Source organism: Mauremys mutica, chromosome 16 (assembly GCF_020497125.1).
Source record: "Mauremys mutica isolate MM-2020 ecotype Southern chromosome 16, ASM2049712v1, whole genome shotgun sequence".
NCBI lineage: Eukaryota > Metazoa > Chordata > Testudines > Geoemydidae > Mauremys > Mauremys mutica.
Window position 1 is genome coordinate 4,846,635 of NC_059087.1, and position 212,177 is coordinate 5,058,811.

General features: G+C 48.5%; 1 protein-coding gene across 1 annotated transcript; it reads right to left on the reverse strand.

Annotated features, from left to right (window-relative positions):
- Window positions 1-58,700: 58,700 nt before the first annotated feature.
- On the reverse strand, window positions 58,701-193,416 carry WSCD2 (WSC domain containing 2). Its single transcript, XM_044990187.1, has 9 exons — window positions 192,900-193,416; window positions 135,526-136,606; window positions 111,953-112,067; window positions 106,934-107,118; window positions 91,441-91,562; window positions 86,672-86,846; window positions 80,784-80,948; window positions 71,804-72,004; window positions 58,701-59,802 (listed from the first exon to the last, which is right to left on the reverse strand). The coding sequence occupies exons 2-9, from the start codon at window positions 135,905-135,907 to the stop codon at window positions 59,450-59,452; spliced, it is 1,698 nt and encodes a 565-aa protein (XP_044846122.1). The 5' UTR covers window positions 135,908-136,606; window positions 192,900-193,416; the 3' UTR covers window positions 58,701-59,449.
- Between the last annotated feature and the right edge of the window lie 18,761 nt (window positions 193,417-212,177).

The following is a 212,177-nucleotide window of genomic DNA, read 5'->3' on the forward strand; positions in this document are numbered from 1 at the left end:
GTGGAATTCCCAAAGTGAGAATTCGGCCAGGGCGCCATGGTGAGGCTTCCCAAAAGAGCCATGGGATTTTTTAACGGCCCCTCAGTCTTATGGCTCTCCTGGATGTTAGTTTTAATGGGCATGTTTCCCTCTGGTGCCTGCATTTCCTCTCAGAATGGCATAGCCACTAGAGCGCTGCGAGCCAGATGGTATGACAAGAACCTTGGAAATACCCTACAATGGGTAGATCGGGAGATAGCTACCTAACGTCAGCTGAACAGACAAGTTGCAGAGTCTCTTAGTCTTTGCTTCAGAACAGACCCCAGCCGTGGTCTGTGCTGTCAGCAAAACCTAGGTAGTGTTTCTAGCATGCCTGAGTCAGGGGGTTTCCTGACAAAACACGGCCAGTTCATCTAGAAAAGATTGCCATGAGCCCCTCTAAACAAATCCTGCTGAGTCTTCGGGGCTGGCTCCAGCTCCCATGCTCTCGCTAATCAGCTCGGAGGAATAACTGGGTTCTTCATCCACCCATCTAGGGTTTGGCAAGACATCTACCGCTATGGTAGCTTCAGCCCCAGTACAGCAAAGCTTTGAAGCACATAGTGAACTTTAAATATGAGAATCAGTCCACTGCAGTCAATGGACTTACACCTGTGCATAGAGTTAAGTGCTTTGCTGAATCAGGAAAGTGATCCAGCACTGTGACAATCAACAACATTTCAGGGTGTGCGGGGGAACGATTGGGCTCAGACACAGCATCCCAGAAATGGAAAATCCTCAGCAAAATACGGGGAACAATCGTTTTGCAATTTCTTTTGGGCAAAAATCAGTTTGCTTCACAACCAGAGCAAATTCTGATGGTTTCATTTTTCAAGGCCTGAGGCTCCAAATTGTGGAAGCATCCATCGCTGCTGGGTCTGATGAATAACTCTGAATCCCTGCAAGGGGCTCCACGTTAAATCAGTGGCGCTCCTCAAGGGGTTTGCCTCTGGGGAGTTGAATCCTGGAGCAGCCTATGTTTACGCAGGCCGCAGCAGCTACTCTCAGAGCATGGGTCAACTGCCGTGAGCTGGCAGGGGCTAACAATAGCAGGGTAGCCTGTCGGGCTTGGGCTAAAACCCAGCGAGGGGGGAGAGTCTGGGAGCCTGGGCCCCAGCCCAAGCAGGAACATCTCCCCTGCTTTTCTACTCCTGCGGCATGAGCCCAAGTCCGCTCACCCGTGCCCTGAGACTCATTGCCGCGCAGGTGGTTTTGCTGGGTAGAGTTACACCTACGTTTGTCTCATACGGGGTTCTGAGCATGGCAACAAAGAAACCCTCCGAACAGTTCTCCCAGGGATGCAAAGGGTTCCAGGCTAGGAGAAATGCAAGATTTCAAAAAGCATTTTGCTTCACTTTTGCTCTTTTAGGAAAGCCGGTCGAACTGCTGGCTGGGTTCATTTTATCCTGCCCCCACCTATTGCTGACTTCTCAGGAGAGAAAGTTCTTTACGAGGCAGAATGAGGGCATGGTAGTGCCATCATCCAGGCACAGTGCCCCAGGACCTCTTCAAAGACCCAATCAAGATTCTCATCCACGTGGCTTTCTCCAGGCTCCAGTAGTGAACTATCTTCCCAGGTCCCTCCCCAGCCTCCGCACCCCATCTCTGAGCAGCTCACATATCAGGAGTGGTAGCAACAGTCTCTCCGGTGCGGTATGTTAACTCCACTCCAGCTCGATGCCTATTGATCCAGAGCCAGGCAAAACAAAGACTCCGTAATGCTTCCTTTCAGTTGTGCGATACTGACACAAATTGACCCCCGGGAGCCTGGCAGCGGGCGGCTGATGCGCAGAGGCCTACGATTAGATCGCATCTCCTAAGGGGCGGTTCCCAAGCCCTGCTCGGAAGGGTTTAGCCCTAACTGCAGTACAGCAGGGGGTCGGCGAATGGAGGGGGAAGAAAAAATAATAATACAACCAATGAGTGCAGAAGTCATAAACGCCGCGTGAAAATCGACGGGCTGGTTTATCGGCACTGGCCGCCGCGTAGAGAAGAGAAATGTATCGATCAGGCTCGGCTCAAGCCAGTCGCCTCGCAGCTGTGTTCCAGGGAAGTTTTAATCCATAAATAACATTAGCTGGAACAACTGCCGTTTAAAAGCTATGGCGGTGCAAACAGAGCTTCCCAATAGCGCAAGGTGCTGTCTGCAGGCCAAAGACTCCACGGCCAGGTTCTGAATGACAGCCCCGTGGTTAGAGCCCCTCCCATGCCAAACTCCCCCTCCCCCAGCACAAAGGGGGCTGGGAAGGCAGAGGGGGAGCTGAGGATTGAGGAGTTCTATTCTCTCCCACCCCCCAACGTGCCCTAGGCTGGGGTGGGGGGGGGGGGCTTGGCTCTGCCAGCTTGACTCTCTCGGAGAGCTCCAGCCCCTGGGCACAAAGGGGCCAGCACCAGGGCGAGAACCGGCCCCAGCATGTGGCTAAAGAGATGGGGCTGGCCCCGTTGCACTCCCAGAGTGTTTGGGCAGAGCCCGGTGAGATGGCCGGGGGGAGCGGGGATCAATGCACTCTGCATCATTCCTTAGTGCTGCCCCCCAGCCGGGCAGAGGACTGGGCGGGGCCCCAAGCTCGCTGATCACGCCCCTTTAGGACTGTGGAGTGCAGTCAGCCACCTTGTCAGCACACAGAGGAGTCCAGGGCCCAGGCCTGTAACCACGTTCCCTGGCTCCGGTGCATATTGCTGGGACCATTCACTGCAGTGCTAGCAAGTGAGCAGAATATCTGCCAGCGTCTGCGTCGTGGAATCTGCAGAGACAGGCGCCACCACCGCTGCTGCTTACTTCTGAGTGACACGCTGCAGCTCAGCTGGGCGTCCTGGTGGCGTGTGGTCGCCCCGGGGCTTGCAGCCACAACATGCTCCTCCAGCAGCCCCGTGGTCAAGTTCCATCAAGACGCGATTTGAGCAACACCAGCCAGGCAGCTGAGGAAGATAGGTGCCCGAATCCCATTGGCGCTGGGCACCAAACTCCCTTCGGCCCCATTGCACATCCCGCCAGAGATAAATACCCTGCAGCCTGTCGCGTGAAATGAGACTTAAAATGACATTGTGCATGGCGCTTAACAACTACGCACCTACAGTTCATATTCAAACGTTGTCTTTGCTTGTGGTTTCACTGTCAGGGATTAATTCCACACATGCTCCCCATCCCTCCCATGCACAATGGTATTTCCTGGGGGCGGGAGGATCGATAGCACAGAGCAGAATGAAGACATATCTCCAGGTATTATGGCAACACAGTCACTTTGGAGGATCTGGGCTCCTCTGGGAGCGCCGAACGAACCCCTACCCGTCTCAAGATACTCAGAAGGCATCAGGCACAGTATGAATGGAGCCTTTGAGTACGCCAGTGAAGTCACAGCAGTCGGCTAAGCTGGAGCGAGAGATGGAACAGAAATTCCACCAGCTGGGTGCCACCAAAATACCCAGGGAGAATTGGGTTACTTGGATCCATGTGGTTTCCCAATTAATGAGGACCATGTGCTTTGCTCTAGGGACGAGCAAACCCTGATGAGATTTTGATCCTGGTTGTGTGTTCCCTGCGTCCAGTTAGCTCAATACTGACCCTGACCTCCATGCCAGGGTTTCTTCCTTCCTGGCTGTATGCTGGGCTCACCCCAGCTCCAGCCTCCTCGTGAACCTGGGATTCACATTCGGGGAGATGAGCCACCTTGGCCCCCTGGCTTCTGCTTCTGAATTGATTCTCAGGAGGGGAAGAATTCCACACGGCCAAGCAGTCGGGAGTAAATGGAATTCACACACTTCTCCTTTGGGGAATATGGCATTTGGTAGTGTAGTTTCCCCACTTCTTTGGTTACCTCTGCAGCTGAGGGATACATTGTCATTTCGGTGGTTCCCAATTCCACCCCACCCCAGTATCCCGGGGGTAGTCGTAGCCAGGGGAGTCAGGGGCATGGACCCAGATCCTCAATGGATCTTTGATGATCCCGGTTGTAGATCTTTTCTGCTCCTCTTGGGAGAGTAGAACAAACCCTTCTCCACAGGCTCAGCCAAAGAGACGTTAAATGCCTGCGGCTTCCCAAGCAGTGGCACCGGCAATCCATGCCTGCCAAAAACTGCTGCATTTGAGATGGGATCGCAGCTCTTACCCCAGAGACCGTTTGAAACACTGGATGCTCCGACAGCTCACGCAGCTGCAAGTGGGAAGGTGATAACCAATTTGTGGGCATGTAGCTTGTAGACAACAACTGTCAGGGTTCCTTCCCCGCTCTGAACTCTGGGATACAGATGTGGAGACCCACATGAAAGACCCCCTAAGATTATATTCCACCAGCTTAGGTTAAAAACTTCCCCAAGGCACAAATTCTTCCTTGCCTTTGGACAGTATGCTGCCACCACCGAGTGAGTTAGGCAAAGATTCAGGAAAAGGACCACTCGGAGTTCCTGTTTCCCCAAAATATCCCCCCAAGCCCCTTCACCCCCTTCCCTGGGGAGGCTTGAGAATAATCTACCAACCGAATAGGTAACCAAGGTGAGCACAGACCAGACCCTTGGGTTTTAGAGACACTAAAAACCAACCAGATTCTTAAAAAAAACAGAACTTTATTATAAAAGAAAAAAATAAAAGAAGCACCTCTGTAAAATCAGGATGGAAAGTAATTTTGCAGGGTAATAAGATTCAAAACACAGAGGATTCCCCTCTAGGCAAAACTTTAAAGTTACAAAAAACAGGAATAAACTTCCCTCTTAGCATAGGGGCAATTCACAAGCTAAAACAAAAGATAACCTAACGCATTTCCTTCCTATTACTTACATTTTGTAATCTTAGATGCTTAGTTCAGGTCTGGCTTTGGGAGATGTATTTTCCCTGCCCTGATTCCTCGCTGATCCGGAGAAAACAATACAAAGAGACAAAACAAAAACCTTCCCCCCCCCCCCGATTTGAAAGTATCTTCTCCCCTCATTGGTCCTTTTGGTCAGGTGCCAACCAGGTTATTTGAGCTTTTTAACCCTTTACAGGTAAAGGAGGGATTTTATGCTACCCTTACCTGTATGTTTATGACAGCAACCGAATACCAAATTAAAAAATGATGAGCCAGAACCCAAAATCATAAGACTGGCTTAAAAAGCACAAGATTTTTTTTTAAAACTAATTACTTTTGGTTTCTTTTCCTTTGCATTCTGGTTGCTGAGCCTTTCGAGTCACACTTGGGGTTCCTGCATTTTCTGTGCTTAAATGAAGGCTAGAAACCCACTATTGTTAAACAAATGGAAGCTGAGCTTCTCACTTACGCAAATACCCCCAGAAGTTGAGGCTTTAAGAAAAACACCAGAATTCACAAGACTGGTAATCAAATCACAAGAACTGGCAATGGTGAGATTAGTTTAGTCCCAACATGTGATTTACCTTTTACATGGTTAGATCAGGGAAAACTACCTAGGGATCCTTTATCAAGCAAACAAAACACCCATAGAAAGTTTTCAAATAATAAATCCCACTTCAAGATTTCCCTCCTTCTTATCACCCATCAAGTAACTTTCCTGCCAGCTGTGTTACCTTTCAGGGAGCCTGCATAGCCCATTAATAAATCTTCTAGATAAAAGATGGGCTGAGCCACACGCGCTAGCCAATTTCATGCACAGTTAATTTGGGAGATAATTCATGCTTTGGCTTCTTGACTGCTAGCAATGAGCGGAAGCTAGTGACATGCTTATTTATATGTTGATTTCTTTGTATCAGACACAGCTACTACAATGATCAGTAAAACAGGGAAATCTATGGGAAAAAAATCAAGACAATGATATTTAAAAATGCAAATCAATGGGCAAGTTCTTGTTGGGTTAGTGTCCGGGTAGCATGAAGATCATTTGTAAACCACTAGGCCACCCTACCATGGTCTCCCAGTGAGAAAATGATAACCTGCTAACAGAAATGTTTTACCTAGAGAATTACATAGATAATTATTTCCCTGCTAATGAATTCTATTGGATAGTTCCAAAAACATACGCAAAGAAGGAGATTGAGTTCTATTGGGTTTTAGATAAATTCCTGTAGAAGCCTATCGATTCTGCCACTGTTCATGCCTATATTATTTTGCATAAGGGGAGGACTTGTATTTACTGACCAAAGACTATGACTGTCACCTTGGGAGTGAGACATGCTGGGTTCAAATCCTGGATAAGCCTCCACAAAGCTGCAATGGAGCTCTCCTTTTGTGTGTGTGACTCAAACAGAATTTCCAGGCTTGATGCAGAAATTCCTGGTGAGGTTCTCTGGCTTGGGCTCTGTGGGTGAGCAGATCAAACATACAGGATGAGGATGGTCCCTTCTGGTCTGAAAATCTATGACAATCGATATATGAAGATGAACTATGAACTGCCCGGTTTTGCCCAATTTCTTTTTAAAAAGGCCATTGCCTTAGCTCACGTAAATAAGCAAAGCTCCTGCCGAAATCCAGGGACTGACACCGATTTACTCCCACTGAGGATCTGGCTCAAATTATTCAAACAAATCAACCTTTAAAAAAATATCCAGTTCCAAGAGAGGTCTAACCAAGAACCTTGCCTCTTACCAGCCCCATGCTTTGGAGGCGTTTGGCTCAGGAGTCAGCACATATTTCACGTCCCTTGCCTCAGTTACCCCATCAAATGGAGGCAATGATATGTCTGTCCCTCACGAGGCTATGGCGAGGCTAAAGCTATTAATATTTCAGAGTGAGGGCCCTAAACAGATCTGAGGATCTGGGTCTAAAATACTTTGTTGATTAGACCTACACAGCAAAGACATTTGGAGAAACCTCCAGCCAGGTGTTTCATCTGCATAATCTGGTGAGTGTGGAATTGATAGGGAGATGGGATGCCATGGCACCCACTGACATGATCAGTTAGATGCTTATCAGAACCATGGAAAGTTCACATCTCGTTAATTATCCCACACCTTGGACAGCGCACTTACAAATCATGAGCTAAAATATGTTGAAATCATCAGGTGTTAAGGTGAGAGTTTTGCCTGAGAAAGGCCCTCAGGATCTGATTTTTCCATGATCAGTAATTAATTAACTAGCTGTCACAACAAGCCCCTGTAAGATAGGTAAATATTATTAGTCTCATTATTCACATGGGGAAACTGAGGCACAGAGAGGCGACGTGATCTGCTCATAGTCACACAGCAAGTCAGCGGCAGAGCTGGGAATAGAACTCAGGAGTTGTGGCTCAGCTCCCCCTCCACTTTAGCCATTGGACAAACCAGGTTCAAACTCACGCTCTGATTGATGGAGCCCTAGGCGCATCGGACCCCAGCAATGAGTAAGTGTTGAGAGAAGGCAGAATCGGTCAGTGCTACGCTCGGCTGATGCAGCAACTCATGGTGTCAGACGCCATCAGGTGGTTGAGGGACATCTACATAGAACGCATCACTGGACATCGGCAATGCCCGGAGAGATGAGCTGGAGTGCCGCTGAGGAGCCCACTCGGGAAAGTAACTGAAATACTTCCCGGATGGATTGTATTTTCTAACGGACAACTGACCCTAAATGCTCAATTACTGAGGGACAATCTTCACGCATTCCATATTTGCTTCCCACAACTCTCTGTCTAGCTGTGGACCTGAATGATTGGATGCTAACATCTAAATTGTATTGATACATTTTTAAATCTTATATGGGTTATTGCTGATTCTGTATTATATATATTGTATTACTTTTAAACCAACCTTTGTACTTTTGAATAATTTAAGCATTGTACCCAGATGTCCAGACTCTCTTTTCTTAACCTATGTATTAGATCATTTGAACATTCGCTTGAATAGAGTTTGTATACCCGATGAGAGGGTACCACGAGCTGAGGTCGCTGGCTTGAGGGCCACTGCAGGTCTAGCAAGTGCCGCAATGCTGAATGGTTGCCATGTAGCAAGGTATTAGCTGTGGGATCCTCATGATTTAAAGGGATGAATACATCACAGCCCATAAGCGCACCACACTGCATCTGTTTACTAACATGAGCGTCACAGAGAGGCTCCCACAGGAAAAATAAATGGCAAAGATTTAATTTCTCATGGAAGATTGGAACAGCTATTGACCTGCCTAGCAGGAGCAGTGACCCCAGCAACGGCTATTTCCTAGCTGTACAAATTAATTAGCAGAGATCCGCCGGGCAGGGCTGGTTTCCTTATGAATTATCCCAGAAAGGTGTGGGGCAGGGAAGAGGATTAGTTACAGAGCTCTGTGTTCAACGGAGCAACTCCTGCTCCTGGGGCTATAGCACAAGGCTGGTTCCAGAAACGAGACGAGTGGGTTGCAATGTGTAGTTAGATCTGCTCTTTAGATGTCTAACTCTTGATGTCACTGCTTGGCAGCTGGAGAAGGTGACCTCACAGTAGGTCTTCCTCCCTCTGCTTTGACCTCCCTGGTGCTCTTAAAAGGGAAAAGCCAGGAACTGAAGCTGTGGCAATGACCATTGTGTTTTTTAAAAGCCCCCGCAAGTTATTTAAGGCCAACGGCTGTACCATGTTCAGCTTCCATTGGGAAGACTTTCTATCTTACAGCTCTAGAAAACAGCAGCCAGCCAGCTCCTTTCCCAGTAATTGGGAGTCTGTTCACAGACACCTACAGGAGCAATATATATTTTTATATAAAAAGAAAAAGTCAATAGGCAGCTGCCTGAAAAGACACTAAGCTATTTACAGGTCTCGTCAGCGAAAGCTCAAGCCAGACCCAGCTGTACACTGATTCGCAAAGCCCGAGTAATTGAGCTGCACTGTCGGGCAGTAGAACCGCCTCTGATGATACCACATGCTGCAGAGAGAGCTGGTTTTCCAACAGATCATCAGACAGCTCTCCCCCCAGCCCCCATAGCAGGGCTTTTCTAATCTATCAAGTGGCTCATCTGCATAATCTTGTTAGTATCAGCTTGGTAGGGAGATGAGAGACCAGGCACATCCACCAAAGTTATCCCTTTCTCCTTAGATAGACAGAGAGATAGATTCCCTGATGTGTCTTGCTTTCGCTAGCCAGAAGAGCATCAGGTGAACGTGAGAGTAAGAGCATCCCTGCAAAAACAGGTGTATTACATGCAGATAACTATCTGGGTGTAGAATGCTAGTGGAGACAAGACTCACATCGTTTTCAGCCTGGATGTGTCCAGGTGATGTTAACCCTATATCCCCACTGGGTCTTGGCTAGCTACATCCAGGTAACAACGCTGTCCCCTTGTTTCTATTAGGATTTTACACCTTGTTAACTGTCTGGATGTAAAAACACACCTTTTTGCAGTGAGAAGGGTGGCTGCCGGGCTGGTGTTTTTACCTTGTTTGCTGGAACTAGTTGCACTGGGAGAGTTCTTCTGTGTGAACTCTTTAGAGATGGAGATTGTGAAACAATGAAAACATGAAGTGGCAGAGAAAGGTCAAGCAGAAAACTGCAGCCAGTGCAACTTGGGGGCTCCCGGTGAAGCTGGAAACCTCTGCAATTATCAATTCTAGCGGTTTGTTATTTATTTAGGAACCTGCAGGCATTCAAATACAGAAGCCCTGGAATGAAATCAAACCAACCAGCCAGGTAAAGGAAGGCCCCGATCCTGCAATCAGGTCCTTGCAGCCAGACCCCTGCAGTCCCTATGGAACCCAGGAATGTGCAGGATAAAGCTGATTGCAGGATGGGGGTCTAAGTTCTGGCTCCTGCTCCCATTGAAATCAATTGCAAAACTCCCATTCATCTGACTGGTGCAGGCCCTAAATGAAAGAATGTCCAGTCCCCTTTGGCCACCCCCTTTGCCCCAAGTCCTCCTTGAAAGGGAGACAAGGCGATTTAGGAGAGCTAATAACAAGTACTTGTTTATTCAAGGATTGTTCTGAAATTTCAGCCCTGAAAGGAGCTGCTAATTGACTGTATCTTACAACTGTAGCTTTGCCCAAGGGCCCTGTGGTAGGTGCCTATCATACAAAGAAATAGCACTGAAGGGAGGGAGGGTGTTTTGCCTTTACTCCGTAACTTGCTGAAATGATGATTAGGACATGAGTTGTGTGTGCCCATTCCTAACCACCCTGCTGCCCGTAGCCTGGCATTTCTGTTTGGAGCAAAGAGCCAAGTCTCTTCAAGCCTAATTGTTGCAGAAGGTTGTTAATTAGAGCTGGGGTGGAATGTAGTTATAGAGTAATTGGGCTTGTCTACATGTGGAGTTATTCAGGGGTAATTTAATCCACAGCAACAAGACATTCTTGTTCTGGAATGAGTGTCCATACATGGAGTTAGCTTTAGTGGGCTTTAAATTCACATCCTACCCTAATCCAAATTAAACATCCAGTGTAGACAAGCCCAATGGTCTTAACCCTGCAATCAGATACATTAATGTGGCCACCTGATTCCGAGTGGAACCCCAAGCGGTTCTGACTGCAGCATCAGAGCCTAGATTAAGAAGCAACTTGGCAATGGTCTGGGGATAAACTACTGCAGGTGAGCAGCTCAGTAGGGTGTTACCTGGGTAGCTGGTGAGCATAAATAGGGAGTGCAGTGGCTGAGCATGGGGGATTTGGGGCTGAGGAAGGCAAGTGATGGTTTAGGGCTCTGTGTTGCAGCTTGCTATAAAGGGAAATCTGTTCTGTAAGCACAGAGCAAACTTGCTTTGATCACTAAGGTTCTGCGATGTTCTGGGGGAATAAAGTGCTTTGCATGCCTGTTTTCAGGTGTTCTGTTAGAAGCTCCCCCATCAAGACAGTTTGGATTGTAACACAGAGAGGCTCACAACAACAACAACAACATTTAGCACTTGGTGCTTTTCATCTGCAGGGAGCTTCACGCATTTAAACTAATTAATCAAAGTGTCACAGGCAGTGCAGAATCTTCCCAAGGCTCCTTTCTGGTGGGGAGATAAACAATCTTATTTGGTAGGTCTGGGTAGAGTCAGCAGGGAGGAAAATCAGGTTTATGCTGCTGCTCTGACAATACAGAAAACATGGGACTTAAGCCCTGTTGCAGTGGGTGGTGAAATGCCTAGGGGCTTGAATGGCAAAGGAGCAGGCCTGTGGCAATATGTTTTTGAAGTGTCAATTGGTAGCATAACCTCAAGAAATAAAGGGACAGTCTAAGGTTGAATCCAGCCCATCATTTAGGCTGTATGAAAACAAGCTTTAAAAACCTAAGACTCATGGGAAATAGTTCCATGCACACTTAAGAAAAAAGTCTATTATAATAATAGCAGCTATTTTCTAAAGCCAAGAGTTGTCTAGCTGCAGTGAAAGGTGCCCTGTCTGTGAAACTGACCAGAAACAGGAGGCTAGTACAGTATGGATGAGGACTCCAGATTCTATTCCCTACCCCGCCACAGACTCCTTGTGTGACCTGACCAAGTCACTTAGTCTTTCTTTGTGCCTCAGTTCCGCATCTATTCCTCCTTCCCCCTCCATCTTACTGCACAGCAGTTTGATGGCTTGGATCCTATGACAGTCCCTGAATTATCATTGCTTATGATGTGTTTAATTTCCCTCACCTCTCCCTATATAGTCCCATATTGCACCTCTGGTGAAAACATAATGTTGCTATTCGTGGCATAGAGGGAGTCAAAAGCAAAGGTTCGGCCCCGTGTGGGCTGGAGGGTTAGACAGAGAAAAGGGATGGTGCTGATTAAGGCTCTCATCTAGGACTCAGGTCTCCTAGCAAGGAGCATGGGGCTGCCCGAGCCCATCAGATTGCAGGACTGGCGCCTCCTTCTTCATTCCCCAGATACTAATTCTAGACTCAGTCGTGCAGGGGTGTGGGAGCCTCTGGCAAGGCTCCTGAGCATGTTGCTTTGTTACCAGCGGCTACGGTGGAGTAGGCGGAGGGCAGCAGGCCGCTGGGCCGGTGAGAAGCCTGTGTTCTACATACGCACCATTAGCAGCTGTCTGGGGGAGAGGCTGTCTCATGGGAATTGGTGGGATGTTCCCATCCCATCTCTGTGGCTGGTCCTCGTGCCAGGCCCCTGCCTGTTCTCACTTTCTCCGAGTAGCAGTTTCTTTCTCACATGCTTTGGTCAAGCAGAAATCCCGGGTGGCAGCAGGTCTTAGCCTTTGCATTCCCTGGGTGGCATTTAGACAAGTCGACACTTCCTCTGTCCTCATCATGCCCTCTTCCTTCTCCCCGTCAGTCTGTCCAGGCCTGGGAGTTAGCTCTCGTTGCTAAGCAGCGCGCTCACGTTTGTTCGTGCCGCGGCGAGGTGCTGGGCCTTAGAGCCTGGTGCTGTCATGGGATTGGGACAAGATCACGCTCTGCTTTCCCCACCTCTATCCAGCCCCAGCTTTGTGTATTGCAGTGTGCTGAGGCGAGACCTGCCATTCCGTCACCTCTGCACCTGGGCCGCAGCCTGACTTAATGGACCTTTTGACTATCGGGCTGGGACCAGGGGGCTTTTCGCAACAAGGGAGGACAGGCTTTGCCATCGTGTTGTGGGCTCTTTAAAAGAAATCAGCGTAAAATAGCTGCGCCTGCTAAATGGGAGAGGACAGGAAGGGGGACATCGCAAACTGCATGCGAAAGGGACTAGCAGGCTTCTGAGAGGCTTTGCACATGTCGGGGAACGAAAGGCAAACAGGAAAGAGGTTTAAGCCGTGTCTGAAATTAGTTCTTGATTAGGGCTGTTTTTTAGACTTACAAGGCTGGAGGTTTTAAAGCACTGGCCTTGGATCAAGACACGTGCTCTGATGCAAATCCATTCGGGATTCCGCAGTGAATAGTGTTTAGTGTTTCAATCCGTACTGTGGAAAGCACAGAGCCAGCTGACGCTCATCAGATCCTTTTCCTTCCAAGCCAGGTGCTCGCCCCATCCCGCTTCTCACATTATGCTTGGGCGCAGTGGGCCATCTGGACTGGGGAGAGGCCGGAGCTGCCACTGTCACAGCATGGGGAGCTGGGCTGCAGAGGGGTGGATTCCCTCACAAGTCCGTGGTTGGCAACATGTGGAAGCTTCCACTGGGATTGTTCTCCTTGTTGCATACAGATGATCAGGCGCGTTTGCACGTGCACACAGGCCTCAGGAGCAGAGCAGGAACTGCCATCGTGCATTAGGAATCTTCTGGCCCGGGGATGTATCTTGAGGCACTACAGTTTGTTCCACACATTGTGCACAGATTCTCCCACCTCTCATGTTTCCGTGACCTCTTGCCTAGCGCCCCACTGCAGATCTCGCCCCTTTCCCAGTCAAGCGAGAGCACGGCTTGTGCTCAGCACCTATTTGTGCTTACAGCGGGCAGGTTTCCTGTTCCCTGACTCACCCCAAGTTGTGTGTTTTTGGAGGTCATTTTACAACCACCACGTTGGTCCCCGCTTTGCTGCTCACCCGTCTTAGACAATGAAACAGGCCGATGGAGGGGGTCACCCGTGTTTCTTGGCAGTTTTGATTTCCATATCTGATCCATTAGTCTGACTCTGCAGCGTTCGGCCAGGAATTTCCCCACCAAAGCACCGATCTCCACAGTTTACGCTAAAGGGGCAACCCCATTAGCAGACTGCAGTAGCAGGTTACGCTAGCTGCAGACAGCCACTGGTGGGTGGGAGGGATGTATTTTACAAGCACATTGCAAAAAAATGTTTAAATCAAAAGTTCCAGCCCTGCTGGAGCCACTCCTGAGGTATCTTCCTCCCACTCGCAGGCTGTTAACACAGAAAGGTGGCTGCTGTTGGTTTTTAAAGGACTGACACTGTTTTCTCAACAAGCCTCTCTCTGTTCAGGGCCAAGCAGAGACAGGCCGACAGGGGAGCAAGAGAAGCAGGTGTCAGGACTGCCCTGAGGATGCTTTGGACAACCAAGGGAGAAGTTAAACCACGGATGGGCCGATTGTGCCCGGTGGGGGAAAAAAGCACCAAAGGGAAAGGATATTTGGGAAAAATCTCCCTCCCGTTGGGTTACTCACAGCACCTTTCATTGGGGCATGTAAGCTGGGGCTGTAGTGTGGTGCACTGGACAGGGAGGACCTGCTTTCTCTCCCCAGCTCTGCCCCTACCTGTTGTGTGACCTTGGGCAGGTCACTTCACCCCCAGTGCCTGTTTCCCCTTCCACACTTTGTCTGAGTAGATTCATAGATTCTAGGACTGGAAGGGACGTTGAGAGGTCATCGAGTCCAGTCCCCTGCCCTCACAGCAGGACCAAATACTGTCTAGACCATCCTGGATAGACATTTATCTAACCTACTCTTAAATAGCTCCAGAGATGGAGATTCCACAACCCCCCTAGGCAATTTATTCCAGTGTTTAACCACCCTGACAGTTACGAACTTTTTCCTAATGTCCAGCCTAAACCTCCCATGCTGCAGTTTAAGCCCATTGCTTCTTGTTCTAGCCTTAGAGGCTAAGGTGACCAAGTTTTCTCCCTCCTCCTTATGACACTTTTAGATACCTGAAAACTGCTATCATGTCCCCTCTCAGTCTTCTCTTTTCCAAACTAAACAAACCCAATTCTTTCAGCCTTCCTTCATAGGTCATGTTCTCTACACCTTTAATCATTCTTGTTGCTCTTCTCTGGACCCTCTCCAATTTCTCCATATCTTTCTTGAAATGCGGTGCCCAGAGCTGGACACAATACTGCAGTTGAGGCCTAACCAGTGCAGAGTAGAGCGGAAGAATGATTATTAAGGTAGATTATTAGGGGCAGAGACTCTCTTGCACTATGTGTTCATACAGCGCCCAGCACAACGTGGGCCTGATCTCAGCTGAGGTTCCAGGCGCTATTAATAATATCTAACTATTCAAGGCTTTTCTAAGGCACTCGTCAGTGCAGAATCCAAGCTCTTAGCCTGCAATGTTATTTTGAAGATGCTGAGAAGCCCTTGTAAACAACGAAGAGAGAATAGAATAAATACATAAAACCGTATACAGTGATTGACATGAAAAAAATCCCACTCCAGGAGTTTTTGCCAAAATCAAATATCTGTGATGAAAGTAAATAAAACTGCCTCTTACACTTGAAATATAAAGTGAAAAGTTTGTTACTAATAGGAAAGCTGCATCTGTAGATAAAGCCTTTTATCTGATGCGAGCACCTGGCATTGATACACAGGGGCACGCTGAGTCCTAGGAATTCTGGAAATCATAATCAGCTAAGAAGGAGATAGACGGCAATCTCAATAAAATACCACTTCAGGTAAGGGAGAGGCACTCCAGATCAGCACCCTGTTTATCCGGCATCAGGGAAACATCTCAGCCCCATGCTGATAAGTGAAAACAGGGACCATCTTCTTCTGCAGCAAGCAAGCGAGCTTGCTGGGTAACACCCTAATCTCTGCATTCACACCCCTCAATGCACTTTCAAACAGCATCATGTGGCAGTCTGGGAGGGAGAGAGGCTAGCGCTGCTCAGCTCTTCAGCTCTGCTGGCTAGGGCTGAACATTCAGAGGTGAGAGTTAAGGAGAGAAGGTGTTTTTCCTTTGGCTGGGGTTAGGGGGGAGGGGAAGGGGAGGCGAGACCAGAAGGGTAATCTGACCTATTCTTGTGTGGTGTTGTCAACCTAAACAGCACAAGCATGGGAACCAGGAAATGAAACTGACAATATATTTAGAGACATATATCTATAAACAGAGAGAGAGAGAGAGAGAGAGCAGGTTACCAAACAAGCTGGAGAGAAGGAAACAGGACTGTGAAAAGCTGCTACCTTGTCTGCAAGGCAGCTTTCATGAAATACAAGACAGGATGGATGAGCCACCTGGAGTTGGCGGGCGGAGGGGAGAGTCAAGCCTCTCAGATTATTTTAGGTGGGTTGCAAAACTCGTTCAGGTACATAACCCTTAAACCCAGGGTTGGTTTCCAAGGATGTTTCAATGTTTTTTTTAAAAATCGATCTCGCTAAAGGCAGCCTGTTCTATGTATCTGGGGTAGGCCCAACCCCCCACAGCGGGGCTGGTCCAAGCGAGTGCCATACTTAGGGGATACCGAGACACGTTACCTTTGATGCTTGCGCTCTCCCTGCCCCAGACACCTTTCCTTGCAGTCTCCTTCTGCGTTGGTTTTTCATTGGGTCCCACTCTTTTTTCCGGTCCTCCTTAGCACAGGTCATGAACCCAATAACATTGATTTTGCATTTTCAACCCCATGGATGCTTAAATGGGCTTGAAATTAGCCACAGGACTTCTCCCTTGAGTACTCTCAAACCTGGGCTGCTGCTCAGCCAGTGCTGAGTACTGGATATTCGTTATCACTGCTGATCTGTTTGCATCAGTCCTACAATAGCTACAATTGCTCCTGGCATCTTTCCAGTACACACAGATCAAGGTGCAGTGCCAATCCCTGAAAATGAACCCAAGTAAGCAGAAAAAAATCTGCTTAAATGTGAGCCAGAAGCTCAATCAACACAGAATGCCCATCCAGCCTAGAGCTGATGGTTGCCAGGACATAGTGAAAGCATGAGATCTTTATTCGTGTTACTCTCAGGCATTTAAGAATGGGAGGGTCAGGGGGATTTGTATTGAAAATCAAATTTGGTCAGCCTGAACCAAGAAGGAGGATAATGAATATTGTACCAGACAGGACTATCAAGCAAATTAATAGGAGATAAGCTACTGCCACCTGTTGGACACTTTTCCCAATAACACTGATGGGCTGAAAGCATTTTTATTAAGGCGAGGACGGGAGATTTTTAAAAGGGGTTTTTTAGAAGAAGAGCAGCTTCCCCTAAACCTTCTTCTCTCCATGCAGCTGGCAATGCAAAGGCCTGATTTTTGACACCAGGCTCCCATTTAGTGGGCAGACCTACAGGCTGAGCCCAGAAATGAGGCTGAGGGCTCATCTCAGCACTGGCATCTTCTGTTACTAGCACTCACTGTGAAACGGAGCTGCGGAACCTCGCTCTGGGTGGGACTGGAGGCTGAAGAGAATGTGATTCCCTTTAAAACCGTGCTGCAGTGGCAATCTTCACAGCACATTTTCCTTCCAACCTTGGTGTGTTTACAGAACGATTCCTCCAGGAGAGGCAGGAAACTCCAAGGGATGTTTCCATTGCTTCTGCCTCTACTATGCTGTTCTGGGGAGAAACAGAAGGTCAGATAACAGAACATTACAGGATAGTTCACCAACACTTAACTCTCTAATAAAGAACCCCAAATTCACTAACCTTCCCCTCAAAAGAGCAGTTAGGTTATTATCTAAAGCGGTGGTACCCAGACCTCAGTAGTACAGGAGCCAAATTAGTGCTCAGACTTACCCAAAAGAGCGGCGGTAGCTTCCTGATTGGTTAATAGCTGTAGTAGCAAGTGCTGCAAAGAGCCGCAGGAGATACATTAAAGCCGCAGTCTGAGTATCACTGATCTAAAGCGAGATCCAGGTATTCGACTTCTACCATTGGCTGAGGCCTGGACGTTATATTGTGTTTGATGCATTGTGATGCCTCCAGAAGCAAACGGGAGTGCAATGTGATTTATTTTCAACAGCGACACCCTTTGTTAATCCCCTCCCTGTACAAAGTAAGGCACAATTTACAGAGACCTCTTCATTGTTGGGGTTAGTCAGCTGCAAACTGGAACCTAGTCATGTCTTGCCATGTAGTAATGTGCACACAGAGGGTACACGTCTGTGATTACAACAGGAGCGCTTGCATATTGGAATCCTGGCAGATCCAGGAGGCTCCACTCAGCAATCAGCTTTGTAGGAATAATATCCCTTAGCTTGACATTTCAAGTGAACCCTAGTCAGTTTCGTCTTCCCCTTTTGGTCGCTATTTCATATCAAGCCCAAATCATTGCAGCAACCCAGAGTCATTGGCACATGATAGCTTTTTGGCAATAGGATTTTCCTGTTCCCCCTCCACTCTGTTGCTTTTTGGCAACAGGATTTTCCTGTTCCCCCTCCACTCTGCTACGGGGTGTCAGAACCCTGTTGGGAGTTGCAGGTTAATTACAGTTGATTGATGGGGCAGGTGGGTTCATTCAACTCCATCCTGAATATAAGACAAATGGGCATCACCCTTACCAGAGAGGGAGTTTGGGGTCTGAGCCAGCCCTTTCTCCCTCTGGGACTGCTGTGTTATTTTGGACTGACCATTTGATTAGTAAATTGGCTTTTTAGCTCTCTGAATAGCATGCTGGGTAGGTGCTAGCAGTAGGGTAGGGACTCTACCACCTAACAGGTGGTCTCGTGACTTTTTGGCCCCAGCCTAGATCCTAGCAGAAAGAGTTGAGGCAAATGACTAATGTCCTGACCAGCCAATCAGCTAGGACATTCTAAAAGCAGCACAAGATGACACACAGGATCACTGGCCAATCAGAACCAGTGACACCCCAACACCCCAAAGCACTCTTGACCTTTGGGGGGATCGGCTTATGTGGCCTGCATCTTGCAGGAGGTCAGACTAGATGATCATAATGGTCCCTTCTGATCTTGAATTCTATGATTCTATGATTCTATGAAGGTCATATGAGTTCAGGGAACTATTGACCGCTGAGCACAGTTGCGCAAACAGCCTGCGTTCATGTGCAGAACCTGATTTTTATGCTTATTGTACATCCTGGGCTGTTCAAAAGGTCATGGACGAAATCTCTCCATTCAGGAAACATTGGGCTGTTAACATTAATAACCGATCATGGAATCTGTTAGTGTAATTTATATACTTTTTTCTGTCTCCTGAAACCTCCGTTAGTTAAATGCCCTAAGGAATAAGCTGCTCAGAGGCTCTGTGAGGCTGTGCGTACATTTTGTCATCCATTGGTTGTGTTTTGTTTTGAAACACCTTCTTGTTCTTCCATCGCAGGGGAAAAAATGTGTGTTTTGGACAGCTGGAAGAAGTCTTTGTTTGCCCACTTTCTCCTGTACATAATATTTAATTAAATGCTAAAAGGTTTGCTTCTGGAATCCTATTAGCTGAACATGAATAGAGGTCGAAAGCGTCTTTAAATCATGCATCAAGAACAGAAGGTTTTTATAGCTGGTAGGAGAAATAGTTTCTCAGCCTAGCACTGTAAATGTCAATCACAAATATGCATGTCATGTCAGAATTGATGGCCACCTTGTAAAGCTGGAAAAGAAATGAATAATTAGCAGGAGCAAAATATTCACCCAGTGCACGTTGGCACGTGGCAGTTTCAAGGGGATGATGAGAAAACAGGTTACGCCAAACCCCTGACTTTCTGGTGGTAGGCAAGCTGCCTCCAAGAAAGTCTTTGAGCACATGCTTAAGTCCATCCCTGTTCAGGAAAGTCAGTCAGGCTTCAATAGGTCTGCAAAGTTAAGCACACGCCTAAACACTTTCCTGTGTGGAGACCAGAAATGGGTCTAAGCAGCAATGTCGGGATCCAGATCCATATTTCCTGAAAGGTGGGATGGTGCCAGGCTCCAGGGATGAGTGCAGGCCTACAGTTAGCCGAGATGTGCCAAAACACCAAATAAATAGAAGGCAATAAGTTACCCAGACGGCTTGGTACCAGCCTTGCTCTGGCTCAGGTTGGGGGTTGAAGCTCTTTTGGATTAACACAGGATTTGCGGGCTCCCCAATTCCTTTTTCGATTTTAATTCTTTGTAAAGGTGTGAGAAAACATCGGGTGTTTAACATAACACTGTGGGATTGCCAAGGTGTCTGGGCGCAGTCCCCTCTGTCTCCTGCTTGTGTCCATTGGGAGACATCCTCTCCACTCCTGTGTCTTTGGGCTTGATCTTCACCCACTGAAGGCAATAGCAGAGCTTCCATTGTCTTCAGTGCAGGGTAGGTTCTGGACCTCTGCAGGTGGTAGGAGGGGCAGCTGGGGTGGAGAAATCTACTCTCCAACCCTACTCTCTGGAATATCAGACCATCTGTACTGATTGTATGGAGCACACTGAATCCATGTAAAAGTGGATATGGGGCCTCTCCTCTGATCCCGCCCCATGACCGACTTCAGTGGCGGCTTCCCACATTGGTCTACATGAAGCCAACAAGGAGGCCCTTTGTGTGATGTGTAGGGGCCGGGGGTGGAAGGTCCCTGAGGGGGACCTTCATGCAGTTCTTCTGCTGGGCTGCACAGCCGTGCACTGATCTTACGACCAGTGGGTGAATTGCAATCTGCATGAGTGTTTGGTCTTTTCTTGGCGTTAGATGCAGTCCACCTCTCGGCAGCAACGCACCAGCGTGGTTGTGAGCCCCTACCATGGTTTCCGTTAGGCTGGTGTTTGTTTTATAATTTGACCTTCCCTGAGGAGAAGTTAATGTGGGGAGAATCCTCACTAATTTTCACAGTTGGCTTTTTCAGCCCCATCTATCATTACTGCAAACAGCTTTGCCATAATTCTGGCTTGGTACATAACCTTGTCTTAAATCATCATGATAATGACAGCTTTGGAAACCTAATATTTGATTTTGTCTTTGTAGCTGTTTGCCTATTTAATATAAAAAGTCTGTTTTACATACAAATACGGCATATCTGTATGAGCGAAAGCTCCATGCGGAGAGAAGGAAGCTTGGAGGTTTCCAGTAGGCTGTTGTTTTATAATGCTCTAATGGATGTTTCTATTTCTAAAACACAAACGAGTCATTAAAAATTAAGGGCCAGATCCTCAGCAGCTATAAATCAACATAGTCCCCTTGACTTCAACAGACACAGGCCAATTTACACCGGCTGAGGATCCAATCCTGAGTTTGCCAATCCACATCATGGCAATATCTTACTAAATAATCATTTTAGGAGTATTTTTTGCAGTAAAATTGCTTGAATATTGTTGCGACCTTGAGTAGAGCTGGGAGGATATTGCATAAAGACTATCTGAATATTTATTGGAATGTTTAAATGCATATGCCTGTGCTAAATGCCGATATTCTAGCAAGTGAGTTTGCTTGAACTGAATGTTCACCAAGCGCCCAATCCAAAGCCTAATTAAGTTCATGGGAGTCTCTTTATTCACTTCTTTGGGCTTTGGAGTGGCCCCCAAAACAGCACGTTTTAAGTGAATGTTGGAGAATATTACCAATAAGTAAAATGCAGATAGTCACAGTTCAGGGCAACTGCACCCGTATTCCCCTCTCTATGGTCCAAGCAGGGCACCCACTCTAGGCTCCTGGTTCCTCAGCCATAACCTTTCTTGGGTGGAAACCTATGTCTCACTCCCGCCTGACTGGGGTATTTCCAGACTGCCTACCTCCCATAAGAACACAAGAACAGCCATACTGTGTCACACCAAAGGTCCATCTAGCCCCGTATCCTGTCTTCTGACAGTGGCCAATGCCAGGTGCCCCAGAGGGAATGAACAGAACAGGTTATCATCAAGTGATCCATCCCCTGTCGCCCATTGCCAGCTTCTGGCAAACAGAGGCTAGGGACACCATTCCTGCCCATCCTGGCTAATAGCCATTGATGGACCTATCAACCATGAATTTATCTAGTTCTTTTTTGAACCCTGTTATCGTCTTGGCCTTCACAACATTCTCTGGCAAGGAGTTCCATAGGATGACTGTGCGTTAGATGAAAAAATACTTCCTTTTGTTTGTTTTAAACCTGCTGCCTATTAATTTCATTTGGTGGCCCCTAGTTCTTGTGTTATGAGAAGCAGTAAATAACACTTCCTTATTTACTTTCTCCACACCAGTCATGATTTTATAGACCTCTATCATATCCCCCCTTAGTTGTCTCTTTTCCAAGCTGAAAAGTCCCAGTCTTATTAATCTCACCTCATATGGCAGCCGTTCCATACCCCTGATCATTTTTGTTGCCCCTTTCTGAATCTTTTCCAGTTGAGATGGGGCAACCAGATTGAATGGGACTTTTTTCTTTTGACTATTTCTCATCAGATCTTACCTGTATTTTATCATCTTCCATCCTCTCCTCCTTACTAGGACATAGAGAATCTCCATTAATAGATCGTCCCCTAAGGGATGTCACTGTCCGAACCATGTGCTTCTCCGCACCTGTTGGCTTCCCCCAGCCTTTAGTTTAAAAACTGCTCTGCGACCTTTTTTAATTGTAAGTGCCAGCAATCTGGTTCCATTTTGGTTTAGGTGGAGCCCATCCTTCCTGTATAGGCTCCCGCTTTCCCAAAAGTTTCCTCAGTTCCTAATAAATCTAAACCCCATTTCAGAGAATGCTACCACGGCGGTCCTGGACTTCAATCTCTTACCTAGCAGCCTACATATGGCCTCCAGGACCTCTCTCCTATCCCTCCGTATGTCATTGGTACCTACATGTACCAGGACCACCAGCTCCTCCCCAGCACTACACAGAAGTCTATCTAGATGTCTTGAGAGATCTGCAACCTTCACATCAGGCAGGCAAGTCACCATGCAGTTCTCTTGGTCATTGCAAACCCAGCTATCTATGTTTCTAATGATCGAATCGCCCATTACTAATATCCGTCTCTTCCTAATAACTGGAGTTCCCTCCCCGAGAGAGGTGTCCTCAGTGCGAGAGGATGCCACAACATCACCTGGATCCCAGCTATGGGATCGTTTCCCTCTGCTCCAGTTGGATGTTCTCCTTCCCTGGGACTTTCATCCTCCTCAACAGCACAGAGGCTGTCAGACGGAGGGTGGGACTGTTCTCCTGTGTCCCAGAAAGTCTCATCTATGTACCTCTCTATCTCCCTTAGCTCAGCCACCCTGGCCTCCAAACCTGTACACGGTCTCTGAGGGCCAGGAGCTCCTTGCACCGAGTGCACACATACGTCACCTGCCCCTGGGGGTTAATCAGACATGCTGCCTTGGGTGCAATAAACTGGGTAGTCCCCACTCTGTCGCTGGACTTCTGCCTTTTTACTCCTGCAGCTGGTTCCTTTGGTCTTGTTTTGTTTTTATCAGGGGGTGTTTTGGGCTTTAAGTTTAAGGAAGTTTAAGGAATGGTAAGTGTACGTAGCCCCCCCCATGCTTCCCCTGTGAACTTCCTCGCAAAACTCCCCTGTTAGCCACTCCTGGTTGCTAGCTCCCCTGGTCGCTTAGGAGGGGGCTTTTTAAAGCCCTGGTCTTCCTGATTCGCCCCCGGGTTAATGGTCGATGGGTGTTAAAGGGCTTAGGGATCAAAGCCTCGTTAAGAAGCTCTCAGCCTCTCAGGGCGCTAGGCTCAGCACCCACGCGGTCAGCAGACAGCCCCCAAACTGACAGACCACACGGTATATTTCAGTCCAGCGGCAAGCACACCACAACAAACACAAACACAAACCCTGCCTACACTGTGACCGTCCCAGCCAACCCACTTTACTTTTCTCCTCAGTGATGGTAAACTGTGTAATGGCCACAGTTAAGCTGCCACCCAACTCTTCCTAAGCAAGCACATGTATCCATAGGGTAAAAGCATTACAGAGACAGAGCATTACAGACTCCCATGGGCTTCAGAGAGAGTGTCTTTTTAAAAGGAGCAGGATGCTTTGTTTTGTGTCCACAAGCTGGGGTCTCCTCTCCTTACCAAACTCACCTTGTGAGCACAGCAGGGCTGGAGATAGCCCTGCAAGGGGAACAGGATGGTAGATGGGTCTACCTGAGACCACTGTAGCCCTTTGCTGGGAATGTGTGAGTCACTCCTGCAGGAACTGAACTCCTTGTCACCTCATGGCAGAACACACCCTACTAATCAAAACACAGAGGTGCAACACATATCATTCATAAACCTATTACTGCTCTCTCCCACATTCTCCACGGGGCCAGAAGAGGGAAAGGTCGCCTTTAGCTTTGGGGAATTTCCCCATGACTGAGTGAGAGAAGCACGGGAAATGGACATTTCAGTTTTAGAATCTCGGTGACCAAAAAGCAAGTGAGACTCCGCTGAACCTCTGGCAAGGGACCCTCTCCAACATCATTTGTCACTGCATGTTGCCAAATAATTATGCAATCATAATTGATTAATCTCAGAGCTTTTTTTCCTTTTCTTCAGTGAGATTTGCATCTCGAGACTCTAAAAGGCCTTGCTGATATGGGAATGGTTTTATTCTGTTCTGTGGGTCGTGTTCTGCTTTCATGTACACCGACGGAGCTCACAGATGTTAATTAGAGCTTAGCCTTTCCAAGAAACAAAGGAGAGGCTGCAGGTCGCATTCATCACTGTAACAGCTGCTGCAGAACTACCAGCCCCAGGAAATCAGGATCAACGGGGTGGTCACAGGTTTAGAAGCAGCAAAGGTTTGAGACTGCGTGAGGAGAGAAGAGCATTTTCAGCTTTGATTTGTCTTAGAGATACTACATGGAATAAAGCTGCATCGAGGACCAGGTTGATGTCTTTCTTTTGCCAGTGCTTTTAGATCCGGGTGTTTCCAAGCCGTTCAGTGACTGTGCAGCCATGGGAAGATTAAGAGAGCAAGGCAGAGAGAGACCCCCCTGACAACTGCCAAGCCCAAATCCCTTGTGAGGTATCATATGCCTGCGTGTTATCTTGCTAACCTCAAGATGGCCCTGGGGATTCTTTCCTCTAGACTTCAGACATTAACGGAGCTAGCAGACTAAAAGAAAAAGACTGGGAAAGAGATGCAGCATAATAACCGAGCTGCTGATAACCCCGAGTGGGTCAGCGCACACTGTAGAGAAGAGGGAGCTTTTTTCCTTTCCTTAGTTTGGCTCTGAAGGAAAGGATCCAAGACGCCCATTAGGATGATGAGCACATCCTTAATAACACAATTCCTTCTTGCATATCCGCTGAACTGTGCACAGCTCTCCCATGGAAGCAGAGACACAGGAAAACTGTGTCCATTTTGCTCAGCAGCCTCGAAAACTCCTGGGGATGAGAGAAGCTCTTCTCCCCCACCCCGCACTCCAAACAGACAGCGGGAACGTTTAATTTTTGGCCTTTCTTTTATTTTATTTGATTTTCTTCTCTTCCTGGCTTCATTCCTCCTGCTGCTTCTTCCCCATCACAAATACTTTCCAAGCACATGAGCGTGATGTCAAGGAGCAGAAGTTTGTGACTTTGAGGGAGGAACAGGCAACGTGATCCTATCTAGACGCTCTGGGGCAGGGACTGGCTTTCCTGTTGGTTGTCTGTACAGTTCCCAGTGCAATGGAGCCCTGATCCTCAGTTGTGATTCTGTGGTGAGAATAGGACAGGAGCCCTCGGAAGGATTTGACAATGGGCTACAGAGAGTCACACAGGGCATCACGTTTAGGCATCGCTGGCTCACACGAAGCCTGGCAAGTCTTTACCACCTCATCCCTGTTCAGTGGCCTACGCGAAAGGAATTGGTGATCTCAGCCCAGTTCCCATTGGAGAGAATTGGAACTAATCTGAACCCTTGTTTTAGTCTCACCAGTCTGTGAAGGCCACACAGACCGAACTGCTCTCCCAGCCTTGGTGGTGGTTCTGCCTAGACAGGCTGAGACCCTGTGGCAGGGAGCCCTTCCAAGGAGAACGTGCCTGGGGTGCAGTAATGGTTATCCTAAGCACTGATCCTGGCGGAGGAGCACACAGGGCAGTGGAGAAGTGGGGAGGGCGTTATATGCCTTGGGGATCCTCTAATTCTGGGTCGGCTCTGCACCAGGCCAGTTCCCCAGAGTAACTCGGAGCAGCCTAAAGGCTGCACTGATTGATGCCAGCTGCCAAGAGCCTGTCGCTCTGGCCACGCACCCGTTCTTTGGCCATGGCCCCCTGCACAAAGGAGAAGAGCCATTATGTGGGGTCTACGGCTCAGAGGCTCACCCTGTGCTGGCCGAGACTCCCGACGCTCTTTAAGGTGACATGGGTGCAAAGTGTCCCAGTTGAGGGTGGGGGTGGGGAGAATCTGGGCCTATATCTCAGACTCACGATGCTGCGGAGGGCTTGGGAGATCACTGTGGGGTCTTGATTCGGCTGGGGGAGCAGGGGATTGTGCTGTACATTTCCCGTGAGTGTCTTGAGCCAGGCTGTCACTTCAAGCCCTCTGTTAACGTTCATGCAGGCATTTAACGAACCCCAAACCTTATGAACGAGCTGCCAGCATCCTGTGTCGACAACTCCTTTCTGAACCAGAGGCTCTCCCAAAGGTTCCGCCAGGAGTCAGTGGATTTTTAAGCACAGATGATTAATGGCTGAACAGCTCTGTTTGGATCCCATATGCAAGTCCTGCTCTGCTCTGGAGAACAGCCCGTCTCCAAGTGAGCTGAGCCAATTGCAACAGAAATCAAAGAGAAAGATGCGGCGGCTCAGAGCGAAGAAACTGCTGAGAGCCAGGACTCGACATATCACTCTTCTTGGAGCTAATCTGCTCTCAGGGGAAGCCAGTTGTAAATCCTGCGATCAGAGCTTCCTTTTTGGAAGGAGGGAGTTGAACCTTGAACTTGGTCCAGTTTAGTGGGGAATGTACCTCCTGCTAAAGTGCAGTAGCTAGTGGGAAAATGCTGGTAGCAGCTGTGTCTACACAATGTCCTGCAACCTCTCAAAAGGCATCAGAGTTTTCGGTCTCTGTTAAAGGGGATCCATTCATGTTACGGGCCGACGTATATTGTTTACTAATGATGGCCATTTCCCCCCACCTTTGATAAACCCACCTGCCTGTCACCCAGGTACGCTGGCACTTCTAATGTGCAGCATTTAGGCACCTGTAATGAGAGTTATTACATCATTTTGAAGAGGCCGTTTGATCCCTCTCGTGGCTCTGCTGTTGTTTATTGTCAGAACATAGCAGCTGCCTACCATGCCAGGGCAAATACATTGTCCCCGTAGCCTGGTGTCCGGGTCTGACAGGGCCCGTGGTTGCTAATTTAACAAGAAGGCCCAACTCACCCCTTTGTAGGGTGACCAGATGTCCCAATTTTATAAGGACAGTCACGACTTTTGGGTCTTTTTCTTATATAGGCTCCTATTACCTCCCACTCCTTGTCCTGATTTTTCACATTTGCTGTGTGGTCACCCTGCCCCTCTGCCTCTCACACACACCCCGGACTTAACTCTGCAGTTCTATCCTGGGGAGGGGTGTGTAGAGTTTTCTCCACCTCTCCCCCCAGGATCATCTTCTATCCTGCAATCTGAGGGCTGGTCACCCTTTGAACTTGCAGCTCAGCTGATGTCGCTGTTCTTCCTTAGTTCAGGTGGGAGCTGGCGAGCTCCATAGACATGCCAATAATGTTTAGAAAAGCCTGGCTCCTTTGATAAAGGTACTGCATGGTCATCTCAACCCTTGCCTGTCCCCTCTCCGAGAAATATGATCTCCAGGGTGAAATGCAGCCCCTATGCAAGAGCTCTTCTAGTGCAAAATAGAGCTTGAGTGGTGTGTGGGCCTCATGCCGGTGCTCTGCACTGGGGTGAATTTGCTCAAGAGAGAGCTGAAGCATTGCTCACAAGCCAGTCCATTTCCAGCTTGCCCTGCCCTGAAACCGCTCTCATTCCTTCCACGTTCTGCTGCCTGCGAAGGACAGACATGGGTCTGCCTACGGGTGTCTGACTGCATGGGTCCCATATCTGTATTTTCTGCCTTGTCTGAAAGGCAGACGCATTTTCTGCTGCCCCATGGAGGAACATCATGTAGGGCTTTCACTGTGATGCTTGCGACACACAGATCCCATGGGTTGCGGCTGTTCCTCTCCCCTGCCCAATTCATTAATCCATGCATTGAGTGGCCTACAATATGTTTCTTTGTATTCATGTCAACAGGATGTGTTCTCTGTCCGATACAATCTGGCAAATGTTCTGTTATGCTTATTTGAAAAAGAATTATTAATGACAGCGCTGAGATTGGTATCTGGTTCGGAACAATTTACATCTTGCTCTGCTCTCACAGTATCAGAGTTGGCGACATTTCCCTCTGCGCAGGCATTGGGGGAGTCTTCGTCACTATCTGGCTCCATCTCGCGAAAGTGATCTGGCATGTTTCAAATGCCCTTTCTGCTGTTTTACGGCATTGCTTCCCGTTCTGGGGTCGGAATGATGGGCCATCCGATTTACTGTTCCATGTGTTCAAATGTAGGCAAAAATCTGTTTCTCTCCACTGCTTCTCATTCCAGAATTGCATCTAATCACTGGCTACCAAATCTAAGTGTCCATTAGAGCAGACTTAACCAGTAACTAGAAGGCCAACCATCCCCTTTGCTTAAGGCATTAAACTGGGAGTCAGGAGCTCTGCCACAGACTCTGAGTGACCTTGGGCAGATCTCTTAATCTCCATGTTCTGTGCATTGTGGAGGCATATAGAAGAGACACCCCTGCCCCTGAGGAGCGTACAGTCTAAACAGACTAGGCACACAAAGGGTGGAAGAAAGGCAGGATTATTATCTCCATTTTACAGCTCAGATCCAGATTGTGGGTCCTTGCTAGTGATGGAAATGTTTGCTAGCAGGAGCTAGGAGTCACTCCGGCTCTCATGGACAGTTCTCTCTCCCAAAGCCTGATTACCCAACTGAAATTAAGAGAGCAAGGCAGAGAGAGACCCCCTGACACCCCGAGTGTTCAAAAATTGTGAGTCTGGCTCACCAAAAATCACAAGATTGGCTTTAAAATCCTGAGATGATGTAAAATAACAGCATTGGGGTTCTTTTTATTTGCCTTCTGCTTTCTGAGCCTTTCAGGTGTACTGGGGTCACATTTGGAAGCTTTCTCCACAGCCCTGGGGGCTAGAAACTTCATTTGTCTTTAAGAATGAAGGCTGAAATCAGCACATCTCCACTTGACTCCAGGAGCTGGGGCTTTAAGAAAAACAATAATTATTATGAGACTCATAACAAAATCTTGAGAGCTGGCAACACTGCACATGTCTGATGATAGGAGGAGCCCAAAGATGGGTGGAAGCACGCCTGCTCCTCCTGCTTCTGTCAACAGAGGGAAAACAGGGAGACTTCCTGATACAACAGCTGCTTTCAGTCCAAAGTATTCCTCTTGCTGGAATAACTATCCATCACTTTAATAATGAAGGGAGAATGCTTAAAATACAGTGTCAGTGCCCGTGCTTTGTTGCAGCTTCAGCCAGCAGATGGGTTATACAGCCACCATCTCTGGGGGAATGGCAAAGTTAAATGTGTTGCAGTTATTCAGCCCTTTTCCCCAAGGGGTCTCACAGCACTTTACAGACACTAATAATGAATCCTCAACTGCCCTGGAAAGTAGGGGCATATTATCCCCATTTTACAGCTGGGCAAACTGAGGCACAGTGACTTGCCCAAGGTCACACAGCAGGTCAGTGGCCCCACCAGGAACAGAACCCAGGAGTTCTGAGGCGTTGGGCTAACAACCACATCACTTCTTTGCCACTGTTGTTTCTTTCCGTATTTAGGACGGAGATAGTTATGGGTATGGATTGGGCAGGCAATACTGAAGGCCGCAGCAAACCAATTTGGAAAGGACGTTGCACAAAACATGAAGGCAAGCGTCTACCCAGAACTTTTCCTCCGAGGGCTTCAGCTGTTCAGCTAACATTTTAGAAACTCGCTCATATGCCTTTGACCTTCTTCACGAGAAAGCAGGAGAAATACTAAAATACCCCAAGGAACGGCTAATCTTGTTTTCTATCCATCCTGACCGTTCAGGCAAGACTAGAAAGCTAGCAGGGAAATCCTGATTTCACATTATTACTGGTCCGGTTTTCAGATCAAAGAAGCTCAGCGAAGTGGGATGGACTCTGAGTGCTCATTCCAAACCCAGTGGAATCTCTGTAGTAACTGAGCTCCCTTTCCTCCCAAAGGAAGTCGGATGAAACACACGGTACCACTGATATCCTAGGAAACAGTAAAAAATATAAAGGGAAATGAAGGGCCAGCCCACCCAAACATTCTACCACTCCTGGCCCAGCATCGGTCCAGTGGTCACCAATGAGATGTCAGCACTTCTTAACAGTTACCAAACAACGGTATCCGAGACAACAGTGTGCTTAAAATAGGGAATTGGGGTTGTCACCATGCGGTATGCATTGGCAAATATTGGATTTTTAATGGCCACCACTTTAACTTCTGAAATATCAAAGGTGTCCAAAATATGATTATTGCATTTGTCAGGGCAGCCCAAGGCCTTCCTCCACTGTAAGACACAGGTGCAGCCCCTGGGCAGCAAAGATCCCAGCAGGCAAGGCTCCAGCTTGGTCCAAGCAGTCAATGCCGGCAGTCTGCTCCATTTTATCCAAACTAAGCATGGCCCTCAGTTTGCTGCCACTCTTGCCAACATAACCTTTGGGTTGGACAAGGTCTGGTTCCCCTCCCCCATCCTTTGAGTGAGCCTCATTCACGATAAGAATGGGCTCCTGCCCTTCCATCCCTGTCAACTTCCCACCAATTACGTCTTCCCTCCTCAGCATCCACCAGGCTCTGAGTACTGCATCCCTTTCATCTCCCAAGACTGACAGGGGGCATTAGCCGCTAATTAAATTTCCACTATCCCAACAGTGGCCAAGATTTATTCTTCTGAAGCTCGTTGCTGCAAATTACAATCAGTGAGAACAGAGGGGTTGGCTGCAGAACGAGGTCTGGTCTATACTACAGCCCTATATCGGTATAATGACATCCACCCCCCTGAGCGACGTAGTTATACTGACCTAACGAGCTATGCCGGCGAGAGAGCTTCCAGGAATTAGGGTCACAAGGAAATAATACAAATGCTTTCCAGTGAAGTGCATTGCATGCTAAGGTTGTAGCCTATAGGTATTTGCTATGTAAGGCATAAATATCTGTTAAGGCAGTAACACAAGGAGCCTACCAGCCTCCAGGCCTGCATGACAATAGCTTAGCATAAGCGGCTAACCAGGAGTAACCCTAGAGAGACTGCTGTAATGAGCAGCTGTGACTCCATTGCTGACAGGTACCCCCAAGACGCCAGCTTTGGGTGTTTCCACAGGTGGCCAGCCACAAGGATGCCATGGTGACGAGTTGATGCACAAGCTAATGAAGTTGAGGTAAAGGCCTTGTATCTTGTGGGAGAAGGGCTCCCTCGACGTGAATGGGGTGTGGAAATGCAAATAAGGAAAAGGGGCTGAAACCCCTATTGAATATGCATTAGGCAGAGTGGGCATCAGCACAGAGTCTTCAGTGTTCAGTATAATTAGTGCCCAACCAACAGATCAGGCAGCAGGGTAGAGCGTAGACAGCTTGGTCAGACTAAGAGCATTTACAAAGTTTACATTCACACCAAAGAAAAAAGAGATGATAATCTGAGTAATAAAACGTCCATAAATCAAAACGCTCAGAGTTAGCCAGCTTCCTAATCTAACTTCTGCGTGAGCAATGGAGGGCAGCCAGGTATCGAAATGCTTTGTACACTTGTCTTTTTTTTTTTAGGCTAATAGTTTTTCCCAGGGCTAAAATGTCCTGGATTTTGATAGGCCTGCCCATTGCACAAATCCCTGCAGCCAATAGCACCTATCTGGGATGTTGAACATGCATCATTTCAGTCACCTTTCAGATGAGACCTTAAAGCTACATCCCTTTCTGCGTCTAATGCAAAGAGGGGGATAAAATGTTTTATGTTACTCTTAAAAGTACAGGGAAGGCAGGAATAGCTACGGCTGTGGCGAGTGGCATGAATTCTCCAGTATTTCTTCCAAACAAAATTCTTTTCCAAATTTCGGTGTGATTTCCACAGAAGATCGGACCAACTACTGGAGAATTCTAACCAATCACAGTGCCACTAGTTAGTGCCATTTTGACTGTACTTTTAATGGTAATGTAAAAGCTTTTTCTCTCCCCTCATTGAAGCATTTGTCAATTTGATCAAGCTCTGGAAGCTTGCCACTGAGAAGGACTGCCGAGTAATGCAGGATTTAAATGAGCTACTTGGAGCAGAAGGTCTAATATATTAGCGCATTAATCCTCGAAGTCACCGCGCTGACCCCAAATCAGCCAATTTCATTTATCTTATAATCACTGAGAGTCTAAAAATGTAAGTTACAAACTGACCCTTTCTAGGAGTTAATTCTGTCCATTGAATAAATCATGTCAAGCGGGTTAATGAAACTGGAGCGAAACCTAAAAGCAAAAATGTCATCAGCATTCAGACGAACGCCCTTGTTCCAATGACACCGAAGAGATTTAGCGCTTTGGGGGCAAAATCCTGAGTTTAGCTCAATCTGACCCAAAAGGAACTGACCGGACTTTAGAATTGTCCTAATCCTTGGTCCTTAGTGAAACTTCCATTGACTTCCATGGGAAAGGAGCATTTCTGGGATTTCCTAGCCCCTGGCAGGATTGAGCCCTATGCCCACGGGGTGAAGTTTTGTAAATTATGGAGAGAGCAAGGGCTTCAGGATTAGGCCCCTAGGGTTGGGTACCATCCTGTGCAGTGGGCCACTTACGCCCTCGAAAGAGGACTTTCGGCACAGGCATCCCTAGTGGTGCCATCTGCTAGTGCTTCTGAAGACCTTACTCAGGCAAAAGCCTCAGTGAAATGAATGATGTGAGAATACAACAGGGACCTGAATTTCACAGGTACCAGTGGCCAGGAATTACAGGGATTCCTAGCCCAATCTACCGTGTGATGCCCGGTGGTAAGCTGTTTGAACGTAGCTTTTAGGAAATTGCAGGAATGACTGTGACTAGGATAAATTAGTCACCAGCTTGTTAGGACGCTTGGCAGAAAAGACTTCTCCTCACTATCAGACCCCAGTGGATGCAGAACCATGATAACCATCCTTGACTGTGTTTCAAAGTCTGGCGTATCCTGCTTCTTGGGTGCTGGAAACACCAAAGGACCAATGCAATGGCCAAGACCATGTCTGCTAGGTTCATTACAACATGCATGCAGGAAAGAAGGATCCCATATTTGCTATGGCACCTTTTATTTCTGGGATCCCAAATAACTTAACAGAGTGGAGCACTTGTTCACTCCCCCACCACTGGAATGTAACCATCTTCGGAGCTCTACGTGCTCTTCCTCCCAAGCCAGATGCACTAGGCAACAGTTTAGGACAGGAAGTGAAGAAGGTTCTTGTTCAATGAGGTTGATGGACTGTAACAACTATCCAAAGTGGAATTGCGCCAGGACACATATCCTTGCAAAAAGTGCCACGAACCCTTTAAATGATGATAAGTAACTCATCTCACAGGAAAGGTGGCACTTCCATTCACACGATAACCCATACCCAATATTGGGTCAATACTATCCAAGAGAGAGGAGCACTATGTACTGAATCACTTCCTGTAGCACTGGTCTGTTCCAGCCCTGACTTCTGAGATATGGTGGGATCACAGCCCGAGGTGACTCAGCTGCAAATGGGACCTTGATTTTAATGTCTCATCCCAAGGACTGTTAAAGAGACGCATGTGACCCCTCTAGCTGCCAGAATTCCAGAACTGACTCTACTAGGGTCTGGTTGGCTTCTGTTCCCCTTCCTGTCATTACAAGCAATTCTCCATATCCCTGCAACTTTTGGGTTGGTCTCATTTCACGCAAGTATTTGGAAAATTAACTCCAGAATACACACAAAAAATCATTTCTGTTTAACATAATGACTGTTCTTTCCAGGGAACTGTCAGGTGCTCAACATAAAGCTGTGCTTTGCTTCCCTGGTAAATCACCCCTTTTGTTTGGAACTGGATTGAAGAAAAAGAAGCAATATTTTTAGCCTGTCTCCTTCCTCCATACCAGGCCAGTTGGAGGCACATTTAAAAGATCTCTGCCGCATTCTGGCAGATTGTCAACTGTAAATTTTACGGAAAATAGTAAAAGCGATAAACAAACATGGGGTTTTTTTGGTAGGGGAAGGATATGATCGCTACTCAGATTTATAACTCTCATCTCCCCTGCATTTCATTGCTTTTATAAAAGTGGAGATGTCAGCGTCTGTATTACACTGGCAAGATTTTTTCCCCTTTTCTCATTTAAGTATCAGCATGAACTGGGTCCACAATCTGAAGGAACACCGAGGGATTTTTTTCTCTGTTGCCTCTTAATTAGGGCAGCTCCATTTGCAATACAGCGGATTTTCTCCTTTTTTACAAGGGTGTTTTGATGCTGGTGACCAATTGGTGGTGTTTAGTGGTAGCCAAAGTCTGCTGCTGTCCATACGCCAGGCAAAGCCTGGGCAGCGGCAGTACAAGCTTCCATCAGCGCGGAGGTGTGAAAAGACCAGCTTGAGTTGGTACCACTGAAGTGTTGGGTCTCCTGGGAACCTGCTGGGGAGCTTCCGGCAGCAGCTGACTATCAAGGCCTGTCAGCAGTACTGCTTAGTCACGTACACAGCCAAAACCCCACTCCCTGCAGAGGAAGCCTGTACACAGAGCGGACAAGGGGAGAATGACTGGGGATGTGTGGGGACCCTGCCCAGACTTGCCTTCCATCAAATCGCATGGTTTGAGGACATCATTTGATCAATGCAGGAGGCAGGACATTCCTCTCTTGTATGTGACATTGCAGAATGTTGGGGTGGAGTCGTCTTCCTGTGGGGTATTAAATACGACTTAGAGATTCCCATCCAGAGGAAGCTCAGTATTGTTATCTCCGTTGTCAAAATGGGGAAACTGAGGCACAGAGCTCTTGCTGTGATTTGCCAAAGGTTAAACGTGGCAGATGTAGCTTAAATTTCCTGATTCTGTGTCCAGTGCCCTACCTATGCTGCCTCCTCCCTGCCAGGGGCAGGATGCTTGACCGGATGACCCAGTGTTCTCCCATATGAATCCTGTGTTCTCATGTTCAAAGCCCTTTTGACCCTGGGCCTCACTGCCGTTGGATTGTTTAGAATACAAAGTAGTAGCCCACTTTTAAAATGATCTCTGAAAAGCGGAGATGGGTTCGGGTCACCAACTTCAGACCCCGATGCAAAGTTGCTGAAAATGTGGGTGCGTTTGGATGTAAGGTTCTGACTGAGGCCCCTCTCTGCCCAGGGTGAAATGTCCACTTCAGCCCCACTTAAACCCTTTAATGATTCTACTATAACAGGTAGACCCGGAAGCCGGAGGCAGCTGGCAATGCTGACCCCAGCAGCTGTTTCAGTAAATAACACAAATCCCCACAAAATCTCTCTTTATTAACAAATACCCAAAGGCAGGTTGAAACCATGTTTTTTCAGTGTGAAGAGCTGATGGACCGTGTGCTGGAGGAAGTCATTGGCAGACAGCAGCTGATCCCTTGTGAGGCATGGGGGAGGGGGCCTCTGCTCCCAGAGTGTGTTCCAACTTTTGGTGGTCCGTCATCCCGGATATGAAGGGGAAATCTAATGCGTGGCCAACCATGCGGCTGGCGCACAAACCAGCCAGGAGAAACCCGGGATGAGTTCTTGGCCTAGCAATGCATCCTCGGCTTTGTCAGTCTCCCAGTGCAAAGGACCTTGAAGAGACCCAAGTCTGGTAGCTGGTCTGTTAATTTTGGTATGGTAGGAAGTTGGGTCCTTTTCTTGGGGCATGGGGGAGTTATCCACAGGGAGCGTTGCCTGTATTTTTCCCATCCCTTGTCTCTCATACGATGTCAGTCAGGTTATACTCCGCCTCCCACCCTGTCCATTTTAATATCTTCTTTTCTTGGGTGATCCATGCCAGGCCATTTCATTAACCGCTGTCGAGCGAGAAAATGACAATGGTTAAATTGTGGGCTAATCTGAAGTTAAACAAGGAGGTGATAATCCTCCTTAAGAAAATCCAGGTTTTTAAAGGTGCTGCCTGAGCTTTTGTTCAGCTGCTCCAAAGATGGATTTACCACTCGTGGTCACTGTCAGGAAAATACTTTTCAACAGCGACGACGCTGGTTTTGTTACCTCTGATTTACAACTGGCTGCAGTGCTGATGGCGTGCTGGGCCAGTGCCAGGAGCATGGGGCTTTGATAGGAACTTACCTTGCTGCGGTTCTCATTATTTCCCTAACCTTGCAAGCCCTTACTCATGCAAGTAGCCCCGTGGCCCTGCTGATTTAAATGGGTCTGTTTTGCACCCCACGTGATCCATAACTCTGTCACGGCATGCTGCAAGGCCCTCCCTTATTTCCAGTGCCTGGGAGGTGAGCGGTGCTGGGTAGGGCTGGGTATCAGCAAGGAGGGGGTTTTGTTACATTGGCTCTGGGGTAACTGATGCAGCTGTGTGATGCTAGCGTACTTTTCAAAGACTGTCAGTTTGACGGACATCATTTTACTGTGGGGCCATGGAAAGCCAGATCAATGCATATATAGGGTAGGAGAAGGTGGGCTGCTCTTCCGAGTCAAACTCTTCAGACTCAGAGCCATTTGCTTTTTAAGAGAACAGTCTCAAGGAGCTGGCGACAGGGTGACCTGGAAAGATTTGGCAAGTCAGCTCTGTACACTTGAATGGGGATCACGACCCATTCCGGGCCCAGAGCGGGCTGGAAATCTATTCACAAAAACATCTGGAAAACAATGAATTCTCTGGGACCATTCTGGGAGCCAGGAAAATGTGATGAGGAAATGGCAGCATTCAGCTCAGCTAGTTCTCGTAGGAGGGCAGATCTGGATGCAGGGCACCTGATATGCTTTAGTCAGCCACAATTTATTGGGCTCACTGCAAGATCAACTGGGTGAGATTCTCTGGCCACCATAGACAATCAAATGATCCCTTGTGGCCTTAAGCTCTGTAAATCCCCTTGTGGCCTTAAACTCTGTAAATCTAGGATGAAACCACTGGGCAAAAGATGGATGAGGTTGCACCAAGCACAGCCAGTTCCAATCCCTTTTGCAAGAGCAGGCAAGGACGGATTGGGACTGTCCCCATTATTCTAATGAAGTCACATCTGATCTCCTGCATCATTTTCTTCTATCTAAAGAAACTAACCCACTAAATACAGAAATTGCACAAAATTGGGGGAAATACAGTGAGAGTTTTAATATAGACACTGTTGCTAGGGCAACTGCTTGGTAACCTATCTAGCCTGCTTTGCCTGTGACTCCTGGAGAGAGACCTTGAGAGTATTCTGCCAGCCACAAAATTAGGGAAAACAGTAAAACGAAAAGCCTTAGCACTGACAATAAGTGTGAAAACATCCCTGAAAGCAGGAGGGAGCGGGTACTCACTGCTTTGTGCAGAGACCAGGACCGCCAAGGCCTCAGCATGCTCATAACACTTGTTGCTCTTTTTTACGATAATGACTGTAATCTAATCTCATGCTACAGGGCTTCAGCCAAGTGACCTGCAGGAGTCAGGAAGGAATTATTTTTCCTAATGCACATTTGTAATCTGTTTTCCCCGCTGCCTTGCTTTGAAGCAGAGAAATTTGCCACAGCTGGAGGCAGGACATTGATTGTGGGAGGCTGGTGTGCCGAGGTGGTACGGAGAATCCTTTGTCTTTGATGCCTGGCTGGTTGGGTCTTGCTCACATGCTCTGGGTCTAACTCATCACCAAATTTGGGGCCAGGAGGGAATTTTCCCCTGGTCAGATTGGCTGGGACATTGGGTTTTTTTTTACTTTCCTCGGTAGCATGGGGTGTGGATCGCCTGCTAGGATTATCTAGGCATGTCTCACCTCATCAATTCCCGGCCAGCGCAGGGACCTCCAGCTCTGGGATCCCCTCTGTCTCTCCTGTCTTCTGTCTGGAGCACACAAGACTCTCCTCAGGACTGGAATGCTTTATTCTAATGGAAGCCCTGGGGCTCAGGGTAGGGACATGTGGCTTGTTATATGCAGGTCAGGCTAGATGCTCTAATGGTCCATTCTGGACTATGAAAGTATGAAAAAAGAAGATCCGATGGTGGAATGGAGGATTGATCTATATGTGTCCTGGATCCAGTCCCCAGAACTATCCCTTCCCTCCTTATCCTCTTACTTAGTTAAAATACCATCGCTACGTGATCCTTGACTTAGCACCAGCTCTGTCTCTCCCCACCGCGCTCGGTCTTCTACCTCTCTGACCAGGGTACCAGTGAGCGGCGCGGTGAGCTCCTCGGGTTTATAATGCTACGGAGGGAAAGGCCTGGCCGGGAGTTAGATGGATGGCAGGCCTCTATGAAGAACAATAGCCAGGTCCTTGAGGGAAAGTGTTGCTAGCATGGCTGCTTTGCCCTCTCACTCAGCACCGAATCGTACCCTGGAGACCCCCCGCCTTTCTGAGCAGACGGAAAACCCAGCACCTGCCGCCATTAACGAGCAGCTGACCCTTTTGATCAGAGCAGCAGAGAGGGAGAAAAGCGAGCCCCTGCGTTCACTCTCCAAGCTGCCCTCCTTCGGAGTCCGTCTGCTTGTTGCGTTCCATCCGGGAGACGAGGCTGGCTGTGAGACATCCCCCCCCCCCCGCCTCCCCGCGGGATGGGTCGTGCTGTACAGCTGGGATGTCAGTCCCAGCAGGGGCTCGTTGCAAAAATGCCGCTCGCCCTCCCGGAGAAACAAATTCCATTTGAGCAGCTTAAATGCTGACAAGTTCTGGTGCAAATCCTTCCCCACAGGGCGTCTGAGAAACGGGTCTGGAGGCAAAATAAACCCCCACGCCCTCGCTTCAGGCTCCACGCCCTCGCTGCAGTGGAATTCTTTTCAGTCAGCAGATGAACAGCGCTGACACTAACCCATTACGGCACCACTCGCTTCAGCTTAAAGCCTGCTGCCCCCTGCGCAGCGGGCGTGGTAGCCAGGGCGCTTGCGTGCTCTGCCTAAATGAGGGGAGTTAGTGGGAGACGGTGAAACTCATCACGCGCCTAGGAGTAATTGAGCTAATGAGAGGCAGGCCTGGGCCTCTGGATTAGAAAATAGTAAGTAACTGAGCCATGGGGTATCCATCCTCCTGCTGACTGCCTCATGCACTGAGCTACAGCTAACAGAATCCAGGGATCCTGGCTATCAGTCCCCTGCCCGGCTTCAGCCCCAGACCCCAGCAAGTCTAACACCAGCTCTGGCGACCCCATTAAAATGGAGCAACCTACTTTGGAGTCCTGAGTTTGAGAACCGCTGCTCTAGTCTGACCTCCCGCAGAACTTCCTCAAAACCCACTCCTTCCACAAATCCTTCCTCGCTAGCTCTCCCCTCCCCGCGACCCCTGGGTTTACCTGGCAAGCACCGTGCAGATCAGCGGCGCCACATCTGCTTAACAGTGATAAGAAATAGCCCTAAAGATCTGAGCCGGCAGCGAAGGAGAGAACCTGCTCTGCTGAGAAATGGGTGAGGCAAGTCTCCTCTTGGCGTGAAAGTCAGCTACCTCTACCTGGATATGTGGCTCGGGTGCGCAGCTGACCAGAGGGGAGCACGGTCGGACAGGAAAATAATTGCTCCCTGAGCAGTGTTGTTTGTGCTGAATGGGGAAGCGGAAGAAGGGGTCAGGATGATTTAGAATCAGAGGGTTTGCCAGTCTGGCTCGCAGCCTTGATTGATGCTTCACAGGAAGGCAAAGCCACTTGAATGCACCTGGCCATTTGTGCAATGTGTTCGTGTACAGTTCCTCCCGGAACGCATGCAGGGAGCACTGCACGCCTTGAGGCATGAGATGGGATTCCCGCTGGCTTAGCCTGCATGGCTGCCATGGAATAACTACAGTCAGACTAACCACTCAGGCCCAGCCCAATGGAGTAACAGGCCTCACTCAGTGCAGGCGAGTGGAACTTTTCAAGCATCTTGGCTTTCCCCTGCCTCCTTTGCTTCGCCCGGGGCTGCAGCTGGCTCTGGAGGGGGTCAGTAGGCACAAACGGCTGGTGCATTGACCTCTCGTCTGTGAAATTTTAAAAAAATGGGGGGAGGGGTTTTGTAGAAATTGGGGAGGTCTCTGGGAACTTCCCCAAAGGTCCTGATATCCTTTCCCAAATTTAGGGATAATAGGTCCAGGTTGCCAATGTATCAAGGGGTGCGTCACTGGCTATTTTAAAATCAAGATTGGATGTTTTTTCTAAAAGATCAGCCCTAGTCCAAACAGGGATTAATTCAGAGCTATGCAGGTGGTCAGACTTGGTGCTCATAATGGTCCTTTCTGGCCCTGTAATCTGTGCATCACGGGTCTTGCAATAGTAGGTGTTTTTCTTAAATCTCCAGCTCCTGGTTTCATGTGATTAGAGGAAAATCTCCGCTTTCATTCAAAAACAATAGTACGTTTTTAGCCCTCATGTTTATGGGCAAAAATCTTGACCCCGGAGTGCTCTTCAGAAGCCAGAACATGAATAAAGAGAACCCCAAATTCATTATTTTTTTTAAAAGCTCATTATTTTTAAGCCAATTTCCTGATATTTTGGGGGCCAGACTCATGATTTTTGAATGCATGGGGTTAGCAATCGCTTACTCTCTCCCTTACCCTGATCAGCTCCCTGATTCAATGCTAGCAGACAGTGGCTATCCCTGTGACGATCACCGGCAGTGACCCGGGCTCAGGCACTGACTCACTTGTAACCTGCTTTGGAGGAAAAGAAAATGCCAAAGTGCAGCCCCCAGCAGATGGATTAAGCTTCCCACTTTCCCTGCACGCCGGGATCCCCTCGCTCAGGTGCTGTACAGCGATCCCCACCCTCTGCCAACCCCTCCGATGCTGCCTGTGCTGGCGAGAAAGCCTTCCTTTTGGGTTGGCCTTGCATGCCTCTCTCGTGCTCTCCCCTCATGCTGCGATGTTAAGCCTCACTAACTTAATGACAGTAGTAGACGATAATGTCATAGAAATCTGCTGAACATACATTTTGTGATCTTAATGAAATTACGTCCAGCCTCGGCTAACCACGCGCCCAGTGGGATTGCTGGAGACCGGCCCAAATACGCTGAAAGCAGATAGAGAATCTGACGTCAGTTCTTGCCGATTGCAGGCTGATTGTGCACTAGCTGCAGGGGTGGCTTGCCCTCTCAAGGCCTTTCCTCGCATTCAAATACCACTGGCGAATCTTAAAGAGCTGGATTGAGCGGGGTCCAGTGTTCAGCTGCTTTGACTGAGCAATGAGGGTAATTGTGGTGAACCAGCCGCAGTGTTGGGACTGCTCTGGGGCACGCCACAAAGGTTGGGGCTGGTGGCTAAGCTGGGGCAGCGTTTTGCTGGAAGCGTTGAACAGCAAGACGCCGCTGAGAAGCAGAGGGTGGGAAGAGACAGATCACCAGCCCCGGAGGCATGAGATTCCACACTCAGAATGCAGCGAGCAAAGTCAGCTGCATTCTCCTAGACCCTCCTCCCCGCCCCCGCCCCCCAACACACACTGCATTCAGCCTCGTCTCCACAGGCCCCCTCTCCAGAGCTGGGAATTCACTTCCCACGGCCCCAGGGCTCTCCGGGAGCAATCACGTTTCACAGGGAGGTGGGGCGGGTATGTGGAATGGCGTGGAAGGCTACTAAACCATAGCATGGAGGCTACTGGAGAGCCACCAGCCTAGGACAGCCTCTGCCTGGCAAACCTGCTTCCTCTCCCTGGTTCTGTGGGAAGGAAAAGGCTGGGAATCCCATCGGCTGGGAGTTTAAGGACAAACTGGGTGAGCACGAGCCCCATTGGCACATTTGCTCCGCAGCCACCAGCCCCCCTAGACTCGGGGTGAGTGGGGCGAGCCTCCCCGCCTCACAGTTATCGCCTGTGACATCAGCGCTGCCTAGCGGTAAGAGGCTGAGGTAGCAGTGCTGCCTAGGGGTGCAGGAATAGGGGAAGCCCAGGATCTTCCACTCCACTGGGTTCCAACCCAGGGGCCCTCTCGGGACTGGAAGGCCGGAGTCCGCTACCTGCAGTCCGGCTAGCACTCTCCCCAAGGTCTCTTCCGATTGCTCTGCCCCTGCTTGGGGCGCATTGTAGCTGGAGGTTGTTTCTGGTCCATAGGTCTCAGCAGGTGAGGGAGTCCCAGCTCTGTGCAGGGGACCCCTGCCCCCCAAACCCTGGGATGCCTTCCTGGCATAGTCCCTTTGCAGCAGTGAAAACACATCTGCCTCTCTCCGCGTGCTGCCCCGCTGTGAGGAAGAGATTCCCTTCTAAGTCCATGCCCAGCAGGCCTGGAGGGTGGGGGCTTCCCGGCTCCAGCGCGGTCCTGCAGCCGGCACTCTCCTGCCCCCAACACACTCACTCAAACCGTGAGCTGGCTGCCTCGGGCCCGCGGATAGACGCACTCTCCCCACCCTGACAGTGGCATAGCTTATGGCGTCACTGCCCAAAACTATGTAAAAGAACCTCAGGATACATAACGCGGATTGGCTGCCGCCCTCACTGTAAAATCCAGGGGAGGCCAAGGGCGGGCAGTTCTCACCATGATGTAGGTTTCTTCTTCTTCTTCTTCTTCAGGGGGTGTGCAGCAGCCCATTGCGCTAGGTGCACAAACACCAAGTAGCCGACAGGCCACGCCCCCAAGAACCGACCATCTAAACACAAACGGGAAAAGAAGCAGAGGCACAGAGCAGGGAAGTGATTTGCCCAAGGTCGCCCAGCAGATCAGTGGCAGAGCTTGGAGTAAATCCCAGGTCTCTCGATTCCTAGTCCAGTGCCTGGCAAAACCACTACCACCTCTTGTTTTACCTGAGCCATCCCTGGCAGCAGTCTGCTGTGTGTGGAACAGGAGTCCTGGCCCATCAGAAAGTGGAGGAGACGCAGAGGAAGCACACAAAAGCCAAGACAGATTCTGCAATGAGTTCTAATCATGGGGAACTGATCGAGACTTTGATTACCTGTCCCTGTCCTTTCGGAAATGGCTGCAGGGGAAGTCAGGGACGATGACACATCTGTAAGCAGAGTGTTGCCAGAAACCAGGTGTCTATATTTGCCTTCCAGGTCAAATCGGAAATCGGTTTGAAAACGAAAGGAGGCTGCAGCTTTCAGGCAGAGGCTTGCTTATCACTTAAGAGCTGGCGTAAGATTTGCTATAGATGGGGGGATGGGAGCAGCAATATAGCTAGTGCACATGTTCAATATCGTTATTATTTGCACAGCTTCTTTCCTCTGGAATGACCCCAAAACGCTTTATAAGCTGTGTCCACAGGGAGTCATTGCTGAAATGCAGCCACCTCTGGGGTGGGCCATGCAGTGGGTGTACACTAGCAATGCTGCATAATGGATTTCTGGGAGGGAACATGAATAAGTTCTTTGCCCCGGCAGGGGGACCTCACCTGGTAATCGCCCGCCATGGAATGCTGGCGCTTTGGTTGAGTAGCGAGAGAAGCATCGATACCTATTGTAGCCCCAGCACCATGCCCTGCAGCCCTGGGATTTTTCTTTGGAGGTCTCCCCTCCCTCCTTCCTTCTGGCTGGGGCAGAAGATTTGCAATCATTTTTTGGTCTGTCTTTGTACAGCCCCTAGCACAGTGGGGCGCTGGGCCACGTCTGGGGCTCCCAGACATGATGATAATACAAGTAATAAATAATACTAATAATTGCATTGACATAGCTGCTACTGTCGCCTAACAATGGGTGAAAGGGAATTGCACAGCTCCCGGGAGATCCCTGCCATGGTTACCGTGACCGGCTGTGGCTGTTCTCTGCAGGTGAAATTCACTGTTGGCTCTAGTGGGGGTACGTGGTGCATCTCCTCTATGAGTGTGGCATGGCACCTTAGTTAACCCTTTGCTGCAGGCAGAAGAATATAGGCAGTTTAGAAGAAGCTGTCTTTTCCCATTCACGCTCGAATCTCTTCCTCTGTTTCATCCTCTCACCTCATCCTAATCACGCAGATGCTCCGCTTCCTCCCTGGAGAAGTCAGGCAGGGTTGGATTCAGTGCAATAACCTCAGCATGGTATTAAACTGACAGCTTTCACCCAAGCCCAGACTGGGTTTCCTGGATCGTGGAGCACTGAGAAGGCTTTTTTCTTTTTTTTCTTGGTGTTGTTGTCAGAACTGGGGAGCGAACGCAGCGGCAAACAGCCATCAAATTAGTTATTTTCTGCTTTTGTGACTAGAGCACACTTCAAAGTTCCTTTTATTTCCAGCTAAATAGCCTTCAGAATTGCATTCCCTGCACTGCCAATATTTCATGAGAAAATTCTATTGTGAACTTTCCCTGCGTACTGTATCCTGCAGAGCCGAGCCAGACCCAGCTGGCCTGATCCCAGGCCCCAGGGTGTGTCTAGAACACCGCAGGGGGTGTTGATCTACCTTGTCCCCCAGCTGCAATAAAGCAGCTTGGTGGCATGTGCAGAACATGGACTGAACAGCTCAGAAAGGCTGACCTAGGCTTGGAGAAAGCTGCATGTCCCTCCTCAGATTCAGCACCACGGCCAGTGGATGGGGAGAGAAGTAAAGCCACATAAAGGAAGGAGATACAAGGTGGGCTGGGAGGGAGAAGAGAAATGGTTCTTCTGGGTGCCGGGCACGTTCTCTCCGGAGGATTCCTCTTCCTCCTGGGCAAAGTCAGTCCCCTGCAGCCAGATGAGCCAGACAGGAACAGCCTGAAGATGGGGCGGTTTTGTCCACTGCACGCAGGTTGCGTTGGGTGCGGGTGGGAGGGGGTGGTATTGTTTACGTGCAAACCACTGCAAAGAGGGACCCACCATCCCTGCCCAAGGAGCTTATGGGCCAAGCACTGAGACACTTGTAGCTGTATCAGAAGAGAGAGAAAGGGCCCAGATTCCCCCGCCCACATGCTGGGCTGAGCAGCTGCAGGGAGCTTGTTTGGGTCAGGGCTGAATTTGGCCCTTCACTGCTGACGGCACAGGCAGAGGGCCAAAGACAGTTTCCTACGGGATGGGCAACTTAATGGTGGGACCACCAGGTGGGACCAGGTTGCACCATGGCACACGGAGGGGTCCCCAGGCACAGATGCAGCAGCGGTGTTGTTCAGAAAGGGGGAGAGATGACATGTTTTCTGAGAGGAAAGATGCCTGGCAAGAATGATACGGTCGGCGCAGTACAATTAAATGCTGCTTTGCAAAACCCAGCAGCAGGAAAAGCACTTGGCTGGGAGAATACCGGTTGCTTCTTTCAGCCCAAGTAAGGATGGTTGGAGCCTTAGGGCTGGTAGAAATCACCCTCAGGCTATTGAAACCAAAGGGGTGTCCTAATTGACACCAGCCCAAGCTCTTAACTGACCCAGGCAGAGAGAAGAATGCAGGCGACTGCCCCTTTCCTGTGAGCTAGAGATGGATTGCTGAGCAATGACGTCAGACAGCCCTCCCTTAGGCAGATAGCGCTCACCCATGGAAACCAGAGTCATCTTCCCACATTCTTTCCCGAGATGGGTAGGATTTAATTTCACCATTGAACAGATGCATTTTCACTCCTAAGAGCAGTTGAGAGCGATTATTGTTTTCAAGTGACAGTTTCAGGGTAGTTTATTTATAGGATCTGCTCCTTGTGCTTTATGTAACCCACAGTTGATGCCAAAACTTGGGGGACAAAAAGTCTGGAGGCTTCCTTTGCAAGAACTGGTATCTGGATGACCCACTCAGAGTCCTTGTGCATCTGCATTTCTCTGCCCATGCTACAAAGCAAATGTTTTATTAATCCAGCTTACCGAGGCACTGGGGGAACTGCAGGTCTGTCAGGGAAGAGTCGGAGGCAGCAATCAAGAGCTCAAACTTCTCCACTCGCACTTTTGTGACAAACCCATCTGGAAACACAATGAGTTTTGCTAGCTTTGGAGTCTCTAATAGAGTCAGTGCATTGCAGGCAGGGAGCAGGGGAGTGTTTTGTTTCAGAGGCATGCAGGTTGCTATTTGTATGGAGAGGATAAAAGAGGCAAGGACTGGCGTTTGGGATCCGTTGGGAGAAATGAACTAATCTGCTTGTGTATAACTATCGGTTTATCTCCCTGCAGAAGCAGCCTGCCTTTTCAGCTTTAATCCTCTGCATTTCTTTTTAGCTTCTTTTTATCTCTTGCTTTTTAATATTTCTGCAATGCTATTTTTTGTTGGTGGTCTTTTATGCTTCCTAGATGGAACGTCAAAATACCACATGGCCCTTCACTAGCTGTTGGAAAAAGCATCCTAGCCTCCAAGGGCTTATTAGATGTTCAGAGAGGCGCTACTTTGCCTTTAAAGACAACCAGCTACTTAGCAGCCTAATCCTGCGTCCCTGGCAAAGCGCGTAATGGAGCTGCTCCACTAGAGGATAACAGCCTACTAGTGATACTGCTTCTTTGGCTCAAGGGATCAAGATCTGTGCCACAAATTGAATGTGCCTGGTTCAAACCCTGGTCACAATCCATGGGAGGAGGCCGTTATACAGAGTGCCTTAATGCACCCTAAAGCAGGCAGAATCGCTCCACATCTGGCTCCTTGTGCCCATGCTGCTAAGGATGAGAAAATCGAGCTCAGATTTGTGTTTTAGGGGTGATTCCTTTTTCTCTCAGGATAATGTGTTTCATTTTACCCCATCCTGTTTTGAACTTTGGGTGGAAACAGAAGAAACAAAGACACCACCAGAGGGCGGTGTTCCTGCTGGAATCCCAGCCTGGAGCAGAAATCCAGTGAGAGTACTCCCAGCCCTGCTTACAGACCAGACCAGGGTCAAGTGGTTTCAATTAGTATCTGAACTTTTGGTTGTTTATCTGGGCTGATCCTTTTGAGGGTTCCCGTAATTGTTCTGCAACAGGCCTGGCTGTGAAATGTACAAATGTGCAGATACCTTCAAGGGCCAGCTCAGGACCAGGAAACTCAGAATTGCAAGGAATTCTGTTCCTGTAACATCCGGAAGACAAAGTCTCCGGACCACTGGCAGGACGCTGGGGCAAGCCAAGAAAAGCACGCTTTCTGGGTCTGACACTGAGCCCTGTGTAGGCAGCGCCAGGCTTGGAGCGTCTCGTCAGTCCTGCGTCCAGTCACGCGCTTCACTGCTGCGACTCATTGCCGTGAGCTCCTCTAACCTCTCGGACACAACACGACCTGGGGCTGCTTGGCACTCAGCTGTTTCTGCTACTTCTTGTTTTATTTATATAGCTCCTGAAAATGGACTAGTCAGTTTCCTGATCCCTGGCCCAAAGATCTGACCCTAGCAAGCCAACACGCAGTCTGTCAGCAGGGTGGGGATGCTGCACAGAGCTATTTAAAATTAGATCATGGTCAGAAAATTGTCTAGGTAAAAATGGCCCCTCCTTGCATACAGGATCTGCTCCCCAGGTGTCTCCAAGTCAGAGCCGTCACCTTACTAATAACTAACAGATTTTCACTGTGTTTAGCCCCTGCTGGACTAACCAGAAACATAGGGCCAATTAGCAAAAGCCGGCCCCTGGCACAGCCTGCAGCCGCCCACATGAAGAGTCAGTCACTGCTTTGCTGCCTGCGAGTACTTTGCTGACATAGGCAATCACTTGTTCTGCCGGTGGGGCTGAGATGGCAGGGGTCCTTCATCTGTGGGGCCCGGACCCTCACGATTCAACACCATAGAGCCACCAATCGCAGAATCCCCATTACTAGTGCGGACAGAAGAGAATCCAAGCCCCAGTTTGTGGCTCTGGCTGTTAGAAAAAACATCATCTCCCCACTTGCAATTTTGAGGCAATCTGACACAGAATCGGTTGAGTGGGAGCAAATGGGCAGGCCTGGAAGAAGCCTAATAGAGCATCTGGGGATATTCAAACCACACAGAGGGGCACCCAGGGGAGCTCACAGAGTCTGCAGGGCCATGTTTTGAACATCTACACAATCTGCTGTCCTCAGAGTCTTATTCTGGGGACTTGCTTGGGTGGAGCTTATTTTGTGGGTGGAGCTTGAAAGAGGATCACCTCTTTCCCCCCTCCAGTTTGACCCGAGTCTCTTTTCAGAGTTGCATTGTGGGTAACATCTGAAGCGGTGGGCCTTATGGTCTCGTACGGCATGGAGAGAGGGGTGGCAGATACTTTGTGAGAAGATCCCACAAAAAGGTGAATCGGAATGTGCTGACACGGCTCTTCCCGGGAACATTGGCATGGCACCGATATACGGAAGCAGTGTATGTGCAATCAAATGTTCAAGGGCAATTACCAGGAGGTAATGACTTAAATTGCTCAATTTCATTGCAAAAAGCAATTGCGGTGAAATAAATGAATTAAGCTTCTGTGATCCTTAAAGCCACAAAAAAAAAAAAAAGGCAGATGATATTGTTAGCGTTCGGAGGCTTTCCTCTGTCATCGTGCAAGCTTTAAGGTTTGGTTTTCTCCGTCATCTGGAAATATATCTCATCTGCTTCTGAAATGCCTCTTTCATCACAGGCTAGGCAAGGCTAGGCTCTGTCTGGATAGGCATCATTGAAAAAATTGTGTCACTGATGCCAAAGTATTAGAGAACAAGAGGAAACAATCTTTAGGCCCAATGCTGTTCCCATCTCAACAGCTTATCGCCATGTTGTGGCTGCTGTGTACCTACATTGTCATAGGGTGATTCCCATGGTGCCATGCAACTTGCATAACAATGAAGAAACCCGCAAATTACAAATATTTCCAAGTTTCCAAGGTAAAATCGTCAAACACCAAGGTAGTATTTTGAGAGGAAGGATGGCCCAGGGATTAGAGCACTAACCTAGCACTCGGAGACCTGAGTGCAAGTTTCTGCTCTGGGGCAGACTTCCTGTGTGACTCTTGGCAAGTAATTTAGCTGTGCTGTGCCTCAGTTTCCCCATCTGTAAAACAGGCTTGATGGCACTGCCCTACCTCCCAGGAGTGTTATGTGGTTAGATACATTAAAGACTGTGAGGCCCCCAGAAACTAAGGTGATGGGAGTCATATAAGTACTTACACTAGAGACCATTATACACCTTGCCACACTCTGATTAGTTTAGACTGGTTTGGTTGGCTCCACATTACAAACAGCATAAATGCTTCTGTAATTCAAATTGATGGGCACTGCTAGCGGGAGGCAGCACGCTGTGTGTGGTGATCTCTTGTGTTTTGCCAAAAGGAAATAACACCAGATTGTGTCACAAATATAAGCAACCGTGTAACGTGTGCGATACTCGCTCCAGAGAAGGCTGAGGGCAGTAAGATGCTAAATACCTCAGGGAAACTGTAACTTGGCCAGATATTTGCAGACAGCCTCCTTAGAAAGGCTGGGGTGGAACAAAGATTAAAATCCTCCATACTGGGACAAAGTGTGCAACCCCTGCAGGTTAGTGCAGGTCTCTGGGAGTCAGAATTCCTGGGGCCTGGTTCTGGCTGAGCCCCTGCTACGTTATAGGGTGGGTCTTCTCAAACTTCTTCATAGCACGTAGACCACGTCTTAATGGGGGGCTTGTCGAGCCATATCCCCTCCTATTGGTGATTGCAGGACATTCCTGCAGTGCTTACAGCAACTCTTCTCATGGAAGAGCGATGTCAGGAAAGGCTCTAGGGCATGTTTTGCTCTCTCCAGAGAATTACTGGCTTTCTTCCGTGTTGCTCACACTATCTGCTTTTGTTCATTTCAGTTCTGCCCCCCAGTTATCTTCCTCTCAGCTGGTAACAGGGAAGAGAACGAGCACCTCTGTTGTATAACCTTGGGCAAGTCACTGACTCCCCCTGCCTCAGTTTCCTCAGCAGTGAAATGACCGTCACATGCATCTGGCCTCACAAGGTGTTTTGAGCACAAACTCTTTTTGGTGCCGCATTTTGAAGATGTTTGTATAAAAGGGGAAGTAAAAATGCAAGATCATTTATTTATGGATTCACAGATTTTGAAGGCCAGAAAGGAACCATTATGTTTCTCTGGTCTGACCTCCTGCATAACAGAGGTCATAGATTTCCAGCGATTCCTGCTTCAAGGCTATCACTGCTGGCTGAGCCACAGGGTATGTTTCAGAAAGACGTCCCATCTCAATTTAAAGACGTCACGTGATAGAGAAATCACTGTGTGCCGAGGTCCAATGGTTTATATTTACCTTCACTGTTAAAAAATTGCTCCTTATTTATATAGTGATTTAGACTGTGTAAACCAAGGGGGGCTGCAGTGTGTATTTTTAAACATACGGAGCATGGATCTGCAAAGAGACAGTAGTCGCCTGTTTGATTCCACGGTGCCAGTGTCTCATCTTGTAGACAGACGTCTCATTAAAGATGGTTACTATACAAGGTGCTACAGTGTATCCGAAGTCCCTTCCTTGCCTGCCAAGACGTACAGCGATCCGGTGTGGTGATGCTAGGCGGCACGGGGTTGCGTTGGGTCATAGAGAACAGCAGGGTTTATTCAAGTCCCTTGGCCTTAATGAAATATCCCCTTTGTATTCATTACAACTGAGCCCTTTCTCTTCTCAGCCATGAGGGTCACTACAGGTTCTGCTTCTGGGCTTTCAGAAAATGCGGCCTGTGAAGCATGATACATCTTGTTTCTTAAAACTATTTTGAAACGAACATTCAAATGGTATCTCAGCGTGTTATCAATTTCCTCTGATTTCTGCCCACCGGGGGATGCAGACTATGTGTGATCTGATTTCTCTTTCCTGGTAGCTGCTTACCTAAGCTCGGGGTGTGATGTGAAAGACACATCAGAGCCTGGTGAGCACAAGCACACAGCCTGACCTAAGCCTGAACGAGATCTGGCGAAAACAGAGACACAGGCATCAAAGCAGTCTACAGCACTGGGTGAACCTCAGAAGTTTCCAACTTCAGGTTCATTGCGGGTAGGAATTTGTGAGGTTTGAATGTGACTAGATCCTCTTGGGTCTGGTAACCTTATGAAACAATATGCTGATGCGTCCCAGCTCTGCCTTGCTCAAATGCAGGCAATGTCCCATCCCCGAGTGATAGAAATATGCAGATGAAAAGGAGATGACTGTGGCTCCATCAGGGAGAATTGAAGTGATGGAAGGGCGAAGTCAGATGCTGCAGTGGATAATTTGGCCAATGCTGGTCCCTTTTGAAAATCTCACCCATTGTGCCCAGATTCGAAGGTGACGGGAGTATGGAGAGAGTGGTACAAATCCAGACTCACAGCATGATGCAATCTTCTAATGATAAGCTTAATTAACCATTGGAACAATTTACCCGGCAACAGGGGTAAATCCTCCATCACTTGGAAGTCTTGAAACGGAGACTGAGTGTCTTTGTAAAGGTCTGTTTTGGTTCAACGAGAAGTTATGGGCTTGAAGCGAGAATCTCTGGGAGAAATGCTCAGGCCTGTGTTACACAGGAGGTCAGACTAGATGATCATTATGGTCCCTTCTGGCCTTGTAATCTATGAACCCATGAATCTTATGGGCCTCCTGGACTCATCTCTGATCCTTGACACCCACATGACAGTGGTAGCTATTAGCTATTTTACCAGAAGGTTGCACCCTTTCCTTCCAGGGGCTCGCCACGACAAGCCGTGCCTTTGTCAGCTGCAGGCTGCCCCCCGGCAATGTTCTGCATGTGGGACTGAAGGCAAAGCCAGCATGAAAGTTGCCGCAGCCCACTGCTGGGTACTGTAAACTGACAAGCACACATCGGGCCAGGACCCCGCTCCCCATCCAGCTCCAGCTCTCTTCTGAGGTCCTTGTGCTGCTCTCTACAGCCACAGCAGGCTGGGCCCTAGCTGTCTCCGGGATAGCTTCCTGCTCCAGGATCCACAGGGCAGCTGCAATCAGTGGCAGTAGCCTCTCCGCTGCTGGCAGAGCCCAGAGCAGGTTTCCAGGTGACTTCTTCACGACTGGAAATCTGTCACTCGTAGCGTTCGTCTACACAGGGATAAAAAAACCAAACCATTTGGCCTGGGTCAGCTGACTCAAGCTCGCATGGCTCTGGCTCCAGAACTGAAAATTGCCATGTAGACAGGCTGGAGCCCGAGCTCTGGGATCCTGTGAGGGTCCCAACCTGAATATCTACTCAGCAATTTTTAGCCCTTCAGCCCAAGCCCGAGTCCGCTGACCCAGGCCAGCCAATCCCATGCTCCGAGTCTTTTATCCCTGTGTCGATGGACCCTTAGAGAGCAGGGTGAGCACTTGGCATGAGCATCCCATCAGTGATGTCAGCTGAAGGAGGCCTGGTGGTGGTCGTCATGGAGACAAAGCAAGAAAACCCTGCTGAAGAAAGCAGCGTAACAGTTGGCGAGGTGGAGGCGGGGCCCCGTTACACGGAGCTGAGGGTTCGAATGTGTATGTAAAGGGCTGGGATTTCCAAAAGGGGTCAACACTGGCCTAACTCTGCCCCCACTGAAAGCAAGGGGAGCTTTAGCATTGGCCTCAATGGGAGCAGAGTCGGCCAAGGCCAACGGCTTTGGAAAATGCCGTCCATTGTGATGTTAGTGATGGCAGTGCTGAAAATACAGTAGAGAGAGAGCGAGCTAGAATTGTATCCATTTACCAATCCCCTATATTTCTAATCAAAGGGGATTATAAGGTTTAGATTGAAAACTAAGCACAGAGTATGTTTTATGCATGGGATATTGACTCTTAATTCTTTTATCTCTGAGATTGGCTTCCTTTCTCTGTTTTAATTATTTCCAGTGGGGTTTATTGGAATTGTATCTGTTGCAGGATGATACTTGTCAGAATAAGCCATGCACTGCATATATTTTTATTGTGGTGAATGCATCACTACAAATAATGATTTAAAGAATTGAAAATGAGAGGGCGATAGACAAAGAGAAAAGAAATAAATTCCACCAAGTCCAGAACTTTATTTCATGGAAATAATTATACAGAGAATGGAAATAATGTTCTTAGCGAATCAGTTGGCTTTAAACTTAGAGGGTGCAACAGAATAGCCCTCGCTTTAAGGATATTCCAGCGGTAATAAAAATAGCGTGAAGGAGCTATTTATGTTTATAATGTGTTCTTATTACCAGTGGCTTTTATCTAGGAACAATAATACAAGAAACCCTCTATGTAAAGAATTTGTCCTGAGAAGTTTTTTTCCCCAAGAAGATCCATAGATTGGAGGGGGGAAAGAGCCTGGGACTCCTGGCCAGCTCCTACCACCAGGACAGACAGGACAAGAGGATTGGCGGGAGGGTGATAGGTCATTGGTGACCTCATCCCTTAGAAGACACCAGCAGTGAGAAAAGTGGGAGCCCGGGTTCTCTGTGAGAAGGAGTTGTGGGGTTACTTGCATCTTCCCCTGGCATCCTGGAGAGGGAGATGGGGATCTGTTATTTAAATCTCAAACTTAATTTGTGAATCCTAAAATGTTTGCGGGGGGAATAGTCAGAGGAGCTGGTAAAACCTCCTACTTGGAGCCTTCACTCTCCCAAATTCTCATTCCATCTTGAAGCTCTGCCATACAGCATAACACCCCACTCTCTGTGGGCAAAGGCATTTCGCTCTGACAAAGCAGACCATTGAGAGCTCTGCTGTTGGGCATAAAGAACCTGTGTCCTTCGGGCCTGTGCTGTGGTTCTTTCCGGGCGAGCCCAACGAAACCCCATTCATGTGGCTACAAGGACGGCTGCGTGTTCCTTGAAACTTTTGCTCTTGGCACAGCTGAGTTGCAGGCATTGCTGATGTGGGACGACACAGGCCTGGCCCGGGTAACAGACCATAGGCCTGTGAACAACTCTGCCAGTCACGAAGGGAGTTGTCTGAAGCGTTACCCTGGCTTGACTTTCTCGCCAAGCTGTAATTAAATGATTAGCTCGGGAATTTTCTCAATTTCACTCAAGGCACCACCAAGTCTGATTCCCATTGTAAACTGCCGGCTCATGTGTAGGGCCATTAATAGCTTTGCTATGGAGCTTTCACTGTGCAGCATGAGGAGCTCTGTACATTTGGGTCTTGGGGTTTTCACTCCGTTTCCAAGAACATCAGTGGAAAGGGTTTTATTACAGGGTGGGCCAGTACCAGGAGGGCCTGGGTTGCAGGCTGTCAGGGGGAACAGGGAGTTTAGAAGGGTCGTGCTGTACAGTATGGACGAGAGAACTTTGTGACTGACCTAATGTGTTGTGCTAGCCTCCTCTGCCTGTTCAAAGACCTGCGGCACTGAAGTCTGTAAAGCTTGACTCTTCTTTTGCATAGCACTCTCAGCTAACACAAACTGGACAATATTTTGTGCCAAAAATAAAAGCAGGCATATTTTGCCAGGAAAAAGGGGTGGTTTATCTCTCTAGCCAATTAGTTTTATACCCTCGTAATGTGCCCATCCTTGAATCTAGGCAACATTTCATTCACAGACTAAAGCTCAGCAGGACTTTTGTGGTGCAATTGGACATCATGCAAAACTTGCCTGAATTAGGGTTTTGTTGCAAATCTAAGTTTGGAGGTTCAAGGTGCCAAGGTAATGCAAGGAAAGGCTTGTTTCAGCCTAACAAGAAGCAAGAAGGACCAAACACGTGACCCAAAAGCTGATTCTCATGAGTTTCCTGGTGCAGTTTGTCGACTCTAGAAGCTGAGCTGTTCATCACAACTCTTGAGAGCTTCTCCAAGCCCAAGGGGCTTGTGAGGCTCAAGTAATTAGTTGTTATAATTTTGATGACGTTGATGCTCATCTGACACAGGAATCTACAAACACGGGTGTGCAGGACTGCTCGGGAGAGGGCGAGGTGGGGAACGTTGGTGTCCACCTCGTATGCAGGATGACCTTTTTTAGATGATGTTTCCCCCCTACTATAGTGCTTTATGTATGACTAGTAGCTTGGCTGCCATGTCTCCAGCAGCCATGGCAGCTAAGTCTGCTCTGTCCATAGAACTCAACAGAAGCACGCCGGTGAGTTACTAGATTGCGCAAACTCTGGAAGCATTGGAATATTGTTTTGCAGTATTTTTTCCAGTGAGTTAGAATGATCCCGCTATCGCAAGTAGCGTCTCAAGCGTACCTGCTGCTCCAGTGACTACTAGCACTTAGCCTTTCACTCAGGCTTTGTCTATACTACCAAGTTTTGTCACCAAAAACTGCCTTTTGGCAACAGACCAGTGAGAGCGTACACACGGCAGTGAGACGTTTGTTGGGTAAAACGCCCGGGTTTGGCGACAAAAAACTTCCACCCGTCTGAGAGACGTTTTTCTTTCCCCCTCCCTTTATGGTGGACAAAGACTCAGTGCAGACTCTGCTGTTTGTTTTATCGACAGAACTGGCTTCCCCCAGTATCCCACAATGCCTGCCGTGACCGCTCTGCTCACTGGTTTGATCTCAGCTGCCCCGCAGGCCTGCGCCCCTCCCCTTTCCAAGTTCCGGGAAGTATCTGACAGCTGAGTGCGCTGTTCCCTTTGGGGAACAAAGAGCAAATCATTGGAGCGCTCCTGTTGTGCCCTGCACAGGAGCACAGCGGCAGGCAGACTGCTGCTGCAGGGAGGCGGAGGAGAGACTGCCGCTCCTGGCAGCTGAGGAGGCTGTGGGAGAACTCGGAGGGAATCCTCCCCAGATGTGCAGCAACCAGCTCCGCCTTCCCCCAACGCTCAGGGTGGGATTCATACCCACAGTGCATTGCTCACACTGTCAATGATGGTGCCCCCAATGTGGCCTTGATTTGTCGACAGAGGGAGCAAGTGTGAACACCCTTTGGCGATTTTTGTTTTGTCGACTTCTGGGTGTTGACATCTGCCTTTACATGGCTATGTATGGCGCTACTGTCTATAGCTTTACTTCGGGTCACCCTGGATGCCAGCTTAGGACTATGCTGTCAGCTCTCCAGCTTGTCGTCATTTTTTTCTCTTTTCCAGCTACACATGCAGACTTCGATGCTAGATGCCAGCCTGCTATATTTGCTCTGCTTTTATTATATAGGGAGGTGTTACTTTTGCTTTCACTCTGCCTTCTCCTGGCTGCCCCTGTTAGAATTCGTTGTCCTGGCAGCTTGTTCTTAGCAGCACCTGCTCATGACATCAGAACTGATCTGCTCCAGGCAAGGCTGCTCTTGAACTTGGCCCATGAGGCTCTCCAAGGACGTTGCGTCCATAACGAAGGGCAGAACGTTCCCATGGGAGAGAGGGATTGTTCCGTTTGCATCGCCACCTGAGGAGCAGAATGCTTGCCCCATGGCTGGCAAAACTGGGGAGATTCTGGGGCTGGGTCACACTAAGGTAATGCATCCTTGAACGTCACCAGATGGTTTGTGTTTGCACAGGAAAACCCAAGGGGCCTGCTTTGGGGGCTTTTAACCTGCGACTGTGTGTGTGTGTGTGCGTGTGTGTGTGTGTGTGTGTGTGTGTGTGTGTGTGTGTGAGACAATTTTTCTCCCAGTCCCATGCCTTTGCCCCTTGCACATGTAATATCCTGACCAATCCCTCCCTTTTTTTCTCATTCAGAGCCTTCCTAAAGCACCACTTATTTTGCGTCTCCCACAAGAGGCATAAATATAGCAGTAACCTTGTGATTTCCCCAGGTTTGTATAGGCAAGAGAGCGCACGCCTGTAACCCTGGCCCTTTGCTCCATCCCCTGTTGCTCCCTGCTTTCCACTGGTTGCTGCATCCCCTCCTCTTTGCTGCTTTCGTCAACAATGAGATTGTCAGCTCTCTGGCCAGGAAACCATGTCACGTCTGTGGATTTGCTCTGTGAAGCACCTAGCCCATTTGGGGGGCAATATCATCCATGCCTGACAGTTGCCTTTGAGCTGTCTCGGTGGGTGACATCTCTGTGTCCCTGGGCTCGAGTCTGTGTGTGTGTCGAGCTGCTCTGCAAAACACATGCCAGCACACTGCAGAATATCAACAAAACTCTCGTTTAATAGGCATTAACCTGAGGATTGCTCTGACAGAGGTTGGCAGCCCCGGGACCGCCACAAACGAAGGAAAGGGAAACCAGATTGCTTTCTCTATCAGGACACAGGCATCTGATCTCCTAGAAAACCTCAAATGATTGGCTAAAGAAAGTGTTAAAAACACTGTAGCTATTCCTTACAAAATCCATTCAGAGATGAGACCCGGCCTGTAAGCTAAGGCTTCTGCTTGTACCTAGATGACTAAACAGCCAAAGAAAAGAGAAATCAGGAAGGGAAAAAAAACCCCAATGAAAGCAAACCCCGCAGCCCTGGTGTTGCTGTAACTTTCCATTTGACTATGTCTTTTCCTCAGACATGTTAAAAAAATATATTTATTTAAATTTTTCCTCTTCTCAATGTAGTTTGCTTTGCTTTCCTGGAATATAGAGATATCTATAGAACTGTGCACTTATTTCTATCAAGATCAAGAGTTAAAAGCCAACTGTCGAGTAACTAGCTATAGAAAAAGGCTGAGTACAATATATGGCTTTTGCATCTACACCCAAAGGGGACGCGCAGATGATGTTGGCAGGGTGCGGGAACTGAACTACGGTGAAGCATTGAACTGGTGGTTTGGAATTTGCTGCAGGACCACATGCAGCTCCTAGGAATGTTGGCTTTGCAAAATACCTTACTGAAATACACACAAATCCTTTGGTTTTGGCAGCAAGAACTCAGAGGCTACAGAGTGTCTGTCACAGCCCCCTCTTGGTGTGGGCATGGGTGAGTGTCTGAGTGGGGGTGGAGGTGGGTTGTAGGGAATGGTCCTGAATTGTTTCCAGCTGGAGTAATTTGTTCCTGATTTTAGCCATCTAAACAGCTCAGCCTCAGGATTTTCTCCCTAACCCCCTCCAGCCCTTTCCTCGTTCTCTTGTGCACAAGGGCACGGCAACAGCTGATGGAAAATGGGGCAACATCCTTGTTGCAGAACTAATGACAGGTTGGAGGAGCAACAGCAAACTCCTTTCCGAGGTGGGTGCTCAACCCTTCTCGGCAGAGCAGCAGGCTTTGGGAGGAGTGGGAGTGAAGGAGAGTCAAGCAGGCTGAGTAAGAAGGGCTGCTCTTATCTTGTTGACTCCAAAAGCCTCCTTGCTGCCTCTCCAGAGACAAAGGGCTTTTTAAAAGGCTGCGAACAGCTAGAGTAGGAGCTACTCAGCTGCAAGAGTTTCAATTACAATTCAGCTAACGAAGGGCCGCATCTCGGCTGCTGTTGCTGTGCTGTGGAGCCCGATCCAGATGGGTACCTGATGCATGATAAGCATAGATTGGCCCAATCCAGACACTGGGGTCTGAACCATCCTTCCCCCTGGAATTTCAAGGGTGTTTGGATTCAGATCTAGATCCAGACTTCACAGCTTGGACACACTGAACTGGGACCTCAAATCTGGGGACCCCAGACTCTGGTCGACATGAGGCTCAGGTCCAAATTCAATAGCTCCCTAGCAGTTGGTGCCCATCCCCAACACCGTTCGCTCATTTGTAATCCTCCAAAGGACAGTGACGTTACCCCTGCTTCATGGCTTCCGCGCTTCGGAGGGCAGGGATGGAGGACCCAGACCTCCACCTCTCCCTCTGGGGCATCGTTTTTTCCTCTCCTTCTTTCTGTTCCAATTTTCAGAGGCAACGAATGTCAAATGAGCATGCAGGGGGATCGAATCAGCCTGACAGCTTCAGTGCTATGCAGCCCCGGTAACGACTTCCCCACCCGTGGGTGACTGTCAGCCCCGGCTGTGAGCGCTCGAGGGAGACCTTGGCTTGCCAGAGGAGAGAGCTGGCGTCTGCGAGGAGGGCAAATGGAAGTGGCGTGTGGTGACCTTGCACCGATGAAGCAGCAAATATTTGTCTAAAGATAATGGCCCTGTCTGGGATTCTGTGACAAGAATGTCAGCAGCCAGCACAGGAGCCTGTCCAGGCCCGGGCGCATTTGCTGCCAAAGAGATGATCGGCATCAGCCGGGACGTGCAAGGCCTTATGCAGGAGGAGGTGGGGAGGACAATACAGCTGGGATGTAGGTGGGGGATGGGGCACGTTGGTTTGTCTTTAAGCCAGTGTAACTCCAGTGACTCCAGTGTCGTTCCTCATATTTAGACTCATGTAACCATGGCCCTGATCCAGCAAAGCACTTAGGCACATGCTTAACTTTGAGAAAGGGAGTAGCAAGGGATTAGACTGTTCCTGTGCTTACAGTTTACAGTTAAGCAGGTGCCTGAAGTCAGTGGTTCTCAGCCTCTGTCATACTCCTCTCCCCCCGACGCCCATCTCATTCGGTCAGGACTTCCCTCCTACTTAGTGATCAGGGGCGGCTCTAGGCACCAGCAAAACAAGCTGGTGCCTAGGGCGGCAAAATGTAGGGGGCGTCCCCTGCCGCCGGGGAGGGCGGGAGGCTGGGCCGGCGGACCTGCCGCAGTCATGCCTGCGGGAGGTCCACCGGAGCCCCGGGACGAGCGGACCTGCCGCAGGCATGACTGCGGCGGGTCCCCTCTTCCCGCGGCTCCGGTTAAGCTCCCGCAGGCATGCCTGCGGCAGGTCAACCGGAGCCGCGGGACCACGGCACCCGCCGCAGTCATGCCTGCGGCAGGTCCGCTCGTCCCGGGCTCCGGTTGACCTGCCGCAGTCATGCCTGCGGGAGCTTAACCGGAGCCGCGGGAAGAGGGGACCCGCCGCAGGACCGGGGAAGGGCGGCGCAGCGCACCGCGCTGCTTGGGGCAGCCTGATTTCTAGAGCCGCCCCTGTTAGTGATCTAAGAAAATCCAGGTGGTCGTGACCCCTGACACGCAGGGTTCGCGACCCCCAGGTTCAGAAGCTGTGCTTCAGCGAAATATGTGCTAAAGTGCCTTGTTGGATCAGGGCCTGCGAGCTGAATTAGGCCCAGGAAATGCACAGTGAGTTTTACTGTTAATCTCCAGCATTAGCATTACCCCCAAACTCCAAGGAAGGTTATAAATAAAGTTACGTTGTTAGGAATGAATGGATCACCGTAAATAACATCAGATCAAATTTTAAATGCCATGTCTCTGTTCAGCCCCATTTCAGACTGGAAATCGGAGGCTGCTTCTCCTTCCCGCCATTTCAGAACATTGTTCACCATTTTGTAAAGTCTGACAGAGAACGCAAAACACACCCCACGCTATAGGAGAGAGAAAACGGTAAAGACAGCAGCGGTGAAGGTTTTCATGTCGCAAATGCCAATTCACAACGGCACAATCCCCAAAGAATGTAGACTCGTTGATGTGTTTGCCAAGGCGTCTTCTCAGCGGTGACTGGTGACCATTCTTTTTTCTCATGCAGGGAATTCATTAACAGCTAATAGCAGCAGATGGATAATTCAAAGAAAGCCACCCACTGGGTGGAACTAGGTACTGGCTGGGAAAACCAAGCCTTTCTGTTCTGGTTAGAGTCAGTTCCCCCAAGCGTCATCTTCATCATCTTGGATAATAGTCATCTGGGACCCCTGTGAGGTTTCTGAGTTTCAGAGCCATGTCCACAGTTTTAATGTAAGCGCTGATCGTTTTTCTCATCTCGGGCGTGTAGGGGTCATATTCCAGTTTCCTCAGCCCGGAGCGCTTAAAGTTTCCATCTTTTTGGCCCTCGACACACAAGAGTCTGTCCTCAAAGACCCTGGTGCCCAGGAGGCTCACCATCCTCTTCAGTTGGACAAAGAGATCTCGCTTCAGGTCCTCAAAGTGCACCACAAGGACATTTTTGCCATACTTCAACCAGTCCAGCGTGTGAGCGGCCCACCAGGGGGCGTAATTTTTGACGAACTCTGGCCATTCTGCGAGAAGCAAAGGAAATCCATTAACAACAGTATCAGTCACAGCATGTGTGAAGGCACTAGACATAATGTAGGTCTCTTGTTTACCAATCTATCTATTAGTAATATCATTAATAATATGGCAGCACTTTGCAAGAGTAACAGTTCCCCTATCAGAACAAAGAATTCAGCCCATGACCCAATGAGATTACAAAACAACGGTCAAATCCTGATCTGTTGGACGTCAAAGAGACCTCTCAAGCAGGGTTGGACTGATGCATAGGCAAACTAAGTAGGTGCCTATGCCCCAAATTTGGGGGGAGAAGACCCAAACCTGAGTGGCACTGTGACCCCTGTGGTTGCCTAGGGCCCAGTGATAGGTCAGTCCAGCCCAGCTCTCAAGCAAGGAAGGCTTGCAGGACTTGGTCTAAGTGTACAGACAGGAAAGGTGCAGTTAATGTAGGTGGGAGCTATGACATCAGTACTTCATTACAGGGTGAGGTCTTTGGGGGTGGGAGGGAGAAGCATTGGCACTCATGTTGAGTGGGTCTGGGAGCCTGTTCCAGTCCTGGGGGCAGTGAGGAGGAGGTCCTGGAGCCAGCAGTGGGCGAAAGAATTGGAGGGGGCTGAGGCTTATGCCAGGGGAATGGGGCAGGAATAGCGGGAAGGCTGGAGACTCTATAAACATATCAACGCGGTGTTATGGACTAGACCCTGACTCAGGCTGACGAAGGGACACATGGTCTTAGACCTTTGCACTGGGAAGTTTCCCCCAGCCCTGTCTGAAATGCGTCGGCTTCTCTTCCCCAACAAGCATAAGGAGGAGGGACGAGTGAGAGAGAGGGTCTGACAGGAAATGTAGGTATCAAATAACCCGGCTTGTTTTCTCCCTCCCTGCAGTCACTTTGTGTTCCTTTCGTTCTCCCAGAAGGACACACAGAAGCTCCCCTGTACAGAAGGACAGACTCTCTGAAATGTCAGCTTTGTGCTGCTCATACCTCCCTTCCAGCCTTAAAGTGAGACCAGCAGTGGCACCGCGGTATGGCTTGCTCACTGCGTAGGCTTGGGCCAGTGACCTGTGTCTCAGCCCATTCTGCAGAAAGGGGATATGAATTATACTGGTTATACTTGCCTAGCTCACTAGGGTACAACAAGGCATAATTAATGAACGCTCTGATGTGGGGCAAAAATCTGATCTGTGCTATGGCTGAGATTTCCACACCCAATTCCCATTCATTTGAATGGCAATCGGGCATCCAAATCCTTATCCAGTATGAAAATTTTAGCAAATGCATATAGGAAAATCCTCTGTACCTGGCCCCACTGTAAAATACAGAGATCTTCAACAACAGGCAGGAGAAGTGTGCAAATTATGATGATGATGATGATGAAGGTGATGTAAAATTTGTAGATGACACCAAGCTGGAAGGGGAGAGTGGGTTGAAAGCACCGTGAAGGGCAGGATTCAAATTTAAAACGACCTTGATAAATTGGAGAATTGATTTGAAATCAATAAGATGAAATTCAGTGAAGATAAGTGCAAAGTGCTTCATTTAGGAAGGAAAAATCAAATGCAGAGCTACAAATTGGGGAATAATTAGCTAGGTGGTGGTACTGCTGAAAAGGATCTGGGGGTTATAGTGGATCACAAACCAAATATGAGTCAGCAGCATGATGCAGTTGTGAAAAAGGCTAATGCCATTCTGGGGTGTATTAACAGGGGTGTCGTATGTAAGACACGGGAGGTAGTTGTCCTGCTCTACTCAGCATCAATGATCCCTCTAACTTTTTACATCCATGTGCGGAATTAATTTTGTTATGCGCACCGATATGGAGGTGATGTGTGGGGGAACTTAGCTCAGCACTGGTGAGGCCTCAGCTGGCGTTCTGTGTCCAAATCTGGAAAGACGTGGACAGACTGGAGAGAGTCCAGTGGGGAGCAACAAAAATGACCAAAGGTTTAGAAACCCTGACCTGCGAGGGAAGGTTAAACAAACCAGGCATGTTGAGTCTTGAGAAAAGAAGACTGAGGGGGGACCTGATATGTCTTCAGATACATTAAGCGCGATTATAAAGAGGATGGTGATCAGTTGTTCTCCATGTCCACTGAAGGTAGGACAAGTAGTAATGGGCTAAATCTGCAGCCAGGGAGATTTAGGTTAGATATTTGGGAAAACTCTAGCTATACGGGTAGTTAAGCTCTGGAATAAGCTTCCAAGGAGGTTGCAGAATCCCCATCATGGGAGGTGTTTAAGAACAGGTTGAACACACACCTGTCAGGGATAGTCTAGGTTTAGTCGGTCCTGCCTCAGCACTGAGGAGGAGTCTTTCCATACAGCATGCAAACTTCATGCATGTCATATGCATCACGTAACCTTGCTGACCTTGCCAGATTGATCTTTACCAAAACCTCCTAAAACTGGCTCTAAGTCTGATACTTTCCTTCTGTATCCCAGTATCTTTTCCCCTTGTAGCTTCCCTCAACTCTGCTGAGATGCTGCTTGTTTCTAAAGTCAATGGGGCTGACGCACTTTCTGTACACAGAACTGGTATGATTTCCATGACAACAATGTCACGTGAGCTGGAAATCTCAGCTACTGAGGCAAGGTAATGCCTGCCTTCTTTTCACTTTTACTGTCAGTGGCAACCACTGCAAGTCCCCGCCTCTCCTCTGGGCATTTAATCAGCCCAGACTCTGCATTTCTTCGTGCTACTTGGGCTCTCTGGGTTTAATCAAGGTGGCTATTACCACCTGTCACTCCTGAAATTGAATGCGAATAGGCTGTCTAATCACAGCACTGAGTTTTGAGGTTGACTTTATAGTTTCAATTTTTCCCTTGGACAACTGTAAATGAAAATGGGCTCTGTGTGTGTGTATGTGTGTGTGTGTGAGAGAGAGAGAGATCCCAAATGTGGTGTTTACTGATCTTCAACACCAGGAGTAGTTCAGCAAAATGGCTCTGAAAGAAATGACAATGGGCCCTGTCGATAAAGTTCCACAAAGGTCTTTGGCTGGTGATTGATAATATCCTCAGTGAGCTCAACTAGCCATCTGGTCCCTAGGCTGACTCCACGTGCTCCCGCCTAAAAATCTTTCAGTTATTCCCAAGGTCTCTCGCTAATTGATCCCCACATTAAAATCAGGTGATAAAAAGGATGATGAAACACCAATAATAAGCTGTGATTCTGCTGAAACTGTAATACACATGTATCTTATGATGCAGAAAAGCTCTGGGTATGTGCTCCTTCCTCTTGTCCTCCTTGAGGAACCAATGCCTGATTAACAGCTTAACTGTATTTAATTCCCCAAAGAATCATTAAAGACAGTATCTGTTTCATTAAACAGATACAGGACAATTCACCTTGTGTAATCATATCACATAAAACTTTGCTTTGGAACCACTCCAGGGATATCATAAAATTAATGTCATGGAACAAAATACTGATTTTAAAGAGCCTTCAGCCCAGGCTGGTGAAAAGCACAGCTGCAACCAGGAGGGAAAGAAAGGATCAGCAGCTGTATTCAACAACAGCAGGAGCGGCCAGGAGAGGCCAGGCAAGGGCTCGTCCCCCTCACACGCAGTAGCTCAGATCATTCCAATAGTGCCTTACATGCTGACTGCGTTTGCTCAGCCAGGGAGCCGCGTTGGTATTCTAGCCACAGTGATAAGCTCCCTTTAGACGGGTGGATATAGATCCCTCTGCCACTCACACTGGTGTAGATCTGGGGCACTGCAGTGAGCAGAGTCACGCCAGTTCCACAGTGCGGTGTGACCGAGGTCACCGTCTGGCCCGTTCGATTCAACGGGCATAGAAGTCACTTGTTGAGTGAGAGGTTCATAGATTGTAAAGCCAGAGAGGAGCACGGCAATCATCTACTCTGACCTCCTGCATAACAGAGGCCGTAGGCCTTCCCTGAATTAATTCCTGTTTGAGCAAGAGTCGATCTTTTAGAAAACCACCCAATCTCAATAAGAACCCACCTCAACCCTTGGTAAATTGAACCAATCATTAATTACCCCCACCATTTTAAAAACATGTGCACCTTATTTCCAGAATATGTCTAGCTTCGACTTCCAGCCACTGGATCTCATTATACCTTTGCCTGCTAGATTGACATGCCCATTATCAGATGTTTGTTCCCCATGTAGGAACCGATACAGGCGGCTCAAGTCACCCCTTACCCTTCTCAGTGTTCCAAGAGTGATTGAAAATCACCATTATGGTCCAACAAGCCCTTCCAGACCATCGCAGGTTCTAGCCCACTCAGACAGGTGAGGCCCAAGCACCTTCTCAGGGCAGAGCAGGACCTTGGTCAAATCCCATTGTTGACAGTGGGGAATTTGTATATCAAAGCTCGAAACAGCAGAGGGGCTTTCACAGAGATTTCAGCTGTACAAAACGTCACCTTGGATTGCTGTGAAATACACATTCACCTAATTCAGAGCTAGGTGGAAAAAACCTATCGTTGGCACGATGGCACTGATTCAGGAAAGCACTTAAGCTCACTTCATGCAGGTCCTGAAATGCCCTCCCTGTTGGCACTCACAGCCTCTAGAACTGGATTGGCCCTGGGGAGTGGGCTCCTCTTTCGGCCATTGAGGGGGGTTCCCTCCTTGGGGCCAATGGTGAACCACGTTGGCAAGGGAAGTTGCACTGACTGAAGCCTGCATTGTGACTGTTTATGCAGTAGAGTGACACACAGAAAACAAGAGGAATCCAGTCACCAGGGTCTGTCTGCACGACCAGTGCCTGGATAGAGCATAAAATGCTTAGCTAGAGCAGTGGATAGAGCATACAATGCTTGGAAATGATGCAGAGATCATAAGAACATAAGAATGGCCATACTGGGTCAGACCAAAGGTCCATCTAGCCCAGTATCCTGTCTACCGGCAGTGGCCAATGCCAGGTGCCCCAGAGAGCCTTATGAGAAAAGTAAAAGCCAAGACGATCCTGTTTCTATTGGTCATTTTCATATCCAGCCAGATAGGCCTTTCCTTTGTTTGCTTTTAATGATAGGGCATAAGGTACCAGTGGCAGTTCCTGGTCTGCCGCTACATAGAGACACACATAAATGTAGCCCCCTGGGGAAGGGTTAAAGGCAGGCTCTCCTGGGGGCTGGCTCAGAGGGCAGATGCCAAGGAGCATGGTGTGCCCTTGGTACCCTGCTGGAGAGTAAAGTCATGTCTGACACGACGTAAGTTGGGTGTCCTTAACTCACTGGCAAGAGAAAGGCCAATAGCTTGGTCAGGAAAGAAAAACAGCCAGTGCCCTGTGTGCGGCCAAACTGACAGTCATTGCTGAGGAAAGGCCATGGATTAAGCTAGCAAAGAAAATTTAATCATCTCTCTCTTGCCATGAAGAGTCGCTCCCTCTTCCTTAGGCCCGGAGGTCACGGCTGTGGGAAGAATGAGCAATGCTGCAGCTGTGTGTGCCGCACAGGAGGCTGCGTTGATCAGGGACTCCCTCATGCCTTCGGGACTTACTGGGAAATGACGAAATGCCAGCTCGGCCTTTTGTTTTCATTTTTGGCTCCGTCGCATTCCAGACAAAAGGCCTCTTAGAAGGGTGAACGCTGTCTTCCTCCACCTTTCATCTTAGGACTCATCTGGCCCCCTTCACTGCAGTATCTGAGTGCCTCCTTCACTGCAGTATCTGAGAGTCTCATAATCATTACTGTATTTATTGCACAAGATCCCTGTGAGGCAGAGCTGGGATGTTTGCCCCATTGCAGGAGGAGGACCTGAGGCACAGACAGGCTAAGTGAGTTGCCCATGGTCACATAGGCAGTGTTGTCCAGAGGATAGCAGACTGGACTGGCACCCAAGAGTCCTGGATTCTATTCCTGGTTCTGCCATTGGCCTGGTGGCAAGTCACTTCTCTCTATGCCTCAGTTTTCCCATCCCTAGAATGGGGATAATCGGATTGACCCTCCCTTGTAATGCACTTTGAGATCCATGGGTGAAAAGTGCTAGATAAGAGCAAGGTATTGTTATTAGTCTATCGCAGGGCAAGGACTTGCACCAAGGTTCAAAGGCTGTTATCCTCAAGGAGCTGGCCCACATTCAGGATAACAGCCCTACCACTGCTACCAACATATGGAGTTACTCCTTTCATGTGGTAAAGGCTTGTGCTTTGGTGATTGACCAGAGTGGCAGGCCCCGCAAGGGGAGATGGACTTCAGCCCCACCTGTGACAAGAGCCACTCACCTCCCCAGGTGGGGAAAATGGAGTTGGTGTGACCTGTAGGTCATGTGAAAATCAGGCTTGGGGTATATAAAAGAGAGGCCTGTGTAGGGAACTCCTGGCAGCTCCAGTCAGCACCTCTGACCAGGCCGCTAAAAGTCCGGTTGGTGGTGCAGCAGAACTAAGGCAGGCTCCCTCCCTGCCATGTCCCCACACGGCTCCCAAAAGCAGTGGCATGTCCCCCTTTTGGCTCCATCGTGTATGGGCAGCCAGTGACTCTGCATGCTGTCCCCGCCCCAAGTGCCGACTCCGCAGCTCCCATTGGTCAGGAACCACAGCCAGTGGGAGCTGTTGGCTGGCGTCTGCGGACGGGCAGCACACAGAGCTGTGTGGCCTCGCCTCCATGTTGGAGATGGAGAGAGAACATTCCACTGCTTCCGGGAGCTGCTTGGGGTAAGCCTGCGCCCCTGACCCACTCCCATGGCCCAACCCCCTTCCCCAGCCCTGGTCCCCTCCCGTCCTCTGAACCCCTCAGTCCCAGCCTGAAGCACCCTCCTACACCCCAAACTGCTCATCCCAGAGTCTGCACCCCCAGCCGGAACCCTCACACTGCCCCCTGCACCCCAACCCACAGCCCCCTCCTCAGTGGTCAGCTGTATAATTTATGGGGACCTAATGGTACCAAGCAGGAGATCCGGGGGAGTGCGGGGGCAAAATTTCACCACTCTCATTCCATTGCTGGAGAGGAAGGTGGGCTGGAATGTGAGCTGCCAAGTGAGAATTGGACCCAGGGGTGGCTCTAGGAATTTGGCCGCCCCAAGCAGTCATGCCTACGGGAGGTGCACCGGAGCCGCGGGACCAGCGGACCTCCCGCACGCATGACTGCGGAGGGTCCGCTGGTCCCGCGGCTCCAGTAGACCTCCCGCAGCTGTGGAGGGTTCGCTGGTCTGCGGCTCCGGTGGAGCAGCCGCAGGCATCACTGCGGAAGGTCCACTGGAGCAGGCTGCCGCCCCGCCAGCAAAATGCCGCCCCAAGCGCGCGCTTGGCGCGCTGGGGTCTGGAGCCGGCCCTGATTAGACCACAAAAGCGCATGGCCCCAAACACGCCTACAGCCGACCTTGGCTGATTCTGCAGTTAGAATAGTTTGGAGAACTAGCTGGTATATTTCCCACCAGTCTTTCCCCCCTCAACCCTGAGGGGAAAAAAATCACATGTAGTAAAAAAGAAAAATCTGCGCTAGTGCCCCTACTCCAATTCCCTCTCTGCCTCTCTCCTTTCCACTGCAGCAATCCTGAGCAGAGATTAATAGAACACACATGAATGCCAATTGCAATGAAAGCAGCCTTTCTTCGCTGCACTGTTTCATAGTTATTGACAGAACCATAACTCTGCAATATTAGGTCCTGTGTTTCTAAACCTGCTAGGGCACTAAGACATATTTTCCCATTTTTACTGGGCTCACTTGTACTCTGGCACTTGCAATCAGCAGTGCGACTGCTTGGCTAGTCCCTCATTGAATGGGGAATGCTTTGGGACAGGTATCCAGGAGTGGGCTGAGCTGAGCTAATGATTCCCAGTAGATAATTCCTATGACAAATTTTGCCTTCTTTTCAGTTTGCACCATTGTTCTATTGATTCTCTGTTCAGATTTATCAGTGAATTTTTGCAGAGAATAATTTTTGCTCTGCAGGTTATTTGTTAAGAGTTTACTGCAAATATTCAGAATGGGCAGAGGCCACTTATTTCCCACTTCAGCCCTCAAACAAGGGCTTAAGTAATGCCGAGGCACTGCGTGCCGCCCCCTCTGCAGATGGATATAGTGCATCTGGTTTGCACTGCGTTGACTATTCACTATGAATTCTGGTTTTGTCCTCTGCTGGGATGAGTCCTGTACCTAAGCAACACAGTGCTAGTCGCAAATTCCACAAACAGGACAGTCCACTAGGAAATGTTGCTCTTTGTGAGTATTCATGCTGGTAAAGATAAAGTGCTTGAATGTTCATGGAAAGTGAACTTGAAAGGTTTGCAGTTCTATAGTTTCACAGATTTCCAGGCCAGAAGAGACCACTGTGATCACCCAATCTGACTTCCTGCCTAACACCAGCGAATGATTTCGCCCTCTATTTCCTGCATCAGACCCACATCTTGTCATCGATCCATTGTGTACTCTTTAGAAAGCCATCCGTTCTTGAGGTAAAGACATGGAGTGATGATGGGGACTTCACCGCATCCCTTGGCAAGTTGTTCCACCAGTTAGTTACCCTCGCTGTTAAAAATATGTGTCTTATTTAGAGCACATGGTGGTATATTTTGACTTAAATCCAAATCTAATTTAGTTTTTGTGTTGGAGAGAATATTTGTGGACAGATTTTTCCCACCTTCTCCTCAGCTTTGTGTGTTGATTGTTCTAACACCTCAGATAAGCTTCTCCGAGGTTTCCTCTCTCCACATTCTCTGTGCAGCATAATTATTGCTACTGCAATTGGTGAATCATGCTGAGCACTTTACCCAACTGGCACAAACTTACACAGAGAATATCTGGAGCTGTTGGCTGTCCCAGACCAGTATGTTAAAGGAAAAGGTTTCAGGTGTTGGTACAGTGGTGGGAGGCATGAAAATATGCACGTGCTCACTGGACCTGAAAACCTGCTCACGTGTGCATAGTGAAACCTGCAAATGACCCCATTAGTGCAGATCGGGGAATGGCCTGCCTGGCCACCTATTGACATTTACCCTTCCCTTAGCTACACAAACTGGGCAGGGCTTTGCAGGAATTTTGTCCCCTAAACATCAACAGCAGATGGAGAAATGGACAATTGCCTTTGTCCTGTATCCTTTTTAAGGAGCCATCAAGTATAGATTGGTGTGATTCTGATCTCACTTGCATGGATGTAAGTCCAAGAGAACCCCAGTGACTTCAGTGGAGTAGCTCTGGATAATTGAAAATAAAATCCAGCCTGCTATCTCTGACAGTCATTTGAAGGAGAGCAGCAGATGGGGCTGCCTGGATGGATATCCAAAAACCCTACCGCTCGCTGTTCCAGACAGCACTGCTGTCAGCACCCTCAGCACAGGGACCAGGGCAGGTAGACACATACTCCAAAGAAAGACTCAGCACCTCTCATGCCTGTATTCCCTCAGCCTTCACATCAGTCCTAGAGAGGGGCCTAAACTGCTAAAATTTAACCCCAGAGGGAAGCACAAGATGGGCTATGAACTGCCCCAGACTGAGGGCTAGATAGTGACTTGGTTCATGTGCCCGCAGGGAGGGCTATGGCAGAGCACAACCCCCCTTACACACCTGCCTGGGCTACCCAGGCCTTGCTTCCAAGACACACCAACCCCAGCTGCTCCCCACTGGCACAAATGGGAGAGGAGTGGGCGGAAAGAGGCTCCACTCCTTCCACCTCCCGGGCACAGCTGAGCTGGTGTGAAACGGGCTTGTGATTTGTTACTGGCCTAAATTAACAGCAAATCGCTACTGCCCCAGAGCCAATGGGGAAGCAGTTCCTCCTGGGACGGTGCCCCCGACGCACCACCTTGTGCTCAGAGCTGGGTTGAAAAAGGCAGAATCTTTCCCCAAGTTTGGTTTGCAGTCAGCACTGGGGTTTTGCTCTGGGCATATCTCTGGTATTGGTGGCATTGCAAGAAGGAGAGAGAGAGAGAGTGCATTTCAGTGCACGTGGCAATAATGAAATCCAGGCACATACCAACAACACAAAAAGAGATCCCCTTAAATAAACTCTGAATTAAGGGTAGCAGATGTTCAATCAAGCTAAATATTTTAACTCTTTCCAATGAAGTCAATTTCACAACAGCAATTTGTAAATTGCTATAATTAACAAGCATCCACAATATGTGTCTGTGCATGGATGGGAAAGGTGCTTTCTCCAGAGCAGCTGGGTGTGCAGAATTAAAAGGCTGCGACTGATTTGTCTAGAGGGAGGATTCCCTCCTGCTGGGGCTCCTACGTGGAATGTCCAGGCACTCAGAGGGAAAGCTCGTCAAGTCGGAACACGTGTCAGGGCCAGGTATTTTACGGCATCATCCTGAAGCAATGCTCTGATGATAGCGATTTCTGCTAGAAGGCCAGGCCCCTTTCTGAGAGCAGCTCTGGCTTCAGAGGGGGAAACCCTGGAGGATTTCTCCTTCATTCCACCAAGCAGAGATTCAGGGCCACGTTGGAGCTTATCTGGGAAAGCGAGGCCTCCCAATGGGCTCTTACAAGCATTTAAGTCCCACGGGTTGGTAAAGTATTGCAGTCAGGCTGGGCTTGTGCAGAAGCACTGGAGGGTACCTGGATGAAGGTGCTTTTGCCTTAATAAGCTACTTGTTTTGGTTTAACACCACAGGGAAAGGCAGCCCTTGCTGGGGCATTCTCTGTTTCCTGTTTTAGCTCAGCTCATAGGAAGGCTGAACTGAATAGTCCAATGGGAGTGACGGTGTCACCCTCCGCTAACACCACTGTTTAAGGGATAATGTTCCAAATGGAGGAGGAGTAAATGGCTCTGATGGGTGTTTGAGAACCAGCTGCGAAAGCTGCTGTTCCAAGCCTGCTGCAGCCCAATGGGTGTTATCTCGATTGTACGATGAGTTAAAAGAAGATAGGGACAATCAGTCCCAGCATCCTCTCTGTCTGCCGCTGCCAGCCAAACCAACCAAACTCTATGCACCAGAGCTGGGCAAAACATCTTTTCTTTGAATGTTTGCCCAGATTAAAGGCTGAATTCCCTTTCTCCAGCTCTAATCCCCCTTTGAGTTTGCTCTGTTGGTGAAATTCCCCTCTGTGCAAAATATGAGCACAAAGTCTCTGATCTTGTGCTAAAAGCCGTGGAATGGAACTCAGAACTCCAGGAGAGAAAGACCTGGGAGAATAGTGGATTTTTCAGTTTGCTGGTAGTTCCGAAAAGTGAGGGAAAAAATTGAACCGAACATAAATGGTTTTGAAATTTTCAGTGAATCAAAAAGTTTGAGAGAGAAATCATTCAGGGTCGAATGAAATCCTGAAGTGAAATGTTTCATTTCTACATCAAGCGTTATTTTAAAATGTGTCTTAACGCATTAAAAGAAATTTGATGCAAATTTCAGAACAAAAAGTTGTTTCAATCAAAAAAAATCAAAACATTTCATTTTGAAAATGTTGAAACAAAATCATAGGACTTTTTGAGTGTTGGATTTTTTTTCTCAACCCAAACCAGTGAGTGGAACCGGCACAAATACACAAAGAGTTTTGGTGTCCCCAAATCTGCATTTTTTTACTGAAAAAAAGTTTTGTCTAAAAATGTCACTTAACTCTACTGCTGGATTCTAGTCCCAGGTCGGTCACAGGCCGACCACCTGCTGTGGGCTGGTCACCTCAGAGGTCTGTGCCTTAATATAGAAATCTGTAATAGGGGGCTGATTATGCCTCTGTACTAAGTAAGGGCAAATACTATTATTATACATTAAGCTGCTGGCCATGAGAAGTCATTAGTTCCCTTGCAATCCTGTCATGTCCTCTGCCCTCATGTACTGTACCCAACTGTCAACTGTTCTGTAGCACAGCTCTGAAAAACACACGCAAAAGGCGCATAGTGTATGTTAGCCTTAGTCTTTTCTTCATCCCCCCGGCTACTAGAGGGCAGGGGCTTGCATATCTCAGCCTGCATACAAGTTACTGTGCACGTTTGAAGGCCCTTTCAGAACAAACAGTCGTTTCAATCCAAACAATCGACACGTTTCATTTTGAAAATGCTGACACAAAACACTGAGACTTGTTCCGAATGGGTGGGGTTTTCCCGCCAACCCAAACCAGCGAGTGACACTGGTACAAAAAGTATCGCGGTAACTTGCCTACCTTTGCCTTTCCAATGTGCGTGAGAAGCGAAGCCGATGTGACCGCCGTACTTCCGATTGAATTCAGCCATCAGGGCTTTGTACGGGTTCCGGATGAGCAGTATGGCTGAATCAAAGGCCTCGATTTCCTTCTGGCCACTTTCGTGGGTTTTGATGCAGATTGTCCTTCCACTTCGCCAATGATCCCTTTCCCCTTTGAACCCTTCCCAGAAAAATAAACAGACACAAGAGAATAAGTAAATGCAAAAATAATAATAATAAAAAAAAAGACCAAAGAAAAGAAAACAGCAAGCAGGGAGAAATCAGATTGCAAAATATATTTGGATGAAAGCAGGTGGCAATTTAAAATATATTTGCATCCGCATTCCAGATGGAAATAATTTATTTGCTTGGATTCTGAGCAATTCGTGTTTTATTTAGCACAGTGCCTGGTTACCCAGTGCAATGATCCGGTGGCTCAGCACACAACCTTAGCTTCAGTCCTAGTGACAGTGGTCAGAGAGTGGGGCCTAATGGTTATAGAAGGGGACGGGGAGTCAGGAATCCAGGTTCTAGTCCCAGCTGTTTTGGATAAATCACTTCGGGCCAGATTAGCAATGTAAATCTTGAGTAACTCCCCTGGAATCTCTGGAGCTGGGAAAATTGGGTGACCGCTCTCTCCGTGCCTGAGCCTCTCCCATCTGTGAAATGGGATGATGATGCCTGTACTTTACTAGACAGCAGAAGGCGCTGTGAGATTTAGTTTATTGATGCTTGCAAAGCCCTCGGAGATCCCCAGGAGGCAGGAGCTGTGGAAGTGCCAAGCGTCTCTAACAATAGCTGCCCCACTCTGCGTCGATCGCAGCCTGTGAGTGCCGGGGTCCCACAGCTCGCTGACATGGAAGCATGGGGCGGCAGTGGCCACGTTCTCCGGGCATTCCCGGGGACTTCGTGGGAACATGCTGCTTGTGTCTGGATTAGCCGAGGCCAGTTGTTGGAGGTGTGCTAGGCAAAGGGCCCCCTAACTTGCCTCGCCCAGGGCTGAACCACGCACACCACAACTGCAGTGACTCTCAGCGAGACCTGGAGCCTCCTCAGTGGTCAATGCCATGTCTAAAGAAGGGGCCCCGAAATCTCCCATCATTCCCAGGGCTCCCTGGAAAACAGCACTTGGGAGACTCCCCCACTCCAGTCAACAAGGGCAGGATGTGTCTGGATTTCATGTCCCCAACAGGGCTCCAGGTCCAGACTCCTGGGTTCTTTTTGGCTCCTTCACTGACTCACATGGCTACCCAGGCAAATAACTTCCTCTCAGTTTCCTCATGTATAAAAGGAGGATAGCGATACTTAGCCAGGTCTTTGCATCCTGTGCACAAGTACACGCCAGGTGCCTCTGGCTTTGTGCAGGTGCAATGAATTTCACTCCTTGTCAGCAGAACTGTCTGCACACAGACTGATTTCCCAAATCTCAGCTTTCCTTGAGGCCTCAGTGGCAAACACGCTGGCATTCACGAGCCTTCGCGGGCTATTTACAGCATTAACCAACATACCTGAGCCCTGGTCTGAATCTGAGGGTCAAGAGCACTTTTTAAAAATATAATCTTCCTTGGCCCTGGTGTTTACACTCGCCCAGTAACTCGGTGGTGACTCGTAAAGTGAGAAATGACACTTGACAGCCTGTTATGGGAGCGCTCAGAGTGCCCATTAATGTCACCGGCCTTTGCTGTTGTCTGTAAATTGGTTTCGCTCGTCCGACTTTTAAAGCTGTTTGTTTATATATATCAAAAATTCAGCTCGACCATGTCCCCTGTGCACAGCCAGTGAGGCACCATCTGTGTTCAGTCAGGAGCAGGGTGGGATTTATAATAATCCCCCCCGCATATCTCTGACTGAAGATTTCACCCCTGCACGCTAAGGAGAGCAAAGGCGCACTCACAGGCAGGGCCGGCTCCAGGGGTTTTGCCGCCCCAAGCAGCCAAAAAAAAAAAGAAGCCGCAATCGTAATCGCGATCTGCGGCAATTCAGCAGGAGGTCCTTCGCTCCGAGCGGGAGTCAGGGACTCTCCGCCAAATTGCCACCGAATACCTGAAAGTGCCGCCCTGCTCCGGAGTTGCCGCCCCAAGCACCTGCTTGATAAACTGGTGCCTGGAGCTGGCCCTGCTCACAGGCCGACTGGCTGAACTCCTGTTTGGCCAAGCCTAGAGGTGGCCATCGTGACACTACCCCTGGGGAGTCCAGCGCTGAAATCCAGCCCTGTGCAGTAGGCCAACATGAGGTTCCCGCTTACTTTAGCCTGGTTTGGGGGCGTTAAGCAGTGTAAAAGTGTTAGGTTGGTTCTCTGCACAGGCCTCAGTTTTACCCCTGCCCCGTACGATGTCTGGCTGGGGCTTTCCCCAACACCTGGCATCTGTTACGGATCCAAGGTGACTCGCAGAGCTCCTATAAGGAATAATTTGTCTTAAATACACTTGAAGGGAGCGGATGTCTCCGGGCATTGGGAATAGGCTACCGAGCTCTCCACCTCCAGGTTGTGAGCCTGATCCTGGCTGAGTGACTAAAAGTCATTATACTGCCTGTGGGAGGAGAGTCAGTGGAGTCAGTCCACTTCCTGCTGGCCAGGTGTCCAGAACAGAATTGGTGCTAACTACAGTCTGGGGAGGGCAGGAGTGCTTGGGTTCCTGCAGAGCAGAAGCAATGGCCCAATGTGTGGTTGCCGAAATCACTTTGCTGTGCATCCCGTGCCATCTCCTAGGGCTAAGATTACAATTGCAAAAACCACCAGCAAACTCATTTTGGGAAGACAAAGGTTTCCCTCTCCCCGCTGCTCCAAACTCTACTTATTTTGCTGCTGAGCACACAGGGCTGTGGCCTCACTTTCTTAGTTCACCAGCTGCAAATCCAACTGAGCAGCCAACCAGCTTGCACTCAACATGCTGAATAGCCTCATCTCAACGACCCACGGGCCTAGCTGTATGAAAAATACACACGCCATGTCTAAATAAACAGAAAAAAAACATGTCAGCAGATGATTCAAGCCAGGGGGAGAGAGAGGATGTAAGTAGATGTATTACATCAATTATAGGTGTGTAATTTGCTTTCCTCCGTTAGGCTGTACAACATAGCTACATGGTAGCTAATCTACTAGTTGCTTGGATACATTCTAGCCCAGTCAGATGAATAGGAAGCCCAGAATAAACATGGAATACTGTTTGATTTTTAACCAGCAGAACAAAATGTTTTGTATCATTAGTGCATAGATTTTGTTGTGTGTGCTTTTTTTTTTTAACTCAGTGGGATAAAGACGTTTAAATAAATTGCTCTAATGAACGAACTTACTCAAGAACCATTGTGCAAAGGAGAACGAGGGGATGGGCATTGGTTGATGTAAGTGAATGTGTCGAGTGCCTCTCTGGAAACTCTATCATGCTGTATCAGCTACAACTATTGCAATGACATGTCAAATGGGTTCCATAGAATTAAACTGAGCTCAGCGTTTCGATACTGAAATCATAGAAAATCTTGGAATGTATTTGAAATAGACTTCTCATGGACTTGATCTGAGCAAGGATTGGTAAGGTAAAGCCTACCAGGGAAACATGGTCTCTTCTAATCCTAGGAGTGACCAGTTCTAGGCATGAGACTAGACTCCCTGTAGTTATAGGTTCAATTCCTCACAGGGTCAGCTTAGCCAGTCATCCTTCAGAGGCATGTAAACTGAGTGCCATGCAGTTTGCTAGCTGTGAGTCTTTCAGATATCATCAGAATCCATGGACATGAAAGAATCCTGGATGTATTTTCTTCTGGAGCTGCATTAGAACATAAAAATTACCAGACTAGATCAGGCCAGCGGTCCATTAAGTCCAGTATCCTGTTAGCCGCACTGGCCAGCAATACCTGCTTTAGAGGCAGGTGCAAGAAATCCTGCAGAAGGAACTAACCTAATAACCTTTTCACAGAGAAGTTTCTTCCTGACCCCCCATGAGAGGTTGTCTTATGCCCTGGAGCATGAGGGTTTATAACCCTTCCAAAAGTCTTCTTTTGTAACAAATAACTGTATTATTTCACTTTGGATACTATTGTTAGCCATATAAATGACTGTGCCTTCAATGAATCCTACTGATGTTTTTGACTCAATTATATCTTATGGCAAAAAGTTCCACAGCTAATTGCATAAGTGCATGAAAACTGTTCTTCCTTGTGCTGCCCTCACTGTGTTCTATGGCTCGTCCCATAAGCTATTGCTCCGTCCCTTTCAGACCTTCCCTGCGCTGAGCACAGCAGCAGCTCTTTATCGCTCTAGCCAAGTCATACTGTCATCTTTTACATCCTCAGGGCAGTGTTGCTATTGTCCCTCCGGGGGCTTTAGAGGCAGAGTGAGGGAAGAGCTCTTTCCCTGTAAAATATTAACTCAGTAAATAATTTCTCCATGTCAACAGGAACAGAAGATGGAGATCCGCAAAATCATTGCGCCCAAGGAGAAACATGCTTTGTGAGTCAACCAGCAGCAGTGAGCAGACTGGCAGTGTAATGTTTTTCTGTTACGCTGTCCTGCATGCCCTAAGCAATAGCATTTGCTCTGAAACAGTCTAATTTGTAGCCGAAAGATTGGCCTCTCCCAGCATGGGTGAGGGGATTTACTGCATTTTGAAAGCAGATATATTCTTATTTGGAGGAGTGAGCGCTTTTGTGGAATGGCCTCTTTTGTGGTAGGAACAGGGGGAGCTGGGCCTGACAAAAAACAAAGTGATCTGACTTAGGGTGACCAGACAGCAAGTGTGAAATATCGGGACAGGGAGTGGGGGGGTAATAGGTGCCTATATAAGAAAAAGATCCAAAAATCGGGACTGTCCCTATAAAATTGGGACATCTGGTCACGCTAATCTGACTCCACATTCACATCTCAGTCTGAACCAGAACATTTTTTTGCAACGGGGGAGGGGAGGGGAGGAGAGGGGATAACTTGTTCTCAAACGACTTGCCCTTTTCACGATTTCTCAAGATACGAGAGCGAATGGGGCTGGTTAAATTATCCAGTGTGAGCGATATTCAAAAGGAACTGACCTCCTCTCTCTGTTTGCAAATCGTCCACGAGCCCGCCGACGGTTTTCAAGTGCAAACCTTATTCTTTGTGATTTGTGTTCCTGTAGGAGCCCCAGCCAGCGACGTTATTCATTGTTTATTTGGTTTTGGGGTGTAGCTGAGCGGCCCAAATCCAGGGCCCCGTTATTCTAGGCGCTATCTAAACACACAGTCAGACTCCTGAAGAGCCTGCAGGCTAAGCAGACGGGATCGAGAAAGTGACCTATAGAAAGGAAATATTATTATCCCTGTTTTACAAAAGGGAAGCGAGGTCCAGAGAACTTAAAGTCCCGATTCAGCAGAGAACTTCAGCACGTGTTTAATCTGAAGCACGTGCTTCTGTTCCTCTCTGATCTGCAGAGCACATAAAGGATCCTGGGGGACTCTCTATCACTGGTCATTTTAAAATCAAGATGGGCTGTTTCCTAAACGATCTGCTCTAGGGATTATTGTGGGGCAGGTCTCTGGCCTGTGTTAGCCAGGAGGTCAGGATCACAGTGGTCCCGTCTGGCTTTGGAATCTTTGCTGCTATGTATAAAGCACGTGGTTAGCGTCAAGCACATGCTGAAATGCCACGAAAAGGGACAAGCGCTCGGCCCTTTCTTAAAATCAGGTCCCTTGAAACTGCCTCAAGCTGGGCCACCAGTAGTGTGGTGCTCAAAGCCACTTGTCCCTTCAGAAATCCCTGCCCCCGGCGGCTCCAGGTGGACTGGGCTTAGGTGTGGATTGTGCAGTGCTGCTACAGCCTCTTTCAAGAGGCGTTACCGTACCAGGAGAGACGAATCGGCTGGCTGCTGTTCAATTTTGGTGGGCTGTGGTCCTGCTAGCCACAGCGAGACTCCATTGGGTGACCCCAGATTGCCTCTGTTTTGGCCCTTCTCACTAGGGGTCTGGGTTGTTTTTGGTTAGCAATTTGGGCACCCTGGAGCAAGACTGTCAAATCCACGAAAGCCAACCCTTTCTAGTGCCTCTCCCCGACGGTTAACGCAGGACATCAGTGTTTTACAGTCATGGCCAGCCAGCGTGCAGCCTTGCTTTGCTGTATCATTAAGTTAACTCTCAGCAGTTTTCCTCTCTGCCTGGGAGATTATCTAAGACTGATTGATGTAACGCTGATGTCTTTGTTATTGTTGCGTTTGGTTGCTGAATTCTTCTTGTGCTCTCTCAGAGGATGGAGATTGTTAACTGCACTGACTTAGTCTCCCACAGAAGTTATTTTAAAAAAATCCCTAATGAAATGTGAGTTTAAAGGCAGATTTGATGGTCTCGGGGTGACCCACACAAATCCGCAATTTAGTACTGACGTATTACAAAATGGGTATCATAAACAGGGGACAAGGCAGGATAGGAATAACAGGGTAAAATACCCAGTTAAGGGTGGGGGAGAGGAGTCTGTCATAGACCCCAAATAGTTTTTATAATGCAAAAGAAAATGGGAGTTTGCCCCCTGGCATTTGGTCCAGCCACTCTGCAGTAGGCTGAGCCTGGAGCTGATAAAAAATGAGTGGCTTTCTTTGGGGGGGGGGTGCAGGCAGTGTGAGTGACTCAGAATCTGTCTCCCGGGTTCCCACTACTCCTGGGGTGAAGGACCCTGTGCCAGGTCTACACCAGGTGTGGCGTGCATCACCCAGGAGGCCGTCAAAGCAACTGTAGCTGGTACAATGGGATGAGGGGAGCCAAGCTCCGCACACTCTCCACCCACTTCCCACCTCCTCCTCCCCGTTGGTCCCACAGAGACTGTTCTTCCTGCTTCCCACAATCCAAGTAGCTGGTGCACGGGAGTGACCCCCTTACTCGCCTGGGAGGTCACGCAAGGCAGCCCACGATCTGGCCCTCAGGAAGGTGCGCGTGGATATGCGGGGGGTGAATTCAGATTGTCCTCAGTTGAGCTAAATGGTGCCATGCCCCATGCTGGGCTCTGTGGAACTGGTACAGTCCGGCCCGCGGGCCTTTTCCAAGGAGGTGAAGCTAGATGGACCAGGCAAATAGAACCGTGCAGCAGGAACAGAAAGGAGTGACACCTAACCTCTCCCAAAGTGTGGAGATCACACCACCAACCTGGGGCAAGAATTGGCACAAAGCCTGAAGTCTTTGCTCAGGCAAAAGTCCTACTGGAGCCCAAGGACGTGTTGGCTGAATAAGGACTGCTGGGTGTGGGGCCATTTGCAATGCACCCAGTGAATCCCTAGTAACAAATCTACCAAGATATTGTGATGGCTTGAAAGACTCAAAACCGTGTTTCAGAGCAGTGAGGACAAGAAGGGGAAACAGAATCAGCTGGATGTGCTGGTATTTGAACAGGCAGCTACATTTCTCCAGGGCCTTCCACGAACTGCGGTTTTCAGGTCCCTGTTACTTTATGTTTACAGCTATTGCTTCTTCATTGACAACACAAGTCAGCGGCTGTGATGGCTGGCTGCATCCCAGCTGGATCTCAAACTTTCCAGACTCCTGTACCCCTTTCAGGAGCCTGATTTGTCTTGCGAACCCCCAAGTTCCACCTCACTTAAAAAACTACTTCCTTAAAAAATCAGACCTAAAAATACAGAAGTGTCACAGCACAGTATTAGTGAAAAATGGGCGACTTTCTCCTTTTTACCACATAATTCTAAAATAAATCAACAAATATAAATATTGTACTTACCGTTCAGGGTATAGTACATAGAGCAGTATAAAGTCATTGTATGGCATTTTAGTTTGTACTAGTGGTTTTTATGTAGCCTGTTTTAAAACAAGGCAAATATCTAGGTGTGTTGATGTACCCCCAAAAGAGCTCTGCAGACCCCCAGGGGTATGTGTAACCCGAGGGAGAACCACTGCTTTAGACCATCCCCGACATGCATCAGTTTCGGGGAGAAGGGGTAAATCAGGAGTAATTTTATTGACTTAAATGGAATTCTACCCACCTATCTATCAATGAGTTTTCATTGCAGGGAGGAGAATTTGGCCTGTGCACCCTTCGTAGACGCTGACTCCGTGGGTGCTCTGGGGCTGGAGCCCCCACAGGGAAAAATGGTGGGAGCTGAGCACTCACCAGCAGCCCCCCATCAGCACCTCCCCTTCCCCCCAGAGTCTCCTGCCTACCGGCAGGCCCCACCAATCAACACCTCCCCCTCCCTTCCCATGCCTCCAGCCTGCCACAATCAGCTGTTTCGCAGCATGCTGGAGGCTGGGGGGAGAGGGGAGGAGCGAAGATGCAGCACGCTTGGGGGAGGGAGCAGACCAGGGTGGGAAGAGGTGGGGCGGGGCAGGGGAAGAGGTGTGGCCTTGAGGCAAGGGGTAGAGTGGGGCGGGGTCTGGGGCACTCCCTGGCACAATGGATAGTCAGCGCTGCTGGCACCCTGTATGTTCTATTGCTCATTAATAAAGCACATTTCCTTCCCTAGACACAGTAGCGTATTCTAATTTAAATCCCCTCTCCTGCCTTCCTTCTGAAACCCTCAACGTTGTCCAGTTCCTGAGATCCTTCTTGAGAGGCCATCTGAAGTCACGGTGATAGCAAAGCTGCTGGTGACACCGGTGATCTTGCGTTTTAAATGTTTCCAATGAGCATTACATTGTTAAAGCTAAGAATGCAATAAGCCAAGCTTAGTTTGCAGGTCTGTCTCTCAAAGTCAGCTACAGACAATTTAATTTGGTAGAGGACCTTGGATGATACTTTGTATGATAGAACCACATTTTATTAAGAGGCAAATGATTAGTAAGCAAACAGGCGTGCAATTACCATTTATACTATATATGTCCTGCTAAAACCAGTTATAACCCGACATAGCCACAACATGGCCCTTGTCCTTGTTAACTTCAATTTTCACATCTGACTGACTCCAACTTGTATGTTTAACTTTTGCTCACATTAACAAACTCAAATTCTGATTCTCAAATTCAGATTCTAGCGCATTTTAAAGGCTACACGCCCCTCTCACCTTTGTTGTAGAGCGATCCATCGAAGTAATAGCTCCCAGTGTAGAAACCCGTAGCTAGCTCGATGAGATGACGCGCCCACGTGTTGCCCGCTCCAGGAAAGCTTGCCAGAGCTATAAACTGTTTCGACCGAGCTGGTAAAAACCTTCTATCCATACAACGATTGTCTAGAAAGAGAATAAATGGAAGATGTGTCAAGGTGCAATACATAAAATTCCACCACTGAGATAAGGGAAAGAGAGGCTTTCTGATCTCAGGGGACATACTAACAGAGATGTGGAAATGCTCATTCAGTGAACCTTGTTCATAATGGCCACCAGGGGGAGTCTCTTTTGTTGCCCCAGCAGCTGAAGCAGCGTCTGGCTTGTTTTTTTGGCTAAAGCACCAGGAACCATCCAAACTCCCCTCCATTGTGGCCGTCTCAAGGTTTATTGCCATTTTCTGGATCTATGGACAGTGCATCAAGAAACACTCCTGCTACTTTGCTGCGACCTCCTCAGCCACGTGTTCGTGAATGATGCATCCCAAACTAAGCTCTTTTCCATCAGTTCCTGTGTCCACTGGGGCCTTTTCAGTGACACGGTGACTGTCTTGCCAGTTTCTGGTTCCACTTTGGCAGCAGGGCATATGAACCGCATAGCTCCGGCAGTGAGGACAAGACGGGGAAACAGGAGGAAAATCAGCTGTATATGCTGGTATTTGAAGAGGTGCCTACATTACTCAAGGGCCTTCCATTAACTGTGGTTTTCAGGTCCCTGTTACTCTGTTTTACAGCTATTGCTTCTTCACTGACAACACAAGTCTGCAGCTGTGATGGCTGGCTGGATCCCAGCTGTGCTGCTCTGAAATGAGGAACCTTCAGACCATCCCTGACATGCATTGCGGGGGCTGGAACGAGGGGAGGGTGATGGGAAGACTTGCAGGGATTGAAGAACCATCTCCAGGCCGATCCTGCAGGGACCATCACTTGGATGGGTTTCACTGTACAAACATGAAAGGAAATGATCATTTCCCAAAGGATCCCTCACAGAGTTCAAAGCCTTCATCTAAAGCAAGAGTGGCCAACAGGGAGACACACAGATCCAGCCCCAAAAGGCAGTCAGTCAGGACACACATGCTGAGTGGCACAAGGATCTCTATGGCCAAGCCGGGCACACTTTGATACTCCCATTTGTTTGTCAAAGCTTTTTCTTCTGCTATCCGGCTCCGCCATCATACAGAGACCCCTTCTGAAGGCAGATGGGTTACAGCAGAGGACACCACGTGTGCGAATAACAGTGCGTATGTCCTAGAGGCAGACCTGGGCTGCAGTTCAAACTTTGGCCCCAATGGCCCTGGGATGTTTAGATCAGGGAGTTGGGTTTGGCCCATTATAGCGATGGGGGATCTGAGGTGAATTTTTTGGGTACGGAGCTGGACCATCCATTTCAAAGGTGGTTTTGCTTCTAGGACATGTGTGTGTGATAGTCTGAGTGTAATGGTGGATGTATATCTAATCTAGGCACGGTGGGTGTGTGCACACAATGTGTGTGTGCATTCAGGCTTGAGTGTATACCCTGATGGCTTTGTGCGTGCAGATGCCCAGCACTGGCTTATACCTGGAAAAATCGTTCCCATTATGGCTGTTCTCTATGGCCTGGTGACTTGGCCCATGGATTGAAAATCACTTCAGGTCCCAAGGCCATTCCCTTCTGGGATCTCATTACGCAGCTTGGAAGAGAGGCTGGCTGGGCTCCAGGAGTAAACACTGCTAGAGATGGGATAAACCCTCACCACCTTTCATCCTTAGCCGCAGAATGAGTCCCAGTTACCCTTCCCCGGATGTTGCCCTCAGTATCCCCTGGCTTAGTGGGAGATGGGTTTTATTAGAGGGCTGGCCCTGGAGAAAGCGTTAACAGGCTAGTCCAAGGGACAGAAAGTCGCCCTTAGGATTTCCCCGCTGTTTGGAAGCACACTGGCTCTCCTGCTTTCTTCCACTTGTGTCGTTCTTCATCCTAATTCATAAAGATGCATAACAATGTATCACTGGCTCTACTAGAGAGAAAACGAGTCAGCTCTGTGTGGCTTGCTGTAGTCTCCTGGAGTAGACAGACGCAGCACACAATTAGATGGCTGCGTTAGGGAAAAGCCTCACTCACTGTAGAAACACTGACAAGTGCCAGCCACTAAGATATTCTAACTGGGCACAACTGCTCTGCTTCACAATTCTGCTGCTTTTGAGGAGCAGCTGGCGAGCTCAGACAGGTGACAGAATCACAAAATGCTCAGGAACTGAACACTGTAGATGTAGGCGGGTGGATCTCCCATCCTGGTACTGACCAGACGTAATGCTGCTTTGCATCGAGATCACTATGCAAGGCGGAACAGGTTTAAGTTAGATCCTCTGTGTTGTTTGTTTTCTGATGGTGACGTTATTGACCTCGCATAGAATTTGGCAGTTCAACCTGCAGGCATTTTGGAGGTAACGGGTTCTAAGAGTTCCTTCCCCTGGTTGCTTCTCTCAGAGATGAGTTATTGCTATTGTTCCTACCCCGTGCCTCCTCCACTCACCAGAGTCGCCAAATAAAGTAAAAGGAACAACATTATCCTGGCCAAACATTCCCTCCAATGACTAGATCGTGAAAAGCAACGCTGAGGAGCTGCAACGTTTGCCTACAGCTGGACAGAGGAGTGGCTTTTAAGTGACAATAATAGATTCTCTGCTCCCACCTGCTAGGCTTTCTCTTCCCAGCACTGATCCCCTGTGCTGAATGCAGCTTATCACCTTCCAGAGCTGGGGATGCCAGCCCAGTGCTGCATATCCAGGACTGGTGTCACTCTTATGTAGCATAACATAGATAGATGTGTATTGTCTAAGCCGCATAAGTATAAATGCATCATGCTCTTTTATGCTTATTAATGCAAAAGCATTTTTCAAATGACCACAGAGAAGAGGAGAACTGGAGGAAACCTGTACAATAAATCCCTGTGCATACTTGTTTGACTTTTGAAGCCAATTCTCCTGGGCTGGTTGGCGTCTCTTTTCTGTTCCCATCCCATGAACCTACCAGTGAACACGAATTGCAAGAATGTTTGTCAAAAGAGCGAAGGCTAAAGAGAATTTTACAGATTATTGGACAGTAGGCGGGGGAGCACGTGATTTACCTGCCTCCCAGGGAGCTCTGAAGTTTAATGGACAATTAATGTTTGCAGAGTGCACTGAGCTCCTTGGATATCTCCATGCTAAATGTTATTAACAGGAGACATTCTACCCTTTTTATTTTCTCGCAAAAGCTAAAACTGTTTGAGAAAGTCCCTACAGGAGCTTTTGTACAGAACAAAAGTAACCATGTTATAGCAAAAAAATGTTGGATTACAGATGTCATTGAAGTCTTTGCTTACTTTGGGCCCTAATGAAATTGATAAAAAAAAGACTCTCCTTGAATGCATACCAGAGATTTCATTTTTATTTACTTAACTTTTTTGGAACAATCTTGATGGAACTGACCTTGAATGGGGGCCGGGAGAAGTTACCTCTGATGAAAAGTCCTTGAGTTTTCTGTTTAGGATTCCTTCTTCTACTTTCCTGGACTGGCTTTTCCTTTTCTCCTTCCTTGACCCACAGGCTTTTATCCTGTGTTGTAACTGTATGGATCTAATCTCAGCCTTGCCACTATGAAATGTTAAGAGAGCTCAGGAGACAAAGGCACATCTCCCGCTCACTCACCAGAAGGCGAGCATATTCTTGCTGCTGAGCAATTTCATGTATGTATCTACTTTGCATTGCAATGGGGCAAGCTGGCAAAGTCAAAATGGTCTATGGAGGTTTGAGTATATTTCTTTCTATGACAGTAATTCCCCAAGCACTTTTCTGTAACATTTCTCAAGCACTGATGTCTTCAAACATGATACCGCTGGGCTTTCCTCCTTCATTTAGGCCACATTTTCACAGGGTATTAATTTTTTGAACTCATACAGGGATTTCAAAGCACTTGACAAGCATCGGTCGATTAATAAAACCTCATCACCTCCCTAGGAGGAATGTTAGTGGCATTTTATGGATGGGGAAACCAAGGCACAAAGTGATTAAGTGACATGCACAGCAAGTCAATGGCAGCGCCAGGAGCTGCACCCAGAAATGCTAATACTCAGCCTCTGCTATGATCACCAGACACAGGCTTCCACCTAGGTGCAAGAAAAAAGCAGCTAGTCCCACAGATCTGAATGAAGCCGAACCCTAAATTCTTTTTGGTTAGCTAGTGAGAGAACTGAAAAGCACTGCCACGTGCGGGGCCTACAGAAGGGACTGATATGCATGATCCCATGTGATGAAAATCATAACTGCCCAAACAAGAAGAAAATACTACAGCGAATGTAAATGAACAGCCTTGTTGGGACACTGGGTGCTTCTTTGGAAAGGAAACTGGATTTGTCACATTTTGCTTTCAAGCAATCTTCACAGCCTCCTGTACGCTTCCCCCAGGGCAGCGCTGGACAGCAGGTGCATTGGGATGTCTGGAGGGCTCTGTGACAGAAGATCAGAGACCCATTATTAACCAGTGATTGGTTATTCTGGCCTGTAACTTATTGACAGTGACAAGGAGAAAAAAAATAAAGAAAAGTCTGCTGAAGGCAGATGGCAAACTGTTATTTCCCGTGTCTGATCTAAGCAGTAATTAAAGTCGCATGTTCAAAGGAGGATTTATTTCCTGGGAAATTGAAATAAATGGTAATTTTTAATGAACGCCGAATGGATATTTGGAAACCTGTGTTATTTTATCCAGGGTAACAGAACGCTCAGAGCTCCATGTATTCTATGGCCAGTTTGGACACGGGTGGTAAAGCTGAAATCTGCAGCAGAGACATGTGACCATCTGATCAGTTAGTGTGTCCTTCCTCCCATCCCTTACTCCAACACCCAGGTAAGAAAGAACGGAAAAGCTACCCAGGAAATACAGCTGGGGCAGAGGAGCCAGCTGTCAGTGTAATATTCCGGGCAGCTCCACTCTGTGACCCAGATTAGGACCATTAAACAACGGAAGTAGATTCTGCTCCAAGAGCCCCAGCAGAGACTAGCACCGGGCACTTGGGGGCCGTTAGTCTAGTTCTATAGGGCCCACCTGCCAGGCTGAATGTAGATTCACAAAGTCCTGGGGTCTCAGTAAAGGTGGCCACCATCAGGTGACCTTCCCGTCCTGGGAGGTCTTCAGCCTGAGATAGCTGGAGAACCATTGTCCCAGGCAGCGCTCCAAGCAGGCACCTCTGATGTAATGGTGCTCGTTGTCCTTCGCTGGGGAGCCGGGCTCACATCAAAGCCCTATAATCAAAACATTCCCCTGGCTGACTTTGAAGGGAAATTAACATGCTCAGTATAGGGCAGAGTATTCCCGTCATTGCATGGGCCCCTTGAAACAAAGGCTGCTGTGAAGATGCATCGTACTGCATGTCCAATCAGCCCAACCCCCCGTTGAGGGTGCGCCAATGAATGGGAGGTGGGCAATGGTGGGCCACCAAGGATCAGCATTCGGCTAGACAGCGGGGTGTCAAAAACTACTGAGCAAAACTCTTTGTGAGTCAGAGAGGGAATGGCCCTATTCTCAGTGGAGGGGGTCGAGCCCAGATAGCGTGTCGCCAGTCAGCCACCTGGCTCTGCTAGAGAGCTGTTAAAGGGGAGTATCGAGTGAGCAGCTGAGTGCAGCATGCACCAGCTCTCCAGCCCCTCTGCAGGGAAGAAGACACCATAGGCAAGTAGCAATAACTATCCAGCATTAGCTGAACTCCAGCTGAGCAGCCGCGCTCCAGGGTTCCCGGAGTCATTGCTCTTGCTGAAAGGGGAGAGTTAGAAACCTCTCGCGCTGACTCCCCAGCAGACACACAGTCAGAGCAAAGAGCCCGGCGCGACGCTCTCTACCTTGCACTTGCGTCTGGTACACGATGAAGTACTCAGTGGTGCCGCAGCTCTCGAACTCCTCGCCGCCGCACTTCTGGGCGCACAGCTGCTCGTCCTCGCGCTCGTGGAGGGTGAAGAGCGTGGTGGGGAAGCCGCAGTGGCAGGAGGCCCCCCCCAGGGCTGCCAGCGGGTATTCCTGGGGGGAGCAAGGGACAGAGTCGCTCAGCCTGAGCAGCTTGCAGCAGGCCAGGAGGCTGGGATGTGCAGCCCGTTGCTGCCTGCCTGCCTGCCAGCTGCCTCCCACACCCACCGGCTACCTGATCGCCACCAACTCCATTTCTGCTGCCATCAGAGTTCAGGGCAAAGCTCCCATCGTCTGCAGGGGCAGCATGGTCAGGCCCTCGCTTATTAACACTGGGTCAGTGATTGAATACAGCGGCCTGGGAAAGTGGTTCCTTTAGTTCTCCCACATTTAGTGGTTATCAAAGGGTCTGTCTACACTGCAGCTACACTTCAGCTTCCCGGCCCATGTCGACTCACGGTGTGAGTTTGGGGGGCTCACTCGGCTACTTTTAGTGCACTAGCTGGAGTTCTACTAGCGCGACTCTGTCTAGCCGGGCTGGGAGGCTGCCTGACAGCCCTGGAAGCTGGAGTCTCTCCACAGTCACTTTGGAGAATCAGAATCCGGAGCTGGGTTTTGCAGCTGAGCTGCAGCTGTACTTGTCCAGAAGCTACCCCACCCCTCCCAGTAAAACAGGACTAACGGCACTGGTGTTTGGGGGCAGTTCACAAGTCTTTGGGGTGACAGAAGCTTTTCTCTCTCTCTCTCTCTCTCTCTCATGACTTCTTTCTGGGTCAGGCGCAGGAAAAGTGCTGTGCATTACAAGAGTGACCGCCCCTAGCTCAATCCCAGGGGTGGGTTTACTCTTAGGCCCTGATTCTGCCCTGCGATCTGCACAGGCAGACTGTTCTCTGTCTATCCTTGGTACTTCGGTGGTCCCCATCAGCGGAGCGCCTCACAATCTTTAATGCCTGCTATTGTCCCCATTGTACAGATGGGGAACAGTGGCACAGAGAGACAAGGCCTAGATGCACAAAAGGCGTTAGGCACCCCAGTTTTGGCACCACTGCAATGTACAACCCCCCCACCCCCCCTCACCCCCCCTTTCCCATCTGACCCTGTAGGTTTCTAAACTCACTAGGCATTTCCATTTCCATGTTAAAAAGTTCCGTAAGCACCTTTGTTGGTGCCACTGGGTGGGCCTTAGGACACACCCCTCTCCTTGGCATCTCCCATTGGCTATCTTGGCACACACCCCTCTCCTTGGCATCTCCCATTGGCTATCTTGGCACACACCCCTCTCCTTGGCATCTCCCATTGGCTCTCTTGGCACACACCCCTCTCCTTGGCATCTCCCATTGGCTCTCTTGGCACACACCCCTCTCCACGCAACAAGGGCTAATTCGGTTCAGGGCACACAGTGCTTTGTAAATGAAATGTTCTGTGGGCCAGGTTCCATTGTCAGCAGCACTCCTGCAAACCAGCAGTAGCTCCACTGCAGCCATTAGCTCTGCCTTCGTGTAACCATGCCTGGAGTCGAGCCGTGCGAGGGGCGCGGCGTTATTACCCCTTGCGAGCCCGTCACAACGCTGCATTGCTAGCAACGGCAGCTTGCCTTTGACAAAAACCAACCCAACCAGAGTTCTAGCATGTCCAGCACCTCCTCGCCCAGCTGTGGCCCTGCATTCCAAACCGCGGGGCTGGAAATTGCCAAGCTATTTGCTAGTGCAGGGTGTCATATATCTGGAGCTATGATACTCCTCTTAGAATCGTGGCCTGATGCTGCTCCGGTAATTTGTGAGTTTGTCACCCGGAGTAAGGTTACTAAAAGCCCACAGACTGCATCTTCTGTGACCTCATTTGGATTTTAAAGTGCAGAGTTATGAGGGAACATTCAGAGACTGACAGGCAATTTAACACCCAGGGCTGTGGCGACGCTGGGTTAATCAAGGGGCTCGGTGCTCAGGATTTTATTTACACCTCCGAGAGCCAAGCTCTCAGGGGAGCAAGAACAAAGCAGGGCTGAGGTGTGGAGCTGCTGTTCTCGTATTTAACCAATGTGACAGAGTGCAGGGAACCTAATGGCTTTTAGTGGGACTGTCTGGTCTGTCGAGCGGCTGAGGGAGCATGTTCACTGGGGTAGAGATGGAGACACAGCCAGGGAAAGCTGCTGAGTCTAGATATATTGTTTTCAAATCCCTTTCTTAGCCTCCCATTTGGCAGACATCTGTTTGAGCTACGTCCGTCTATGACACTGAAATGTGACAGCAGGGAGACCTTCAGTGTCAGAGGATGCAGGACGGGAGGGCCTCATTAGAGGGCAGCCGTTTAAGCATATATTTGGGCATCCTTAGAGCTCATAGCAGCTGAGTCCCAGGAAGCGCTGTCAGCGCCAGACAACCCGTGCACAGCTTCCTGTTTTGGGGGTGGCGATGTAGCCCTATGGAAGCTATAGGGATTGTTTGGTGATGAACTCCCTGCTGCAGACGGTTCAACCTTTACGTGATTAGCATCTACAGTTATATGAGCCACCAGAAAAACGAACAATCCTGATGCTTCAGGACATAAACTGTGACCACATCTGGGGTCAGGAAGGAAACTACTTTCCCCCATTACTATGGTAATCTGCAGTTTCCTCTAACGCATTCTACATTTTCCCATGTGGAGGTCAGGTTCTTGGCCACCAGTCTACTGCTGGAGGTGAAGCATTAATCTGTTATTTCTGGTCAGAGATCCACCAGTAAGTTTGCTTGTTTTCTTTCTTTCATTTTTTAAAAATTAACATTCAAATCCAATAGATTAAAGCCTGGTAAAACTCTCACGGCACATGTTAACATTTGTGTGCTCCAGTATAGTAAAAGTCTGGCATGGAAGAGACCCTATGGAGTCATCTATATGGATTAAAGCATTAAGATAGGTAGTTGACCTTGTATAATGCTACTACCTTGCCATCCAGATGTTTCACTGCTCAGCAAGACACTTGATTGGTGTGCAGTCTGGGCCAGAGAGACCCTACCCCAGGGCCAAGTCTCAGCTGGTGTAAATGGGAGTAGCCCCATTGACACCCAGGGGGCTACACTGAAGGAGAAGTCGATTCCCTTCCCCCCACCCCCTGGAGGAGAGAGTTGGGAGAAGGTTCCAACTTATCCCAAAGATGCAAGTTCAGCCAATTCACCATGCAGGGGCTAGGAACCATGCAATTCAAAAGTCAGAACTGTGTCTGCACAGGTTGGAAAAAGGCCTTGACAACATGGCAGGGAGCAGCCTAAGCAGGAGCTGTCCTGGCCCATGTTTTCAGGGCATTAAAGAGAAAGAAAACAAGCTTTTGTCCAGCCCCACTCCTCCTTCCCTTCCTACTCAGCTGCTGATTGTCCTGAGTGATGGGTTTGTCGCGGGTGATATCAAGGAAATCTCCTTCATGCAGGGCTGAGGTGCAACACCAGACAGAACATCAACTGCCCAGAGGGCAGGACTCAGCTCACCCCCTGTAGCGCTCTGGGTGAACAGCCTCCCTCCGCCATCAAGCCCGTTTAGTTGAATGAATCAACTGGGTTTGAATAAAATCAGAACCAACAAGGGTGAAATCTGGCCCCGGTTACCAGTGTGATCAAACTCATGATGCCTAATGGTTCTTGGGTCATGGGGTGGGCTCATGGTCACCGAAAGGCTCTTGGGTAGCCTATGTCCAAAAGGTTCCATGCCTAGTCAATGGGGTCTCCAGGATTATCGACCCCAGCCTTTGTTGGCAGCGCCAGCAGAAGGACCAAGGACTGAAGACTAAGCTGCGTGACTCTTCAGTGATCTCATGAAACTATGGGACCATTCACAGCAAAGCCAGAGTTACAATTTGTTCTCTTAAAAACCCTATGCCCCACCCTCCTCTTTGGGTCTCTTTCCCAAGGCCGCAGTTTTTATTCAAGAGCCCTTTTCTTTTTGTGGATCTTCTTTCTCTTGCCCATGCACTCTCCCCTACTGCTTCCCACAGTTTCTCTGGCCCCACTCCTCCGTCCCCTCTCAGCCGCCCCCAAGGTCCTCCAGGATCATTGTTTTCTCGGGACACACATTCCACGGTCGGGAATACCCACTTTTCCTATTCCCCTCCCGAGTCCAGTGAGAAGAAGCCCAGCCACCTCAAGAATATGGGTAGGAACTGACCCCGACCCAGACCCTCAGCTGGTGTAAACCAGCCTTGCTGCATTCGCTTCAGTGGAGTGATGGCCACCCCAGCAGCTAAGAATCTGTCCCACTGTTTTAAAAGGTGAAGCAGTTACTTGTTGTTTAGAAACAGTGGCGTCAAATCCTGCCACTGCCGGGCCAACCGCATACAAATCTCCCATAAAGTCCATGCATAGGATTTGTACAGGTAAAGCTTCCGCCAGGTTACAGATTAAGCGGAAGGAGAAATGTAGTGATCCTCAGCATGGCCTTCTCCTGGGATTTAGAACCTACTTTTTGTAGGGCAAAGATACAAGCTGTAAATTTCTCCTCTTGTAGTTTGGACACAAGCAATTATTACATTAAAATGGACTGAGTATGATTTTTAACATGGCTCTTCTGAAGCAAATGCAGCGCTCTGGAAGGACTCTTACCTTGATCCTTCCCCACTTGCACCCATGTTACACCAGTCACTCCCTTGGCTCTAGTGGGGTTATTCCTGATTTACATCATTGCAAACTGGAGGTGTGTGCCAGGTCCTTCGCTGAGAGCCCCATTCACTTCTCCTACTCACCTTTTCAGTGCAGAAGTCCACACACTTGTCTACAGACATGTTCAGCATCACCCCTGTCACAGGCAAAGCTAAGGAGATGTTGTCCGGCCGGTGGAAGCATCCGCGGAATATCGCGCTGCCATCTGGAACAGAGAGAGCTGGTTAGTAAAGGTCCATGTGACATGGAAGACGGAAAGTCTGGTTCACTGGCAACAATGGCTGTAGTGCAATGAGACATGAGTCGAGACTCTCTGAGAGCCTTTTGTGGTCTTCTCCACCAGCTGCCACCACCCAATCATGAAGCCTGGCCAATCAATCCACCCAAACCCAATCCTTCTGGCTGCAAACGCTATCCTCAGCGACAAGTAATCCAACCTTCCTCCCAACTGAACAAACCCTCCTGACTGATGCAAAGAGTCTCCACTCCAAATCCTCCTCCACACAAAGGTTATAGACCCTTGCCACGCATGCCAGTTCCATGCAGTTCCCTGCCACCTCGGGCTAGTTCCATGAAGAGAGGGCCAGTATGAATGAGTCTGCAACCACCTACATATGTCTAACAGACTAATGAACAGTGACTGACTGGTAACAGGGCTGGCTACCATTGACCTCATCAGGATCTGAATCCGTGGTGAAAGGCTCTAGTCCCTCGAGCAGTCTCGTCTCTTCACTACCGTGGATTTATCAAGGACTCTTCCCCTTATTCTCAGGAAACAATCCAACTTTCATGACAATTTTAAGTTAAATAAGCCTCTGGTACAGTAAAGGAGCCAATTCTAACTGAATACCATTAGCTGTACTCTGAGAAAGCACCTAGAACATTACCTAGAAAAATACTCTTTGCTGCCTTGAATAAAAATGCACCAGCTGACATGCAAACGCCTCATGTTTGTAGTGAGAGGCTATCCAGAAAACAAACAGCAGCACAAACTCAATGAGAATCTGTCTCCCCGTAGACTTCCTTTGCTGTTAATTCCTTATCCTCTGTTCTATGCAGCTTGTCTCTTTTTCTCTCGCTCTACAAGGAGAGTATTGAGCAGCGTGGTTAACGATTATTAACAGACACCAGAGCCCCCCACTCAGCTACTGTGTGCTTTTCTCCAGCCAGCCTAGAAAGGGTGTCAACTGGAATGCCATTCTAGCTCCCGGGGCTCTGAGCTGTTTGTGTGCACCCACTGGCCTACACTTACATGTTAGCCTGGCACTTTGTGTCTAAGCTCCATCATTTCACGAAGGCAGGGTGACTCTTGGAAAGTCTCTGGCCTGATTTGCTTGAAGCCAGAGACGACCCGTGACTGTCAATAATGGGGGGAGGGGCATGGGCAGAGTGAGGGCAGCCGGCTTCAGCGGTGGTACTGAGCATGCTTAGTCCATGTGAGCATGCTCAGCACAAGGCAAGCAGCAAATCTGGGGGGGATGACATGACCCTCCATGCCCGGCCCCACGCATCACCTGCTCCTCCCGTGGGTACTCAACATACTTGGCTGAGTTCTCTTTTTTTTCTCTCCCTTGTCATCCTCCATCACTTGCTGGCCACTTTTAACCCTCTCTCTGGCTCTTTGTTCTTTAATATCTCTATCAGCAAAATGATGCTGTTGGGTTGCTTGGGATTTTGAAAGCCCAAGGGACGTTGCCAGTTCTGTAAAGAGGCAAGTAATCTTTACCCCAGAAATTGGATTCAGAGTGATGAGGAATTAGGAAGGCACAGTGCAGTTGCATCTCAGCTGCTTGCGATAGGAATATTTGTCCTTAAACATGCCTTTAAAAATACTCTGGCACTGGGTTGTGGGCATGGGGCTAGATTAGAGATTGAACAGAAGCAATTGTCCCCTTGGAAAACATGCATCAGGCAACTAATGTTGCCATGGACCCCTCTCCTCCTGTTTCTAGCTTTCTGGGTTGAACTCCTGCATGATGACAATCTAACCCAATAAGCGAATCCATTTGTACTGATCTTTGAAAGAACAACAGCTCCTTTAAACTGAGGTGTCAGAAGCAAAGTGCATTTTGTAGTGTCCTGTATGAAAGGTCAGGGTGTTCTGCTGTCTGTATGTTCTGTTTATTCTGATGCGTTTTTAGAACAAACATCTGCAGTGGTCAGCCCTAAAAAGTCAACATTTGCCCACAGTGACCACAGTGTGGTAGCTTACATACCCCAGTACGAACATGTATGTGGCAGAGAAAATGGCTCTGGTGTCTCAGATATTGTATATTATGAACTTCCACACACAAAAACCAACCAACCAGCTTCAAAGTTGAGCTGGGCGAAATTTTTTTTGACCAAAACTTTCTTCAACAAGAAACAGATTCGGTGCCACTGAACATTTTGGGAATTCATGTCAGTTTTGCTGAATTGTTTCAATCAGAATAAAAAAAAACCCAACAAAAATAAGTTCTGGAAATAGCATAACATTTTTTAATTTGAAGTAACTTTTTGTTTAGAGATTTCCTTTGTTTAGTTTAATAAATTCAAAAACATCTTCACATGCTCAAATTTGATGCAAAACATTTCATTCAACTGTAAATGAACTTTTCCCCAACTTTTTAATTTGCCAAAAAAAAATTTAAAAAATGTAATTTTGGTTTGACCCAAAGTGATTTTTTCCCCTGTTTTTGAATTGCCAGTAAACCAAAAAATTATAGGGGCTGAACTTAGCGGTTCTGGGAGTGTGGAAGACCTCCTGGCTTGAAGTGGTTTCCAGTTTGGTATAATAGCTGTCAGTTCAGCACCCCCACTATACCCATTGGTCCAGCATCCACGCAAAAAATCCATTATTCATACACTTTTACTTACAACTAAAGTGGCTGCTAGTTTAGATTAAGGAAAAACTCAGTGAGTGAATAAAAATAAACAAGAGAAATAGAATGAGCACAGTGTATGTGCCTCACGGTAATAGGCTGCAGCAACTCTGAAAACAAAATGGCTGTTTTGGAACTATAAAGAAGCAGTACACAGAAAACAAACTCATCCCAGGTACGTGGCTGCCTATGCCACATAACAGCGGGGAAACTGTTGATTAAAACTGACTTTATAATGGAAACCTGCTGTAGGTCTGTATCAACAATGGCTTTGCAGCAAAGAATATGCTTAGCTTCCCAGAGTATGCTGGCAGCAAAGCACCACTTGGAGTACTCCACTCCCTTCTGGTCTTCTCAGAGCAAGCCAGTGCCATGAACAATTTGTGAGTGTTCATTTGCATTTTTCTAATTTGATTTCTGCTGGCTTTCCTGTGGGACAGCCTGGCAAAACCCCCAAACCATTCCTCCTGGAGATCTTAGACACATCCAAGTATCACCGTAAATGATCATTCACCTGACGGGATAGATTCTCTCTCTCCCTTTGACATTTAAGTACTTGCTAATGAGTCCCACAAGTCTAGGGGCTTAAAGATTAAGGGAGGCTGAATACAATGAATACGAAATTACAGGCAAGATTCACAAAAGCCTTAAAAAGTCAGAAAGAGATCAAAAACCCATTTCTGACTCATTAAAGAAACACTCTGCATTCATAGATGCCTCTGCCTTTCTGTCTCTCTCTTCTTTCCCTCTCCTTTGGCTGTGTTACAGTTAATCCGCCTGTCCAAATCACTTACTAAGGTTACACCCCTTCCATTCACAACCTGGCTCCGTTTATGCAAAGTAGGTCGTTATTATCTCAAAGGTTTCAGAGTAGCAGCCGTGTTAGTCTGTATCCGCAAAAAGGACAGGAGCACTTGTGGCATCTTAGGGCTTGGCTACACTTACAAATTTGCAGCGCTGCAGCAGCGCTTTGAAGTGCTAAGTGTAGCCACAGCCTTAAAGACTAACAAATTTATTTGAGCATAAGCTTTTGTGGGCTACAGCCCACTTCATCGGATGCATAGACACTCTCAAAGGGAGGTTATGGCTTTTCCAGGCAGCAAAAGTGATCTGCTGAAGTCACCTTGCACTTAGAACATGCACCAGTGAATTACTTTCCTGAAATGGGGAAATCTCCCTCAAGGAACAGTCAATATTTTGGACAAAGTCTGGTGTTTAGAGCAGCAATGAACTGGAAGGCAGGACTCCTGGGTTTCAATTCCAGCATCTGCCACAGATTTACTGTGCAGCTTTGGTCAAGTCACTAGATTATTTAGGCCCAGCTTCAGGTGTAAAATTGCCACCATCACCAACCACCAGGGGCTAGCTACCCCCACATAGGAAATGTGAGTTTCAAGTTGATGACATCCCCTTAACAGCCTGTTAACACTCAACAAACAATATCAGACCAAACCAAGCAGCCATTGCGCCTCCAGAACCTTCAGGCCTGGTTTCTGATCGTTTGTTTCTACTGCCTCGTTTTAAGGCGCAACGCAAGCTCGACTGTACCTGCCTAGCTCAGATGTAGGTAGGAAGCTGGGATTTAACCCCAAACCATCACACCTTTTTTTCTGGGCTCAGCATGACCTTCCTCTAGGGAAGTCACTGCGATGCGGGAGTATCACAAGGGGATCCCCTCCAGAGGGCACCAAAGGACCTACCCTACACCGTGACACCCCTGAAAACAAGCAAGACATATACATTTACTGAACTACATTATTAGATAGTTGGGCCAAAGACAGCAGATGCATTCCTTTAGATGTGTAGTGACTAGCTAATTATAAGACAAGCAGGGCCTCTAATCCAGATCTGAGGCCGCTATCAGCCAACCTGTGGAACTCCTTGCCAGAGGATGTTGTGAAGGCCAAGACTATAACAGGGTTCAAAAAAGAACTAGATAAATTCATGGAGGACAGGTCCATCACTGGCTATTAGCCAGGATGGGCAGGGATGGTGTCCCTAGCCTGTTTGCCAGAAGCTGGGAATGGGCAACAGGGGAAGGATCACTTGGTGATTCCCTGTCCTGTTCATTCCCTTTGGGGCACCTGGCATTGGCCATGGTTGAAAGACAGGACACTGTGCTAGATGGGGGGAGGCAAAGCTCAGTGGTTTGAGCATTGGCCTGCGAAACCCACGGTTGTGAGTTCAATGCTTGAGGGGGTTATTAAGGAATCTGGGGCAAAAATCTGTCCGGGGATTGGTCCTGCTTTAGGAAAGGGGGTTGGATGACCTCCTGAGGTCTCTTCCAACCCTGATATTCTTCTATGGTCCTTTGGTCTGACCCAGTATGGCTGTTCTTACGTTCTTATATAAAACCTACCACATCAGGAAATCCCTGTAATAACTAGTCCTCATCAACAAAACCATGGGAGAACAAATCCTTTGTGATATTAAAAAATGGACATCCCTTGAGTAATTAAACACATTTCTGCTCCATTAGAGACGGTCGGCAGGAAAAGAGGGCATTGATCAGCAGGCTGCTACAAGCTACCTGGGCCCAGAGGTTTGCTCAATGAATTGAAACAGTCTAACCTCCTGTGGACCAATCAGCTGGTTCTTTTAGTGACTATCGGCTACTCTCATAGTCAGCTAATTCCATACTGTGTGTGGATTCCTGCGCAGCACCCAGGTATACAAAGCTTGTATTACAGATAGAATCAGAATGAAAGTCTCCAATAGTTTCAATGCAGTGTCACTTGCAATTGCAAATTCCTCTCTTCCTATTTATGGTTATTATGGTAGGTGCCTCCAAGCCCCTGTCAAAGCATCAGGGTCCCATTGTGCCAAACAAATAAAGAAGGCAGGCCCTGCCCCAGCGAGAAATATCAGGCAGGACACAACAGATGGATCAAGCAATCAGACAGGGTGGGAAGACTGAAATACTAGGTACCTTTACTGACTAGTGGAGCAAACAATCAGTGTGCCCGCCAGGTTATGATTTAGCACAGGCCACCTGCACCGCCGAGTGATGGGGCGAGGACTGCACCTTAACAGGGCATAGAAATCCCCCTCCGAGCCTGTGCTTCCAATTGTTCCTGAGGGCTCAGCTACCTCGGTGGCTGGCACAGTAGGGAAGACAGAGAGCATCACCAGTGCACTGAGAGTGCGTGGGTCTCTCGTAGGAATCTCGCCACCACTCACGCCTGCCTGCTTCCCATCTGAGTGCATCCTGCGACCTCCTTGACTGCTCTGGCACATGATCTCCCTGCTGGCTGGAGGAGCCAGACACTGCTTGGTGGTGGGCTGAGATACCAGCTCAATTTTCCAGCCAGCTGAACCTGGCCTCCCTCCTCCTCACGGAGATGACCTGGCTTTTGACTGCTCTCCTGAATCGGCCACGATGTCTCTCCAGAGCCACCTCCAGCCTTTGCTCTTTCATGAGCATTTATTTTTCCTGAGGTCTAAACCACCCTCTGGAGTGAGCTTATTGGATTGAAGTTATTTGCAGTGGAGGTGACCAGAATTTCTCATCCCTCTGGAATCTCATGGACCAGCCTCTTTAGTCAAGTTACTGACGCATGGCCACTCGGTTAATACTTCCTTTACAAGCATGGGAGGCCTTAGCCATGGGATACTGCTGATGTGAAGGACTCTTAAAGGACACTGAGAACATTCTACCAGAGAGAGATTCCTGTCCGTTGTCAAAGGCAGGAGGGTGAAGTGGGGAGCCTAGCCCTTTAATTCATGGCATTTCACCGAGGAGACACTTCAGAAGAAAACTTCATACTTCCACAGCCCCTTTCATCTCATTACTGCTCTTCTGGTACCTCCTAGAGGGCCCAGTTGAGATCCCAATGTGCTAGGTCCTGTCCATACCCGTAGAGAGAGAGAGTCTTTGTCCCAAAGGACTTTCAATCTAAACAGACAGACAAAGGACGTACGGTCATCCCCACATTATGGATGGAGCACTGACACACACACAGATTAAGCAACTTGTCCACGGTCACACCGGGAGTCTGTGGCAGAGCCAGGGACTAAACCTAGATCTCTTGAATCCCAGGTTGTCTCTTAACCAAAAGAATGTCCTTCCTCTCTGCTGCATCCGTACAGCACTTTCTAGCCCTGTGAATGAGGGGAACACCCCACTTGGAATATAGGTAGAATTATCCCCATTGTAAGGTGGGGAAACAAAGCCAGAGAAAAGTTACCAAGCCACATTTTCACTGAAGGGTTCAGTCTATCAGTGGTGCTTCCTTCGCCATTTCAGTCCACAGACAGGGATCAACTCCTACACATCCTCTTCCATCTGCTTCCCCTCCCCCACAAAGCCCTCAGATTCTGTGCGCCCAGAGAGCATTTTCTGTCTCCTATTATGATAACGATCTGCTGTCGCCTAATGGCTGTGAAGCTAGATCTGCTAATGGCATTTGAATGAGTCATTTCGAGCTACGACAAAACAAGGGCAAAAGCAATTTGCTGGGAATGAGCTTCGTTCCTTCTGCGTTAGGACTTTCCAGTGAGACTCACGTTGCTGCATTTTGCTGGTTGCTTACGACACAAACCGGGAGCGAAAGCCCAGGAGCAAAGTCTCTCTCTATTTTTATCCTCTCCTGGGATACCCACCATGCTGTGCCTGGGGACAGTGGGGCAAGAAGCACTTCAGATTCTGTCTCTTCTCCTGGACCTGCCCTGACCCTTTGTCAGGGAAGCAGGTGATCCTTGTTCATCCGAATTTCACCCTTTGTGTGTGGGGAGCTTGTTGCCTGAGGAGCGAAGAGATTTCCAGGTCTTCCCCCCCACCCAACTGACAGTCCGTGGCCTCATGGGGTTCTCCCAGTCCAAGTTATAAATGGTCAGGGACTAATGGAAATGCTATCACCACTGCAGTAGAAGAGAAGCTATATTTGCTCTCCAAGGCTGATTGAGCAAAGGCCAACAGGGAGGTCAAGAGAAAGCTGTTGATTCAGAATGGAGACCAGAGGGGTTGAAGACGGCAAAGTTTTCACAGAAGGGACTGGAGCAGCAGGTGACCTTCTCATCAGAGCAACTTGCTGAACTGGATCCTCAGAGCCAGAGACCAGGTGGATTCACTGTCTGGGCCTCTGTCACGGAGTCCCCGGGCGATGCTCTGGAACTGCTCCCCACAAAGCTAGTCAGGACTTTGGGGCGCCTCCTCTCCCTTGGAGCAGACTGTCTCCAGGGCAAGAAGCTCACACAGCTTCACTTTCCTGGGTCTGACCTTGCAGCATTCAGCATATGCCCCTCCATGTGCTTCCCACAGCAAGTCCGCCCAGGCGGGGTCCTAGGGAAGCCAGAGGGTCCTGCACACACCCCCACTTCGCAGTCAGACGTGACTCTTAGCCAACCAGTAAAACAGAGGTTTATTAGATGACAGGAACAGGCTCTAAAACAGAGCTTGTAGGTACAGAGAACGGGACCTCTCAGCCGGGTCCATTCTGGGGCCCAGCAAGCCAGACAACCCATCTGCCTTCACTCCTCATCCCCAGCCAGCTCCCAACTGAACCCCCCTCCAGCCCCTCCTTCTCTGCTGAGTTCCTTTCCCGGGCCAGGAGGTCCCCTGACCTCTTTGTTCTCCCGCACCTTTAGCATCCCCTTGCAGGGGGGAAGGGCCCGGGCCATTAGTTGCCAGGAGACAGAGTGTTGGCCAGAAACTGAGGCACCCACACAGTATGCAGAGGAAACATTAAGAACAGTCCCACTTCGTCACAGCATCCCAACATCTTTGGCCAGCTCAGTCCAGCTCTGATTGTTTCAGACTGGTGGTCTTTGAGAAAGTTTGCCTCTAAGTTCCCAAAAGATACAGGTTTGCTGGACAGACAGACGTTCAAGCTGGTTCTTATATTATTCAAATGGATGTTCCAATCTCTAATAGAGGTAATAATGCAGAAAAGGCAGGAGGATTCAATTAACAGTTCTGTTTTGCAACTGGGAAAAAACAGACAATGTCGTTATATTATCATATGATGATGAAATACTTTCCCTTCTACCAGTAACTAAAGACGATATTCAGCAGCAGCTCCTGAAATTAAACATTCCACGTGCATCCAATAGTTTTAAAAGAGATTGCCAAGGAACTGTTTGAAGCATCAGTGTTGTTTCAATAAGTCGTAGAATGCTGGGGAAGTTCCAGAAGTCTGGAAGAAAACTAATGTTGTGCCAATATTTAAAAAGGGTAAACAGGATGACCTGGGTAATTATAGGCCTATCATCCTGACATAGATCCCAGGCAAACTAATGGAATGGCTGATATGGGATTGATTAAAAAGAATTTAAGGAGAGAGTACTGTAATTAATGACAATCAACATGCGTTTATGGAAAATAGATCTTGTCAAACTAACTTGATATCTTTTTTGTTGAGATTACACATTTGGCTGTAAAGATGTTGATGGAATATACTTAGGCCTTGTCTACACTACCGAGTTTTGTCGGCAAAAGTTATGCCACTTTAATTAAAACCGCAGTTGCATGTCCACACTAGTTCCTTGTGTCGGCAGGGTGCACCACACTAACAGCTCTTGCATTGACACAGAGAGCAGTGCACTGTGGTAGCTATCCCACTGTGCAACTGGCCACAGGGTGCTTTGGGAAGGGTTTGCAATGCCTCATGGGGCAGGGACAGCAGCACATGATGCAGGTTTCTCAATCCCGTCGTTCCAGGGGCATCCGAGTAGATTGTCAGCCGCTTTTCAATTGAAGTGGTTGGGGGAGAGTGGTGTGTCTGGGATGGGGGAGACAGCAGGCTGACTGATCTACCCTGAGGAAGGGTAGGGGGACACCCTCCCACCCCTACATCAGCCCCTGGCTCTGCCTGGCACATTGGTCTCTCCTGAAGCAGCCCGCTCTGCCTGCCTGCTTATGGTCCTGTGACTGGTTCTGTGATTCCCTCTGAGTTCTCCCACAGCCTCCTCATCTGCGGGAAGCAGCATCCAGAGCTGTTCTGGGAGCTCTCCATGCTGAGGAATGTCAGAGCATTGCAGCAGTCCCGTCGCTCCCCCCCTCCGCCTCCCTGCAGCAGCAGCCTGCCTGCTGCTGCACTCCTGTGCAGGGCACAACAGGAGCGCTCCAATGATTTGCTCTTTGTTCCCCAAAGGGAACAGCGCACTCAGCTGTCAGATACTTCCCGGAACTTGGAACATGCCTGCGGGGCAGCCGAGATCAAACCAGTGAGCAGAGCGGTCAGGGCAGGCATTGTGGGATACTGGGGGAAGCCAGTTCTGTCGACAAAACAAACAGCAGAGTCTGCACTGACACTCTGTTGCTTTAACTTTGCTGCAAAAAGCTTTATGCCTCTTGTTGAGGTGGTTTTATTTTATCAGCAAAACAGCAGAGTTTTGCCGCCAGAAGTAGCTTTGTAGTGTGCGTACCTCCTCTGTTTGTAGTGTAGCGTAGACAAGGCCTTAAACTCCTGTAAGGCGTTTGACTTGGTACCATGTGACATTTTCATTAAGAAACTGGAACGGGCCAAAATAAACATGACCCACGTCCAGTGGATTAAAAACTGGATGACTGATAGGCCTCAAAGAGTAACTCTAAAAGGGGGTTGTGTTGCCCATGGGGTCCTGCAGGAATCAATTGTTGGCCCTCTGCTATTTAACATTTTTATCAATGATGTGAAAGGAAACTTAAAATCATCACCGATGAAGTTTGCAGATGACACAAAGATTGGGAGAAGTGTTACATAATGAAGAGGGCAGGTCACTGACACAGAGCGATCTGGATCGCTTGGTAAGCTGGGCACAAGCAAACAATACGTATTTTAATACAGCTAAATGTAAAGTCGTACATCTAGGAACTAAGAATGTCGGCCATACATGCCTACGGGGGGACTCTATCCTAGGGACTCTGGAAAGGACTTGGGGGGTCATGGTGGGTAATCAGCTGAACATGAGCTCCCAGGGCGATACTGTGGCCAAAAGGGCTAATGTGATCACAGAAGTACAAACGGAAATCTCGAGTAGCAGTGGGAAGATTATATCCCCCTGTATTTGACACTGACTGCTACTGGAATACTGCATCCAGTTCTGGTGTCCACAATTCAAGATGCTTGTAAACTGGCGAGGGTTCAGAGAAGAGCCATGAGAATGATTAAAGGATTGGAAAACCTGCCTTATAACGATAGCTGGAAGCAGCTCAATCTGCTTAGTTTAAGACAGAGAAGTTTAAGGAGTGACTTGATCACAATCTATAAGTGTCCACGTGGGGGACACTTCTGGCTAGCAAACCAAGGTATAATAAGATCTAGCGGCTGGAATTTGAAGCTAGACAAATTCAAGCCTGGTCTCCAGGTCTACACCTAAAATGTAAGTCAATCTAAGGAAGTTGCACAGAGCTGTGAAAAGTTTCACTCCCTGAGCATTGCAGTTAGGTTGACCTAACCCTCACCATAGACATGGCTAGGTCAACCAAAGGATACTTCCGTCAACCTAGCTCCTGCCTCTTGGAGAACCCCCCCATCTGTTGATGTGGGAAGTGTGCACTAGCACAACTGCAGCAGTGTCACTGTGCCGCTGGAGCGGGTGTGCTGTAGACACCCTCAGACTAGAAATAAGGCACAGAGGGGGATTTAAGCAGGGGAGCAACTTACCAACTGGCAATTTTTAAATCAAGATTGGATATTTTTCTAAAAGATCTGCTCTGGGGCAAAGGGGAATTAATTCAGGGATGTTAACTGGCCTGTGTTGTATAGGAACAGTGGTTCCTTCTGGCTTTATAAGCTATGAAATAATATCTGAATAAAACACCCATTCCATCCAGGAACAGCTCATCCCATGAGGAACATCTTGCTGCAGGCAACACTCGTACAGATAAAATCAAATCCGGAAAGTCCGAGGTAACCTGACGTGAAGCTCATACCTTAACACAGCCTCAGCTATCCCCTTATCAGCACATTACAAACAAGCTGCTCTTCAGATCTCATGTATTGGCCTGAGACTGTCAGGAGACATGGGTTCTTTCCCTAGACCTGCCGCAGGCTTCCCAAACAAGTCACTCTCTGTGCCTCAGTTTCCCCACTGGAGAAATGGGGACGATCATTCTGAGTTACCTTACTGAGGGGGCTTACGAGTACCTGAAACGCTGTCTGAGATCACCAGATGGAAAGTGCAGTAGGACACTTCTGTGCTGTAACTACTGCCTGTCATACAGACCAATATTGTGTCATTGTTTCCATCTACTCCCCTGTCTGTCTGTTTCCATCTGTCTCACACTCTTGTCTCACACTGATTGGAAGCTCTTTGCAGCAGGAACTGGCTTTCTGTGCTGTGGGGGCCTGGCCGATGCCTGGGGCTGCTAGGTACAACAGTAACACAAATAGTCAATAGTTTAGACAACTTGTGGGGCCATCTCAAATATGTAGTAACATCAAAGTGGAATCCATTATCTATTATTATCTGTTGCTAAACCAGTCTGAGTTGCAGACACAAGTCATTTGAGACCCGTATGCTCCATGCTGCTCACATTCCAGCCAGGCACTATCTGCCCCAAACAATGATTATGCCTCTGTTTTCAATCAGAGAAATTCAAATCATTTGGCATATTTACCAAGCAATCACTCAGGAAGACTTTGGTCTGCCTGGCAGGAATGAACTAGGCTCACTGCATAGCCGGTGCTGGCTTCATTACGAAAGTACTGTAAGTATGCAGTGTGATTCAGACAGTCCATTTCTCAGCTCTTTTGTAATACTGCAAATAATCCTGACATCTGCAACTCAGCATTAAGGTTAATGAGGTCTGACAGGTCCATGCTGACACACCTTTCGCTGTAAATTAATAACACGGCTTCTCTAAGAGACCGTCAGCTCCCCAAGACTCTCTCTCTCCCCACTCCGCTGTTTCTGGCAAATGCTAATGCCCGCTCACTGCAAGGGAAAGACCCTTTGATTATAAGAAGTGTCCTATAGGTTTGTAACATCGTTAATGTTTCAGGACAGCTGCTGAGGGAGACGCACCAGGGCTGCAGTTTTAATGGAGAGCATTTCACCACTTACAAGGGAAGACACAAACGAGCACAGGGTTGCCACGGACTTTGCTTTCGACAACAACGGTGGGATGCACTGAAACAAGCAATGCAGGTGTTCCCCCACATTTTCACTGGGCGGACCACTGGGCGGATCAGATTCTCTCATAGACTCTTTCCCTCTCATCCGCCACCCCATAACATCCCTGTGGCCACCACGTCCCTGTCAACCCGAAAACGTCACAGTAGGGGAATAGTGAATGGGTTTTGAGTTTCTTTGAATGCAGGTTACCATGTGACCAGCCGGTTCTCTGAGAACTGCCAGCGAGTGCTCTGCTGTCCATGGGCCACACTTTGCGAACCTCTGTTGTGATCCGTAGGGGCTGCTCCCTTGGGCAAGTGACCTGGCCTTTTTTGATCTCAGCCAGGCAACTGGGGAAAAATCAGGCCCTGCCTAGAAACACGATGAGAGGCAACACAGTGCCAGGGAGGGAGCACTGGAGTGGTGTTCAGGAGGCCCACGTTCTGTTCCCACCTCTGCCGCTGACCTGAGCGAGTCTCTCGCCATTTGGCTGTCTTGCCTAAGGTGCATTAGGGATCATTCCGCACTTGTGTCTCCTCTTGTTCTGAGCCCGCGGCTCTTGCCTCCTCTCATAGACCGAAAGCGACCACCAGATCATCTCAGCTGATCTCCGCTCACAGCCCCCTCCCAACACCCGCACACTAAAGCCAACACCCAAAATGAGACAAAAGCTTTACAGTCCTCAGATTTCTGCTTCTACAACTGCCCCGCGGTACTTGATATTAATATGGAATCTTGTTCTCCTGTAGTTCAAACCCCAGGGCTTCCCAGCGCCCAGATCTACATGTCAGCCACGTACCGCCTTGTATCTGTAAAGGTTCCTTTCAGGAAAAAAAATCTGGCATGTAGTTCATCACAGAAAGCACACGGCATCGAGTTTTCTTCTTTTCGTTATTTGTTGCTAAATTATGCCAGTGAAGTCAATCAATCCTTATTAAAATGATTATGGCAAGACCCCAGTTGGAGTAATTTGACGGCTGCTGCACACTTTACCATCACAACGACACCGTTCTTGGCAGCTTCCGCCAAAGAGTGTCAGAAAAAAGGCTTAGAACGGGGGGTAATTACAGTATTATGCAACGTAACTGGAAGCCAAAAGGAGTCCCTTTAAGAGAGAGCGGGAGAGAGCATGTGTTGGAAGGAGAGTGGAGTGCAAGTCCTTGCTGGGGCCCGTGTATATTCTTCATCTCCTACAGGAACAGCAAGTGCCCACCCACAGCTCCGCAGGCATCATTTCTGCAGGAGAAATGGAACAACACACGACATTCCTAATTCAAAGCTCTCTCCCTCCTTGCGGGATGAAGAGGAACTAAAGGGCCTGTGTCCAGATTTTGACTTCAGGCCAGGTTAAATCCTGAGTAACTCCCCTCATCAGTGCATCCGAGCTCAGGATCTAGCCCCAGCAGTGAGAGCCCCTCCTAAGCTTTCCTTGTGAAGAAAGGTAAGAGCAGAGCTCCCCAGTGGCAAACCGCCCAATCCATCGCCCTCTCCAGACTCCCGAATGACAGAAGATAATAACAACACTTTGCTCTTCTATAGTGCTCGTCCTCTGTGGATCTCCAAGCACGTTACAAAGGAAGGTGAATGTCTTTAACCCCAGTTTACTGATGGAAGCAGAAAAATTATGAGATTTGCCCCAGGTCAGGGGCATGAACAAAGCCCACGTCCCCTGATTCCCAGTCTCTAGTGCACTATGCACTGGACCAGAAGATTAACTGGGGCTTGAGGAAAGCCAGGAAGGGGGGGTTCCAGGGCTCATCCCATTCATTGCCGAAAATAATCACCGCCCCCCATCTCCTCGTTTCCCTGGTTTATGACTCAACGTATGGGGGGAGGCGAAGCTCGGAAAAGAGAAAGAGGCCAGGCAAAGTTGATGGGAAGAATATCAAGTTCCCCTTTCTGTATAGCAGAAGGACACAGAACGGCTGCTTGAAGTAGCCCTGCAGTTACCGTATAGTGCACCACGGGACCTAGAGAGTGTGAGCCTAAAGCCAACCGATTGTCTGGCCATAGTTCACTCGTACTGCCCGAGACGGCTTCCTCTGTCTCAGAGAGGGGGGGTGGGCAGTATGGGAGCCCCAGTCTGGCCACCTCGAGGGCACAGTGTGTGCCACGCCTCTTGGCACAAGCCTGCCCCCAAATAAACCCCAGCAATTTCTCTGGAAACAATCCCAGTCAAGAGAGCAGCCCAGCCCCCCTGTGCCTGGGATGCCCCTTGCTGAGCTGCCCTCTCCTCGCTGAAATCCTCCCTGCAGCCAGAAGCAAAAGGTGCTGGAGTTCTTGCCAGAGAGCTCATAGTCATCCACAGCTGGGGAAGGCCGGAGAGTTCAGAGACGCCTCTGAGCATTGCAGGAAAGCATCAGAGCCCAACCAAAGCCAAACTAGTGAGGTACATGGGCTCCCCAGCCTGGGTCTCGCTATCCACTTTGGGCTACAGGCATCAGCATGAATTGAGCATGAGAAGAGGAGAACGCAGTGTTCCCAGCTGGTGTGATCACCAGGGGTGAAATGCACCCTCCAGGTAAGCCCACGGAGTGCATTTCACCCCAAAGAGGTGGGCACGAAGCTCTGGGAAATGCAAATGCTTCCAGCCAGGCACTTTCCCTGTTTCCACGTTATACCCGCCAATCCATTTTCATTAACTTCTATTTCCGACAGCGGCGCCGTTATTACTTACATCTCCTGGCGGACTCCTGGGCCAGCTCCAGCCGGTAAATGGAGAGACGGTTCACACCTCCGCAGATGTTGCTCTTCTCTCCCTTGCACTCCATGTTACATTCAGACTCGCTCACATTTAAGGCCTGGATTTTGTGTCCACAGTAACATTCTGCACCGAACTCCAACCCGGCGTACAAATAACCCCTGGAGGTAGAAACCACAGTCAGAGCAGCATCCCTTACAGTGAAACAACAGAGACAGGCGGAAGGAGGTGCCTGGCCCAGGTAAACCTACTGGAATTCAGTAGAGCTACTGGGGATCTGACCCCCTGAGATCTTGCACCTGCCAGACAGGGCGGTTCAAATCCCTAATGAGATCAGTGGTGGGCAAGCAGTTCAAGGCACTGGGAATGTCAATGTTCCCCAGGGCGGGATGTGTTTAATCTGGAAAGGGTTGAGGTTTCTCAGAGCCCACCGCACGAGACAGACGTGGTGAAGTCTCTCCTGCATAAATTCTTCCCTCAGCTCCACTCAGTGGGTTGCAACTCTTGCTATTGGCTGAATCCTGAGCAGTGCTGACCTCTCCCGCTCACATGAGCAGGTTTCAAGATTTGGCCCTGTGTGTGCAGATTTCCCAGGACTAGCCGCAGCAGCCCTGTTTATGCACAGAGAGTTTCACGTGCAGAGCTGCAAGGGGAATTTCGCTCAATAGCTGGTGGATTTTCCTTCCAAGTACTCTTGGGCTCTTCCCTGGCACAGACCACAGGGGGAAGAGAAATGTGCCCATCACAGGCACATCCGGTTCCCAGTGGCCCTGGGGAGCGCACTGCCATGGCAAGTCGATGCTTTTCAAATCAAGAGCAGCTGCACTCAAAATAGGTGATGCAAAAACAGTTGCACATTTTGGAAACCTCTATTAAGGCCACTTTGACTTTCCTAAGCCTGGTCCTAACCTCTCTGATTTCAATGGGCTTTGGATCAGGCCCTCAATGGTGAGCGACAGGTGCTGGGGAGAACACACCAGGTAATCTCTACCTGGAAGCCCCAAGTCACATCTGTTAACTCAGGCATCCAGATTGCATCAGGTGAGCCATTTAAACTGACCAGTGCACTATTTATCCAGTATTTAGCTAAATCGGGCATGATTCTGATCTCACTTCAACAGGTGCAAATCAGGAGTAATTCCTTTAAGGAAATGGAGTTACACCAGCGTCAACTGGGTGTGAGATCAGAATCAGGCCCATTGAATCAGAATCAGGCCAGCCTGGAATCCATTGCTTAGCTGTTGCGCCAGTTAAGCTGGTACACTGATTAAGATACTGATAAGAACATAAGGACGGCCATTCTGGGTCAGACCCATGTTCCATCTAGCCCGGTATCCTGTCTTCTGACAGTGGCCAATGCCAGGTGCTTCTGAGGGAATGAACAGAAGAGGGTAATTAGCGAGTGATCCATCAATCCCAGCTTGTGGCATTACCTGGATTCTGCTGCATTTAGAATTCTCTATAACAATTCAGCCACTCTAGAGTCAATCTAAATTGTTCCAAGCACTGGGCACCATGGGAGATCAGCTTGCCGCAAGCCATTTTAGGGTTCTGGTTGCCACCACAGTCCAGGGCCACCCAGAGGGGGGTGCAAGAGGGGCAATTTGCCCCAGGCCCCGAGCCCCACAGGGGCCCCCACGAGAGTTTTTCGGGGCCCCTGGAGCGGGGTCCCTCACTCGCTCCGGGGGCCCCGGAAAACTCTTGCGGGGCCGGGCGCAGGAGCTTCTTCGCTCCCGGTCTTCGCCGGCGGGGGGCCCTTCCGCTCCGGGGCGGAAGGACCCCCCACTGGCGAATTACCGCCGAAGACTGACCCGCCGCCGAAGCGCAGCCCGGTCTTCAGCGGTAATTCGGCGGCGGGGGGCCCTTCCGTTCCGGGACCTGCCGCCGAAGTGCCCCGAAGACCCGCGGCGGGACCTCCCGCCGCAGAATTACTGCCAAAGACCGGGCTGCGCTTCGGAGGCGGGTCCCGCTTCGGCGGTAATTCGGCGGAGGGGGGCCCCCGCCGCAGGTCTTCGGGGCACTTCATCGGTGGGTCCCGGAACGGAAGGGCCCCCCGCCGCCGAAGACCCCGGGCCCCCGGAATCCTCTGGGCGGCCCTGCCGCAGTCATGTTACAGTGAAAGTTCTCTGAACAAGAGTGTGTTTGATTTTTTTGTATGTGTGTGTCCATTGCTGATGATTTACTAGACACCAGCTGGAAGTAGCATCACTTTAAAAGAAAAAGTGCTTAGTGCATCTTATAGATCATAAAGCAAGAGACAGCAACATTACTTACAGGCAAAAAGGACATTATATGTGTTGCAGGTGAAATAATAAGACTTTACAGGGCCTCAGAGTTGGAAAGCTCCACTAGTTGATACCGATTGGGTTTGAAAAGGAGAGATTGCAACATTATCTGAACCAGGAGTGGACTAAAAGTGAACATAGAGATGAACCCCCTGGCCTTTAGAGACAAGGGTCAGAGCTTGCCACAGAAAATCGACTAGCACGAGTGGTGACACGGGTTCTCCAGGAAGATGCCAGGCAAACGCTCAGATTATTTTATTATTATTAGTTGTTGAATAGCAGGGCTGAGCTCAATGCTGTGTACAACAGGGAGCAGAGAAGATCCCCACACCTGGGAGTTTACAATCCAAATAATCTTGTGGTGTATTGTGCGGCAACTCAGTCAAGAGACACACTTTCACTTATCCAGTCACGCTGGTTCTTAGCACTCAGCCGGCAGCTACACATGTGCAAAGTTGCATGCACATGAACCTGCAGCTGCATTTGTCATCTGCAAACACCTGTGCACGTACCAATGCTGCAGGCATCTTTTCAATTGTCTAATGGCTGCCCGGGGGTAAATCTTAGCATTTGCACCCACGAACCCAGCAGGAGGCAATGTTCCTTTCTAAGGTGCAGATGCTAACACTTGTGGACTCCCAGGTGCGAGGCTGTGTAAAGGGCACGCAGAAGCATTAGATGTTTTAGCAGGTGTTTGCCCCTGCAAAAGGCAGGCACAAGTCTGTGCCCATCCAGCCGGGTACTTGCACAACAGGCAGTGAGATAGAGGTCCAGCTGCATGTCCAGTATAGTTTGGACCAATGGGTGATCATTCAGTTCCTATTCTGTCTCCCCACCCTGGTGATGTGGCCGTCGCAAGGAAAGATTGCAGTCAGGAACCGGGGATCAGCGAGCAGGACTCTACTTGCTGTATCAATGGCTGCACTAATGGAAAAGCTCAAGAATGTCACAGGCATATGCAGGCGCCGCATGCTGGGCTTTGGCCTCTCGACTTTACAGAAGACACAGGAGTGAGAATGTCTGCTACGGAGACGAGAGGAGGGATTGTGTGGCAATACACCTCTACCCCGATAGAACGCTGTCCTCGGGAGCCAAAAAATCTTACCGCATTATAGGTGAAACCGTGTTATATCGAACATGCTTTGATCCGCCGGAGCGTGCAGCCCCGCCCCACCGGAGTGCCGCTTTACCGTGTTATATCCGAATTCGTGTTATATCAGGTCACATTATATCGGGGTAGAGGTGTATACAGACCCTCTTCAGTGCATGTCAAAGCCCCGGCAGAGGAGGAGCTGGTGTGTGGAACGCTGACTGGCTGGTAGAATGTTTAGGAGCAGCAAATTGTTTCCAAATTCCTTTCCTCGCTCTGTGTTAATTCGTCCCTCCACCTTGACATTCAGACACGAACCTAAACAGCACTTAGCTTAAAGTTCTCATCAAAGGCATCACGGAAGGAGCCCCTATGTCTATTGACACTCTGGATGTGAGCGATTAGGGTTCAATCCCCCTCTTCCCCATTATAAACTCCCTGGCTGACCTTGAATAAGGTCAGATTTTTTAAAGCAATTCAAGTGTTTACAGATGCAGATAGGTCCCTAGTGGGATTTCAATAACTGGTTTCAGTGGGAGTTGGGTGCCTATTCTCTGTATCTTTAGATGCCCCAATTCCTTTAAAAATCTGGCACTTAAGATCTCTGGGCCTCAGTTGCCATCTGAAAAATGGGTCTAATGGCACTTCCTTACCTCATCAGGGTGCTGGGAAGGTAAATATGTTTGTGAGATGTGCAGATATTACAGTAATCGAGGCAACAGAATCCCATTATATATCTGGGACGATGCTTGGGGCAGAAGAGCTTTTCCAGGCCACATATGTAATAAAAGGTTTCAGACGTTCATTCACCTGGAGATCACTGTATTTTCCCCACCCCCTCCCCAAAACAAAAAGGGATTTGGGGTGAGCAGCAATTCCTGCTATTGAAAGGCAACATCGAGCAGCCTGGAAAGATGCCGACTGTCTCATGCGAAACCACGTCACTAGCCCGTGTCCCTTTTTATTTCACGACTGTGACTTGCAGCTTTGCCCACAGTGCAGTCGTTGCACTAAAGGTGTCTCCCCCAGGTCTGGAGATGGGGTCCCGTTTGGTTCTCGTGCTGTGCAGAGGGCCAGCGTGCGGCCTGTGCAGCACTACACCCTGGGCTGAGGGCGTAGGTGGCACTGAAGGGAATTTCATCCAAAGCAAATGGGCTTAAAAGCAGGATAGTTTGGGGAGGTTGGAAAATCTGGTCAGTGGGTTTTGATTTGCGAATTCAGCAGCGATGAGCGTCCCTGTTCCATTTTATTCCAGGCTCCACCATGGGCCAAATTCCCTGCTGGTGTCAATGGGTGGTATCAAGGGAGCTGTTCCAATTTACCCCAGCGATGAGTTCAGCCCCCTGTTTGGGTGGTGCTCAGTGAAAGGGCCTCAGGCTCCCCTCTAATCAGGACACCATTTTCATCCCAAATGAGGAACATCAACTGCCCTGGCCTGTTCCTGGTGAGAAAAATAGGATCTTTCAAAACATCCCAGGGGACAAGGGGTGGGTGAAGAATGGGGGTGGGGGAGAGACAGAAGGAAAACGGCCAAGAAACTGGAGTGCTTGAGCCGACAAGAGAGAAACGCTGTTGATGTGCTGAAATTAATGAAGACTCTGTGTTCATTTACCACCCTACCGTTCGGCACAGTTGTCCTGGCAACGGAACACTGTCATCTTTTTGTAGTCGAAGAAGGACACGCCACGCAGCGCCCGTCGGCGAGTGTTGTCCATATAGCAGCCAATGTATTTTGCTGGGGAAAAGAAAGAGAAGAAGAATTCGGCTTGTTACGAGACTCCCAATGTCTCCCCCTCTCTCCAAATCCGAGCCGCTGGCTAAATATTATTTTTCACCTCTTCAACATGAGTTAGTTCAGCTGGCCTAGAAATGCAAGTCACGGGGAGGGGAGAGGGGGAGCAGGAATCCATCCGTGAAGCACCCCCATAGGTGCAAGGAATAATTACACAGGCAGATAAAGCATGTTCCCGAGAAGGAAGGGAAGCAAAATGAGTTTTTCAGAGCCCTGGAAGGCCGAATGCTTAACTCATTCGCTTGTTTTAACTCCAGCCACTGCATGTCCGGAAAGGAACCACCACTAAAGAAACAGCCCATATTTCAGTGGGAGGTTCTGCTCTCCTCAGCAGCACCGGGCTCAGGGAAGGGGCTCAGGGGGTTGAATTTGGGGAGGTAATTTGCGACATGTTTAGTGCTTGGGAAGCTGAGAGGCTGATAATGCAGAGGCTAGAAACACAGTCCAGACGGGGCCTGATTCGTTGCTGCGTTACTCTGGTTCCATGCCGGCAGAATGCCATGGCAGTAAGAGCCCTCCCAGCTGTGCAATCAGAACTTCTCAGCTGGGTTCTGGAGACAACCCAGAGCCCTGCTACTTGCTGTGCATCCTGGCTCCATCCAGAGATGGGCACAGGGGGCTAAACATCCCACGCCCAGTGTTGGTTCTCTCGATTCCATCCCACGCTGGGCATCCCCACAACCATTGCCACACGCCATTGTCCTCTCCACGGGCCTGATCCGGAGCCCCGGAATTCAGTGGAAAGATTTGCTTTGTCTTCCGTGGGCTTTGGATCAGGTCCTGTATCATCATATTCCCAGGACATGTTGTGACTAGGGACTAGAGTAACTCCCAAGACTATCCAGTATGCATAGAGAGTGCACCCCTGCTCCCCTCTCCACAGACATGGCCAAGCCGCACCCACCAAACCGTCTCCTTGCCTCCATGAGGGCAGGAAACGTGACTGGGGCTTAGGGTTGCCAGCTGTCTGGTTTTTTTCCAGAAAGTCCAGTCGAAAGGGAACCTGTACAGCGTCCAGTCAGATGTACTGACCGGACACCAAAAGTCTGGTTACCGCGGGTGGAGGGGCACTGGGTCATCAACCCATACCAGCCCCTGCTCAGCTGGGCGGCCTCCTACCTGCATCTCCTGGGCGGGCAGGCTGGGTGTCAGGGGTTGCAGCTCCCCTCCCAGCCCCGGAGCAGAGGGAGGCCAACCGGCCTGGGGAGGGAGGTGGAGATCGAGCGACGAGGAAGGAGGAGAGGGGAGAGCAGCGAGCGACAGGGGAGGAATGGAGAGACGCGAGCGGGGACGTGGCCTTGGGGAAGAGGCGAATCAGGAGTGGGGCTTTGGGAAAGAGGCGGGGCCGGGGGAGGTTCTGGCGCTCCTGCTGTAGTGCCCGGTTTTCAGAAATTAGAAAGTTGGCAACCCTACTGGGGCTGCTCCTTATAATGGAGGATGTAGGAAGACTCCTTATCCCTCCCCCTACATACACACACACACGTGCGCACACACGCGCACACACAAAACCACGGACCAGGCGCAGTGCAACCCTAAATGGTTACCTGCTGTTTGTTGAACTAGAGGTGATTCCACTGCTAATGGGGTGACGGGCACTAACGCTAGCTGGGTAGCACAGGGAACAACTGCAGGCGTTGCCATTTCACAGCCGTTGGCTTCTCTTTCCGAATGGACTTTTCCTCCCTTTGATGTTTTGGGGACAAGTCTCCCTTTTCATCTGCAGAGTCCCAGCCCTGTGCATGGTCATTAGCATCTCGGTGGCTTTCTCTCCCTGTGTTCAGCGCTGGCTTTTCCCCTCTCATTCTCTTTCAGGGATCAGCTCCTGGGGGAAGGGGCACGCAAAGGGCAACTGACTGGCAGGCTCTGCTGCTTTGCTGCTGGCAAAACTGCAACGCTTGGCTGCTGTGAATTGCGCCGCTCAGTATTGCCAAGAAATGGGATGTCTTCACACACTGCCCGACGTGAGCCGTGTAGCTCTGTCCGTCTTTTCCCTGGTTCTGAAGTTCTCCTCGCTGTCCTCTCCTCTTCCCTGCTCCTTTCAGGTCAGGAATTACCTTGCTCACAGAGTTTAATGACAGAACATTGCCTGGCTCCAAATCACTCGGCGGGTTTTCCTTCCCCTGATTATGTAGCTAAGTGCTTTGCCAGCCAGCCGAAGGGGCACCCTGCAGGCAAAGGGAAAGGGGTCTACCTCCAAGACGCACCATGGAAATAGGTGAGGGGGTGATAACAGTAGGCCTCATTCCACCCCTCTCTCAAGTGTGCTTGTGTAAACCAGGAGTAGCTCCATTGTTGTCCATGGAAGAACTGGTGTACGTGAGAGGAGAATCAGGCTACGGCCTGTGTCCCAGGATGAACCACAGAAATAGGTCCAGTGGCAGGTGGATGCAAGGCCTGGGATGTGTAGCGCACGATGCGGTACGGGAATAGGCAGGGGACATGAACACAGAGGGGCCAGTTCCAGCTGAGCTACACTTGGTGCAAGAACAGAGAGGCAGCAAAGGCGGCTTCATACATTGTTGCACTTCCCTCTGTTCTTGGCGTAGCCCCCAGCATGAGTTAGAGCAGCCTCAAGGCTGCTCTAAATTACACTCAACTTCAACAGCCCCTATAATATTATATTCTATATTTAAGCTTGGAAGGATTAGATTTTTATTGGTCAATGCTGATTTCACCAAGAACACGCAAACCATGAAAAGTAACTCCACTGATAATCATTTACATTTACAGAGAGGCAAAGTAAGAAAAATGCTGCTTGAGAACTTAGAGTTTGATTTAAGGACATTTACTTGGTATATTTTGACAGGTGATGTTGACAATTTGTGTTTTAACAGTTCTACAGCTTTAACTTTTTCAATTTCAATGTCTGTTGTCATTAAATAATTATTGTCTGACCCACCCCCAATTTCCCATGGAAATTTAAATAGACCAAAATTGTATGTGCAACTGTGAATATTTAAATGGATAAAAATGCTTACAAATAAACATCAATATTATACTTTGAAATTATATTTAAAAAAATGAATTCTGCCAAGCCTCTCTCTAGAGGTTCTTGTACTACATTCACCCCTGTAGTGTCGGAGTGCGGCCAGTCGAAAATACATTGCAGCAGCCACTAGCCAAAGCAGAGAAGTGCTCCAGCTAGATCCCCTAGGGCAGAGGGTAAAGAGGAGGGCGGTGTCAGGCTGGCTGTGTAAATTGGACACAATCTGGGCAAGCCTTATGCTCAGGTATTTCCCAGTGGAAAGCCCCTTTGGATTAATGCTGCCGGGATGGTGTGAAGGGGCCATAGGGTCACACACAATGGAGCTTTGGTTCCTTATTTCAGGCACAACCTGAGGACGGGTGAGACGACAGGTCCTGTATCCCAAGGTTCGGCACGGGGCACATAGCCAGGTGCTTTCTCTTCCTTGTGGGTTTGCAGATCGTGCCACAGCTATACAGGTAGAGCAGGACACTTTTCAAAGCTTGGGCATTCGCATTCTCTCTCCTCTGTCCTCCCGCCCCGGTTTTCACTCATTTCTATGGGCAAGCCTGTGGCTGCAGGGTTCATTCGGGCTCTGAACAGTAAGTGTGAATGTTGGAGAATCTAGGGCACGCCTCTTGCCTGCAGAGGGCACTTCCAGTATCTGCAGGCACAAGCTAATTGCGGGTGTTTCGGCTCAGCTTATCTTTACTGCTCCCAGCTCTTCACTCTCTCTAGCCGCCTGATAGCACTATCTATCAGGGGACGGATTTTCTTTGTACCTATCAGCTAACAATATCCCCGGTCATCCAGAGCAAAGGCTCCTTGTATTTGCAGAGGGAACAGTTGTTTCAGGGCTAATTCATAAAACCCATACGCTATATACTATATAATTAGTGCCGTCCTTTCAAGGACTTGCCTTACATTAAAAAAAAATACGGCAGCCAAGGCTAGGAAGATGGCTCAATCCATCATGTTTAGCACCAGTCAGTTGATTCTCCGCATCCCAGACTAAGGCAGAATACCTAGCCCTTCAAGTGAGAGCGCCGAGACAGCACGGCAGAGATGCTTAGGAAATTAGTGCCAGCAGGCACGGCGAACACTTGGAATCAGCTGGTCCCCCCACCTACTGTGCACAAGTCCCATCAGCACCACGGAGCTACAGTAGATAAATCACTGAGTGCAGGTGTAACCCTCTGGTGAGCATGTGTCAGAGGACCCCCACCGTGCCGCTCTGCAGAGGAAATGCCTTGTTACAGCCCCAATGGTTTCTTTAGCTCAGGCTTTTAGCACTGCAGGTTGCCAGTTCAATTCCCGGCCTGTCAGCTAAGATGGCAGCCGTCACCCATGCTTGGGCAAAGACGTCTTTGGAACAACGTCATCAGTGCTAACAAGGAAAGACCCTCCCCCCGATGGCAGCAGGCTTGGGATTAAACCCAGGTTTTACCCCATCAAAGTCAACAGAAGGACTGAGTAAAAACACACTCAGGTCTTCGAGCTTTGGCCCTGCTTGTTGGTTTCAAATGCTGCGCTGAGCAACTTAAATCCTGCACCTACAAAAAGCTCTGTCCATTGTGTTTCGATTTCCCTAATGGAAATGCAGCAATTCTTAAAATTACAGTAAAGTCATCATATTTTTTCATAAATTTACGCATAAACCACGGCTAACTTTAGAACTGAGGTCTCACTAGTAGGAAAAATGCTCGTACTAGAAGGGCTTGGAAGAAGAAAAATGGGAAAAGAGGACAGAATGGTGGTGAATCAAATGAATTTTAAAATATTGAAGAAGGGTCAGATTCTGAACAAGGACATAAATCAGCACAGGCCTATTGACGTTAGTGCAGCTATGCTGAGCTACATCAACTGAGGATCTGGCCCCAACTGTATGAAGCAGCTTTCCACATCAAAGGCCGAGATGGCAATAAATTGCAAGGAGAAACGGAGGCGCCTCTTGGTCTTTGCTTTTTATTTTTATTGGTGCATTTGATTGTCACCAGATGCTGCTGGCTCAGCCTCTCGAGGAGGACATTGTGCACTGGGCAGAAGGGCGAAATTAACCTGATTGCTGGGTGACGTGTACTGTAAGGGGACATTTGCTTACTAGTCTTTTTTACTTTGAGTTAACTGATTGCCGCTTCGCTCAGGGCAGTTTACGCCTTGGTAGAAGCAGGTGTGGACACTCTCTAAACGTTTGTTCCAGGATACAAACATATGTGTTTTACACAAGGGTTGGGTAGGGAACAGGGAGTCTGGGAAAGGCAACGTGCTTGGTGCTCCATCTTGCACGCTGCAGAGAATCACCGAGATGCTCAAGGACCTAATGCACAAGGACGGGTCTCTGAGGAAGCCCACTCCGTCTTTCACTCTGCAACATGGAGCTCTTCAGAAACAGGGCCTGGAATCCAGGAGTTTCTAAAGTGCAAGGAAGTCAGGTCTGGAATTCTGTTAGGTGGGGCTTTCTGTTCTCATGCATCCCTACAACAATCTCTAGTCTAGAAGATACATCCTGAAGTGTGAGGTCTGATTCCCCCTAGCCTAGCATGCACAAGGACAAATGCTAGCAATGGACATAAAGGTACCTAGCCGTTCTTAAAACCCAGGCACTGCATTTGACTCTGACCTCCTGTGCCTGGAGATGTATTTGCTTTTCTTTGTTCTAAAGGCAAGAAGTGGCTTGGGCAGGTGGAGAAGCTGGAGGCAGCTGGACCAGGCAGATAGGAAAGGTCAGAATTATTGGACAATGCAAAAGGAAGTGGGGGACCCACTGGGCCAGGGAGAGAGAAAGGCGAGCAGGAGCAAATCTGCAGTAGGCAGAGTAATCTCTGTGCTAGCAGCATCATGCACATCCTGTTCTTGCTGCATCATGCAGTGACAATCCTGGGCTTATGATGCTCTTAAAGGAATGTCAGGTTGGTCATGCCCAACAAAGGAAATTTGCTCCCTGCTACAAGCCGTTGTTCGTGAGCAAATATTTTCCCCCTCCACGACTTTAATTAAATGTTTACATTGGTTTTAAGTGATGATGAGCAGAAAAGCATTATTAGATACTTTATGTATTTTGTGCATCATCTAGGCTCTGCTCCTGCAAACACGGATTCATATGAAGATCTTTACTCAGGAATGAAGCCAATAGGCAACTCACCTGAGTAAAGTTATTCAGGATTGGGGCCTGGATGATGTTGTACAAAGGCAACATATTCCAGCTGTGCAGGGCACTAGTCCTCGTGTGACCTATGGGACAAGTTCCCAAAGGGAAGTTATTACAACCTCTCATTCTACAGCCAGGGTGTTTTTGTTCACAATTATTTTTTACGGCCAACTCTGCACATGGAATCCTGTGTGCAAATGTATTGAGTTAGGTCACTGTATGGGTAATCAAAGGAAGACAGTTTCTGTCCCAGGCACTCGACACCCTGGCACACAGCACATCTGTGCCGGTAGCTGTGTATTGTCACAGCTACCCTTACAAACACAGGCATGCTTCAGTGGGAGTGGAGGGGCATTTGATAAGCCCACAGGCTTGCAGCATTTAATCAAGACGTCCTAGTTACTCTTCCATCTGTGTAAAGGTTGGTACTTCCAGCTCAGGATTTATAGGGGTCATGAATAATGCATTGTGGGAACCATTACACTTGCCTGCACACCTCATAGATTCCAAAGAATGAGGCTGCCGAAGGTATGGGTGTCTCGCTCGTGGTTGCATATCTGCTGCATTAATCACCAGAGAGAAGCCCATAGCGTAGCTTTATGTAGCACCGTGGAAAGGGAGGGAGAAAAGAAAGCATGAGCTAGTGGCAGTCACAAACACGGGGGCGCTCCGGATTCCACAGGGAAGGTGGGTAGTTTGACAATCCGGCCATTAAGTGGGTTGCCAGCTGCCATATCCTTTAGGAAATAAAGCTGGATTTTGCAACGGGGCCTAAAGGCATGAGATGCCCAACTCCTGTTGAGCTCTCGAGCTGGTGCCTAACTCCCTGGGAACCCTTGGAGAACCCCACCTCAGAAACTGCTCCCCAAAGGCAGAGCTGTATCCAAGTTGGAAAGAAGGAGGAGGAGGAGTTTGTATGACAGTAACATCTAGAGGGCTCAACTGAGATCAGTGCTTACATATCACGAGAGGGAGTCTCTGCCCCAAAGAGCTGACGTTCGGATGAGACAAGACACAGAACAGGAGGGGAAAGCGAAGTGAAGCCATTTGCCCATGGTCATGCCAGGTGTCCTGACTTCCAGCCCAATGCCCTTCCACTGGACCATGCTGCCCCCACATGAAAAGTGATAATCTGTCAGCGCTGGTCACGCCGGACAGTAAAACATGGCCGCCTCTGGAGGAGGCCCAGCATGTAGGCGCCTGGGTAGCTCACAGGCAACATCTGTGCAGGTGCTTCAGTGACAAGCCAGACTGCTCGGCATGCAAACTAGCGTATAGTGCAGTGCCTAATGTCTGGGCCGCCATCAGACTCCTGACAAATGTCAATCGTTCCCCCCACTGACTAGGCAACTGGCGAAGGAATAATGGAGTCCGAAGGAATCTAAGGTGTAGAGCTTAATGTGGCTTAAGTGCACATGGGAGAGAGCTCTGAGTATAACGCGCCTCAGACATGACGGTGCAGAGAGCTGCAAGCCGTCTAGGAGAGGTACTTAAAGCAGAAGAAAAATCAACACAGATAGTGGACAAGATGTGGTAGCCTTACACTGAGGAGGTTTTATTTCCCCTACAAAAGGGATTAAACTGAAGTCCTTTCTGTTCTCGATTCTTCACTAAGATCTACAGGGCAGTATGTGTCAAGAAGGCCTTTAATATAGGAGCAGAAGAGATACCATATGTGCATGTGGTCTTGCCTCAACAATGGCCAATATCCAGTGTGCCAGGGCACAGCAGCAACAACAACAACAAAAGCTAGTGTATCTGACGATGTCCAGTGCTGGGTTTGGTGGTTGTTTTCTTGGGGGGCAGGGCGGACGAATTGCATCCTGGCTTCCACACCCCATCTGCTGTGAAGTGTGCCAGGGATCAAACACATGATCATGGCTGCACGCAGGAGCTGAAAACGTTAAGGGTGGTCTTGAAATTAACCAGATCAGCTTTGACGAACTCCTTCGCCGGGAAGTCCACACACCGACTACCTGCTGTCTAATGAAACGTGTTTCTACTTGTTCTGAATGTACTGCTCTTTAACACCAGGCCAGGCCAGAAGGGGCTTTCAGGTCCTCAGCGGATGCCCTTTGTCTGATTCCATGAAATCTTTCCATGCTGCCTTTCAGTGGGAGAGGCAGCACCTCTCGCAGTTACCCACATTTTTTGTGTTTCTCTTTTCTTTCCTCTAGAGAGTTGTTGATTTGCATTTGAAACCTGTTCATGAGTCAAATAACAGTGCAAGCAGCTGCTATTAGCAAAAATAGAAAGCTGGGCCTGCAGATGTATTTTATTTGGCAGAGAGGTCCACACAAACCTCATCCCACTATAAGTGCACACGGGATAGCTTTCTCCTTTGTCTGGTGCATGTTGGTCTGGAGAAAGGGACCGGGTTGTCAGACTGAAGTCCTCTGTTTGTTCACCGAACAGGTACATCAACAAAGCAAGCTTTCCCCCACGCTGTCCTCCTGATATACTCATTCCTGACCATGGGGAAAGGGTGGATTTCAGTCTGAATGGCCCATTCAAGTCCTTGACTTCTCTGATGAGACCGGGCCTATTTTGTACCAAATGAGGGGGTAATTTTTGTGGTCATCTGCCTATGAGGAACTTAATGACATAAGACAACTCCTTTCCCCTGGGTCAGCAAACTGACTGGGTAATAGCTTCTGATCATTACAGACTGTGGCCACATTCAAACCTTCTTATGCCAATACACATCCGCTGAGCCAGGAAGTCAGCCAGAACGTACTATCTTTTAAAAAAGAATAAGGCAGCTAGCATGGACGAGGTCTGGTCACCTCCATATCTCTAGCCATGTGTCTTTCTTTCTGTCATGCATTTTTATGCAGCTGAAGAACTGAGCGGGAGTTAATTTTGGGTCCATCCATAGGAAATTATAGTTACAATACCAGTAATTTGGGGGAAAAGTCTGCAAAGCAGGGACAAAAATGACACTGAGCTAATTTAACAGGAGAGAAAATGAGGCTGCACCACCGGGACAATTACTGTTTGGTTTGAAGCTCAGCAGAGACCGTGGTGCCTTCGCCTCGTCTGTCTGGCATCCATGAGTGCTGCATGCTGAACCCATCACAATACAGTTTCATTGCAGCCACAATGCTGCATTCCGCCAGCTCCGAGCATCTCAATGTGAGCCGCTTGTTCACGGCACGGCGTCCTGGGGAAAGCTGCTCGAAATGGCTGATGGGACAATACGCAGTTTCCGAACTCAGGCACTGCAGCCTCGGGGAGCTCATATAGAATTGCTAGAGCTGAGTCATAGATTTGTGTCTCCTCAACGAGGGACTTCTCAGACCTGCCAGAAGTGTATTTTCTGGCGCTACCCCATTTCTCCTGTCGAAAGGCAGAGTGAAATAGGCCGGCACTATCACAGCATGACCTCTGCCTTCTGAGATGAACAGCAGTGCTCCCACACGCATAGACAGGGCCCTGGGTGTAATGAACACTGGATACAGGCTGCAGTCAGGTAGCTTCTCCTGTTTCCGGTATTGTTGGAACTGCTGAAAGCTGCTTGGGGAAAGCATTGCTTTGAGTCGCTGTAGAAGTGATAGTGTCAATCTTCTATTAGGCCTGAACTGGCTGTGGAGAAATCTGTAAGAGACCTTGCACCTGCAAACGCTTACTTCAAGGAAATGCTATTTTTGCTCTCCGTTTTTATTTGATTGCTGTATTTCACAAAACCTTTACTTTCCCAAGGCTGGCGAATCAATATATTTTATGGAAAGGTACCAACAATTTGTACCAGATTGTCCCAGATCTTTGTCTAATAATAACGGATGGATTCACATATCTTAAATTAAGTTGAAAGAGCAACCTTTATTTGAAAGGAACAAAAAGTTTTAATGACCGAAATGTAAATTTGTCTGGTCCTGAGATGGCGTAGATAGAAAACCACATTTCATGTCCAAAGCATGATATATAGGGAGAAAATAGGCTGCAATATGACATACATTTTTAACAGTGAGAGTAATGAACCATTGGAACAATTTACCAAGGGTCATGGTGGATTCTCCATCACTGGCCATTTTAAAATCAAGACTGGATGTTCTTCTAAAAGATCTACTCTGGGAATTCTTTTGGGGAGTTCTCTGGCCTGTGTTACAGGAGATCAGATGGGATGATCACAGTGGTCCCTTCTGGCCTTGGAATCTACAAATATTGCACTCAATCGTGTAAATTGCCAGTAGGTTCGGAATCAGGCCAGCCTAGGTGAAGGAATGATATTTTCAAAATCGCACTTGCATCAGAACTGCTATGGCGATGCCAGGAAGGTCCCAGTATCAGGAGACTGTGAAGGTGCTGCCTTAAAGTAAACTTTCCATTGTGTTCCTGAGATGCAGCTATTTCTCCTTGACTACAGGTCAGCATCTGGTCCTGTGTGTCTCTGAGGTGAGTTACACCGCAGGTTGCAATTCAAACACCCCTTAGAAAGCTTTTCAAAGAAGGGTTCTCACCCCCAACATTTTTTATATTTAAAAGTCACAGTATCCTACAAGAATGGACCCTACAGCTGGTGATGTTGTTACCATAGTGGTCTGAGTCATGACCATACAGCACTAAAGTATTTTTTTTCTATCCCCAGACAAAGATGAGATTAAGATCGTGTGAAAAGGTTAAAAGTATGTATCCGTAAAGTCAGCGTGAACATGTGCCAAGGATGTTGAAATAGTCTCAAAACTAAGTATTACAAACTCAGGACATTTAGAGTGCAAGAAATCCAAGCATGTTAAGGAAAGCCCATTTAACGCACCCAAACACCTTAACTCTGCCCTGTAATGAGGCCATGTGGGGAGAAACAGCATGAAAAAAAATCTAGTGTGCCTTTAAAAATCTGGGACCACATATACTAAAATGGCTTTATCATCATTCTGTGGTTATTGCATTGGGTCAATACAGGGCAGAGTTAAGATCATTCTAGGACAAAGAATAGTACTTGTGGAACGTGTCAGTGGATGGGAATAGAGTTGAATACATAATTCATAAGAAATGGTTTATGGGACAAATTTAGCCTTTTTCGAAGTGATCTGCAAGCAAATAAGAATCGCCTTAAACATATTCATTATTGGAAGTGATCTAACATTTTGAAAACTCTGTGGATTGATTATGAACAGGCTTCTGATGGTATTCGATATGCACCCTAAGAGCTAGTCATGTTGGCTAGTCATGATTGGTCAGATAAGTCAAGTCACATATATTGCTTATGGTCCCTGATTTGATGCTTCTTGGTTGTGACTGGTCGGAAAAGTCAAGTGTATTTTTTCTGTTCCCTGATTGGATGAGCTGTGTGCTAACAAGCACATCTGAGAAATTAGGTGTCCAGGAACAGCCAAGCATGCACACTTGACACCTGTTTCCCACACACTTTCATGGCAGCAAAACTCAGTGTCTCAATTGTTAGTGGGACTGGGAAAGAGTACACAGACCAGGGCGAATGTGGCTGGGGTGGGTTCGTTTAAACATTCAGAGGAATAGTCAGGGAAAATATATTGCACTATTCAGCCAGCTCTAATTATGAACGTGAATATTGCTGAAGACTAGGGAAGTTCACTAGCACTGATACTCAGTGCACCAGTTACCCAAGTCAGTCAAAATTAAAGCAGGCAGGCACCCACGCTAGATGCTTTGGCTGGGGTATTGTATCACCACTAATAAGTGTGGCCAACATAATTCTCATTGCCTTCACCTTTTCTTTTCTAATCAGAGACACAATACATGCTCTGCTGAAAAGATACATTGCAGGTGAGAGTCACATGACATGTTTGTTCAGTGAACCGAGCCTACAGTCATTTCTTGTGCTGATTTTTTTTAAAGGAAGAAAAAAAGCTATTTCCCAAGTGCTGGGTGTAGTCAGCTATTTGGTAATCTGTTAATGTAACATTTATTAATCTGTTTTGACGGGAGATGTGCAGTTTACTGATTAGGACAGGAATCGCCCGAGGCATGCGACTCTGAAAGTATCTCCGATTTGCTCTTGAATGTGCAGAAGTCAAATGGTTTCTTTAAAACACGTTCCCGAATCCTACAGGGGTCAAGTCCCTTTTATCTCTAGGTTTGTTTATTTACCCCTTACTGCACGGCGACGGTGTCAGAGCCCCATCTTGGTCCTAGACCTAGAGCAAAGCTGTTAGCCTCAGGTGACCAAGTGCGCTAGTTTTCCATCAGCAGGGATGTGTCCACAAGCACTGGGATTTAAAGACACACAGACAAATACAGTTTACGTTCAGTGTCTCCTTTCAAGTGGAGCCCTTGACCTTGCTAATAGCCTAGACTCAACCACCTCCTCCAATTCCCAGCTGTATCTTTGAGATAGGAATCCTGCGGTGGTGAGATTATCCCATGTCCAGGCAGGTTGTTAGAACCTATTTGACAGCAGTGGAATTACTCTGCATTTGTTCCTGTGACACTGAGATGAGAATCTGGCCAATTAATGATAGTATTCATGTATTTATTGGCTGCCAGGGGTAATCGGGATGATTTACAGGGCAAATTAAAAGTCAAGAAGCCTATGTCTGCTCTCAGACTGGTTTTAAACCAGTGCTGTCTTCACTGGAGTTACTCTGATTTACTCTGAATTAACTGATCCAAATCTAGCTCCAGTCCTGAGGCGCTTGAAGCATTGTGTCACAGACAACAGACCCATCGGACTAGAGCCTCAGAGGGTGCAAATTAGTGTAACTCAGTTAATGGACTGGCTCTGGCCTGCAGAATGTGGAGCCAACTGGGGGCAAATCACAGAGGGGGGACCTGGTTCTTTTTATTCATTTTGCCCCAGTGGGAGCAGTGGAGGCACACACCCTAAGAAGTCTGAAGATGGAGCTTGATACATTTATGAACAGAATTATCTGACCTCTTTGCCTGTGTTCCTGTATACTTCCGTAGTGATTTGACCCCATCATTCCCATGCGCCAAGCACATATTCTTATTGACTTCAGTAGGCATTGGATCAGACCCACAGAACAGCTTCATTATGGGTCACTCTGGCCTGGAAAGTAATCTGCACGTTGCAATGCACAGTTATAACTATTTGGGCCTTTCATTCTCTCTTTCTTCATCTGTCTAGATCCATACCCCAAATCCATCACCTTGGTATCAGATGCAGCAGCAATGGAACTTGCTAATACCAAGCCATCCGGTGCTCCTGACGGATAACATTCTTCAGCTCCTGCTTGGAGTCTGCAACCATCACAGCTACCTCAGCCAAAATCCATACTCTCCACATCCCACTGCATGGGTGCCATCCAAACTACAGTGCATCCCAGGGACAATACTGACTGTGCTTGGGTTTTTGGGTTCAACTCGAACAGTTAAAGGTTGTTGGATCCTCTTAGACCTCTTAAAAGATCCTCTTAGAAACTCTTAAAAGACTTTTGAAGGAAGAGGAGAAGACGGGAGGAAGATTGATGGAAATGTGCCCTGATAACGTTAACCACGGAATAGTCATAGCTCATTGCTTCCAATTATTTTCAGCATAACTTGGCATTTCCACAATGCTGAACAGGTTTCAGAAGGTCAACTAATTTTGTTCATGATAAATCCAACTGATATTGGATTACTCCAGTAATTTTTAATGGGCCAATGATTGATGTGCGTTATGTTTAGTACACTGCTCTTGACATAGATGAACTGCAACTTATTAGGAAGGCTACTGAATAATTAAGGAAATACAAGGATAACGAGTTAATGAGGGGCTAAGAGGGGCATGATGAGCATAGTAGAGCCCAGTTGGAATAGCAGAAGCTAAGAGTTAATAATACAGCTACCATGAGATAATCCTGATAAATAATGCATTTGGACAAATTCAGACCTGGTGTAACTCTACCGATGTCAATGGAACAGAAGTGAATTTGGATCATGTTGACTTGCTGGAAAACAGCCATCCAGCAAATATGTATTAAATCACGTTCCTCCTACTTCTTTCTCATCTGATGGCTTCATTAGTAGTTAAGTGGCATTAGCGTTGTAAATACAGTGGCAATACTCATAGTAAATGTTGTTTTGTTTAGATTGTGCCTTCCATCCCAAAGAATCCCAAAGCACTTTACAGGCCATGCAGCAAATACACTTTGTCCCCCACTGAAATGCAACCACCTCTGCAGTCAAATATAGCAGCTGATCATGCAGCGTAGAATCAGGGCCAATGTCTTTTTTGCATGTGGCCAGACATGAGTCCCACCTCCAGTGGCCACGATTGGCCGTGTGTAGGCATTTATTCAGTCAAGGAAGCCAAAAAAGAGACTCATCTAGTTGGTCAGAACTTTACTGAGTTGTTCTTAGCTGGAAGCACAGTCTTTGCATATCTTATCACTTGCACAAAATCTTGCTGCTGCTTCCATCCATCTCCAGCACCCACGGGAAATGGCATTTTGCTTTGCACTGTAAGCAGCAGATGTAAGGATGTTCGTTCTTCAGTGAAGAGTGGATGCACTGCAGCTAGCTTTTCAAAGGAACAGAGAGATCTCCATGGGTATATTCCTTGGTAGGAAGGTTGAAGAAGAGGCGATCACAAGAACAAGCATGATTGTCGTGGGATCTCCTCTGAAATACAAAGTGACACAAAGGGTGCATTTGTGCTTTACGAGCACAGAATAATTATTACACCATTGTGAACGTTGCTCTTTTTAGCCTGTTCGAATGGTCCATGGATCGATCCTGACTTCCGTGGGTGTGTTCGTTGACCAAGCACTTCAAACTTGAGGATCAAATTCCCTGCTGGTGTAATTCCCTTGAAGTCAACTGAATTAGGCCAATGGAGAATTGGGACCAGGGAGCCTCATATTAGGGCCCCTTTGTCTTCAGTGGGAGCTGTGGGGGCTCAGCATATATGGGAACCTGGTCATTTATTTAGTAGCCTCACTATGGATTTGGGGAAGAAGGGATTAAAAAGCAAAGGTAGCATCCAGCTCTCGTTCACTTCCAGTCCCTTTGAGAATGTGACTGTAATACAAATAACGATACCTATACAGTGATTTTCATCTGCCTGGAATAACTCTCCCTGGTGCCACCACCCGGGTTACATCCCGTAATACAGGGATCTGAGGGGATGACGTGGAGAGAGCCTGCTCTCCACAAGAGGCTCCTCTCCCTGCTCCAGAGAGCCATTGATCACCTGGAGGGGACAGCTGTGTCGGCGCCTAATGATGGATATTGAGAGCCTCTCTGCATGGGGACGGTGACTTAGAGGGCCCTTTGATTTACAATACCAAGCCCGGAGTAAAACCCTCCCCTCACACCAATAGCCAGCCTGGTTAGGGTGACCAGATGTCCCGATTTTATAGGGACAGTCCTAATTTTTGGATCTTTTTCTTATATAGGCTCATATTACCCTCCCACAACCCCCGTCCCGATTTTTCACATTTTCTGTCTGGTCACCCTAAGCCTGGTAATTTTTGCAGCCCAGCTCAAGCGGCACATGGTCTCACTCAGGCTTTGATACGCTCCCGTGCTCTCCTCAGGACCGAAGGTGAACCTGACCGCCTGCTGTCACTCGTATTGCGAGGTGGAGTCTCAACCTCCCAGGCTCTTCCTATTTGGCTGCTGCCCCTAGAGGCTTTTCTGCTGCTCCAAGGAAGGGCTTGCAGCAGGCAAGGCTTTTCGGCCCAGATTCTCAAAGCTATTTAGGTGCCTAACTCCCATGTGGAAGGAGGCACCTAAATAGCTTTGAGGCTCTGGCCTAGCTACTTTGCATCTGGACACAACAACACATGACACTATCTCTGCTAAAGCAAACTCACGATGTCCAGGAATGCGTTCAGTGGGATTGACTACAGCTGAGTCAGACAGTTCTCTTGGCCTAGGGATCCTGGCACTGGGAATGGAACGGGTTCCTAGTGGTTAGAGCAGGGGACCTGCAGTCAGGACTCCTGGGTTCTATAACCACACCCAGGAAGTAGAGTAATGTAGTGACTGAAAGAAGAAGCGAAATTGTATGAGTCAAGGTTGCTGACTTGCATACCCTGCTCTGGGTGAGGTGTGCAGTTTAGTGGTGAGAGCACTGGGGGCTGGGCAGCAGATTCCTTTGTTCCAATCTCAGCTCTGCTACTGACTTGCAGTGTGACCCTGGATTGGTCACTTAACCTCTCTGTGCCTCACTTTCCCCACCTGTATAATGGGGTTGATGATAATCCACTACCTCCGGGAAGGATCATGGGGCTAGTTCGCTAATGTTTACAAAGTACTTTGAGATCCCCAGACAGCTGATGCTAGGGAAGTGCAAGGCGTGGATGCTGCCAAGGCCTGCGCTGCAGAGCAGGAGCCTACTGCCTGTAGCTCTTTCGGAGCTGGCAGAAGTCACTCAGCTGCGCTGGCTTCTGCGTCTGCTCCTCCACGTTCTCACGGGGCATTAACTGTTAGTTAAAAGCAGGATGAAAGAATTTCTCAGGGCTTAGCTTTAGGATGGCATTAAAATAAATATCTACCCTTATCCTGAAGGCTGCAGATCAAAGACCTGGCATGTTTGGTACGCACAGTTTCTCCAGCCTAAATACAGTTCTGTTCTAAAGGGTTTACACACTAATTGCTGCATGCAATGCTATTAGGATTGTGCCCAACGGCTCTTGGGTAGCAGAAAGCCTCCAGCAATGGGGCAGGAGGACGGACTGGACTGGTGTTTGTGTTTTTAGCAGGAGCGTCACCAAGTTACAGCCTGGGGACATACGCCGGGGGTGCGTTTAGCCAGTTTGTTAAGGGCGTTTCTCCTTTCCTAAGGTCGTGGTTAGTGTCATCAGCAATTCGCAGCTGGGGAAATTCACCTCTGTGGGGAGGTTCACACAAGGACTAGGCACCGCATAACCCTACAAAACTGGTCTGAGGTGAGGCCTAGGCCTTGTGCTGTCACCTCTGCCCAGTGGTGACTTTTGCCAAGAGTCTGTTCTGAAGGCATAGGGTTTAAGGCCAGAAGGGATCACCAGATCACCGAGTCCAAGCTCCCAAACATCACAGGCAACTAGCCCCCACCCAACCACCCCCCAAATGCCAGACAGACACAGCAAAGAGACAACCCCTGAATGAGGTGCTCGCAGGAGAGCACGTGCTCAGACACTCAGACCGCGACATACGTTACAGGAACACGGCTTGTTTCTCTGAAAAGCCGCACAGCTGGGCAGTGAATGGCTGAAGAACAGAGGAACACATTTTCAGTGGAGGGCACAAAGGAAGCATAGAATCATAGGACTCAAAGGGACCTCGAGAGGTAGGGTGACCAGACAGCAAATGTGAAAAATCGGGACAAGGGGTAGGGTAATAGGATCCTATATAAGAAAAAGGCCCAAAAATTGGGATTGTTATAAAATCGGGACATCTGGTCACCCTATCAAGAGGTCTCTAGTCCAGCCCCCTGCACTGAAGGCAGGACTAAGTATTACCTAGACCATTCCTGACAGGTGTTTGTCTAACCTGCTCTTAAAAATCTCCAACGATGGAGATTCCACAACCTCCCTAGGCAATTTATTCCAGTGCTTAACCACCCTGACAAATTGGAAGTTTTTCCTAATGTCCAGCCTAAACCTCCCTTGCTGCAATTTAAGCCCACTGCTTTTTGTCCTGTCCTCAGAGGTTAAGAAGAACAATTTCTCTCCCTCCTCCTTGTAACAACATTTAATATACTTGAAGACTCTAGGGGGATGTCCGCACGGCCGCTGGAGGTGTCCTTTCCAGCTCGGATAGACATACACAGGCTAACGTTGACCAAGCTCGCACACTGGAAACAGCAGCAGGGCTAACAGTTCGAGCAGAATCCCATCCAAGACCCGAGGCTCGTACTCGGGCAGCTAGTCCACGGCGCTGTGCATTGCGATGCTGTGATCAAGGCTAGCACAGGTACGTCCTGGAAAGAAGGAGCACTCGCAGGTTAGGCAGTAGGGCCTTGATTAAGAAGGGAGCGTGGGCACACACACCGGGCCCAATTCTGTCCTCCCTTATATCGGTTTCACCCTGTGGAAGGCCCTGGGTAGGGTGTGGTTACTGCCAGTCCATACTGGTGAATCTCCCCAGTTGTCTCTATCTGGTCTACCCCGATCTCGTTCAGGCTCCATTTGTTCCCAAGCATCTCGCTTGGGCCTCGCTGGCTTACTCTTGTTAATTACAGCCATAGCTGCTTATACCTGGTCTGAGCACTGAGTCCCGTGCAGTTTGATTTTTTGTCCTGAGTAACCAAATCTTCTAGTTCCATTATGAAACAAACAAACAAGGAAAGTGATAATAAATACAGTAGTATGTACAATAGCCGCGCTTCAAAATGCAGGGAAACTTATGCAGATGAGGCTTTGCCAGAGAATGTACTGAATACAGCCCCAAAGCCTCCCTCTGTCTCACCTGCAGCCCTGTCTCTGATTGGGCTGTTTCTCTACTGGTGATTTAGCAGAAAGCCGGCAGAGGTTCCTTACAGATCAACTGGCTTTACTGAACTTGAAGATTCTTCTCAATATGATTTGGGCCGGTCACTTGCTGGGAACTAAGGTATAAACTGAGTGGTAGCAGCATCTGCTTTCTCTCTGCACACAAAGTAGCCCCTGTTCTAGGAGTCACTGACGCAAGTGTGGAGTCCAACTCGTGTCGCTCATGGCCAACACCAATGTGCATTGATAACGATAGCATCTCCCTGCGTCAATCCCCATCTCCATCGTTAGGAATTAGAAGCCATTTTATCAGCAGTTAATTGCAGTGGACGCATTACATATGGCCAGGAACAGGAATGCGGCATGGTTTTTTATGGTGACAGACAGCTGATTCTTGCTAACCATCTGGTAGAGATTCTCTGCGTGTCAATCCAAATTAATCTAATGAACATGACCAAATGCATCTCAGAAGTGGGTTTCCACAGATTCCTCTGTTGTAAGTGTAAGAACACCACAAGGCTGGAGGGGAAAGGGCAGATTTTTTATTTGGGCATTATATTTCCCGTCTCCTGTTATGTGACATGAAAGTCACTTCACTGGAGATAATTTACTTTTTTCCGGCTTTGGAAAAGCTTATTTAGTAGGGAATTGGAGCAACCTGAAATGACTTAGCTGCCACTACAGAGCATTGCAATGAACTGTCTAGAGAGCATTTGCATCATTGTCCTCTACTAGATTAAATAAGAACCATTCAACTGTGATTCATAGGCCCTATACTGCTAATTGCCAACAGCATGCCAACTTGAGCTAAAGCAGCTGGCGGATGTGATTTGGGAAACGGAGGACCTGAGAGGCAGATCCATGGTGCACAGCATAGTGACGGCTGTGAAATTCCTAGCTTGCCACAGATTTATTACAGCATTTCCCTGCTCCTTCCCTGAGAAATACATACTCCGGCTCTCAGTGGAACATTTCCATGGAAGGTTACTTCTGTGGAAAATTAAATGTTTCACTGGTTACTCATCTGGCATGTTAATGTGAAATCCCGACTAACTGGGGGTATGTTATCATCTCCATCCTCACTGTGCCTGGGAGGTATACATACAGATTCCCAGGCACACTGGTGAGATCATATTCCCATCTGCACACGTGGCAGGATGAAAGGTAGAGGGGGCAGCATGCTCCGCGAATGGCACCAGCTTGAGAGGGGAGTTGTGCACGTCCGTCATCTCTTTGCCGTGCCTTTGTGTGTGGACATTTTACACAAGCTCCTTGCTGCGTGAGTGACAGTTGCCATTCTAAAGCAAACGCCAAATGCAGTGGAATTCCAAACAGAACACAAAATATCAGCCAATTAACAATCATTTCTGCACCCATGGTGCAGAGGTGAGTTCCTGGCTGGTTCACTGCTGCAGCCATTTGAACACAGCATGCAGCACCTAGGAGTATTGTTTTGGGCCTAATCCTGTTTGATGCAGAGCATTTGCTGAGGGGCTGCTGTGCACCACGATTCCCACCCACACCACTGGGAGCTGAGGGTGGAAGTTAATCGGAATTGGCCTGTAACATTTATTGTCCCTCGATGCTCAGATTCTGTACAAAGGGGCTGATGCTGCAAAATGTCCAGGGACTCAGAGGTAAAGAAAATACACAGGGATCATATTCTGTGAACAGATTAAGAGAAGCCATCACCTCTTGGGTATCTTGTACATTCCACCTCCTTTATGTCTTTTCCAATCCTTCTTTGCACCTCCACAGCCCAGAACCACCACCATTGATCCCTACAACCAGAGCTGGTCGAAACATTCGCTGCGAATGAATTAAATCCTTTTATCTGTTTGCCAATTGTTGCTGAGCCTTTTTCACAGCTTGTATGGGCCAGATGCCAGCATATGACCTGGAGGGGAAACGCCTGGGAATAGATTACCGGCTTGTAACCAACCAACTCAGCTAGTTGAGCTCGTTTTCCAAATGACGAGAAAAGCTTTGCTAACTGCAGGACACTTGCCCATTAATGCTAAATTAAGCAGGACGCTCACAGAACTATCTTGGGGAACAGATAGAGAGACACTGACAACAGGGGGACATGTGAATGCTATCAACCTTCCTTCACATGCTCAGCTTCCTAATGGCTCTCTATGGGTTTGTCTGGTTTTGCAGGAGGTCTCATCTTGCCTGTGGACGTGGCACATTTTTAACTATGTGTTTTTGCAACAAAACTGCACCCAGCAATTAATAACTACTGGTCCACATAAGCCTTCCCTGGGAAAAGCTATGGAAAAAATCATCTTCAAAAATATAATCTGCTGCTGGAGCCACCATCAGTAGTTACTGCTGCTATTTCGTATTTCATTTTGGGTTCCCATAATGGATAATACTGCAGCTATTTCCCTAAATACCAAGGCAATCTATTATGCTGCTGTCACAGGTGCACTGTACTGTAGCAATATGCTATATTGCTTCTTCTCACCAGCCCACTTTATTAATGACAACAAATTGTAACAGCATTCACACTCAACCAAAGATGCAAGTTAGTGCTTCACGGGGGAAAAAACAGTAGATTGAGAACTCAAGGCAAAGTGTATTTGCAGAGTCTAACTGCCTTGTAAATGTACCTTTCCCGTTCAACTTCAGATCTGGGAACACTGATTGCAGGTAATTTTGTGTCATCATTGGGTACTCTCCTGACACCTCATCCTGTTGCTGTCGTCTGATATTTAATGCCATCAGCATATGTAGGGCAATTTTCTAAAGGGAGGCTTATCCTGGGTATGAAGCATTAACTCTGGCATACTGGAGTGGATTTTCAAAAGTGGCCACCAGTTTTGGGTGCTCAACTTGAGCCATTTGGGGCCTGATTTTCCAAGGTACCAAACAGTCCCCACTCTCCTGGAGTAGGCCCCAAAACAGAGAGCGCCAGATGCAGTGAGCACGTCTGAAAATGCAGCCACACACACGCAACCTTAGAGCACCTCAGTGAGTGCGTGTTTGTCTGCGTTTACTCATCTGACGGGTAAACAAGTGAGCTTTTAAAAACCAACGAGAACTACTAAATTAGCTTATCCTGGGTAATTAACAACATTTTTAGCCAATCCACAATATATTGTACGTTATTTACCGACAGAGAGAAGGACAGTTGGTATATCAGGACATCTAGACATCAAATCTGAGAGCCTACTGCAAATGTAATTGGCTGTACTTTAATTTCCCATTACTTTAGAAGGAATTTGCATCCACTCGTTCACCCAGAATGCCCACGTTAAGCACGCGAGGCGTACCAGAAGTATTAATAACAATAAATATTGGTAAGGTGTCCTCATGATCAAAGGCATGTCAGTGTCTTTCTGGGCTGGGAGTCCAGCAAATGTTTCAGGGGAAGCAACAAGACCGCTATAAGTACAGCACCCAAGCGAGGTGATCCATTCGGCTCACAGTTCATACCGAGGGCACGGATGCTTTTAGAAACTCCTCGCGGAGCAGCGGGAATGTTCAGAATAGGCGGAGGAAATCAGGTAGCTCCTGAAGTAGGTTGTGAGTTTATTTGGCTCTTGCCGTCTGCTCCGCGCAGCAAACACCCATGCAGAGCAGCGTTAAGCACAAAGATGCAGGATGTCTTTTCTTGCTAAAGAAATGGATGAGGTGCTGCCTCTCTGTGACACCCTCTGGCACGAATGGAAATAATGCCTGGGAATAGACAAAGCCGGCTAAGCCACCCTGCTCGGTAAAGAAACAGAACCTCTGATTGCTCTGCATCCCTCATAAAATAACTGTCCTGTCAAGGCCTGTAAATTAGGTTCTCAGAGACGATAAGCACATCAGAAGCTGCGCAATAAGTCACCACACAAAAGACGCTGTCAGCTAAGGGTAAAATCAGTAGCAGGTTTCATTTAAAACTGAGATAATATATGTTTAAAAGGGGATTAGGAGGGACTGACGGGTGTTGGTCTGTCCCCGGTGCCCTCTCGGTCCCCCGTCATGGTGCCAAAGCTGAACAGCTCAGGGATGTATAGTTCATCTAGACACAAAGAGATTGAGGATGCTGATTTTGGTGCAAGCTCTTTGGCTGGCTTAGAAACATCACTGATCCACTGCAGTGCTGCCTTATCAGCTCCAATGCACAGAACGCTTGGGAAACAGAAACTCACTTGAATGTGTGGGTTTGGGGCTTTCTCAGCCTTTCAATTAGGCATCCAGCGGGACTGTTAAAAATGAGTGGATTTCAATGCACCCCCAGAGGAGAAGCTCAGGTTGTTTTCAGATTAGCGTTCCCGCAGGCTGGTGCCAGTAAAAATACAGGGCAAGATGAAGATCCTTGCTAATCTCAGCTACACCAATGTACATTGAGAGTAACCCCACTAAAGCCAATGGAGACATAGGAGAGTGTAACAGAGATCAGAATCTGGCTCAAGGTGTGCCTAGCAAATGAGACTCGCTCAATGCGGGAGACACAAGAGCATATTCAAATCCATGGGGCCAATGGGACATAAATTGGACCTAAGATTCAACTTGTGTTTCTCGTCTCTTGGCAGTTATCCTCTTGAAAGTTCCCTGAGGGTTCGTTGGACGTTTGCAAGCACCACTTATAAACACCCCAGGGGAGGCGGATTGTTTTGGGCTGAGGCCCTTGAACTAGGACTTATTATGAGATGAAAATGAGCAAAGGAAACCTCAGGCTGAATATCTGGGGGAAAATTCTCCTGGCTGGAGGCATCATTTCCCAAAGGAAGTGGGGGAAGCTGGGTTGAGTGAATTATCAAAAACCAGAATCGCTAAAGCCCTAGAAAATGCCCTACAAGGGGATGGAGAAGCAAATATCAGGACAAAACTCCCCTTGATTCCTGCGGGGCCAGGATTTTGCCCGGGAGGTTTGCTATGAGCCTGTGCCTTTTCCCTGCTGTGAATATACACTGCTATTCAGCCTCTCTTCCCACAGCCCCATCAGAATCTTACCTCTGTCCTCCTCTTTCTCACGGACCTTCCTCCCTTTGAGAGCTCTGCTCCAGGCCCCGCCATGGTCCCCCATTTTGTTCCTCTCTGGCGTATCCTTGGAAACGCTCTTGAACCACGGCCCATACCTCCGGACAGAATTCCGAGCCTCCGGGGTCTCCTTGAACCCCCTCCCGAGCTGAACCACCCCCAGGTACTGAAACGCTGTCCCTTCGCTGGTGCCATCCAGGGGGTTGGGTTCATTCTCGGAGATGGTGGCCTCCCCCGCAAACCCAGAGTGCAGAAACACCAGGCTCCCGGCCGTCAGGTACAGCGCGATCAGAGTGAAGAAGCGCACAGGTTTCCGCCTAAAATAACGCTGGAACTTTACCAATAATTTGGCCATAGCGCCTTCATTACTCGCCTTGTGTTGGGTGGGAAGTCGCAGAGCAAAGACAGCAACCCTAGTCTTGCAACTCTCTCTTCAAGTGCACACGATTGGGTCAAAACCAGTTGATATAAGATAAGTGGGAAAGGCAGGACAATGGCCTTTTGTCAGCCGTCCCGCTGCGCGGGTTCAGCTGCTGAAGTATTCTCCCCTGGTATTATTTTGGGATCAATAAGTAGCCACTAAAGCAGAACGGGAACTGCATACTGAACTCATACAAAAATATTTTAGAATTCTATAAAGTCCAAAGGAGCTGGGGTAGGGGACTATTTTTCAGTTCCCGTTTTGTGCTAAGAAAACGAGGTATTTCTCAAAGCAAATCACAGTACCATTTGGCTCCATTTTATTCTTCTCCTGTTAACGTTCCTAAGGGGTGCTCTGGAGGCTCCATTGATGGCGGGATCATGTTAAGAAAAGTGAGTGTTTGAAGGCGGTTTGAAAGCTGATCAGCTGACACGGCTCCCCTCACTGGCTTTCTCCGCTTTCAGCTCCTCAGCGCTGGTTCTTGCAGGCATTTCTGTAATGGAAATGGCACCGTCTCCCTTTCAGCGAAAGAATGAAAGGTCCCTGGTTGCGTCTCCAGGTACGGAATACTGACTGGAGCCCTTTGTTTAATGAATCTCCATTCATTTCGGTCTCAGGACAAGAATTCTCCACCTGCAAGTCAAAAGGAATGACAATCATTAGAAAAGTGTTCGGAAGGCTTTAGCAGGGACAGATTTATAGCATTTGAAGCTGCATACCCTCCCCCAGACAGATCCCAGTCAAGATAAAACACAAATCCTCTTCTTTCCTTTTGAAGCTTAGCAGTCTGGGATATTTTCAAATTAACCCAGGCATGTCACAGTTGCCACTGTGTCGTACACTGTGGCCTCTTGGAATTTCCTGGATTCAGACAGGATAGAACTCAGATTCTCTTGCTACGAAAGTACAGGTCCCTGCTAGCTAAGGGAGAATCTCTATTAGCTATCAGCAGTATAGGGTCTATGTCATACAGATGAGTTATGATGCCATCAAGTGGAGAATAGTGAGACTCTCTCTTTCTCTCTCTCGCTACCTATTTTTTTACCTACTTCATCACAATATAATATGAATACCACTGAGACATTAAGTTGTCTGCAGATTCTCCAAATAATGTGAATCCTTAGAATCGGATCAGAATGTTTGACACTTTCCTATATAAGTATTTGGAGCAGGATTTCTGATGTTTCCAGCCTATTGACCAGCCTTTTTCGCATTGCGTTATATTTTAATTACCTTTCCCTCCACTCCAAAGCCTCTACAGATGCTAAATCTTTCAACCAGCTGGCAGAGGATTGCAGCATTTCATACAAAATGCATCTTTGGCATCGCCTTCCTGCCATGGTGTGTGGAAAGCCACATCCCCAAACAACTGCCTGCGTGTGTTCCCGTCAGAGTTTGAGCAAAGGCAGACTTCTCGGAGAACATCCAGCCAACCGGTCGATGAGACTGGGTTCAAAGCACGTGTCTTATCGTTTCTACAAACTCCCTGTTGGCCTGGCATATGGTTCCACATGGAGGAATGATTAGCTGTCTACATTTTCACCAACATTGCCTTGTTAAAGGGACAGCTAAACCTACTTAAACTGTGCTCGTTAAGAGCAGAATGGATGGTAAGGGCTCTCCAGCTGAGCCTGAGGTTCAGCGTGAGGTGTTGCTGTGAAACAGGCAAGTTCTTTTAAACCAGCTCTGATTTTCAGTCTCTGGAGAGCATGTGTGAGCCTTTTGTGGCTGAAGACGGGAGTTCAAGCCTGGTTTGTTCAGGTCATTATGAAGCTGGTAGGCTGCTAGTCCTATGCATATCATAGCAAATCTCCTTGCACAGCGGGGAATTCCTGCACAAGAGAGTCAAAGGAGAATGGCAGAGACCAGTGTCCTGGAGCCCAGTCAAAACTGAGGGTTGTTGGCAGAGCCAGGAGGAAGGAGCTCCTGGCTGGCATAGCAGGGGAGCTGCAGGTGAGGACGGAGGGGCATGATCAGCAGAGCCGGTGCAGGGAGCATCCCAGGGCTACAATGGCGGGGGAGGCTGCAAATGTGCTGGCAGAACTAAAATGAGAAGCTTGCACGGCACCTGCCTGCATCTTGTCTGGATCCAACCTTTGCTATCAGGCCATTCAGTTCTCGAGGATCAACTTCCTTCAAAAATGTGTCACCGCAAAGCACCTGATCCCCTCATCGAAACCATTCGCTACTTTGAGAAGTTCCTGCTGACTCAGAGGGATTGTCTTGGAGCTCAGCACGTGACTGCCCCCCTCACCCCAGGCGAGAGGCAGAGCAACAGGAAGGGCCCAGTTCTTAGAGCACAACAGCTGGAAGCAACCAGGGCTGACTCTTCTGATGAAATTCTCATGCCCTTGAGGATAAAACCCCCACTGGTGGCAGGAGAAAGATAGCCTAGAGCTGGGGGAGTAATTTAGTAACCAACAGCAGCCGCCCGGCTCTGATTCTCTCCAAAGGGGCCGGTCCATGGTCAGGTGACCATAATGCAAATGATTTTTTTATGCTGCAGGCTCCCACGGCACTTTTGAAAATCGCTCTCTTCATATTAACACCCTGCTTCATTAACGGGCTCTGGATCTCGAACGCCCCCCGCAGCGGTCAGGGAACCGCCGTATTATACCTCTGCCACAACTCCCATCAGCACAGCCCCTCCTGCCCTCCCCAGGATCATGTGGTGGCATTGGTTCAGAGTGGCTCAGTTCAATTGGTCCCAGACTCCCACCCACTGAACCCCAACCATCACGTGGTGCAGACCCCTGGGATTTCGTTGAAGTCTCCCATCTAAGCATCGCTCAGCCTGGACTCACCTTCGCTTGCTAAATCAGACACAATCGTAAGCCACGGTGGCCGTGCTACAGGTACCCGTTCAGCTCCCTCATAATGACAAAAGAGACTCCCTGTTTCCCATACCAGAGTTGAGGAGGTGGTGACAAAATCATCCCCCAGAGAATGTACCGGTTCTTTTGTGACTAACGTCAGGTCTACACTCCAGACCTGTAATAGTAGAATTACGTCACTCATGGGCATGAAAAATCCACACCCCGAGCAACAGAGTTATACCGACCTAAGCCCTGGTGTAGACAGTGCTATGTTGGCGGGAGATCTTCTCCCATTGACACAGCTACCGCCTCTCGGGGAGGTAGATTAACTACACCGATGGGAGAAGCTCTACCAACAGCGTGGTAGTGTCTTCACTAAAGCACTACAGTGGCACAGCTGAGAACTCTGCACTGGTGCAGCCGCGCCACTGCAGTGCTGTACGTAAAGACAAGCCCCAAGATGCGCTTAGAGGGGGAAACGATAGGTGAAATTCCGGGCAGAGCGGAGCACCTGCACTAGGCTCTTTGCACACACAGGGTTTAAGTGCTGCATAGGGGGCATGCAGGTCAGGCCCACAGACTGTATAAGCACAGAGAAAGGGGAGAAGGACCACAAGTGAAGAGTGCAACCTGAACAGCTCAACCCGGCTTCTTCTCCTTGTGCAAACGCCATACTCGCTCCTGGGCTCCAGACAGGAGGTTCTGACAAAATGGCCCAGTGCCATCAGGCCAGATCCTCAGCTGAGCTAAATCTGCACAGCTGTCTCTGCTTCATGGGTCTTCCCTTTGCACCTGGGAAAGCACAGAGCTGCTGCTACTGCATGACACCGAGGAGCCCTGTCTTCAATGGAGCAACAGCACTTTATACCAGCTGGAGATCTGGCCCTAGGTAGGGATGCACTAGCTAGTTCACTGAAAAGCAGAAGTGACCCAAACCTCTGCCTAAAGCTTTCCCTGAACCCACACCGGGGAGGAGGTGATTTGTTACAGTTCCGATAACTTTGCACCCATTATTTCTTTACTGAATGTGTCTCTCTGCCCCTAGCTTCATTGAAGACTAGAAATATTAAGGACCAACATGTAGCTGGCACAGCTGTTCTCCTGGTGTTTCTAATCCAATGAAACCCAGAAACAGGTTATTTCCAGACAAAAAAACATCCGGACCTGGACAGCCCCATGAAGCTCTCTTTAAATGTGGTCGTTCTCTTGCATTTTCCAGGCCATTCTGCATGACAGATGAGAAGCAACCATAAGAAACCCCTCCACCACAAAGCCATCCAGCATCAGCAACAAACTCCTCATTGCAGCCTGCCTAATAGAGCACACATCTGAGTGCAGAGGGAGGTTCGGTCACGGTCATTGTTTCCAATTAATGCTCTCCAACAAACAGATGTTCCTTGGTTATGTGCACTTAGAAAAAGAATGGATTTTACATTCATATTTCCCTCCCTAATCAAAGTAACATGCCATAGACAATTTGCGCTTCCAGGATTCCTGCTATTTGAAAATCTCAACAGGCTTCACAAGTATAAGCCTCATAAATCCCAGTCAGGTAGGTTGGTGTTATTAGATGGAGAAACTGAGGCACAGTGAGTGCTAGAACTCGGCTCTCCTGATTGCTGCTCCACAAAACCGGCCTGCCTCTCAGGATTAGCCAACCCAGTCATTGTTCCGCTCCTGCCTGTCAAACTGCTCTAGCTGTGTGTCTATTGCTCGGTTGTGCAAAGATACCTGTGTGAATTCCTTCAATGCCCGGGACCTTTCCTAGCCACTTTCTCCCACGGGAGGTCAGGTTTTCAAATGAGCTCAGCCCCCACAAACGAGGCCAGATTTTCAAACTGGCTCTGCTCCCAGCAGCTCCCACAGTGACACTTACAGCTCGATTTTCAGACGAGCTGCTCAGCACATGGGGTCTACACTTCGCTAAAAGCCTGGCTCTTAGCCTTGGTATCTCTGCGGCCTCAGCTACCACCTCTGTGCTGACGAGAAAGTAGCCTCCTCCAGCCCCTGTCCTGGCTCCTCTCCGGCCACACACTATCCGTCTGGACCCCATACACGTCTGGCACCGTCTCAACTTTCTTGGGCCGCACGTCCCAAAAGGCACAAGTTCTTATTGTGGGCAAGAGGAATGTACCCCAGGGCAGCTTGTGCCAGGAAAATTACCCCTGGAAATGGCGTCATCAAGCCACAGAACCCTGAGGAGTCGGTGTGATTTGGAAAGGTCTAATTACACTGCGGCCCTTTGCCTTGCTGGGGGTGAGAGAGAGAGACTATCTGTATGCAGAGGCTGCTGCGTGTCTCTAGCTAGGCCTTCCAGACCCTTCTTCAGATGTTCTCTCTGCAGCTCTGGGTTCCTTGCTGGGGTTTGCAGCCTTTACAACCGGGTGAGAAAGATTTGTAAGATGCAAATGAGGCAATTAGTAGCAGACAGAAAACGTGGTGAGAAGACTCATGAACCCTGAACTGCTCCCGCAAAGGACAACGGTGCAAAACTGAGCGCTAGCCTCCCGGGAGTGTCTCAGGAGCTCCCCCTAGAGTCAGGGCAGCAGGCCACTGTGATCTCTTTCCTTTTCCAGCCTTTCGTTCTGTTCATTCAGGTCTTTCTCTCTTCACATTCCCTCTCCATCACACTGAGGGCCAGGCAGCAGGCACGGGCGCATGGATTTATGCTAATTATCATTGCAATTAGCATACTCTAATGCTCTAATCAATTTATATCCGCTGCTCTCGGCCTGTTCACCCCCAGATCCGAATGAGCTCTTATCACTAATGACTTGGGGTGGGACAATAACTCACAACAGATAACTGATCACTTTTTCTGCTGAGTGTCCCCAAGCAAATCACAGGTTCCTCTCGTGTGTTTGTTACTGAACACGTCCTTTTTGCATTTTATTGTAAACCGCCCAGATTGCTCACAAACAATTATCTGAACGTAGCCAATCCCGAGTAGCTAAGAGTGAGCAGATCAGTCACATGGCATTGTTCCTGTTCCCTGATCGGATGAGTGAGCACGTGTGACCACTTCCTTGTGTGGATTTAAAATTCAGCTCCTCCAGGTGGCATTGAAAATCGCTTTACGGGAGCCTTCGTGCTCGTGAAACCCACCTGCAGGACAGACGCAAAGGGGGCACAGGCACGGCTGAAACCAATTTATTTCACCTGGGAGCAACTCTCCAAGGCCCAAAGTTTGCAGCGCTTCCCTGGCTCTCATGGAGAGGTATCAGCCCCTGTGCAGAGAAACCAGCACAAGGCCTATGCATCACTTGCATCCTGTTTCAGGCCATGGATTTAAATGGAGCTTTATCATTGGCCTTGTGTTGGGCCCTCTGCAGGCTGACTCCGTCTGCTGGAGTGAAGGTTTTGTCTCTTTCTGCTTCGCTACAAGGCAGACTTGCTATGTCCCTTGTCCCACAATGTGAATGTGGACGTTAGGTTTGCCAGGCGTCTGATTTTCAGCCGGAATGCCTGGGACCCTGGCGGCTCTGGTCAGCACCGCTGATTGGGCCGTTAAAAGTCTGGTCGGCAGCACAGAGGGGCTAAAGCAGGCTCACTACGGCTCCCGGAAGCAGCGGCATGTCCCCCCTCCAGCTCCTACGCATAGGGGCAGCCAGGGGGCTCCGCACGCTGCCCCCACAGCTCCCATTGGCCGGAAGCGGTGCCTGTGGATGGGGCAGCGTGGAGAGCTGCTGGTCACACCTCCGCACAGAAGCCAGAGGCGGGACATGCCACTGCTTCTGGGAGCTGCTTGAGGTAAACGGCACCCAGAGCCTGCACCCCTGACCCACTCCCACGCCCCAACCCCCTGCCCCAGCCCTGATCCACCTCCCACCCTCCAGACCCCATTGATCCCAGCCCCCTTCTGCACCCACCCCCCTTCTGCACCCAAAATCTTCATCCCCAGCCCCACCCCAGAGCATCTCTCAGAAGATTATTTCCCTGTGTTCTAAAGTAGGTACTAGTGATGGGTGGCATCAGGTCAGGGGTATCGCAGGATATTCCACCTAAGCATACTTGACTGCCTATGTCTCTGTTCAAGGGGTAACCAAGCACTCAGGCATCCATATTCTGTTGCTTGTGGCGATGGTTCATTGAGGAAGCAAAATTAGAGGCCTTTATAAAAAGGCCATACTGTGTATCAGGCATGAGCACTAAACCCTGCAGTTATGCTAGCTAGGATACAAACCACAAGTGTGATCCATCCACATGCTTCAGGCCAGAAGCTGATTTCCAGCTTGGGGTCAGGATGGAATTGTCACCACTTTTTAAAAAGTGACCAGGTAAGTAGCCAAAAGCAATTAACCATCTGAATTACAAGGGCAATGGCATGTTAGCTTCAGGTTGCTAGTTTCATGAATGAGCTGATTAGCAGGTGGGAAGGGAGACTTGGATCCGTGTGTCTGCAACATAAAAGTTTCCAAGGCCAAAGTGGCCTCTGAGGGCATGGGCCAGCCACGTGCAGGGCTGAGACATGTGCCGGGCTACTGATTGCCTGGACAGCCCCAGGGTGTGTTACGGGACTAGAGGGGCTTTATGCCTGGTAGTAAGGGTGACAAGTTAGAGTGACGACATTTGGTTTTTAATGCCATTTGACTGCTAGGGAAGTTCCACTGAATTTTTCTAGCAAGAATAGAATAACCTTCTCACGCCGCGATATACACAGCCACACACGCACACTGATATACACACACAGACACACCCCAGTAGCTGCCCGGTGTACAACATATCCGTATGTACTGCATCCATTTTCACTCTTTTCCCCTCCACTCCGTTGTGCCACCCCCCTGCACATTTGCTCTTCGCTCTGCTGCAGTAGGGTCTGTCTTTCCATGGTTTTCCCTCCTCCTCTCCTGTTCTCCCCTCTCCCCTCCCCGTCTTTCCAAAGCCGGACACAAATGCGATAATGGCCTGGACTTTCCGCTGGGTTTGAAATGAGGCAAAGGGTTTCCCGTCCCTGGTAGGCAATGAGGCCTGTGCAGACTGATCCCCGGGGCAGCCTTTTGCACCGTCCCGTTAATCACAGCCCTTGGAGACTGTCATGCTTCGGGCCAGACTCCCACAAACGAATGAAAAGCAAATTTACAGCCAAGTCATCAAAGGGGCTTCAGTAATTCCCCAACAGCATCCCCAGGCAGACTCTTCCGATTGGCTGTTCATTCAGAGTCATATTTAATGAGCCGGCAGCTATTCAGTCACAAAGGTGCTGCAGGGAAAATGTCACCGTTAATCGTGGCCTTGTCAGAACGAATGGGAGAAATCTATGAAAACCCTCCAATTCAGGGGGTACTTTGCTTTAATTTAACTTTTTGTAAATTGCATCTTTGTTGCTGGGAAGTGGCTGAGTTCTAAATAGCCGATTCCCAGCCTTCCAAAGGCCAGGCCCCAAGGATTTCCCTTAGATGAGAATGGCTGCATGCCACGAGGGCGGCTAATATGAATGAATTCACCTGGTCCTGATGTTGTCTGCGGCGATGCATTGTCACAAGAACCAGAACCACCTTATACAACATTTCCCCTGTTATTTCGCCAGTCAGGCGAGTGCTACATAATCACAAGCACTCAGCCTGGATAATGACGGTGGCAGAATCCGCCTGCCCCGTTGCCTACCCAAGTCAAAGAGCCAATGAAAGGGTACAGAACTGTGCATACAAAGCAGGTAATGGCTCATCTGTGCACACCCATGCAGCGGCTTGCAGGCACCCAACGTTCCTATGCATCCTCAGGGATATACCATTGTGCCCACATATGAAAATCTGCCCTATGTGCCATTAGGCAGGCAGGGGACATGGCCCGAACACGCTGCCCATTCTGCTGGTGCCCAGCTTGCTGACCTGCAAACGATTGCCTGGTGCATGAGCTTCTGTTCTCCCCTTTGCCCTGCTCTGGGTCGGTGGGAAGAATAAACAGGAGACGGAGGTTTTGAAAAGGGTCACAAATAAGACAGGCCTTCGCCCTTCAGTTATCCAAGGATGCTGTTTCTAATGGCGCCCGTGTCGCCCCTCTCGCACAAAGAGAATGCCTCGTAGTGTGCAGTGCAGACGGGTCAGCATGGACATACACACAAATACACCTTCATAAGCCTGGACCAAGCTCTTGGCGTGAGCAGACTGAATGCTGATACTGTCTATCGGGCATTCCCATGAACAGGCAGGGCAGTTATGCTAGCTCGGATACAATCAATCCTCATGCCTCAGGGCAGAAGTTAATTTCCAGCTTGGGGTCAGGAGGTAATTCTCCCCATCACCCATGTTACAGCGTTGCACGAGCAGTTCTGGAGAAGGGCACGAGAACTGCTTCTCAGTCTGACTCACTAACAGATTTTCCAGCCTCCTCTTTATGTGCTGTGGAAGACGGCTTTGCTCGTCAGTAAATGGGATCAGATCGTGTAATGCCCCCCTCCCTCCCACCTGTGTTTCAGATCAGCTGCAAATTCCACACTGCTTATGTTCTTGGCTACATACCACAGCTTTTTTGCATTGTGCTGACTGGAGGAGGAGGGGAAAGTGGAGGGTTTGGGGGATCTTAGGGGGACTGTGCATGAGTCTCCCTTATTTCCCCAAGTTTGCAGACAGCGCAGACACCTTAGATCTTGCAAGACAATATCTTTGTGGCATTGCATCCAGTGCAACAGCAAGGCAAGAACACAGTACTCTTGGCTCAGCTCTGGCTGATGGTACAATAATATGCCAGGCCTGTTGGAGCGAGAGGCACAGCAGTAGCTGTGGCCATTAACTCTTTCTTTACTACCATTTTCAGCATATTGGAGAGCACCTTGCAGTGCTGGGAATGGCGAGATCAGGCTCCTGGATAGACACAGAGCCCATTGAAAATGCTCAGCTATTTCAGCCTCAGTTTCCCAGGCATCCCTAGCAACTCTTCTTCGAGGGCTCACCAGAGGGAAGGGGAATTACAATGACTATAAACCCCGGTCATACGGGGATGCTCGCCTGATATCACCAGCTGGGAAGCACGCACATTTCACACTTGAAATCAGCGCTTCCCAAATGACTTGGAGCTGGTGCAAGTGCTGGACAGAGGTTCCAGTCGGTTTGCCCGTTGCTAGTACACATGCACGCGGACACTGCCGCGCTTGTAGAAGGTGCGTAGCTATTCAACAGCCCCCTCCTCTGAGTTTCAGCAGGCATCAGAGCGAGTTCCCGCCTGGGTTTTACATCTGCATCAGAACAGTTCCTATTTTCTCCAAAGTGGTTCCCCATCCCTATTGCAGATGCACTTCACGGTTCCTTACTCGGAGCGACCACACTGTGGGAAATAAATAAATAACACTGGGCCTGTGGCGGGGCCAGGCAGAGCCCCTGTAAGAACCAGGGTTTGGGCCTGGTAGAGGGGATGATAAGACCCAGCTGGGCAGGGGTCAGGTGACTGCCTGATGAGCCCCTGGCTCTTATAAAGGCTGACAGAGCTCAGTTAAGGAGGAGAGCTTGAGGGGGTAGGCTGGTGTCTCTGGCAGAGGAAAGGCCTAGGTAGATGGTCTATAGGAGGGATGGGGAAGAGATGCCAGCAGCAGGGAGGTCTGTGCCATGGTGGCTGTTGGAGTTATGTTGGACTGGTTCATTATGGGGTTTGCTGGAGATTGTAGGTGGGAGTGGTCAATGGTGTCCTGGAGAAAGGGTCTGAGCAGACTCTGGGGTGTGGAGTTTAAGATTCCCTGGGTGGGGAGATAAGCCAGCAGCCTACAGGGTCCTGATGTGAATCTGGGCAGAAATCAGGGGAAGATGTTGCTGAGTAATGACCACAGGACTTGAAATAACAATGATTCACTCCACGGGTTCACTTGTGATGAGCCCTCTAGTTACTTACATGGTTCCTGCCACCACGGTGCCTGAACACCTCCCAGTCAGGAGTGGATTTTAGCCTGGGAGGCCAGGCAGTCTGATCCTCCTCGTACAGAGGGGAACCAAGGCACAGGGTGGAACAAGTGACTTGTCCAAGGTCAAAGAGGATGTGTGGCAGTGCAGGGAACTTTTGCTTCTCAGTGCAGCCCACAACCCACCATCCCACCGTCCTGCCTCATGAAACTTCGGCAGCTGGACAAAGTCACCAGACCAGTGGCTCTTGCAGCATGGAAGAGGTCTAATTTTTAGCTGCCTTTGTTTTCATATGGCATGTTCTTACCTTGTTGAGCTACCTTTGTTTGGGACTGACTTAGGAAGGGGATGGGCTTTGACTTGACTTCACAAGCGGAAAGGCATTTCACTTGTGCAGGGTTATCGCACTAGACGCTGACTGGATTAGACCCACACAGGGTAAAATGCTGGTTACGGCTCAGCAAGGCCAGGTGTCTCCAGACAGGCAAACAGACTAACTGGCTGCTGAGGGCGGGGAGCGAGGTTAGAGACTTCTCACTTCAGATCCAGCCTAGGATTTGACTCCCACCTGATGGCTGTTCAGTGCTCTCATGGCAGCTGTTTTTCTACCATGCTCCTCACCAGGTGGCGTGGCATCTATCCACTCACTTCTTAAAGGAAAAGTGGGCCCATCATGACTGGCCCCTTGGTTTGCAGAAATAGCAGAGACTGAAGGGGCCCATGCAGCCTGAACTCACTAGCCATTCGGGCTGGTCCCTCCAAGTAAGGACTGGGGCATGAGAGAACCTAGCTGGATGACTCAGACCCCAGGGCGTTTTGGGCGTAGAGCAGAGCTAAATTCTGCAAGCCATGCCCACCTGGTGTGGTGCTCTGTCTCCCTCTAGTAGTGACAGCGTCATAGCTAGAGGTTGGGCCTGCTACCACTCAGCTGGACTAACAGAGCTGGGTTGCAGCTCAAGCAGGATGGGCTCAGGCCTTAAGATCCAGAGGTCACCGGCTCAATCCCCGCTACCAGCAACCTCCTTATCAAAGAAAATTCGGAATGAAATGATCATACTCCAGGACACTCACTAGTTTTTCCTGTACGCTGTTGATAAGCAGCAGAGAGAGTTCATTCACATCACCAAGATTCACTGGTCCATTGAGCCTCTAGCAAGTGAACAAATGCCCCTGTGGGCAGATTACAGAGATGCCAGAGATGCCGTCTATGAAAATCCAGTCGGTGCTGCAGTCTGGTTGGCACATGCTGGAGTGCTGGGCTGATAGCGAAGATGCCGGGGGAGTATTAATATTATTATTGTTGTTCGTATCACAGTAGCACCTAGAGGCCCCAACTGAAATCAGAGCCCCGTTATGCTAGGTGCTGCACAGATGCATGAGAAGGGCCCCTGCCCTGAAGAACTTGCAGTCTAAATAGACCAGGGCGACAGAGAAGAGAGGTGAAGTAACTTGCCCAAATCACAGGGTGAGTCAGTAGCAGAGCTGGGAACAGCGCCTCCTCTGCTAGCTCACACTGCCTCTCAATGCGACCTACTTAGAAACACTCTCTATGAATAGTGGCGTTACTATTTTAGTGCTTCCGTTGTTTACCAAAGCTGATGCCAGTCTTCCGTTCACTGCTCACAGCTGACCCTCTGGCTAATACCCCCTCCTTCATTAGACAGGGGGAGCTGGTGTTCCCCAAGGAAGAAGATGTTACAGGACGGGCTGTGTCGTCCATATTCATGAACGCCGTGTAATCGGAGCACTTTGCTTTCCCTTATTACAACCAATCTCTTTCCCCTGTAGAAACTGCTTTGTAGCTGTGTGAGGTACTTACAACACGAGGGCTAGAAATCAATTTTATCCATCCAGCTGCTTTTGATACTCATCTTATTTTGATATGGGAAAAAATCCCATCTCTAGCCTAACTTGTTAGTGTAATAACAATACCCAGTGGAGTGCGACAGGGCCTGCTTTATGGCTAGCTCAGGTGCCAGGGTGGCGAGTTAAAAAAGCAGGGGAATGTACGGTTGTGGGGAAATGGGGGGGAGGGGATATCAACAAGCAAAAGAGATTTCCTAGTGGCCTCAAAAGCAAAATTACAAGTACAGCTTCAGTCATCCCACCCCAAAGTATCTCAGTCTTCCCTTCCGGGAGCGCCACACAACGCTGCTCACACAGCACAGCACAGCACAGCAGAGGGGCGGGAGCCCGGAACTAAATAAACACCGAACTCTCCTGCTGCTGAGAAATGGACCGGCGAGAGGAACCATGGACCGGGACTGCCTGTGGGAAGAGGCAGCAATGGCTCACCCAGCTGTGGGAAGGAGAAGCTGCGGGTGGAGGAGATGCAGCAGGACCTCAGTGGGGAAGGGAGAGGAGTATGGGCCATGGGAGAAAGGTGGTGCATGGTGATGGAAGCTGGCAGGGGGGCCGAAGCAGCAGCTGGGAGCTACCAGAGTCCATCAGAACCTAAAGCAGATTGTGAGGCTTGAGCAGCAAGACAGAACTCGTCTGCGGTTTTGGTGTCATCGGGCTGCTGGGCTGTTCAGGCTCAGACAAGAAAACACCTGTTTTTCATATTTCACTGAGCCGTTGTGGGGGAGAGACTAGAGTTGCTCTGGGCCACCGATGAGAGAGGCAGAGAGGCTCTGGGTTTATTTCATCTGCCCTTGTCCATCGCGGGAGCTACTGGACCAAAAATGTACCTTGGCTTGGGATGTAGCCGTGGTACTTTGCGATACCACGGGAGGCTCAGAAAGACAGAGAGAGAAACCGCCCCTAGTGAGCGTATGTGACAGAGCAGGGCTACCGGGAGAAAACTGCACAGCTCTGCAGTGCCAACGCACACCACAGTCCAATGAGAGCAGGGCACTACCGCCTGCTTCTCAACCATCCCACCCCAGCAACCAGCTCACAGTCCTGTCTTGACCAGTCAGGCTTCACAATATCCCTGGGAGGTGGCTAGTATCATGACCCCCCCTCCTACCCCCAATTTATTGAGGGGGACCCTGAGGCACAGAAAGGTGAGTCAGTTGCTAAGGTCACACAATAGCAGAGCTGGGATTTGAACTCAGGACCTCCTGTCTCCCATGTTCTACATAAAGAGCCCAGGTGGGTGAGGGAATAACTTCTGTGCCTGAGATCGCCCCACTGACCTCTTCTTCACTCGTTTCTGCAGATACCAGTGAAGCGCTCGTGGCTGCCTGAATTTGGTCCAAATCTGCATATTCATTGCCGGGTGCCCCTGTTGATCGGAGAGGCAGATGCGTAATCACCTTCCACGTCTTATCCTCGTTAGTTAGATTAGGCCTTTTAAAGCCCTTTCTAAATTAATTGTGCAGCTAAAACAGACGGACGCTGTTTTGATTCACCCCTGGGCAATAGACCAGCAGCACCAGAGCCCCTTATTGCAGAGGAGTTTGCGAGGAAATAGAGAGCGGCTTCCTTCAGCGAGACCAGGTAGCTCCTTCCCCTACATCCGTGCAGGACAGCACCTGAAACGGCCTCCTTCTCAACAGGCTGCGGCAACGTATCTTCAGAGGGGGCGAGCCTGGCTCCTGCTGCCACAGGGAAGAGATTCAGAGGCTTCAAGGCCAGAAGTGACCCTCTGCCCTGACAGCATAGGCCAGAGACCTGCCCTGCAGTCATTCCTGGAGCAGAACTTTTAGAAAAACATCCAGCTGCTTCTTCTGCCTCCCAGGTGATTGTCAGTGATGGAGAATCCACCACGACCCTCAGTAAATGGTTCCGGTGGTTAATTCTAGATCACTCTGTATCAGGGACTCAAACCTGGGTGTCCTATGTCCTAGCCCATCCGCAAACCCCCAAGCCACAGAGCAAGCACCTGCCTTGGTCGCCCGCTCTCCCCGCCCCAGACCCAGAAACCAGTAAGTCTGCAAAACATTTTGGCTTTCACAAAAAAACATATTTTAATGAACACATTCCGACTAGCTCTGGTTAGGAGGCCCCTCTCTAGTAAGGGCCTAATCTTTGTCATGCGACTGAGCCCTGCACCTCCCAGGCTGGAGATGGGTGTCTCCCATTGAAACCGCTGGCCATCCCCTCCTTCCCGACACAGACCGACATGCTGGCCAACTGGAGCCCATAGGTTACATCTGTGCATAGGTTTAGCAGCACCTCTCTTTTGGAGCTCTAGGACACAATGCCTCTGGGATCTGCTGCTTGGGCCATGCATCTCCACCCCGCTGCTGACGTGGGGCTGGGCCTGGAAAGCACGGCTTTGCCTGTGTGCCCCCGCCACCTAGTCAGTGTGCTAGCCGGACTCTCCTGTTAGCGCCTGACCAGAAAGATAAACCGTTTACTGCTGACCGGGGGGCCAATCCCTGCCTGGAAGCATCTCTTTGTCCACCGAGGCTTAGAGTTCTTCCTATGCTTCTGCAAATGGTGGAGACTAATATCTAGTGTAGCTCCTTGGGGGCACTGGGGAGAATGGGGTGCCAACATCCCTCTGCAGCAATATCCCTCCCCCCAGAACCCAACGGGCAGTTCTCTGCTGGGGTTATCCCTTGATGTGACTTGGTGTCTGGAGCAGGGTACCAGCTGCTCCCCGGGGCATCACCCCAAGCTGATAGCCTATTGGGGTTCTTCTAATGCCCAGCCAGGGGGGCACCAGCTCTCCCAGTAAGAGAGGCAGCTCGGGTGTCACGTGATGCAGACAGAATGTCAGGACGGCCCAGAGCGCATTATCACAACGTATTTGCTGTAGAAACATTCTAAATGATTTAATCTGTGCCAAGCGCTGTATCTCAGCACACCCTCCAGACCGGCTTGCTGACAGGCACACAGCCCCTCTCTGCATGCACACGGGCTCATTTCCCATCGGAATGGAATTTTTAGTCAATCTCAGCTTTCAAAAAACACATAACAGACTGTCTGCAGCTCTCGCCCGGCTTTTCCCCCTTCCTCTTCCTTCCGAAATTCAAGCAGACAAGCTGAGCTATTACTTTTTTTTTTAAACACACTGTAAATGTTTTCCAGATTCTCTATCACTCAAATGTCTCTCCGAGCCCATGGGACATTTCCTACCCTCCGATCTGAAAAGCAGCAAAGATTACTGCAGCTCCGAAGAGCTCATAAATGTGCCACAAAAGAGCTCGGTGACAAGTCAGTTGGTGCCTCTCTTTTGTGGCTTGATGACCTGTGAGTATCAAAAGTTTGAAGGACTGTTGCTTCCTGGTGACGGCTCAGCATTTGCGATCAACTCCATTCCCTCCAGTAGCAGTGTAAGAAGAGAGCCTGCCAGTGGGGGCTAGCTGGCTATGGGGGATTGGTAATGGCATATGGAGAATTTCACCTCCAGGCTGCTGGGTTTGAATCCAGCCCAAGCAAACAAAGGTCCGGTGGCACCTTACAGTGGTTTGATGGCCTCTGCGATATAGCTGATGATCTCAATCCAGTGTCTGATGGAAAGGTGATTCTTCCAAGAGGCCCGACTGTGAGTGGACTCAGCAGAGCGGCCAGGGACTGACTGATCCCTAGAGACCAACAGGTGGTTTTGCCAAGCAGTGAGTTGACTTTACATCTCACGGATGTGAGAAGATGTTCCCACTGCCTGGTCTGAAAGTCCCATGAGGCCATCTCTGATTCACGCCGCTGCTGCCGTGCTGGCCAAAGCTCTCTTCCCGGCTGCTGCTATAGCCGAGTGTTCTTGCATGCAGGCAGCCCTGGCATGCCGGTAGATTGGGTACCAGGTGCTCAGCTTGGTGAAAGGCATGTTGAGTTCTGTGCTGCAAGAGGGGACTGTTGATGGCACCAACAAGGATTTGGGAAGTTTCAGTAAAGTCTGATCCTAACAGATGCTGAGCACCCATCCAAGGAGGCAATCACTTGTCCGGGGTGGTCTAGTTATTACATAGTCCTGCTTGAGTGCAGGGGTCTGGACTAGATGACCTACTGAGGTCCCTTCCAGTCCCACGATTCTATGCTTCTAAGCACTAGAGGAATTGGGTATTGGAGGGGGAGTGGAAAGGAGGGAGATTCCACAACCTCCCCAGGCAATTTATTCCAGTGTTTAACCACCCTGATAGTTAGGAAGATTTTCCTAATGTCCAACCTAAACCTCCCTTGCTGCAGTTTAAGCCCATTGCTTCTTGTCCTATCCTTGGAGGTTAAGGAGAACAATCTTTCTCCCTTCTACTTGTAACAATCTTTTATGTACTTGAAAACTGTTGTCATGTCCCCTCTCAGTCTTCCCTTCTCCAGCCTAAACAAACCCAGTTTTTTCAGCCTTCACTCATAGCTCATGTTTTCTAGACTTTAATCTTTTTTGTTGCTCTTCTCTGGACTTTCTCCAATTTGTCCACGTCTTTCCTGAAATGTGGCGCCCAGAACTGGACACAGCACTCCTGTTGAGGCCTATCAGCGTGGAAGAATTACTTCTCGTGTCTTGCTTAAAACACTCCTGCTAATACATCCCGGAATGAGGTTCACTTTTTTTTTTTCACACTGTTGACTCATATTTAGCTTGTGATCCTCTATGACCCCCAGATCCCTTTCCGCAGTGCTCCTTTCTAGGCAGCCATTTCCCATTTTGTATGTGTGCAACTGACTGTTCCTTACAAGTGGAGCACTTTGCATTTGTCCTATTACGTCTTTCATGTGAGCATCTCTGTTGCCTTCAGTCAGAGGGGTAGCTGCAACGCTGACCTTCAAGCTACCCCGCTGAGAAGTACTGTAACTGAGTTTGGCTTCCTTGGCCCACAGATAGACGGCCCTGGGAAAGGGGGTGGGGGGAGGTACCTTCATCTCAGGAAGTGTCTCTGTTCTTCCCGCCACTGGGAGATGGGGAAGTTGTGTGGTGACAGCAACCCATGCAGGCTGGAGGGAGCTGCTCCTGTGCCCTTTCAGGGATAAACAGCCCCTAATCTTTGGTTCGCTGATCTTGGGGCTGCTAGTTATTCTGTTATTCTGGGGGCTGTGTCTGCTGGTGCCAACCCGTGGCCGAGTAGCTGGTGAGTCTGCATAACGGTGCAATTGGTCTGATTCTGACCTTGCCCCATTTCTACACCGGAGGAACTCCATGGACTTCCGGGGGAGAAACTCCACCTGACACCAGAGTAAGTGAGAGCAGAATCTGGCTCAAAGGTGCAAAGGTCAGAGCTCCGGAGGGCTCAGCCAGCTGGCCCAGGGAGAAGGCTGCCTTTTAACTCGGAAGGGCTGATTCGCAATCACCCTACACCAATGGAGCGATTGCCACTGATTCAAAATGGGGAGTCAATCCTTCCCACTCCGATCTGGCAGTGAGTAACTGAGGGAGTAGAGAGTCAGCTTTGGGAGCATAATAAGCCTGATTCGCCTCTGAAATCCAGACAGAAGTAACCTCACCAAAATCAACGGAGCTAAGAGAGATGGCTCTCACCCAGCGGTTCCAGCCATGAGGTGTTGTCAGCACAGGCCATTGATTTAGGGAAGTGTGGGAAACCAAAGACACTGGGGGCTCTGTCGTCCTGCTGATGTGCAAGAGAATTATTCACCAAGCTTCCTGCAACATTCGCAGGGCTTGTCTCCTCCCCTCCTGCCTCTCGGAAAAGCTGCTCCCAACAAGCCCCAGAGGCTGGAGACCTGGGAGTTGCAGACTGAAGGTTTTAATTTCTGCTTTAAGAACAGCAATAGATTATTGCAAATGTTAACACCTCCAAGAGCTGTTTATCCAACTGTGAATCATTTTCATCTTGAACGTGTACTAACAGAGTGGGGGGACGGGAGGCTGGGCTTTCTGAATGCAACAGGAACTATAAAGAAAACCGTTTCGATTGCTGCCTTTCGTCACATTTTCTTTTTAATAAACTACTTTTCTTCCCCTCCCTTTCCCGTTAAGAGTGAATTTTCATGCAGCTGAACTAGGTCAGATTGACAGCCCCGGAGAGCGAAGTCGGCTTTGTATGCACAGAGCAGACAGCACCAATGCGAGGCCGAGTCGTTTACCCTTCTGAATCCCGGGAACAAGAAAGCAGCCCAGACAATAGGGAAGTTGCAGGCGCTCTCTGCATTGTCTCTTACAATAAATGGGGCATTTTCAGCACAAATTTCTTAACACACCAGCCCTTAAATAAGCAGGGTCAATGTTTGTGCAGAAGCTGTTGCCATAGCCTTAGTGGACTGTGTCTTAGGGGGGTTGGGAGTGAGCTGGTAATCAGTCACTGCGGTGCCTTATGATGGTCTGGGGTGGAACATTCACAAACGCCCACATGATTTAGGAGCCCATGACTTTCAGTGGGGCATCACAACAGCACAAACTGCTTAACAAACCAGCCCATTGACTTTCACCAGAACTCAGCTCCCGAGTCACCCAGGCCCCAGGTCCTCAAAGGAGGAAAGTTGATTTCGATGGGAGTTAGGCACCTAAATACATCGAAGGGTCTGGGCTTTAGGTGTTTTGAAAATTCCACCCCACATGCCTGTCTCTGGCACTCAAGTGTGAAACTGTTGGTCTAAGTAGAGCCTGCCGGGAATTTTCTGATGAAACAGTTTTTCATTGAAAAATGCTGATTCAGTGAAACCAAAATGTTTCGATTGGTGTTTTGACTGACCTGGTCTGATTTTTTTTCCAGCTGATCAGTCTGTGAAAAATTTTGAGATTTCAACCTTTCCTCCCAGTTTGGAACAGGACAAAAGTTTGAAATCTCAAAAACTCTTGCGGGAGAAGAAAACCGATTCCTGCCCAGCATTAACCTAAAGAGACGAACGACAGCACAGCGGAGCTCAAGGCTAAATGGAACTAATCTCTATTGTGCAGCCTGTACCTGGAAACCTTGTATTCCTCACCAGTATGGTGTCCCAGGCTGGCCAAAATTAGAGAAGACAGCTTCAAATATAATTCAAATGCTGTACAATAATTCAGTTCCTTCGCTGAAATGCTACACAATATCTGTGCTGCAGGCACATTCATTCCCACACCAGCAAGAGTCCTGCATCGCCACTGGAGGATGAAAGAGCCCGCCATGCATGAGCATTACCTCACAGGTGTATTATCCTGCGCCCATAGCTTAACACTGTTTCACACAAGCTTCCCCAGCAAAGCCCCTCCAAGGTGTTTTAATCCTCCCCTGTCCGGATTACCTCCCAGCCAAGAAGCGAGCTCCAATCACTACGCAATCTCTTCGTTGTGATGCAGTTTGGTCACTAGGAACTGAACTGCGAGCACCAATGTTCCTCAGAGGATGGTCATAATGTCAACTGACTGAGGGTGGATGAGAGCTGGTGACCGATGGCTAAAGAGTACAGTACTGATCCCAGAGCCATCCACTGCATTTTGCTAATGGATGACTAAGGGCTTCATTCTGACCTCACATTGGTTTAACCCAGGAGTAACTCTTCTGAAGTCAGTGGGGTTACGCCAGTGTGAAACAGGTGTCAGCAAGACTGGAATCCAGCTCTATTAACTTCAGGCAAAACTGTCGCTCCTTTCCCTGGTTCACCTCTAGCTCCACTTGGCCTTTCAGAGATCAGAGCTCGCTGACCTCATTCCATTTCATTTACCCACCTACTTTTTTTCCAAAGGAGAAGAAAATAAATGGAAAAACTAAGTGCCATTAGTTTAATGGCCTCTAATGTTCTGCCATCTGTCTTCAGTTGATTAAATACAAAATATTGGTGGAACATATGGTGTGAATTATAAATAAATATTTTAATTCTGCTTCCCAGAGTAATTATTCAAACACCTCTTGCTCTATAAGTGTGAACTTTATTGCAATTAGCATCAGGCCGCAAATGAGGGAGGAGCATTAGCTCAAGAATCGGCCTGACACTAGTTCAGAGACTTCATCATGGGCCTGCTTCTGAGGTCCTTACGCGGTGTTTACTCTGTCCTTTACTCAGTTTGAGTAAACACTGAGTAGGTCCCTCAGGATTGGCACCATTGGCTTTAATGACAGTGGCAGGTGCCAAGCACCTCTCAGCAAGCCGTAGCCTGAAGTCCCTACTCAAGCAAATTGTCCGGGGCTCAAAGGGAATTTTGCCTGAGTAAGGGCTGAGTAAACACTGAGAAAAGAGTTCAAGAGATGTTCCAGCACTTGGCTCTTGTTTCACCTCCTCCTGCAAGGACCCCTTGTCAGCCTGACCTATCGCCCTGTTAGAGACTGTGTAATGCATTATGTTTGTCATATATATATATATATATATAACAATGTTAGAGAAATGAATAGTCCATAGTGTATTATAAGAAAATGTAAAGAAATTTTTGCTTTTCATATGTGTCTCTGCTGATGCAGCATTTCAGAACTTAGCTGAAACAGCTTCAGGGTTAGGTAAACCGGGAAACTGGTTTGTGGGTCTTATCTGTAAAATTTGTGGTCTGTGCAAACAGCAGGGTGAAGATGGAGAGATGGGGCGAACGCAGCAGGGACCACGGATTTGAAAAGAGTTACCTAGTCCCCCAGGCAGGTAACTCGATCATTTATTTTTCTTGCCTTATCTGGTTTTGCATGCATCTATAATTCATAGGTGCTAATAATGGTGTCTTAAAACTGTATATAATAAGGGCTAAAAAAACCTGTTTAAGCCTAAATTGGGGTGGATGTTATTTTTCACCCAACAACGCCAATCAAAGAGGGCTGACGCTCCTGATCTCATCCACCCCAATCCGGGTAAGCTAGAGAAGGATACGGAGAGGGTGCTGCCTGCTGCTCCCTCCAGGGGCAGAGCATGCTGTCTCCTTTCATTCCTACATGGGCTACTCACACATTCCTCTTTGGAGAAGGTGGCTCTCCCCGCAGATACAGGCCAGAGATACAGGCCAGACAGCCTGAGATTCTCATTTTAACCATTCCCCCTGCTTGCTATAACTCCTAAGGAGTTTTTTTTCAGGGGAAGCGGGGTACATAGGTACAGCAAGCTTTGGGGAGGAGGAATCAGGTGCCAGCAATGGGGGGGGAGGGGATGGCGGAACAGGACACAGGAGGAGAGACACATCAGCCAGATAATAAAAAGTTTGGGGACAAGCCCGTACACTCCCCCGCCCCACCCATTGTCCTGACTCTGAAGGCTGGGTCTAACAGCTAAATGTTCACGAGATTAAAGGACTAGATAGGAGACGTAAGTGCAGAGACAGCCACCGACAAGAGGGTTTTTTTTAACGATCTTATTCCAAACTTTCTCGGCAAAATGCTGTGGTTTGGTTCAAGTTCCGAGCAGGAGGCAGTGTTTTACACACCCTGTTTGAACCCAGCACTGAATTGATCCTCCCAGGGTGGAAACAAAAGGTAAGTGACCAGAGTAAATAAAATAGATGGTATCTTCTCAAGCAACATAATGACTTGTGCATGTACACACATGAGTACCACATCCCTCTGCTGGATGGAATTAGAATTGCTTAACTGTGTGTCATAGGCCCTATGCTACTAAAAACAATAGAAGCGGCAAAGAGTCCTGTGGCACCTTATAGACTAACAAACGTATTGGAGCATGAGCTTTCGTGGGTGAATCCCCACTTCGTTGGACAATAGAGTGTCAGTCTCCTTTCGCCCAAGCGGCAGGGGCTTGGGCTGTTTGGAGCAGGGGGATCTGGGGTCTATCCCCGCTGTACCCCCAAAGCAGCAAGTGGCGCATGGATGTGTCACAACCATCTCCAGCTGCACTCCTCCCAGGGTGGGATGCAGCCTGGCTTTTCTTATTTCTTTTGTGGCTCTGACACTATAAAGAAAGGGCTTAAATTACTCTCATTAAGCCATCTGGAGCTCATCCTTCTCCATTGTGAACTGAAGTCTCAGGTCAATTACTGCACATTTGCATATATTCCATTAATACTTCTGCTAATTGTCTTGAGGAGATAATGTCCTCCTCTTATTGTTCCCCAGCCAGGGGGATGTTTACAAACAGTCTGAAGGGGAGGCAGCGCTGTTCTGCATCGGTCCCTTTCTTTGCCACTTTGGATGAACAGATAGTCGATTAAAAGGAGGAGGAGGAAACCCCTTCTCTGTTCCCCCTCTTCCCCCAGCCAGCACACACAAGATAGCCATGGTGATTCCAATTACATGTTCACAAGCCATGAGCTCCACTTTATGCGGTTGCCAGGGGTAACCGGGGCACCTTTCAACTTTGATTCCTGCCACTAAACATCCTCTAAAGTGTGAAAAATTGACAGAAATGTAAAACAAGTGCTGAATCAGGCCTGTGTGCTGGAGGTCACTCACTCCGAGATGCAATTATCGGCATTCTCTGCAGCAGCTGAGAGAGGATGGGGAAAACCATACCCCGGGACAGAGGCTAGGCAGAGTTCTTTCTTCTGGAACAAAGTCATGGTGACCCCAGACTCTCCTACTCCAAGAAAGGTTCACAGTGAGGTCCACATTGCAACTTTGGGTGCCACTCACGGGAGACATCTTAGTGCCTACAAGGCCTGGGGCAGCTCCAGAAAAGCTCACGCTGTCTCTGGAGAAGTCCACCAGCTCATGGGGAGGCTACAGAGGGGCAAAGCTTTCAACAGTCAGGAACAGAACCAGTTCAAGGCTCTTGCAAAAGAATTATCCATCCTTCTCCTCCTCCACCTCTGCTGAGTTGCAATAACTTTCAATCTGGACCTGCCTCTAAGGCCCAGATCTAACAATGTACTTAAGCACACGCTTGATTTTAAGCACCTGAGAAGGCCCGTTGAAATCAATGGCCTAGCTTCCAGCCAGTTGGGGGCAAGACTTGTACAGCTTCTGAATAGTTTGCCAGCAAAACTCTTTGCGGACTGACTGCCGAGCCCATAGTCCAGTGGTTCTCAAGCCTCGGCCCAATCAGCACACAGCTGTGGCCCATGTGACATCCTCAGGGCCATACGTTAATATATATATTGTGTGGATGCAGCCCACATAACACAGAGCTTCATATGCGGCCCATGGTGGTAAATAAGTTGAGAACCACTGCCCTAGGGCTAGTCTACACTTACCTGCCGGGTCGACACGGTGAGTTCGACTTCTCGGAGTTCGAACTATCGCATCTAATCTGGACGCGATAGTTCGAACTCCCCGCGCGCTCCGGTCGACTCCGGTACTCCACCACTGCAAACGACGGTGGCGGAGTCGAGCTTGGAGCCGCGGACTTCGATCCCGCGGCATCTGGACGGGTAAGTAGTTCGAACTAGGGTACTTATAGCGTAGCTGAACTTGCGTACCCTAGTTCGACCCCCGCCCTTAGTGTAGACCTGCCCATTGTCTAACGTGGAAGGAAAGCAGACAGATGGGCTGGTTTAACAAGGGGTTGTGTGACATGTCACCAAAACACAGTATTTTAGTAAGATGCCACAACAGGGTCAACAAATTCCTGCCAAGCCCTCACCCTGTCCAGTGGTGAAGCCTAACGCGTCACATCCTTCCAGCTGGTTCTCTGTCTCCAACAATAATACCAAGAGTAAGAACAATATCGGCGCAATGCCAACGCTGCGCCATTTCCCACCTCCAGTGCAATTGCTGTCAGCTCAGACTGAACGGGATGAGTGCAGAAACAGAAAGCTGGGCCCTCTGGTAGCACCAAAATCTCTCAGAGAATTTCACTGTGAGCAGGTTTAATCACAGATGAGGGAGGGAGGGGCTTACAGCACCATAACCCTCATTAAAGGAGTTCTGCGATGCTAACTTTCAGGCAGGATAAAAAGAAAAAAAACATCAGAAGCAAAAGATCCAAGTTAACTCTAGAGAGCGTAAATAGTCTCTGCACAGGAACGTCGGCTCTCTCTCCTTAGCCGGACCATCAGGGAGATAGAAACTCCTATTTGGACTCTAGAGCATTCTCTTTCTGCAGCACCAGGATGCTGAATACGCTACCCCCATGGTTCTTTGTTCTAATTTGCAACACTGCTGTTCCTCATTACCGGTCACTGTTCCATCAAAGCTGGGATTAATAACACAGCCAAAGTCACCCTCCAGCTCTTTGTGCTGCTATGTAACAAGTGTGCGGTGGTGGCCAGGGCACTCGTGGGTGGATCACACAATGCATCCTGTCACGCATGGCTAACTGTCAGACCTAACCTGCTGTGGAATTTGCCTGGTGATCATTCCGAGGCAGTGGGCGAGAGATTGACTAAGGCTAGTAGGCCTTAGTAAAGCGACTGGAGGTGCTTTTGACTTCATGGCCTTTCAAGAAATTCCCTATTCAACCCAAAGTGATTTCATTTTTGAGCTTTGTTTTGTGTGGGGTCAGCACTGCAGACACCAGTGTATTTGGGAAGGTTTGAGTGGGTCGGGCGTCGGGGAGTTGCAATGATCTCCGTAGTCCCAGTCCATCTTCCAGTGGACAAGTGCCTGCCTCCTAAATCCACCCCCACAGCTGGCACTGGTTGGCAAACTCAGCCAGGAGGCTGTGAAGACTGAGCCATGAAGACTCACCTACCCTCCATGCCAGGTCTGAGCCACCCCAGTAGGAGCAAGAAGGCCGTGCTGGACTTGTTCAGTGAATGAACAGTGCACTACATTTGTCAGGAGCTGCCAATCTGGCACGTTCCACGGCCTCCCCGTTCCCATGGTTTCTTTTATAGAGTAGGAAGCCTGAGTGCTTTTAGATGTCAGAATCATACTTGGCTCTCCTAGATCCCTAGTACTGATGTCAAAGACGACATACACTGTCACTTACTGTTATTCTGCACCAAGGTGTCTGCTCACTCCCCTCTGGGATCTCCAGCTCTCCCTGCCAGGTACGAGGGAGAGCGTGCGTATGTGTGTTTGTACGCACACGCAAGTGCTCTTAAATAGTATGTCATCAGAATGACAAGTGTACGGGACTTAATCTGATAACTAAAGTCAAACGGCATTCCCAGCAGTGGAAGGCAGCCCTCTGCATTGGAGATGAGTGCTCATCTGAAGAGCTATGTGAGAAATACCACGGGAGGCTGGGACTTGATGTGCTGAAATAGACTTTATCTTCATCGGACAGGGAAAGCAGCTTCAGAACACACTGCTGCCCAAGCGTCCCTTATTTGGAAGCAGAGTTAATAAGCACCAGCCAGATCAGCATTTCAGCCAGAGGACAGTTTGTGACATGCTTTACCAGTCAAAATAATGAAGGTAAAAGCAAGAGGAATTAATCAGACATTTCAATGCAGTGGGGCAGGGTTGGAAAAGTCAGATTTTAGAGCAGTGGCTTTCATCAGTTGTTCTGGGCTACGCTCCACAAATGCCCTTATTAAAATCTCAGAATAACCTGGGTTGGAGGAAAGCTCTAGCAATGGCTGGAGAGGAATCATAACTGATTTTTATTATGCCTAGACCATCCCTTGTTTATTGTCTAGCCTGGAGTATCTGCAGTGCCAGATAGTCCATAACTTTCTTTGGCTTTTGGTTCCATTTTAGGGTTAGCGCCCGATTCTGCTGTCAGCTCCCACCTCTGCTAACGTTAACGGATTCATATGGGTGGAAACAAGCAGAATTTGGCACAAATATGATTTATTTCCTTCCTAATGCCCAGCCTAACCTCTCCCTCCTGCAGCGTAAGCCCAGTGCTTGTTAATTCGCCATTGGCTAATGAGAATGATTGATCGCCAAGGTGGTTTGAGCAGACATATGGTGTTAGCAGTGGCAATAGCAGCTGCTTTCCCCCACAGTGAGCGGTTCCATCCTAGAAGGAAAGACGGGAGTCTGGGGTAGTGGTCTACCGGCTCCTGCTGATATAATACTGCACAGCAGTGCAGGCTAAGAGCCAGAGTTCCTCCTCGCACTGCCCTGCACCATGTGCAATTATTTGCACCTGTGCAAAGTAGGCGTAAAATGCTATCAAATCAGAATGGTGGCGGGCCGGGTTCCCCACCGCCTGGTTTCTTTTCTAGTCATTCACACTTGTGCAAAGTGTGTGTGAAATGTTCTCCTGGAGGTGCAGGTGGGAATTCTGATTTGCTAGCGTTTTACACTCACTTCTCGCCCGGTGCAAAGCAGGTGAAATCAGGCTCTCTTCATTTTAGGGTCCTTTGCTCATTTTCACTGAAGAGGAAACCTTCATCGGAAAGGTCAAAGTGATTTAGTGCAGGGGACTGGACTAGATGACCTTTTGAGGTCCCTTCCAGTCCTACGACTCTACGATTTCTTCCCTTTCCAAACTAATGCCCGTGTCTAGGTAGCCAGCCACATGTCCTCATGGGAATTGGTTTTGTGCTATAAAAATTGTCTCAGTAACTGCTTGTGACCAGGATGAATGAAGTGCCCATAAATTATACATTTGAGTCATGTCTCCAAATTGCTCTGCAATTATTGAGCAACAAGGTTCAGTTGCCTTCAAGCACCGCCTAGCACGTGACCACTGCAGAACACACTGAAGTGCTCACATGGCTTCCCTGGGATGTGCAGAACAATCAGGCCATTAAAAACAGCAAATTAGCCAACACAAGAGTTCCATTAGGAGAAGAAAGGCAATTGAACTATCCAGTTGCATCATATCAGTACCACTTCTTATCGGGCCTAGGACAGAGTAAGAGAAAAGGTCTTTAAAAATAGAGACGGCTAGACTGTAGTCTAGTGTTTAAAATGTGGAAACAGGCTACCTGCTCAGGAGACTCTGCCAGGAACAATCATTAATTCTTGGTTTCCTTAACTGTCAAACAGGAATCAAGATCTGGCCATGCACTAACTGGATCGTATGGCATGTGTATATGTCCTACTGACTGCCCCGCCCTGGATGAAGTTAGTCTGTTCAGAAATGTTCCATAGTTTGTGTACTGCTAACAGCTAATGGCAAATCTCCTGTAGGGGGTTGTGCTTTGGAAGCAGGAGCATCTGGGTCCTATCCCCCACCCCCGCTACCATGAAGTTTCCAAGTGGTTGTGATGTGAAGCATCGTGACAGTTGTGAAGTCCTAGAGAGCCACAGGTGTGTCACTTACCTACTTCACATGAGGCCAAAAAAGTGCTGTGAGATCTTCCTGTGGAAGATACTGTAGCTGCAATGCACAGAGGCAAATTCTGCTCTCACTTTTAGTTCTTGGCACTAATAGCCTGAGTGAAGAATTCATCTGGCGTTTCCAAGAGGAAGTACGTGTTTGCACTGATTACATCAGCAACAGTCAGAGCTGGTTCATCCACACTCCATTTAACCAGATGCCTGCATAGCTAAAAGCTTTTGTGTGCAATCAGTCTTATAGCATGCATTTTTGAGCTGGTCTCTCTCTCTGTCAAAAAAAAAAAATCAACCTACAGCTTTTAAATTGGATGCTGCCTCACCATATTGATTACTGGCTAGTAATTTGGCAATCCAAAATCTCTTGATGTTAGATGATCATGTTGTCTTATGTATGTATTCTGCAGCTTTCCTAGCCTCTCACTTACACAAGATACATGGGGCAATCAAGTTGTTCCTGTGAATAAGAATTTACACTGTCACAATTCTTGGGGAAGCCAGGAGCCCTGATTCCCAGCTTCTGCTCCATCCACTAGACTAAAAAAGGCCCAGGATTGCAACAGGGATCATTGCAGATAAAAGGAGAGGGGGAGGTGCAGTGGCTATGTTAGGAGCTTGCAAATCATCTGTCTTAGATCTAGTCAGTGCTAGGAGTCCTTCACTCCCATGAGCACTTTCTGAAAATATGAGTCTGGTTATCGAACTAGACATATGTTAGGTGTATCTCCGTGGTGACATGAAACGCGGACTTCACGCCGCTAAAATCAGAATGGGCTCTTCGGTAAATCATCCAGTTGTAGACCTGTCAGTGAAAAGGTATTTCTCCTTCTCCCCATCTTCCAAAACCCCCCACCAAACAAAACAAAACCAGAACCAGAAAATGAGATGCATCCAACTAGAGTTAAATAATATTACAGCTGGGAGAGAAACTGAGCAAAGCCAGGACAGTACAAAGTAAGGTTTCCATTCTGTCCTTCAGTCAAACTCAGCCATGCAAGGACCATTTGATGCCCAATCCCTTGAGCCACTAATACACCGGGGTTGTGAATGCCACGGGAGATGAGAAGAACATGTCGTGCACTTGGCTGCTTTTAAATCAAAGCTAAAATTCTATTTATTTAGCTGGGCTTTGATGACATTTTGTTGCTGAACTTGTTTGTTATCTTCTTTTGTTGGGAAGCAATCTGGTCAGGTGTGCGAGGGGAAAACCACATTAAGGGCCATATATATATATATAAAGGGATTGGCTTTGTGTATCAATGGATGGAACATGTTTTTTCCCCACCCAATGAAAACTGCACACACTGGACCAATTCATGCTGTCCTGTAGGTCTTGGTCCTGCTCCTATTCAAGCTGATGGAAAGTAAGATCAAGCCCTCACACCGATGTGGATTGAGAGTAATTCCATTGGCTTCAGAATAAATACATCAGAAATGAGCAGAGAGTCTTTTCCTGGAAGGAATGCCCGTTAGCCACATTGCTTTTTAGAAAAAAGCTTTTGGCAGAGCTGGCCTCCTTTCGCTCTGGTAGCAATAAGAGACGATGCCTTGGCACTAATCATTCAGGATTTTCACAAGAACACGACTAATTTCCTAGGGACATTTCGAGAAGACCTCTTGCACTGGCTGCGCTGACTAGTGTAGAGTAGTCGCAGTAGTGGGGATTATAGTATTAGTGCATCAGTGTATGTATTAGTGTAAAGATTTGTGTCATCCCAAACAGCCGGGAATTTCCTTTGTTCATTTCAGATTCTGGACCTAACTCCCTTTGCACGGATGCCACTGGAACCCTGTTGAGTCCAGTGTGTTTTGTTATCTTCTCTGCACAACAGCCTCCGTCTCTTCTAAGATTTCCTCTCTGCGGGCAGCCTCGCCCCATGCTGGGTTTACATAAAAACACATTTTTAAAGTGTTTTGTTTTTACATGTCGTTCCACGTAAATTCTATTAGACTTTGGTGGCAATGGTTACCTGAGTAACAATTTCTGGGGGATGAATGAAATTTCATTTGAACATTATTTATTTAATTAGTCTGTTTCTAAGGCACCTTTCACCATCTACGTGTGTTAACCATGGAGTTTCAAAACTAAAAATATCAATCGGAGTGCAAGAAATTCCCCAGTCTACAGACACACAAGCAAATCTGTCAGATGGGGATTGATGTAGATTTAAATTGTTTTGTTTGATGGAGACGCTGAAAAGAGTTAGAGGGCTAGAATGAGACCTTGCACCAGTTAAGTAAAGAGCCAGGACATCCTGGTTTTACTGGGACAGTCCCGTGAGTCCCTGAATTATGTCAGGGCTCATGAAATGTCCAGGTTTTAAATTGCACCAGTCTAAACACTTGAATTTTTTATAACTGTTTTTTATAACTTGAATTTTTTATAACTGCGGAATATTTTTTCCAGGTGTACCTGCTCTGCCCACAGCCCTGGGTTGCATCACGCAGTGAACATGTTTCACGATAGCCACTGTGCTGGGTCAAAGCTTGTCACAACTTCCTAGGCAACAACATTGCAAGACAAGTCGATGACCCACTCTAGTTGATGCAAAACCCCAGCTGGGATGCCCTTGGAGGAGAGGGGACTGCGTGCACCTGGTGGTCTCTCTCCCCCTCACTTCCCTCCACTCTATGAGGAACACAGGGAGACGAGGTAGAATTTAGCCTTTTTTCAATCTACGTCATCCAGGCAGGGCTGATCACAGAAAGGAACCAGAGTGGGGGCCCTTGGGCATGTCGTGAGTCTAAGTCTAAGTGTCTCACTTTCTGGTTTTGAAAATAGGGTTCACAGTTAAGTCCCACTTAAGCCCTTCAAATAGGCCTTGTGCAGATTCTGCGCCCAAGAGTGAATTGAATCCTCAGCCATCGGGCTGCGGCATTCCTGATTGGCCAAGAGGACTGCAGTGTAAAGGAGCATCCCTTTAAATAGTTGGTGAGCCCTTTTGCGGCGCTCATTGCGTTCTGTGTTTAGAAACCAGTCACAGATGCAGTGTGTATACATATATAATTAGGCCTTCCATGTTGTGTATATTTAGTACACACGGGTATCTGGAGCCCATCACACCCAGGTGGTTTTATTGATGCAAAAGCCTCAACAAGGACAGACTTATATCCTGTGCTCCAGCCAGTCAGATACCATCAGCCTGTTCCTAGCAGACCGCACTCACCGAATTATACTATTGGCTGTTATGAATAAACTGCATTCTCATTAGGTGGCATTACTGGTTCCTGTTGTGATTCTTTCCTACTGATTAGTAATGCTCACAATTCAGTGCTCTGAATGGCTGGCCAAGATTCCAGTTAGTATAATTTCAAATTCAGTGTTGGCTCAAACTACTAAGAACTCCCGTACTCCCTTCTACAATGCTCCAGTGCATGAGCACCAAATAACAAGAGACTCGCCGAATCCCTTCCTCTTACCTGGGCTAAAGGAGTCCAAAGCTGATAATGATGCTGTAGATAGGCAAAAATGCCCCTTAAAAAAGTCCTTTAATTCAAGTGCAGCCGGATTTCACGCCGCATGGTTGAAGAGCTATTTTATCCCATCCCGGCCCTGCTATTAGAGAAAAGAGCAAAGCACTCACAGTGCAAGGAGCAGCAAAACCCACCAAGTATTTAGAACAGTGAAGGCCCCATCAGAGCTACAGTTTCCAGAGATCTGGGGGGTGGCTCTTTACCGTCAGTCTTGTCCTTAAAAGCTAATTTATGTATGTGGGAGGTAGAATGTGTGTTTCATCTTCTCCCTGGGAAAATTAGAAAACCCAACAGCAAAGCTAGGAGTGACTAAGTGAAAAGACCAGCAGGAATTTTTTTTCTGCCAGGAAATGGAGTCCAGGGTGCTGGAGTGAGCACAAGTTCTGTGCTCACTCCAACCTCAATCTAACCTCGTTATCTCTAGCTTGCTTCTTGCTTGCTTATATATACCTGTCCCTGGAAATTTCCACTACTTGCATCCGAAGAAGTGGGTATTCACCCACGAAAGCTCATGCTGCAAAACGTCTGTTAGTCTATAAGGTGCCACAGGATTCTTTGCTGCTTTTACAGAACCAGACTAACACGACTACCCCTCTGATACTTGACACAAGTTCTGTCACAGTTTTAATCCTTTACTGTTATTTTTTTATTTTGGGGGGGAGGAGGGATTTAAATTGACAACCATATGCTTAAACTCATGCCATGCAATTAGTTAGCATTGCAAAGTCAGGCTGGGGTAGGGGGCTCATTGGTTGCAATTCATAGATTCCCAGGCCAGAAGGGACCACTGTGATCATCTAGTCTGACCTCCTGTATCACACAGGGCAGAGAACTGCCCCAAAAGAATTCCTGGAGCAGATCTTGTAGAAAAACATCCCAATCTTGATTGAAAAATTGTCAGTGATGGAGCTCCATGCTAGCATGTGTGTATGTGTGTGTGTGTATAGATCTATTGTCAACCTATATTTCAATCCATTGGTTAGGTTTTCAAAAGTGACACTTCCAAGTGGCTTCATTTCACAGAGGGGAGGTGCTCATCTCTTTCTGCAAATCAGACCTCCAAGTCCGTAGATTATCAGCTCCTGAGGAGCTGATATCAGCTTGAGGAGAGGCTGAGGGAATTGGGATTGTTTAGTCTGCAGAAGAGAAGAATGAGGGGGGATTTGATAGCTGCTTTCAACTACCTGAAAGGGGGTTCCAAAGAGGATGGAGCTAGACTGTTCTCAGTGGTAGAAGATGACAGAACAAGGAGTAATGGTCTCAAGTTGCAGAGGGAGAGGTTTAGGTTGGATATTAGGAAAAACTTTTTCACTAGGAGGGTGGTGAAGCACTGGAATGGGTTACCTAGGGAGGTGGTGGAATCTCCTTCCTTAGAGGTTTTTAAGGACAGGCCTGACAAAGCCCTGGCTGGGATGATTTAGTTGGGGTTGGTCCTGCTTTGAGCAGGGGGTTGGACTAGATCCCTCCTGAGGTCCCTTCCAACCCTGAGATTCTATGATTCTATGATTCCTTGGGGCAGGGACTGTCTTTTTGGTCTCTGTCTGTACAGCGCCTAGCACAATGGAGGCCCAGTCCATGACGAGGGCTCCTCGGTGATAGGGTAATGCCAATAATAAATAATAAATTGGGCACCAAAAAAGTGAGTCACCCAAAAATCACAAGTCGCGTTTGAAAATTTACATTATCGAGGCAAGATCCTCAGCTGGTATAAATGATGTAGCATCATTGACTTCAATGGAGCAATGGCAGTTTACCCCAGCTGTGGATTTGGCCCTATCTCTATATAGTGCTAGTAGGAAGGGAGTAGTTTCTATCACAATAAATATTCCAAGAGGCGAGGCTGTAAATATAGATACAAATGACATAGCCATAATACCTGGCCAGATTTGTAGCCGTCAAGCACAGCAATTTTTTGCAATCCCTTTTAAGCTAAGTAACCCATTCTGAAGGCAGCTTGGAGGGGAGAAGTTGTAACAAGAAAGCCCGTTGGTCTCATCCACACCACAAACAGACGTCAGCCCAAACCAGAACACACGCTCCACATATCCATTCCAGGGACGCTGCCAAGCTAAATATACCCCCTGAAATTTTAGAGGCAGTTAAAACAAATCTAACTTTTTAAAAAAAAAAATATTTTATTTGGCCTGGCTTGGGTTCAGAGTCTGTGGGCAACACCCTTTGCCCAATATAGCACTATTTTCTGCTAGGCGGTGGCACTTTCTGTTTTCCATCGGTCTGAGGTTTGTGCAGTATAACTTAGTTCATCTCACATAGTTCCTACTTCAGGTCTCTAGCTAGTTTCCATTTCTTGTGTGCACTCTAAATGGGGTCAAACTTCTGTATAAGTCCAGCAGTTCCCTACAGGAGGTGCCATCTGTCTCTTATTATTACAGATGGATCTGAGCGGTAGAGTTCAGTTCTAGACCCGGATCAAAACTTTCTCCGTGTTTAGATCTGGCGGGTTGGTTCATTCCATTATTGAGTGGGGTCAGGTCCCAAGTGTGGCTCGAGATTGAAACTTCTCAGCTATTTAGGGGTGTCTGGATCTGAGATTGTGGGTATTCTCCCCTCTGCTCACCACTAGAGCTGGATGACATTTTTCAACTGAAACTTTTGTCAGTGAAAAATGCAGAATGGGGTTGACTGAAACATTTAGAAAAGTCATATCCTTGTTGCTGAATTGTTCGTCAGAAAAATAAACATTTTATTTTGACATTTTTGTAAATGATTGTTTGTTTTGAAATTTCCTTCAATTAGAGGTTAATAAAAAGTTAAAAATTGCTCAAAATTAAAACAACATGCTCCATTTGACCCCAAACTTTTTTTTCCTCTTTGATTCACTGAACATTTTAAAAGACTGTCATTTTGGGCTTGACCCAAAACCATTTCTTGTTTCAGAACTGTCAGCTCTCTCCATCACCGGGCTTCAAGATGCTTTTGTGACAATGGCTTATAAATTCCTCATATAACTCCGTTCAGCCAAGAATCTCAAAACTCCTTCCACAGATGAATTAATATAGGCTCACAGCACTCATGTAGGACGTTGTATATGAGTATGCCAGTTTTGTACCTGGGTAAACTGCAACACAGCGAAGTTAATTCAGACGCCCAGATTCATGTCATGTATTTTTAGGAACAGAACCCAGGAGACTTGCCCCTGCCCTCCAGCCTCCTACTATAACCACTAAAGTTCACTCTCCCAACGTGACGGACACTGGAGATGGGCAATCTGGTTTGGATCAATGATGAGTTTAATCCTTCCCCAGTCCATGAAACCAAAACATTTGATAATTAAAAAGTGTGGGTCAGATTTGGCCCTCGTCTCCATTGCTCTCTGGAGCTCTCTTCTCTTCTATGTTTGTATCTCCATCAGCACAATGGGGCCTGGACCCTGGCTGGGATCTTTGGATGCCCCGGTGCTACAAATAAAGAATGACGCCAATGGATGTAAATCCAGAGCATGCCATTGACTTCAGTGAATTTCATTGGTGTATCTGAGAGCTAAATCTGGCCTGGCCCAGGAGAGCCTGTTCTCAAGATAAATGTAGACAAGCATCCAAATCTTGGAAGCCTTTCCCCCTTTCTGTTGTGCAACCCCCCTAGAGCTGTGTGACGTGATGATTTTGGTTAACAGGGACCATGAGATCCTTTCCCCTTCTGCGTCTCAAGGGTTCCCAACCCTTGGTGTTTCAACTTTGCATGAATGCAAAAATTCAAGGTGAAAAACAGTCCAAAACACCACATTTCAGGTTAAAAAATGTGCTAGGTTTCCTCCCAAACCCAAGCATCAGCTCCAACCTTCAGGACCCCAGGCTCATGTCCAGGACCCCAACCTCCTTCAACTCAAGTTTGCTAAAAAGTTTTAGATCTCTTTGCAGTTCCCACAGTTGATGCTCTACCCAGGTATATCCTGTCCTTTAAGAGCCAGTGTGACATCAGTGCAGCACCTCTCCTAGTGTTCATCAGCTGTCGGTGTCTAGCTACCCACACTTCCTGGAAAAACATAGGCAACGGCAGGCACAAACTCAGGTGCCCATAAGAGCTGCAGGGGCATTTAAATGCCAACCCCCTTCCTGATTAAACCTCAGAGATTTTCCATTCCGCCCCCGATGGAAATATGGTCCATGTGGTTTTCACTAGGCCTCTGACTTTGGCTGGTTGCTGGCTGTGAACAGAGCTGATCAGAGGTCTAGGATGGAATTTCTAGTCCAAACCAGAGAGTCAGAGAGGGAGACCCACCCCAAGAACAGGTGAAGGTACCCACCTGGGATGTGAGACACCCAGGTTCAAGTCCTGATTTGAAGCAGGGACTGGAACCCGGGTTTCCCACATGCAGGTGAGTGCCCTCATCACTGGGCCATTGGCTATTGCAGGGCAGGGAAGTTTCTCTCCCTCCCATTTTCCCCCCTCCCAACAAAAAATAAAAAAGGTCTCATTTTTGTTGCATATTGGAATAAAAAACAAATGTCAAAGCCTCTGAATTTTTGGTGAAATGGAATTATTTCCCATCAAGCCCTCAGCATGAGCACAATTTCCCAACTTTAAATACTACGAGAGGGCCACAGCTTGTATTCGCTAATGTATCTTTGAACTGCTTTATCTGAGAAGTAATTACATTCAGATTAGTATTCCTATCTCTGTATATCTGCTATTGCACAGCTGTTCTTCCAGAATAGGTGCCATAGCAGCTGAAGAGAGGTCGGACTCAATAGCAACCTTGTACCAGGTTCACAGCAGAAGTGAAGTTCCTGAGCCCTCTTATGCAGATCTTCAAAGATGGAAGAGTTCTCCACAGACTCAGATCCTCTGCTTCCAACCGGACAGGTGCTGTCACTCTTTGGATTACCATCCACCCTCAGTCTCCTTCAACAGCTCCCATTCTCCTGAGACGGGTGCCCAGATCAGTGACTCCAGAACGCCTGGCGGGTCTTCTTAGCTCATCCCCGTGTCAACATGAGCAGGTGCAAAGCAGAAAACCCAGGCAGTCTCCCCCTCATAGCACCGAGCCAATTAGTATCGGAATGAGACAGATTGGCCCCAGCACCTCTAGCTCTAAGGCAGTGGGGGAGATCGTTGGAGATGGAAGAGTAGCGTGTCAGCTAGAGACGGGGCCGGAGCCAAAGCCCACTGAAGTCAAAGGGAGCTTTTCCATTGACTTCCATGAGACTGCGTTCCAACTCCTAGTCATGCCTCTAGGCACATACCCGAGGCTGCCACCGACCTCAGCAGAGGTCAGGCACGTGCATTCGAGAGCATATCATAGAGTCACAGAATATCAGGGTTGGAAGGGACCTCAGGAGGTCATCTAGTCCAACCGCTTGCTCAAAGCACGACCAATCCCCAAATCCCTAAATGGCCCCCTCAGGGATTGAACTCACAATCCTGGGTTGAGCAGGCCAGTGCTCAAACCACTGAGCGATCCCTCCCTGTTGGGAAGACGTTAAGGCACGGAGATGTTGGAGCAATCTGCATTCCAGGTGGGCGGCCGTCAGTATCTCACCTGACCCGGTCCAGGAAGAATCACATCATGAAAGTGTAGGTAGGGCAGGGTTAGGAGCTCCAGTGTGTTGGTGTGAGAGAAGAAGCACAACTACACGGGGGTTGTTAACTGGGAAACAGGTCAACAGAAATAGAAGGCCAGATCCTCAGCTGGTGCAGATCAGTGTAGCACAACTGATCGCAATGTCAGAGCTAGCCAGTGGACAGCAAGTGAGGATCTGGGCCCATCAGTACAGCCAGTGGGTGGAGGAGCTTTACTGGCAAGGGAGCAGTTGGAATAGTGAGATCTGTAAATAAAAATAACGGCAAGCGGATTGCCCTCAGTTCTGTATGTTTGGTGACACTGCAGCGTGAGGGTTGCCCAGGTTACAGTGCTTTCGTGAACAATACACATAAGTCAGGTACAGAATTTTCTCATCCAGCCATTTTCATGGAAGCTGTATGTCTAGTGGCTTGGGCTCCAGAGTCCCCGGTTAACAGTTAAGTCCCTTCTCTGGCCCAAGTGCAAAAAGATTTGCAATGGAAAAACCTCTTATTTGGGATTTATTGGCTTGATTTGTAAATCCAGAGGAGGATTTGTCCATCTGCTCATAGATTTTTGCAGGATTTCCAAATCTGTTTTAAGGTTTATAAATCTATTTCCTTGCTGTAAATCAACGGAAGGCTTTAGATTTAAATGAGACAGCAGACGCCAGTGCTAACAGGGATGGGGGAGGAAAGGAATTTGTAAATATTCTTTATAAGATTTACTGATGATCTGTATAGCTTACAACTCCAATAGAGGAGACTGGCTGTTGTGTTGCGCTGGGTGTGGTGGGAAGCAGCTGAGGCTCACTGCTTGGTGAGGAAGGAACCTAGAAGAGGGTTGGCTCCCAATACTTTGGATGCTCCGCTGAACCCTCTTGGGGAACACATGCAAGGCTGGAGCAAGGCTTCATTAACTAACGTCCGTCACGTGCTTTGAGATACAAGGTGCCGTATTAAATGCATAGTTCTGTTGTTGCTAATTATCATGATTTTATTCCCGCACGTTACCCTTCCTTTGTTTCTCTCGCTTTCACGAGGCCTGATGCTACTCAAGTCAGTTATAAATAAACTCTGAAATGCGGGACCAGGTCCTCAGCAGATATGAACCAGTGCCTTTCCCATGGCACTATGCCAGCTTCCACCAGCTGAGGATCTGACCTGATATTCCTACACAGAACAACCTAGAGATGATTTTCCGCTGCCCATCCACATTGATTAGTTCCACCGACAGATACCTGCCGGAAATGTGTCTCCTCTGCTGTACACCACAGCCTGTGTCAGCGTAAGTCATCTGACAGCTGCCCAGACAATATTTCAGTGCTTGGCTGAAATCACCTCGACATGATCTGTAGCGAATTGAGGGGAGTTCTTTTATTTAACTGAGCGGATGTCTTAAATTTTAAACGTAACTGACATTGGGAGTTCAATTGTAGCGGATTAAAAATTCAACAGGCTGCTCCAAAGCTCCAGTCCCAGACTCCCTAGATGTGCCTGCCTGAGCCACTGTGTTGGGCTTGTGAAAGGATCAGATATTCACGGCTTTGGAACATCTGACATGGAAACGGTGGCACAAACTCTGCTGCCAACATAATAGCGCTGATAAATATTCAGTCAGAAGTAGATGCTCCCAAACTGCCGTGTGGGGCATGAATTTCTCCCCTGTCCTTCTGAAAGCAAACGCAGCACAGAGGATTTCTACTGTGAGCCCTGTCTGAAAGGCGGAAGAAAAATGCACCTTACGCCACACTGCAAAGGAAAAGCACATAAGTGTGATGGCACAGAAAATAGTCCCAAGATATTGAATTCTTAAATCCATGAGAATGCCAGGGCAATTGTTGACTGGAAAGAAGTCCCAGACTGAAACCAAATCGCAGCCAGACTTTTTCACGACAGGTTTGCAGCAATAACGTCCTTTGTATTGGAAGCAGTGCAAAAAACATTCCTGAAAGGGCTCTCAGCTAGGGAGAAAGAAATCAGGGCCTACAGCAGGGTTACATCTTGCATTCGAGACTGGAAACAGCATTATTATTAATGATTATTGTTTGCACTGCAATAGTGCTTAGAGACCTCCCAGTGTGCTCGGTGCTGTACAAACACACAACAAAAGATGGCCCCTGCCCAAAGAGCTGACAGCCTAAATAAACGTGAGTTTCTGCCTCTGCTACTTAGGGGAGAGGGGATGCGTTGCTACTTCTTTGAGTGCCTAGGGCAGAGGTCCCCAAACTGTGGAGTGTGCCCAGAGGAATGCTCAGGGGGGCGCAGCTGGGGCCCAGGCCAGCCCGCACAGGGGGCAGGAAGGGAGCATCACCCAGCTCTGCTCCTGGCCCCGGCCCTGGCTGCTGGCCCCTGCTGCCAGCCCCGTGCCCAGGGCTCCCCATCTCCGAGGGGTGGGGGGAGGCAGACGGGGGTAAGGGGGGTGCAAGGTAGAAAGTTTCGGCACCACTGGCCTAGAGCACCATAGCGAATGCTTCCCCTCTGGCTGCTACGTGCCAAAAGATCTATTCATACAACCTTTTCCCATAAGATATGTACAGTCTCTGCACCTTGACCCCAGAATTATAATATCTGTACCAAACCAACTCCCCCCTTTAGCAGGAGAGATGGAATGTTTCATAGCTTCGGCATTTTCTATAGTCTCCCAGGTACGAGTTTTGTGCAATAGAATATTCCTCGCACACATGTGCCTACGCACACTTAGGTAGAAAGTGGCTTTTGGAAAAGAAATGGCCCTAAATGAATACACAGGTGGGTGACTATGGCTGACTCAGTTCATACAACTTGCCGCATAAAGGCTCTTTGTGCTTGCCTTTGCCTTGTTGGGCCTGCGGAATATCAGCTTGCAATGCAAAGAATGCAACCGAGTTTGCTAGTCGGATGTTATTACATTCCTACACCCATAGCAGCAACCTGACACCTAACAAGGCTGCTTAGTTTAGCAGACAAGCAAAGTCCCGTGTCGGACACACACCACCAATGCATAATGAACCAAATCCAGAAAGCTGCTGCCGGTGCACAGCAGCAATCAGGAAGTGACCCTAGGCGAGAGCGAACCATTTTTTTAATGTCACTGAACTAGCCCCTCTGTTTAATTACAATACTTCTCTGCTTGATTCTGCAATAGCTTTTCCTTAAGTGTGATGCTCACTCACATGCTACTGAGCGATACCCCCAAAAACTACAAAGAGAGACACCTTTGTAAAACCAGCCAGCCAAGTAGGGCTCATAATCAGTTACACCAAAACAAACATCCTGGAATCCTGGTCATCAAGCAGTAACATCCCATTAAAAGGCAAAACCATCAAGAAAGTAGAACAGTTCGTTTACCTGGGCAACATCACACTAGCCAGGGGAGACCTCAAGAAAGATGTGGCATCGAGGCTAGGAAAGGTGTCCACAGCATTCACTAAACTCAACAACGGATGGCAATCAAACCCGAGCATTTTCAACTCAGTCCTAACATGCGGCTGCAAAGGCTGGAGATCTGGTAGACGTTAGAGAGGAAACTAGATGCCTTTGACAATAAGTAATTGAAAGGAGAGACTATCACCAACGAAGAGATCTGAGAAATTACCTCCACAAGAGTTGGACGAAAGCATTGGGCACATTTGGGGCATGTACTGCGGATGCCAGCGCGCAGACTCCCACATGAAGCTCTCAAGTAGAAACCAACTGGTGCGAAGAGACAAGGACGCCCAAGAGAAACCTTCAGAAGACCCCCCAGCAGGGTGGGCAGAACAGTCGAGCTCAACCTCGTATCACAGATGGAAGCAGCAGCCAATGACAAAGAGAAATGGAAGAGCTTCATTTCATCGCTGTGCTCCACCATTGGCGGGAGTTGCTTACTTAAAGGGAAGCTCTGCCCTGAATTAGCCACCGAGTGAATCCAAGCCTGGCGCTGTAAGAGTACTTTGCTCATGAGGTGCCCAACCTCAGAAGGTTCCCGGTTTACTTTGAAGACGTATCCTAACACTCAAACACTTTTTCTGAGATTGTGCAGTCTGGAACTGTGGGATTTCAGTTCTGATGTCAGCCGTAGCAAGGACACACAACACGGACGTGTGAACTACGGGATGAAATGCAGGGCGGACATAGGAAATAGATGGTGAAATTCGACATGTATGAAGAAACCGTTCCATTTGAATCAGTCCCATGCTATTGAATTTCTCCAGTAACCCAATGCCCCTCTTGTGCACAGCACGAGACACTGGCTGTGGGTGTGTCTACGGACCAGTTAACCTGGGCTCCTACCTGTTTTTTAGCCCAAACTCTCTACCATCCACACCTGGGTTTGTAGGTGCTTGAAGCCCCGGCTAGCTGACCTGGCTGGGGGTATGGGTTAGAGCCCAGGCTCCTGTATTACTCAGGCTGGAACCCGCCTTCTGTGAACTTAGGACACTGGCTGAGTCACCCAAATGCTGATCGTCCTCCGATGCCTTGCTCTGATTCCCTCCAAGGACAGACAAGTTTTCCCAGAATTGTCTGGGAAGGAATCCTAGAGCGTCTCAGCCCAAAGAACCCTGGGATATGCCCCCAGACCTCCAAGGGGAAACGCAGAAACAGCGAGGACATAGTAGACATAAGTAGGGCCTTCTCGAAGGGGATGCTCCCAGCTGGGCGAGGCTAACCCGGCCCTGGCTAAATGCAGTGAGAGACACAGCAGGGTGCCACGGTGCATGCTGAGGACAATGGACCTCCAGCTGTTACTCATTCACGCAGGAAGCAGCAGGAGAGATTTGCTTGCCATGGCCGGTGGGAAGAGATGCAAAATCAGCATCTGCTTTGAAAGCTTCCAGGCACCTTTGTTGTTCAGGTTATACTGAATTTTTCACACCGCCCCCCTGTTCTCTAGTTTGGGCCAGGACTGGAGGGGAGGTGCTGGTCTGCTACAAGGCTTGTTCTCAGGAGATCCAGCTCTGTAGGCACCAAGGGTCCCATTAAGGATCCAAGTTCAGCTATGAAACATTAACTAAAACGACTCGCCAACCTTCTGATGTGCAGCCCTAGTTGGGAAATAGCCCCACTGACCTACTTACCCAGTCAGAGAAAGGAAATCGAAATATAAAGGGCCAGTTTCTCCATGCCGCTGCAGCTGATCTGTGCCATTGTGGCAGTGGCAAGAAGCCATACAGCTGGATTCCCCTTGGGCTGGAAGATTGATATAGTGGCTCTGTGCAAACCTATCTCAGTGCCCTGTGTAGCGGGGGTTGCCGGAGGTTGGGGAGGGGGTCCCTACACTCCAGCAATCCCCAGTAAAATCCAGAACAGCTGGCAGCTAGCACAACTGTGAGTGCTGGGGGATTGGTCTTTGCACACGCGATCCTTCTTTGAGCTAAGCTGAGCATAGGGCCCAAAGAGTGCATGCCAGTCTCCCTTTCCATGCATTCTAATTTGCTTTGCAATGGGCTGAACTTCATCAAACTACCTACCTGCCCGAATGTCTGGGTTTGTCTTGTGTTCTGTTCCATTGCCTGCAATTCCATGCAAGCACATTGCATCCTGCCCTACGATGAATGCACCTTGCAAGTGCAAAGGTGGCTCATAGAGGAAAAAAGAAAACAGCCAGGTATTTCCAGAACTGTATACAGGTTACAATGTATTCAGATCAGACGGTTTAAAACAGCCAGGGTAACGGTAACACTGAAATCACTGTAATAACATAAATAAGAATGCGTTCATTTACAACTCATGCCAGGGCACCGGGTAACTGTAGACCGCCCATTGTGATGTACCAATATATTACTGTATTTCTATTTTAATTACCCAGTAACAACCACAAGCTGGTGTTATCTGACACTTTCCATTAGTGTTATCTTAGCTTACAGGACTTGGGTTTCCTTTAACAGGGCCTGAAAATGTTTCTGGAAAGAGCAGAGATGCTCTATCATTTTCTAAGAAGGGCTAATTGCATTAAACTAGCAATCTTCCATTGTGCTGCAGTGAACAATGTATTAGATCAATGTTTGTTTTCACTAATGTAAATGAATAACCATAATACTAATATGATATTAGCATGTTGGAATCTGAAATTGCAAATAGGACAAGTCTCTCTGTCACATTAGCTGAAGACCAGCCTTCCTGCTTTCTCCAGCAAGCAGCAGAGCGGAGCCTCGTGTGTCCAGATTCTCCCCTGTTGGAGAGGACAGTGCGCAGGTCTGTGTTCCCCAGGCCTGTTTCCACTTGCCCACACAGCAGATGCCTAGCTGTGTCCGCTCCCCCAGCAAGCCTGCCTCAGGAGCGAGGTGCACTCTGGGATGGAAGTGGAGACCTGCTGTTTGTTACCTCCCTGTCCCTGTGATGGCATATGCTTCCCTGCCAGGGGGCTGCTTAGACCCAGATGGGGGCTCCTCAAATGAGGCAGCTATTCAATCAGATGGGCTGTCCGTCTGCATTTTTACAGGCTCTGTGGTTGTCGTGGTATCTACTCTGTAGTCCCTTTAGAATCTGCATGCATGCTGCATTACAGCTGGATCTCAGTTGGTAGAGACTGTTGCTGGTTAAAGGATACAGACAAAAACAGCCTTTTGCAGAGTTGCCCCTAGTATTTCTTCAGCTTTCTCTTGTCAGAAACGGTTTCGCTTACCCAAGCTAAAAACTCCTTCAGTGAAATCCTGGTCACATCCAAGTTAATGGGAGTTTTGCCACTGACTTCAATGGGGCCAGGATTTCAGCCATATATATATACAAATCCTGTAACTGACAAATGAAAAAAACAGCCCGTGGGACCTTTCTCTACAATGTGGAATCAGCCCAGTAACCAGGTGACTCGCCCCTTTAGGCGATTGCAGAACAAGCCATGCCTGGGAGTGATCAGGGTGATTGCCCTACAAAGCACAGCAGAAGGCTGCAATGAAGGGGGAAAGCCCCGCTGCAGTTTGCAGAGGGAGGAAAAGTCCTGCAGGGAAGACCCCAGGACCAGGGCAGTTGCCCCAGGCAGGGAGGATAGGGCGAGATCATGACTAAACAAGGGAGGGACTGCAAAGCTCTCCAGGCAGCGAGGTCTGGGAGATACCTGTTGTATTAATTTAGATGGAATAAATGGCCCAAGATAACCCAGTCACGGTCCAACATTAAACAGTGTTTTAGGGGACTGGTATCCAGAGACCCCAGCCTGCTCAGCACCATAGAGTCGGCTCATATCTCCCAAAGAGCAGGGCTCATCTCGGTATTGTTAGCAGATGTCCGGTTATATGGACGGTAGATACCAATGCAACTGAATTTCCACGCTGCCAAAAGGGAACAGATTCTATCTAGATCTAGGTGCATAGGTTGCCTCATCACCTGAGCACCTCCCAATTATTAGTGTATTTATCTTCACAACACCCCTGGGATCCCCATTTTACGGACAGGTTACTGAGGCATAGGGTAGACTAGGCCTGGAATACACTAACAATTTAGATGGACAAATTCGCACCCCTGAGCACGGTAGCCTTGCTGAACTAACCCTTGGTGTAGACGGAGCTCAGCCAATGGAAGCATTCTAGCTACCGCCGCTCAGGGAGGTGGATTACCTGCAGGAATGGAAAAACCCCGTCCATCGCTGTAGGGTGCATCTAGGCTATGGGTTTGCTGCAGCATAGCGACGGCACTTCAGCAGCTCCCATAGTGTAGACAAGCCCTAACTGACTTGCCAAGGGCATAAAGGAAATCTGTGACTAAGCCAGGAATTGAGCGCTAGGCCAATGTCCTGCCGATACGACCTAGATGGAGACACGGGCCCAGATCCTCAAAGGTGCCACACCCATTGATTTCAATGGGAGTTAGGTGCCTAAATAACTTTGAGGATCTGGAGCCTGGTCTCATACTTAGCCAGTGCATTAGGCCTAGCAGCGGAATTACTGCCTGGGTCTCCAAGCAGCTGGGGAGCACAAATATCTCATGAGCTCCCACATCTGGACTCCTCAACACCAAGGCCACAGCACGAGTCTTCGCTTTGGAGTGACTAGGTTCCATGTGTATTAATCAGACACCTACGCATATTTCAGCTGTTTGCTGTATATGGATGGTTCAGAGAACACCACGCAGGCAGCGTTCAAACGGCCAGGGGGAGATCAGAGAGACAGCCCTCCTCCCTGACGGACCAACATCCACAGCAATGGAACCGCAGCGGATATCCCAGGGAGCCCATGGCAGGTAAGATGATATGGTGAAATTCCTGGCTGCTGCAGTCCCAGAGACCCCTTCAGCTATCTTTCAAGGAGAGGATGAGCAGAGGCATCCCTGTTTAAAGCTGCTGTAAAGGTCTCAATGCGAGAAGTATTGATGCAGAATGGCAAGCTGTGTTGCATCAAAGAGAGAATTTAGATTGCAGCAAGCAGTGGGCGGAGAGAATGCTGGACACGTGTGCAAGAAGTCAAGGCACAAGAGCGAATTCCTACCCTTAAATGAGACAATCAGCATGCAGCAGTTAGGCATGCAGGCAGGTGGGAAGGAGGTTTATCTGTGTGAGATCTCACAGCCAGATCCACTTGGAGAAGAGAAGGCAAACGCCTGAGGGGACCTGGCAACCTGGGAGACGCCTCTGGACAGATTCCTTTGGAGAGGCAGTGAACAGTGCATGCTGGAGGGGTCTGAGTCACTCAGTCTTCCCTCAGCAGCCAAGGAAAAGAAACCACTGGAAAAATCAGCGGAAAGGACAAGGGGCTGGCAGAAACCTGTGGCGAGAGACCAGGGAAAGAGCTGCCCTCCTCCAGCAATCATTGCTATGAAAGAGGGGTGAGCCCAGGAACCAGAGGATGCTGGGAGGTGACATTGGTGGCTGAGTCATCGCTGACTCATGCTCCAGCACTCAGAGGGGTGAGTCTCTGCCTGTTTGCCTGGGCCAGGAGGATCAGAGTAACATGTGCAGTAGACAGAGTACGTTAACACCAGGCTAACTCACAAGCAAGCCTCTTACACAGGGAGTCAGGACTGTGGTGGACACAAGGTTAAACATGCTCTTTACTGTGCTAGGCACCCAAAGCAACGCCCGTATAACGGGCTCAGGTGGACTGGAAGCAAGAGGATTAAGAGAGAAGAGCCGGCATTTCCCCAACACAACGCCAGAGCCAGCCAGGCAGAAAAGGACATGGCAGGCTGCATCAAAGCCACAGCAGGCAGGGCCAGGCCACAGGCTAGCGGAGGAGGAGGAGAGCACTTTGGGGAAGCGTCAGCACCCGCAGCCAACCCACTGATAGCAGCAGCGTGGGCCGGAGCCCAGCCATCAAACAGGCCGCACAGCACCATGCGCCTCTATATGGTTGTGTGGTAGGCCCCAGACACCAGCTGGCTTGGTCGTTGGCCCAGTCGGCAGTAATGTCTCTGATCCTTGGCCTCTAGCACTCAGGTTTGGCTAAGCGGGTGTGGGACTGGCTAGCCCCGGGTTCCCTGCAGTCTGGCTTTGTCATGATAGCACCTCCTGGAGGCCATTACACATCATTTCATTGTGTCATCCCTGGAGTGGAGATTGGCAGACATGGGCTTCTCTGGTGGGATACTCACGAGAGGGCTGGGGTACATACCAGGCAAAGAGTCACTGTACTGTGTCTCCTCAGCCTCGAAGTGAAGGAAGCAGCCATAGAGATACAGACCAGATCCTCAAAGGTATTTAAGCACCCACTGCCCATTGAAAACAGGTGGAGGATCTGGGCCCCAGGGCCTTCACCCTTTGGCTAGGGGTTTGCATTGCCCGTGGCCATGGGCAGGCTATCTGGCTTTGAACAGCCTGCAGAACCCGAAGGTGGGTTACTCTTCAGTGCCAGACAGCTTGAGGTTTTCAAGACTTCTTGCTGCAGTTTGTGAGGGATGAGTTGTTCACTGAGCTGGCTCTGCTGGGAGACAGGCTACAAGAGCCAAAACAGCTGACATCAGACTGCTCCCCAGGCTGCAGCGCAGACAGATCCTTTGGTTAGATGTGTTAAAAGAGTTGAAAGCTAGAAGGGAACTGTCATTGTCATTACTGAAAACTCCCCAGGACACATTTTTCTAGGAAGAGATGGCAGCTCTCCCAGGGTCTGCTTGACTATGCTCAATTCCAATTTCAGATATCTGAGCAGTTACAAAAAGAAAATTCTGTCTTTGTCAGTTCATCACGGTCAAGTTTCTAGCAGAAGAACTGATTGTGCTATGGAGATCACACTCTGCAAGAGTATTGCCAGCTAGAAGGACATGATGGTGTCCTTGATTTCTATGTGGTGAAACCCAAGCATGTCAGATGTGGGCAAGACTTCGATGGTAGACTTTCTGCTCGCTCCTTCAGTGCTGCTGAATGAACCTCAGCCTTTAGCTGCAGCAATGCTGAACACCTCCAACCACTCAGAGAAATCAGGGATGTGAGGTCAGGGTATTTTCTCAGTGTCAATTGATTATTGTACGCTGTATATGCCAGTCTTTGAACAGAGGCGGTGACCAATGGCATACAGGCAAACCTGTCAGCCCAAACAGCAGTGCTCAGTTCTGCCCCAGGAATTGACTTTAGTTAGATAGATTAAGGCAGAGAACAAATTCCCTTGCAGTTTGCAGCAACGTCCCCCAAAAAATCTACATCCCCACATTAGCAGCGCAACATTTCTTTGAAGACTGAACATTTGCTCACACACTAAGAAAAAGAACATGTCAAATGATGTGTGAGAGTGCCCCCCGGTGACTCCTCGCCATGACACTAGAATTGGGGGAGGGACAAAAGACACCTTTGTCCCCTGCTATGATTGCGCCACATGCTCCTTGGGTCCACCATAGAATCAGGACCATAAAGTATAAGAGGGGGAGCCGTGTTAGTCTGGTTCTGTAGAAGCAGCAAAGAATCCTGTGGCACCTTATAGACTAACAGACGTTTTGCAGCATGAGCTTTCGTGGGTGAATACCCACTTCTTCGGATGCAAGAGACCATAAAGTAGTGTAATATCGTGTGTATTAGAAGGAATGAGACAAAACTGCATTCTCTAAGAACGTAACAATGGCCAGATTGGGTCAAAGCAATGATCCCTCTAGCCCAGTATCCCTTCTACAGTGGCCAGTGCCTGGTGCTTCAGAGGGAATGCACAGAACAGGGCAATTATCGAGTGATCCATCCCCTGTCGTCCAGTCCCAGCATCCGGCAGTCAGAGGCTTAGGGACAGCCAGAGCATGGGGTTGCACCCCTGACCATCTTAGATAATAGCCACTGATGGACGTATCCTCCAGGAACATATCTAGCTCTTTTTTTAACCCAGTTCTACTTTTGGCCTTCCCAACATCCCCTGGCAATGAGTTCCACAGGTTGACTGAGTGCTGTGTGTAGAAGTGCTTCCTTTTGTTTGTTTTAAACCTAGTCATTTCATTGGGTGGCCCCTGGTTCTTGTGTAAATAACACTTCCCAATTCACTTTCCCCACACCAGTCATGATTTTATAGACTTCTGTCATCTCCCCCCTTAGTCGTCTCTTTGCCAAGCGGAACAGTCCCAGTCCTTTTAATCTCTGCTCACACAGAAGCTGGTCCATGCCCCTATTCACTTTGGTTGCCCTTCTCTGTACCTTTTCCAATTCTAACACGTCTTTTTGGAGCTGGGGCGACCAGAGCTCCGTGCAGTATGTGCGTACTGTGGATTTATACAGTGGCATTATGCTATTTACTGTCTTATTTATTATTTGCTCCCTAAATACTCTGCTTTCTCTTCAGATCAGCTACATCTGTCACCAGATTGTCTAAATAGCCAAAAAAAACGAACACAGCTCAAGCCCTCATTCAGGAGCACCTACCTCCCCTACAGCTGGATATAGGTGGCCCCACCTCCCAAAAAACCACTTGTTTCGGTTCTTTTCCCAGCCTCTCTCTTAAACCACACGCACCTGTGATCCAGCAGACCAGGGTCACAGGTGACCTAGGCAGCGTTGCCAACTCTTGCTACGCGTGATTGGATGTTTTTCTGAAAGCCCCAGTTTCTAGAGTCATGTGACTAGGTGAGACTCTCAGCTGTTGTTTTAAATAAATTTCTAGCCCAGGGAAGCTTTAAAATGTGATTCAGGTGCATCCTAAAGACTGAGAAATCAAAACAGGAATAAAGTGAGCCCCAATTTTTTTTAATTCCTCATTTTTAAGTCAATTTCTTGATTTTTGGAGGCCTGATTCATGGTTTTTTAATGCTTGGAGTTGGCAATACTGCAGCTACGGGGTCACCCAATGAAATGAATAGGTTTAAAACAAACAAAAGGAAGTACTTCTTCACACAGCACACAGTCAACCTGTGGAACTCATTGCCAGGGGATGTTGGGAAGGCCATTCAGAACAGTTTGGACCCGGACTATCAAATATTGAATACTCATAATAATACTACCTAGCTTTTATGTAACACCGACAGACCCCGGTCACCTGCGGGAGGGATTCAGCTCTGCAGCTCTGGAGCTAAACACATGAGCCTCTTCTGCATGAGCCAAAAACCCCATGGCTCTTAGCTAAGGCTGTAGCAGACTCTTTAATCTCGAAGTGGTCTTGGTGCCACTAGAGGAGACAAAACACCACACCCAAGAGGTGTGCGGGTTATACTTGCATAGGCCTTTTCATCTGTAGATCTCAAAGTGCTTTACGACGGAGGTCAGTATCATTTTATAGGCGGGGACACTGAGGCATGGAGACGGGACATGACTTGTCCAAGGTCATGCAGCAAGCTAGCAACAGAACCCCGCAATTCTGCTCTCACCACTAGGCCACACTGCCTCACGGCAAACTGCCGGCAAACAATCTACAGACCAAGTCCTTTTCCCAGATACTATTTTCAAATAACAAATAAATTCAAGATCTGGTCTGATCTTCTCTTGACAAAAAAAAAAAGGCACTTTAAAAAAATTCATCTTGAATTAGTCTCCTCCATTGCGATACATCTCTAGCCTGCAGTATAGTTAGGCTGCAATGATTACCACAGGTGTGAACCTTGCCCAAGGCTGTCGGACCAACTCTCCCATTGGATTCATTATTTAAAGACTGCTCTCTTTCAGGCTGGCTGTTCTTAACCTAGCATAAGGAGGCATTACAGTGTCAGACTTTCTGGGAATGATGCTTTCCTCTTCTGCGGCCTGGCTGATCAGAGACACTGGCCGAAGCAACTCCATTCTCACCTGGCAGTAATTCAGCCTTAAAGAAAATGTAAGGGGGGGGGACCCCAGCACCCCAGTCCCCTGGGTCAATCTGATCAGCTGTTAACATGTTGGGTGGGGTGGGGAACAGATGCCTATATCAATGCTCTACCGACTGTCTCCTGGGCCTTTTATGAACAAAGTTCCATTCATCATCCAGGGGCGTTTGAGTAGCAGAGACTTTAAAGCAGCTGCTTATGGTTCCCAGGCGACAGGGTCAGTGCTACGTCTCAGGACTGCTCTGAAGTACACCAGCTGGCTATGGCCCAGGAGAGGCTGTTCACCAGCTGGGAACCACCAGAGCACAGTGGCCTTCTGCCCTCTGCTCTGACCCAACTCTCAGGCCAGCAGCTGGACGGGCAGGACACCAAAGGAATCCCCAGCTAGGAAGATCTGGCTGCTTGCATCACCAGAATGGCTCTAGCAGAGGAGTGAATCTGACCCTCAAAGTGGAAATGACACCTGGTTATAGCAAGCAAGTTGAATACAAAGATGTACTGCTAGCATCGCCGGGTGGATGAAATAGATTTGTTTTTTAACTAGGAGCCAGGGCCCATTGCTCCCATGGCATTTTTTTGCTGGGTCAGCAGCTTGCTTGTGTTTAGCAGGCTGCAGGAGAGAAAGAGAGAGAGAGAGAGAGAGTGGCCTTTATCTTTAACTGAGGGTAGGTAATGTAGAAATACAGGCAAATAGAGCTGGAAAATGGAGGTCATTCTAGCCTGGCTTGTTATCCCTTTTTCTGGGTTAATGGACACGTTGCTGGATTCTGAGCCATTGCACCATTCCTCTTACAAATCTCCTTCTTTCTGTCTTAAAATATCCAGATAGAATTCTGGAGTTTTTCAAATTCCTTCCTCCCTACAGAAAGGGAACAATTTGGGGGGTTATTTTTGCAGGACCTCAGTGTTATTTGATGCAATTCACCCCACAGGGCACACGAACCCCCTTAATGTTCCAGGTTTGTAAATACAAATACTGCCAGTTGTCTTAATGATGAAAAAAATGACAAAGTCAAAGACAGATTCTTATAAAATACACCTGGATTCATAGAATGTCAGAGTTGGAAGGGACCTCAGGAGGTCATCTAGTCCAACCCCCTGCTCAAAGCAGGACCAATCCCAACTAAATCATCCCAACCAGCACCTTAAAAACCTCTAAGGAAGGAGAGTCCACCACTTCCCTAGGGAACCCATTCCAGTGCTTCACCACCCTCCTAGTGAAAAAGTTTTTCCTAATATCCAACCTAAACCTCCCCCACTGCAACTTGAGACCATCGCTCCTTGTTCATTTGGTACCACTGAGAACAGTCTAGATCCATCCTCTTTGGAACCCCCTTTCAGGTAGTTGAAAGCAGCTATCAAATCCCCCCTCATTCTTCTCTTCTGCAGACTAAACAATCCCAGTTCCCTCAGCCTCTCCTCATAAGTCATGTGCTCCAGCCCCCTAATCATTTTTGTTGCCCTCCCACTGGACTCTTTCCAATATTCCCACATCCTTCTTGTAGAGTGGGGCCCAGAACTGGACGCAGTACTCCAGATGAGGCCTCACCATGCCAAATAGAGAGGAATTATCGTGTCCCTCGATCTGCTGGCAATGCTCCTACTTCTACGTCCCAAAATGCAGTTAGCCTTCTTGACAACAAGGGCACACTGTTGACTTATATCCAGCTTCTCGTCCACTGTAACCCCTAGGTCCTTTTCTGCAGAACTGTTGCCTAGCCACTCGGTCCCTATTCTGTAGCAGTGCATGGGATTCTTGCATCCTAAGTGCAGGACTCTGCACTTGTCCTTGTTGAACCTCAACATATTTCTTTTGGCCCAATCCTCTAATTTGTCTAGGTCCCTTTGTATCCTATCCCTACCCTCCAGCGTATTCCTATAACACATACCTGAAAACTTGGTTCTATTTTATATAGGTAATATGGGGGATACATATGCAGCCAGATCCTCAGCTGATGTCAATGGTCATAGACCCATCAATTGACCTATGACAATTTATACCCGCTGCAGATCAGACACTTGCTGTATAGACATCAGGAATCAAGGAGCAGCACCCTAATATGAAACTGACGACAAAATACTAGTCTAATTTGTGGTACTCACATTAAGACCCAATGCTGGTCTTAGTCAACATTTGAAATCAAGTCACTAATGTGTATCTAAAAATAACATTGTTTTATAGAGCAAATGTTGGGCAAGTTGGAGTATTGGACTTTATTACTAAGGGAGGGGAGTAAGCCATTTAATGGAAGGTCCAGTAGAAGATTTTGGAAGGTTAATTCAGCTTCCTACCAGGTAGTACATGATAAATCCCTTTCAGTAATCATTGAAATGTTCCTCCTTAAGACTGCATGTGGAGGTCAAATGAGTGGTGTCTCCAATTAATCCCCAAGCATCTACCAGTGTAAAGGAGACAAAACTAATCTCACCTATAAAACCACACTTCTCCAGTTCTCAGACACCGAGTCTTTCCCCGGATTTCAGTAATCTAGGATTATGCACAGGACTGTGCAAGCAAAAATACCATTTCAAGCAGGAGACATTATTTTTATCAGTGTATTTAAAACTAAAGTAATCGGAAGAAGAGTTTCTTACAGAATAGATTTTTCTTAAAAAAAAAAAAAAGAGTATTTTGGCCACAACTGGAGTGTAACAGACCTAACAACGTGTCACGTTGCCATCGGTTTAAGGACGCTGTAAGTGAGAGTCTAGTTTATGTCCCGTATTTTTGTTGTTAGAAGAGATTCATGATGGTGATGAATCAGAAGATTTGATGGTGCATGACCCTGAAAGGAAAAGCCATCACTCACAATGACATATTGATGAGTGGTCTAATTGGGTTCTTTTGCTAATGCAATTTAAAATGTATTTATTTGAGATACAACATGAAGAGAGAGAGTGTGCAATTACTGCACAAAAAAAGAAATTTGTTATTAAATATATTGTAAGAAATCTGCAGCCACCACAGAGCCTTATATTTGTTACTGTGCTTCACACCAGGGATCAAACTCCTCCAAAAGTACCCAGCCCTGCTATCTGAGATACCAGGGACCTAGGTGAGCAGTTCTGATTGCCTCCAATAGAGGGCTCCTGCATGTTAGAACGTTGATCACCTTCTTTTCTTGGTAAGCAAAGCACCTGAAATCCACTGGAGTTCAAATCTCATCTCTACCACCATTCCAAAAACTCTGGCCACACGTTTCAGGTGGCTTCTAAATGAGCCCTATTTTTGCACTAGAAGGTTGCACACTGTAGTGATGGTACGGAATTGGGCCTCTTTGCTAATGCACAACAAAATGGGGAGAGAAGGAGATCCAGTTTTGGAGGAAATTTGTGTTTTGTACGACTACTTCTGACATCCACTAAGTTTGGATTTCCATCTCATCTAAAATACAACAACTCACACAGCACAGTGCCAGCTAATACCACGTTCAGGCTTTTGTCTAGTACTGACTCAGACACATCCTGGATAATACGTGGGATTTTCTTAGAGGTCTCCTATCCAAGCATTAACCTAATCCACCTCTACATAGCGTAGAAGATTTACCAAGATTAAACTTTTCAGTGGTAAGACAGTAGGATCTGTGGGCCACCTTTTCCTATGGAGTGAGGTGGGGTATCTCCAACTCCTGGTGACTAGAGCTTTATAGCGCCCCAGGCTGGCACCACAGTAACATGCAATCATCATTTATTAAATCTAGATAAGAGGCCACATCCACTGCCTGGGTTCCATCAGCACGGAAGGCCTCTGGTAGTGCAAACTGCATTTGGAAGGGAGTCACAGTAACCCCGCTTTTGTGGGGGCCCTGAAGCTGACTTAGGCAATGCACAAAGCAACCACAGTACCACAGGGAACAGTTAGGTCATTGCATCTCCTCAGCAGCTTCCATCAGGTGGGTCCAGCTGGAGCTGAAAGCTGTTCTCCCCCAGCAGAAGGCAACAGCGAGATTGTGGCCGGGCTCCCCCAGGGAGTGAATTCCCCTTGTCTGCAGCTGCTCTTCAGATACATTGAGGTGCAAATTTGCACCCACAGCGGGTACTCAAGCCCTGCTTGTGTGTCTGAGCCACCTGAGAGTTGCTGTGAATCCTTTGCAGCACGATGTGATGTGCTGGCGGGATGCGACCCAGAGGGGCGCTTAGCAACTGACAGTTTCTTCTCCTGATTTGTTTATTTAAGCAAAGCAAATTTGTTCTAATTAGAAATCTTTATGCCAAGGTGTTGCTCTGTATCTTGGGCTGCCTGTTTCCCCGATGCACTTTATCAAATTATACCTGGGCTTTCAGCGTCCGTGAGTTTATTCAGCAATTCCTATTAAATTGGGGCTTCTTGCAAAGAGGAGCTGGAAGAATGGCATGGGAGAGAGCAGCGGCATGCCGAGTGCATTTGAGAATCGCTTCGAGTAGTTCCCGTGCAGCACTGACCAAAATTAACTGGCTGAAAAAACACCACTTTAGAGCATTTGTCAATTACAGTCAGGCAGCAAGTGATGCACAGGCTGCATGGATTATTCACTTTGGAAAATGAGTATGTCCAGGAATGCTAAGCCACAAGGCTCAGCCAGTACCAGCTGACTGCTTTGCATGACACACACATGGACACAAAACCACCAGGCGGCAGACTGTACGTATCACATATGCAGCCCCCTCTCTATCTATCCAGGGACGGGCATATACATGAGTTTATATACATTTGTACCAGGGACGGGCCCAAACGAAAATCTGAGCTCAGACGCCCCTAATCCCTGGAGAAGTTCAAATTCAGACTGGAGCATCGTGCCTCTGTCTCTACAGTGGGGCAAACCAGAACCAAACAAACCTGAAATTCGGGGACACAGACCTGGATCCAAACGTAGTCGCTCAGGCTCACCTCCAGCACTGTCCAAATTGTGCCAGAAGTTTTCTCTCCTCGCTGACAAGTGACTTTAACTATAACAAGCCAATGTGAACAGCTGGGCTAGTGGCCAGGCCCTGAACTGCCGTGGAAGCAAGGGGTGTATCTAGCAATACGAAATGTATGCACGTACCAGCCAATCTACCCCCTTCCCACTCCTTGCACCGCACCCCAGAGTAACACGCTAATGCATCCTACCTGGGCATTAACACGGCAGCTGCCGGTTATTAAAGAGGAGTCCAGGGCTGATTCTGATATCTCATTTGCACCAGCGTTCCATTCACTTCAGAGGAGTTACTCCAGATAGACACCAGTCTGAGTTCAGAATCGGGCCCCTAATGTGTTAATGAAAGGCCTGATGAAGACCAAAAATTAAAACCGTTTGTTCGCCATGAGAAGGGTCGCACCCATGCAAAGTGAAATTGCACGTCCCTGCCTGCGGGCCCTCCCCTGCCTGCGCCCATGTCACAGCCTGGCACCCTGGGCTTCTGCAGGTGGAATTCTACCTCCCCATCTCATGTCTGCTCGCTACAACGCGGGAGGAGACTAGCTGCCTTCCTGCTGAGTGTGAGAGCTGGGATCCCAGCTCCGGCTGTAGCACATGGGTAAGTGGTGAAATGGTGAGAGCAAATGACAGAGAACGTGAACCCCCTTGATCCCTATTTGGCAGTAATTGATTAAGGCTAAAAATGTCCAGGTGGACACACACACGACCTGAAGCCCATTCTCTGCGGGGAGATCAATTGTCACATCTCAGAACATGCAGCCCCAACCATCAGACCTTGCCTTAGTGTTTCTTGGACCACCCACAGCTACAGGGGTAACTCCTGAAGTCCTTACGTAGGCAAACCTCCTCTCGAAGCCAGTGGGATATGGCTGGAGCAGAAATGGTGGCAGTTCACCTTTAGGGAGAAGATGGCCCCGTGCCCCATGCCCATGCTGGGAGTGAAGAGGACAAGGGTTCATATCAGCACAGCTTCCCGGTGCTTTGCCCAAAACTTGGAGGAGACTGTTCTTTCACGGCACAGTTCCTGCCCTCTCTTGAGCACTGAACTGCATTTGCCATAAATAATAATAACCGTCAGTGAAAATCCAGGCTGGAAGGAGGCGAAAGTCAGGGATGGCAGATGAATGGAGGGCCAGCCAGGCATTTGCAATGTAGCTTGTCAAGCTAGATTTTTCACTAATCACACAAAAGGGGCTGCCTATTAAAACAATAGCTCAGCAAAACTCTAATGGGACTTAGAGGGAAAGATTCTTCCATTTGCAATAAGAGCAAAGGGATTAACCTGGGATGATGCTTCCAGACAGGTGGTCCCTGTACAACCCTGTTCATGTTTTGTTAAAATAATCTGAGCAGAGGCAACCAGCAAGTGGAGAACCAGTCGTGCAATAAGGAGCAATCGGGACTGGAAGGGTCACTGAAGTGTATCAGACATCTCATGCTTCCAAGGGCTCCAGCCGGCTTTTTAAACATCTCTGCTCTCTGCCCTAGAACCTACGCCCTCTCCCCTCTCCCCAGGCGCATCCCTTCTCCAAAGTTTGCCACTCCAAATATTTCAGTTCACACCCTTGATGGGCTTACTGCATTTGCAGAGAAAGTTTATGAAATCGTGCCCTGTTGGAAGAAGCAGAGACTTCCTTTTTATTTATTTATTTTCTAATCTTAGGCTCAAGGTAACCTTCATATTATTATTTAACTCTCCTGCTCACTCTCACCCTTTTTCTTAACATCGATATTTTAAAAATGCTAAGAAGTTAGCCTGGATGCAGAATGAATCAGGAAAGTTCATTTGAAAGGATTACCAGCTTTTTCCAATTTCCCATGCTGCAAATGTTCCTGCACAAAGTCTAAGGAGAGAGAGAGATTTTTCCCCCCTTCTCCTTTTTAAACCAGCAGAATACGGTGAGAAATCACGCTCAGTAATAGAATTATTAACAGCTCCCTGCAAAGGATTTTTAACCCCTTCCGAGCCAGGAAGCTCTCACATATTGATTTAAAACTTCATTACACAGACAGCATAAAACACTCATTATAGATTAACAAAAGATTTGTCTCCTCTCCTTTCCCCACTCCCAGCTTTGAGAAGCAGAAACAGACACTCGGGGTCATTTCCAGTGTGGGGTTTTTTTTTTTGTTTTAAATGGGGACAAGTGGGAGTGGAAATGCAATTGTCTGTCCATCATTTGTCACGCTCTGCGTTTTTAAAAGGTCCTGAAAGCGTCTCCCATATGGCTAAATGCAGACGGGGGAAGATAACAGAGCAGATTCCCATTCCAAAGAGCAGCTTACTGGCAACCCAAAGTGAAACTTTGTCAGTAACCCTCTGGCCTCTGGTAATCCCTGTAACCCGTCCTCTCCTGCTCCCCCCCAGGAGCCTTATGTACATTTGGGGGGGCAAAGAATCTGCTGTTAATGCTTTCAACATTAAAAAAATACTAATTAGCCACCTCTCCCTCAGCCCCAGCATAACCAGCCCCCAGCACCGCTCACTGTACGCCCCTTACCTGAGCACTGTGCAGTCCCTGCAAAACTCCACAGAGGTCAGTTGCCAGGCGCCAGCTTCCTCCCCTCTGGGTTAAGTCCACGGCTGCCCTGTGTGCCCCCTGGGTCCTTCCAACAGCATTGTGCAGTATCTGCCTTTCCTAGCAGGACCCTTGCCTTCCACCCGCTGCCCTGGTCAGAAGGGCCTTCGCTTTGCGTCCCACCAAGGAGGCGGCAAAGGAAGCATGTGCAGGAGGGAGAGGCCGTCCCCCCAAATGCAGCAGCCCCAGCCTGTGCGTGTGTGTCTCGGAGTCCTCGTCTCCAGTGAGGATGGCAGTGCTGAAGTAGCTGTCACTGCAGTTCCCCCTCATGCAGCCCAGAATCTCTGTCCATCCTGCGACTCCTGCTTTCCCCCCAGGATGCCAACCACTGCCACTAATGCCACTGGCTGGCGGGGGAGAGGGGGAAGCCTGGCCCTGTAGCTAGGATTCCAGCTACTGATGCGGCTGAGGCTCTCTGAGCTCCGTTACTTAACATCTCTAGCCAGCTCTCCTTGCTGCAGCTCCACTCCGCTGCATGCCGCTATTCGCAGGCCTGTAGCACTGCCTGCTGCTTAACTCCTTAACTGCCTTCTTTCCACTTTGTGAATGGGGCGGCTGTTGCTTCTAGATTTAAGCCCCCTTCGCTTTATTCACGCCCCTCCGCCCCCAGAAGAAGCACGCCCAGGCAGCCGGCATTAAAAGGGTCACCTGGAATGCACCGTCGCAGAGGGAAAATGCTCCCTAGAACGGAGCAATGCACACACGCAAACAGCCAGTGTGGGGCTGGGGTGGCTCAAAGGGGGCCCGAAATGGGTTGGAGTCAGCAGCAGCAGCCTGCAATGATTGTTATTATTTATTATTTGTCTTGCTGTAGCGCTTGGGGGGCCCTAATGATAGGCCAGGAGCCCACTGTGCTCGGTGCTGTACAAATGTAGAACAAAAGATGGGGCCTGCCCCCACAAGCTTACAATCACTGCCAACATAACACCCACTATTATGTGCAACTATATCAGATGCCACTGAATGCGCATTTTCCCTTATGCATAACATATCGCTCTATATTTCCCTCTTAGGGTGCTTGCTTCCATCCCAAAAGTGATTGTTTTGTTGTGTTTTGGTTTTTTGTTTGTTTGTTGGGTTGTTTTGTGTGTGTGTGTGTGTGTGTGTGTGTGTGTGTGTGTGTGTGTGACACGTTTAATTTACACCTAGCAATAAAAGAGCAAACTTGCAGTGCAGGGAGCATGGGGCCATGGCGCCCCCCACTTCCCCCCCGCCTCCCTGCTTCTGCGTATGGTGGGGGGCAGCAACGCAAGGGGCACAGGAACTTGCCATCATGAACGGTAGCTGCCGAAGGGGCAGGGGGGCTCCAGGCCCCAGCACGCCAAGTGTGTGCCTGGGGCGGCAAGCCGCGGGGGGCGCTCTGCCGGTCGCCGCGAGGGCAGCAGGCAGGTTGCCTTCGGCAGCAGGCCTGCGGAGGGTCCGCTGGTCCCGCGGCTTCGGCTGACCTCCCGCAGGCGTGCCGCCAACTCCGCGGGACCGGGGACCTCCCGCAGGCGTGCCGCCGACTCCGCGGGACCGGGGACCTCCTGCAGGCGTGCCGCCGAATCCGCGGGACCAGGGACCTCCCGCAGGCAAGCCGCCGAAGGCAGCCTGCCTGCCGTGCTTGGGGTGGCAAAATACCTAGAGCCGCCCCTGCGAAGGGGAGGGGACACGCTCCTAGCTGCCCCCCCGGCTGCTCAGGGGTAGTTCCAGCTCTGGCTCTTCCCCTCAGTGTTCCTCAGGATCAGGTTCAACCTACTTCCAACAGCCCCACTGAGCAAATATGGCAGGATTCATGGACATGGGTCTAATGGGAGCCCACCAGCCATGCGCTCACGGTGCATTAAATGGCCCCCTTGTTGGGATGACACCTGGGGAACTCGGGAGGAAACAATGCTGTGAGATAGACAGGCCGGCGGGGGGGCTTTTTCTCAATCACTCACTTTTCTTCCCCCAGTAACTTTCCAGCAGGAGGTTCCATGACTCAGAGCAGCAGCTCAGCTTCGGCCCTCAGGTTATTATTAGTTGTAATGGCTGAAGCGAGGTACTTTGTTCCTGCTGGGTAAAGGCAGGCAGGGCCCCCTTCTCAAGGGTCTCAGGAGCAGAGCTCAGCAAATCATTTCCACTGACCTCATTTACGTGGGGAATTTAGCCCTTTGTCTGGCTACCAAGGTACTGTTACGGCCTCCATTATGGTAGCCTGAGAGCACTGCTCAATCTTTACAGTATTTATCCTCCCAACACACCTGGAAGGCAGAGCCGGGCTGTTATATCCATTCGCATATGGGGAAGTGAGGCCCATAGAGCCTAAGGCCCCAGTTTTTAAAGGTATTTAGGCCGTTCATAACTGACTTTGGCTGTGACAAGGGTGTGACTTGCTGACTGCACCAACATGTTGCGATTTTGCTGCCTCGTGCAGACGCCGCTGACGCGAACCAAAAGGTACCAAGCCCTGTTGATTTGCCTTATCTTTAAATATAGGAAGTCTGGCACAGAGCAGCAAACTCCCTGCATCCTGGCACCCTGCGCACCGGAGTATCCTTCTCCTAAGGAATTTCCCTGTGTCCAAAGTGTTCCATTTTTTAGGAATTTATTTACGCTTCCAAATTTTCTGACGAATGTTTTGTGCAAACGAATTTCATGTCATAAAACTGCTTGGTGCAGCTCCTGTTGGAAGGCTTGGATATTTGCAGGACACGCTCTTTTAATTCGCTACGTTCTCTTAATCCCCTTTGTGCTAACGTCCCCACTAGCAAACTCACTGACCGGAGAAATGAGAGCATTCCTAGAAGGGGCATCAGCTGAGGTGAGGGAACTCAGCTTAAGAATTCAAACACTGTACTCCCCTTACATGCTTGTGGGTTTTTGCAGTGTTCACTCAGCCATAGTAACAAGCATCTGGCCCGGAGTCTGGTCCATCTCGAATGGATCAGCAATTTTTAGCCAATTCAATTTACATGCAGGAGCACTTAAAGCCCTTGAACCTATAAGAAGAAGTTGTCTTAACTTTCTGGGCTAACACAGTATTGCTAGCCCTGATCTCATCACAGTTATACAACATCTTGAGACAAATCAAATATCTTTTCCCTCACTCAAAACTATTTAACCTTCAAAAAAATAAATAAGATAAAAATAAACTGTCAAGCTAAAACGAACTTCTTTAACCCCCTACTAACACATTAAGCGCTAGGTTGTGCAGAAAAGCCCAGTTCAGCAAAGCACTTACTTGTGGGCTTAACTTTAACCATTGATGTTCCGGGGCTTAAACTTAAGCTCCTGCTTAAGTGCTTTGCTGAGTAGGGGTGGACTTTAAGCACATGCATAAAGTTAAGCATGTGTTTAAGCACATTGTGGAATTGGGGCCAAAATACCCAGCCCCATATTAGGGGGCAGTGCAGAGACAGTGGTTGCCGGGGTGGGGATGTAATTTGTGACAGCCCAGGCCAGAACATGGAGGGTTGGGGGTGGCAGGGAACAGAGCCATGGCTCTGCCTACACCCTACCCATCCTCAGGTTCTTTTTGGCAAGTTGCTCCAAGGTAGAGGAACAGCGAAGAAGCAAACCCTGCACTCCCTTGAGTTGTACAGAGTAGGTGGAATCCCCTCGCTCTGCTATATAAAGCGAGTCGCAAGCTCTCTGTACCCAGAGAATGTATTACACTAATTCACTTTACACTGTCCATGGAGTTTGTTTACTTGCTGCACTTCACTCATTCAGACAAAGCCAGTTAGTTACCCTTTCTGCTTAGAATCAGTTTCACTTGCTGCTTCTCAGCATGGAGAATGTTTCTTTTTAAAAACAAAGAGGGGAAAAAAACCTGTTTTCATCAAACTTTTAACACGGGCATGAACATCCCTCCTAGTTATATTCATTTTTTTAAAAATCCTAAATCACTGGCCAAAAACTAAGGTCTGTTTAAACAAACCTATCAAGCAAACAAAACCTGTGCGATTAACTTGCGACATTGCACAGAGGTGACTTTTGTTGCATAAATGTTCTTTGTGGATCAACCCTGAAATGCACTGACTTCTGTCCCACAATAAGAATCCCTCTCCTCACATGTTCCTAGGTTCAAATTCAGTGAACCAGTTCCTTTCTTAGGAGCAAGATAATATAGAAGAGAAGAGTCTAACAGAATCTATGCTGCCTCTCTCCACAATATGATCTATTTGTAGCATTAATTTATGGGAATTTTCAAAATCTTCCAATTACCAAGGTTGTCTCGAGAGGACACGTCAGAGGGAGGGGGGTGAAATAGGATGCAGTGCCTTCTAATAAAAAGGCTTTATAAAAATCTCATTTTGAGGATTATGAAGTGCCAGTATAAAAAAGCTGTAAACAGGATGTCTGAAAAGATCTTAAGCATAAAGGTCATAATCTACAATTTAAATGGGGCGCTTGTTGCTTTCATGTGATGTGCCACTAATGAGCTTGGGTGTAGAAAAATTAAGTTTGTCTCTGAAGCAACCTTCGGTCCTTTTGTGATTCGAAATGTCAACTTTTTATACGCAAATTTTTACCCAGGGTGTGGGGGGTGCCATGCGTATCCAGCTTAAAGTGCTTCTTCCCTGCTGGCTTCTCAATCATCTGATTGTCTCTGGGCCAGGGCAGCTGGTGCTCAGGAGAACAGCCTTGTACAGGCGTAGGTGGGACCAAGGAGGGGGTGAGCCTGTGTGAGAACATTTCAAACCTACCTGAACCCCGTGGCTTTGACATTTGCTCCTCGCTGAATGGGTCCGTGCATTTGGCTGTCATATTGTTTCCATCAGCTTGGTGTGACAAACTGAAGCAGAAAACCTCACTGTGGTTGACGGATTAATAGCATGGGAGGACATTACAGGCAGTGCTGTAACCGGCACTGGGGGGCAGAAGCATTGGAAAGAAGAATGGCAAAGTGAGGGTGGCTGGTTAGGAGCTTGGAGAGGGGGGTGGAAGCCTAGAGGAGAGAGGCCTAGCAAGAGAGGAAAGACAATTGAAGAGTTGAGGGGGCAAGGGAGAGGAAGGTGTGAGAGCCCTGGGGTAGAGAAACTGGCTCTAAAAGAACAGGGAAGCAGAAGGATGGCAGCCAGGTGTGAGCGAGAGAGAGAACCCTGGGCCAGATTGTGAAGTTCTCACCCACAGCTACACACATGGACCCAATGGAGTCAATGCAAGTATGACCCGGGAACCTCTTGGACCCAACTGGCCAGGGGCACAGAATGGGGTGCAAAGGGGTTACAGGGATCTCCTGGATCTGGTATTTACTTTCTAGCTCACCAAAGAGCGGCATGGGAGGTCTCTAATAAAAGCCTGTGTCACTCTGGTCATCAATATCACTGTGAAATGTAGGTACAGTTACTGTGTGAGGAGTTATGCCCAGGCACTGAAAATATGCTCTTAAAGCCTGTGTCTAGAGACCGGTCACCAGCCATGGGGAAGAACAGGTTTTCTGTCAGATGAGAAATGTTTATCTATCTGACTGTTTAAATGTCAATGAAGTATTTTATGGTTCACACTAGTCACCACCACTCACCAGTCTGAACCAAAATGAAGCGTCGTGAGAACTTCAAAGAAAGAAACTAATAGGAAGAAAAAAACAATATGGGGCCTGGGGGAGGGAACCATAGCTTGAGGTGCACATCAAAGATTTGCTTTACTATATTTGGGGAAAAAAGAAGACACCCTAGACCTCTCACTGAGGAAGTAAACAGCGAGTTTGCTTTATGAAAAAGGGGTCTCAACTTGGCTTGTTTGAAAAGGCTGGAGAGAACTTTGGGTGAGATAAGCTTCTTTAGCTAGGAGGTTAAGCTGTTAAGTTTAGTCTCTAGAAAGCCTGTTATGATTTTGTTTTGTATGTAACCCAGCTCCCCGCTCCTGGTAACTATCCTCAGCAAAAACTTGTATTTGCCTTGTAGAAGAGTATTCATAGATTTGGAGTCTTTGGAGGAGCAACAGATTAAAAGTCAATTTTCAACCAATCTTGCTGCTGTAAGCACTTGGCTTTACCTTGGTCAAGAGGATTTGTGTGGGCTGGGAAAAAAATCCAACTAGAAATAACCAACCTTGCAAGCTAATGAGCCTTTGTTGGCAACGCGGATGAAGTTTTTAAATTTCCATTTTGCATTGCTTCAGCTTTGGCAAGGATGAGCAGACGTAGCTGAAAAGTGAGCGATGCGAGTTGGTACTGGTGGTTTGTAATTACTTGTCAGGGACCCCCCCGGGGGTTAGAAGGGAAGGAAGGGTGCTAAATGGCAGTTCACCACCTCCCTTGAATGTCCCGGGATACCCACGGGCGGCATTTCAGAGGCCTTCTCTTCATTGCAACATGAACCTCAGTGTTGCCCTTACGTAAAATCCCAGCCACATACCCGCCCCATTCACTGGAATGTGGTGGTGCTTTTCATTCAAGATGGCTACCCCATTGGGGGCATAGGCTCTGGCACAACTTGTCAACTGCTAACATGACTGCTGTAGTGTGGACGCAGGCTAGCTCCCCTCGGTGCCACTAGTCCTGCAACACCTTTCCACAATTCCCCCCTGAGTGCCCAGAAAGGACAGGCAAGTTCTCCCACAATTCACTGGGAAAGGATTCCTAGAGCAGCTCAGCTTATTGCAGCTCAAAGGACCATGGGATGTGCCCCCAGAAGTCCTAGTGACACACACGATAGAGCGTCGCCCCAGTTCAGGGGCAGCTCCAGGCACCAGCACGCCAAGCGTGTGCCTGGGGCGGCAAGCCGCGGGGGGCACCCTGCCGGTCGCTGAGAGGGGGGCAGGCAGGCTGCCTTCGGTGGCTTGCCTGCAGGAGGTCCTGTGGTTTCAGCGGCAATTGGCGGCGGGTGTGCCGACACCGCGGAACCGGAGGACCTCCTGCGGGCATGCCCCGAGGCAGCCTGCCTGCCTGCCGTGCTTGGGGCGGCAAAATACCTAGAGCCGCCCCTGCCCCATTGGAACACAGCATGGCTGTTCCCACCTGAGCTCGGCCAATGGGAGCACACGTAACTCGGGTTAATTCAGCGGCGAAGCCAGACCCAGACTGAAATGACCCTCTAGGTCATATGTGCCTCTCGTGTTTCTGTTGCTGTCAATTTATCACCAAGGGCCAGCGGATGGCTGAGGAGGGCTGAGGGGAAACCTGAAAGCTGCTGTTATACCTGCAGCCTATGCGGGGTGGGGGGATCTTTCTGAGCCAGCAGCTCGTTACAGGGGTATCGACAATAATGCCCGTGCTCTGCCCTGGTTGTGCCCCAACCACCTGCCCAGGCTGGCTCGGTAAGTGGTGGCCAGCCCTCCTCCAGACGGCAGGTAGTCTGATCCTGGCTAGATGCAATCTGGGGCAGGGGGAGGGGGCCGCCCTGTGCCCATTCTCCTCTGTCTCAGCCACACTGCTGCAGGCAGGCCCTGAGATGCCCAATGTATTTCTGTGCCAGATGGGCCCAGGTAAGGATTCCAATTGCAGGTCACCATCAAGGTTAGGCTTTTGCTTGGATTCAAGGGGGCCAATCTGTCACCTGCTGGTCTTCTGAGACTTTACCTCGGCTGACCCCAAACCCAAACCAGCTGGGCAGATTTGACTGCTGGGACTCACCCTCAGCCCTCAAACCCTGCACCCCCAACCCCTGCTGACATGGGGAAGTGGTTCAGATTTGAGGCTCCAGTCTCAGGTCCTGGATCTGAATCCCTTCACTCTGTAGTAGCTGGTCCATGGTGATGTACTCTGTTGTCTTTTAAGGACCAGAAGGCATCGGAACATGAGCTCTGGGGGGAAATCAAAGGGTTAAATAAAAGCACGTTGGAGATTTGGAGTAACAATTATAGGGCATAGACTGTGAAGTCTAATGAATCCCTTTCCTTTTAAATGCCACTTCCATTTCCCCAACCACCGCTCTCCCAGCTTAAGTGCCCAGATGCTGTCTTATTTCCACATATCGAATGGCCTTCCTGTTCCATCTATCTGCTCCTCAGTGCTGACAGACAATGAGGAGTCACTGTGGGGACACTTTGCATTTGGATGTAATATATGTTCTGAGCTCCCCCTCCCTCTTTATTTGCTATCTATTCCCCGAGTCCCGTGACATTTACCAGGTTTGTAGGATACTTGGTTTTTTAACAAACCTTCCTGCTGCCACAAAGCTTGACTCACGACGTCGCCAGCCTGGCCTGGCTTTGTGAAACACAGCCAAGATCAGCTTGTGTTTCCAACCTTGTTATGAAATAGTCTCATCATGCAAAACCATCTGTCACATCCACGTTTTAGCCATGAGCCCAAATCAGACCCCTACAGCAGGGCCATGTGGTTTTATCATGTACGTTTCATGGGTGACACGCAATATTTTGTTCTGTAACTTTTGTCCCGGCTGTTTTCCTGAGTGCAGCTTGGCAGGTGGAAACCCAAATTCAGGATCCCAGTTCATTGGCAGGTAAGAATGGGGACAAAATATCCGGATGCGGTATATAGACCAGATCTGACTGAATCTTTCTGAGCAAGAAACAACTAAACATGGATCAAATCAGCATGTTCCAGTGTCTAGGACATAGACTAGCCGCCCGGAGACCTGTTCTCTCCTCTGCCTCTGACCTGCTTGGGGAAATCACTTCTCTTCGTTTTGCCTCTGTTTCCCTTCCCACGCTGTCCGTCTTGTTTTTTTGACATCTAAGCTCTTATGGGCAGATATGGTCTCTTAATATGTCTTTATACAGCACCTGGCACACAGAGACACTGATCTCAATTTGTTTTGAGTCTGGTTTTGCTGCTCCTCAGTCCTTTGCAATATGTAATCGTTATAATAATGGCTATAAATTATACTCATGACCGTGATCTTGACTTCAGTGGGAGCTTTCCTGAGCATGGACCTCAGCCTTTGGCCCTGTGTAGGTGGCCAGAAGTCACACCACCGCAGGCTGTGACTTGCCAGATCTTATACGTGAAGAATTGTTGGGCCAGGTTAGTATTTGAGGTCCTCGTATCTGAAATCAAGATTGATGCAGAAAGGGGTTGTGATAGTTGGGTAGGTGGCTTACTCCACCAACAGTGAACCAGTGCCTGAGCATAGCAGCAGGGGTGCTGTTGGTCTAGGGATCCAGTCTTTCAGATGAGACAAAAATATCTGTATCCAGACCACTTGTGGCCCATACAAATCCAATGCCATTTTATGCAAGTGTAGGGGTGATGACACCAAGTCCTGGCCAATTTCCAATGCTTGTAATTACATTCGTCCTGTCTAAAATCTCCCCTGCCACTTACAGTATTCCTCTGAATTCCCTTTACCTAAATTCTTGTGTGTAATCACAGTACACTGTTAAACAGCTGCTGCATCCTAGCTCAGAGGTGGTAGTACTCCAGTGGCAGGTGAAATGATTTCACTATAAGCACACACTGTTTTTAAAAGCAATTTGGGATCTCCCTGCAAGAAAGATGCTAGTTGTATTGTACTAATGATTTATTATTATTTTGGTCATTATTTTATTATGCCTGTAAAATAGACCACACTCCAGAGCCATAGTTACAAAACGGGTGCTCCCCACCAGCTGTGCTTTGCTTTCATCACCCCGCGTCTTCCTCTTGCCTATTTCACTGATGTACAATGTAGCTTTCCTCTGACGTGTTAAATGTACAGGGTAGCGGGGGTCGGGGGAGAATCAAGGACACAAGCTGCATATAGCAGGCTGCTCCGTTAAAAAGCCCAGGAACTGACATCACTGCTGAGAAGTTCAATTAGTGTCCTGAACCCTTCCCCCGATGAAGAAACGGGACATTCCCAGGCCTCCTATAGGCACCCGCGCTGGTATTTCACAGGGGATCAGCTCTAAAAGATATTGGGTAACAGGTGTTTTTTCAAACACGCAGCTCCAGGGTCAAGTGCCAGCGAAGCAGACTAACGCCCTATCACAGGTCCAGCAAGATCCGCTGATTCAGCGCTTTAGGCTGGCTAAAGATTTTAGTCTTTCCCCTTTCGCATTAAAGTGAATGTAGTGCTTGCTGAAAGGTGCCCGATTTGGCGCTTCCACTCTTTATTCCACATGAGTGCCTGCGCCTCTTGCTGTAACAAATCGTTTTACCTTTAAAAGCCATTCACTCCCTTTTACGGGGCTTTTCTAGAGGCTTTATACAGTGACTTAGGTCAAGTGATTTTCTGCTTTGGATCCTGGATCTTATATTTTCTATTCAGCCCAGCTCCAAGTGAGGTAAGGAGGGTGACCAAGAAAATAGTGACCCTCTAACTGGAGTGTCATTCACCATTGGTCACAATGTAGGTGGTGTAAGGTCCCCTGTTGCTTATACCAGTTCTGTGTAGTAGCAGCCAGGCAGACAGCAAGATTCCATCGATGTCTGGCTAGGCGAGCATGCCCTTGTCACTTGGTCATGGGGCTTGCTGTTGTCATCCATGCCTACGTCTCCTTGGAGTATAAAGTATGGCAGTGTGATGTACATGGGGTGCAAACCTGGGAACCGACACCGATGTGGCATGAAACAGTTTGTTTTTTAAGCAGCAAATCCTGGCAGCAGGACGTAAAGCTGGTGCTGTAGGATCTGCAGGATCTGCCCATTGGTTCCTGGGTGGAATTGAAGGTGTTGCTTTTGATTTATACAGCCTTAAATTCATCAGAGTCCTAGATTCCAGGACAACGGACCGTTGTGATCATCTAGTCTGGCCTCCTGGATAATGCAGCCAGAGAACTGCCCCACAATCATTTCTAGAGCAGAGCTTTTAGAAAAACATCCCATTTTGATTTTAAAATTGCCGGCGATGGAGAATCCACCACACTCCTTGAGACACGTACACTGATTTCTTTGTTCCAGCTCCCTCCTTGCCAACAGGACGTTGTTGCTCTTTCTGCGTGCGTTCACCCCCTGTCCTGCCAATGACCTTGGCTGCTACCCCACGGGGGCTGCTCGGCCCCAGGGAGAGAAGTAGTGTGAGATCCCCACACCAGGTCAGTCCCAGCCGGGCCTGGCCGTGAGGACTGACACGAGTGCGCCTCGGGGCTCTCACGTGGGCCCTGCAGACAAGGTGAGACGTGTGCAGGGAAGAGGTGTGAGGCCGGGTGGGCCCGCAGGCTGCTCAGGGAAAGTGGTGCAGGGCGAGCTGGTAGCAGGAGGGCGTGCTAAGAGCAGCTAAGAGCCTCAGCAGTTACGCTCATGCCCACCCACATCCCTTTGTCACCCTGAGTAATGGAGCAGGGCTTTGTCCCCGGCCCCCTCACACCATGACCATGCAAGAGCCGAGCCTCGGGGTCTCCACCTGCCCCTAGTCCCAGGAGCGGCCAGTGAGAGCTTCGTTCCCTCACTCCCGCACCCGGTCGGGCCCATCCCAGAAGTGCTAACAGCAGCAGGGTATAAAGCAGGCACCGGTTGCCAAGACAAAGGACGACTCCAGCCAGTAACAGGCACTTGAAAGCAGGGTACCTTGCATCTCATCTACAGTATTTGCATATTTTGATTGTCTCCCCTGTTCATCATCTGGTGCCACAGGAAATAAATGTATTGCCACTGGCCCCAAGAGGCAAACCAAATCCTCTCCTGCAGGCCACATCTTAAATTAACTTTTCCCTGAGGGCTCATACCTCACTTGCCCTAATTTTTCTTAATGAACTCATTAAAACGCCTGAAATGGCGATGTAACTCTCCCGGGAAAGATCTTTGTTGCGAACCTTTCCTGGAGAGCCGCATGATTCACTGGCAGCTGCCCCTTCCTTTGTTCCCATTTTCCTGTGGCGGAGATGGTTTAACATTACAATATTTAGCATTTCCCTGGATCGAGAAAGATTTTCCTCCTTTTCCCAGTTGCACCTTTTTCATGCAGAGAAGGAGAAATTCCCTTTCACTGGCAGAGCCAGAAATTCCCCTTTATGGACCTGGTTTGTGTAGGGCCTGATTTTCAATTCTATTGGCTTCATTTGGAGCTGTGGGTGTGTAGCGCATCTGAAAACCAGGCCCGGGATAGTGTCCTTCCTGCTAGCTCTATCCCAAGCGGCTTTTCACATTTAAGTAACACAGTTACAGGGTGATATAAAAAATGGCAGCAAAGTGAAAGAGAGAGAGAGAGAGAGGGACAGAGAGAACAGTTAAGAAGTAAAGACAGAGGAGAAAATAAATGTTTTCAGATGAGGAATAGAAAGAGGTGCAGGATCAGTGAGACACTGGGCTCTGCAGTGGAGAAGACTCCTGTGCCAAAAGTGGTGAGACTGTGTGAAAGGACAGTGAGGAAACCAGCCCTAGAGGCGAGCAACGAGAGAGAGGCAAACCATGCTGCAGATCAGAGTAATCCCGAAAAGAAATAGGTGCCAAAAGAGATGCAGAAAGGTGAAGGAACTTGCTCCAGGCCATGTGGCAGGTCACTGGCAGACCTGCGAATGAAACCTAGATTTCCGGAGTCCCACTGTCCTACGCAGTGGATCACCCTGTCTCCCCGAGCTTCAATCTGTTACACCGCTGGCAATCTGACAAGTTTCAATAAATTGAGATTTAAATCCCCACTAAGCACAGTACTATTGAGCTGCAACTCTCTGGCTCTGGCTCATTCTTTAAAAGTTTGGATGACTCATGAAATTGGCTCAAAGATGGCTCAGTGCAAACAGGTGTGAAAGGAGCCTCCCCTGGGAACTAAATGAATTATTCATAGCAAACGATTTTTTTCCCCAAAGAAATTTGCCTATTTTTGACCCTGCCAGATGCCCCCAAACTGAAGCAATTTTACAGATTTTTTAAACTGTTCAGTAAAACTTTGTGCAAAATATTTTTAACAACCTGGGATGTTTGTGGAATAATCCAAAAGTCATTTAATTCCATAATTCATATGTCCATATGGACAAATCTCATCTCATAATGCAGATTTATACAAATCCACACAAGGGGATAGACTGAAATGCCTATAGATTTATTTCACTTGAGTTGAATCTATGCCTAATTGCAAGCAGTGAAAGGCCCGTGTGTTAACCCGCTCTGCAGAAACCTGCATAGAACTTGGAGGAACATGGAACTTGGAAGGAGGAGCACAGGTTGCGGGAGGGAAGAGTTTGAACGAAGCACTAGGAAGTCAGTCTGTATGCACATGGCTTCAGTGTACCTGGTGTTTCAGAACTTCTGTAAATAGTTCTCTTAATAAAGAGCCAGTTTCGTTTTACAAGCATGGAGTCGTCTCAAGTCATTACCCAGCACACCAGACATGAATCCCTCTCCATATACCCACTTGAATGCAGTAACATAGCTAAAGTGCTTCTTCTTTCCAGCAGAGTTGATTATGTCTCTGCATGAAACGTCTCAAAAATAACTTTGCTCCCAAGGAGATATGTCATAACAAAAACATCTAAATGGAAGCTTATTAAAAAGACAAGTCTCGTTGCAAATGGAAACAAGTGACATGCAGAAAGGAGTGAGCTGGGATTTTTTACTCCGGAAGTTAAATCAGAATTAGGCACCGTGATCTCCATTTTCAAAAGAGCTCTGCTTCCATTTAGGCACCGAAATGAGTGGCCAGATTTTCAGAAGATCTGAAGCCAGTGGGATGGATGCTGAGCTGGTTTGAACATCTGGTCACAGACAACTCACCATGCTTGACACAGCCCTGAACCAAATCAGCAGGCTAACCCTTCTGGAAACAATCTTCGTGTAGCTTCTTTCTGAATAATGCTCTCTCTCAAGTCACACAACATCATATTCTTTCCCATTGACTTAACCTGGAGCCCTTAGCTACGTTACTGGTGCTGGCAATAAAATGTAGAGACGTCTCTCGTCTCAGACAAACTCAGGCTTTGTTCTCCCCTTAGGGTAGAATCTCAGTTGCACTGCTGACTTCACTGGAGTTACTCTTATATCCTGCAGGGGTGAAGTGGGGAATAGACCCCTGTCTATTCAGTGCATTCAGGTACCAGCCTCTGCTAGAGGCAGGCCACCCAATGGGATGGTCCATCGGTCCTTGAGTAGCTTGCTAACTCCTGCGTTCCTGCCTGCTTACTAGGGGGCTTGGTTATCTTACAGGCCAAGGGCTAAATCATCCTTTCCCATAGAGTTTTCTGTAGCAGGGGAGCTTTGCTCAGGAAACTTCACACCATGGGGAGTCTCCTGGGGGGAGAGGAGTTGAGGGCCCACAGAAGGGGAAGGGAGCGGTGTCGATAGCAATCAGCAGGCAATCACACCCACCTCTAGTCAGGGCTTGCTTACTGCACTATCATTTGTTCCCTCTCCACCCCTGAGAGCAATGCTGCCTCTGTGGGAATTTCCTACCCATGTTCTGCTGGGAGGCAGGTGGACAGAGTCACGTACAGAGCTCTGGCCGGCCACTCCCCTACTAAGCCCCTGATGTGTGTTGTTGATGTGAAGAAGCATCCATGGGGACATGCTTCTTCCATTCCCTCTATGCAGGAGACAATCTCGCCCACAGAGCTGGGGTGACGGTTCAGTTAAGCTACCAAAAGATCTCCAAAACCAGGCCATTTAGGCCTGTTGAGAAGGAGGAAGCACTGCACATCTAGTGTGAACCTGAGCTCCCAGTAAATATCCAAACATCAGGGTGCCTGGTTGAGAGGAACCTCCAGTGGTTCTGAGTTTCACACCTCCCTGTGTCCAGTCTGTGCTAAACACATCAACAGCTCAAAAGAAACCAAGCTGGCTTTATTTATAGTTTTAACTCAGCAATGGCCACGGCCTCTGCAAAACCTCCACTTTCGTGGCTGGGTTTGCAACCTTGTTGAGTATGAACACACTGACTATGCTGTTGAGTTTAATTAATACCCCGTGTTCCCAAAGCAAGCAGTCTGCTGGTTCCTGGCAGCTGGCCATTAAAAATGTCAGCGAAAGGAGGGGAAAATGGGATACACTTGCCAGTTGGCATTGGGGATTTCCATGGCCAATGGCCAACTGGTGCTATTTGGTTATTTGCCCTGAAATAGGAAACAAGCATTGGAGGAGGAACCTTTGCGATTTGCTCCAGGAATCAATGAATTAATCCTTTGTTCAATGTCGTTCACACACTGTCAAAGGCACATCTGTCCGTGGTTGGAGGGGCACGTTGGGAGCCAGTTGTCAATAGGTCTTTTGCATTTGAACGGACGATTGGCTGCCGATATGTTATGCATAGTGACTATTGAATAAATCATCCAACACTCGCACTCGCTGTGCCTTTTATATGCTTCTCTCCAATACATCCTTTCCCTAATCCATGTTGACTTCCCTCTTGGGCAGCTATGGATTTTTCTTTTCTTTCATTTCTGATCTACCTAGAAATGAACAATTTATTTCAATGACCCCTCTTAGTGTTGGAGCCGTGGCACGGCTGGCCGTGGGAAACAGGATTGTTGGTTAAAATGTACTGTAGAACCAGCACAAGGGCAGAAGATATTGTCTGAACTTTGCCTGCTGGCTTCCCAGGCAAAACCCCCGTTGCTGTTCAGTGGACACTGAATAACAATAGTGGCTTCCCACAGGAGGGCATATTTCCTGGCCATAGCCACACGACACAGGACCCACTGACGTCAGGAGGTACAATATAAACAGTGGTAGCTTTTTCTTTCATGTCTCGAGTCCAAAGTAGCAATTTCCCCCCAGGACATTAAAATTGGGCCCTCAGTTTTCACTCAGTCAGCTGCTCCTCAACTCCTTTTGGGTGAGTGAAAGCAGAGGAGCTCAGTTTACAAGGAGCTCAGCAAGGTTTCCTAGACTAAGTTCTTTGGGGAGGGGACTGCCTCTTCTATTACATGTTTGTATGGCCCCTAGTGTAGTCTGATGCACAGAACCGGAAAAAGAGAACCAAGTTTCAGGAAGGACCTAGTTTGATGGAACACCAGCAAATCAGGACAACAGAGTGGGGCCAGGCTGCTCACACACAAGCTCTAGTGTTGCAGTATGTAACCTTGGCCTCTCCGCATGCTTAATAATAAAGTTCTCATTCCTGCAACTCTGCCACCTCACTCATTGCTAAGGAAATACTTAGTACAATGGGCCCAGATCCATCAGCATTGCTGCAGCACCAATACATCGTAATCATAATTGTAGCCAAACGCCAGTAAAGAAAGGAATTAAATATGTGTTCCCACAGCTCTATGCCAGCTGCCCTATATGCCTGTGGGGGGCAGGGCAGCATATGGCATACACTGGAACAGGAAGCGGATCCTTCCAACACTGCTACCTTTGCAGAGTGTCCAAAGAACACGGAAGAATCCCTGAAAAATTTTGAATGTGAATAAAGTTCATTCACAACATCGTAATCAATTACTCAGTGATGCAGCATAAAGAGCATTAAAAATGCCCCCTTCCTGGTAATAAATTCTCCAATTAAATTTAGTCCCGTGATGCCTGCCACCCGGTCCACACAGGTGTGCCATTGTGCCCATTCAGCGCCCCTATTAGAAGCAACCTGGCCCTGCACAGTAACAAAGGTCCTCCTGCCTGGGGCCAGTGCAGGATCAGTGCATTGGGCAAGAGGCCTTTTCCTATGCCACGAAGAAATGTGTGCTGCAAAAAATAAAAAAAATTAGCAAATATTGTAATTCTGAGACATTCCCTATACAAAGGGGTTTACTTGATAAATTGCACCTGGACAAGGAAAGATTAAAAAAGAACATTAGCTAGTTTAGGCACCAGAGTGTGTGTTGCGGGAAAGCAGCTGCCAGACTCAGGCTAACGCAGCTCTTAGAATGATTGTTGCTTTCTTCCGCATATTGATATTGTTTTTGTGATTATTTGGAGTGGACCATGTGGATTAAAGCTGGAAGCAAGAGGATTAAAAGATTAAAGGGGAAAAAAGTGCAGAGAATGCAGATCTGATGGATATTTCCCTCTTTTTTTTTAAGATGCTGATAAGCTCTTTAAAAAATTCATGAGGTTTCTGTTTCTCTACTTATTTATTTGTTCCCCAGGATAAACACCTGAAATACAGCATCTCATTTTTCAACATGTCCTGGGGGAGCCGGCTCAGTGCATACAGTCCAGAGCACTACATTATAACATGTCAGCATATTCTGTCCAAAAAAGCCAACCCCTCCTCAGCTTTGGGCCTTGTTAAACAAAGAGGAAAACTCACCTGAACGCTTTAGCTTCCACCAGAATAGAAAACGTGTGGAACTTTTTTAAAGTTTGGAGTTGCATTACGTGGAATGGGGAGAAGAACACATTGGGTTACAGTCTTCGCCAGTGTAAACAGGCTCAGCTGCACTGAGTTCAATGACATTTTGGTGGTTTACACCAGGAGACAATCTGACCCATCCACTTTTCTGAGGGAGGATACTCAGGGCCAGGCTTTCCTCACAATGCATAGTGTCTTCCTCCAGTGAAGACAGTCAAACATTGGAGTTTGCCTTTGACTAGAAAAATAAAAGCAAACTATGGAAATGCCATTAAATTGGCTTCTACCACTGTTCTAGTCTGAAAGGTGATTTTGCAAAAATCGCTTCATATTTATTCTCTCTCACTGACTCCAGTCAAAAGTGCTCCGTTGACGATTACAGCTCTTTTAATTAGAGCTTGGTTAAATTTTTCAGCTGACATCTTTTTTGGTGAAAAATGCAGATTCAGCATCTTTTTGGGGTCCCACATCATTGCCATGAATAAAGATTCAGCAGGTCAAAATCTGCTCCCACTTCCAGCTGTGCAACCCCATTTCCTTCTAACTCTGATGTCAACTTGTCCCTGCAATCAGACTTTCATTCACAGTTCTGTGAAGGCTGCATGAGAAGGAATAGAATCCAGCTCTCTCTCCCTACGTTTCTATGGGCTCTGCGGGGCTCAGCAGGTGACGCAGTTACAGTGTATTCTGTGTCACTGTGACTCTGACTGCACTGGCAGTGGATCCCAGGAGTCAGGAGGAGCTCTTGTTGCACTTTCAAGACGAGCACCGCATTTTTCTACTGCCACACATTTCTAGCGGGCAAATGGTTGTATGTTTGTGAACGTTAAGGAGCAAAGGAAAGTGACACCAATGACATTGAGCTCTCGTGCAGCGCTTTCCATCTGTAAATCTCAAGGCAGATCACCAAGGAAGTTAAGCATCGGGATCCCCATTTTATAGGTGGGGAAACTGAGGCACACAAAGGAGAAGAAACTTGCCCAAAGTCCCAGATCAGAGCTGGGAATAACACCCAAATCTCCTGACTCCCAGCCCAGTGCCTTACCCAAAAGACCACAGTACTGTCCCACAGTATAGTCTGAATAGCCTTTGTAAAAGAGCTGAATTCTTAGTAACCTGAGATCTCACCACAGCACTCGGCTATTAAATCCTGGGTGATAATGATCAGATTAATGGATTAGCAAAGCAGGAATGGATGAGGTTCCACTGTGTGTATTTGCCATATCTATATCTGAATGCTTTTTCGCTGGACAGCCTCTCAGTTCCAAATACCAGCCAGTCACAAGCTCAGGAATATGCTTCCTGAGTACAAGCCGGTCTCCAACATTCTATAAATCATTGGCTACGTTGTGGGGAGCACGTAAAGTCATTTTCAATGAAGCCTTGGTTTGAGGCTACAGCTTCAGATCATTTGTCAGGTTGCCATAGAATCCCTCCAAGGACCTCATCGTGCCAGCCCACCTCAAGCACTGGTGGGCAGAACCTTCCTCATTTGGAAATGGAATTAAATAGCCTGTGGCTTTGGACTGTAGTACAATACCAGGGCGGGGGCGCGGCGGGGGGGATTGGTGCAGTGCTATTCTGTTCTCTGATGAGACATTAAGTTCCAACAGCACTCTGGGAAGCAAGCCGCTCTCGGTACATTACACACCTTTCACCATTTAACCCAGGATCTTTTTCCATTAGAAGCCAAAAAATCCCTGATCGGACCCAAAAAGACAATACCTGCTCCAGCTCCGGATCCCCACTCCAGTTGTTCTTCTTTCTCGATGCCTACAGGAAATTGACTGGCTATTAATGCTTAGACTGAAGGGCTTTTTGATATGGTTGATGCGTATTTATTTAAGTTACAACAAGGTGTATATTGTATCTAAAATTGTACCTCTCCAGCTGTATCCCTCCCCATCCTTCTCATATGAGGGCAACAAAATAAATTCCGTGGTACTAAGAGGACATGCCTTAGTACCTCTTAGTACTAAGAGGTACTAAGAGTTCACTTTGCTCCTGTGTGATATACCAGCCACCCTCCCTTCATCTGTGTTCGTCTTGTTAGATCGGAAGCTCCTTGGCTTAGCTCTGTTTATACAGCACCTGGCACAACTGGGCTGAGTCCTGATTGAGGCCCTGGGGTCCTACTGCAATCATATAATTAAAAAAAAATTGAATCAGAGCAACACTGGATGTC

What these genes read in the sequence shown, in the direction of transcription:
- WSCD2 (XM_044990187.1), bottom strand. Translation starts at nt 135,907, where the DNA reads ATGGCCAAATTATTGGTAAAGTTCCAGCGTTATTTTAGGCGGAAACCT. An exon ending in CCAGGAGTCCGCCAGGAGAT is followed by an intron (nt 91,563 to 106,933) that starts GTAAGTAATAAC and finishes TCTCTGTTCCAG; the next exon opens with ATGGCAGCGCGATATTCCGC. An exon ending in TGGACTTCTGCACTGAAAAG is followed by an intron (nt 86,847 to 91,440) that starts GTGAGTAGGAGA and finishes TGCTCCCCCCAG; the next exon opens with GAATACCCGCTGGCAGCCCT.